The sequence below is a fragment of the Stegodyphus dumicola genome, chromosome 10, assembly GCF_044657685.1.
Source record: "Stegodyphus dumicola isolate Sdum_Otavi_A_Nest chromosome 10, ASM4465768v1".
Lineage (NCBI taxonomy): Eukaryota > Metazoa > Arthropoda > Arachnida > Araneae > Eresidae > Stegodyphus > Stegodyphus dumicola.
The window spans coordinates 27,786,774-28,026,573 of NC_140777.1; the positions used below are offsets into that span (position 1 = coordinate 27,786,774).

Genomic DNA, 239,800 nt, shown 5'->3' on the forward strand with positions numbered 1-239,800 from the left:
AATGCATAAAATAAGAACATACAAATATAGTATACAGTTACAACTTCATAAGTCAAAAGTAATGAGCATTAAACAAACACAAAATTACTGTACCAAATGCAAGAAATAAACAAATAGATTAAAGGAAACGCATAAGAGGAAAATGCATAAATTCAAAATTATAAATAGATGAACACAAATATTTTCATAAATTAAGAAAAGCAACAACATACTACCTGTTGTATTTTGTACTTTTCTTTTCAGCCTTATCTGCCTTTAAATAAAATATGTTAAGTAAAGAAAGTAATGAGCATTAAACAAACACAAAATTACTGTACCAAATGCAAGAAATAAACAAATAGATTAAAGGAAACGCATAAGAGGAAAATGCATAAATTCAAAATTATAAATAGATGAACACAAATATTTTCATAAATTAAGAAAAGCAACAACATACTACCTGTTGTATTTTGTACTTTTCTTTTCAGCCTTATCTGCCTTTAAATAAAATATGTTAAGTAAAGAAAGTAATGAGCATTAAACAAACACAAAATTACTGTACCAAATGCAAGAAATAAACAAATAGATTAAAGGAAACGCATAAGAGGAAAATGCATAAATTCAAAATTATAAATAGATGAACACAAATATTTTCATAAATTAAGAAAAGCAACAACATACTACCTGTTGTATTTTGTACTTTTCTTTTCAGCCTTATCTGCCTTTAAATAAAATATGTTAAGTAAAGAAAGTAATGAGCATTAAACAAACACAAAATTACTGTACCAAATGCAAGAAATAAACAAATAGATTAAAGGAAACGCATAAGAGGAAAATGCATAAATTCAAAATTATAAATAGATGAACACAAATATTTTCATAAATTAAGAAAAGCAACAACATACTACCTGTTGTATTTTGTACTTTTCTTTTCAGCCTTATCTGCCTTTAAATAAAATATGTTAAGTAAAGAAAGTAATGAGCATTAAACAAACACAAAATTACTGTACCAAATGCAAGAAATAAACAAATAGATTAAAGGAAACGCATAAGAGGAAAATGCATAAATTCAAAATTATAAATAGATGAACACAAATATTTTCATAAATTAAGAAAAGCAACAACATACTACCTGTTGTATTTTGTACTTTTCTTTTCAGCCTTATCTGCCTTTAAATAAAATATGTTAAGTAAAGAAAGTAATGAGCATTAAACAAACACAAAATTACTGTACCAAATGCAAGAAATAAACAAATAGATTAAAGGAAACGCATAAGAGGAAAATGCATAAATTCAAAATTATAAATAGATGAACACAAATATTTTCATAAATTAAGAAAAGCAACAACATACTACCTGTTGTATTTTGTACTTTTCTTTTCAGCCTTATCTGCCTTTAAATAAAATATGTTAAGTAAAGAAAGTTTTGTTGATATAACGTTTTCTTGATTTAAAAAATACATATATACATTTTCATTTACTTTCAGGAATATTTGGAATGATTTGTAACGAAATTTATTTTCGTTATCATATTCGACGTCGTAACACTACAATATGTTAATGTATACGTTCCATTTACAATATGTTAATATAAATATTTCGAAGGTGACATTGTTCTTTCGATTAACATTAACAGTATTTATTCTTTCAAGAATATTTTATCCAAGTTTTTTTTTTTGCTAGAATTCCCAGTATATATTTATACAATGTCTTGCATAATTCATACTAATAGCATCGTAAGTATATTTAGAACTGAGCTATCACACTTGAAACTTATACATCATTAAGATATAATGTCAGAAACATAGGCTGCAGCAAAAATGTTGTTAAATTACCATAATATATTGCTATAAAGACAGCTAACTTGAAGCAAATAATGAAAACTATCTGCTAAAGACAATAGGGAAATAAATTTCCCTCGAGCTTTAGATAAGAAATACTCTTATTATTCATATTTCAGGTTTTATTTATAAGAAAGCTCTCTGTTTCTCAGAAAGATCTAGACAAATAACTTATAACTGCATTATACTCCCAAATATGGAAAGACGAAGTGCTCATAAATTAGATAACAGAACAAATAAGCTAAGTGCAAGAGAACAGAGCTATGTATAATCAATTAAACCATTTCCTCATTTTCAATATAAGCTCTTGCACATAAAGTTTTCCATTAAGAAGCAGTTTCTGTAGCTTTAGTTATTATTGTAACCTCAAGTTAATGATTGCTGCAATCTATGATTTCTTCGGTTTGAAATCAATATACTGTGACATGTTTTGTTAACTCTTACAAAACAGATCTCTGATTATTTGTCCTCCATACATTTCAAACTAATTTTCTAGAATACTTTTTTTTATCCTTAAGCCAAAAACATTAATCTTGTGGTTCACTTTTTGAATGTTTTTAACCTTTTCGTTCATTTAAATAGCATGTCGGGATTTAATGGGTAGTCCTTTCCAAAGACCCGAACATATTATTTCCCCACTACCATAACATTCTCTGTTTTCAGTTTATTTTGAAGTGTTACGAAATTCATTCTAGTAATTATTCATAATAAGGTAATGATTAATAGCAACACCTTTTAGCCAGATATCTACTTTCTTCGAGTTGCTGTATGCGTGTGTTTCCCTTTTCAAGTAATTTTGTTCTTTTGATTATTTCAGACTTCTTTGTAACTGGAAGGCATGAGATGTCATATTTACGAATTACACATTGGACAGCTTAGTAAACAGCTAGTAAGTTCTTAATTCTCCAACGTATCCAACAAGCGAATGCATTAAACACGCTACTGTGTGAAATGCATGGCAATGAGGATGGAGAGATTTAAAAAGTGGAGAATAACTTTAATTTTAAATTTGTAAATCCATTTTCAGACTTGGCAATAAAATTAAACAAACATTAAACAGAATTAAATAATAAATAGATAATATTAAATTAGATCAATTAAAATATAGCTCACACTTTTCACAGCAATGATAAGTAAAGTTAACAAAAAAAATCAGCTCATAAAATTAATGAAACACAAAATATTTCGGGTAAAAACATTTCTAAACATTAAGGTACGTCTAATGCATATGTGCAGTATCGTTAATGTCCATTTAATACACATGTACAGTATTTTAAACTAGATGTAAACTTCGAAGCAGAATATTCGCCTTTACTTTATATAGAAAGTAATAATAAATTGTAACATAATCAGCGCTAAACAACAAACACTCACTCTTCTCCACAGATAGGACGTCTATGTTTTCACGTTGCGGGAGAAAAGGAAGAAAAAGGTGAAGCTTTTTTACCTCGATCAACTGAGTCCACTGTACATACATTCACCTTTTCGAACAAGAGATATAAGTTGAGAATCTGAGCATGATGCGTCGCCTTCGAGTATAATTGTGTATTCGTCGAGAGATGTACATTATGTTTTCTGAATGGTGCTACATTCCTTTTTATTGAACTAAAGTAACTCAAGTAGTCTGTAAGTACTTCAGTAGTACTTTTAAGTACTATTAAAGAGATGGCATTGTTGGCTATCATCCTATCTTTTGGAACTGAGATCGTTTACACAGTTAGGTTATTTGTTTGGATTAAACCATGAAATTAAATTTGACCGTTCTATTGGCAGGAATTGCTGAAATTGTTCATATGCGATGGCAGAGGATTAATCCACGAGAACTTTCGTTTTGGTTACAAATGAGTATTTCTCACAAACACCGCTGATATAATCGAAATAATCATTGAAAACTTTTGATCCTGTAACTAACAGTAATCAGAACAAATACATTCTGCACAAAAAAGGAAAAGAATAATTCTGTATCTTCCGTTTTATAGGGACAGTTGACGAAATTTAATGCGAGGTTTTCATGTCTCGACAGCGCGACTTAGGAATACATATTGGATTTATACGTAGTTATTGTTCTAGCATAGTTACTTTGACACAAAATCGACATTTTTCTGAAAGGATATACCGATTTATTTTCCAATTTTTGATTTTACAACTAAAATTATGGCTAATTTTGCTCCAAGAATAATTCACTTAGTTTATCGTAATCTATTTTCCTTTAACTGTGCAGGAGCAGAAAAAAAAGTGCACTGTTCATTCTTTTAAACAATTTTAACAAAGTGAGTAAATCATATTTGGAGTTATTATCGATTATAACAAGTATGCTAAATTTAAAATCGCACCAATATATAAATTAACGTATATCTTGAGAAATTTTGAATAAAACCTTTTTTTTTGCAGATGTGCCTAGAAATACAGCTACTTTAGGGTGATTATAAAATTTTTATAGGTTATAATTCAAAAATGTTTCCGAAAAATTTATGAAAATTCCTAAAAATGCAAATTTTAAAATTAGAATATAAAATAGCTGCGAATTTTATTTTGACTGAACCTAAATTTTGAACTGTGAAAGAAGGAATAAAGTAATTTTAATAACAAAGCGGTATTAATAAATATACACCAACTCATATAACACTCAGAAGCTAATATTTTGAGAGCTATTTGTTTTAGAAACTACTCTTCCAATTTTTACAAAATTTCGTACTTTGGCATAACTTGAGTCATGGAATTTAAATATGGAAAAAATCGGTATATCGTTTCCTAAAACGTTCGATTTTATGTCAAAATACCTACGTTTGAACAATGCTATATTAAATCTAATATCCATATCCTAAGTCGTCTTTTCGAGACATGAAAAACGCAAATTTAATTTCGTCACACGGCCCCGGAGAACGGGAGATGTAGAACTGTCCCTATTTTTTTGCAGAATATGCATGAAGTCTAGCATGGCTAGTAGCGCAGAATTATAGCTGTCGTCAGCATCGTCCTAGCAACCGTACAGGTGACAGTACGACCTTACACGTGACTTTTCCCTCCAAGTTTTGAAGGAGAATCGTTTGATCACTTTGCTATCGGATAGCAGGCAAACATTCTTTCAAATAAATGATTTTCAGAATTTATATCGCAGTTTGTCAGTTTTTCGCGTTTTTTCAAAAATAAAAAGTTTATAAACTTTCTTGTAGTTGTTAACAATGGTGACATTTTAATCAAAACATATAATCCTTCATTTTTAGCAGACCCAGAACTTGACTTTAAAGTCTCAAGAAATGTAGTTTAGTGACATTCAAAATAAATCAGATTAATAGTAACTCGTTTATAATAAGAGCGAGGATAACATCAGACTTCTAAATGAAACAGTAATTTAATTGAACTGAAACTAATCTTGTGCCAAATTTGAAATACAGTAATATCTGTCTTGCGTTCACAGGCAGTTATTTTTTGTGGCATTATTGTTTTTGGCAGTTATTTTTTGTTCATAGGCAATTCTTTTTACCATATCCTACAGACTACAAAATGTAAAATAAAATGTGTAAAAAATATTTTTAATTAGACGTTTTTAATAAAATGTACTAAAAATAAGAAAACTAAAATTTAGCTGTCATATTATTTATAATACAAGTATTGAAAGAAAACTGGGATCTGAAATCAGTTGCGGAATCAAAACCTTGAATGAAAGTTTAACGAATTGAATGTAATCCTTGTTTCATACTGTTACTTGTTATTTTTTTCCCAAATTCTACTAGTTTATTAAGATAAGTTAACATGTGGAAGGATCATGATTTTATTTTACTCCCATGAATAATAAAACCAGTTGAATATGAATTGTTGGATTGAAATCTCTCATTCTCACTTCATTTTTATATTACTTGCAAGCTTCGATTCTCTAACGAATAGAATAATGTTTTAAATTAAATTGATCGACCAACGTACCTGTGTTCTCTTCAATGTTCAACCTTGGTTTTCAATTCTTAATGACCTGTCTCGATTAATACTTTTATTATGTTAATACTAATGTTAACTCTTCGAGCGCACGGTGAGAACTGAAACTTTTTTACCTCTCAGTGATCTCTCTCAGATTATTTTTGATTGCTCTCACTTTAGAAAAAGTTACCTGTAAACGTTGATCAGCTGAGTGTATCAACTCCACCCATATTTTTTCTCTTCGACTTGGTCTTTTCCTCTCCGTGTTTTCTCTTCCCCTTTTTGAATCATATTAACCAAGATGTTGATGTCACTGCTACTGCTATAAATAATAACTAGAGAGGCAGCTCATGCTTTAAAGCTGATTCATCTCAAATCACCTAAAACTAATATCAAAACAGTTCGCAGAAGGCAAATCATAAAATTAGGTTATGATAATAAGGCTTAAACATCCTATGAATCGGGTTATTGGAATCTTAAAATTCACTATTTTAAATATATAAAAATAATATCTTGTTTGTTCAGCAAAATAAAGTTCTTAAAACTAAAAATTTCATTATAAATATTTTTGAAAATCGTTGCTAGCCTCAACTTGAAGAAATAAACAACAAAATAAAGTATAATTCAATCAAATATTTTTATATTTTCCAATGTTTTCAAATACTGAGTTAGTATTTTTATGTGTTAACTGTTCGTGTAAAATTTGTGAATAAACATGCCAGGACAGAAAAAAAAATTATCAAAACGTTTGGACCCTTTTTTACAACTCGAAACGGTAATAAATTTTACAGGGAAAGATATTCGGATATCTTAATCAATTTACATCCCAAATTAATATAGTATAAAAAAACACTAAAGACTCAGTAAATGTAAATATTACGTCCACTCCATGGATATTTTTTTTCTTTTAGCCTTTTCTAATATATGATTATTTCTATCGTTCTTTTAAATTCGGTTAATTTCCTATTACGGTCTGCTGTATAAAAGTATCATAATTTTATTTTACTCACACGTGGAACGAAATAATACCTAAAGATATTCATTTCCGTTTTTATTGCATTTGATTACTCCGTTATAATTTATGAAGTTTTCATTACATAATTTTTATTATGTTCGGAATATCGAAATACATTCTTCAGTGGTAACAACGGAGCACAATTTTGCTGTAAGTAATTAATAAGGAAATAATTACTATTGCTACTAGTTTTAAGATTCATTCATGTCAATGTATCACATTTACAAGCTCTCTAACAAGCTCTAATGGCTTCTTTTTAATATGCAGATTCTGATTGTATTTACGACAGACAGTTATTGAGTCTAAATAAAGCCTTCAAAGTATGCTTCACGAATTCAGACAAGACACTCCTTCAGCGGGGTGAATGAGCACGAAATTCTAAGAGATTTATAATTTGAAAAGAACCTAACTTCTTTATATTTGGTTTTGAATAATTTAATGGCTGTAAAATAACAAAATAAGAGCAGTGCCGCTATAAATTAATTAATATCAAAACAAACAAAATTCTAGAAACAAAAGAGGCACCAAAATATTTTAAAGTAAGTGCTATTAAAAAGATTCTGGAACAGGTTAATAAAAATCTATTTTTGACAACATTTACGATACGTTTCATTTACGTAGGCGTTCTTAATATTGAATGAAAGCTGCATTCTTAAAAAAGAGGTATTACGAAAAAATTCTCATACGTTTTGAATTAAAATTGGATAGCTATTAAATAGTGCATTTTATTTCAAAAACAGTTATGTTCACATTTTATTTTTAAACACAAGTGTATATTTTGTTTGCAGCTTTTGAAAACTAGCCAATGAATATACAAGATTCTTTTTTCTCACGTTTTTCTCTATACAATTTCGAAATAAGATGGTTCCGAAAAAAGAGATAATAATAATAATTCCAATGCTATTACAGTTTAGCCTGCATGTGAAAAATCACACTCAAATCCATATATGTATCAAGAAGAAAGTACGTTTGTTTGTTCGCTAATAACTCAGTCACTACTATAGCTATCATCACCAAACTTTCTACAATTATTTTCTTTGTCCTGAAAACCGTCGACGTCCACTTTTTTGAAAAAAATAAAAAGCTAAAATCAGAGATATTAACTAAAATATCGAAAAGATTTTCAAAAACACCACAAAAAAAAATCTGAAATGTTTCTGATTTTAAATTACGTCCAAAAGGGGCGTTTTTTTAACGTTCTGTGTGTTGCCTTTATTTATTAAATATCATGTTCCTTGCACTTAAACCATAAAATTTAGTTCAGTAGCCATGTTGCAAAATAATTTTAAAATGAGCGTTTCTTTAGAATTTCCGATACACCATTCGACGCGCTGGAGATAAAAAGTCCCTCCCCGTAGAGTGTTGCCATTGCTCGCTTTTAAATCGTTGAGTAATATCATACAGAGGCTGGATAATGAACTGATCTTTCTATTGAGTACCAGATGCGAAGAGTATCTGTTTACGTACTATTAGTTAATGATTTGGTTCTTTACATTAAGTTGCCTGAATATTTCGAGAGAGCGAATTGACATTTATGATTTATACACGTAATAAATAACGCGATTTAATTATTTAAAATATGAAGCTTGTCATCAGAAAAGGACGCTGTGACAATCAATCGAATGAAAACGAACTCGTACAAATTTTTAAAAACTTTCAAGTCTTAAATTAAGATTGTTTGCAAAAATTAAAATTTTATTCAAACATTAAACTCGTGAGCTTTGATGTTAATGAAAGCTGCAGAGATATCCCATTTTATGATTTTAATTCTTAAATAAAATTCATTTGTCTTGTAAAGAAGAATTATTCACACAAATAGTCTCTAATAATAGGTTCCAATTACTCATGGTGTAATTGCATTCTTTTTAAAGTAAACAGCTGAATATGGGATCAGCTTTAATTTAAATGAAATACACTCCACTTAATTTTTCTTAAGAATTATTATTCCTTTACTTCATTGGATTCCAAATACAGAACTATGTAATGCCCGATGGCTGTTTAAACTAATCTTCCCTTATGTCCTCTGAGAAATTGTCAGTTTGGGAGCATTGTTCTTTGGTTGCAAGAAAAGAATGCAAACCCATAAGTCAAGACTCGACAGAAAACATTAAGAGCAAGCAATTCTTAAGAATAGGAGCGGAAGGGATATAAATGAATGCATTTCGGATCAATGGACAATGTTCTCAAATAACAGAGCGCTGCTCCTCCCCCAAGGTAAACTGCTAGAAGCAGAGCTGAATGCGGTAACGATGCTAAAGTAATTCAAAGAATAAACGCTCTCGCTTTTCTCTAACCACCCACATTCTCTCTTCTTCCCTACTTTAGTTAAACTGCAGCATCATTTCTATGTTGCGCACACTTACTGTTTAGCTCGTTTGCTTAAGGAAAAAATATGTGCATTTTATCCGCATTTTATACGTTCATTTTCCAAGATTTCCCAAAAGACGTCCCGTTAGAGTTTCGCGGTGTAATTTGGACGTGGTATTTATATGTAACAAAATGCTGAAAATTAATGTAAATATTCTACATAATTTCAGTATTATATATTATATATGAGACAGATGACATGCTCGTAAGTTTAATATTAATTATTTTGCAACTACCATTTTACCAAACTTGTTTTATACCAGAGGCAGAGCAATTCTAAATTTTGTCGAATACGAATTTTAAAAGTTATTGAAAATTCAAATTCTTCAAATTAGAATAATGATAAAAAATAAGTTTTCAAGCTTAAGAAAAGAAAAAGCTTCACTCTTAAGTTTTAAATGTAGCAAACTTTGAAATTTGCATTTAATGAACAATCTGCAAATTCGAATTTCAAATCCTAGAAAAGTTATAGTTGATTTTTCACATTTTCGATTCCGAAAAAAAAAAGATAATAATAACTCCGTAAGTGGTACCCGATCTAAAATATGGTGGACGATAATTCGTTAACTTCTAGATTTGGAGCCTGAATTTAGTCCCTCTTTAATCGCCTCTTAATTGGAGGAGAAGATAAGGAATTTTCACCTTCTACATTGCATGCTGTCATGATTTAATTGCTAGCACGTCTGGCTAGTAATCGGTAGGTCTGGAGTTCGAACCTCGGCGAAGGTTCATTTTTTTCTCTGAAAAGCCTAATACCATATACGATCTGAGCAATAGCAAAATGTCTACCTACAAATCAAAAGTCGGCAAAAATATCAAGAGATGCAGACAACTTTACATCATTACACATAACGCAGGTAAAGTAACAGTTACGCATAAGTCCAATATTAGACTGTTTTTTACTAGTCATTATTACTTAGTTAGAAATTTTGTATAATCTGTTTTTTATCTTCTGTGAACGGCGTAAATAAAATAGAGACATGAGAGGAAAAGGAAACAAAAAAAATCCTACATGGTAACGAACTTATAACTACGTCACTATTTACTTCCAAAGATCATAGCACTAATTTCTGGATTTGAAATCAGTATAACATAAAAAAGGAAACATATTAAATTATCAAATGCAGAATACGAACACTGATTCATCAAGAATAGGAGTTGTGTTTTATCTCCAATAGAATGTATTTTTTACGTAAAAGACGTTTCATTATATGTGAGAAACTATAATTTGGAGAAAGTCTGTTCTAAGACTACTAATTATTTAGAGTATATGAATATAAAGCATCTCAAAATTAATATATTTCATTCCATCTTACGTAAAGCGTATTACAGATAACTTTTATACAATTTCATATCAAAATTTTAATAAAGAGTCGACTCTATAATTATTGCTATTACTATCGGGTTGTTGGAAAATAATGCAGGTTTTTGCAATTGTTTATCTTTTCTGTACATTTTTAGCAACAAATATATTTTAAATTACATTGGTTTATATATAATTTTGGAGATCTATTTTTGCTCTGTATTTCTATAATAATCATTTTGTTCCAAAATAAATTAAAAAATATTTACTAGGTGTTTTTGTTTAGATGTCAAAACTAAATTTTCGGCAAATTTACTTCTATGAGTAGAAGCTAGGCCACAGAGCAGCACAAACGGCTCGAAATGTCAACGAAGTATGGGGCATGAAAAGTGTTAATGAATCTACAGTTCAACGGTGGTACCAAAAGTTGCGCCGTGGAGAATTTGACTTTGAAGATCAAGAGCATCGTGACACTCTTCAGCTGTTGATGATGACGCGTTGAAGACTTTAGTTGAAACAAACCCATGCACAACTGTTCGAGAGCTTGCGAAGGAGCTTGGCGTAAGCGAAAAATTGATTTCTGATGACTTGACTCGTATAGGAAAGTCAAAGTTCGATAAGTGGGTGCCTCACGAATTGAGCGTAAATAAAAAAATCGCCATTTTGAAGTATCGTCTGCTCTTCGTCTCCGCAACAAAAACGATCCTTTTCTTGATCGAATTGTTACGTGCGATGAAAAGTGTATTCTGTGTAACAACCGGAGACATTCGGTTCAGTGGTTAGATCGCGGTCAGAAAGTGTAGAATCTGTAGAAGAGAAGTAAATGTGGCGTCATCTTTTGGCAACCTACCGAACCCACGGTGTAAAGATCTGTATCTTGATCTGACGCTCAGCTATGCTCGTCTTGTGAGAAGCTGGGAATTAATCTTGATCTGCAAAGTTCAAAATAATCTCGATGGCTTGAAAAGCTAGACAATGTTTCTGCATATTTGATTTAGCTGATTTAATTCTCTGAGCTATTGTGGTTTCTTTGAAAATGTTAATGATTTTTGCTAAATTTTCCTGCGGGTTTTTCTGCTTCATTTTGTCACTGTGACGGTTTTTAGGCATTTCTTGATTAATTTGGGCTGAAGCTTGAATGAATTCGGGTAAATCATCTTTAGTGGAAATTTCTTGTGGTTTCTCTATCTTCTCTAAATGACTGATTTTTTTCTGTATACCTTACAACCACGATAAAAAAACGTGATTTTCGTGACAGTAACTGCAAGTTGGTTTTTCATCTGGTTCTAATTTACAGGTATTATATCTGTGATTTTGTCCGCTCTTACAGCATCTGACCTTTTTAAAGCAGTTATTTTGGGAGTGCCTGAGCTCCTGGTAATTGAAACATTGAATTGGGAGTTTTCTGGGCTGATATTTTTCTATTGTGATAATGAATCAGAACATATTGTTTAAGTGATGAATTTCTTTTTAGTTCAAGGAAAAATATAAGTAAACGGGTAATTTGACTTTCTGTTTTCTTCGTGAGTTGCTTTACTTTAATTATATTCTTCTCCTCTCCGGAAAGAGAGAATTTATATACTCGAAGGAAAGTCCCCACCCTTCCCCCCCTATTTTGAGCATAGTTCGATCCGAATGGCTCATGCGTGTTTGCGATCATGGTCGCGGATGAGGCAGTTGAAATGTTAGCACGTGTAATTCTCCGCTTTGTTTCGTCCATTGTCTAAAAATGTCAATAGTTATACAGAATTGTGCGGTGTTTGATGTGTGATTGAGAAAAATATAAATATATCTAGTTTTTTTTTTTCGCTATGCATCTATGACGCCCTCCAGCTCTTGTCAAGTTAGTATAAGAAATCATCATTTTATAAGCGTAGTAAGGAATCTCAGGATATTCGCAGATTGTATTACATATATAAATATTGTTACGGATTTTGTACTTATTTAGCTATTTTAGTAGAATAGTAATTAAAATTGTTTTATTTCCCAAATGCAATGCAGCGCGTGACTAAACGGATTGGACGTTTTAACGAGATACAATTTTTCCTTGGACTTCAAAAGCAACAGACTGCTTTCAGAATCAAAGGACATAACTATCCATCATCAGAAGGTATCCTCATTTGGAAACGCCGAGGCCTTGTCTGAAAGACGAGACTAACGGCTATCCTCCAAACCAGATGCTCTTCGGTAGAGACCTTCGTCTGCCTTACGACCTTTTGATTGGTGGTGCTCTGGATGCGCCTTTATCGCCTGAAGAAGACATTCAAGATTTCCAGGCTCGGTCTGAAGTAATGCACAAATTTGCACGAGAGCGAGTCAGCTTGGCGATGGAGAAGATGAAGACCCGATACCACACGAGGAGCTACTGGACATCGGTTCAACGAAGGAGATAATGTGCGGTTGTGGAATCCGACTCGAAAAAACTACAGTCACCTTGGGATGGTCCGTACACAGTCCTAAACGGGCTGAAAGACGTCGTGGTTCGGATCCGTATGTCATTGAGCTCTAAGTCTAAAGTCGTTCATTACGACAGGTTAGCTCCTTACTGGCATAGTGTATATAATTGTAAATAGTATAAGACCATGGTCCTTTTTGTTTCTAAATTTGATAGTATTTGATTTTTTTTGTTTAAGTTATTTGTTATTGTTTATGTTGTTGTTATTACTAGTTATTGTTTATGTTGTTTGTTATTGTAATGTAATGTTTGTAATTGCACTGATGCCTTAGTTGTAAGTTTGGTTTCTGTCCAGGGATTGTACTGCTTGCCCTTGGGCAGTACTTGGGAAGGGGGCAGTGTTACGGATTTTGTATTTATTTAGTTATTTTTATTAGAATTATAATTAAAATTGTTTTATTTCCCCGTGCAAAGCAGCGCGTGACGAATTTAAGAGAAAGCTACACCTAATAAGTAAAAATACAGGTGCACGCGCATTTAATATGTAGATATATCTTAACTTATATTTAAATTGAATAAATGCAATTGTGTGTTAGCTGTAACTGTAATTCTTCTCTTTTGCTTTCGAGAAACCTCGACAAAATAAAATTACCAGAATATTCTAGTGCATGATTAAAAAGCGTTTTTCCGGTGAAATGGAATTAGCTTTCTCTGCACTTTGAAATGAGTTCTATTTAACGTTTTGGTAGTTTAAAATAAAACTACTGTGCAATATTTTGATATTGTAAAAATATCTGTGAAGAAAACTTTCAGCACTTTATTTAATTTTCGTGATAAGAATAAATTTTATTGAATTTTTATCGGACTTGTGCATTCAATTTATTACAAACCTGTACGCACGCAACAATATATATATATATAACGTTTTAAAAAATATAGGTAAAAAGTTATAACTTAAATTAGTAATAGTCCCTTTATTCATTTTAATCTGTCTATTTTCCTCTCTATTGTGAAAATAATAATACCTATTTCTGGACTATATCATATTTAGATTAATCCATATCATATGTTTTATAACACTGATGATTTAGTTAATGCGGAAATTTCGAGAACCGAAGACTATCTCTTGTTGAGCTTCCCCCCACATTGGAAAATTACATACTTTTCTTCTAATGCTCTTATTATTTAGACTCTGTTGCTTGCTGTTTAACTTCCTCCGCAAAGCTATCCAAAATGTAAATGTTGTAAAATAGGCACGATTAGAGTGTCAGGTGAATTGAGGACACAAATGACAATTGATATAAAAATTAATATTTAATCTGCATTGGCTTCTACGTCTACTCTTCATTACGCACCTCAACAACGCAGTCAATATTTCTACGTCATTACATCTAACTTTACAATAATAATGCAGCCAGTCGACAAGGATATCTTGCATCGCGGAAATCCCTGCCTGAAAGTTAGTTCGTCTGTGCAGAATAAACCCTGTCTTAAAAGGCAGTTTATCTATATAAAGTTTTGCTATGCCAAATAATTTCCTTTTATTCTGTGTCCAAATGAAACATCGCTCTTGATTAATTGAATAACCAGAAGTGAAAAAAAAGCAGAGCTTCGAAATTTAATCCAGCTTAGTGTTTCCATTAAAAGTGATGAGTGTTTTTAATCGCTTAAGAACGTTCCAAATAAGCGATTCTCAACCGGCGGTATGCATACCACTGGTGGTACTCAAGAAAAAAATAGGTGGCACGCGAAGAAGCAAAGTATTTTTTACCATTAAATTCAAAAATGAAATACTCTAGCATGCTGTTTAAATTTTTGTGTAATACTCGTAAATTTATGCGATCTGAGCTTTTTTCAAGATCAATAGCCGCTCAGAGACATTAGCAAAATAATCCGGTTTTATTTTCACAAATATTCTTTTAGCCATATGCATAGAAAAGTTTGCCATAAATGATTTTTTGAAAGGAGTAATAGAAATGAATGTTATATTTAGCAGGAAATAAAAAGTAAGTTCCTGTAAAAAGACAATAGTGTCTCATTAATTCTTTGTTGATCGATTTATTAGCATGTCTATACTTTATATCACCACCATTTCTGGACTCATATTGTTCTATTTTCAATTAGAATAATTTTTACGTGGATCTGCTATCTCTAATAGCAGGTATTTTGTCTTGTTGCTTTGTAGTCCTTACTTGACGATTTGAGGACATCGTCGTTTGTTTCTAAAAAACTCGTAATATATTTTGCATTTAAATATTTGCGAAAAATAATTTTAAAAAAAAATCCTAGATTTTCAAAATGAAAAAAGGATAGGATTGACTAAGTGGGAAGATAACAATTCACAAGTGATGGTGTAGAGACATTATTTATTTTTTGGAAGGAGGTAAGAGGAAAATTGAGTTATTTATCATTTCTCTGTATTTGGTATGGAGATAAAATGGACCCTAAACCTCAATGTATTGTTTGCAGGGAGCTATTATGCAATAAAATATGAAACTATTGTTTCTTAAAAGACAACTTGAATCTAAGCATGCCAATGTAAAGGATAAATTTAAAGAATATTTTAAGAGGAAATTATCGGAGTTAAAAAATAGTAAACAAGTAATGAAACGTTTTGTTACTTCAAGTGAAAACACTTTGGAAGCTAGTTATCTAGTAAGCCTAAGAATTGCCAAGACTGGGCAGGCTCACACTATTGGACAAAATCTTGTATTATCAGCAGCTAAAGTTATCGTTTAAGCATTTTTTAATGAAAACGGCTAATCAACTTACTAATATTCTGGTAATTAATGCTACAGTAAGCCGACGAATGATACAATTAAAAATGATACAGTAAGTCGACGAATTCATGAAATGGCAAATTCCATAAAAAAACACTTATTCCAAAAATGAAACACAGTGAGTATTTCGCATTGCAACTGGATGAACGTACTGATGTAACTAAGTTTGTTCAACTATTAATTTACGTACATTTTGAAGAAAATAAACGAATTGACAAGAATATTTATTTTGTGAATCTCTTCATGATGGAATAACTACAAATGAAATTTTCAAAGTAATTCACAATTTTATGTCTGAGAATGATGCTCCTTCGAATCAGTGCACTGTCGTATGCAGAGACGGAGCTCGGAACCGAAAAACATTCTGATGTTATTTCGTAAATAAAGAATATCTCACCTGAAACTAAATTTACTCATTGCTCCATTCGTCGTGAAGCTTTAGCAGGTAAAGCAATCTCGGAAAACCTAAAAATAGTTTTGAATCAAGCTGTGAAAATTGTTAATTTTTTTCAAAAGCCGAGCTTTAAATTCAAGAATATTCACGATTTTTTGCCAAAAGATGGGTAGTGATCAGGGAACGCGTTTGGTACATTCCAAAGTAAGGTGATTATCCAGAGGCAAAGTTTTAAATCATCCTTTTGAACTTCGATAAGAAATTCAGATTTTCCTCTGTGATTCAAAATTTGAATTTCAAAAATAATTATTTAATGAATTATGGTTGGCGCGTTTAGCATATTTAGCTAATTTTTCTGGTTAAGTTAAATTAAATTTAGAATTACAAAGACTTAGTTTGCTTATCATTAGAGATAAAAATGAATGCAACAATAAAAAATCGTGCTAATAAATCAAAGAATTGGATAATAATATTTTAAGCTTTTTACGACTTCTAGAAAGTTTTCTAACCGAAAATGATTTGAAAATAAAAGAAGAATTAGCATCCGACATCAAAAATCATTGTTTTGTATTGATAAATAATTTCAACATGAATTTTCCCGAGGGCTAGGAAAACGAAAATTGGACTAGAAATCCAATTATTTCAAATGTACCTGAAATTTTATCTCGTGAAGAACAATTCATAAATATTTCCTGTGATTGAACTCTAACTGAAGATTTAAAAAAATAACACACGTCTAAATTTTTGGGTTGAAACAAAAAAAAAAAAAAAAAAAAAAAGGAATTTTAAAGGCATTTCCCAAATAGAGCTCCGCTGTTCCAAATTATTTCAGCTACGCAATCTCAGTGTTATTGAAGGTCTTTAACATCTGTTTAAAGAATGCGCTTTAAGCTAGTGTGCGATAAATTCATTTTCACTTTCTATCTTCATCATCAATATTATATTCGTCAAAGCAATCACAATCTTAAAGAAAATGATGAATATGCTCATGTGGAAAAGAAATCAGACACCTTATCGTGCGACCGTAAACACATGATGCATACTGCGATGCCACATAAGCTTGCAAGAGCTCAGAAATAGACTTACTGGTAGACTTGGCCTTGATCACCGCGAGGTATGTACCATTAAAAGAAAAAGCAAGCTGTTAATGCAGTTTTTGACAGCTGACATATACTTTTGATGCTTCTATTGATTTCTGTCCCACAGCAAAACATCTATAAATTATCAGAAAGACAATGAGTTTTCTCTCAAAAGATGACATAAAATCCCAAGCAATTCCTTTAACATAATTTTCTTCATTAAAAAATATATCCTTATATCCTTTGATGACTTGCCTTTTGGTTGATCTCCAAATTTTGTAGTGATATCTAAGAGCATCTGATTTTCTTTTTAATTTTTTAACCTGAAATAGAAGTAAAAATGTGATCAGTTATATCGCAATAATCTTTTTGGTCAGTTTGATTTTACTTAAAATCTGTTGCTTGTTGTGAATGCAGAAAGTCAGTATATTTATTCATATTTATTTCTTTTGTCTTTCTTTGCCATCCTATATATATATATTATATATGAAACAATGAGATGAAACTTTGAGATGAAAACAATCGGCAACTCAGAATAACTTTAATTAGCAATAGCTGCAATTCGTCATTTTAATTTGTGTGCCTCCGCTTTCTATTATAAATTGTTTATAATAATTTTTCTCGACTGAGTTTTTCCGTTTCTAGCTTGTTTACGTAATCCTCCTGCACTGAGGATTGGTCTCATCGCATCTCAAAATTTAAACAAAAGACACAACCGCCCAGACGTTATCGTGGTTAAGGAAGCTTACTGCAACACCTAATGGCCCCGGTTCGAATCCCGGAGAAGGCATGGATGTTTGTAAATGTATAGTGTCTTTACGGCATGGAGGCACTCTAAATATATTGCGAGCCGAGAGTCCTAAGAGGGTTGGGGACCCTCAGACCCGTCCTCCTTCCCGGGGTGCTCTCCGTCAAAACTGGGGCGGAACTCAGCGAATTCGTACTGTCACCTGCATGGTGCTGAAGGCTCTTGCCAATGACACGCACAATCTTGCTCCCCTTGCCATGAATTTCCTGGGCTTGTTCTGATGTTACTGCTAGACAAGTGACAGATGTCACAACAACAACAATGGAAAATACAAGTCTGGTAACACTACAATTATTGGTTACGCTTCTTTACTTGCTTCGCCTCCTGCCTGGATACGTATAATTTGCTGCCACGCTTTGTCTTTTGTCTAAAATGGTATAACCCTTACAGAATTGTAGGGGGCATAGAGCAACCATAAAGATGATATGTGATTGGGAAAAATAAATATAAATAAAATATGTCTTGTTTAATCGCAGAGTTACGATGGCTAGTTTCTCTTCGTTATACTTATCATCCTATCTATGCGCTGTAAAGGGCCCTCAAGATACGTACAGAATTATCATTGCATATATATCCAAAAAACATTCATTGCATAGAATTAATATTTTTGTATACAGGAAAACGACTTTTACACCAAAACGGAAATAAATCTAAATTGATCCTCCCCCCCCAAAAAAAATATGCAACATTTTTAAATAATAGTTGAAAATTCTTTGGTCTCTGTCGATGAACCGCAGAAAGAATTTTCAACAGGATAACGTGTCTGAATTACATTCGGATGATAACAAAACTAATTAAAAAAAATTAAAATCATCAATCATCAAGTAATTATAATTAATTAAATGAAAATGCATTAATACAAAATGAAAAGATTTTAAGAAAGAATATTAATTAATTATAAAATTTCATTTTATTTAAATTCATTCAAGACAGCCTGCTCCGACTTGACTCGAAATTAGTTACGCAACACGCAAAAAAACTAAACATCACATTTATTTGGTACTCTTCTGTTATACGGACAGGGTTCAAATGAAATATATATATATGGAAATGAATATATATATGCATGTGTGTATGTATGTGCATATATACGTGTGTGTGTATATGTGTAGTATTTTAGGTGCGTAGGAGGAATCCGATACTCTTTAGTATCTTTCGATATTCGTCATGGCTGAGAAGACAGTAGTGGCTGAAGTAGTGACAGTAGTAGATGAGAAGACAGTAGTGGTAATTTGCGAGGGGTATATATACCAAGTACGTGCAGAAAGTACTCTAAACTATGATGGGTTAATTGTAGGTTGTTATGTAACATGGAAAGATCTCGAATTTGGGAGAACGGATGAATTTGGGGGAGGGAAAGAACACCAAATCTAGAATAGTTAAATGAAGCTTAGTTTGAAGTTGCCAAGCGTATTTTGTTATACCTTACATATACGTATACATGCATACATACTTACATTTCTGAACCGGACCCGATAACAGAAGAGTAACTTTTTTTTAATTTTAATAAGAGGGAAATTAATGAATTTAAAATCTAGAAAATTTTAACAAACTAGTGACCTGAAGAATCAGAATTGTGTATTGCGCAAGTCAAAAAGAAAAAACAAACTTAGAATCTAAAACTATTGTAAATGATAAATTGCCCAGATTTTGTAAATGCGTAATTGCGTTTTTAGATCATAAAAGAAATGTTTCATTTAAAATAATTTAGAACAAATTTTCATTTAAAGCACTTTTAAATGCAAATTTCGGAGAAATAGTTAAGATAAAATAAGCTAATTGACTCACTCCTGAATTTCACTGGAAATAGGCATCCAAGACTACTAGAGATAAATTCAAGACTGAGTGAATCTAAGAAGTAGCTAAAAAACAAAAACTTTCTGATTTTGAGATTACGTGTGTCATTAAAGGTAACGGTATATGATTCTATATGAATTTAATGTACCAAAACTACTAGAACAGTAAAGACAGTCAGATGACTTATTGTTCCATCTGTCTTATGCAAGAATCACAAACTCAAATTGAAGATTTAAAATAAAATTTTTTTGTTAACACGTCAATTTAGTTGTTACATACAGTTTAAAAAATATAAAAACCACAACTCCACAGCTTCCGAATAATTCAGAACAAAGCTTCAAATCAAAAAAATTTAAATTCCCGAGTTCAAGTCGATAAAATAAAATTTAACCAGCAGGTAAACTTAACGGAATGACAGTCAGCCCATGCTACTAAAATTTCTCTTCGCAAACTTAATGATATTATTTATAATTTAGCTGTTGTTCTGGTGAGAATTTGACGAAAGCAGAAGTACATGCACATTAATTAACTAAAAGTTCATATAACGCATAATGTGGGTTTATTAACATAAAATCTTATAATGCATTATTTAATTTATAGCTGATTCCTTCAAATAACTTTGCCAAATTTGCTCATATAAGTATTTATTATTTTAACGAATTTTAGCTTAATGAATATTTTAGACACTGAAATGTTTATTCTAAGAGCTCCATTATTATATCGTATTTTTGAAGAACTGTCCAAATCAGATGGTTCAAAGTGCTTTTTTAAATACTGCAACTTTATTTTTTAAAACTTTCTAACTGGAGCTACATGAACCATATTTAAAGGTATCAAAACCCGAAGTCAGTTTTTTCCAACAGTTTGTAAGTTTATTTGATGCGTAGTAAAGCTACTATATTTTCGAGTTTAAATTTTTATCTTAATAAAAAACCTAACGTAACATTAAGATATTATTCATGTTTTTAATGTTGTAATGAATATAAACCTAAATACATGCATCCTAATAATAGAATTATACATTAACTCCCCAGTAATGCGAAGTGTCATTGATGGGCTGACACCGAAACCCTGTGTTAATGAATATCACATCAAAGTTTAAAGCTCTTACTCAGCGTGAAGGGAACTATGCCAAACACTGCCACAGAGAGACCACGCCTGTCTGTCTAAAACGACTTCATCATTCATCTCCGCTGTGGCACCCGTATTTAATGCTGTAAATGTATTAACAGCCTTACACTTCTAAATGCGGGTCAGCTTTCCCATGTCGTACTGAGTACATCATTACTACATTTTATTCGACTCTGACTAATGGATACGAGAAATCAAGCTCACAGAGGGAAGCAAAAAAACGTGTCGCGCTGCAGCAATTTACTGCGCCTTTGATTTTTGTGTCGGTTGTCAAATGTATCTTCGACCCCTCCCCCCCCGATACGCCGAATCCTTTTGTTGCTTTTCCGTTAAAATGATGTATTGTCATTCCCTGGTGACAACTAAACATTAGTTACGCGCTTTGACACGTTTTGCTCGTATACATATATATGTACCATATTGATACTGAGCTAGAAAGCGGTATAACATCTTTGCTATATGAATGACTGAATGGTCTTTCTCTCTCAGAGATGCACTTACACAGCCCAAAAAACGCGTTCATCTTACTTATGCAAAGTTTTTAGATATATCTTGTCAAACTCAACAAAAACATTTACGACATCTATTTGTATTAAAGTCTGAAATCAAATAGCACTTTCATTAAAGTGAGCAGAATTTTTGTCGTTGAGGGACAAAACAATTTCCTTGCCTGAAAGAAAATTCTGTTTGAAGCATAAGTTAATTATTTTTAACAATACACAATTATTTTCAATATTTTACAGTGATATCATCTAACAGACCCATCATTTCTATGTGATTTACTTTTCATGTGAAAGTGATCGCTTTGGAGCATATAATTATCGAAGATGTTTATTTTTCTTTCTACCAAGTGAACAGTTGCCGCACTTGTGAACTTGTAAGATATATTTTAATTTTATAACAATTATTTTTATTTCAATATGCTTTCCTATAGAATCTTGTTTCCACTTAAAATTCCCTACCAGAATGAGTTTTTAGATAAGTGATAAGTGACGGGGGACGTGGGCACTGTCTCTTTACCATAGTGGTTAATCAGTACAGCACCATGCCCACCATTATTTAGAGAACAGCATTAACATATGTAACTAGAATTACAAATGAAGCATAGTACGATGTACGTAGAAGGAGTAATTACATCTAGAAGAATGGGATGAGTTCTTAGAATCGCGTAATCGCGTTGAATGCAAATGAGTTAGAAATAGTATTAAAGGAAGGTTCAACTTACTTCTTGAAGTACAGCTAGGAATCCTGACTAGCGTGCATATTGTGTGCCTATATATGAGATTTCATATAATATATCTCATAAAATATATATATATATACTTTACTGACCTTTAAAATTACAACATCATGAAGGTAAACAAATACAAAAAAGATATTTATTGTACGTAAACAGTATGACATGAAGATTAAATGATTAAATTTGTAAGCACTTTGGGGTTTACAGGTGTGCGAAATTAGTAGAAACAGCTGATACTCTAGGTATCTAAAACGGCCCTTACCTGGTTAGGCATGGCGTCGAACTGGGCTTGGATGACAGAAACGGGGAACTCATTGCATACTGCTTCAAGTCTATGCCACACTTCATAAACCGCATGAGCTTGAAAGAGATGGCTGGCCAGTCTCTCAGCAAACCATGACTAGGTGCTTTCAATGGGTGACAGATCTGGAGACCGTGCAGGCCATGGCAGCAATCAAATACCCTGTGCATCGAGGAAGATCAGAACGCGATGTGCAACAAGAGTCTTGCATTATCTTGTTTGAAGATGGAGTTTGGCAGGCCTCAAAAATAGGGCATAACCACTGGAAGTAAGATGTCAGAAATGTACCAATCTGCATTCAAATTACCTTTGATCCGAACTAGAGATGTGCGTGTCGCGCACCAATGGCTGCCCAAATCATTACACTAGGTGCAGAGTCCCTATGTCGATATCGCATGCAAGCAGGCAACTTGCGGTCTCCTCGGAGGCTCCAGATACGTATACGGCCATCAGAATACCGAAAGAAGAACCGGGACTCGTTTGAAAAAACTATATTGTGCCACTTCTGTGTATACAGTTTTGTCGCTCGGCGCACCAGAATCGCCGTCCCTCTCTATGCTGCATTTTCAAGGAAAGCCGAAATAATGGCCGCCGTGTTGATAGTCCACGCGGCTGCAAACGTCGACGCACCGAACGTGCGGATTCTAGGAGTTCTGCAAACATGCCCTTTTCCTGACTAATGGTCCGTGATATGGTTGTACGATTTTGAACGGCTGACATCCCACTATGCCTGTTCTCTCGGGTGTTAGTCGTATGAGGACGTTGAAATTCTGCATGCCGTCCAATGTGACCCTCAGTAACCCACAGATTCTATATTCGCATGATAGTGGCTGGATGTTAACCAGTGGAACAAGCGATATCACGGGAACGATAATCCACACTCCCGATAGGCAACGATCCTGCCTGTATCACATTCCTACATTTGCTGGTAAGCATTTATTATTATTATTCGAGACATAACACAATAACACAATATTATAAGCAAACCCGGATCTTATAAAGTGCTTTCTGAATGAAACATTCTTTGCACAACTTTTCTTTTATGCAATGTTTCAGATGTCGTTATAAGGTGCTTCTCCCGCCTTCTTGGCATGCCTTCGTGGTGTGGTGGTCTGCAGGCTGGGCGCGTATTCCAGAGGTCCGTGTTCCGATTCCCGGGGAGGGCGTTGCTCATTTTTCATCTCTCCTGCTTCCAATTAACTTAATGTCTCTACATCGTTTCTCCCTACTGCGTCGTCTAAATAGGCTTAAGTACTAATCATTTGCATATCCAAACCTCTTCTTCCTTTCATGTGATTTTGATGTTCGTCAGATCATTCCCTCGTGACGTTCCAATTTTAATGGCCAGCAGTGTATGTATATACATATACAAGGTGTGGCACACAAAAACGAGACTGGTCCAATAAATCACTGTACTTACAGAATCAGTTCTCCGCGCCATTATCACTTTCAAAGCAGTAGCCTTCTGCATTCAATGCTGCCATTGCTGGTAACAGGTGACAGGGACGGAGGACTGGGACACCTGATGTCTAACAAAGGTAAACAGGTATAGTATGTCCCCCGCCCTCCACTAGCTTAAACCGGTAGCTCCCGAGTCCCAGGAGGCATGTCTCGGGAATGCATGTGTTTCTCTGCGAAGCCGCATGAACGAACAAAGACCTGGATGATGTTGCATGAATACGTTAGCTGCATGAATGCATTGGTGATGCTCTTGGGCGCACGTTGCCATAATTCTTAGATACATCAACAAATACTAATATTGCTAGTAACAGGATAATACGTAAATGTTCCGAAATGTACGTGTAAAGACGTGTAAGTGGAATCTAAACCAAAATCATATACAAAAGCAAGGACACTGAAGACACAAATCAAAATTCCAGATATAAAAGATATAAAACAATATCTAAAGTAAAAGCAAGTAATCAAAAAACCTCAGTCGCAATTAGGAATTTATATGATTATTAGTAAAGCATAAAATTAAAAAACGTATCTTGTAGGATAAAAACAGTTTATGATAGGAACCACAAAAGAACGAAAAATCAAAAGTGCAGTCATCTTTAGAGGTCCGAGAGAATTAAATTTTCTCTATGTGAAGATTTCACAAGGGACCGAGTCGTTAAGAGCGTTGAAAACTGGTACTTTGATATGGATTCCAGCACAAGCGAACAGATTGGTTGCATATGTATTTTACGTGCTCTTCCTTTGTGTAACGTGAATACTAGCCATATCCCAAGAAAATTCTCCACGAAGGCATCTTTTCCCTTTCTCAAGCGTCTCTCGTATGCTTCTCTATATTCAGGAAATTTACCTCTCCAGGGCGAGACATTCCAACAGCTTGAAGTTCTGAAGCAGATTTTCGTGGCGACCATAACTTTGAAGTGTTAAAAATGACGTGCAAATAATCACATAAACTTGAAAAATAATACGAAATTTTTGCTGTAACGAATAAAAGCATAGGAAACAAAACCTGTAACAACTGATAAGACAGAAATCCAAACTACGTGCAGTTAATCTTAACACAAAACCAAATATAAGTGCACAAAACAATAAAGGGACCTTAACACGCAATTTTAGAAATTTAGTACTTTATGAAGAAGTGGCATGCATTCATTTTTTGTTATGCAAACTTCAGTTTTTAATTTTACAGACTTTTTCTCTAATTCCATATTCAGTCAACAAATAAATATGCTGCTTTTTAATTTTTAATAAAATAATTACATTAGCCATACCAATCAATAACAATTTCCATATAAAGTAATTTTCAGTTTTCCTACATATTGTCATCAGAAATTTTGGCTAAATGCGTGCCTAGAAACTTAGTAATATTAATTAGGAAATTCTGTCAATCGTAATTATACTTATTACCATGAATATAAATCAATTGTATTTTATTATATTTTTGCGGTATAAGCAGATTATAAATCATTAGTCGTTTTTTTCATAAAGTGTGATATCAAATCCAGAACATCAAATCTTCAGAACTCGAGAAATTCCAAAATGCATACTAATGGCAAATTGCTTCAATGACACCTGTATACTGTTACAAGTAATATATAAATTGTTACATCAGTTACAATTTATGCTGTAAATTTTAAAAACCATTTACTTAGAAAATGATAGAGAAGAATTTTCCCCAAACCGAATGAATTTTTATGGTTGAGAATTATTTCGCAACGCAGTTTTACGGTAGTATTGTTGAAGCTTTTAAAGAGACCTTCTCAGATTTTCATGAACATAATAAAAAGGTAAACTTCCACTTGGTAACCTAATTTCGAGGAATTGGAAGCATACATTATAAGAAATGAAGTTGCCATAATCTCTTCAGAACTCAGAAAATTGGATGAAGCCAGGAATAAAATGTTACAATCACTGACAAACAAAATAATGAAGATGGGTAGCAATCAAATTTATGCGTTGTGAAGTAATGCTCAATCAATTAATTCGGTTTGCTTTGGAAAAACTCATTTCTATATTCCACAAATTTCTATCTTGCTACAGTTGCAGTTTATGCTCTTAAAGCTAGGGGCATTAACTACAACTGAAATTTCCTGTGATGAATTACTTGTAATTGCATGGGAGCAACATCTATTAAAACAATTTGCCAATAATGTTCGTTTTAAAATTTCCATAACTTTTAAAAATTTGATGTGTGGGACTTTTGGTTCACCCTGCACTTTCTTACTTATACTTTTTTGCTCATATTACTCATGCTTTATTACTTGTACAGCATTTCTTATGTATTTTTAACGTAAAACTAATATATTTATTAACAGATGCGCAGTTCTGTATGTATATATGAAATCAACTCGCTAAACAACCCGTATAAGTGCTAAAACCAAGAAAAATGCTAAATTTCATTCTGCAATCAATGATGCATGCGAGTAAAACGCTACACTAAACTTTTATATTAAATTAGGGTCACACTTAATAAAGAATTATGAAACAAAACACAGAATTTTCAAAAGAAACAATTACATTTAATTAAGATTTTGGACGACCGTATTTGAAACACAGTTCAATATCATTGACCTGGATAACACGTTTCTTAAAAAAATACGTTAAGTTCTCAGCATCCGAAGACATGACATCGGCCGACACATATGCCACGCATGCGCGCTCCTCATGCAGCTGTTTCAAACGAAAAACAGATATTGATTTAAATTTTGTGCATGACCAGTTCTTTTCGATGGCGAATACCCACCCCAAAACCTTATTCTTGGACGAATAAACAGAATATTCCAAGCATGCATAAGATGTTCATTGGTACGGAAAAATCTGGATGCAGAACACCAAGCCTAAGAAACGCACCCCACTTATAACACTGTAACTACGGCGACGGAAATTTCTTTTTATTCAGTATTTCATTTTGTTCTCGTATACAACTAGGGCAGAAGTTTAATTTAACTGTTTGTTCGAATAATGCTCAATATGGGAATTCTCTTTGATCAAATTTCGTATCTCGGTCTTTTCTCGTTTCTCATGTATTTAAGTGGAATCTTTATATTTGAGCAAACGTGATTTGAGACAGAAAACAGCGGCTGCCTTTGTTTGCTTCTTCCAGGAAGATTTTCACTCAATTTTATTATTTACTCATGCAAAGTATTTTCAATATCTTCTCGGTTTACTAATCCTATAATAAACAATTTGATTGCATTCAGCAATCGTTTCTATCAAAAAATAATTAGTCTGTTTAATATTCCATTTATATTTCAACAAGTTTAAATTTTCAAATACCATTAATTATGATTATTATTTCTTTGAATCTGCATGCACATGGAATTACTTCTAAAACATACATAATAAATTTAGATAGCTAATTTTGATGTTTAGTAGTAATTATTCCAGGTAATATATTTACTTTCATAAAGTACATCATTTATTATAATTAAACGTAAATTTATTTTTAAACAGTAACTGTACAAATTTTATTTAAATTTGTTAATCTGTCTGTTTATTTGTTTTACTGCTTGGGTCAAATTATGAAATAAATTTTTGAAGTTCCCTATCTGCTAACCCGATTTTCTTGAAATTTCTTTTTTCTACTTGTGCACTTCAGGTCATATAAATGGAATCGGAAATTACTGGAGCAAGAAGCAAGAAAAATCGGTAGTGTCCTTGCCGTGATCTGAACTCCGGATTTCCCGAATGCTAGCCGGATGTGCTTTCAAATCCACCATAAAGACACTCTGCAAGAACGGAAAAAAATCCCTTAACGTTGACAAGACGATATTTGTCAAGAAGTTTTTGAAAACTCGAATAATTTTTTACTTAGTGCTGAAATTTTCCCAGAAATCCTAATTAAGGAATCAAATTCATTTCAGGATCATTTGGATCAAAAAAGCAATGTATGTTTCGAGTGAATAATTTAAAAAATTTGTAATCTAATTTACTCAATTTTAGTGTTTTAGCGAACATTTTCGAATTTTTTAGCTATCATGCTAACAATGTATTATTTTGTTTTACCAAAACATTTTAATCCTTTATTAGCAGCCAAATCTTTCGAAATGTTTTTTGAGGCCGGATAATAATTTTCGTCCATTCAGAGACACTGATTTTCTTATTTTATTACTTTCCTTAATCTTACAAATTAAAAAGCAATGAACAAAATTCATAAAAAAACTTTTTAAAACTTCACAATTTCAATTAAATGCTCTGAAAAGTAAAAAAGAATTTTTTTCACCTAGCTTAATATTCTTGATAACATGAAATGAAAAATAAAAATAAAACCAAGATGCTCCCATATATTGAATTAGAACATTGATAAAACTGTGACTGAATGTTGGGAATCAACACTTTTAGCTTTATATGACAGAAAAATTTTCAAAACAAATTTCAGTAATTACCAGACATCAAAGTGTTATAATTTAATGTTATATCAAAATGTCAAAGATATGGACTGCAGAATAAAGTACCGAATGGAAACAAAAATGATACATGTTGCTGCCCTGAGCAGATCCCCTGCTACGGTTATAACTCAAAATAACCTCATTTTGAAAGCACTAAACGCTCAACAGCAAGATGATCACATTCCAGTTTTCAAAAAGGTCTAAATGTTAAGATGAATAGTGTATTGAAACCGATAGACTTTATAAATATGGACGGTAATTAATCATTTGTTGTTCCAAAATCAGTGGAAACCTGTATAATTAAGGACGCACATCTTCGTGTATATTTCGCTAAACGAACTGAAAAACTCGTCAAAAACGAATTTTATATACCTAAATTTAAAGACAATGTTGATAACTATATTGCAAATTGTGTTCCTTGCATATGAATTAATATTAAATATGGAAAATAAGAAGATATGTTGTATTCTATACGCAAGCAAGATTTACCACTTCATTCATATCACATTGATCATTTAGGACCAGTCGAAAGTAATTATGAAAATTATAAGTATATACTTGCTGTTATTGACTCCTTCATAAAGTTCGTATAGCTTAATCCAACAAACTCAACTGACAGCAATGAAGTAATATTTTCATTGGAAAATCAAAATTTTGTCTTTGAAAACCCTTCGCGTATAATTTCCGATAAAAGTTTAGCATTTACATCTAAAGATTTTTAAGTTTAATATTCAACCATCAATTCATCATCTACTACATATTCAAATTACTACTACTCTTCAAATTATCGCTTCAGAATCCGGTAGAATTGTATACAAGCGTTGATGAGGTGATTAATTCAGCATACAAATGGAGTATCAGTACAACTCCATGCGAACTCATGTTTGGAACTAAAATAAAATCCTCTAATCATGAAAAAATAACAGATATGGAAAGATCCAATTAGATTTCGTCAACGCTTGTGATGATTATCGGAAGGATAGTAAAATCAGAATTGGACAGTGCAATCTGAAAATCGCAAAACCTACAATTTATGACATAAACCTCCTGTAAGTTCCAGCTTCATGATATAATGGCAGTCAAATGTACGCAGTGTGGACATGGTCTTGCCAAATGACACTTATCATGTTGAAATATGTTGTTTCTTCAACGGACCTATAGAAACAAGCACTTGTGCGGAATGTTGAAATTATGGAATGTTTCATCAGAACATATTATCCGAACTTAAGTGTTCTATGGACCTTTCCTCATATGAACTAATCAATACCTTTGGACTTCAACAATATCAAGCTTTACTTCATATTAAGGATAAAGATTACTAACTTTTATTTCTTTGATGTTTCCATGGATTGTTAGAAAATTTTAGATCTTATTAGATTATTTTCAGCTGTTATTACAAAACCTTGATTCAATACTATTTTCATTTTTCTGTATTATTTTAATATCTGAATTTAATATTTCATTTCTTTTGTTGTTTAATATTACAATTATTTTTAATTTTTAAGTATTTCGCATGCTAAGTTTTACTGTTAGCTCTTGTCAACTGAGGGCAGATGACGATGTATGATGATTTAATTATCAGAAAATTACCGTAAAGCTGTAACTGTAACTGTATGATATAATCATAACGCGCCATCTAGATGAGCATGGAGATGAGTAACAGACGACGACAGAAACAGACAAATAATGTCGCGACCGAACAGACAAATAATGACGATTGTTTTCTTTTTCTTATCCGGCATTTGTTATTCATGTAAATAGATTGTAGTGTAGTAGTAACTTGAGTATTAGGGATGTTTTCTATATATTATGCTAATATTTATATAACTGTAAGATTATTAATATGCAAACCAACATTCTAACTTTGCTTCACAATAGTCCTTTTGCTCTCTATTTTAATTTCGGTATTTTCTTCTTCTGCTCAAATTAAATAGAAGAGTATAATAAAATACTCTAAACTCTGCCCTTTCAAATTTAATCCACCTTATACGATTTTTCCGTAACACTCACGATGCACGCACTTGCATAAATGTTTCAGCCAACAGCGATTTAAATTTCGAAATCGAAACTTGTTATTAGCTTTTATACAACGAATTTCATGGTTAAATTTAAAATTTCCCCGTCTAATTTAAAAACTATTCCCTCAACATCAAAATTATTCATACATAAAAGGAAAAGAATCCATTAATTTCATCTTGTGTTTGATGCAAAACTATAAATTAGCCAAAGGAAATCTGATTATTTAGTGGAATTTGCAAATTAAAATCTCGCATTCTGAAACAATTTATTTAAGGCATAATTTATCGCAGTGCTTTTATTTTTAGTGAAGTTTTTATATGTGAGTGGGAAAAAATTGGATGGGAAAAAGATATTGTTTTTGAAGCAAATTTTTATTTCTCTATATATTTTCAGATGTATGATTTATTAAATCATTATTTCTAAGAAATACAGTTGTAGCCAAACTCGTTATTGGAGTTGGAATATTTTTGTTCGATTTGTATAAATTCTGATACTTCCAATTCAGAGACTTTATTATTTTGCTCATTTTTGACAAATGAGGACTTCTTGAATCCCTGAATCTCGATTATTTTAAAACAGATTTGAGAACCTGAAAGCCTGAACGTTTGCACTTTGCTCGTTAATAGAATCTTTTGAATTCTAATAAAGCATTTTAACTCAGAACTTTGGAAATTTAGTTTCATTGACGTTAAGTAGAAATGATCATTTAAAACTAATCTGATTGTTGCAAGACCTGGGTCAAAAATATCAATTTCCTGGTGAGAAATTGTTATTAACAAATTGCAAATTTGCAAAGGTGCAAAGGTGGACTGAAGGCCACCTTTGCAAGTGTACATTTAAAGTAGTAAAATGTTCGACTTTTTTTCTAATTTTCTTCAGAGAACTTAGCGTTCAATCTTGATATGTTTTAACTCTCGAAATGATCCTCCTTTCAGCAAAATTCGCTTTGATTGAAAAAGATCTCAAATAATTTGAAAACGTCCGAACTGTTATTTAAGTATTATTGAACTGTTATTTAAGTATTATTATATTATTATTGTTCGCATTATTTTGAGAAAATGAATCCAAAGAATCATGAGAACTTGAACTTGTACTTGATTTTAATCGTTTTCTACTTGATAAATTTAGACGCATTTTCCCTTTGTTTTTTTAGCCTCGGTTTTTGAATTCATCAAGAAGGCTCTATGTGTTTATAAATACATTAAGTGGTTTCTCCTTATCATTCTTATCAGAAAGATTCGAGTAACGTTTCGGATTAGAATTTTAATTTGAGAAAATTTAGGACATGTCTTAGCCTTTTTTTAGTTATTTAATTTTCATGTTTTTATTTTTATTCATCTTTCTTGCTTCCTTTTTTCCATACATATGGAATTTACGATATGCATGAAATGTATCCAATAACGAAATTTCACAGTAATCTATACCTGAGTAGTTTTTATTTTATTTAATTAATTTATTTATTTATTTTTGCAAGACTATTGTCACCTTTAATCATATATCAGATGATTTTGTTCTTTTAAAGTTTCACAGCTTAATTTAAATTTCTAAGTGATGAGCGAAAATTCAAATTAATTGGATATGGCAAAGAATAAAGTGAACATTGGTATTTACGTATATTCGTAACGTATCTTTTAAGTTCCCCGCTTTTCCATTAAATGTTTTGTAACGTACGATAGTTCTAACTATTGTCCAACATATATATATTTTCTGATTTTTCTGCTTTTGAATTACTAAAATTATATTCAGATGTAAAAACATAAGCTAGTCAGCCTTATTTTAAGTCATGAATCATGGTTTGATTCATTATAAGGTATTTCTCCCGCCTTCTTAGCATGCCTTCGTAGTATAGTGGTCAGCACTCTTGACGCGAATTCGAGAGACCCGTGGTTCGAGTCCCGGCGAGGGCATTGCTCATTTTTCATCTCTTCTGCTTCGAAATAACCTAATGTCTCTACAGTGGTTCCCGAACTAAAAGGTGGTGAATTAAGATTCTTCACCACCAGAATTTGGCGATTGGGTCCTCTAAATCCCCAGTCGCCCTTTAACAGGGAAATACATAAAGTATTTCTCCCGCCTTCTTAAGATACTTTCGTAGTGTAGTGGTCAGCACGTTCGACGCGAATTCGAGAGGCCCGTGGTTCGAGTCCCGGCGAGGGCATTGCTGATTTTCCTTCTCTCCAGCTTTGAAATAACCTAATGTCTCTACATCATAAATACGAATTAAAATTAGAGATATGAAATAACTTTAGCTGTTTGTTATTCTTCCACAAATCCTAGATACTAAATACTAAAAGAACATTTTAAGACATTTCTATTCATAGATAATATATGGCCCTGATCTACAAAATTACCGAAATTATTTTGGATATTTGGTTAATTATTTTGTGTGATAATCATTTCGAACATTAAAAATATTTTTTTCCGATTTCCGGTACTAATGGGAAACATTATTTTGCACATATCAATTTTTTCCACTTACGTTATCCCTTAACCACATTATTTAGAATAACTAGTATAAATGAGCAGCTAATTGATATTATTTCTGTTATTTATCACTACGAAGAAAGCAAACAGAGCTTTAATGGCCTGATAAAGATAACAAAAAGAAGTCATCAAAGACCAATATCATCTACGATGGATTAGTTGTAATCAACGTTAGACAGAAATGTTTAAGTGTTAATCACTTGCTATTTCAACCATATTCTATTAGTACTATTATTATTTTATTTAGTTTATTATCATAATTTTTTAAGTAATATATACTGATTACAGAATAACCGTAATTTATTAGAATATTTTTCAGTCATATTCCTTTTTCATTATTTGAAGAATGAAACTTCTAATTTTACATTTAATATTAAATCAATAATTATATTATTGTAACTAAATTTCTTCTTTTTTTATTTTGTCAGCTTCAAATTTATACTCAAATGCAATATGTGCTTAAAAATAATATAATTCGTGTTACAGAGATGGAAGCAAAGTGACAGCTGAATAACTTCAAGGATTTAATGCAAAGAATAAAAACAATTCTTTGACGCAATGTGCTTTCAACAAGCGAAAAAAAATAAAATAATTCGTTTTAGTTTTAGGCTGGATTTTACGGCTCTTTTCTGTTCCGAGCAGATGAAACACACTTTAAAATAGGAATTTATGCTTCATTTCTCTAACTTTGTTCTTTAATTCCAATTTAAAACACTTCCGTTTTTATTTACTGAAGTGGAAGAAATTGTTATGTTCGCAGTTAAAGTTTTTAGGTTTATGCACTAAAGACCGCTGATGTAGAGCGTAATATGCTCAACAAATCCTCTTTTTAATCTATTTTACTCGGATCCTGGTAATAAGCTTTGTTTCTGCTGTAATGAACTTCAAAAGGAAAATTTTATTGCTGCAAGCAAAGATTTTTAAACACATAAAACATTCTAAAAACCACAGTTTTGTTTTGAGAAGAAATGTTTAATTGTTAAATATCATTTAAAAGAAGAAGGATAGTTTGCTGAACCGACAGATTTTCAAAAAATTCTCTCGTTCGGAAAATATAAATTATTTACAAACTAGAGGAGAATAGGTTTGTCAATTTAATTTGAGTAGCATTAATAATAAAATAAATGTAGAGTTAAAAAACAAATGATCATTAAATTGTGGTGTTTAAAAGCCTGTTACAGTAGAGTGAATATCAAGTTTTTCAAATCGGCGATAAAAATTACTTAATTTCCTTCCTCACTAATGGTCCAGACATCAGAAGATTGTAAATTTAAGCCATCAAAACTCGTTTGCGTTTGCCAAACTGCTTTAATAAACTAGATTCATAACTTTAACTACCCATTTTTACAAAAATTAGTCTATGCTCTATGGCAGGATGCTAGTTTCAATGCAATGGGACTATTGGATGTGGGCGTTTCGCCGTTGGGACGTTTCGCCGTCGAGACATATTTCTCTTTACACGACTGTATTGTATCTTGCCGTATTATATTGATTTAAATTAATAACTCTGTTTAGTTTAATAATTTCATTTTATGTAAAACAATATATAAAATGTTTCTGTGTACAGTTTTATACAAATACAGCGTTACAGTTTCAATGCATTATTCCTCCAGAACTAAATGGCAATAAATTTATATTCGCTCAGCTCTTGCTTACAGTCGCTGTTTTTGAATAACAACAGCATACAACAGCATTCATGTCAGTAGGTCCTCTTGATACATAAAACAAAGCTATTGCTTTGGGTCATTTTACGGGATCGATTTTATAGGAGATAAAACGAAAACAGTAACAAATGGAGAAATAAATTTATCTATAAGTATACCTGCTCACAGCTACAAGCCAGTATATTCAAAGGATTTTCATTGCTAAAATTCTTAAAATTCTACAGCAATAAAAGTAGCTCTCATTTCGGTCTAAAATTGTGCTAAAGATATGAATTATGGCTTCCTGTTTTTTTCTATCGACATATATGATAAAAATCATATGTTGGATCTTTATGGGATATCCAAATGAAAGACGAATCATGATTATTTATGACGTAATATCTGTCGATATTCATCCAGTTCACCGATAAAGTATATCATTAACTGATTGTTCACAAGACAGAAATTTATAGGTCACCTCAAGTTTGACAATTCATCCGACGCATATAAGGTTATTCTTTGAGTACAAATCATATTTAAACATTTATTTAAAATGATTGCCTTTTTTTGTCTTTATCTTGTTACAAAGGAGAAATTTTTCATCAACTGTTATAAGGTATTTCTCCAACCTTCCTAGCGTGCCTTCGTGGTGTAGTGGTTCTGCACACTGGGCCCGTATTCCAGAGGTCCGTGGTTCGATTCCCGGCGAAATCGGTTTGCTAATTTCTCATTTTGCCTGCTTCCAAAAATACCCAATATCTCTACATTGTAAGGTCTGATTTGTCAGATAAAGCATGTTTCAAGACGTTATATCTGCAGCTGCTCAATTAACTTTTGAGTAATCCATTTATATAGATTTTTAATCTTACTCATAGTTGCCAATCCTTTAATAAATGATATGAAAATTTTGTTCTGAATTGATCAACCATGGACTCTTGATTTTTCTCCCTCTATCAGTCTTTGCCTTATTTTACAGAATCGGCATACCAGCTCTTAACTTATGGTCCATAGGAATATCATCAAGAATGAACTTCGTAACAGTCAAAGAGCAAATCTGTCTCTCGAAATTCCCCCCTTTATTGACCTTAGAAATTTTTTCGTAAGTATTTAATGACCAAATTTTAATTTATGCGGAATCATTAATATCCTAACATGTTTTTCCATAGGATGACATGGTTGGTTTGATATGAATGAAATTCCTTTTCAAACGCATAGATTGAGCCCATTTACTTACCAGGGACATTTGGTAATTTTTACTTCCAAGCATTTTTTTTAAACTGGTATGTTATCCTTGTTAATATCTGGCAGAATACATGAAATAAAACAACAGATTGTCGACCTGGGCTTCTTAAAATGTTCTGTGCTTAACATTTACTTAGAGATTGCATTTTAAAATTACTGTCTTATTGCATTAACAAAATCTAAAAAGTCTCCAAGCAAGTCCAGGAATGTTACTGGAGTAGTCAAATGGGGTTTAAAGACATGTTATGGCATGAAGGACATGCACAGAAATAGCACGTGACAGAGAATTAAGGCAGGTTATAAAACATAAGAATTTCTGTTTCAAAATTTCTTTAACATTTGTAGAGCATCAGTTTATTCGGAAGCATAAACTAAATTGAGACTAAAGATGGATTCTAAGCGACTTATTGCTATGTCAGGTAAGAAAACAAAGAATGTAAAAATGGTGTAAAATAACCTTTTATTCAGAACTCAAAATAATTTAACAGAAGACATTTCTTGTGCTTAAAACCAGGCAGCATTTATAAAGTTCCTCAGAAGAGGAGAAATTCAAAATTTTCAATTTTGAAGAATTCAAAACTTAATTAATTAAATTTTGAAATTAAACCTTAAGTTAGCTGAAAGGCTACACAAGAATAAATAACGGGCCACTTGGTCCAAGCCTATAACGGCAAGACCCTCACAATTGCAAGAATATTGCAGTATCGAAGAATTGCTGCTACGATATCGCAGAATTGCAACTAAAAACGTGGTCTTCAAAAGACGGAACAAGCTTTGTTTAAACAATCCGAAACTTAACTTATCGAATAAACATTTATTTAAAGTAATTCCTTTTTTTTCCGACACTGAAAATGCAACATCAAAGAGAAGTGGCCCGAAAATCATGCAACTTTCATTGTCGACGCACGTCACCGCGTCAGGCAAATGATGTGAAATGTGCAGTTCTCCAACGCACGTTGAAGAATATATAAGGGAAGGAACCTGCAGAATGTTCACTTTTTGTGCCGTTAATTTCTGCTAGGTAGATCATAGTAGAAAATTTATTCTTGTCTTAGAGGACGCGTGCTATAGCAGAGAATGCCAGGCCGTCGAGGGGTCGTGGGGCAAGTTCGAGGGGTACCGGTAGTGACGTCAGCACGCGTGGATCGACGCATCCGCAAGCCACTTCTACCCCAATTCTGCAGCACGTTCAAGACACCTTGGATATTCTCATATCGACGGCAATCATTTGCCATTGATTGGTGGCTAGTGACCTGCACACGTGGCGTCCGTTAAGAAGACAGCCATTGACCCCACATCATAGACGACAACATCTGCAATGGTACCGGGCTTAAGGAATGTGGATGACGGAATAGCACATGGTCATATTTTCAGATGAGTCACCAATGATAGCCGCCGCGTGCAAGTGTCATGTTAATATGGACACAAGTCTAATCCCGCAGCAATTGTGGAACGCCCCACCGCTCGACAATGCGGCATCATGGATAGAGGAGTAACTGCGTGCAATTCTATGTCACTTCTTCGTATTCAGGACACTATGACGGCCCAACGATACGTGGATAATGGTCTACGGCCGGTGATACTCCCCTACCTTCAAGGAGTTCCCAATGCCCTTTATAAGCAGAATAACGCCCGACTACACACTGATCGAATTAGTCTACGTCGTCGTCTGCAACATGTACAGATGCTTCCCTAGCCACCGTTCTCTCTTGATCTCTTTCCAAACGAACACATTTCGGATGTGATTGGAGGCCATTTTCAGACCCTTCCATTATCTCGTTAAGAAGACGAATTGTGGCAAATGATTGACAGGGAATGGAACGCCATTCCTCAGAACGCCATCCGTAGCGTTATTGACGCTGTACCTAGAAGTATTGCATCATGTATCGCCGTCCAAAGTGGTCTCAGAACCCAGTGAACCAACGTTGTTCTTGCTCTGTTTATGTATATCATTTCGAAATAAAGGTCACTTATTTTTGTTGCTGTCTCTCTGTCGAATTCCATCACTCTCTGGATACTCCTTATTGGTGTTCCATTCTCAATGTCGGGTAATGTACTATCTCATTCTGCCTCATTCGAACAAGCAAGAACTAAAATTAGCATTTTGTAAGGAAAACAAAATGGGAAAATGACAGTAAAACTGCTTAACATAAAATGACTTATAATGCAAAATAAATTAATACTTTACAAATTGTTCATTAGTAGCACCGTTTTCACTTTAATAACTTTGTAGAGTATTAGGTATTTTTTAAAGCAGGAGTGATTAAAAAGTAGCAACCTCCTTCGCCGGGAATCGAACCACGGGCCTCTGGAATATTGTCCCAGCGTGCAGAACCACTACACCACAAAAGCACAGTAGGAAAGCGGGAGAAATACTTTATATACTCCCCTTTTTAAAGAGCGACTATTGTTTTTAGGGGACCCAATCGCCAAATCCTGGGTGTGTAGAGTCATCATCCACAACCCTTTTCCTTCGGGCGCCACTGTAGAGACATTAGGTATTTTTTTAAAGCAGGAGTGTTGAAAAATTAGCAACCGCCTTAGCCGGGAATCGAACCACGGACCTCTGGAATACCGTCCCGTGCAGAACCACTACACCACGAAGGCACACTAGGAAAGCGGGAGAAATACCTTATAACTTTATATGAAAGATCTTGCACAGGAGGAGGTAAATTCATTTAGGGCTTTACACAATTCAAAATGAGTTGTTTATTCAGGTGGCAGGTAATTTTCATTTATAGGATTGATAGTAGTCACAAATTTACCTTTATAGCAGAAATTATTTATAAACATAGCTAACTATCCCTAAATATACAGTCCTTACTGAAAAAGTAAATTTTAATTTTTGAAACCTCAATTTAAACTGGTGTTGTCAAAGATCCAAAGAGAGGTAATGCAGCTGCTAAAAACAGTCGCTTGAATTACAACAACGTACATCAGAAATTTCTTAAAAGACGTAATTCAGCTAGTTGAAGCTTGAAAAAGGTGTATTCTCGCAATAAAATATAAAGTTGGTTATGTCACTTCCTAAATTATTTGAGTTATGAAATTTTAAAGAACTGTAAAATTAGATTCGAACTGTAAAATTAGATAGGATACTTGCTCTGTGATGAACAGTATTTATCAAGGCTTGGATATTTTGTGCGAGCTCGTACATTGCCAGGCTGCCAAACTGGCTCAAACCACCATAACTGGACTTTATTTGGCCAGACAGTTAATGAGCAACATTTTCCCTAACTCTCCAGAAACTTAAAAATAAAGAGAAATTACAAAAGAAAGAAATTCATTAGAGAAAATTCTCCAACCAAAATTTATGTAGTAAGTTATGTTAATAATGTGAATAAAAGTGTTGTATAGACTTTATTTGTAAATCAGCCACAATCTATCGCAATGTAAAAAATGTAAGAATTATTAATAATTACTAGATAAGGGCTGACGCGGGTAGAACCGATTAACCATAATGGTAGAGGGATGGTGCCCACGTCCTAGGTTACTAACTCTCCATTGATGCACTGCTCTATGCTTTCTAAAGCATAGATAACTCTATGCTTTCTCTCTGTAGAGAGATGGAGAGAAATTAAGTAAAGCTCTGAGAAAAAGCATTGTGAGAAACAGGAGCTCATAATAGGGTTGTGAATACGGAATATAGAAATATATTTATACATACATAGAAATGAAACATACAATCGTATGTACAATCACTAACAAAGCAGTTCTGAACAGTTTCTAAAATTATATCTAAGATGTGGGCTGTCTGTAAAAGACCGTTTTAATTAGTAAGTTGTGTTCTATCTTTGCAAGGATTGTGTAGGGTAAAAGAACTCTGCAATATACAAACCTGAACACAAGAAAAGCTGCTTTTCAATGCATAAATTGTCAATTTTAAGAGTTCATAAAACTGAAATTCATTTGATAATATATTTTATGTTTTAATAAGCATAATCTCTTCAAAATTGCCTTTCGCTATACAAATCGTGTCGAATAATAAGATAACGCAAATAAGTGCGGAATTCATGCGAACTTCTACCCAAAAGCCACTACAGCAATAATATAAACTTTTTCGAAGTTCCGTTTTAAATCGCAAATTATCGTAAAACTTTTAGAAAAAATAAAAAATACCACTAATGTTGAAAGTCCTTAGAATTTACGAGTTTATTAGGCATAAATATATTTACTTTCAACTGCGTATGAACACAATTCGCAGTGTTTTAATTCAATTTAGCTTTTGCCTTCCCGTCTTCCCTTGGAGTTTAAAGACTCAGCTATCCTTTACCTTCTTGCACAGCTATCTTTAGTATTATTAGACTTCAGTTTCAAGAAGTTGTATTAAGTCGCTATTTTGAACGCCTGTGAAGTAGTTATCCATATTCTTCAGTATAACCCTGAAGTATTGATATCGTCTCTAAATAAACCAACTTCTCTTTTCATCTCAACTTATGGGAGTGCTACTACTTGGCTGCGTTGATCCTTTTTTCTACTTTTAATTAAATTAAATTTCGTTTTTTTAAAAATGGAATGACTTAATTCCTTTTTCTTCGGAAAATAATCGATAATCTTCATCAAAAGGCATTTTCCTGTGGGCTTCCTCAAGTTTCTAGTCAGTAATGCCTTGCAGTTTTTCAAAGGAATATAAAGAAATATGCATTGCTAGCTATTTCACTTACTGCATCAGGATAGGAAGCAAATAGGTAATTCTTATATATTGTACATATTGTAGCAAGAAGACATAATTAAATTTGTTGATTGTTTATAGAAAAATAAGTGCGGAATTCAGCACTCAGAACTATTATCTCTGGTAGCAACAGCAGTTGTAATCCGACATCAGACGGCTAGACATCAAGTCGAAATGAACTTGGATGATAGATATAGGTGCTTAATTCCATGCGGCATCAATTTAATGCCAGAATTCATCATGCGTAGTAACTGGTGAAAGGTGACGTTTCATTCTCTCAACAACCCATATACTCAGTAGGTCTGAGATTTGTAGAATATGTTGGTCAGGACAAAAATCCAACTCCCTCTGTATCGAAGGTCAGGATAACACAGCAACATGCGGTCGTGCATTTTCTGGATGAAAGATGGCGTCACGCAGGGCTGGAAGATAAGGAACAGCCAGGGCCACACATCAGGCCATGTTATATTTATAATGTGTCTAGATTAACAGCTATGCAAAAAAAGGTGATTGGGATGTGTACCCAATGGCAGCCCATATCAGCACGCCAGGTGGTAGGCCAGTATAACGATGACGAATCTAAGTTGGTAACATTCGTTCTCTTTGGTGCATTCATGTACGCATATGTCCATCATAATTCGGTACACAGAACCGGAATAATTCATCAGAAAGATCGACGTAATGTCAGTCTTGCGTTTAGTGACATCATTCGTCACACCACTTAAGGTGTGCCTGTCCTATTGATGCATCAGCGGAAGCAGTAAGAATTGTAGCCTTGCTGACAGTCTGTTGTGCTGTAGACGTTCTCGCACTGTCCGTGAGGGCGCTTGTCGTCCTGTGTGCAAACTAAGTTCCTGATTCAGGGTACGTGACGAGACATTGTACAATCCCTCAAGGCTGAACGAGTACATCATGCCTAGGGCAATAGTGGCCCAGGGCCGTTGAGATCCAGCATGGCGTTCAGTATGAGCGTCCTGAGCTCATCGGTTCCCTATCTGCTTGACATTAATGGGATACCGACCAACACGGGCAGAATTATCGTAGACGATAAACCGCAGTCCTATATGCAGAGATCGAATTTCGAAACATGCTGATAGGACGCACTAAGGTGATAGTCTGAAAGGTTCCTTTCTTTTTCTTACAGGAAACGACCTTTACATCAACATTTAAATGCGATTTCCAAATGAGTAATCTGCTATGCAATCTTTCTATTCAAACTCAATATAAATGACGTTACACATACCCGCTTTGCTTTCGTGCTTTCGATATTCAAGGATTCACAAAAACTGAAACTAGGATTACTTGAAATTTTGGTCTTCCATTTTTATATACCATTTTATGAATGCTACACTAGTAATGATAATTAAATAGCATGCCATATTTTCGATTCTGTTATGCTTAATTCTAAATCTAAAATTCTTGTACGCGAAATGTGAAACTTTAAATGTAACATTTTAAGTAACTCACAATTAGATTCCCTCTGAAGATATTCAAAATTAGCACTTGTTTTGTTTCAATCTGAATGTTCTTTGCGTTAAACAGCCTGCAGTGAGTATGTAGTATGAAATTAAATTTTGAGAATCAACTTTACATTTTCTTCTTATTTCACTGAGTAGTAATTGATTCGGCAATTAAAACAGAACAGGTCTGCATTATAATATATAATAAAAATATAAATTTTCTTATCGTTATCGATAAATCAAAGTACATGCGCTGCTTCTGATTAGTTAAGTAGTGAGAAATCCTCTGTGCAATCTTCTCATTTATACCCAAAAGAAAAATGTATTTCAGAAATTTTATGCAAACTATGGAAAACTCACAACCCAGAATAATTTCACGAAAGATTTACCTCTATTAAGTTATTTTTCATTTCTATATATTACCTTTAATATTATGTTTATATTATTTTCCTACGCTGTATACAGTCTTCCGAATAATCTATAACGTTATTACTCCCAAGAAACTGTATCTCGCCTTCTGAAAACCATTAAACCAGGAGTTCTGATCATTATGCTGATGATTCTGATGTGTCATGCAGCTTCTGGGACGTTCCCTCAAATATTATGATTTTATGTTATTAAAAATGTATTTAAATTTTCCTCATTGGTTGAAAATTACATTTCTTTTAAACTTCCCGCATTACATACTTTCTCTTTCACAGCACTTCATAAAGCACAACTACCTCGCTATTGGGTGTAAGATACTGAAGACAGGTAATTTTTTGTCGCTAAATTAATATTCTTACTCAATGATATTTTTAAATGTACTTAACCTGGTTTCTCAGTGTTTTTTAAAAGGGGAAAGCAAATATTTAATTTTTAAGCCCCTTCTTCCATCCGTTTTCCTTGTAATCTTTCCGAGTATTAACTTACTTTGAAAGCAAATTTTGCAATATTTGTAAATTAATAAACACAGTTTTCTGAAAGCATTTGCCGTTAGATACGCAGAATCTTAATTTAGAATGTTAATATCAGAACATCAGAATCTTAATATATATGCAGAATTGAATCTACCAACGGGCAAATCATGTATATATACAGAGCGGCAAGTCCCCCCCCGGAAGTACGACATTAAAACTAATCTAAATTACATAACTAACATATGGTCCATTGGTAAGAGGTGTAGAAATATGCTGTTGTACGCAGCAGCAAAAATATGGGCCCTAACGTGTACCCCTATATTAATAATAAAACGTTCCCTGGAGCAATAAATAAAATTATTGATGAAATAATTACTTTCCATTGTTTAATCAATACTTAAAATTAAAATATAATACATATTAAGAGGTCTGCACTGAGAGCTGTTTGCAAGAAACAATTTAGAGATCTTAACTACTGAAATTTATTAACTCGATTGCAACTTATGTTAAATATTCTAAGATAATAAAAATTAATAACATGTATGTAACATTAAGTTTCACTTCAAGAAGAAAGTGGTAAATCTAAGTGGTAATTTGATGGTAAATCTGTTCTAAAAGTGGTAAATATGTTCTAAACGTGGTAAATTTATTCTATATAAGTTACAACTAGACAGTTTTAAATAACTAAGTGATGTCAAATAATAGCTGAAACATTCCTCATGAAATCCGTAACATAATCTTTCTTGTAAACTTCTTTAAAGTGAAATGTATGCTATCAAGTAAATTTTATAAACGGTGAGTCGTTTTTGCAATAAAATCTATTATAAACGTTAGAACTTAAAAGGAAAGTAGAGATGGAACATTGTAATTCTTGTTGTTCTCCGTTTTGCACCTTGGGCAATGTTCTCTGCGATAAGACTATTAAATAACCGATGGGTTTCAATCATTCTCGACAAATGCATTAAGCTGCAAATGTTCTGCTATTTGAAACAACCGTGACAATAAGATTCGAATTATCGAATCCCACAAATTTTGAGGAAGATACGAGATGCAGAAACTTCAATTTTCCCGTTTTTCTCCTTATACGAATTTTCAGAATCCTAATGTAAAGAATTATAAACCTTTCAACTCAAAACTTTGAGATGATTACCTTCACTGACGTCTAAACGAAGTGCACATCAAAGGATGCGGGCGATTATTGCAATTTCATTGAACTTAGATTATCAATATCACCACATGGCTGCCTTGCTTCACAATCTCAACTTTGTGAAGAAAACTCTCCATTCATATTTGATGTTTCTTCGTGTTAATTTTTGAAAACTTTTCATTCGACGTTGCATTTATTTAAAGTGATTCTAGAAAAAAATTAAAAACCTGATTGTAAAAATTGTTTGTCACATTGTATTTAGAAAATGTGTTCCAAGTTTTCAGAATTTTAATTATGTTCTTCATCTACTGAAATTCATAGCTCTTTTTTTTTAAGAAATGCAGTATTTTCTTTCATACTTTTCTTCTTTTATACTCGTGGCGACACACTGCCTTTCTGTGGCAACCCTAAAGAATTCGTCTGTCACGAGGATCACGTGCCCAGACGCATCATTACGTCTACGTTTGCTTTTCTGTTTGATAGTTAGTTGCATTTAAGATTTTGTAGAATTAGAAATGGCGTGAAAATAAATGTTGGTGTTTTTAAAAAGTGTCGGCTCAGATTTTTGAACCTATGATTTACTTGTTAAGCAACAAATTTGGCGAGCCTAGCCAGCATGAATGTCCCAGGGTGACATTATCGATTTCGATACTTGATAATTTACGAAAATAAGAGAAGTTCCCAGGTGCGAACATGGATGATTTAGAAACACTAAAACAGAAGCTGAAAGCAATTAGCAGTGTATTTATGAAAACAGCTAATAAATTAGAAGAACTGATACGATCAGATTCTCCAGATTAGGACGATTTAGAAATTTATTTAGATCAAATTTCAGAGAAGTATAAAACTTTACGAAGTACGGATGACTCTTTTTTTGGAACTTCTGCAGAAAAAAGGCTGTACTGAAGAAGAATACGAAAGAGAATTTAGTGCAGCTCAAGAATATTACGATAAATTATCTACGTTGAAAGTAAAAGCCAACAGGAAAAAGGATAAGTATTCACAGCCTTCTACTGGTTCAACGAATAGCGGTTCTTCATCAGGAATAGTTACGGCCGCAAAACAGAAATTGCCAGAGATCGAACTGGTGAAGTTCGATGGAGACTCCCGAAAGTAGTTGACGTTTTGGACAAGGTTTAGTAAAATACATGAAGATACTCGCATCGACAAGAGAGAAAAGTTTCATTATTTACTACAATCTACGAAACCTGAGACTACGCCAAGAGCAATAGTGGAGAGTTTTGCTGCTACGGAAGAAAATTACGAAAACGCTGTGGAGTATCTCAAAGAACGATTTGGAAATGAAAATGTTTTAATTCAAATTTATGTTTTAGAGCTATTAAAACTGGTAATCAATGACAAACAAAAGATAGACTTATTAACTCTTTATGACAAGTTGCAAACTCAACTACGCGCATTGGAAACATTCGGTTTAACTAAAGATAAATTTGCAGTTGTTTTATTTTCTTTAGTGGAATCAGCACTTCCTGCTGATTTAATACAAATTTGGGAAAGACAACGAGGTATGTCACCTGAAACAACAGGTAAGAGTGATTTGGAGTCATCGATTGATTTTCTAAAAAGAGAAGTAGAAACTGAATTTAGAGTTTAACTTACCCGTGATGTTTTGGGTTCTGATAAAGTAAGTAATAAGAAAAATAAGTTTTTTGACACAAAACCTGTTGTTCCAACTGCATGTGAACTAATTAATGCAAATAATAGTAATAGTAGTAAGTGTAATGATAATTTTCAAAAGTATAAAAAGTCTGATACTTGTATTTTTTGTGCAAAATCCCATTTGTCTGAAAGTTGTAAGGATGCATCTTTAATGAGTTTAGAATGTAAGAAAGATATTATTAAGAAAAAGAATGTTTGTTTTGTGTGCCTTAAGGAAAACCATAGAGCAAATCAGTGCACAGCTAAACATAGGTGTACCTTATGTAAAAATGGACATTTTGTGATTATGTGTCCTGATTTGCCTTCGAACAAAACAAAAAGTGTCACAAAGTTAGGGAATGACGAAAACAAAACAGGCATTCTTAATAACTATGTTAAGGTATCAGATGTATATCTTCAAACTTTAATTGTAAAAATTCAGAATGGTTCTAAAGAAATGTTTGTACGAACAATTTATGATAGTGGTTCTATGAAATCATATTTATGTAATGATGTTGCTGAAAGGTTAAATTGTAAGTGTATTGGTGAATCAAAAATTAAGCAGTTTCTTTTTGGTGGAGTTGAGACTTCAGAAAATGTATATAAAAACTATGTTATTGAAGTAAGCAATATATATAGTAAATATAAGTGTAAGTTAGAGGTACTTGGTCAAAACAAAATTTGTTCTGAAATTAAGCAACTCCCATCTGGTTCATGGTTACGCGAACTTAAGTCACATGGTATCAAATTAAGTGATTTAGAAAATGGTACATGTAAGGTAGATAAAGAGATAAAATTACTAATTGGTGCGGATTTTGATGGTAAGTTGGTAACTGGAAAAATTGTTCCCCGATACGTGCGGCGTCAGCGCGGTGCATACGCAGTTAGGCTGGACTGTTATGGGTAAATTTACTGGCACTGAACCAACTACGATAAATACTGCATCCCTCCTAATTTCTTCTTTGTTAGTGAAGGGTCAATGTATTAGTGATCTCTGGAAGTTAGATGTTTTGGGTATTAGTGAACCTTCCGTAAGTAAAACCAAAACTCAGTTACAGGAGGATATGCAAAAATATTTTGAAGAGACTCTTACGGTAAATTCAGAGGGAAGGTACGAAATAGCATTACCTTGGGTGTCGGATAGCTCGCTTTTACCCGAAAACAAAGTGATAGCAGAAAAATGTCTTGTAAGTTCTAAAAGAAAATTAATGACTACGGAAAATTTTGACGCTTACTGAGACGTTTTCCAGAACTGGTTAGCACTCGGGATAGTTGAAAAAGTACCGGATAAGAATAAATATAAGGGTGTACATTATTTACCTCATAGAGCAGTTGTTAAAGAAAATAGTAGCACGAGTATAAGACCGGTGTTTAATGCAAGTTCTCATTCGCCTGGTTACCCATCATTGAACGATTGTTTATCTACTGGACTAAATTTAATTGAAATTATACCTTCGATTCTTAATCGGTTTCGCAAGTATTACGTTGGTGTCACTTCAGATATAGAAAAAGCGTTCTTGCAAATATCTATAAGGGAAAAAGATCGAGACTTTCTGAGATTTATGTGGTTCAGTAGGGATAATCAAGAACAAGTTGACCTGTATCGGTATAGAAGAGTAGTTTTTGGTATTACGTGTAGTCCGTATTTATTGGCCGCTACAGTACAATATCATTTGAGTGTAGTTCCCGAAAGCTTAAGTCATACAGCGGAGATTTTGAAAACATCCTTTTACGTAGACAACTGTGTGGGTAATATGGATTCAGAAACAGAAATGGGAAAGTTTGTAAATGAATCACAAATAATTATGGCTTCGGGTCATTTTAATTTAAGATTCTGGAAATCCAATATAAGAAGTGTTGTGCCAGAGGAAGATTCCTCCACGGAAGGAGATGTGTCTGTTTTGGGCTTTGTATGGCATACAGTTACAGATACCTTATCCTGCAAAATAAGTCAAGATATAAAATTGGATGACCCAGTTACTAAAAGACTAGTTTTAGCAGTAGCTCATCAGGTGTTTGACGTTATAGGGCATACGACTCCTGTAATGTTGATTCCAAAATAAATTTTACAGGAAACTTGGAATTTAAGGCTTAAATGGGACGATGCTCTTCCCGATGAATTAACCAAAAAGTTTAGGTTTTGGCATAAAAAGTTCTACTTGCTATCCAGTATCCAAATACCTAGATGGATAGGTCTCAGATCTATAAATGAAGCTGTGAGTATACATCTCTTTTGTGACAGTAGTAAAAGTGCGTATGGTGCATGCGTCTTTTTAAGAGTACAGAGTGGCAAAAAGGTAAAGGTTAGGTTGGTACACGCAAGATCGAGAGTAGCGCCTTTGAAACCTATTACGATTCCTCGATTAGAACTTCTTGCTTGTAATATTGGTTCTAGGTTATTGTCTTCAGTTATTAATGATATTGGTCTACATGAAGTTCGTATTCACTGTTGGACTGATTTGTCGACGGCTTTAAGTTGGATGCAGCGAAATCAACGTTGGGGAGCATTCGTTTTTAATCGTGTACAAGAAATCAGGTTGTTGACCTCCCCCACTGTATGGCGACATGTCCTTGGTAGTCTTAATCCTGCTGACCTACTTTCTAGAGATTGTTATGCAGATCAATTTATCAGGTTCAATGTTTCTTCTAACCTTCTTCGGAAACATACAAGGACCTGACTAGGAACAGAGAGCTTACTAAAGCTATGTTCACTAATTGTAGTAAGTAGACAGGATACAGACGAAGGGTATACAAAACCCTTTATTTTTCTTTATATACAATGACTTCCGTACTTCGGAATACAATGACCCTCCACTCGGGGTCTAACGTAAAAGATATCAAAATAAAACTAAACTCTAATTTAACTTTAGAATAATACACGTGTAAGATTGGCCTTATAATAACAGGAAGCGTATGTAGCACAGAGACTGTGAACACTACAATACGTTTAATTTATCAAGAGGATTAAAACCTCTGGCCTGGAAGGCAAATAGCAACTGCGTAACTTCTAAGGTAAGCGGCCTGCTTCGAACTCACTGCTTCCTCTCTCTTTCGCTTGGCAAAAAGGCCACACTTAAATACTTGGCGTTCGCCAGACAAACTTTGCATAAAAACCTTCACGCTTATAATTCTGGCCGGAAGTAGAAAATAAGAAGTGATAGTAAAGATTTAAAATAAAATAAACGTTAGTAAAACTTAAGATCCTTACAAATTAATAGAACGAAAATGGTGGGAGGGACTTGGTTGGTTACGGGAAGATGAGGCAAATTGGCCTAAATGTAATGATGAACCAGATGAGGATTTGGTTAATTCAGAAATACGTAAGACAGTTATTGTTACGTTGGAAAAGAGTGATAATTGTATTGGATGGTACTATAAGTATTTCTCATCATTTAAGAAAATTGTAAGAATGTTATCATGGATATTCAGATTTTATAATAATGTACGTAAGAATAATAATAACAACCATTCTAAGGATTTGACTGTATCTGAAATAGAAAGGGGAGAAATATCTTTAATGTTATTAATACAAAAAGTGTCGTTTAATGGTGAAACAGATGATAAGCTAAGACGACTCAGACCATTTGTCGATAGTCAGGGTGTAATAAGAGCTGTCTAATGTTGCTTATCGTGACGACTCTAACAGCTTTAAGTTTGTTTTCCATCATATTACCTTCTGAACATCCAGTAGTCAAATTATTGATATTAAGTGTACACAAAGATTTGTTGCATGCAGTTACTACATTATTGATGTCGCATTTAAGAGAAAGATACTGGATCTTAAAATCACGTAAAACTATAAGGAACTGTATAAGAAAATGTGTAACATGTCAGAGATTTAAGGCTAAAAGAGTAGAGACAGTCCCAGGCGTTTTACCAAATGATAGGTTTCGTGATTCAGCCATTTTTGAAATCGTAGGGTGTCATCTTGCCGGACCCTTGCATTTAAAAGATGGCGAAAATCATATATTGTGCTCTTCACGTGTGCGGTTTATCGTGCTATCCATATGGAACTGGTTACCTCATTAACAATTGAATCATTTTTTCAAGCTTTAAGGCGTTTTATCGCACGTCGTGGACGCCCTACCACCATATATTCCAATAATGGGACAAATTTTGTGTGTGCAGAGACTGACCATTGACTGGGACAGCCTCTGCTCTAAGGCTGAAAAGAGAATACAATGGAAATTTAATCCTCCATCCGCCGCTTGGTGGGGTGGATGATGGGAGCGTTTGATACAAATTGTAAAACAAATATTAAGAAAAATTTTAGGTCATGCTTCTCTTGGTTATGAAGAGTTACTCACCGTCTTGTGCGATTGTGAAAGAATTGTCAACTCAAGACCACTTACGTACGTGTCTGACGATATTGAAGATCCCTTGCCTTTAACTCCAGAAAAATTTCTGCATGAAACTCCACAGTCGGGTGTACCTGATATTGACAATGTGGACAAAGAAAAATTGTGTAGAAGAGCGAAGTATCTCCAGAGAATGAGATAATTGTTAAGAGATTTCGTTCTGAGTATCTAGGGCAGTTAAGAGAGCAGTCTACCAGAAATTACAAAAATAAACCTCTTTCTGTAGGAGAAATTGTCTTGCTGGAAGATCAAAATAAAAACCGTGCATATTGGAATTTAGCACGCGTTATTCGGGTGATCTCTGGTCGAGATGGCAACATAAGAGTTGCTGTTGTAAAAAGTAATAATTCAGAGTTTTTGAGACCAATACAGAGATTGTTTAGATTGGAACTGGATAATATAATAGATAATACTCAAAATGAGCAAGTTCCTTTCACCACCAGTAGTGGTAGAGTTTTAAAATCACGAATAATGTAATTCATGTCTTTAATTATTATGATTTATTTTGTTGTGCTATTATTGCTGTATTATTCAGCAGTATTAATTTTGCTTTCAAGTAATAGGATTTAAGTATTAAGTAATTTTCTTTGTTATATAACCATCATTTATATTGATGTAAGTTTTACGTTTTGAGTGTGTAGCCATCCACTCAAAAGGTGGGAGAATTGTGGCGACACACTGCTTTTCTGTAGCAACCCTAAAGAATTCGTCTGTCACGAGGATCACGTGCCCAGACGCATCATTACGTCTACGTCTGCTTTTCTGTTTGATAGTTAGTTGCATTTAAGATTTTGTAGAATTAGAAATGCCGTGAAAATAAATGTTGGTGTTTTTAACAAGTGTCGGCTGAGATTTTCGAACCTATGATTTACTTGTTAAGCAACAATACTAATTTATCACATGAAAATTGGCAAGAGTAAACTACGCGAATAGTTTTTCCGAAAAACATGTTGCAGTAATGGCATAACAAATGAAAGGTATTCATGAAAATGCTACCGACTATCGGCAATACTAAAACATACATTCAATGAGAATACGTAGTAACATTAACATTACAGTATCTATAAAATATCTTCATTTCTGCTTTCCTGTGTCTTGAATATCACTGCTCTTATTGTCGTCCACAGCTACTCCACAGGCTTCAAATCATCGACTGCTGCAAGAACTATGTTGTCTTCTACAACTTGCTGGTCATTGCTATCATCAACGTTGTCATCGTCTTTGTCACTGTTCAGTCTGTCTTCCCTTGTGCAATAATTTTCAGAACCATCAGCTCGATTTCTGGATGAATGGGAAAATTACATGAATATTAAAAACATATTCGCAACATTTTTCTAAAGAGCTAAGAGGAATAATATGCAAGTCAATACGGTAGCTATTTTTGATATCTGTGCTGTTAAATTTGTTTCTCATTAATGCAGACAATTTCAGGTATAAGGTAAATTTCTTTTTTCTTCCTTCTCATTATTCTTGTATGAAAAAATAAAGAGATTGTTCACTCTTTTAAGGACTCGCCCCATCCCAGGATGCAAGATTGGACTTTGCTTCAGATGATCATAAATCTTACTGTTTTTATAGCGGAGACCCTGTAGGAACATGCTTGTCAAGCGACCGTGGAATTATAATTTATTAAGGATCATTGGGATTATTATTTACTTTGCTGGCAAACTAGATATTATTGAGTTATGCCTATACCTGTGAAATAAATAGCACTAAATTCTAGTGACTTATATATGACTTATACATTATGTAAATGACGGATCAAAGAAAGCAGTGATTAAAGTTTCGATTGATCGTATTAGACCTAATAACTATATATTAATAGAATGTTTAAAAAAATAATATAACGCTTTGATAAGAGTTCCTTTGGAATCTAGATGTTTTTACTTTTTGTGTATTTTTACGGAAATAGTAAATTTTGTAATAGCACGCATTTAATCCTAGAAACTTTTACCCTGTCTACGTAAGTTAGTATATATAAATTGTATTAATTATTTAAATGATCTTAGTAAATCTGAGCACAGAGTACCCCATTTACGCCGGTTTAAGGAGTTCACTATTTTTCCTTACTTTCCTTACTAAAAATTATGATGCGAACATTGCATCAACGTTTACGGTAATTTACTCCAGCTACTAGATTTTCACTGTTAACTAACGCAAAGAGACGACACAGTTAAGATTCAGTGAACTGAGTGTCTAGAAAACTACTCTACTTAATTGCGTAGAATAATAGTGGGAGATGTTTAGAAATTTATAACTCTCGTTCCATTTCCCGTTTCGAAATTTCAAAGATATACTGTCAAAATTACTTTAAAAAGGTAGATAATTTCATTAAATTTCGTCAGATTACTGTCTTCACTTTTGTGCCCAATAGCGCCAAGTAAATTAAAATGCTACTTGCTAAATTAGAATTAATTGAATGCAAAAGATAACTACTAAACTGTAAACGGTTTACAGTATGGATGAACAATTAGAAATGTAAATACATTTTTTTAATATTTACATACATTTCTAACACTATATACATGCACGGTAGGAATTTTAGCATACCATACTTCATCAATTGTGCAACTCATAATATTAAATTCAAAGGGAATAGCTTCGACACCACACACCCGTCAAATGCAAGACAATGTCAAGCTTGTAAGGCAGAACTGCTCAGAACGAAACAGCGACGCTATGGTAAATGAACAGCAGGCCTTTTGCATATGTAAGATGATGATTTTGCAGTCCTGAACATCAACTTGTAGCGCTGCCAAGCTGCAACTGTTCATGCAGCACAGGTTATTCTAGAAAATAATGTAGATCAGTTATACCACAAGAGTAGCATTCCACAAACAACAGAATCACAGAGTTCAGCAACATCAAAACTTACCATTCCGTAGGCAATCAAACAGCCATCACCCAAAATGATTTATTTACGCCCTTGCTAATGCATAAAGTTACTGCACAGCTGGAAGGGCCTTATGGACAGATTGCCATCCCCAGTGTGTATTTTCCTCGGTAACATGACACTGTCACTGCATTCCAGGAGTTGGAATAAGTCATGCTGATTCTGACTAGGAAACAGAAAATCACGAAGGACTTTAACGCTCTATGGAACGCCCCATAGGAAAACGGGCTTACTTCCCCTGTTCTTGACTTCATTACTCCTCACAACCTTGCAGTCGTCAACTCCATCGATAACCCTTCTAACGTACCGGAATACTAGGACACAGGGGTGGCCTGATATCATTTTAGCTACCACTGGTATACTTAACAAAATCCACAAATGGAAGGTTAGCATAACCCCTTCGTTCAGTGACCATCGCTACGAGTTCAAAATTGATTCGGAATACCAATTTACGTCAAAGAAGAGATGGGAAACCAAGTAAATAAAACTAAATAAATTTAAACCCCATACTGAAGGTCTCGGCGCACAAAATAACAGTTGTAATAGTGGATAAGACATCGACGCAATGCATGAAGATTTTTCAAACACTATTAAAAGTCTATGAAAAAGTCTTGAAAAGGAAAATTTATGCTGCTCCGAAATGCATCCCTTGGTGGAACTCCACGCTGTTCGCAGAAAGCAGCACAGTCTGTGCTCTAAGGCGCAGAATGCAAGCAACTCAGGATCCCACACAGAGAGCGAAACAGTCTCTTATTTTATTTTATTTATTTTTTTTGAAAGCACCGAGCATCTTATAAAAGATAGATTTCAAAAGCAAAGTTTTTATTCTGGAAAGAATACTGCACGAACAATGCGAGCAATTCGGAACTGTCCGTATTGCACGTGATAAAATGTTTACACCTTCAAGACTTACGCCCACAATAAGCCATGGATCAGTAACTAGCACAGAAGTAGTCGCGCACATTCCTGAAAATGTCTTCAGACCTGGAAACATAAACACGGATAAGCCCGCACAAGGAAATATCACAGCCAGTGTTGAGCAATATTACAAAACCAAGAAAACAGATATAGAGCAGCTGCCAACCGCCAAAGGATTTGGCTGCATTATTAAAGCCTTAAACGTCATTAAAGACCCAGACCCTTGAAGAGGTAAACAATGGTATTCTGAGAGCCATTAACAGAACGCATCTGGTATTACTGTACGGCTAATTAACTACGTATTGACGCAACATCTATTTCCCATCCGGCCACGAAACTTGGTTAGGTGGTGCTCTAAGCGAACAAAGACCCTAATATACAGACTTCTTATTGGACAGTTTGCCTCCCTCCTGCCTTGGGAAAAGTACTACAGAGAATCATCCGTCAAACATCTAAACACCATATCCTGTCTGGACAAAGTATAAATGACTAGCGATATGGTTTCTTCTCTAGCAGATCAGTGTGTCACGTGCTGAAATACTTAAGAAAAACGACAGTAAATAACAGAGAAGTAACCAGCAGAGTCTCATTATCTCTGTTGACACACAGGGGGGGGCTTTGGTTCCTTGTGGTGGCCCGACGTACTCAAGAGATTACAGGTCATGGATTGCCCTAAGATCCCATTTGACCTAATATATAATTACCTTAGCGATCGCCGCTTACAAGCACAACGGACGCAAGTGTGCACTCACTTCAATCAATAAAGGCTGCCCTCAATGATCCTGTCTGGATCCGCTCCTTTGGAATCTTGTAGCCAACACAGAGCTGAATCTCTGAAACACAGATCCTCACACGTAAATACTGGCTTATGCCAGTGACGTTTTGCTTGTTACCAAAGGGCACAGCCGCAACGCATAGAGATTATGGCGCAGAAGCAATGGGCAAATGAACATATTTTAATTATTGTAAGTTTAAAAACCCAAGGTATGCTTATTTGTCCAGGTAAGCGCCATCGAAGAACCCCGAGAATCAACCTTCATGGCAAAAATATTAAAATAGTTAGAAACTTAAGGTACCTTGGGATTATAATTGATGATACACTCACTTGGATGCCACATTTAAAGGAGGTCAAGGGACGACTTCACAGGATATTTAATTTAATGCTCAGGACAGCAGTACCAATATGGGGAGGTTCTACGAAGATGCTTAAGACGTGACACTCAGTAATTTTGAGCGTAATGCACTGTATGGGGCCTCCATGTGGGGCATAACGGTCACTACTAAAATGGAGAATACGCTACACTCAGCACAAAGACCATTCCTCCTAAGAATTTTCCGAGGGAACAAAACTTTGCCTACTAATGCATTAAACGTGATTTCGGGACTGCCGCCTCTGCACCTTTTATCTCAGCTCGAGAGTGCAATAATGCATTTGCTCTGACTCAAAGAAACAGCAAGTTTTTCCGATAGGACTTATGTATATACTAACAATGAGCAAAGCATTCCAGAGCCACCTTGTCACTCAACTGAATTATATTTCAATTAACTGTAAGTCACCAGCGCGGTACAAAGCCACTGCAGTTTACACCGATGGGTCCTAAGGAGAATGTGGCATTGGTAGTGGATATTGTTATCTGCTTGGAAACTAGATCTTAGACCCGGAAAAGAAAGTTCAAGCAGCCCAACTCAGTCTTTCAAGGTGAATTGATTGCATTAACTGCTGCACTTATCTAACCACTGCAAAATAATTATTCCGATATTCATACAGACTTCGCCTCTAGCCTTCAGACAATCCAAGGCACATGCTGCAACAATCCACTTGTCACGACCATAAAAAACTCTTAATAACTACACCAAACTACTGTAGTCCAAACCTCCAGTGGGTACCTGTCCACACCGGAATACTAGATAACGAAATTAGAGATGCAACAGCCAAAGAGCAGCGCCTAACCCCCGCGTTCACACACTTGATGTGCTCCCGGGCATGTTCTTAAAGGTCGAGCTCGAAAGAGTATGTAAAATACGTGATGTAAAATAGCTAAACGTGCTGTGAAAATTTAAAAATTATTATTACATATTAAAAGAGACTTGAAGAAGCAGCACAGATTTCTGTAAAAAAGAGGAAATCATTTCACAATTATTTGATTTGGAATACGAAAAGTATTCCAAATCAAATAATTGTAATAAATCAAATAATAAAATAACTGAAACAAAAATAAAGGTACACAAGTACACCAACATCAGCATTTTTGATATAACATCAAATTAAAAATTCTTGATTTTTTCGTAAATATAGATTAATTTTTCATAAGGAAACAAGGACATATACTCCCCCCCCCCGGATTTTGAGTTAATACTAAGCTGATTAGAGAAATAAACAACTCGTACTGACTTATGTGCCTAACCTAATCGATAATATTATTTTTATGTTTCGTGTACTTGGCGTTATAAGGAAATGATCGTTTGCTAAAAATAATGTCATTCAGGCCATCAAATTTCCTCGATATTTAATTTCTAGTAAATGGAAATCAAACATACTTTGAGAGAATTAAACAGTTAATTTAATTCACTTTATAATAAGTAAATTAATGATAAATAACTTAGAACAAGTCTTTTGGATATGAAATAAGTTTTCCCTTGATAAATCTAATTATTTTTTTTTCTGCATACGTTAGTCATCACAAATATTTTGATGCACTAAATAAGCTACCCACAATCACATTTATATACATAGTGCACAAACACAAGGACACACAGAATCTCTATTGTCCCCAATAAAGCATTTTTAATTACTTTAAGTCATACTTCGTGTTAATAATAATATCTATATTGTATCCGAAGAAATCGTAGATGTTGCTTCTCTTGCTAATACCACACTCATTGAAGCAACTAAACTACAATTAAAATGAAATTATGGGCTTCGGAATGATGCTGAAAAGTGACACCTGTACCAAAAGAACGTTAACATGTTCTCTATCAAAGGAGGAACTTATTCAAAGAAATAACGAATCTAAAGGTTAACGGCTCAAGGAAAAATAAAGCACTCAGAATATTTTCAATCAAATGAAATAGATAGCGTCACATTGCAAGAGGACATTTCTAAAATAATTGGCCCTAGTGCAAGAAATTCAAAGATCATGTGCATAAAAATTGTATAGGTATTGAACTATCCCCATATATTTTGTGATATACGTAAAGGTGAAAATATCTGGAGGAGCGTTAATATTTATGCTTTTTAATATATATCATTCTTTGCTAGATGTAAAACGGCTATAATTTATTTATTATTTCTCTTAACCTGTTTAATAGAAATCTTTTTAAATGTTTTAGTTGCAATGAATAAAAAGACCCGTGGGCTTTTTGATTAAACTCTATCGATTATACATCTTTTATTTCCTTTAAATAACCAGAATCAAGTTCATTTAAGTTCGTGGATGTTTTATTTCATTAAGTGTGTGTACCCACTCTTCCTTTAATTACATAAATGCTGATTTTAATTTAAAGTTTATTTTCATGATAGTATTCAACTTAATAGCTGATACGATTGCTGTAATTAGAGTATTCTACTACTTCCTCTAAGCTATTAGTTCAGAGAGATCCATTAACAAGAAAATCAACTTTTTTACTTTACCAGGAATTTAAATCAAATAAAATTAGTCGAAATAAGCCTTTAACGCAAATACCAGCAAAAAAATATTCGGTAATTTTCTTCTTTACTTAGGATTAATTCAAATAAATGGCGATGAAATTAGAAAATATTTTTAACAAAGAAAAAACCTCGAACTATTTTTAAAAAGCTTTTACGTATTGGAAATATTAATTAATATAAATCAATATGTTGTTTCATATCGTCATATGTTTTGCAACTTAATACATTTAAAATAGCTTTGCTTCTTATCTTGTTCTTAAACTGCTTTGCATTGTTCTTTCCTGAATTATGTTGCATTTACATATATTTAATCAGTTCTTCTGCAAGGTTTTATTTTAATACAAGTAGCTTATTATTTTGGCTTTCCTATAACTTCTTCTTTTAGCAACTTTCAGCAGAACACGTATTTAATGCACAAAATCTAAATAAGCTTCTAGTTTCAAGTTTGAACAGAGAGCGTCTGATTGCGTAGGCTTGCTGTTACTGTTGTTGCCATTTAGCTTGCCGCGATTGCATCGCCAAAGAATAATCAGAAAAAACTACATTATATACTTTGTTAATTTTTTATTTTGCATTTTATTTACTTTGAATGTGTCTTAAAAGCTGTTCGTTTACTTGCAAATCAATGATGTTTTTAATTATTAGTTCGTAACAGTCAGGTCCAAGTGTTAAATATTTATATTTAAACTTTATTTTGGTTAGGCTACTTCTTATGAGAAGGCAGATGGGACGAATATTCGTGCAGCAAAAACAAGTAGAAACAAGTAGAAAACTTTGCTGTGATGTAATTTAGTATTAGAAATTCCTTATATAGTTGATTCATGTAAAACAGATTGCCTAAATTACAAAGAAAAGACGAGATGCTATATTTATATAAATGGTATTGACATTCATGTATCTAGCCTCCAGTAGAGGAATTATCCTATAGGAACGAAATATTGCAGCCTAGATAAAGTTAGTTCAACTCCATTGTTTAAATTCTTTAGATAGTCTACCACAAAGAACCAGTGATCAAGTATTCTAAGCACATTGTAAGTAATGTTCTGATTCCTAAACTGGCCCGTTTCTATGACGTTATAAAAGTATAAATCATTCACAGCCAATTGTTATGCAAAACTTTCTTTCACTATGCTTTGTAAATATCTTCAAGAAATCAGAATTATTTCTACGTAATTTTTATTTAAATCCTGTACTAAAGTTTTAAACGTTTTTAATATTTTAGCCTTCTCAAACTATCTATCTTCGATCCAGGTAAAAGTACAAGAGTAAATCTGAAAAAGGAGGAACTGTATTAGAGCTATATTCATTATCCAGGGTGTACTACTTAAAAACTATAAATCTGCTGGCAAAACTGTTTGGTGTATAGTTTATGGAGTGGGACTAAACCGTTGATACCATTTGGTGAAGTTCCTGTGTTCCGCCTACTTCTTTCTATCCTGCCCTGTAGATGTAAAAGCAACTATCTGACTACTAAATCAAAGAACTGTGAAAGAGATTTTCTGTATCAGTCGTCAACTAGCATAAAAAGAGTGAAAGAGAACAAAATTTTAGTGCTATCCTAGAAACATTTATATGAAGCCAGAGACTGGATTCGAATGAAGAAATTCAATCAATAATCCGAAAATCTACATCTAAAAGACAGACTTTTACAATCCAACTTGATGCCACGAAGGATAAAATATCCGGAGAGTCAATGGCACGACTTTTAGCATTTGTGAACATTATTATTTACCAATCGTTCTTGTTGAAAAATAACAAATACAGTTTGTTTCCAGGATGTATTTTTGTCTGTTCAAACTTAAGGAGGAACATAGAAACTTCGATACTTTTTATTTAAAAAACAAATAATGAAATATCACATTTTAGATAAAAGAACAAAAAAGGGGACTATTCTTTAATTCCTGACAATAAGAAACCTTTATTTTCTTAATTTGAGATTTTGTTTATAAAGCTCTTAATATAAATGAAAATGGCCAAATTGTTTTTGACATAAAATGAGCCCAATATTTGCTACTTCTAGTCTTAAAAACCTACTAATTAAATAACTCATTTTAAGAGAAAATATTTATATTTATATCTATCATTCTTTTTTCAAAAGGGAAGAATGTACAGACTTTAAATAAATTCTGTGGTAGAAATTACCTTACTTTTATTTTACTTTTTTGTTCCGGTTAATTTTAATAATTAACATAAAAGCATTCGTGTTTCAGACAGACATAAAATAATTATTAATTGGCGCTATTTTATTTTTGGTTTTCAAATCACAATGACTTTTTAACTTGTTTTTTTTTATATTTTATTCGTAAATATTTCAGTATTTCAATTATGAACAGTATTTCAGTATTTCAATTAGAACTAAAATTATTACATTTATAATTTTAGTGGAAAAATCATTCTCTCATTTTCGTAAAATATTACTACTGCTTAGTGGCTTGGCTCTGGCTTTGCTACATTTGGTTTCTGAAACTAATACTAAGTGTTTAACAGCCACACCCATCTAACTCGCTGTAGAGTAAATTTTACAGCAACCTTTCTCCGAGGTGTAGTAAGATGTAGACGCATTCTCGTGTAAAATTCACTGTCAGGAAAGACCGCGTTGCGAATTTATATATTTACATCAGCTAGATGCAAGCAAGGCAGTGGAAATAATTAACATTTGGGTTATTAATTACTGGCTACCAGAGGAGGATTAGGAGGCACTCAGCGAGACGTTTATAGAAACAAAAGGAAAGACCAAAAGGTGTTTATATATATGCATATATTATTCTGCTGGTCAGATAAACAATGCAAGTTTCTGTGACTTAACTACAAACATTAATATAAATTTTGCACATCTGGGATTAAGTAGCAAGTTAATGAGTAGTCTCGGTTGGTTGCATAAGTAATTAAGTAACATTACGTGACGTATTTAGTCATTTAATACTTCAACTGGAAGCAAATGAACATTGGCATCTTTGCTTCCATTTGTCTTGACTTTCAACTTTCATGTTTCTGCTGTAAATTCTGAAGTAATTTGTAATGTTTTAACATAAATTCCAACTGCTGCTTGTATTAAAATCAATCTTTTAAAAGGCATGAATTGTTTTGTAATGAATATGTTAAATTTAAGAAAATATTCCAAGCATTTCGAAAATGTTATATAAGCAAAATATTCAAACCAATAAAGTTTTCTCTCATTTTGAGAACAATCGTTTTTAATACATTTGTTCTCACTTTTTAAAGCAAATACTTTATAAATTAATACAGAAATGTTCATAAGGATTTCAGAAAATGTTATTCGCTCAGAATTATTAATTATTGTTTAGTAATTCAACAAAAAACATTTTGTTTTAGTTTAAGGAAGGAGAACAAATAATATAGTCCTGCTATTGACAACAATTTTCTGTATAGAAATTTTCTCCAAAGTATACCCTTTATTCAACAGTACAATTCTTTAGAGAATTGAAGTACTTGAATAAAAGAAATCAAAATATTACATATTTTAATTTTAAAAAGTTATTCATTTTAATGTAGAGCAAATAATAATTGTAAGTATACTCAATATAAGTAAACTCTGTTTTCATGATAATCGTATGCGTATATTTTAGATATGCATTCAGATTTTCTACCACACACTGTTCTTTAATGACGTAAGTAGATACTGCTATAGGGCCCACCAGCGGCCGAGCAGTAAATTCTCTGAACACTGGTAGTTCGGCCCGAGGTTCGAATCCTACGAACGGGCTGGCTGCATGGGCGTTTTCGTGGTTTTCCTCATGTGTAACGTGTATACGAGCCAGTTCCCCTTAGAAAGTCCTCCACGAAGGCATCCCTTCCCTTAGGCAGATAGCCCTCGAGGCTTTGTCACAATCACAACAGATACTGCTATAAACGTTTCTTAACGCGGCAAGCGCCAGCTAGGGATAACACGTAGTTTGAGTTCTTCTCCAGGGCACCGACAACGCGGTAACACGTAGTGCTTCTACTTGCACCTTCGTGCAGCTACCTTTATATTGGTAAAATGGTAACTCAAAGAAGAGCATTTAATTAAAGGTGGCTTGTGAAAAACAATATACTAGCCAATACTGGTTTATGCAAACTGAAAATTTGCTAAACAAATGAACATAAAGGATTTTATTAAATTTAGTAGTATTATTTATTCAAAAGGAAAGTCGAGAAGCAAAAAATGCTTTTGTTTTCTGTAATATGTGTTTAGACAATTCGTTTTCCAGACTGCTCCGTTTCAAGGATTCATCAGAAATAACACATTTTTCGAAATTTCTTAGGTTAAATACAAATCTGACGTAAGCGTTTTCGAAGGCATTTGTTTTCGTTCTCTGAAATATTCTGTAGATAATGAAATTCTTCGAGTCTAATTTTTTTAATTTAAATTATACTATATTTAAAGTTTAGAAAAATATAATACAGCAACTGGAAAATCGAGCTGGTTTCTGAGACCGGAATCCTGAATTTTGTCGTAGAAATCAACGTGTTAAGAATGAGGAAGAATATTTACGTTTATATCATACATGTAGTATACTGAAGTTTAAATTAAAAAGAAATATTTCTACTTTTATTTATGAGCTCATTTCGTACTGTAGTTATGACTTTTTTATTAAGTTTTAAATTTACAGATACAAACCAAGTTTAATCTCTAGATAATGATAATGCATTTCCATAAAAGTCATAACTTATACTCTTATTGGCTAAAAAAGCCGGCAAAAATTTGAAATCCCCCTAAATAGAATTTCGTGTGAAAAAATGCTAGTTGAATATTTGTAGAGGCAAAATGGGTTACTTTTGGAATTGACAGCAGAAACCAAAAAAAATTTAAAATCAACAATCACTATTAACTCAGTAAAGGCCCAATTTTATAAGCAGATCAGTTAAGGATTCTGAAAAATGAAACTTTTCTGAATGCTGTTTTTATGACCCGAAAATTGTTTTTAAGTATTCTGGTGATTACAAATGATGAAGTTTGTGATTTAACTGGAAATATATGAATAACTATCAGACGTATGATTGAAAAAAGCTATCAATTCGCATGTCATCTAAAACGTTCCAGTTATAATTTTGGTAAAACTTGCCCTACTTCGACCTGCTTTAAATCAGTGAAACAAAAATTTTTTAATGTTTTTCGTTTTAATTACATCTTCTTCCTAACAACAATGTTTAATATTACTTGAATATTTTCGTATTTTTCTTAACAGATTATCAGTTTCGTATTCAGGAGAAATGCTAAGAAAAAAGATAAAGTCTCTAACTTCTAAAATATGCTTGACTGGTTTATTTATTTTTTTTTCTTTAAAGAAACTAGAAAAAAATTATGTAATATATAAGCTTCATAATAAATTAGCCTAAATGATGATATGCATATAAAAGTCTCATAAAAATGAAAGAAATATTAGTTAATGTTTCATATTTTACGAATAATTTTGTCTAAAAGTAAATAATTTTAGTGAAATTGTAATATCTTGTAAGGTTTATCCTAAGATGTTAATACCTATTTTTTGTTAAAGCCCCTTTCCTATCTTTCCTAATTTCAGATTACAATTTCCTACCAGAATGTGTTTTCAGAATTCTAGTAAATTCTAGGTTGGAACATTACAATATTTTGTATAAGTAGTATGGAAACCTCAGAATGTAAAGCATCGCCGAAAAAATAGGCGTACAGGAGTACGTCCATTTAACATTGAGATAAGTGGCTCTGTCGCCAATTTGGCGAGATTAAGCCAAGCTAGCGATGGTTTTGGTGACTAATTTCTTCTCCAGATTTGGCGAGAAACCGCTAAAAAAATCTCTAAACGTCGCCTGTATCGACTTTATGTAAATATATCTATGTAAGCCATCCTGTAATTTCGGGAAATCGAAGCAAAGTACATAAAACTGGAGAGAGCATTAATTTTCAGTTTAGCATCAGTTTTCGGTTTTTCGTTAAATATTCAGCGTACTGAGAAATCACAATGCGGGCTTTGGCTTTTCGATGTGCTTTGCACTGCCTTGTATTCAACGTTCGTAATAATTCTAGTTTGAAGTAGTGACTATAGATTGCTCTCAGACATACTGAAAAGAGCTACCAGAGTACTTTTGCACGAAAAGTTCCAGAACTTTGAAGTGTTTTCGAAAAATAAATTCCATCAAGCTTTCATCGGTTCTATGTTCATTCAATCCATTGCAAATCAATATAGGTTTCAGTTTTAATTTATTTAAAAATAAAAAATTAAACTGTTGAGTTTTATTTATATATTGTTTGGTAATAAATCATAGCCTGTACAGTTTCCTTTAAGTAAGTGAACAAATGTTTTGCAATAAAAACGCAGCAAATTTCTTGTACCTTGAAAATTAAATGACTTTTAAAAGTCAGACTACTTATTAATAGTGTTTAAATACGTAACGTTGTAGAGTCATGAGAATTTTTTTGGAAGCAGGAGAGATGAAAAATAAGCAATGCCCTCGCCGGGACTCGAACCACAAACCTCTCGCATACGCGTCGAGCGTGCTGACCACTACACCACGAGGTCATGATAAGAAGGCGCTAGAAATACCTTATAACGAGTTTTTCAGGATTTTTGTAGCTTCTGTTTATGAAAAGATGCATTCTAAGTAAAGGAAAACATAAATGTAGTACTCTTTAATTACTCTTCCTCATCAAAAGATGGGGACGCAGGTAAAGTATCCGTATGTTACTTAAAGTGAATGGACGTCTTTTATGTGGGACAGCTCTAATTTATTGTAGTGTTTCACTTCAGAATATATCCCAAAAAATTTTCCACATTCTGTAAATATGCTAGGATTTTGTAAATATATAGCTGACATAAAATTTATTAGTTTCGCTAATAATTATCTCGAATAGGTTTTTTCTAGGACAAAAAATGTATTTACAGATCAAATAATCATGCTTTATACATGCATATTTCATGGAGCTTGTGAGGTCTTTAAAACAATTGGCTTGTTAAATTATTTGTGAATTTCTTCCATCTCCCCTTCGTATTTGAAAAACGGACAATGAAATTAAATTATCTGAATACTTTTAGATGAATACGTCACCGGCAGTATATATTGTAAAGTACATGGAAGCCAGATCATAAAGATCTGGGAAAGAAAGCTCAGGCAGTAAAACTCAGTATTCAGGCTGAGTTGGTTGCATTCAATGAAAGCAACAAAGCTGCAATTTGTTAGCACATACCATAACATCCTCTGACCCAAATTCCAATGGGTACCTGCCCACACCGGAATACTGGGTAACGAATTTGCAGATGCAACATCCAAGCGAGCAGGGACTGAGTCCGACTTCACGCACACTTGATAGGCCCCTCCCAGTCTCGTTCTTAAAAGCGGAGCTTGAAAGAGAATAATTGAAGTGGACTCAACATCTGTGGGAAAAGTAAATCAGGTTTCAAGAAGGGGCTCATTTTAGAACAGAGCATTTATCTGCTTACTCACGTATCGACGTACTCATGCGAGATGGCAAGAGGTCGGATCACTGTATGTTCGTTTGCGGGTGGACCGCAAGGCATCACCTTAGACAGTCAGCAGTGAAGCACACCCGTGTATGAGCAGAGAATATCCATACTGCGCCAGTATCGCCCATAATATCTCAAACAGGCTGGACTAACTCTTCTGCTGCCATTTCGTCGCCAGCACAGCCCCTAAATGTTCTACACTTGCGTTTAGTATATTTAATATAAGTAAACGCTTTCTGTTCTTTTCTACCTATTTTTATTTTCTTGTGTGTTCTTTCTTTTTCCTGAGTTTTTTAATTTTTATTTTTATTTAATATACATATATATATATATAATATTTTTAAATGAATGTCAGATACTCTAATTTAACCTCGAGTAATCGAGTCTTTGCCCCTTATGTAACGCATTATTTTAACATTTTGTAATATTTTTGTACCAGTAACTCTTTTAATTGCTTATTGTCACACTTAATGTATTGTATAGCTGATTGTACTAAGCATATCCATAATCATACTTTCACCTGTATTACATTTATCTACAGAACCCATTAACTGCTTACGTTGTGGAAGCCCATTAGCAGTATTTATGCAGTATCTATCCGTCTCTAGCTCTATACATGTGGAAACTGAAATTATTTTCTTCGGCCGCATTACATTTTTCTTCCAACTCTGAACCATCCACTGGTCCAGCAGTCATCTTGTTCCCCTCAGCATCTGTCCAGCACTCGTCTTTCATAGGACTTAGGCATTTTGTAAAACAGCTGAAACATATCAGTTTCCTTACCCCTTTGCCAAAATAGCCCTCGAAAACCTGCAATCGAGGAACATTTGCAGCAAAGTTCAGTGAACGTGGCCATTTGGCCGACTGCCCCAGTGCTTTCCACCGACGGCTAACTTTTTAAAGCGTGAAAAATTGTAGCTGCTTCCTTGCAAATTATTCAATGAAGTATTGTATTGAGAAAGTTTTTAAATGCCTTAAAAATTAAGCAATTGTCCGAGTACAGAACTGAAACTGATAGAAATGGCGAGAGATTTTCCTCATAATTATAACAATCAGATTATTTTAAACGTGTATCATTTCTGCTAGATGAAGTCCGCTTACTGAGAAAATTTCCACTGGCACAGTGTACATTTTACAATACATACAATAAAAAGTCTCCTGACAATCCCCTTTAAAAGTGGACAGTATTTATGATCACATAAATAAACACTAGCACTAAAGACCGAAATCATTTGGAATCCTTGGTTGTACTTGGGCAGCTTCATTGTCACATATGAGCGAGGGAAAGAAAAAACAAGTAAGCGTATTAATTCGTTGAAATAATACATACAACTGTTTCTTTTTTATAGCTTCGAAATTACTTTGTCTCGCTCTGACAAAGTCTGCTGTAATTTAGCCTAACCATATTTGGTACCTTCTGACATGTCTTTCGTCTAGCCTGTGGTCCATAATTTTCATAAATATTCGGTAAAGATTTTTATCTATCATTCTTTTCGTTTGTAGTTTCTATACAACCCAACTTCACGGTTTAAAATTCAAATAATTAGCCTTTGCTCTGTTCATTTCACTAATGAGTCTAATTTGAGTCACAAATTATTCTTTTAACAACAATGTTTATCTAAAACTATACTGTCGTAAACACTTTATGCGTTAATTCTCCCTTGACACAGATATCATATTTTAAGCACTTTTTCGCAGTTTTAGTTCTGAAAATTTGTTCGTAACATTTATAACTCTAAACTCCACTGTAATTAAAAACGTTTGTATAACAAGGAAACCTAAATTAACGGGGAAATTGGGCTCATGACGCAGAAAATAGCTAGAATAGGAAATCGGAAGTGTAACCCGCAGATGAGAAAAGCGTCCTTTGAAAAGGAGCTTGAAGAATTACCCGTTTATATTACTTCCGGCAGTTGGTCTTACGCCTGTCTCTACTGTTAGGGCGGATATTCTAATTAAAATATCTGAATATTTGATCTCTGCAGCACAATTGAGTGAAATTAGAAGCCTGTTAGCCTTCGTTAAAATTATTGTTTCATCTTGTAATCGCCACATCAGTCTAAGTATTAATTATTTAAACGTTGTACAGTATCATTAATATGGGAAGTTGTAGATAGAATATTGTTTATAATGAGACTATTTGTTCAAAATTTATTCTGCACGCCTTAAGACTTATTCATTCTCTATCCAAGCCTCCGTTTTAACAGAAAAAAGTAGATATGAAGGGAGTATTTGTTACACTAATAAAGGAGAAATAATTTAAATATGCTTGATACTGTTCATAATATCAAAAGTTTTGTTCTTCATTTTGTATTGCTGTGGAAAGAGAATTAAATAACGCATACAGAAAGTGTTTTAAATTACACGGTTTTAATTAACTGCATTAAATAAACTATAGTTTATTTAGACCGTTAAATTATTCATCATACATAACTACATATCAAATCTTGAGCTGCTAAAAACTGAGGTTTGTAAATCACATTTTTCCAAATGATTAAATGAATTGAATGTAACCATTCTTAAATATGTAAATTATTGGTTCTTTCCTTTTAAAGTCTTCAACGCAATCATGAAATCTTCTTACAGTTCCTTAATACAATTTCTGTGTAGGAGTCTAGGCTTTTAATCTATAGCCGATATTGTAAAGAGAGAAGTAGAGGGCGCTGCTTGGCAGTAGCGTAATGCATGTAAGTTGAAACGAAATGTCGTTTGATTAGGCAACATGATTTCTGTGAAGGTAGTCCGCCTAACAATAGGACAGTTGTAAATATGTAAATATAACGAATAATAAATAGCATTAGAAAAACTGAACCATCGGATATTTTGTGATTGCTCTTCGGGCCACCATGGATAAATGCAGGTTCGTCACAGCCGAGACTATTTCTGTGTAGGAGTAGGCTATTAATAATAACAAATTTCAAATCCAGATTCTCGATTATTCGCTATTAATCGAACTGAATATAATCTTTCTTATATACGTATTTTCTGTATTATCACTTCTGTTCTTTATATACTCTTGATCTCTTTATTTGTATGTGAGTCTCACAGTTTTAATTTTAGTCATATATCATCAAGAATGTCACAATAATTAACAATATCACCTTTTTAGTGCATTTGATTAAAACCATTTAATTTGAAAGAAGTTTCTTAGATTTGATTTTATATAATTTTAAAAATAGTTTAATTTTTTAATATTTTGCTATTTTCTGTAAAATACCGAAAACATTGAAGAAAAGCATTGTCACTGAAAAAACAAATGATTTCTTCCCAATCTGAAATAAACTTACACTCAGTTCGCTTAAATTTCTGTTTGATTTAGATTATGATATAAAAAAATCTATGTTCTGCAAATTATGTTAGAATTATGTAGCACCCTCATTGTAGTAACTGTTTTGGAGTTTACTCGATAACATAAAGAAAGTTTAGCTGAATTAAAGAAATATCTGTATGAAACTTTGAAAATATTCTTCAGGAGTCATCACAAACGCGCATGTGATAAATATTTCAAAATATCGATAGATAGAAGAATAAAAAAATGAATTTTGAGGTTTGACGCAACCATTAAGTACCCAAACCCATTTGGCCCAAGCAACGAAAAAAAGTAATAAACAGGCTATGGAGACTCATTTATTTTATCTAACAGTTATTTTTTTTAAAGGACCTTTCCTTTTATTCTCAGTTTCAGCCCACGCATACTTTCCAGAATATTAATAAGTTAGGGCGCGTAAACGTAAATTCAGAAGTGGTATTTAAGGGAAGGTTTTGGAAGGAGATTTTAGAGCGTGTTGTGCCTGCTTAAATGCCACGTTGTTATCTTTGATTTACTAACGATTAGATTTCGGTGGCGTTGAATGATTCTAGCCATTAAGCTTGTCTAAGCAGACTTTTCCGAGTCACAGCCTGATTACGCGTTAAGTAACCTGTTAAAAACCGTTAGGCTAGTTTAGTTTCTACATTATTTTACGTTACTTGTTACCATCTCAATTAAACAAAAGTGTTGGCTTCTGTAAGCACAAATCAATGACATTAGTGAAATTTATATTGAGTTAATAAAGGGTTTTTTACATCCTTCACTGACTTCTCCTAAAGTTCTTCACGTCCTCTGTCCTGCTTTAGACTTGAGGAAATTACACAGTCCTCTAGCACCTCGTTACTTTATGTTTACAGAATACTAGACGCTATAAGGGACATTAACTTAAAACTGCGTAAAAGGAAAACCCAAGAGCATTCATCTATGAAAAAACCTAATGTCTTTCTTTTATTCATGCCAGGAAGATTTCAATGAAAGGAAAATATTAAACAACTTGAAGATCGTAAAGAAAGAAAACACAAGAAACATGTACTATAAATTAACAAAGAAAACCCAAGATCAAACAGGAAATTCTCATTTGAAGGAAAGATCTCAGAGAAACTGAAACAACGTGAGCGCAGAATGAAAACCATGTATACTTCTCATGTCACACAGTTTTTAACATGATATTTTCCTATTATTCCACTCACACTTAAGCAAATATATGTTTCGGATGCAAGTTTAGGCCAAGAAGGATAAACTCTTTCATATCTCAACAGATAAGAATTATGTTAGTAATTTAAAATACTCAACAAATATTTCATATTTTGGGGGAATTCTTTAATACATCCTGTATAAGATTTAACGTTATCTTTTTGGCGTAATCTGGACTTAATTTAGCTAGAACCCGGCTTTGGTCTTTCTTAGTTTGTAACAGAAATCGTAATTTCGACTAGAGCTCCAATAATTTGAATTGCTCTATTTTGATTTACTATTTAGCTACCTGTCATTTTACTTAATTTTTTAAACTTTAAATCTCTTTACATTTTATTCAATTTAGATTATTACTTTATTCATTATTTTTGTACCATTATTATCACCAGAAGTGCTATTAGTCTCGATCCTCACTTTTTGTCCACATTGCTTTTCAAATAACGGGATGTTGCCACCAAATGTTGTTCCATGTCGTATTTAAATAAATAATAATATCGCGATTATATAAAAATATATTCGAACACTTAAAATTCTTCCTGGAATTCTAAAGATATGCTGTTTTAAATATTTTGTGATTTTTATGTGGAACTGTATGTGGTCTAAGTGCAAAGAAATGATGTTTAATTAATAAAGTTAAGGAGACAAAAAGGTTAACAATAAAAAGAAGCAAAACTCGCTTTTTATCTTATTAAGAAACCTAAAGGTTGATATGATAAACTAAGAAAAAGACTGAATAATGGCAATAATTATTACTGCATCGGAAATTCTAAACATATTTTGCTTTCAGAAAGTTTGAGAGTTTGCTGTTGAATTTTATGTGGCGCGTAAGTGTGAAGAAAGTGACATTTATGTGAAGAAAGTGACATAAATTATGTTTATTAGTAAATTTAAAAATACAGAATAGTTATGTAGCCCATCTTGTTCTGAGGACTGATATGATGAACTGAGAAAAGACTGAAAACAAGGTATAAAAATCCATGGGGAAGCTTAACACTGTTTTGAGAGTACTGATAATAGGCTGCTTTTAAAACGTGTTGAATTTCATGTGGCGTTAAGTCCGAAGAAAGTGATTGTAGTGCCTAATTCTCATAAATTGAAGTAAAAGTCAGTAGGAGGTGGAATATATGAAATATATGTGTTTAATTCTTGCTGTCTACAGCTGTACACGTATTTTGCTTTTTCTTAAAAATCACAAATCTTTGATCTTCACAAAAAGAACTCTAGGAATAATAACACAATTAGAACTTCAGAAATCGCTAACAACACCATTTCAAAAAGACTAAATCATGACAATGTAAGCTATGATTGACAAAGACAGTCAAATTTACTTCAGCTGTAGAACAACTAGTAAGGTCTCGATTAAGCGAACGCGTAAACTCGCATCGGTATGAATTGTATAGGAATGTGAATGAAAGCATTAAAAAGTAGATAATAAATCCGACTTTCAAAAATTTTTTATACACTATGATTAGTTTATCTTGTTTAGTTTATTTTAATTATGCCAAAGCATGCGAGGGCTACCTGCCGAATATACATTTTGAGACTACATAATAAGAGTAAAAGAACATTAAACGAAATTGTAAAATAAATAAAGAAAGAAATATTAAACTAAGATTGATCAATTATTTTATTATTAAAATTTATAACATATTCCAAATTTACGCAACTTTTACAAAGTTAACAAAATTAATCAGACCATGGAATTAATCAAAAGTTTCATTATATACAATTTTCTGAAAAAACGTTGTGAAACATTTTCAATATAAATGTACAGCTAATACATATGTATAGTACTTTAAACTAAATGTAAACTTTGGAGCAGAAAACTCGCTTTTGCTTGAAATAAAACGTAATAGTAAATTGCGACGCAGTCTGTACTAAGCAACGAACGCTCATTTTTCCCTCAGAAAAATTCTTCCATGCCTTCCCTTTGGAGGAAAGGGGGCAAAATGAGAATCCTTTTAACATTGATCAGCTGACTAAGTCTAAGTTTACTGTTTCTTATATATGATAGCATCCATGGGAAGTTCAACTGTAAAACGATACAACATTATGAAAATGTTCTCTATTTATAATCAACGTCAGTCGGCATCCAAAACTCATAAGAATCATTATAATGTATTTTTGCAAAAGGAAACAGTGATGTATTTAATTCTTATCCTTATTTTGATAATATTTGACATTATTTTCATTTAATTGTTGCGCTGTTTAGTAAATGTCTTACTTTACGTGATTTTTATGCGTTACGATAAGTGTTGTTCTGCATATTTTCATTTCCGTATATACAAGGAAGATACCAAACTGGGGTTTCTCTACGAACTTCTTTTCCTTTTTCGAGATTTTCGTCAATTTCCTGGGATACTGGAAGTAGTTCCTTAGGTTTCGAAATTTCTTGATACCTTATTACACAAAGTGTTCTGGAATTTCGCCAAGATCCCTTTCCTGGAAAAATGCAGAAAGATTCATTTGAGGAAACTTGACGATAATGCATTCACGGAAAAACATATATCCTTAGAAATGTCACTATATATTCAAGAAATAAAAATACGAAATATAACGATTGTAAATATAAAAATTCAAACAAAAAATAAAAGGACACAAGAATACAAAGAAAAATACACATAAAATCAGAACGAAGTTTGTCTCTAGAGCGTCTCTATCTTTATAGTGAGCGCATGGCCGAGAGGGCGTAATGAAAACGAAAAGAAGAGCCAGTAAGACTCATAAGAATGAACCATTTAACAATAGAGAAAGTACGGAATTCGTTTCAGTGTAGGAAATAGTTACATAGAATTAAATGTTTATGCATGCCTGTGTACTTAAACAGTTAACAGAAAAAATAGTGTGTTGTAGACTAATCTTAATAAATTTGGCCACGAAAGAAAATGTGAAATTTAAGTTTTGCTTTAAACAAACTATATTTTTTCACAGTTGTTTTCTAATAGCTGTAATCAAAAGAGACTTTTTTGCTTACATTGATATATTGATTCAGCATATAAATATTTCTTATATTTTATATGTTGTTGTTGCCTTATGTTCACTTGTCTGACATAATGACAGTGTGGTTTGGCTCAGTTCCGCACCCTCATTCGATGGACAGCACCCCGGGGGACGGGTCCGAGGGTTTCTCAGCCCTCTCCTCTTCCAACAAACCACACGAGAGAACTTTCGGCTCTCCTTATATTTATAGTGTCGCGTTTGTCATTGCGACACTCAACACGTTTTTACTCTACACTCTGCTCTCACTACGACACTCTACACTCTACTATTTTTTGTCTACATATTCACTTTTTGCTTTCAAGAATTATTTCCCACATTATATTCAAATTGAAGATTTTTCCCCCCTGGAAATATTGGGGACAGGTTTGAATTCCCAGAAATAAAACGTTAATAAAAAGCTCCGGTTTTCTTCCAAAATTAAATTCTGATTTTCCTAAAAAGGAGCTCATATCTGAAAACTAATTGTTACGGAGGTTTGATTTAGATAAGAATTATAAAACAGAGTGGACTGTAATTTAAAATAGGAATTTATTTCCGATGCACAGGTTGCATAGAACAAAGTTGAAACTCCACTAATTGCTGGAGCTTGAGCAGATACAGAGATAATATTGATACATCCACACCACTACAGCACGCTCCTCGTGATTAGTGGTTGCGCTGCGATATACACTAATTAAATTCAAATGTAATTATGCAAAAGCTGGAAGCATGCGTGAATAACAGAAGCTAATAAGTATCCACTTTCTTTTGTTAGAAAATTATCAGCCATTCATTGAATAATGAAGAGCTAATATTTGGAGTTTTCTGAATATCACATCAACTGTTTTATAAGCGACTGCTAAAGCTTGCTGTTGTTAGTAAAACGTTCAGTACATGTAATGCAATAAAAGAGGCTCTATATCAGTGACTACAGATTTAGAAGAAATATTTTCAAAAAAAATGCAGATACCACTAGAGTGCTAATGTGTTTGCTTTGATCTTAGTGGAGACTATGTCCAAAAAAAGAAACATTTTCAATCCAATTTGAGCATATTATATTAATGAAAGAAAAATGTCTCTTCTTTTGTTTACATCTTACAGCACGTTTCTGACAGCGAAATAGAAATATATCTATGCAGAACATTCAGCCGTTGTTTTAAAAGACTTCTCAAGCATTTTCGGTCATTGGGCAAACATTCCGAAAGTTCGATGGGTGATACTTTGAAGAAGGCAAATGCTTTCCATATTTCACAAAAGAAAGATAATCCTGCTAATAGGTCCAATGTCCCTGATAAAGAAATCTAGAGAATACCCAGCGCACGTTATGCATACTTACTTCTATTATTATGTTATCTTCTTGATTGAATAAATGCGCACATGTATAAAACAATAGTAAAGAGTAGTTAAATAAAGTAGAAAAGTATGTACGTAAGCATAAACATTTGCAAAAGTCATGTGCTTTTGAACAAAAATATATTTCCTTACATTACGTGAACCACTTATTTTAAATAAGAACTGGAAAAACTTTATCTTTAATCATGATTTGAAAACCTTTCGTGATATTTAAACTTTTTGTTTCAGTTCACATTCCTTCACACAAACACCTTTAACTGATTTAATGTACAGCAAACCCATTTAAACGACTGAACCCACGCGGGGAAACAATTTACCAAATCACGTAATAAAAATCGCGTCATTTAACGCTTTTCCCTCAATGACCATTTTCTAAAAATCATTTGCTGTTCTAGACTTTGTCCTCTGAGAAGAAAGAGGACGTACATAATGCATTACGGATTCTTCCAAAGACTTCATTGAGGGCCGCACTTCAGATGGCAGTGCTAATGTCTCCCGTAATGACACTGTTGATGAAATTCTCAAGGGGTTTTGCCTGTGTTCTCTTGCCTTCGATTTTAAGATACTTACTTGGCGAGAGGAAGTTAGACAAAGGGGACGAGGGAAAATGAGTCTTCTTTCAGTTGTCGCCAGATCGATTAGAACACTGGTCGATGGAATTGAAGTGTTTGGGGCAAAGAACTTACTTTTTTGTGAAATCTATAACGTTAGATTTGTTTTCTGTCGATTTATCTTTACCTATACCCGAACTATGCTTTGTTTAATAATTCCGTTTAGATTGTTACAAATTTATGATGAAAATATTTTTAAAACTTATATAGGAAGCTCAGAAAATTTTTAATATAAGTTGAGGCATAAGTTAATCAGTTTTCCTTCAAGAAAACATGTCAAGCTGTTAGACATTAAATTTGCTCTATTATGCTGTAGGGCATTAGGTTATTTTGAAGCCGGAAACATGAAACATGTACAATGCCCTCACCAGGACTCGAACCCTGAACCTCACGAATACGCGCCAAGTGCATGAAGGCATGCTAGAAGGAGAGAAATAATACCTTATAAAATAATTACACACGCAAATCCAAATAACCAAAACGTCAAATTAATCAATGTAATGTAAAGATGTTCCTTCTATATTTCATAAAGTTAAGTGCTTTAATATAATTTTATCTAAACAATATAAAAGTTAAATATAAAGTGTTTTCTTCAAGCAAGAACGTAACTTACAATTATTTTGATAATACAATTTTTGATGTATGATTTTAGCGGTTAAACTAATTCTCAGTACTAAAACTTAAGTATATTTTAAGTTATATATATATATAACTATATATATAACTGTATTGTATATATATATATATATATATATATATATATATATATAACTATATATATAACTGTATTGTATATATATATATATATAACTATATATATATATATATATATAACTATATATATATATATATATATATATATAACTGTATTGTATATATATATATAGATAGATATAGATATTTACTAAATAATATTGATTATATTATCTCTTAAGATTAATTATAGTAGAATTATCTGAAAAGAGTGAATCCATACTTAGTAAGTTCTATTTCGAAAGATGTTATGAAGTAACTTGAATGTAAAATGTTAAAAATGTTTAACGGGGACTTGAATTAAATCATGAATAACAAAATTTCAATTGCAAAAGGAATAAATTAAAAGCAAGTAATTAAATTAAATGCGAGTAATCATTGCCATTGATCGGAAATTAGTTGACTTTTCAAGGGGAACAAACCAACTCCCGTTCAATGAACAATAATTAAGAAATAAATACGAAGGTGTTTCGTCCTTTACTCGAGCAATAAGGCGATGCCAAACCGGCAATTCAAGCTAGGTCAAACATTTCTGTGAATAGAAGGGATCACGAACCAATGCAGAGAACCAAAGAACTCATTCCGATTAAGCTAAAATTAAATTAGCTTGTGATGTTGAGAGGCCCCAACTTATCAGCAATAGTAGTAGTGACTGCTATTGAACTGGGAATTACACAGACTCTTAAGAAGGGTTTAACTCCGTTTTTATTTCACTTTAGAAGTCACAGTTGCGTTCACTCGACGCTCACAAACTACGCCGACCCGGCGGTTAAACAAAAATAGGAAAGTACAACTAAAAATTAATGACAGGATGCATAACTAACGAAGTCACTATCTACGAGGCTCTATGATTTTAACTATCTTAACCGCGTTCTAAGATACAGCTGAGATTCAGCAAACGTTCTAATTAAGAAGTTGAAAGATTCAATTAACTGCCGAAGTAGGCACACAAGCCGAAACGCGCGGTTCTTAAATTTCTACCTAGCAACCTTCACGCTGGTGAATCAAGAAGCACACCTACAAATCTTCTTTCCCTTCTATTTAACTCAAATTACTTCTGCTAAAAATTTGAATACTCTGCGCGTTCTACTAAAATTTACATACTCTGGCATTGACAATTCCAGAGTAAAGTAAAGGCTTGACAGGAAAGATAGCTTAAACTTAAAATAAATGTTAGTTAAAATAAATATAAACCCTACAAGGTAAACTGCTTAATGCAGAGAATGCAAAGAACTAATGCAGAAAATGCAAAGAACCAATGCAGAGAACCAAAGAACTCATTCCGATTAAGCTAAAATTAAATTAGCTAAACTGCTTAATGCAGAGAATAAAGAGAACCAATGCAGAGAACCAAAGAACTCATTCCGATTAAGATAAAATTAAATTAACTAAACTGCTTAATCGGAATGAGTTCTTTGGTTCTCTGCATTGGTTCTTAATCCCTTCTATTCACGGAAATGTTTGGCCTAGCTTGAAATGCCGGTTTGGCATCGATTTATTGCTCGAGTAAAGGACGAAACACCTTCGTATTTATTTCTTAATTATTGTTCATTGAACGGGAGTTGGTTTGTTCCCCTTGAAAGTCAACTAATTTCCGATCAATGGCAATGATTACTTGCATTTAATTTAATTACTTGCTTTTAATTTATTCCTTTCGCAATTGAAATTTTGTTATTCATGATTTAATTCAAGTCCCCTTTAAACATTTTTAACAATTTACATTCAAGTTACTTCATAACATCTTTCGAAATAGAACTTACTAAGTATGGATTCACTCTTTTCAGATAATTCTACTATAATTAATCTTACGAGATAATATAATCAATATTATTTAGTAAATAAATTATTATTAACTTACTTTGCAGCAATTGCGCAAGTAGTAGAATAACTCGATTTCGCAATAAGTGAATTTAAGATCATATAACATTATATATATATATAAATATATATATATATATATATATTCATCTCTCTGTCCTAAAAATAGCGCTGTACGTCTAAACTGCATCAAACGCTTAATGCAGATGCCTCTTGACCAATCACCAAATTGTAAACCAAAACTTAAAACTGAAGTTTTTGCCTCCCTCCATTTTCCTTTTCATTACTGCTGCGACACGCTCTTTCTTCTCACTTACTCTATCATACTGTTCAGACGCTGCTGAAATATCGCTTTTTTTATCGCCATAGCATCAAAATTGTAAATGTTCTTTAATAGGCACGAGTAGAGTGCCAACTGATTGTGGTCACAAATCTGAATTGAAATAAAAAAGGAATTTAATCCGGCTCGACTGTTTCTTCATCAAAATGGATGGACGCTTTAAGCATCAAGTATCTACGTCGTAGTATTTTTACATTCAATGCTTCCAAAATTGCACTAATATTATATATATATATTACGTTTGTTCCTCCAAACTTGTTCTTAATTAAGAACTAAATTACTTAAAAGCAGTCGGATAGATTCTTTCCACGTAACATTATTGACCAAGCAGTCAAATTTCTCATCTCAGCACGTATAAAAGCACAGTCTCATTTTAGGAGAAGATTAGCTATAAAATCGTGTGTATTTTAAAGAAGTTTCGGGTCGTTTTCTATTCTGCCAATAAAATTAGTAGTTCTATACTTAATAACCCTATTTCGGATACGAACTCCTGGGGTATAGAATTTCTTGCCTATGTGGTTTAATTTACATTGGTCAAACTAAGAGAGCTTTAAAATTTAACGTTAAAAACATGAGATATATGTTAGGAAAACTGAAGTGCAGAAATCCTCTATTTCTCAACAGTGTTGGTCGTGAAAATCATATTTTAAATTTTTTTGCAACAAAAATTATTCAGAAGACATATTTCGTAAACGAATTAGATTTTCTAATGGAGTTTCCCATTCATAATGTTCTTTCAGTTCTAATTAACAATCCCAATTAGTCTTTACCCTCAGCTTTCAAGAAAAGTATTTCATAGCCTCTTTGTTTTAACTTTTCATCAATAGATGGCGTCAATAGCTTAAATTCTTACCTCTCATTCTCATTGCCTTAAGTATGATCGATATCGATTTCGGCTTTGATTTTGACCTTTGAATAATTTTTAAAAAGACACTTCTTTTATGCTTTTATATTAAACTTAGTTTTTTGCAGGCAATTTAAAACAAAATTTATGTACAAATGCAGTTTAGAACCAAAGTTATTAAAAAAAACAGTTTTAAGTTTTTGTCATTTAAATGAACACATGTTTTGATTTCGTTTGCATTTTAGCAAATTCCTCGTATTAGATTCCCTGAGCTGTTTTAAAAGTTTTTAAGTTTCTATATACCATTTTATACAAATGTATAGTTACAAAGGACAGAAAAGTTAACTTATTAGCATATTTATCTACATATTTATTAATTTTATGAAAGTAATGTGTTTATAAGTTTACAGAGTAATTTTTTAATTAAAATTTCATAAAATTGTGATTTTCTTGCTAGCCAGCATGATTTTTTGAACTGGCTGAGTAGAATTTCAAGAAGTTCTGATTAATTGTATAACCAATGTACACTGCGCAAAACAAATAGCGCCGCACTTTCAGTTGGTATCTGTATGTGTATCTTCCCTTCTACTGGGCCGATTGACGAAATTCAATTTGCGTTTTTCATGTCTCGAAAGCGCGACTTAGGATATGTATTAGATTTATACATAGCATTGTTCTAATATAGGTATTTTGACCTAAAATCGGACTTTTTCTGAAATAACATGCCAATTTTTTTGCATATCTCAATTCTACGACTCAAATTATGGCAAACTGCCAACTTTTGTAAAAATCGCATGAGTAGCTAAAACTTTAGCTCCTCAGTGTTAATTCAGTTTGGCATATATTTATTAATATCTCATTTTTTATTAAACTTTATTGATTTTTCCTTTCACATTTCGAAATTTAGGTTTATTCCAAATAAAATTCACCAATTTTTTATGATTTATTTTTTAATTTGTATTTTTAAATAATTTTTATAATTTTTTTCAAAAAAAGCTTTGAATTATAATCTATAAAATTTTTACTGTCAGCTTAAAGTAGACGTATTTCTAAGCATACCTGCAAAACATTACAGCTTTTTATTCAAAATTTCGGAATATATACGTGAATTTATATATTTGCGCGTTTTGAAATTTGGCATATTTGTTGAAAGTGATAAAACTTCAAATGTGATTTAGGCACTTTGTTAAAATTATTTGAAAATAGGAACGAAGTGACTTTTCTCCCGTTCATGCACAATGTAAACAGGTAGGAACGAAGTGCTTTTTTTTTCGCTCCGGCATAATGGAAGAGAAAGGAAAAGAGATTGCCATATATTAAGAAGTACACCAAGTGAATTTTTCTTGGCGCAAGATGAAAAAAAATTGCGCCAAGCCGTAAATTTCGCGCCAAATTTTGCAAAATTTAATAGCTAGACATAATTTGAGCCGTAGAATATGCGCCCAGTGTGCTGGCCATTACACCACGAAGCCATGCTAAGAAGGCGGGAGAAATACCCTATAAACTGCCCTCTTTTTAAAGGGCATCCCCAGTCGTGGTGGATAATCATCATCCACCACCTTTTTTAGTTCAGGCGCAACTGTAGAGTCTAATTCTATTTGGCCACATAAACTAATCTAGAAGGTGGATGATGATATAAAGAATTAGTAATTTGTTTATCCATGCTGAAATACATATAACAGATTTGTGCTGTTGACGAAGAGGATATTTTATTTTATGTTAAATATTTTAATGAAACCCATAGCAAATACAACATCAAGAATATCGGAATAAGTATACAAAATTTCACGATCAGATCAGTTATTGAAGGCTGCTTAAAATGCACGATAAAACTGGCCGATATTACACCCGCGAGAACGAGAAATTCTGTCGAGAAAGTTTCTTGGAGATAAACCTGAAGGGACGTATTTGAGGATCTCCACTCTTCTTTTCTTACCATCAAGTCTCTTGAGATCGTTTCGGCATTCGTTAACTACTCGTATTTAGCTTCCCCTATAGCGCACAGACATTTTGCATTTGGAAACATCGGGAACTCAGCACTGTACCGGGTACCAATGATACTGCAACTAATACCGATCAGAAAGACGCATTTTATACCTGACTTCTTGATACTTTTATTTCAGATATTATTTACTGTAAAATATTTTTCTGCAATTTATATTTTACAGTAGCTATTTATACTATTTTTATTATACGTTGTTTATACTTGTATTTTACTATAATTTCTCTGATATGGCAAACAAAGGTGCATCGTCCGATCTTGTAAATATAATTTATTTCTTTTTTCTTCCACATTATTTTGAACAAGATAGACTTTCATTATCAATTCACCCCCCCCCCAAGCTGAAACCAGGTCAAATTTATGCTTTTGAATTTTTTGACTAAATTTTGCTTCCCTGGTGAAATGTAGTAACCACATAGTTCTGTTTTGTGTAATTGTTTTCTTGGAGTGTTGCTAACATTTTATAATTGTTTTAATTGTGAATTATCATACTTTTCTTTATACCCAATTTCCATTTTATTGGCTTTTTTAAACTATTTTTTATAAAATGTTCTTGTATTTCAAGCTTTATTAAAAATATATGTAATAAATTTCATTACCTTCATTTCTTAACTTTAATTCAAACAGCAACACACAGTGTGCCTTACGCAAAATTTACATTTTTTCATTTTATCAATTTTCGCATATTTATTTTTTCCTTCTATATATATATATATAGTGAAAGTAAAGGGTTTTTTAAAATTTTACTTCTAGATTCCTGTATATGGAAGGAAACATTTTCACTTTATCTTATCCGGTAAAATATTTTACTTTCCTGCAAAAGTATATGGAGGCTGTGAAGCGGAACACGAGAAAGCGCTGCTGTTCGTTTCGAATCTTTTCCTCGAAACATGCCGCGTATCCCAGATGTTGATATTTCTAATATGATGGCTTCGATTTTGGAAGAAGGGAAAGATTATAGTCTATATATCCGCAGCTCAGTTACATTGAAGCTGCGAAAATTGATCTTTCAGCTATTTTAAAAAATGTAGAGTTCAAATTCATGTAATTTCAAGGGAATGTTCACTAGGAATAATATGATTTTAACTTTTAAATTTCTTCACTTCGAGAAAGAGTTAAATCAGTTTCCAACTTTGGCAGAATGTTTTATTTTACACGCATTGTTCTACTATAATAGTAAAAATTTCTGTTTTACGAAATTAAACTAATATGTTTAATTTTTCAGTTTAAAAAGGCATTCATTAAATTCGTCACAGAAAATTTAAAATATAAAACTTACCCTATGATTTTGGGGAGAATGAGGTATTAGTCTGGTTATGTGAAAGCTAAACAAAATGAATACTAATTTTTGGGCATATACTGATGATTTGAAAGCTTTCATAACTTTTGCTTTAAAAACAAAACTGATGGTGGCACACATAACTTTCCTGTATTCGTATTAAATAAAATTCACTTTTTGTTGCACTTAAACTTATTTCCGCTAATTATATTAACTTAATTAAACTTATCTCCTCATTCCTCAAGGCAAGTTGAAAAGGACATGAAAAATTGCAAATTTTGAAATTAAACGCCTCGTTCAATTTTTGCTTTTGCGTAACTGATATTTCTTGTATTTTATTTTTTCATAACGAGTACAAACATTTTCTAAATATAAATATAGAAACGGGAGACCGCATTAAAAGTTAGATTACGTTATCGGTCCGAAATTTTTTTTAAGTTTCAAATTGCAAAAACATGAACGTTTTCATCATTTAAAACACTTCAGCACCTGGAAATATGTCTACGACCAACTATTTCGAAAATAGATGCCAGGTAAGGGGGATTGGCATATATAAAATAAAAAATATGTAAAAGATAAATTATAATTTAAATTAACAATAGCCACTTAACTGCTAAATTAAATTTATTTCCCCTCTCTATTCTAAAAATAGTAGTCTCTTCCTGCACTGCTTCATTTCGAAACTAATCCATGTCAAATGACTCTTACGTAACATTGATGAGTAAATGAAACTAAAACTCAAATAGCCAATAATAATTTTACAGCAGTATTCATTATCTAGTCAAAAGGCATTGAGAACCAAAACTAACTCAACCTGAATGGACATTTCATACTGAATACAATGCATTTGCTTTCTACGCTTCGGCCTGGCTGGATTGTTCCTTGCTGCTCTCTTCTAATTGCGAAGCTATCAAAAATATATACGTTTCGAAATAGGCACGAGTAGAGTGCCAAGTTGTTTCCGGCAGCAATATGTTTACTGAAATAAAAATGAAAATTTAGTTTCCCTCGGCTGCCAGGTTTCTGTTAATTATGAATCAACATTTCAGTATTCTACGCCATCAAAATTTTTGCAGTTCTTTCTTTTTATTATGTATTCAACATTCTACGTTCTATTCTTTTTATGTATCTGTGCAAACAACTTTTCTACTACAAAATCTCTTCTTATTCATTATATATATATAAGAGAGAAAGACTGATATGGATATAGATAGATAGAAAGATGCATATGAATATAAATATGCTTTTCGTATTGCCGATCGCAATAAAAAAAAAGTACACAACTGTATGTTATAACAATTTAATATACAAAATTTCCACATTCCATGGTGAATCGTTTTGGATCTATGCAAGATACTTACGTACGTACATACGTATGTGTAGACGTCACGAAATATGCATTTTGAACCCATTTTACAACGCGTTCCGGAACAACCAGTTCTTTATTCCGTCCGTTCGTAAGTCCGTCACGCAAAAAAGAAAAGTTAGAATGAATTCGTCAATAAAATGGAGCGGTCAAAATGGATATTGATGTTAAATCTGAAAATCGAAATTACTCGTGATTATAAAACTTTCCTCACTTTGTATAAAGAAGTGAAAAGAACAACAGTCTCAAATCATATTTTTAATTAAAAAATTAATTTAAGCTAGTTTTTAATTTAAATAAGCAGCACTTGCTCATCTTTCTGAGCCTCGATTCTAAGTTACAACATAGTGGTGATGTTCTCCTGCTGTATTGGATGGCTAGGCATCTTATATCCTAAGACGTGAAGCACACGGTTGCTTCACGACCCATCACAGAAAAATTTTAAGATTTTAATCGTGAAATTTTTATGTCTTAATTTTTTGGTATATTGTAAAGGCTTTAATTTTAGTACTGTAATTTTTAAGTGTTTTTAGTATTTTGGTTATGTAATTTTGAATTTAATGTTTTGTTTTCGCCGAAGGGCCTTATTGATGGATTGATTTCCGAAAAAATTCCTAAGAAACAAGAACGTATTTTCAATTTAAATGAAAATGTAGTATAAATCAAAACGTAATTAACAATTTTGATAAAATTTTGGATCCATACCATCAATGACATTTCTGCTGAAATAAGTGGAATTTGGGGATAAATCTGAATGGAAAGTTTTTTTGTTATCTTCTCGAAGTAAACAGAATAATTTAAATTTTTCAAAATAATTGTCCCATTTGTATTCTTATGATATCATCAAGAAAATTCAGGTGCATTTGCTCTCTCTGGCCTATCTTTTAACTTAAAATATAAGAAAGAATATCTTCTCAGTTACGATATCACTAAGTAGACAAATTAAATCGAAACTCGGACGATTTCTACGTTTATGAATCATATCTAAGCTTACAGGTGTCTTAATTTGTCATTCCTAACTTTATTTTTAAATTAGTGATAATAAATATAAAAAAGACGAAGATATTATTAATTTATATAAGAAGAATGCGAATTTTAATAAAGGTTTACTGGCATATCAGTAATCATCTAAAATTTCTCTTACGAAATCCTGCATATATCTTAAGATAAAACAGATGAAGGTGTTTAATTTCATTTACACTTTTTCATAATATCTTTATCATCATTAGCATTCCTAATGCTATGAGAATATATGAGAAGGGCTATAAAGCCCTTCTCATATCTGAGGATTTCGAATATTAAAAAACCTTTAATTCTGTTATTATTATACTGCTACAAAGGCAAACAGTAGAGAAGACTTTTGGATTACAAATTTGCAAATACTCCATTTCAGAAATTTTCCTACACATAGCGGTCTACATCATTTCTTCAGCTTACCCAAGAGAGACAAATCTGAGTATAAGGTATTTTGGGAATTTTTCGTTTGCATCTTACATGATAAAAACGTTGAATATATTTCCTTTTTTATCATTAAATATTTATTTTTTACTTATCTTTAACAGAAAAATGGAAGTTAGGAAAGATGAAAACTGGCTGGAAGCTTTAAAATCTAGCCTTGTGACTCCCAAATTTTAGTGAACTGGCAGCTAAGATCTGCAGTGTGACTCCGAGCAGAAATATCGTGGATAAAAAGGAGCAAGGAGAACATCGTGGTAGAAAAGAAACAATATATCGCTGTATGTTACGAGATTCTTTTTCTGCCACAATGTTAAGACGATTTCTTTTTCGAGCATTAATTTCTCTACAGTGATGCTTTTATAATGATTGATACAGTGATACAACAGCGATGGTTTTATTGGACTCGAACGTAAATAAGCCACGAGCAAGGGGGTTGAAACTTAGCCTTCCCTGATATAATCAAACTGGTGAAAGCAATGTTCCTGTAACAATGTGCTACAATGAATGCTCATAAAATCTCCAGACCTGAAATTTTCTGATTTTTGATTCTGAGATCACCGGTAGTAATCATTGTCAGTAACGTAAATCAATAAATGGCAATTTTATTTAAATTTGAATTATCTGAATTTTAACGCTTCGCCATAAAACTGTTAGTTTTCGTAGATATACAATTTAAATTTTTAAAATGATGTAAAATGCGAGAGCTCGAGAAGATCCTTTTTACTCATACAGTAAGCAATTTTATTGCATATATTAGAAAATACGCTATATAATATTCTTATGTTGATTAACCAGTTATTATTTTGATCTTTACTATAAATTCTTCCTTTTGCATTCCTCAAGGAGGTAAACTATCTTGAAACAGCTTATAATTTGTTTTATAAAATATGTAGACTGTGTTATCAACGTTTACATTTAATTGCCTGTTATTGATAATTTTAAGAGCCACAAATAGTGGTTTCCTCTGTTGCACAAAACGTGGCTTTATGTTCAGTTCAGATTAAACAAAACCTTTATTTAAAATATTTTCTTGTCATTCGCGAGTTGTTAAAGACGTAGTGAAAACTCCGTATCTTGTGTAGTAAGGTCCGCAGGACTTGGTATCCAGATACCATAGCAAACCTGCATCTAGATTGTAAGAATGTTTCGGTCTTCTATAACGTACTTGAGAGATTTATTATTAAACTTTGTTTACGAACCTGAGGCATTCATATCAAAATGCAATCAGATGTACATCCTCTAAATTTATGCACAAGATTGTGATAAAATTATAGAAGAGAAGGTTTGTATTTCCCTTATTGAAATAAGTCTTTCTAAGCCACTACAATTCGATCAAAATACTACATGAATTTTAAAAGCGATTAAACAGAATTTAATGAAATTGCTCCAGACAGTGCGCCTGTAAACCATTGACAGAAAAGTGCATGTCGCACGAAAACTTTTCCTTAGCTTCACTAAGTACTTAATGTTTATTTCGAGACTTATTTTAATTGCTGCTCACATGTTTCCAACAGACGTTTTTAAATCTTTTTCATTAACTTAAAATAAACATTTACTTAAATTGACAACTTGTGTAACTAAATGTAAGTTTACCTCACTTACATTTGACAAACATTGGGAATGATATCACTTTTGGAGGTTAACTTGTGATTTAAATTCTCTTTAAACATTCAACTTAGAAGATATTTTTTATTTATAAATCCCTAAATGTAAATGCTTAATGAAACCACGTCTTATGCTGTTGATACGACGAAATCCCAAAGCAAAAGCGAACACTAAACTGACAGTTGTAGCTGGTGGAGAAAAGCCTAAATTGAGAAGTATTAATTGCAAACTTCTCTAAGAAATTGTCTCTTTCAGCGCAGGTTAATGTTCTTTGTTGAAAAATAAATGGGTTGATAATGTTAATGAAGAATGACATGCTAGATTTATTTCAATTAGAATTAGTATTTTCAATTTCGAATGCTTAAACAAAATTGTCTGAAATGAAATATTTTTAGCATTATTGCGTTGGGTTTGATTGCTTTAAAAGTAAAATGACTTTTACTTTCTTCCTAAGGAAACTGTTCTTACACACATTATTCTTAAATAAAATTAGAATTGTTTTAATATTAAACTAAACTACATTTGGGGATATTAAATTTAATTCTGGCATAAAAACATGAGAAACAAACGACATTTAGCAATAATAAGCTCTTTGTTATCTATTTTGTAATTTAGAAACAATTTTCATTTCATAAATTATTCATTGATTGCCTTTTAGTAGTAACAGCCGACAAATAGTTTCGAAAGATAATCCAGTAAATAAATTCGAAATCAGTTTAACATTCATTGAGTTAGAAATTTGTTACTATGCCCTGCTTCAAAGGTGTTTCCTAATGCAATCATCTTAAAGAAGAAATTATGATTTTATTCAGTGCCTTTGACAACAAAGAAAAGCGGGCATTTTGACCTAGTAATTGAAATTACAGAATTTAAATTGAAAACGATATTGTTTTTATTATATCGCTTACATTTCATGTGATCTTGTAACTAATTATCCTCCAAACATTGAGGAAGAGAGTGTTTTAAATTTGCGCTTATAACGTTACGAAAAGATCCATGAGGATTATCAAACATAATTCGTAGAAGTATTAGCATACGAAAGAGTTTGATTAATCAAAGATAATACTTATCTTTTAAAATATATAAAATGTTAAACCTAAATTTGTACATAGTTCCACCTGTCTGACTTTCTTCGTTATCGTGTTCATTCCTAAACCAAATTGCTAACTAAACTTCAATAACATGGACAAGAGTTAAAACTTAACCAAGCGATTAATTACCTCCTACTTGTAATTTACAAATTAAATTAACAAACAACGGCCATCCCTGCTTTAGGGGTTTAATAACTGAATTATTTAATTTGATGTAGCGCTTAATCCAAATGTTATCTTTTTAATTTGGATTCAAGAGTTGGATTTTAAATCGAAATTTCAACAGGTAAAAAATTCAGTCACCAATCTGTCGTTCAGCTAAATGGCATGCTCTTCCTCTTAGGCTAGCAAGCCAATGGATGGCTGCTAAGTATTGTCTTATGATAGATTTTTCACTGGTGACATTTGTTGTCAATAGACACTTTTTAAAGAGTAAAAAACTGTGGTATACTCATTTATTTCATATTTGATGACTCCAGGTACATTCTCCCTATTAGTTCACTTCGAGAATTGTGTGAAAGGAAGGAGATGGAAAGGTATATGATACAGCTCGTTCTGCATTCAGTTTGTAGAAACATCCAAATCATCTTTTATTACGCGTGTTTCTCGCCTTAATGGTAATCTGAGCCAAAGCTTAAATTAGGATTTAGTTTTATGAAATTCTACCCTTGCTTACATTAAATTTTATATTAATGTTTTTATGTTGCCTTAAATCTTTAAAGCAGAAGAAACTGATTTTGTAAAGTATGGGCTATGCAAGTTTTAAGTTAAAGTTTTAATAAAAAGGTTTGTTTAAACATTCTATTGAGTTACTGTTATTTTGACTAAGCCGGGACAATAATTCGTCTAAGTTCTATTATGGGACCAGAATTTGGAGTTGTAAGACTTCGGTAAAAACTACATATATAGTATGAAACCAATAAACAGTACTGTACGTATTTATACCTAGAAACTGCTCGTCGTTCATACAACCTCCTTAACTAACAGACAGCGTTACTCGTAAACAGTTGGCCTAAAATCGGCTGTTATTAAGGGGTAAAAATGTTTTATTGACTTTTTGAAGCTATAAATAACGATCAGATTTGACGTGGTACATGCCACTGTGACAACTGAAATTTTCGGCCAATAAAATGGGTACGGAGATAGCAAATGAAGACGAAGGAGAAGTTCTATTGTGAAAAATACTTAATTAGCAAAATATGAATAAACTTTATGTTTACTTTATGCCCAAAGGGACTGTAGAGACATGAAAACGGGATATACAGACCTTTCGCATTTCTTTCTGTTCAAGATGCACATGATTGTTTCGCATTTGCGAATAAAACTTGCCTTAAATTTTCATCACAGAAACACGCAAAATTCAATAAAAGCTTTGCATCAGTTGCTGAAACAAATATTAAATTTAAATGAATGCCAGTTTTTCAGCTGAGTGCTCTTTTTATTTTTTTAGCCCGAAGAAGCGTTAGCTCAGAAGGACTATTAGTCTCAAAACGGCATTTTGTGGCGTTTCATTGTTTGTGGCTATTAATTTCGTTTTGGCATTTTGCGTTGAAAACTTTAAATACCCGTTTCACTTTTTAAACTGTGGTCACCAAATATTACAGCCTTGTATTATATTTAAATAAACTAAATAATGAAGAACCTGCTTGAATCTATGTATGTTTCTTACATTTTAAGTAAACGATGGTACCTAGAGCCATCAAATTTTGAATAACCTAATCTTCCACCAGAACATGGCCACCTGGACGCCCGAATTTTGAATCTGTAACTTGTTTTATTATTCATTTCACGCTTTGTAAAACTTTGACGAATTTTTTATTAAAAAATTCAACGATTTCACAAAGAGCGATGGTAACACTGTACGAAAAAAAAATTTTATCTCCAGCGCGCGAAACTGTCTATCTTAAATTATAAAGATAGGCTGTTTTTAAATGTTTTTAGCCCAAATGCATTCGAAATGTGCTTTGTATGTAAATAAAAAAGCGTCCCTTTGGAAGCAATATAAAGTCCAAAAGCTTTCAATTTTTTTTTTTTTTAATTAAAGACATTATTCACATCTTTCGTTAAGAGAAACATTTAAGCAACAAACATTGCTCTTGGGAAAATTTAATTTACCCCTGGGAAAATGAATTTTTTTATATATTAAGGAAAACTACTAATAAAGCATGAAGTGTTTTGCATTTGAACAACTAACTAGATTAAATTCATTAAGCTGTTATTCGCAAAACAGGAAGCATAAGATTTTGATTTATAAATATAGCAAAGACTAAGCATCCGATTTTTAAAATTACACCTATTTTTAAAAAAATCTAAAAAATACATGAGGAAAAGAATTACTCTTGCTTATTAATAAAGTTTATAATTTGAAGCTGATATACGTATCTAAACAGGTAAAATAGATATCTTAGATGACATTTTATTTCTTAATTAATTTTTCTAATATATTTAAGTTTTATTTCAGTTAAAATAAACGTTATTTGATTTGTCTCAAATTTTCTTCCCCAGATGTGTTTAATATATTATTAGCATACAGGCACAAGCTCAAAATTTAATCCACTCTGTTTTTGACAGATTTAAACTAGATCTAACTCTTTTTAATAGTATATTTAAGAACTTAGAAGTACAGTTTAAATTGAAAAATTTTAACTTTTGATTAATTGCTGGTAAAATGTTTCTGTTAATTCTATTAGGGAGTAGTCTTATTTTTAAAAATAATTTACTGTTACCTTTTCATGCTTAAAAAAGCATAACGTTCTGATCATTTCTTAGGAAGTCTTAAAAATAAATGTAATAATTATGATGAAATTTATGCACTCAAACCCTAAACAGCACCAAAAACACTGGAGATTTAATTATTAAATATGTTTGAATTCAGATTCATATTAAGCTAAAAATGTTGCTAAAATAATAATAATGATGAAGTCTATGTATTAGTTACGTTAAAAATAAAAGAGCTAAAAAAATCGGATATTTAATTACTAAATTTAGTTGAACTTAGATTCAGATTAAGGTAAAAAAGTTATTTTACTAAGTAGAAATACTGAGGCTGTTAGCACATTCCTTAGATGATTTTACTTTACTATAAAAAACTCGCTTGATTGGAACATTTTTTCAGCTACATCTATATTTTTGAAACTATTAATTATCGTGAGCTATTTGAAAATTTTATTTTCATGCAAAATGGCATTTTTCAAGAAGGAACAGCTAAGTTTTATCTCTTTCCGAAGAAAGTTATTCGTGTTTATTTATTAAAAAGTGCTGTAAAAGCCATGATTTTTCGGTATCTAAAGCGATGATAGGTAAAATTGTCAATAAGAAAGAAAGGAAATGCCAAATTTGTTTTCAAGGAGAAAATTTGTTCAAAATGCATATCCAAAGAGCAAACGGACTGTTTAGAATGTTGCAAAGGTAAGAATTAATGTTAAGAGAAAATCTTCGAAGTCAAAGGGCAATTGCGTAATCATTAAAATGCTCAGATTGATTGTAAGCAAAGTGGTTAATACTGATTTGAATCTTAAAATAGCAAAAACAAAGTAATATGCATCGTCTTTCTCCACGACTTATCGCCGAAAGCAGAAAATGCTGCAAAATAATCTGAGAAGCAATCATTCGGATAAAAATGGAAAACTGTTGTCACAATAGATGAATCTTGGATATGTTTAAATGAATTCAATAAAAAGAGATCTATTTACTACCATCAAAGAGAAAAGATAAAGTCTTAGAACATTCTTCAAATGATCTAAAGAAACATTTTCTAAATGGATTTATGATTGCTGTTGATTTTTGATATAAATTAAAGAGAGTGCAGAAAACTATTCAGGTCAAATTCACATATGATCAGAAAAATATGTTTTACCCAATTTTCTGATATCAAATGTCTTTTACCCACAGTTCCATCGATCAGTAGAACTGTATCAAGACAAAGCGAGCAGTCTTACGTAAAAATACACTGTTAATTTCTTGAAAAAAATGGAACAAGAGGCGTGTATCAAAGCCATAACCTTCACTCATATCCCTACTAAATCCCCCGATGTATCATCCACGAATTTTTGCGGTTTCCGATTTTTAAAAAGCGGACATCGACCTACAAGCCTCCTGGAACTTTGGAAAGCTGTTCAAGAGGAAGAGGATCAGATACCTCTTCCGCTGCTGAAACGAGCTTTATTGTCTTGGAAATTACGGTGTAGAAAGATAGTGAAGAATACGGGTTATCAAAGGGAGCATTTAAAACACAAAGCGTTTAGGTAAAATACTTCTGTAAATGCAATGAAATTCGTCTAAAAAATATGTGAACAGCCTCTTTATTAATAACAAAATATTAGAAAAGTGGAATGTAACGTTATCCAGTTTAGGTCATACTACTTTAATCTATTGTTCGAATATTTGTAGGGTCTGTTTACGAGCAAGACGCGCAATATCTAATGGTGCAATGGGATGATATGCATTTAAATGCCTTTAGGGTAACTATATTTATTTCAGATGTCCGATACATTTGACGTCAAACTACATTTCTAGAGCCAGACGTCAAATGTAGTTTGACGTCTCGAAAATTATCATATTTTTAGGAGGTGAGTTTTATCCTAAAAATACAATGTAGAAATAAATCTAAGAGGTATAATAGTTAATGAGATGTAGTAACACGAAAATCAAAATACTTGCAGTAATAAACATTACAAATTTATACAATAATGATTAATTATATCTGAAGATGTCCTCAAAAATCGAAGAACAGATGAACAAGTTATCAGTGGGGTTTCGACTATGTGGATCTCCGCATTCTATTGGATATTTTCTTGATTATGTCTGATAACCGGAAACCTTTAAATATTTCACTAATTTGTTTTTGATTACCTTAAAAATTTCAGAAATGGAACTTAGTGCTTCATAATCACTTTGTAGAGGGGCTGTTTTTGCAACACGTGAGAATACAACCTGGTTAGCAGACAGTTGCAATACTTCACATTTTTAATTAACTTTTACGTGCTGCGACAGGATTCATGCACTTAGATTTTTATATGCAGATTGATTAATTTGAAAAGATAAATTAAATATCTTACGTTTTGCCGAACAGCAATACTTAAGACCTGGTTAAAAGCGAGGTCATCGGAAGATAAAGACATGTGTTTCTCGCAGTTACAACTATTGCTAAACGCGAGCATGATGTATTCATTGTAACGTAACGTGACAAAGAGGAACAGTGTAGATATTTTCAAATGACTTTGCAAAGGACATTTCTGGTGTCAAAATCGACATTCTTAGTATTTCCATACCTAGTCTTCTTTCTAGTAAACATTACCCATTCTATTGTTATCACTAAATAATTCGGTTTTTATCGAAAGATTTCGAGAATCGAAAGTTTTTTTGCTCCTGAAATATCAAAAATGATATTTTCGCAATTTTAGGTACTCTCTAAATTGATCTAATATCCAGGTCAATATAAGAGATTTCTTTATCGGAGTATCTGATCACGCCGTTTTGCAACAAATTGAATTTTCTACCAAGTGCGAATCGAATACAGTCTGGCTCTGTTCACATTTGCATTTTGCTGATTCTTACCAGGAACTTGTTTCTTTTCCTTTACATTTTTTTCCTTCCAATTCCAGCAAATAAAATTTATCTAAGCAAAAATATTCCGTGCTAGCTAACTTTCTCACTTGTGATGCCTTTACTGAAAATGCTAGGGTTGCAAATTCTGGCAAAATGGCAAAATCTTTTTAGCTACTTCCGCATCAAGGTGTAGGAATAACAAAATTGAGATGCTGGGCATTGAAGAAGAAAGGGAATGATAAAAAAATGCAAAATGGCAAACAAATAAATAACAAAACAGATAGGATCCAGCTCCTAGATAGACCAGTTTGCTAAATGTAACTTTTTTCACGTTTTACAGGATTTCATTTTATTCGGTTTCTCTGTTTGTTTGTTGATAGGTTGGACAGTGTCAAAATTTGAAATTAATGTTTGACCTCTTTTGTGATATGATTTCTATAGGCATTGTTTTCTTAAAAATTTTATATGTGGATTTTGAGATAACAATGTAATATTGAACGGGAATTTTTTCAAAATTCGATATAGATATATTTTCTTCAATTCTGGCTTTTTCCCATGAATACTTGTTTAACAATCAAACTACACCATCACAAATTTTAATGTTTAAGTCATCAGATAGATCAAAAACTTCCTAACATAATTTTTTAAATTTTAATGGTTACCCCTCCTAAGGTATCTTGTAGTTGCATATAATAATGTATTTGTGAAGCAAAAGATTTAGTCATTCTTTGTTAGCAACCTTGTAATTTCAACTGGTGCTGAGATGTCGATTTCTTAATATAAACTTAAATGACCTAAATGAAATCTTGTTTCATTTCAGAAAGAATAATTTTCCTACACCTATAAAGGTATTTTCTCTCTCCTTTCTGCATGCCTCCATAATGTAATTGGAAGCATATTCGACGCGTATGCCAGAAGTCCATGGCTCTAGTTCAGGCGAGGGAACTGCACATTTTTTGAAGCAGGAAATGCTTCAAAAAAAAAAAAAAAAAACCTAATGATTCTACAAATGGCGCCCGAACTAAAAGCTTGTACACGATAATTCGTCACCACAAGGGTTTGGCGATTGGGTCCCTTTCTCCACAGTTGCCCTTTAAAAGGGGGAAGTACTTAAGATATTTTCTTCCCACTTTCTGCATGCCTTCGTGGTGTAACATTCTCAAAGCGTATTCGAGACGTCCAGGGTCGAGTCCCGTCGACGGCACTGCACATTTTTCATGTCTCCTTCTTTAATAAAAACATAATGAGTCTACACATCTATGAACAATGAGTTTCTTTAAAACAAAATATGTATAAGACCTTTCAAACTACACTATCTCAACCAAATGCCCTAAAATGTGTAAGGTAATTTTAGCTAGCATGATATTCTTGATCGTATATGTCTGAAGTCATAAGGCTTCTTGAATGAAGATGTTAACAGAATTTCGAGAAATACTAGAAATCATTGTATAGAAATGATATACATGAGAAAGAATCAATCTCCTTAAATTTTTCTGAAACAGTTTTGATTTAAAATTTTCCGTTTTCAGTTGCCTTAAGATTGTACATTTGATCACATAAGATCAAGAATATTATAATAACTAAAGCAATCACTTTTAATCTTTTAGTGCATTTGGGTAAAATCTTCTAAATTATTTTTTTTATTTGTTAAGCTCAACAGTTGTAGCCTTTATGAATGCAGAGTTTCAATTTTAAATGCTTCGAATACAATAGAAATAAATAAAACATAAAATTTTACTTTATATTATGACCGGGTTACATTTTCTTCACGTTTACACCTAAGAATGTTTGAGTTATTACCAGTAATTTTTGTTCTCCTTAATATAGAAAAATATTATTATGATTAAAGCATTTATTTATATCATTAGCATTAAGCATTTATAATAATATCATTGTAATAAACCAATTACAATGATATTATATATTAATACAATAATTGAAATGTTTTCAGTATTAAACTGAAAGAAGCTGAAACTATCTTTGAGCCGGTTCGTGTTACTTCCTGATTCACTTTCTGTACTTGGTATTTAATGAAATAAAATTATCCAGAGAATATCTGCGAACTCTTTCCGGCACGCTATGTTTTAAAGTTGGAATTTCGATAAAAAAAAAAAAAAAAGCAGGCAGTCTAATTAGGTTTAGAGGAGTACAAAAGTAAAATTTTGTTAAGATAGCACTTATCGTTTTAATTATGTGGGATTGAATAGAGCTTCGAAAAGAGTGCTGAAACGAGCATTGCTGAGAAGCGCGTGAAAGACTAAGAGTTTTTGCCCGCGATTAAAAAATACTAGATTCTGAATACCGTAACAGATTTAGCATTACCCTGGGTGTGCCACGGGGAGACCTGCTGCTCTACACCCCCTAAAAAGCTCTTTTTTAGTTATATGAGAATTACATGCGTATGAATGGAAAAAAAGTAACTTTGGTATATGATATTTACATTATTTACATTTTATATTCACACCTTAGTGTATTTTTTTTCATGGTGGTACTTTTCGAAGAAAGTGACATCACCTGTGAAAAAGCACAATCCAATATTGCATTTTTGCACATGCACCGGGATCCGTATCAGATTCACTATTTGAAAGCAATTCGTGTAGCACTTTCAGTGCTTCAGAAAGGGTCAGCCCTCTCCGATCCGTTTGGGAAATAATTAAAAATCCGAAAAAAATAAACTAATGTTATATCTACAATTAGAAATTATAAACTATAATATAAAATTAAAGAAACTTCTACCACTCAAAACTATTAAACGCAGCATTAGGGAAACTTTGAACGAAAGCGAAAGAGAAAAAGAGAACCGCTCTAGTGAAAACCCAAACAGCTAACTGATAAAATTACAAATTACCCTTGAACTTCAGAAAATCACCCCAACAATTTGTTAGTTTATAACCAAACGTTCCCTCTTTAAAAAAAGAGAGAGAGAGAGAAAAGAAGAAAGAGAAAAACAGGAAATGAAACACAGATGTGGACCCACCTTTCTGTTGTCAATGAACTGGCCGATGAGATGCGGAGAAAAAAATAATACAGTCTCTCAGTTGTCCTAGCTTCTCGGTGAGCCCGGTCTGGGAACGCCTGAGGATCGCCGTTCGATTATAGGCAAGATTTAAAATTAATACTGAATAAGGAGTTTAGTATACAGCCAAAAAAATAACATTTCTTTTCAAACAATTCCTTTTATACTCTAAAAAAATCTGGAAGATTTCTTTGAAAAATGAGGTTCTTAAAAAATTAAACATGGCTAAAATATACGGACGGGTTTGTGTTCATATGCCATCTACTTTAAATAAAGAAGGTTCAGAGTAACCTATAAATCCTTTTTCATTAAATTTTCTGTCTGTACAGAGGGAAATTTTTAGCTGTGCCCAGACCGGGCCCACCGTGACACAAAGGGTTAACACTTTAAACACCAACTCTGTTTTGCCCGATGCTCCGTTTAAACCGCATGTCACTTCAAGTCAAATTTTTGGTCCAGAAAAGGGCGAAAAGTGGAATAATTCTTAAGCGAAACAACACTTTCGTTTAAATTTTTTAGTAAAATATATCAATATTTTTTAATATTGTATTCCTTTCCAGAAAGCTTTAATTGAACAAAAACGGATGCCGTCTGTACAATCGTACAGTAAATAAACAAGGTTCAGTGGTGTTGCATAAATCTCACTTCTACCAGCGGATCGTAGGAACAGATTTGGTTTGGTTTACTTGATTATGGAAAAATATGCTAGACTATCTACCTAAAAAGCAGACAGCAAGCAGAAAAGTTTAAAAATCTGACATTGAAGTAAACAAGTACAAAATGTGACATTAAGGGGTTCTATAAAATGCTATTTTGTGAGTGAGTAAACATAGAAAGGGCGCAATAATTTATTTTATGGCCATAGTAGTTATTTGGGTGGCTATGTACTTCATTATTCCCTCATGCGTCATGGGGGATTTTCTAAGAATCACTATCTGGCATCCACGTCACACGTGGGAAAAACCACGAAACCGCTCATACAGCCAGCTCGCTTTTATAAAATCGAATCCACACTACCAGTGTTCAGAGATTTTACCGCTCTGCCGCTGGTAGCACCCTGAGTGACCGACGCAGCGTTAAACATGTTAGCACTGATCAATGAAACAAAACCAGTATTTTTTTCTTTTTCTTCCCCACCCCTTTCTTTATTAGAAGGAATAATACTCATCAGTTCAGCAGATCACAAGTTTATGCATTTAGAACTGACTCTAGACTTTCAAAATTAAATAAATATGTAAATATAATTGAAATGAAAAAGATATATAAATAAAACTTTAAAAATAAAGCTAATCGGAAAATTTGATTTTATTTATATGTATTTATGAAGGAAATAATATCGATTTGCTGCATTAACAGTAAAATGTGACTTCATTATTCTACTTTTCAGGTCTCCTTTTTCAAGAATAGAAACTAAATAAATATCTTGATAATAAAATAATCTGTGTCATAATGTCATCTGAGTAAACTCAGTTTGTAAAATGTTTCAAGAAGACCGGCTGAGTAAATAATTGCGAAAGCCTTCTCGAAAATAGCAATTGATTAACTCGTTCATAAGAGCACAATTTTCGGGATTCTTTCTTAGATAAATGGAATGACACGTCATCTGATGATTCACGAATAAGTTTAATATTCGTGAATATTAAACTATTTTAACTTCCAAAGACGTTCTTAACAGAGATTTGTAAAACAAGATATATCTTGCGCTATTTGATAATTCACTGCTAAGAAAAAAAAAAAAGAGTTGGATGCAATCTTTTTTATGCACTTTTACATGTGAAGATAAGATTAACCTTCTTTAAAATAATGTTGTTTCAGATACGCTATCTACGCTTGCGGCTTATAAATAGTTGTGTGATAATTAACAGTCTATTTAGCTTTATCCTGATGTCATTTAATTCTAAATAAACACCAGATGGTAAATATAGTGTGATTATTCATTAGCATCGTAAGAGAACAGTGTGATAATATCAAGCAGCAAATTTCCTCCGTTGTATTATTTTTTTAGATTGTGGAAAGGACTGGTGATAACGGCTTTCAACAGATTAGATAATGTCATAAAAGGAGGTAATTTGTTTGCTTAAATATTTACTCGCATTTGTAATTAGTTTCCCTTCTAAAGTATATTGTGCTTCAAATTAATGCCACTATGCGACCTAAATGCTAATTTAACCACAACATCATAAAATAAAAGCAATATGTATGGAAGGTACCTCAAACGTTTCGTAGTATTATAAGAAAACTATTTTCCATACTTGTGATAAATTAATTAACAATTGCATGTTAGCAAATACATACGCATACACATAAATATATATGTTAAATAATAATAGAAAAGAATGAATTAACTATGAATGCATATCTGCTGTAGTTATAAAAATATGCAATGTCGTACAAAATCAGTTAAAAACAATTCCTGTTTTATTTTAAGAGACCTAACGTAATTTTATAGATTAAAAGTTTCTATCTGCTTCTTATCTTTCTTTTCCTATTCTTTGTTGACTTAAATAGCATTCAATAATTTAATTATAAGAGATTTCAAAACAAGGATAAGTGAATAAAAACCTTAAAAATCACACTAATTTCAAAACTTAGTTATCCATCAAAACACAGATTAATGTAATTTATTTACGTTTGTCGTCAGAACCAACTGGCCACAAAGCATGTTCCAATTTATCGTCTTGTTTCCTTTTTTTCCCAAGCATTGTCTACATCTTATTTTGTGTGACTAATTCTAGATATGATCGACCTACTATTTATTCCACAATGTTATCATTTATTTATTCATAGAAGAGAGATCTATCTCACCTAAACAACAGAGTTGCACTCTAGGTCTTAAGGACCCACTAGCCAAAATAAAACAAACATATCCTCTACGTAATAATGTCTGTCACTTCACGATTATTATTTATAAACAACATTAGCTCTCTACCAACAATTAAAATCTTTGAAAATCTACAAAAACACTCTTTAAAACACCTATAAGATATTTTTCCTTAATTAATTTAGATAATTATAATACACAACATCGTTTCTTCCATCTCTTTCTGTAATGTTAAAACTTTCCTTTCATCAGTCTGTATAATTTAACTATGTATCATGGGCTAGCTATACAAATACACTGACTTACTTGAAGTCATACGGTTCCACATATTCCCGTCCCGCCTCGTCTGGCTTAAGAGCGATGGTAGGTGCGAATAAGGCTGATAATTACAATTTGAAACCTCTTTTGATTCATCGCTCTTAAAATACAAAAGCTTGAAAAAAAAAGTCTAAAGCAGACTTTGCAGAGATTTGGAGAGAAAGTTTTAAAGCTTCGAGTCCAAAGACAAAGCGTTTGGTTACGGAGTACCTTTGCAAATAATTTGCCATTACCTCCACATCATCGTTAATAAGAAATCGAAATTAATAAGAGTAAGTATTCACTAAAAAAAGGAGAAGCCGTTGAGCTAAAGTCAGAAAAATCGGTTCGGTGACAGCTGTTGCTCTTGATAACTGGTTTGGTCCTCATTTTAGACCTGAAGCTTAATGTTACTGCCAATTTAAACAAATTTTGCTTAAAATGGTGCTTCAAGTCGGTAATTCAGCCACTTTAATTTCGACTCACATGTGAGTTACTGTTGGAAGTGTTAGAAACTTAAGAACTGATAAGCGAATAATCGCTTGAATTCGTGTGACAGGAAACAACGAGATAGAAGGGTAAAACAACCCTTTATCATTCCAATTCAAATTTAACAAACCCGGTCTTGGAGTTTTACAATAAAGGCGACACTTGGGCTTGAACTTAAGAGACTAAGAATTAAACTAAACTAATCTTAACTAAAGGAGATTTAGTCGAAGCTATCAAAATTCTAACAGAGTTGGCCCCTTAACGCTAATTGACTGAGAAGCTATCAAGGGCCTTAAGTACGATCGAGCGTAATAATAGCTTACGAGAGAGTAGCCTAAAAGGCGAACGCAAGCATTTTCTGTTGGTCGAAAGACTAATTCTGTTATGTTAAAGCCAAAATTTGGCCGAAGATAAAAATAACTTCGTATTCTTGTATTAATAAGAATTTTAGTTTCAGTGCCGCCAGCTTGGCGAAGAATGAGTAAAGTAAAAATTTATTTTCTCTTATTCATTTTATGGTAAATTGTAAAACTCATATGTATTAAAATTTTGTAAATATACGTAAATACTTGAAAGTTATGTAAAAGAAGAGTCTAGAAGCATAAAATTTTAGATGCTAAAAGTAAAATGCTCAAAAGCAATGAATTCAAAATTTAAGTATTAAACTGTAGATAAAATCATGCTTTAGAGCGAAAGCCTGCATGTCTAAAGATGAATGAGGGGGAAGTTTGAATGAATGTGTTTTGTAGGGTTCTCCACCTACACTTGAATATTAAGAGTGTTAAAGTAGCTCATCGAGTTGTAGAATGTCGAGTAAGGTGTGTCTATTTGGTCGTTGAATTCTAACAAATCATGGTGGTTAGGGGAAGTGTTGTAAGACTAAAACACGAATATTCCCGTTTGACACCACACATGGTGGAGAGCCAGGGTAAGTTAAATTAATGTTTGAATGATTGAATGAATGTGAATTAAGCAGTAACTAAGGAAAATAAATCGTTTAAAAACAAAAATTTATTCAGTGTCAAGAAAGTGTAAATTATAATGTATTTAGAAAGATACTGATACTTATTCCTTCCAGATGCTGGAAGGAAAAGAACAAGATTGATTGCTGAAGTCCAGGAAAAGTTGCTGTAAGAAGAGAGATTTATATAAGTATCTACAGAAATTTAGTATACCGTTTGTTACATAAGATTTTTTTGTGTAAACGAATAAGGGTGATAATTACAATTTGAAACCTCTTTTGATTCATGGCTCTTAAAATACAAAAGCTTGAAAAAAAAGTCTAAAGCAGACTTTGCAGAGATTTGGAGAGAAAGTTTTAAAGCTTCGAGTCCAAAGATCAAAGCGTTTGGTTACGGAGTACCTTTGCAAATAATTTGCCATTACCTCCACATCATCGTTAATAAGAAATCGAAATTAATAAGAGTAAGTATTCACTAAAAAAAGGAGAAGCCGTTGAGCTAAAGCCAAAAAAATCAGTTCGGTGACAGCTGTTGCTCTTGATGACTGGTTTGGTCCTCATTTTAGACCTGAAGCTTAATGTTACTGCCAATTTAAACAAATTTTGCTTAAAATGGTGTTTCAAGTCGGTAATTCAGCCACTTTAATTTCGACTCACATGTGAGTTACTGTTGGAAGTGTTAGAAACTTAAGAACTGATAAGCGAATAATCGCTTGAATTCGTGTGACAGGAAACAACGAGATAGAAGGGTAAAACAACCCTTTATCATTCCAATTCAAATTTAACAAACCCGGTCTTGGAGTTTTACAATAAAGGCGACACTTGGGCTTGAACTTAGAGACTAAGAATTAAACTAAACTAATCTTAATTAAAGGAGATGTATTCGAAGCTATCAAAATTCTAACAGAGTTGGCCCCTTAACGCTAATTGACTGAGAAGCTATCAAGGGCCTTAAGTACGGCCGAGCGTAATAATAGCTTACGAGAGAGTAGCCTAAAAGGTGGACGCATGCAGCCAGAATATCTGGTATCTCTCTCACTAAGACTGTAGAACTTCGCGGTTATATACCGCTCTTCCTCATAAGCATGTAACTCAACATTTAACTGCTAATAAAATTAACATAATCCTTAATATATATATATATTAGATTTATAACTTAGCAGTGTTCTAACATACGTATTTTGACCCAAAATCGGATTTTTTTAAAATTATATACTGAGTTTTTCCATTTTTCGCTTCTTCTACTCGAATTATGCCTAGATATGAATTTTTATAAAATTTAGTAAGAAACTTACGGAGAAATTTTTTAATTTATTTTGACTCACTTTTTTCAATTTGGGCCAAGAATAACGGAAATCCTTTATTTATTGTAACCTATTTTCCTTTCCTTTTGACTGTGCACGAACAGAAAAAAAAGAGCATCGTTCATTTTTTTGAAATAATTTTTAAACGTATGTAAACCACATTTAGCATTATTATAGCTTATAACACATATGCCAAATTTCAAAACACCCCAGTATATAAATGCACGTATATCTGGGGAAATTTTCAATAAAAAGCCCCAACATTTTTAGGTATGCTTAGAAATACATCTATTTTAACCCATATTTCCTCATTGTCCTAAAAATAGGACAGCACACATAAATGGTCTTTGTATGAAATATTTGAAATAATTTAATTCAAATTAAAGACGATTTATTATTTAAGAGTCATTTAACTATATATTTGTCTTTATCGCAAGTTAGAATTAATTTAGATATTTTTTATAATTTTTTTTAAATGGGGACTTTTTCAGATTTTTGGTTATGTTTTTAATGTACAAGTTTTTTAAAGTTTTGAGCTCCAAGAAAAACACATAAATTTATTGAGGTAATATTCTATACTTTTATGGCAGTAAAAATCACTGTCAAAACATTTTACCTAAAAATAAATTTTCTTTGTATTTTTAAATGTCCTAAAAATAGGACGACGGTAAAATCCACTACTACATAATCTCCATTAGTTTGGTAACGGAAGATAATCCTTTCTTTCTCTGTTTTATTCCAAACATTGCTATTCTATAACTAACCCAGGCACTTTAGTCTAGCTAGCAGGTTCAGGTCAATTGGCAAACAAGTATATGAAGCGTAGGGAAGGGGAATACTAACTCATGAAGTCAGTTCGTATTCTGAAATTCATCTAAGTAGACTAAATGTCTTTCGTTTTTACATGCTTGAATTTTGCATTTTCTTTTGGAAAATTATTTTGATGTTAGTACTATATCGCGTAATTTTTTAACTGTGCAAAAAGCCTTCGATTTTTTTTGGACTTCAGGTCACAGGGATTTAGTTGACATAAACAATGAAATAGTGATTTTACTCCCGGATCTGGATGCACTGAGTAACCTAGAGGAGATTGATGGTTTATCTACAAGAGAGATGGAAGAAATAATGTGTGATGAAGGAAGTCCTTAAAGAGGTTGCGAGATCTATTGAAATTTTAGTTTCAAATAGCAAATGAAGAACATGATGTAAATCCCAAATGGGTAAAATGTGACCCCAAGTTCGAACGCATTTCTAAGGCTTTTCCTTATGAGACAGCATCTGTTGCTTCATGGAAGCTCAAACACTTATTTAGTGATGATAGGTATGAGCCTGCTTGATATTCAAATACACATAACAGTTGCCTGTTTGAGATTTTCTATTCCAAAAAATCCATCTCGTAGAAAACTGGGTGTTCAATCAGTTAATGAAAATTTTCTAAAGCTTCGAAATGAACATGTTCTTGGGGGAAAAAAACAGAAAATAGACAAAGAAGATTCCAATTAAAGATCTGCTCTTCAAACTCAAAACTTATCTGTAAAAAATGTAACTTTGGACTATGTTTAAGATGCTTTCTCACATTCCATCTACGTAAGAATGATCAGCAGTGGATTATACCATTGTTCTAATTTTAAGACAGGCTATATTGATCAAACTACCAAAAGTTTGGTTATTTTGTTTTGGTTTTATATGTATACATAAACTTTCAAAAACTCATTATTAAGAATTTATAAAAAAAATATTATTTTCTTCAATGATTGGTGTGGTATGTATTAAGATGATGGGGAAAATGTTATAGATTATAATTCAAAAATATATTCGAAAAATTTATAAAAATTACCATAAAATACAAATTTTTGAATCAAAACAGAAAATAGCTGCGAATTTTATTTGAATTGAACGTAAATTTCAAACTGCGAAAGAAGGAATCAAATAAGCTTAATAAGAAAGAGATATTAATAAATATATACCAAATCCAATTTAAATTGAGATAAAATTTTAAGAGCTAATTTTCTAAAACTATTCGCTCGAGTTTTTTCGAAACTTAGCCCTTTCGCATAATTTCAATCGTAGAATCGAAATATAAAAAAATAAATAGGTACGTCATTTTAGAAAAATTCAGATTTCGTGTCAGTATACCTATGTTAGAACAATGCTATATATATAAGTATAATATGTATCCTAAGTCTTGCTTTCGAGACATGAAAAAAGCAACACTTAAATTTCGTCAATAAACCCAGCAGAACGGGAGATACACAAGTGTTCCATTTCTTACTGTGCAAAGTGTACTATGTACTTGTATATATATATATATATTCTGGGAATAATGTTACAATTACCAACACCAACTCATATTTATATATCACAATATTAAATTTGATTTTTTCTCAAGTTTTCAAAGTTATCGTGATCACATTTAGTGCATGCATTCACTCTATGATTCAAACTTAATTGAGTTTGCTTTTCTCGTAGGTAGATAAATAGTTAGATGTGTATGAATAAGCAGGCATGTAGATAGTAAGATTGATAGATAGATAGATATGCCTGTGTTATTGATTATGTTTTAAAGGAATAGAAAGAAAGTAGCAATTAATTCTAGGAAATATGGCAGTCTCCTCAAATAAATCATAAGGTTTTTAACTTAAGCAATAAGAATTTGCCTTTATATTTTCAAAGTTAGCTCACCATATATATAGCAGGTATTGTTTACATGATTGCCATATTTGCAAGATAGTTTTCTCATACTCTAAACAGTACTATTATGTGGCTGACGTTCCTTATCTTGAATAGGAAAGCTCGCAAATAACTTGAACGAGAAAAGCCAAACGTAATAACAGTGGGTGATAAAAAAATTGATTTTGTTTTTGTAATCAGCTCTCAAACGTCCATACGAATGAGCACAAACCTTATATTTAACAAATTTTCTGTTGACCAGTATTGTCTATGATGGCTATAACATCTAAAACACTTTAAAATTTAAAAAATAATAAATAAAATAGCGTTTAAATTAAATTTATCGTTATCTGTTGCAGTTATTTCTTTTTTTGTTATATATTAATTATTATAAGCGTTACGCACATTTCTAGTAAACTGTTTTCCAAAGCTATTTCCATAATTGCAATATATTTAATAAACTAAGCTCTTGCAGTTGCGATGGTCCGTGCATTGATTTATTTTCTTTTCCTATCTTCTCATTTACATTCACTGCGATTATTATCTCATCATCCTCCAGCGAAACTATCTTGAACGTAACTGTGGTTCTTCCCCCATTTATCGATTGACAAAGTCTAAAATTCCTCTCCTGAGTGCACCTCAGATAGTCAAAATATTTGAGCCCAAACTCATTACCTGTTCACACCGGGTCATCATCGAGGAGGGAAACTTTCTTCCCTTTCCGGGAAAAGCCAAGCGCAAAAGGGAAAAATGAAACGATAGTACCATCGTCATCTAAGCACTCAGTTGCGAAGATATTAACTGTTCACGTAAAACTTTTCGAAAGTTTCTCCTCGAAATAAAATGTATCCTGCGCGGCAGAGGTGAAGAATTTAAGAGCGAGTAGATTCGTTTTCTCTTGGCAAATGGGGAAATAATTTAATATCTGCCCACATATCAGTTTATTCTTTTTTAAAATAGCGTAAATGATATCATGTTAACTAATGCAACATTCCTTCGGTTGAAATTCCTTCGACTGAAATAATACATTAAAGTATTCACTGACTGACTGTAGTGATTTTAGAAATTTTCAGAATTTAATTATGTTCTTAACGTTTTTTAATCAACTAATTTCATTATGTAAGAATTTCTCTCAGGTCTTATTTAAATTTTGAACTTACTAGTATAAGCAGTTGAAAAGCTCTTCTCTTTTATGCATTTAATTTATAAATATTTTCTTTTTTCATTGAGCAAACAAAAAAAATTATGCATAAAGTTTTTAATAAAATTATGCGTTCTACATGTACATCTGTCTGCTTTCATTTAATTTCCGCTTAATTTGATAAAACAAGAAAGCAGCTTTCTTTTAACATACTGCTTCTTTTTTATAAAGTAGCAGATAAAAGCAGAATTATAGCCTCACTGAAAATCCAGAGGTAGATCTTATTATCTATATTTCATGTGGCATGGGAGGTTATTTTGTAAAAATTAACTATTAAATGCTAAGATCTATTTAATGCAGCTGGGTTATTTTGGCAATATAATGTCAACTGTATGAGAACTAATTTTAACTGAACTCCTACAATTTCTAACTGATAACCAGTCACCTCCTTGTACTTAATGTGTGGCAACTACTTCAAATAAAACTAAACATTTATCTTTTAAATAAACATACAAGCAAATAAATCGCAGATTAAAACCTATTATTAAACAGTATATATGCTTCCCGTCAAAAAATATTGATGGAGCGTAAATCACTCGATAGAAACAACCGCAGCTCGTCAGTAATGTAACATTGTATTCTTAATTTTCTTGTTAAGCTACTCGTTCGTATGTCACTGTAGTGCGAGAGCGATGCTGATGGAAATATAAGAAGAAAAATAATTGAGCAGATTAGAAAAACAAATGCTGAACACTTTCAATCTACTACTACTGATTGCTCATACAAAAGCATAGCAATAAGAATAGAAAGCAATTTAGTACTTCACTGTACCTGCGAACTTTCTACGTCAAAAATAAAAAACATATATTAAATAGCATGGTATTTACTGATTGTTAATCAATTTTAGAAACGTACACGAAGAAACTCTGCCTAAGAAGAAGGAAGCCTTTATGTGGGATTTCCTATGGGAATACTCACAGGTACTGGAAAATTGTTTAGATAGCAGAAGTGAAAACGTAGCATTTAATGTTCGTTTACCAAATAAATTATGAATGAGTATTTTAATTTAGCGTTTTACAAATTGTAATCTCATTAAATTATTATTATGCGTATGATACATTATTCAGTATTTAAAAGGAAAATGATTCTTCTCGTGAGTTCATATTTAAAAAGATAAACCAAGAATTCTAACTTCAGATTCAAAATCGATTCTTTGATTTTCTACATCGAACTTTATCTAGTTGCCTTCCCGCCAATAAACAGAATGAAATTTTGAATGTTCGATACAAGTGTACAATAGGAAATTGGTCTCCCCTGAAACTGGAACTTCAGTTTCATCTTCAAAATTCAAAACTATTAAGCTTAATCTGCCTAACAAAACATTAAAGATCAAGAGTTTTAAAAAATACTTCGAAAGTCAAAGCGAAAATGAACAGGACGGCTGTTTTGTTTACTTTCACAAGCATGGAACTGATGGATATCCCGTGTTCTGCAGTTACAGTAAAATTAAAATATAGTTATCGGAACCATTTTATTTTACCTGGAATAACCCCGTTTTAACTATTTTTTGTGCTATATATTACATCTGTAGTATCTTATTCTAATGCTAATAACACTATAATTCCCAAACTATTACAGTAACATAGCTGCGAACTTTGAAATATAAAAACCTGGGAGATTCTCGTACCAAACATCGGGAGTTTTTGAGAGGTTTTGAGCTGCGTGGCGACGCCCATACGAAAGCACCCCAAACTTATTTGTAATGTCAAGTCAAAGTCACCCCAAACTTATTTGTAATGTCAAGTCAAAGTCACTTTGTAATTCATGACTTAGGTTATTGTGTAATGACTTTATTTTATTCTAAACAATTATTTTTAGTTTTACTTTCCTTTTCCTCATGATTTCAGTTAACACGGCGATTCTATAACTGAGCTATTCTACTTTTACCGACAAAAAATCCGGAGCAAGGAAGAAAAGCTTTTATTTAAATAAACATTTAAATATGATGAAAAGCAAATTTGTAAAAATCTGTAAGGGCTGAAATTTTAACGTTTGCCTGGAGCTCTCCATATGAAAGTCCGGCGAGAATCAGACTGCAAGCTAAACCTAGACTCGTCGGAAAACATCACACAAGCACACTGTTGAGGTATCCTCAATGCATGCTCTCTACTCCAGGCTAACCGCAGGCGACAGTGAGTTGCAGTAAGTGGAACGCGTCTAACAGGTCTACGAGCATATAGACCAATCTGCCCTAAGCGTCTGTACACGGTCTGTCTTGAAATTGTCGTACCAGTGGCTGAACAGAGCTGACGAGACTGGTCTGAGGCTGTGCTCCGCCTGTTTCTTTTGGAAGTAACTGCCAAATAACAGTCCACATTCGGCGTTGTAACTCTGTGGCGACCTGTGCTGTAACGTCTGCTCACATTACCATCATCTTGGAATCGTTGCCAAAGCCTGGAGATGACACTCTGGGCAATTCCAAGTTCTTCCAGTTGGGTACGCCCCCATTCCAGACGGCCGATAATTCTACCACGTAAAAATCATCCAAATGCGTCCTTTGTGTCATAACTATTCGGTTATTGCACTGAAATGCTTATAAAGCGCCTGCGAACAATTTTACTTCTTTGCCTGTATTCCTTATATATCACTCTCTTACACTCTCGTCATTGTGACGTACCATGGGTGTCATCTGGTTACTTCCTGAAATTTGCATATGATTCTTGAAGATGAGTGTAGTGATTTTACAGGTGATATATTAATTTAGAGTTCGATTTCCGCGTGACTCCGAATTATACTTAATTTATGGACATGAGTGTATATGTGTGTGTGAGTTTTGATAGATATGTGAGTTTTGCATGCATGTATCAAATGTTTTTCCATATATTTTATGTATATTTCGGAAGCTTACATCAATACATAGTGTATAAACTGCACAAATAATAATGTATGTATTAAAGCATAAATCCTGTACCTTTGTTACCCTAGACTACAATAGAATAACACTGTTCCTTTATCTAAGACCTCTTTATATTTTGCGCAATATTATCCATTCGTACCTTATATAAAATATCTGATGTGGAAACAACATGACTTCCCTATACGGCCTATTAAGTTATGCACATTTTTCGCTGCTTTTCATTTAAACTTATTTCTTCGAATTTCAATAGAGACGCATTTTAAGAACTCAAAGCAACTTCATTAAAAGCTGTAAACTACAGAAAAACATAAACACCAAGTACAGTTAAAAACAGTTTAAAAAACAATTTTGCAATTAAAATTAGTTTCTAAGCAAAACCAAGCAATAGCCAGCGAGCTGGAAAACAGCTTTTTCGGTGCATAAAATTGAAAGTTTACTTTTGGCCCAATTCGACAAAAAGGCACTGAAGTTGGTGAAGAAACTGACTTAATTCACTATTTTACTAAGAGTTTCAAATGTAAACAAATGAGGGCCTCTTTGAGCTTAACTTTAACTTTTAAATTGTTGATAATTCTACCACTTTTGCAGGACGATTAATTAAGGGCATAAAAACCTTAATCGGAACATAAGAACAACATAATTCAAATACGTTTAAAGTAAAAAAAAGCACAATTTAACAGCATGCAAGAATTTAAAAAAAAAATTGAAGTCACCGAGCTGGATTATTGAGTGGGTGTATATATGTATATATATATATATACATATATATATATTTCTAGTAGATTATTGAATATATTATCTCTTTCGAAAACAAAGTAATTACGTTAGAATTCTGTTGAAATTAATTTACTCATGAGCATATTTAAAATGGAATAATTAAAAGCGAAAGTGCAGCCAACAAACTAAGTAATTATCGCCATTGATCTGAAATTAGTTGACTTTTCAAGGGGAACAAACTAATTTCCGATCAATTAACAATAATATATAGATGCAAAAGTGTTTGTCCTTTTCTCAAGTAAGAATCAAGATTAAAAATGCTGTTTAATAACAGAGTTAAAATTATTCAAATTGCTAATAGAAGCAGTAAGAAATTGGCCTAACTTGAAATGCAAAATTTTCTAATCGGAATATAGAATTATCATAAGAGTGAGTTTTGTTTCCTTACTTGAGAAAATTGCCCCCGACACTTCGTTGTTCCCCTTGAAAAGTCAATTCCCGGTCAATGGCGATAATTACTAAGTTTGTTGGTTGCACATTTGTTTTTAATTATTCCAATTTAATAATTCACTGTTATATATGCCCATGCATAAATTTATTTTAATAGAATTCTAACTTAACTGCTTTATTTTCAAAGGAGATAATATATTCAATAATCAACTAGAAAATAAATTATTATTTTATTGCTTTGCAGTTTTAGCGCAAGTGTTAGGCAATTCATTACAAACAATTACTTTGTTTACTTGTATGTTTGTTTACTTGTTTTCTTATATATATGTAAGAAAATAAATATGTAAAAGATTAAATTAGCAGAGAAAATTAATTCCCTTCTGTAATCTAAAAATAGTAACGTGTTTTTGCACTACGTCATTTCGAGAAAAATCTATGTCATACGACTCTTACATTATTCTGATGATGTAAATGAAACTAAAACTCAAACAGCCAATAGTAATTTTACAGCAATATTAACCATCCAATCAAAATACAAACTAACTCATTCTGAATTAACCAACCAAAACTCAGTCTGAATTAACCAACCAAAACTAACTCAGTCTGAATTAAGATTTCATTCTGAACATAACACATTTGCTTTCACCACTTTGGCTTAGCTGGACTGCTGTCTGTCTACTACTGCTTTCTTGCTACGAAGTTATCAAAAATGTAAATTTTTACAATTTGTCACAATTAATGTGCCAACTTGATTGTGGCCACAACATGTTTACTGAAATAAAATTTTAATTAAATATACTTTGACTGCCAAATTTCTTATTCCTTGTGGATCGACGTTTCAGCATTCTACGGCATCAAAATTCTAACTGTTCATTGTGGATACAACCAACCTGCGATCTACTACAGAATCTATTACATATATATGTTTGAGGCCGATTGCAACCAGAAAGGTAGGTGCAGAGCTACATGTTATAGAAGTCCCATACACAAAATTTCATCGATCTAAGATTATTTGTTTCTGAGTTATGCGGGATACATATATACATACAGACGTCACGGAAAAAAATTTCTTCTGAATCCCTTTTCATTTCAGAATCCGTTTCAGAAAACAGAATCCTTTATTATGTCCATATGTACAGATCATCATGCAAAAACTTCGTTCAAATGGATTTTAAAGTGGTGAAAAATTGATATTTTCTTTGAAATATGACACCCGAAATTTTTCGCGATTATAATATTTCCTTTACTTCGTGCAACGAACTAGAAAGCAATAATTTAACTGCAAGATGAAAAGACAAAATTAATAGAATAGTCGTGGCTTAGGTGTGAAAATTCGTTAATTTTTCGTAGTAATTTTTCGTGTTCTATCATTTTCGCAAAAAAGTTTGCTTTTGAAGATTTATATTAGTGTTTACAGGCAGAGGGATATCTGCCGGAAATAAAGCCAGAAATGCAAGTAATTACTATGTAATTAATAAACACTACAATATACATTTTTTACTTGAAATTTACATTTATAAGCCAATCAGTTTTTTAAAAAGTATTTAGTACCGTTACGTTCTATTAAGATATGAGTTAACTGGACGATGCTTTTACACATTATCTTACACATATACATATTTTCTTCATTATGCAGTGTGAATTTTTAAAAAGATTGCCTCCTTCAGCCTCGAAGCTCTTTGTCGTCACTGACGGCAACAGTGATGCTTTATGTTCTGTCGAAAAGCAACTTTTATCGGATTTAAAAAATTTAGTAAACCTTAGGGTTTGGGTTTGGATTTTGGAATAGAATTACTTTACAATGTGTTTTTGTGGAAATTCTAAATGAAAATGGTACACAAATTATTTTAATGTAAAGATAATCTATGATAAAACTTACCTAAAATACAAGGGTAAATAGCAATAAAAGCTTGAAAAATAGGAAACATTTGTGAATTTATTCGCCATTTGCACAAAACTCTAACTTTCGCGATATTTTAGAAAATCCCAAAATTGGCTTAAATAATCTCATAAGTTCATGCTGCAAAAAGTTACTGCTGTACCTATAACCAATTATTATTCTTCATTAGCTTAGCGTCGCCTCAACAGAAACTCAATATTTAAAACTGCTTAATATTGAGAGTTTGACCTGGTTCTATCCCTAGGCGAGTCTGCTGCATGATTGGTTTTCGCAGTTTTCCTTGAGAGCAAAGCAGATACAACCCAATTTCTCTACGAAAGTTTTCCACGAAAGCATCCCTTCGCTGAGACAGATTGCCCTTGCGTGCTTTATACACTGACTACCAATAAGTATTTGGACACCTGTGGTAGAAAAGAAAAACTATATTCAAAATCAACAGTTGGTAGAGCCTCCACGAGAGGTAATTACAGCGTGGACCCTCCGGGGCATACTTTCCACAAGTCTTTGTATGACAGCTAGTGGTAATTTCTTCCACTCGGCTTGGAGAAGACATAGAAGTTCATTCACCGATTTTGCACGGGTAGTGCACCCCTGAATTCGGCGATGCAACTCGTCCCAGAGGTTCTCGATAGGGTTCAGGTCTGGACTCTGGGCAGGCCAGTCCATTCGATGAACTCCATTGGCACCATACCAAGCCTTGGTTAACGTCGAAACATGACAACTGGTATTGTCGTCCTGAAAGTAACAGGGTCCAACCCGTAAAATTGCCACAACGTAGGAAGCACATTGTCATCCAAAATAGTGCAGTAGGCATCGGAGTTGAGCTTACCATGAATGGGGACTAAGGGTCCCAGCCCATACCAGGAGAACCACCCCCAGACCATAATTCCTCCTCCGCCGAACTTGACTGTTGGCACAATGCATTCTGGCAGGAGACGTTCTCCAGGTAGACGCCAGACCCAGACCCTGCCATCCGAACAGTAAAGGGTGAACCTTGATTCGTCACTCCAAAGAACCCGTTTACACTGATCTACAGTCAAATTTCGATGTGCTTTTCACCACATTAACCGAGCAGCGCGGTTGGACTTTGTGATCAAAGGTTTATGAGCAGCAGCACGACCATGAAAACCAAGCAGATGTGCTTCCTTACGGATGTTATTCATTGAAACAATACTCCTGGATGCCTGTTGAAGCTACTCGCGGATGAGGGTCATCGGTTGGGTGCGGTTCTTCCGAATTTCTCTGGACAGTACTCGTCGTTCTCTGTCTCCCAGTTTCGTTGGTCCGCCGACTCAAGGCACATTCCGACAATCACCGCTCACCTTACACTTCTTAATCACATAGGCCACTGTCGATTTTGGGTACTTCAGATCGTTAGATATGTCCCTTAAGGATCGGCCACATTTGTGATACCCGATAATTATACCTTTCTCGAAATCAGAAAGCTCCGAACTGCGAGGCATCTTGCATGCGACTAAAGCCGATGCTGCTTCCTACACGACATATATAGGCGGAGACCATGACGTACCTTAGGACCGCATATATCGTCATTTGCATAGGTGTCCAAATACTTATTGGTAGTCAGTGTATATTCAAGCAACCTAATCATTACTTGAACAACCAACCATTGAAACAATACAAAAATTCGTTCGATAATGCATTGTTATTGGGACTCTTGATATCTCGGACGTTTAATTAATTGGGCTTCACATCTAGAACTTCCATGACTCTGATCGTTTCTTTCTAGGGAAAAGAAAGCTTACTGAAAATTTATTTATACAATTTTTATATTTAAATCCCACACAATGTACTTATAAGAATATTAAATTAATTTAAAGGAATGTGTACAACCTGTAGATTTGCCTAAAATGTTCAACAGTTATGTAATCTGAGAATATTATTATAAAAGCAATTGTACACCATTGTTCTTTACTCGCTGAACATAATACTTAAAAAATGCTTTTTTTCCGTAAGCATAAGTTAGATGAACTTGATTATGTTATGCGAGTTCTCTATCTACACATGGATTTTTCCCAACACATTTACTGTCACACTTTTCATGAATGTCTTGTTGTTTTATACGCATTTTATATTTGATTATGTTATGCAAATTCCCTGGCCACAAGGCAGTGTTTTTCTAGCACGTAAGTTAACTGTAACCTTTTTCTTTCTGTTAAACATTTGTGTGCATGCCATTATGTTTTATTCGTGTTTTATATTTGGTTACACTATGCAGATTTCCTCTCCACATATTGACGTTTTCCTAACACATAAGGTAACTCTACTCATTTACTTGCCTTTGACTTTTGACGCATATCTCGTTGTTATATACACTTTGTGTATTTGACAACGTTCTACATATTTCCTCTCTACAAAAGATCTTTTTTTCCTAACAAGTAAAATAACTGTAGTCATTTATATTCTGTTGGATTTTTTATGCTTGTTTCGTTGTTTCATATGCATTTGTATTTTTATAACGAATTGTTATTCTTTCCCTTTAGGAATACAAATATTTTAGCTGATCTTAAATAAATAAAATAAAGTAATCGAAAAACAAAATTCTTCACTTAAATTTCCGTAATTACGTTTTTTATATGCAGAAAAAATATCCAACAGTTATTGAGCTTATCAGAATATGCGGATTATCGTGATTCCATTTACTTAAGACAGTTTGAATGGCACGATATTTGGCCTTTTTTAACTTTCCCGTAAGTCAAAGGAAATAGAATGACAGAACTTCAAAGACACACTTGACAAGCTATAACTTTCAGTACATTCATGGATGAAGTCACATGTGGCTCTGATTCTTTCTTTTCCTTCTGCAGATATGATGTGCTTTCTTATTTCTTCCAGAAGGATGATCGATGTCATATCCATAAGAGCCATCATTAATCAATTGACGGGCAAGGACGTCAATTATCTAGTTATTATCTTGCTTAAGATGTCATTCATCTTGTAAAAATGGAGTGTCCCTACTAATTATTAGTATCTTGTAAAGGGAAGCCACTGAAATCATTCAAGTAACGTCTAAATGAACACAGTTGTTACAGCTACAAAGTAAATAATATTTACACTAAAGTTTCATGCGCCATTAAATGCGACCGACCTCAGAACCTCTCATGACAATATTTGAAATTAGGAGTATTATCTCGCAAGCTAGGAAAACCTCCTGTAAACTAGCGTGTTCTAGAACATATGCTTGGTATGTGGCAAGCGCTTTAAGTACTGATATGCTGATGGATGTGTTACTGATATGCATAAGACTTTAAATTGCTAGGCATTTAACCATAAGCTCGTAAGTATTATAAAGTACCTATATTTCAAATACGCGAGTTACAAGCTTTTATTTATTTTACTCTTTGTGCTTGTCGTAATGGTCAAAAGTTTACCATTGGTTATTAAACTAATTTCTGGTAAGCTATCAAGATCAAATTTCGAACGTATACTGTATGGACAATAATACAATGCACTAAAGCGATCTTTTTTTTTAATTCAGTTTAGATTTTTTTGTTTAATGCTGAAACGTTGATGCTCTTCGTTAAACGAACAAATTAAAAATGCAGAATTTTCTTGTTTACTCCATCGGATAGAGCAAAAGAAAATCTTTTAAATGAACTTTGTAGGTTATTTTTAAAGTTATTTCTTATGCTTTGCCGAATTTTCGAAAATCCCTTGATTTTTCTCGCTATTTAACGTTTATTATTATAAATATTCAACTTATCATTTATAAATTTTTGAAATTTTCACAGATTACAAAACAAACACTTCGTCCTCTTTTAAAACAAGCATGACAAAAGGATATCAATTGGACGATTTTTAAGCATTTAACAAAAAGTATGCTTTAATATGAAACATAAGGCGATGTACTGGTTCTTCAGTTTCAAAGTTATGATGTCATCGCGTTACACTATTTTCTTGCTTCTCTTTGTTGAATGTCTTCTATCTGAGGCGTGGTTATTTAATGTTGAAGAATTATTTTTGAATTGAATAATTTGATTGATAACGTGTTACTGAGAGTAAAAAGATGAAAAAATTTTAAACCTTTTTAAAATAATTTTTTACAAAAAAATTTTACTTTTAAAAAAAATTTATAACCTTTTTTTCAAATAAACTTTTATCTAAAACTCATAAAATGATCAATAACCTAAGAAGGGAAAAGTAATTTATCATGTAGTAATCGTGTGCGCCTAAATAAAGAAATCTATTAATTTAATTGCATTGTCAAAGATATAAGCTATTATCTTTATAAATTTATCAAAGGTTTCCCACGCTTTTATTTTTTGTGATATAAAGCTGTAGATGAATTTTGTAAAAGAATGACTTTATCTCTTGTTTGCATTGAATTCTACGATAAATATGAGTACATATACCTAGATGCTGGCTTCTCTTCTACAAGGAGAGATGTTTATCGAAAATATGAAGTTTTTTGTGTCAAACCACATGAAGCCTGTCTGAAAATATTAAAAACAGAGCAATTAGAGCATGGAAAAGTAAACCTTCAGAAAACATGCATCACTCGGAATTCAAATCATAAATGCCGATTAAACAAATTACTGCCTGAAAATTAATTGAATTTGGTTAAAAAATGAAGCTTTTATCTTCCTTTATCATTTGTCACTGTATATATCATATTTATTTTATGTTAGAAAAGTATTCAGGCTTTTATTGCCATGCATGTTTTCCTAAATTTTTCTAATAATCAAAAAATTTATTTTCTTATTTCGTTTTAGCAAGCATCAATAGCGCAAAGCATCATCATCATATGTTTCACAAATTGTTCATAACTACGCTAGATAAGAAATGTCGTAATGAGCAACAGCGAAGAATATCAACGTAAAGTACACTGAAAATAATAAACTTGCTGAGAAAACTATCGAAAGTCTTCCCAAATTGAAAAAGTATCTTCTTACGAAAGCATTAATGACGTGAAACCTCCTTACTTTCTCTGCAGGACGCTACTTGCTCTACAGTCTCCTCCATCCCATTCATTTCACTTCCCTCTTTCGAAAAATTCTTACACTTCCACTTTAAGCAGAGAAATTTTTAAGCTTTTAGACAGTTCTTATTTCTGGGAGAGTTGTGAGGAGATAAAATTGAATAAGCTGCCATACTCCACGTAGAATAAAAAAAGAAGTTTCTCACTTGGACGTGGCATCCTACTGCTTCAAACAATAGAATAGCTTCTTTTTGGTATACTCGTGGTTTTAAAAATTGTAAAACAAAGCATATTGTTTTCCTTTGCTAATTAAAACTCTTCGGCTAATTTTACTGAATGTTGTCATTTTTTTTCCTTGTAGGAGAAATATTTCTGGAGAAGAGTTCTTTGAAATGCTATGTTTGTAAATTACAACACATTAAGGTATGAATAATTTTTATTATTTACAAATAAATTTTAACTTTCTGTATGTTGCTAACTGAAGTGAGACTTAAAATTCTTGCAATGAAACAATTTTTGATAATGCATTTTTAATGACAATTTGTATGCATGACTTAACTTAGAAAAGGCTCCTATCTCTTTTACAAGGAAGGTACTGAGCGTTAAAAAAGGCGTAGAAATATAATGATCTAAGATCTTTTGTTATAATGTAGGCTGGCACAAATATTAATTTCTAATTTTAGTGAAAGGGAATCTCCAATGAGAAAAAAATCAAGTATTTATAGTGCATCTGAAATTAAATATTGCATTACCTCCCATAGTCCGGCTTCTATCTGCCTGTATTCTCTACAGTCCGGTTTGAAAGTTTCAAAACAAACTAAATTTAACTAAGAATAAAACAAAGTTCTCAAAAATTAGCACATAAAAGTTTTTTGAAATATATAAATATTTGAGTTTTCCTCTTTACATAGTCAAGACTTTTTATGCTGTTTTAAAGTTACGCTAAACGATGTATCTTTCAATTTTACTAGGCTTCTCCATTGTATAAGTATATGATTATGCTCAGACCATTTCTTCTTCAGCTGTTACAGCTGTCACTGAAGGAGGTGGAAAAAACACTGTCGAGACATGGTCTGCGTTGCGGTAACAACGGCTGTTCTTGATATGTGAGCTACGTACCACAAGTAAGCAGTAGATGTTTGTGACCCTGAATACTGAATTTACTTCTGTCTATCAGTTTCCAATATTCACATATACAATTAATATAACTTATTAAAGGAATAATAATATTATAAATTAAAGTAATTTTAATATTATTAATAATGAGTTCAAAAAGTAAATTTGGAAGTATTTTTAATCACCAAGAAGTATAAATTGGCTGTTTTGACATCAAACGGTCAATGTAATCAAGATTCATGAAGGTGCTATCTCTGCTAAGGCTGAGGATGAATCATCAGTTCAAATATTTATCAAGAGGAAATATCCATCTAGATCGTAAGATATGACAATGGCATTTTACTTATCAAAAGTAGTAACTAAATCCAGAAGCACTCGAATGATAAACATGAAGCGGCTATTAACCATAACGATAAATGGCTTAAATATTAAATGAGTTCCGCTCAGTCGAAAGGCGAAGAAATCTTTACAATGATTTTAAGACACCTAATACTAAAGAAAACGAAGATGATAAAACTAATAGAAATTTTACGGCACACTGCGGGTAGCCATGGATAAGAAAAGAAGTCAACGAGGTTGGAAGAAATCGACAGCTTCAGGAAGAGTTTTAGAGGAAATGGCTAGGACAGTCTAGAAAGGAGAGAATGCTTTCGAAACCTAAGAGATCCCTCAGATATGGAGGGCAGGAGAAGGAAGAAGTTAGCAGCTTCATTGAAGCTTCCAGGGGAAAAAAGACAAACCGAAATAGGATATGAAATTGCAGTGTAGAATCTAACAGAATCAGAGATCAGATGGGAAAAAGCGAAAGAGCGTTAGACAAGAACCCGACCACCAGCCATGTAGAAGTATATGGGTTAAGACAGTGAGCTGTCCCACTTGAACAGAGTTATTGAGGGAAAAAATAATGAACTACAAGTATAAGAAGTAGAGCAAAATAAAAGGTTAGTTCAAATTTACTTTATTTAAACTGGAATTTGTGGAATATTTTAGAATATGTTTGTTAAGTGGTTTCTAATATGTTTTCACTTTCAAGTAAAAGAGGATAAGCTGTTAATTATAGAATAGGGTTTTTTATGAGCTTTCTAAAATTTAGTTTTGTTTGTTAACCAGTCTTATGTTTGCTTGGTCAAAAGACTGCAAAGAATCAGAAAATTTCGGGATAAAATTAAAATTATAGCAACTAGTATACATTTTTGTGCCTTGTCTATGTTAAATAAAAAAAAATGAGTGAGTACAATGCAAGCTAATTGATATCAAGTGTCTTGAAAATTTACTTATCAGAAATAGTATATGTTAGGAATTTAATGTTCTTGTATTTAAAAGTATTCCGAAGTTGAAAGTAACATTAGGTTTAATTCTAAACTAGGTTAAAGAGTAGAACATTAGCGATAAGAGTTGGAATAAGAGAGATAAATTTTTTGATACAAGGAAAGACACATTCACCCAATACAAAGCTGGAAATTGGGGAAAAGAGTTAAAATTTATTGAAGTAAATGTTTAAAAAATATGAGGAATGTAAATATTTTAACTCGACTTTACATGCTATTGATTTGATCCAAAATATCCTGTTCGAAGTCAGGCTTATCAAACTTAGTATTTCAAGTGAACCAAACAATCGTCGTACTATGTGGGCCGGGAGCGAAAAAAAGGCTATTTTTATATTAAATAATGTACTTAAACGCGAGTAAATCTTCTCTAACATTGTAATTCTTTAAAGTTTTGGTAGGAGAAATATAAAGATGGATGCCTGTTGTTTCTTCGTCGACACTTCGCAGATTTTCCGGAAAACAGCTTCCGGACATCTAGGAAAGTTATTCACACTGATTCACACTCATAACCTAACATGGAAATCGCGTACGATACAAATTTGTCGCTTATTGAAAATCGCGGTGGCAAATATCTTCAAAGTTCGGGAATACCCACTTCATTAAATATATGCTTCAGAACTGAGTAGCATTGAGTTTAGGTTAGTTTCTTCTGTAAATGAACTAAATATTTCTGCAAAGAGACTGTCTGAAAAGTTCTTTATAAAGCCAAGATTGTAGATATGCTCTTCGATATCCGATTAGATTCCAGTTTTTATAAACATATTACATAATTTCTTATTTTTAGGTAATACGAGTGTTGTATAAACTGAGTCAAGGATCGCCTGCGGCCTGCAGTCCTTGAATTTGACATGCCTGTTTTAAACTGTTTTTCCACCCAGGAATATGGAAGGAAATGACAGCCAAGATTTTATTTCGGATGTAGAAAAAGGCCCTTAATTTTTTATAGTAAAGAAGGTTTTACTTAAATTTCTATGTAACACTTTGGCTCAGCCTTACGTTTAGAATATTAAATTCTAAGTCGTTAGGACCTTTGCTTTCAAACAGTTTAAATTTTCGTGAGGTTAATTGTAACGATTATGTTAATTATTCCATTTTCTTATGATTTCTTATACACTTCTACTTTTTATTAGTTGTCCTCATGGTGTAAATGTATTAATAAGACTATACTTGTTAGAAGTTAGAGAGAGAGAGAGTTTTGACGACGGTGTTAACCGTTGTACTATTCTCTCAAGCAGCTGTGAGAATTACGCTATCTGCCGATAGCCTTTCGCTACTCAAGCATTTATTTAGAAATGAGCCAACGTAGGCTGTGCATTTGTAAATCTCCGTATGCATTTACTTTGAAATATTCATTTTGTGTATATCTTGAAATCTCGCAAGCATTGGATATTGATTTGTAAGCACAACCTTGCACTGTTAAGTTAAAATTAAATAATAGCCTGACAGTTTCAGTAAGGTCAAAGTTAAGCTATGTAATGAGTGGAATACTGCACATTGACATAGAATATGAAATTGTATTCATAGGTAGTAGTCCTTTGAACGGTGTAGCAGCAACGTTTGAAATGATGAAGACTGGGTGTATTAAATGTCATAGTGGACATATTTGTCCGAAAATGAATAAAATGAATCTATCATCGGTGAGGAAAAATGTCATAGTTTCAGAAGAAAATAACAAAGTGACTTCTTTTAAAGAAAACATTAGTACTGATTGGAATACGTAGAAAAGAAAGATAATAAGTGCATCTTTCTTACAAAACTTTCTTCGAAGAAAATTGCATCAACAATCAAGAAACAAATTCCCAGAAATTTTCAGGCGTATCCGAAAGCTTTAAGGTCTCATTTGAAATTCATTTTCCAATAGCTAAAAAGAAGAAGCTTTGAATGGATACTGAACGTGTTCAGCGTGAATAAAAATAGAAATAAATAGAACAAAATAAATAGAATGCGAAGTCCTCATGGATTTGACGTCTAAAGATCGTATTTCAAAACAAAAGTCTACAGGAGTTTTGACTGCATGCAGGATGAATTCAAAATATTGTTCGAAAAAGCAAAATTTGTGTTGCTATATTCCTCAAATGTATATCCTTATCAAATAGGATTCTCAATCTAAATGCAAGTACCAAAATTATATATAGAATCCGTATCATTACAGAACAAGGAATTCACTCGCAGTTATCAACAGCTGAACATACAATCAGATGACTATGCACAAAAGTGCAACCGTAAGTGTCTCATTAAACTCCTTTTTTTTTTTTTTTTTTTTTTTTTTTTTTTTTTTGTATTATCTTAGTACAAGGCTATAACGCATTATAGTTGAATATTAGCAAAATAAATTGTAATTGTCTTCTATGAGGAATAATAAAAATTTCAGATAGACTTAGTAATCGAATATGTATTTGAATTACATTCCACATTAAACTGCAGAAACAAATTTATTTTACCGACTTTAATGAGGCTTTCAGTAATCATGTAAACTATTTGTTGTAGCACAAATTGGTTTGATTCTTTGAACTTTGGAAGAAATTTTATGTATTGCTAACTTTTGAGAATATCACGTTGAGAGTAAACTGAGATATTATAGTGAATTATAAAATTTTAAAATATAATTCCATTTCACGGGAACAGCGCAACGGTTTAGCTACCTCCTTGCTTTTCATTTCTTTACTATTTATAGTATTTTCTAATTCTGTAGTGCTATACTTAAACACCATCAACTTGTAATACATAGGATAAGTCTAAGTAAATCCGACAGAGGAGTTGATTCTAAAAAGGTCTTTCAGTATAAAATAAGACAAGCAGAATTAGAAATGCTTCAGATATTTCTTCTTGACTGCTGGCAAAAATAAAGAGGAAAGTCGCCAATTCATTATTTCATTATTTTTATAATATATTGCAGATTTTATATGCAATATATTATATATTGCATTTTTATAGTTTTTACATTTATATATTTTTATAGTATATAGCACGAATAAATAAAGCAGAGATACTCACAGTATACCTCTGTTATGAGTGTAGACAGAGTGAACCTTAACTGTATTTGGCATCCTGGGTAAAAATATTTTCGCCGTCGTTCCTTATAAACCAAAAATATTCAATTCATGATTCTATGTTTCACTAAAGATTCCCCCTTCTTTTTTTTTTTTTTTTTTTTTTTTTTTTTTTTTTGTAAAATCTTGATTATTTGGTGAGGTGTTTTTCTGCATTTGACGCCCTAAGCGATTTCTCTACCTAATCCCCCCTTAAAGCCCTACGGAAGATGTGTTTTTAAAGTGCATGTTCTGATCAAAAGGAAATTGAATTTAAAAAAAACTTCTTCTGATCTCTTAATATTCCTTCAAAAACAGATTTAAATGTATTGTAAAATAATATATTTAAAATTAAGTTTCTATAAAAGGTTTTTTAAGCGATTAATTTATTTTATACCTTCATTATAAAAATATCCAAAAATATGACTTATCATTATTAATGAATAAAGTATTTTGAATATTTTTTAATAAAGCTGACATTGAAAACCACTTTCTTTACGATAATAGGGAACAACGCCAAAATTTTAATGAATGATTCCCACATTTTTTTTTTCAGTTTTGGAGAATTATATTGCGTGTTATATATGCAACATTTTTTCACAATGATTCATTTGTTATTGTATACAGTGAGTAGCTCGGAGTCAAACTTCTGAAAATAATCTATCAAATATTTTTAAATGTGCTCTAAGAATAAAGTCGTTAACTCAGGATGCCAATGCATAATTAAAGAGAAGCAAAATGACATAATATAAAATTCAGTTTTGAAAGGGAAGATAAATGTGATTTCCCTTCTTTAATATGCAATACATAAGAGCTTTAAAATTTTACAAACTAGTGATTTCTTTTCTTTCAGCTGAACTTTCAGCTGAAAACATGAAATCAATCTAAATCAGAACTTTAAGTTTGACGTACTTATTACATGAAATTACTGATCACATAAAACATACTTAAATTGCGGTTTGCTCAAAAACAAGTACAAATGCCAGAAATCTGTGTGATAGCTTTGGTTTGCTCTACTGAATAAATCAAATCTTTTTTTACACATCCAATCAAAGTGTCTTGATAACATAATTCTTAAAATTTGAAGTCAGTGCGTAGAGTCATTAGATATTTTGAAGCAGGAGAGATGACAAATAAGCAATGCCCTAGCCAAGACACGAACTTGAACTTCCCGAATACGATCCGAGTGTGCTACCGATACACCACGAAGGCTTGCTTCAAGGACGGAGAAAATACTGTATATACTCCCTCTTTTAAAGGGCAACTGGAGATTAAAAGACTCAATCGTCAAATCCTGGAATTATTGTCCACCACCTTTTATTCCGGGCACCATTCGTAGAGTCATTAAGTTCTTTTTTTAAGCAGGAGACATGAAAAATGAACAATGTCATCGCCAGGACTCGAACCTGAACCTCTCGAATACACGCCGCATGTGCTACCGTTACATCACGAAGGCATGGGACGGAGAAAATACTAGTACCTCATAAGTGCATTAAAAAAACAGAACTCAACATATGACTTTCGTTGTTAAGTATTTAAAACTGAAAATAATAATGATTTGCATACGTAATTATGTAAATGAAGCAGCTATTTGTAAATGTTGATCAAATTTACAACTGCAGTCAATTTTATAAACAATTCATCTCATTTAAATATTTGATTAAACTCTAGAAAATTTCAACAAATTGCTTTACATTAAATTGCAGTAAATGTAATTAAACGAAATAACTGAATCAAATTAACAGCTTGTGTTGCAGTTCCCTTATTAATTATTAGTTTACATATGGTCTTCATTTCGAATGAAATTTCTCAGTACTTTTTTTTGTGAGACCATAACTCAGATATGAATTATTGTTGGTCCTTATTTTAAAATACTGTGCAAAATTATACATCTTTGGAATTCAAATTTTACAGAGTACAAAATTCACGTCAGAAAAAGAAACATTGATACATCTTTCATTTTTAATTATTATTAGCTTATTACTACCGATCAATTCTTCATTCTTTTCAGCGGAAGTCATTTCAAAAACTTCTGATGAAATAGATTTACATTACAAGGTATTTCTCCCGCTTTCTTAGCATGTTTTCGTGGTGTAATAGTCAACACGCTTGGCGCGTATTCGAGAAGTCCGTGGTTCGATCCCGGCGTGGGGATGCTCATTTCTCACATCTCTTTGCCTCGAAATAACCTAACGTCTCTACAACATAACAAACCAAATAAATAGTGAGAAGTCCTTTAATCCGATTTGGAAGAATATAAGTGGAGACAAACGTATATATTATATTTGTGTTTGTTTAAGTGTGCTAGCTGATGCCTCAGCAGCGTAAAGCTGTGGAATTGTAACAGAGTAATGGAGAATGCAGAGCTTGAGGAAAATGATCGGACCACCCTCTCTAGGAAGTCTTGCCCCCTACATGAGTCGATGAGACCTGTATATATTATAATTAGCATTATATATGGGATGATTCTGACTAAGCTTGTACTCTTGTAGAAACATAATATCAAGGGAGTGCTCATTTATAAAATCCCGAAGTTCTTTGATTTTTCGGGATAAACCATTCGCATTCCATGTGATTATACTTAAAGATTCATATAAATTAATTGACACTATTTATATTTATATTTGAACTAAATATATCTTCGAACCCTTTAACGCTCGCGTTGCGGGAACCTAAGTATAAAGAACCTTCGCCGACTGTAGAAACTACAACCAACATGGACGCGGTGTCTATTCTTACTTCACATATTGAGGTAGCAAACTTCCAGTCAACATATAAAATATTTCCACAGGAACCACGAAAGGCCAAAAAGCCCAGTTTAATAGAATAAACAAGAAAACATACTGCAGCATATGAACTCAAGGAACAGCTGAGGGATAAAGTGCCACTCGCTCAATTAAATGTGCCAGTACAAGGCATCACGACGACAAGCAAAGGAGTTTTCTAGGTATTTTGCCGAACAGCAGAAAATGCCGAAAGACTTGACGAGCATCTACGGAGGGCAAACGTCCCGGCAGAACTCTCAAAGTCTGCGAGAAGATTGCCCCGATGCGCAGTACATGACTTTGCCCAAGTTAGAGGAACTCGCCCAGAGCTAAAACCTACCACAGAAGTACACGGACGTAACATCGAAGCACTCTTCCGATTTAAAGAAGTACTTGGAAATAAAGTCAACTGCATATAAGTGTATCAGAGCAATTTTACTGCGTCTCTCAAGATCAAGAAGATTTACTCCGGGTGGCACAGACACGCAAAATTCTTTGACATTAAGACATGTACTGTAAAAGCAAGCTTTTACACTGACACTTCGACCACAGCACTTTTTACACCATCATCGCTAAGCGTGAAAGCATAAGTCTGACCGAACCGGTTTTTTGATATATTTTCCACCCAGAGCTGCAAGGGAGAAGGTGATTTTTCGCCTCACCTTATCGCTTTCGCAGGTTTTTTTTTTTTTCCCACACTTTGAACTGAGTGCCTCGTCGATATCTTCTTCAGACTCCAATTTTTCTACAAAAGCGTCATGGATGAGCAAGTAAAATTACTATATACAGAGCTACAGAAATTTCTCCACTGCTGCATTTCCATGAAAGTTGAGACTAGTTATTATCGGCATATTCGGCCCGCTGCATCTATCGTTCACCATGTGTTTCATGGGTGTTATGATGCATGTGTAATGCCTAACTGATTCTTCATACATGCTAAAACTATCACTTATTATTTGAAGAACATATCATTCGCTTCGATGTGTCAACATATTTTGTGTTTTCTTAATTAATTAATCCAGATGTCTTAAGATTTGCGACTGTGAACGTGCAAACTTGAAAAACGGGCTATGAAACACGATCAAGATATGATTTTCTTTCATTCACATATGAAAGATAATTTTGGTATAGCGATAAAATTATACATATTTATTCAGGAAATTAGTAAATTCAGACAGTAGCTACTAAACAATAAAATTAACAAAATGTGCAAAAATATGTTTTCTGTGTGTTCTTAAGCTAAGAAAAGGCACTATTCTGCTAAGTAACATGTTTTAATATTATTGACTGTTAAAAGTCGATAATTCTGGTATTTTAACAATTGAGTTATTGCCCTCACAACACGTTGAAATAATTTCTAGTTGGAATAGCTTTGCTCACTGGGCGCATTTCATACACTTTAAGTAATTATTCGTGGAGACGGTATCTCGTATGTTAAACTTAACTTTTATTTTGTTCTTTGGCCACCGTCTCGACCATAGTTGCACATGCCAGCATCTGGGGTACCTGCAGGATTCATGCCAAAGTGACACGCAATACTAGAAAATAGAAATACGGGGTAACCTCGTAGAAAACCATCATGGGTGAAACTGCAGAGTACGGTCGTCAGCCTGTATCAGCTGCGGCAGTGCAATTAATAAACATGGCACCATTACTTCCAGCATCCTACCTATCAATCCACTATTTCAAATACCAGAGAATCGCCCCATACGAAAACAACACTGAATACCAGCGAGGAAATCCAAGGTTACCTCCGCATTCATTCAGAACATACAGGTTACTCCCTCGCGTAAGAGGGAACTGCTACTGATATCAATGAAAGCACGTTTCAGTAAGAATTAAGAGTGCTTCGAGTTGATTTAGTGCTCGAGAACAACGGCTCAACCCGTGCAATATGTTATGGAAACCAAAGTGGAATTTATTTTGGTACAGGAGCCCTAATGTCTATTAAACAAAGTGAGAGAACTTCCATTCGCTTGGATAGTTATCCAGGCGAATAAGCAGACGAATCTAAAGGCAACAACAGTAAGTGGTCAACAGAACGGGACGTCGAACAGCGATTCAGTCTCAAACGATATAGTTACCATATCAGTGGAGGTTATAGACCTTAACTTAATTATCACCAACTCATAGATTTCGTCTACAGGCTACCTGGCCGAAACTCTTGAGGTTCGTCAAAGAATCCTCAGTATATATCCATTGGGACTAATTTTTAACACCAGTTCAGAAATATAGGCAAAATCACTGATAGAAGATCTTTAACAGGAGCACCAGCCCAAAAATGAGATCATCTGATTTGTAATATTAGGTAGAAGGTAATTTTATTGCTATAATTTTAGAATCTTCAGTCTTTATGCCCGTTTAAGATATCTTATAGCCTAAGTAACAAATTTCTTTGGCTGCAAATTTGTATTAGGTCGCATTTACTTTTAACCCTACTTCATTTAGAAGCGAAAATACTTCGTGTAAGTCCCGAATAATTCGTCTATTATCTCACTAGTCATAATAATATCGTCTAAATAAATAAATGTATTATTTCAAGAACAGGTCCTAAGATGATATCCATGGTCCTTTGACGTATGGCGGGTGCTCCTCATATGCCAAATGGCATTCCCAAGAAGATATAAATGCCTGATTAACTGTATTAAATTCGGATTCAGGCACATCCTTTAGTTTTACACATATCTGAATGTATTCAGATATGAGATCTAAGTTCATCATGCATTTTGTGCAATTAATTTTTTGAATAATTTCCTCAATAAATGCAATGGATAAAATGGATACTTTAGTATACTATTTAATTTTATACTATAATCAACTGTAAAATGCGGTGCTTTGAAATTCCTTTGTGGCAGATTTTTTTCTTTCGGCGCAGTACGGGAAGACTACTTACGGCAATTATACTCGTAGTTTTTTTAACGTTTCGCCGATATGCTCCGAAATTATTTATTCTTTAACTTTAACACAGTAATAGGCTTTGCTAGGGAAGGGGGGCTATTTCACGAGTCGTTGCTCTGGTTCACCAATTTCATTAATCCTATGGTTTCATGAAATGAATTTGAAAATGTACTTGCCAACTGGTCTAGTTTCCACTTTTCTTCTGGCTCCAGTTATTGCAAATCCAAGGCCGGAGGTTGTAGTTGGTTTCCTTCCCGCTTATTCACGTCGAACTGCTCTGTGGCTTCCGGGAAATTAATTTTCGCTCCGCTGCTTTTAAAAAATCTATTCCCAGAATTACCTGCTGGTTTTTTTCCACGAAGAAAACACATTCTAGTTTTCATTTTTCACCTGTACCTTTTGACCTTCCTTATGCGTGCAGACTGTTTGCTTTCAGCGGTAATAACTTTTATTTCTCTTATACGAAATAATCTGCACCGCTTAAACATATAGGCAACATAATCTTTACGAACTTCGTATCGATTTTGTTCCCATACAACAAATTTACCAGTTTTATTTTTCCCAATATAAACTCAGTTATTTCATCGACCTTAAACTGGTGTCCACTAAACAATTCTGCCTCTAATTTCACCCTATTTTTGACCACGGGAAATGCTATTATGAGGACGTCTTTAAATACTTCCAATTTCTAAATTTCGCTGCCTGGTTCTCTTAATAAAAATTGACCAATTCACTTGCACGAGCTCATTGCCTGTCCTCTCAGTGTGGTGGTTGCTATGGTTACATTTCGTATTTCCGTAACCAGGTAAAACAAAAAAAAATGAGAATCCAATTGTTCCAGAAATGTCACTACATAACTTCTGCCATAAAAAATCTTTGCGAATTTCATTGATGCTCTCGTTATGTCCCAAACTCCTCCATGGCGTTTATTAGTACCGGTAGAGCCTGTAATTTTGAGGTAGGAAGGGTTGAGGCAGACTACAATTTGCCTTCTCTTGGGCCATAGCTCGATATTTGATCAGGCGCCACTTAGAGAGTTTGTTTTGAGGCACAAACTAGATCCAAACCGTTATCGCTGCATTTGAAATTAATTAAAAATTCTTGAAAAGTTTAAAACAACTTTTATATTTAAACAGAACTTGAAAATAAGGGCACATCTTGTACTTAACAAGTACTTCTAGTCTAAAATCTAGTTTTAGTACTTGGCAAAGTTGCATTTAGTACTTAGTAGTTGTTACTTACTAGTAGTTTTAGTATTTGTTAAAATTTGTTAAGGTTTACTGCCAAATCCCATAAGTAGAAAAGTTAATATTTTAAAGAAAACGTTTTTATAGAAAGTTCTCGACATAAAACTTTCTCTCGATTTATCTCAAGAAAGTCTGATTTTGATCAAAAGTTTAGTAAGAATTTTGCTTGCACTGTAAATAAGAGCACATAAGTTATGTTTTCAGGATCAAATAACAAAGCATATTATTCGTCTATTTTCTGTCTGAGTTTCTAAAACTAAATGTTCTTCTCACCGGTTCTATAAAAAATATTATTAAAAAATAAAACCCAAAAATAAAGCTGATCTAAGTAGAATTTTGCAACATACTTCAATATATACGACTTTTTTTTAATGTAGAAATCTCAAGGAAATGACATAAACTGAAAGATGATAAAGAAAGGGGAAAAAAAACTTCCAGAATAGCGTTATCGCTAGCAGTGTTTTCGGCTTCATTTTTATCCTACTTCAGTAAGCCGATCACAACAGACATGTTATCCATAGGATATTCATTTCCGCTAAAGAAGGACGTGCTGAGCAAGTGCTATCTGTAGTACAGTAAGTCGATTGCTTTATGCTATTGTGTTGGAAAAAACATTTTTTTCACACTTCCAGTGTGCAGTACATGATAGACAGAAAAAGCTCTTATTCTTGTTCTTACCCACTTTCTTTCACGAGGTTAGGTTATATCTCGAAGATAATGCTTATTGGAATTCTCTGTCTCTTTGGACGGTTTTATAAATCCGAGAACTCACCATCATGCTTATAACTGGCTATTACATCCGATAAAGCTTAATGAAAGGATGGCATTGGAATAGCTTAGAAGCAATAAGTAAAATTAACTTCTGTATCAGCCTAGCTGATATCATATCCATAAATCATGTTTATTAAAACCAAGTAACACATTTTCTTACATTTGTGTTTATGTTAAAGAAATGCATTTCTCAAATCTCGCAAGAATTCGAGATAAACAGTTTTGGAGATAATAATTTTTTAATTTATGATAAGTTACACAGAAACTGTGCATGTAACGTTAAAGATAGAGAACACACATTTTTAAAATTGTAAAATATTAGCCATGTTTAACTCAAATATTAAACTTTAAATTTAAATTATGAGCTTTATCGAAGTTTAATGTTTTTTGTTCAAATGCACAATAGAATCGTAAGTAATTACTCAATACCTTGGAAAAACTGTCCATTACTAAAATGCCTGCTTAAATATCTTTGGATCTGTTAATGCTTGCTTTAATCTTTTTGGATCTATTGGATATATCATGTTACTTAAAAATGTTACTGGTGCCTTAGTAAAAGACAGTAAATGTGATAAACTACTCATTGGTCAGAATTCAAGTGTATACAAGTCAATATACACTGAACAATGTCTATGAGTCTATGAGCATACATATAACTACTCAAAGAGTAACTTTGTACAAGTGAAAATACAAACTAAACCCAGTATAAATTAATTTAGTCCAGTGTATTGATTTTTAAAATCAGTTAAGTTAAACAACAAATATTTATTGTAAATCTAAAACCTGGAGTTACAATGGCGGCAGCTCAAAATTTAGTACAGAAGAAGTTCGATACAACATACCTTTTTCAGGTCCATACAAAAAAACTCCACAAAGACATAAAGCGCATAAATTCGCCGTAAGATAACAACATTCCCATTAAAACTTTACAAATGAAACTTAAGGTATTTCGGTACACAATAATAACAAATATCATCGTTTCACAAAATCTTTATCGTTAATATAGTAACGCTTATTAACGCGGTTGTCTCGGGTCAGAATTTAAGAACACCATTTCATTTAACAGAAACTTAAGATAATTAGCATAATTAAACACTTCAAATGTTTAACAATTAGCAGCTATAGAAATTTAAAAAATACTTTTTCAAAGTTACCAGGAGACTAAATGGTTTGAGGTGACAATTTCTTAGAGGCGAACCAATTCTTCCATTCCGCATAGTTGCTAGTTGACAACATCAAATATATGAAAATAACAAGTATGAAATCCTAATTTCCAATATAGCAACCTGTTCGATATATTGTATAAGATTTTCAGTATTTCAGTGATGCATACTTCCTGCCACAGAGTTTCTTATAATGGAGTTGTATCATTTTATGAGTGTAGTATAAGCACTCTGATTAAGAAAGATTTTTCAAAGGTATCTTTTAATTTAAAAGTAAAAATACGTTAACATGTACGTTAGAAACCTTTCGTTAGCTACAATAATTTACTGTTGCGTGCGTACGGGTTCGCACGCAACAATACAAATCTTTCTGGACAAGTTTAAGACAACTATTCTGAAAATATGTGTCGCCTTTTGCTTTTGTTTCTTTTTGGCAGGAAGAGCGGGGAGGGCCAAGGTGCTGACTGCTGAAAAAATCCTGTGATACTGTGATTAGCATTATGCTTATTATGCTGGTTGTATCATTAAGTATTATTGTGCATTTTATATTGCATTAAGGAAAAGATAAAATGATCGTAAATATTTTAGTTTTCTATGACAACAAACTTGCTTCAGACAAAGTTTTTTCTGAAGCATTGAAATTCATTGCGTCCATGATCATGCTGGCATACCATTAAGAATAATAAACTACATTTAATAGAAATAATTATTGGTGTAAATGTAAGCCATATGAAAGTGATAATTATGTACTAAGCTGGGTTGTATCCAAATGAATATGAACCATCCTGATTAAATGTATTATCAATTAACGGTAACACCTGATTTTAGGAATGAAATTCAGAATTCATTTTCTTCCATAAAGATAAATTTCATATTTACTGACAAAATATTATAACACAGTTAAAGTTTTGTCAAGCAAATAAAAATAAACGTCATATTTCAAATGTAGTATTTTTCGTAATTTATTTTGAATGATAGCAAATTTTTTAGGAATATTTCTTTAAATTCCCACAATTTTATCGAAAACATTCGGCATCATTTCCCCGAAATTGTTTTACAGATAAAAATTATCTCTTCAAATTTTCGTAAAATATTATGTTTTGATTAAAAGAAAACATTGCTCTGAGAATTTGGAAATTATATTGTTTTTAGTATTGTTTTCTATTACAATAATAAATTATTGTAATAGAAAACACAGTTTATTGCAAGATGATTCCCAGTAAAAGGTAGCTTGTTCTAAATTTGGAGGAATGAAAAATAATCTAACACATATTCTTTCTTTCAAGATTTAACAAGCAAAATTATGAAATAATGCAAATACTCTCATAGTGCGATTAAGATACGGCGTTTCAAATTTATCAGCCCCTGAATCAACCAATGAAATATCAAGTAATAAAACTGGCAATTCTTCGAAAAATATTATATCCCACCAATGGCCGTGTGGTAAACCCGCTGAAGGCTAACAGTTTGAAATTGGTTCATCTTCGGGTGAATTGGCTACGTAGATGAGAATTTTTGGAGTTTTCCTCATTTATAATTTAAAGATGACCAATTTCTCTTGACAGGAACAGTTTATCTTGAAAAACTGTCCTCAGGTGGAATGCTTTATTGCAATCTAAACAAGACTTAAAGAACATCATGCATATTTTTCATTTAAGGAAAAAAACATCTGAAGCGAATAAAATTGGTGCGTATCTGGGTTTAACTAGGCACGTATCTGGGTTTAACTATCATTAAATATTCAGATAAACTTGCATCGGCTAATTTTGTGAGTTATAGGTCAGTTAATGATTTAAAATAAAAAAACACAAATTTACTCTTTTCGTCCAAAATACTTCACTTACAATTGCCATGGCACAGTTTTTCAGTTAAAGACTAAAAAAATAGTAGATAGGATATTTTTATCCATGTAAGAAAGTATTTTAAAATCCATTATAACTGCATCAAAGCTGTCAATAAAATAGCAATTGACTGAATAAAGGCTTTTATGCAATGGTTTCCTTTTTATTCACAAAATATGGATACAATAGTCATTTGTATTGGTCAGATTAAAAGAAAAGAACGAAATTTGCTGTTTCCGTTTTCTAAGGCTGATGAAATCTCTGAGAAAAATAAAATCTCTGCTAAGTATTTATAAGTGCCTAAATGCGAACTAAAAGCTCACCAGCGGCTTAGCGGTAAAAGCATAAAACAGTGGTAGTACGGTTCAAGGCTCGTGTCCCGACTAACGGGCTAGCTGCAATGGGCGCTTTCGTGTTTCCCATGTGTAACGTAGATGTCTTCAGATTTCGTATTCAGTGACTTTCCATTCAAGAAACACTTAGAAGGTATAAGGATCATTTACGACTTACAAGAGTTTATGACGTAGATATCCTACGTGCACTACTTCCATGTCTCAAAAATTTTTCTTAGCTTCCGTAAACGTCTGTTTTTGCTGTGCCTTTTAACTCTAAAAATTAATCAAAATATTTTTACCAATTTTCTAAAAATTAAATAGTGTACATAGTTTTAATTAAAATTCATAGATTCTTGTTATCAGTTTCATTGCCTCTAGGTCGTAAATCATTGGAGGCGCATGAAATTATTTAAATTCTCAAAACTAGGCAAACTTTTACTGTTAGCAAATACTTAACGCAAAGAAACACTACGAGCTTGTTGTACACCGTAAGGTGTTAGATGTTTTACATCTTACTGTGCTTGCACGCTGCAGAATGCTTTCACATTAATCATGAATCATTATATTTTAATTCTTCTTTTTATTGTCAGTAATGTGTAATTTATTATTATGGTGTTTTGGTAAATCCAGTAAATCTTATTTAAAACTTTTTTTCCGCAAAACTCTTGTACAAGAGTTTAGTAAAACCAAAGTGAAGGGCTACTGAAATAATTTGCCTTATCTAGAGCAGCAAGTTAATAACAAAAATTTAAGAAACCTTGGGTTAAATTATGAAACCTATTTCGGATGAATTTCAGGAAATCGAAGTGAATCAATAATTCGAGAGGAAAGACTGTTATCTATTCCAAATATTCTTTCAGATTCTGCATTTCTTTATGACGCAGAATCTAAGTAGTTTATTCCACCCTTTCTATTTAATGACCCTTATAGTTTGCATTCTCCATTTATTTAAAAGGAATTCTTTTTTACTTTCTCTGCGAATTTAATCCCATTTCCTCAAACTGCTTGCCTAACTCTCGTTAACGGTCAATTTCATATGTTAAATGTTGTCTAAATGACAAGAGCTCAGAATAGTATCGTTATGACCTCAAGAAGAATTTCAGGTATATGTAGGATACTTATCTGAACTCAAAGAAGATGATTGCAGGATATCTTCTCTACTTAAAACTGTCTTCTGTCCGCACATTAATATTATATTTTGAAGTTAAGTCTAATTACTCTCATGACGTATTGTATGAACTACTGACGATACATTTTTCACTGTACCCTATAAACGAACAACAATGAAATTGAGACTTTTTATCTTCTTTTCCCGACATATGTATGTTACACATACATGTTAACTACTAAAAATAGCTGTAACTACTAAAAATATATCATTTTAGTACTTTGTTATACACTGTAAACCAAGGAACAATTTCGCAATTGAGTCTGCTAATAGTTATAAAATTTATGACTATTTCACATGAGAAGAAACAGCAACTGGCGAGTATAGATTGCTGACAAATAATATGTCAGATGTATTTTAATAAATAAAGTTTAAAATTTTTTATTAAGTAATAGAATCATTAATATATCAGTTTCGTGTTTTAATTTTGCGATGATATTTTATTTGTATTCATATAGCCTAAAATTACTTATTCTGCCTAGTGTTTTGTTCAGCAGATGAGCAACGTATAGAAAGTATTTTATAAATTTCTTTATTTGTGCTAAAACCGCTCATAATTTAGTTTAAAAAAATGGGCATTAAGTAGTCAGTGAGCCACTGAAAGCGAGTAGTTTTAGAGGTTGCAAGCAGATGCCATTATTAAAACAAGAAGTTATTACGACTATCAGTCATTATGGAAGTGATATATATTCAGCAAGCACTGATTATATAATATCTACGAGATGGTACGAATATATAAAAGGTCCCAAACCTATTGGTATTCATATATGTGAAATATGATGGAGAAACACAATAGTCAACTCCATTTTTGTACAAAACATTATTTCACTTGAACTCTTTCCATACACAACCAGCTGCAAGCTCATTTCAAATGTATTGCTTTTGCTTCTTTGTTCCTCTCATTCTATTGTCTTAGAGGGAATAGAATTAGAGAACACAGCATAGATCGAAGATTCTTCCAACGATACCTATGCAACGTCGCGCATCAGAATGAGCAGATTTGAAATGACTGACATTATAGAGGGTAATGGGAAAGGTTCGCAAAAGAATGAAATATGGCGAGTTACTCATCGCATTTATTCATTGCATTATTTATACTTCGATCAATAAAATATTCATGAATTCGAACCAAGGCGAAATATTTCGAATGCAAAATATGTTGAAAATGTAGATATTTTGTTTATTTCTTACCGAAATAATAATCGTAATATATATATTCCTACAGCATCCGTATTAATCAGAATGGAATACAATTTTAGCCTTAAACGCGTACGATACAGAATCCACAGAAATTTTATCCTTAAATTCAAGCAATTTAAAACTTATAAATTGAGGATACATCACACACTCCAGTGCTAGATTATTGAATAATAAATTAGCATTATTTTAAGGAAATGTTAAGTTTATGAATTTTCAAGCATTCTCAGTGAAATAAAATATTGCTTACATTTACTGATATTTCCGGCATTTGTTATAATTAACGTATTCATTTATTGATTTAATGATATATGTATCATAAAGACGCATTCAGTTATTTACTTTCAGTAACTCTGTAGGGTTTATATTTATTTTAACTAACATTTATTTTAAGTTTAAACTATCTTTCCTGTCAAGCATTACTTTCCCCTGGAACTGCCAATGCCAGAGTATGTAAATTTTAGTAGAACGCGCAAGGATTCAAATTATCAGCGGAAGTATTCTGAGTTAAATAGAAAGGAAACGAGTTCGAGGTGTGCTGTTCGTACTTCACGAGCGCGGAGGTAGTTAGCCTGAAACTGAAGAACCCCGCGTTTCGGCCTGTGTGCTTGCCTTGGAGAATTGTTAATCGTTCAACGTGATATTCAACGTTTGCTGACTTAGCAGCGGTATTGTAAAACGCGGTGAGGGTAGTTACTTTTAGAGAGCCTCGTAGTTAGAGTCTTGTTAGTATTTTCTTTTCAGGTTCTTATTTTTATTTTACCGCCGAGTCGGCGTAGTTTGTGAGCGTCAAGAGCACGCAATTGTAACTTCTTAAGTTGAATAAAAAGGGATTTAAACCCTTAGCAAGACTCTGTCATTTTTCCAGTCACCTCTTGGTTGCGTGCAAGTTGAAGGCGCGCAACTCTAAACTCACTTATGGGATTATCACATGTAACCACTCTCAATGCTATAAGAAACTTTTTAAACAAACCTTTTATATTGAAAAAAATTAGTTCAATTAAAAGCACTTTTCCTGGCTAACAAAGAGTTGATAAATTGAAGTAATTGATGTTAGGATAAATAGTCGGTAACAAAGCGCAACATGTATAATTGATAACAGTGGTCTTAGAAATTTTACACGGCCCACGAGTATATTTCGATTTTGTATTTGTTGTAAATACGATGCTTATAGTTTTATAAATATAGCGGTGCTTATCTTCTTTATATATATAAGCGGCTAAAGTGTGTGTCGCCGATAGTTTATTGTTGCCACTCGGAAAAATGAGCGCGTAATTTAACGTTTCCTCAGTTTTTAATTAATATCTCGGCTAATTAAAATCCCAAGAAGACGCGAATGGTCAAAATGGCGTGCCACGGACCTGCGGAATCCAACGCTGTGCTTCGCTAAGCCCGGGAGTCAGCGGTTTCGGAGGAGATGATGTTACTTCACCCCATATATATATGCGGCTTAAGTGTCTGTTTGTCGCCGATAGTTTATTGGTTGCTTGCGTAACTGTACTAGCCAATGGGCTGAAGTTGCCACGGCACAGGGTTCCCGTTTCAATTTAGAAGTAGACAATTTCCTGTAAAACTCGCCTTTCCGATGACCATCCATAAGTCTCGGGGCCAAACGCTTAAACATGTTAGCATATTTTTACCTGAAACTGCATTTGAACACGGTCAGCTTTATATTGCCTGTTTAAGAAATCGTGAAAGAACGGACGTAACATTGAAAATAATGGATTTTCCTCTGCAAGGCGAGCTGAAAAATGATGGAAAGATCTACACAAGAAATGTTGTGCACAAAGAGATCTTTGACATGTGAATTAACATTTCATTAGTTAAATCACTTTTATTGATTGAGCTAGCGGTGGCTCTTAAGAAATGTACCGCCATTGGTTTCCTTCATTGCACTCTACTTTTAAGCGATTAAGCAAGTAGAAGGGGGTACCCTGTGGGGCAGTAAGCAAAGGGGCGTCCTCCCCGCCTGTCCTGGATAATTCAGTTTAAATTAGCAGACACATTTGCACAAATCCTTTTAATTACAATTTATAATATCTAGAACAGCGGTCATTTCGTATGACCGCCGGTCGTTCTAGTAGCTTTATAAACATAGAGATAGAGACTGCGCTTAAACGCTAGTGTTGAAGGAACAAGGATAGGATGAATAGGTTGGGGCTTTGCTTTGGTTACCTCTGTACTTGTTTACCACGTGATCGAGGGAAGATGGAAGAAATTCCTACCGTCGCGTACAATCAGTAAATTTAGTTCGCCACACAGCAATTGGTGGAGCTTCAGCATCTAATTTATTCGTTGTTTTTTTTAATCCAGTTGATAATTCTGATACATAATATTTTTCTTCAGTCACTAGTTCTTTATCTGAATGAATAGCTATGCAGTTCGTATTGCTGTCTAGTTAAAGACAGGCTAATGTACAGCTTAAAAACTTGTTTAATTATTCTTATTCATAGACTGTCTCATATCATTACCTATCAATTGGAATTGAGCACAACATTTGAATGTTACTTTCATAAGAGAATTCATAATGTTAAATTGAAGTTGAAAATTAAATTATGATGGGGATTTGGATTACGATATTAAAATTCACAAATTATATCTTTTACAAAGGAATGAAAAAAATTGACGAAGAAGGAAAAACGTATTTCAAGATAAATGAAAACTTAGGTACTTTTGTGATGTTTTGCTTAATAAAACTGTGTATTTTATTTGTAATCATGCGAAAAGAATTGTATGATTTTTCTCAAAGCTTTATCAGAATCGAAATATCATCAAGTGCAAGTTGTAGCAAGAAATAAGGGAATTTAAGTTATCAGGTTCAATTTTCCGTCTTACTTTCTTCGGGAACATGCAAGGACCTGACTCGGAACAGAGAGCTTACTAAAGCTATGTTCAATCACTGTGGGAAGTAGACAGGATACACAAGAAGGGTATACAAAACCCTTTATTTTTTCTATATTTACAATAACTTCCGTACTTCGGAATACACAGACCCACTACTTGTGGTCTAAACGTAAAAATATAAAAATAAAACTAAACTCTAATTTAACTTTAAAATAATAAACGTGGAAGATTGGCCTTATATTAACAGAAAGCCGTATGTAGTACAGAGAACTGTGAACACTACAATACGTTTAAAAATTATCAAGAGGATTAAAACCTCTGGCCTGGAAGGCAACCAGCAACTGAGTAAAACTTCTAAGGTAAGCGGCCTGCTTCGACTAACTGCTTCCTCTCTCTCGCTTGGCAAAAAGCCACAACTTAAATACTTGGCGTTCGCCAGACAAACTTTGCATAAATACATTAACGCTTATAATTCTGGCCGGAAGTAGAAAATAAGAAGTGATAGAAAAGATTTAAAATAAAATAAACGTTAGTAAAACTTAAGATCCTTACATACTTCCCGCCAGAGTTAATTAGTTTGAAACTGAGGTCTAAAACGACCTTGTTGAAAACTTTTAGCTCTAGAATCTAACGCGAGGCCAATCTTTTACAAACATTTTTCGCTAGAAACTAGAAATTTAAAAGAAAGAAATTTGTTTTTACAATAGCAGCTCCCAGGACACACAATTTTTTTCATCTGTACTGCATTTAAACAGGAGCTTTTATTCAAATCTGGTTCCTTCCAGAGATCTGGAAGGAAAACTAGTTTAATGAAATGTTACACAATGAAATGGCAAGTAACATGCATATTTATATTTCTCTTAACATTCTTATTTCATTCATGACTATTTTAATTATCTCTCCCCGTGCTCTCTGACATGTGTTGTAAAAGAACACCAAACACGAATGTGTTTATGTCTATGTGTTCAACACTTCCTCCTACAATCAAAACACTAACGTGTTAACATTCAACATACCAAGACCTCGTAACACACCCTAATTTCAACTCTAAACCCTGAGGTACTATTCTAAAAGTGGCTAACTCTGAAGTGTAGCGTCAGAGAGCCTAACTACATCATTCAACCTCTAACACATATTCACCATGATTTAGTCTTTTTACAGTCACACGAATAAAAAAATTTTAACATTACTTTCACTTTTACCATATCACGGTATTTCTTAACATTTAAAATAACAGTTCACATTGTATATAAGAACATATTAACATGCCGTTAATTTTACACATTTGAAAACATACATTAGTAGTACATTGTTAACTTCTATTCTTTTCAAAGAAAGTGCCAATTCTTTCTACATTGAAATAATACATTTCAAAAAGTCTTTCAGACTAAAACTTCTTTCTTGCCAGAATGTTTTAAATAATATTTATACAATAACTTTTTACAATATTTAAGTCTTTACATATTCCTATTATACATCAACTTTAGTTTTACGCGCGAGTAATTGAAAAACATAATACCAAAATCGGTAACAACTCATTTCTCGCCCTTTTGGCGATAAAGGTAGACCTCGCATGAGGTAAAACTTCTTGAAATCTGCCACTTGCAGTAAGAATGAAAGATTAACTTAAGTTTGCAAAGTAACATAAAATTTTACTTATCTTTGTGATATTCGGACATTCTTTTCTGGGCCCAGTCCTGAAAGGTAGTGCAGATTGTTGTTTGATTTATCCTCCTTCTTGTACGGGCTCGCCCTTCAGTGCCTTCCTCTAGATGCTTTCTTTTTTCTCCAGTTCGGTCACCCTTGTATACCTTCTTTTTCGCCTCTGCGTGTGGTCTCGGCCGTTTGATGGCAGCTGGTCTTGGCGGAACCGGGAAACTTCTTCCGTGTTCCTGCTTGGACCTCGTTGCTGGCCGTTCAAATTTTCCTTGTAACTTTTCCTCCGACGCTGATGGCCCTTCCGCATTTCGGCGACATTTGCTGCGTAGAGTCCTGTCCGATGAGTAGATCTTCCGTTTTAGAGCCAGGTTATAGTTGCCGTCATTTCTCCTGGCTCTCTTTGCATACGTGGTCCTTCTCCCTTCTTCATTCTGGGGGTGGTCGTGCTCTCTCTTTTCTGGTCGGTGGAACGGTTTCTTTTTCTTGTTACCTTCAATTTTCCAACGGGGAAATTTTCTTTTCAATTGCTCCTGCCTCCTAATGGCTTGCCCTTGTGATTGTCGTTGTTCCACCTCTGGAGCTTGTGCCTGCAGTGCCTGCCGTGCCGGATCCTGCAAAAGATCTTTGAAAATTTTCATTTTATTACGATCATAGTAGGGTTTGATTTGATCAATGTTTGCGGAGCAGGTTTCACCATTTCTACCTTTTAACACTACTACAGCGTGAGTTATTTTTTCTATGACATATGGTCCTTCAAATCGTGGAAAAAATTTGGCAGTTTTATCTTCTGGTGCTGAAGAAAGTGAATGCTTAATTTTTAAAACTTCATCCCCTACTTTATAAGTTACTCCCCGTCGTTTCAAGTCATAATATAGTTTTTGTTTTCTCTGTGCTACTTCCGTATTCTTTTTTGCTTCTTTAATTAGTTTTTCTATATCACCCATTTTAAATTCTGGGGCTCTTTGTTGCACATAAAATAATTTATCTAACGGCGTTATAATCTTTCTGCCTAAAAATAACTCAGCAGGAGTTTTTCCCGTTGTATCATGTTTTGCGGTCCTAAGGGCGAAAGCAAATTCATTGACATAGTTATCCCAGCTTTTATGAAAATTTTTAACATAACTACGGATAATTTTCACTATATTTCTATTGACCCGTTCCGCTATATTTGATTGCGGCCGATACGGGACCATTTTTAAATGACGTATGCCCAGTTTTTGGCACATGTCTTCAAATACATTACTTACAAATTGAGGACCATTATCCGATATAACTTTTAGGGGCAACCCGTATTTTAAAATATATTTATTTAAAATAGAATCAGTAACTAATTTCGCGGAGGCTCGTTTTAAGGGAACAATTTCGGTCCATTTACTTAAATGATCAACCTTAACAAGGAGATAGCGACTTTTATTTAACTGACTTTTTGGGTAAGGGCCCAATAAATCGATGCCAATTATTTCATTTGGAAAATCGGATTTAATACTATTTAGAAACCCGGCCGGGCGGAAATTAATATAATTAACTGCTTGACATGTTGGGCAGGACTGGACATACGCCCTTGTTAACTTTTGCAGTTCAGGAAAATAGACTGCCTCTCGTACGCGTTGGATAGTTTTTCGAATACCATCATGAGAAGCTAAAGGGCTGTCATGGAGCTCCTGCAGGATATTTAATCTAAGACTAGCTGGGATAACAGGTCGAAATTCGTTGTTGGAATTCGTAGTTTTTGTATAGAATAATAGACCATCTATTAGTTCGTAATGGGCCGCCCTATTTCTTATCGCCACAATATCTTCGTGGCTAAAATTTTCAGGATCCTTTAAATACTCATAAATGCTTCCAAACTCAGGATCCTTACCCAGTTCGGTTATTACAGTTTCTCGGGAATTTATTGTACATGCTGTGAGCATTGCCACCTTTACGGTATTACCTTCTTCATCTATTTTAATTCTGGATAGGGCATCTGCTACGATATTTTCCTTTCCGGGGGTATGCTTGATTACCAGATTATATTCTTGTAGCTTGAGTGCCCATCTTATTAACCTTGGGGATAAGTTTTTCCCTGAGTACAATCTAGTTACCACCGCATGATCAGAGTAAACTGTTATTGGCGCCTTTCCAAAATAGACTCGGAACTTTTGCACTGCTAACAGAACTGCAAGTGCCTCTCTCTCGGTCGCGGAATAGTTTCTTTGTGTTTGATTTAAAGTTCGGCTAAAAAATGCCACGGGCTGCTGATTTTGCGAAAGTACCGCTCCTACCGCATAAGCATCCGCTGAAATTTCTAAATTTTCATCCTTTTCAGGAAATTTCAACACAGGGGCTTGCGTTAATGCTTGTTTTAATTTTTCGAAAGCACTATTGGCTTCGGCCGTCCACGAGAATCTTACCTTTTTTCTTTTTAATTTTAACAGTGGTTCAGCAATAGCTGCAAAATTTTTTATAAAGGACCTATAATATGAACAAAGTTCTAGAAACGAAGAGTGCTTCTTCGCCGTGTTTGGAGTCGGATACTTTTGTACAGCGATTATTTTTGATTCGTCTGTCTCTATTCCTTTCTGAGATATTTTGTAACCTAAATATTTTAATTCAGGGGCTGCAAATTTGCACTTTTCGACATTAACTTTTAGACCGGCCTCATTTAATAAAGCAAACACTTGTCTTAAATCCTGTACATGTTGGTCGAGATTATCACTAGTAATAATGATATCATCTAAATAGATAAATGTGGACTTTCCAAGAACAGGTCTTAACACAATGTCCATACATCGCTGAAATGTTGCCGGCGCCCCTGAAAGGCCAAACGGCATACGCAAAAATGCATAAGTGCCAGACTTGGTTATAAAAGCAGTCTTAGGCACGTCCTCAGGCCTAACCCCTATTTGAAAATAACCAGTCGTTAAGTCTAAAGTCGTCATATATTTGGTGGATGTTATGTTCCTTAGAATTTCTTCAATAATAGGTAACGGATATACCGGATATTTAGTTATGGAGTTTAATTTACGGTAGTCAATTGCGAATCTCCACCTTTTTGGATGTGTCAAAGGATAGTCATTATTTTTCTTACATAAAACCACCGGGCTAGCATAACTACTTGAGATGCGCGTTATGATCTTTTTACGTAGCATATCGGTGATATGCCATTCTATAATTTTTTCCTTATTCTTATCATACCGGTATGCTTTGTGGCGAACTGGCATTGAATCTCCGGTGTCAATACTATGATTAGTAACCTGAGTAAATCCTGGAATATCACTAAATAACAAAGCAAATTCACTTACCACTTGTCGGATTCTTCCTTGCTCGTCATTAGGCAGGTGGTCAAGATTTAACATCGGCGGTTCAGCCTTTTCTGCACGAACTGGTTTCATCGTCAGCTTAAGGGACGCTTCATTAAAATCCAGCGTTGCTTGTGCCTCTGAAAGAAAATCTATTCCTAAAATTCTATGTGCTTGCAGATTCTTTACTATAAAATACATCACCTTTACTTGTTCGTCCTTGATACGGACATACAGCGGTACTTTACCTATACACTTACATTTTTCTCCTTGCGCCGCTAACACTGTCGTATTATCCGAATTATATATGCGGTATTTCCGAAAATACTTCCTAAAAATATCTTCTGCCACACAGGAACACTGCGCGCCTGTATCCAGGAGTGCGGTGGCTGGGATATTATTCACCAACACTTCAATCTTCGGAAGAGTCAAATTTTTCACCATTACTGTATTTAACTTGAAGGAAGAGGGGTTTTCTTGGCCTTCGGATTTCTGCACCCTCTCGTCAGCAGAAATCCGTTTTAGTTTAAATTATTTTTCATTTCCGTGCTTTCCTTCTTTTTCCACTGGCCTTGAGACTTTTTTCCTGGATTGCTATTGAACTGTCGACGTTCGCCGGCTGTTTTTGAATGCTCGGGTTTCCTTCCCCACTGATTTGCTTTGCTTCCGTAGCCGTGTGCTTGAGTTTCCTGTAGTCTTGGCGCACCAAATTGGTTTCGCTGTTGATATTGGCGTCTTCTTTCAACGTCCGCCGTTCTTCTACCTTCAAACTGGATCGCTAGCTCAAATAACTTTTCCAGTGTAGTCGGATTTCTTAATTCAATAAAGTCTTGCACTTGGGGCAGTAACCTCGGCAAAATCACTTGAATTATCTCAGGATCCGGACGGTTTCCATACAAGAGTTTGAAGACGTGAATTTTTCTTAAAATAAAGCTTGAGAGGTTTTCGATTCTTTGTTGATATATACTAAAAAGTTCCGTTTCTAATTTCGCACGATCCCTTACAACAGGGAAGGCTTTTAGTAGGGCAGTCTTGAAATTCTCGTTAGTATAGGTGGGACTTCCTGCTTGACCCAAGAGACTTCTGCCTATACATTTGAACCAATTAAGCGCTTGGCCCCTCAAAGCGCTGGTAGCTAAGGTAACTTTTTGAAATTCGTGCACGGGGTAGAGCATGAAATGGTCATCCAATTTTTCCAAAAAACTGGTTACCGGTGAGTTTCCATTAAATGTTGCTTCTGGTTTCATCGAAGCGCGCATGGTCTGGACGATGTAACCAAATCCTTCCAGGGCGGCAGCTGGCATTTCTGGATTCTGAGCCGCTTCTGCAGGCAGCACAGGTTCTTCTTGAAACTCGGCCATGGTTATTCTTCTTCGTTGGGCGCCACTATCAAGTTCAATGTTCCGTCTTACTTTCTTCGGGAACATGCAAGGACCTGACTCGGAACAGAGAGCTTACTAAAGCTATGTTCAATCACTGTGGGAAGTAGACAGGATACACAAGAAGGGTATACAAAACCCTTTATTTTTTCTATATTTACAATAACTTCCGTACTTCGGAATACACAGACCCACTACTTGTGGTCTAAACGTAAAAATATAAAAATAAAACTAAACTCTCATTTAACTTTAAAATAATAAACGTGGAAGATTGGCCTTATATTAACAAGAAGCCGTATGTAGTACAGAGAACTGTGAACACTACAATACGTTTAAAAATTATCAAGAGGATTAAAACCTCTGGCCTGGAAGGCAACCAGCAACTGAGTAAAACTTCTAAGGTAAGCGGCCTGCTTCGACTAACTGCTTCCTCTCTCTCGCTTGGCAATAAGCCACAACTTAAATACTTAACGTTCGCCAGACAAACTTTGCATAAATACATTAACGCTTATAATTCTGGCCGGAAGTAGATAATAAGAAGTGATAGAAAAGAATTAAAATAAAATAAACGTTAGTAAAACTTAAGATTCTTACAAAGTATAAACATATACATTTTTTTCTCTATGTTTTAAAGAAAACTTTAGTAGATAAAAGAAAGAGATGTCATTATTTAAATTAATTTTTTTAACACTCGAGAACCTTTTTTAGAAAACTTGGAAATTTTATAATTTGTTTATTTGAACTAAAATTAACTTATTTAATAGTAAACTTATTTCATAGTGAAGTTATTTAATAGTGAAATTTATTTAATAGTGAACACTGAGTTAAAAACTAAATGGCTTAATTATTTGAAATTAGTGTTGGTTTAAAAATTTAATATTTAGCCGTCAATACATTTGAGTTATAAAATGTAGCCAACTGAAATTTCTTGTGCACTTACCTTTATATTTTATATATTCCTTTGAGTTATTTTTATTATTTTCAGTTTTATGTTTTGCTCAATGTTGACAAATAAAAAGTATTTATGGATGAACTACAAATAACTATCACAATATTTTAAGTAAAAGAAACCTACATCCCATTGTAAATACATAGTAATATTAACATCATATTATCTAATAATATATCTTCATTTCTACTTTTCTGCATCTTAAAACTTGCTAGCAGTTGTTGTTGTCCACTACTGCTCCCTAGGCCTTAAAACATTCAGTGCTGCTGGAACTGCTGTCTAGGTCGTCTGCTACAGTTTGAAAGTCTTCCCAATCGTAACCACCAGATCGTTTCGGCCACCAGATCGTCTACCTGTCTCTGAGATCTTCTTTCGCACTGCGCAGTTGTATTGTACAGCTCGCCTTTCTGTAAACGCTAATTATAACTTTCGCAATTTGCGTTTTGCTGCGTTATGCTCTAATGTTGAAACTGCTGAATAAATATTCAAGATTTGCAGATCACTCGCAACTGATGTGTTCTTAATTTTCATTAATTTAAATTTAAGATACCGCGACGCAACATAAAATTTGGTTCGTCAAGCCGGAACTTCGAGGAAAAGGTGCGCTTATGAATAGGAATTCTACGTCTTCATAACGTAGTTGATAACTCACTTTCGGTTCACATGTCTCAAGATTTACGCAATGGATGCAGTGTACGAGGTGAGTGAAAACTTTAACGCATCTTAACTGCATTTGACATTTCTTTATTGCTGCTTTATTGTAATTAAAGTATTAGTAAAATCGCGAATTTAGATTTCAAAATGTCAGATACAGTAAAAAAAGGGAAGATAATTTTGAAAACACAGTTAACGAAATTCATTGAGAAAATATATTATGATAGCTTAGATAATGCTGAAGCAGAATTAATCTTAGCAAAATGTAAAACCTCTAAGGAAGGTTTAAAATCTCTATTTAACGAAATTTATGCAAATTTTGATAATGATAAAATAGACACTTTGAGGATGAACAGTCGATTTTAGAGAACGTTGAGGAGGTTCAGTCAAAAATTATTCGTAAGTTAAAGAACGACAAAGTCGTAAATGAAAATGGCGACAAACTTGTCGTGCCGGAATCAATCACTGAAAGTCTAAAGTTACCAAAATTATCTTTACCCACATTCAGCAGAAACTTTGCTGATTGATAACTTTTAAAGATTTATTTAACGCTACGGTTCGCAGCATTCCAAATCTTCCTGGACTCAAAAATTACAGTATTTAAAGGGCTCTTTGAAAAATGATGTTTATCGCATTATTCATTCAATTCCCATAGCTGATCAAAATTTCAGTATTGCTTGGAATTTGCTAGAAGAGAGATTTTCTAATAAAAGAGAACAAATATTTGCTTTTATTTAAGAGAATTCTCAACGTTTCACAAATACAAACGGAATCTTCATCCTCGATATTAACTTTAGTGGATAATGAAAACGAAATAACTCGTTCGTTGAAAATATTAGATCAAAAGATACATAATTTTAGTGATACTTTGCTATTGTACATTATTTTGCAAAAACTTGATGTTTCGACAAAGTTGTGTTGGGTGCGTCACTTGAAAAACGAGGAAATTCCAAGGGTGACTTAATGGAATGTTTCAAGAATTATGCTAGAACATTGCAGAACAGTAAACCTTTAATTAATAAAACACATTTAGCCCGGAAGCACAAGTATTTGTTTTGAAATCGGAAATAAAAACAGAACACAATTTGGGTAAGGTTTTTCCAAGTTTGTGAAAACAGTAATGAAAATCACCATTTTGGAGCTCATGCTAATTGTAAAAGCAGTCATGTACTTTTATGTACTGCTTTAATATGGGTTCAGGACTCAAGAAATGAATTTATAAATTGTAGATATTTAGTATATTCAGGTAGTGAAAAATTATTCATTCGTCGGGAAACAGCTACCAATTTAGGATTAAGCATAAAGGATTCGAAGATACTAGAGTCATGCGTAGGAACTTTCAATAAAACTACTGGAGAAGTCGACTTGTTGGTTACATCTCATTTTATAGGTGGTTACATCTCATTTTATAATAATACTAGCTACAGACTTTCTACGTCCGTTTACATAATAGACAAAATTACATGAAAAATTCCAAGTGTAACATTACCTTTTAATTTATATGAAAGCTTCCAAGATGAAGTTACTGATGTTGCTCTACTGAAGGTATTAAGTGGATATTTAGCGCTCCCTCAGAGCCTCATTTTGGAGGATTATGGGAAGCTGCAGTCAAATATACAAAGTGACATCTCAAGCGTAGCGTAGGTGAACAACTTTTGACGCAAGCAGAATTTACGACATAGATAGCTTAAACTAAAGCTTGTTTAAACTCGCGACCTTTGTGTCGAATGTCTGAAGAAGCCTCAGAAGTTTACGCACTTACTCCGCGCCGGTTCTTAATTGGTACCCCGCTAACTGCCTTAGCTCAAGAAAGTTTACACGATCTAAAAATTCCCATATTACAACGCTGGAAGCTTGTTGAGAAAATATTTCAAAGCTTTTGGAAAAGATTTTCGGGTTCGCGGTTCGGTAATATTCGCTCCCCCGCCAGATCTCCTGACCTGAGTGTCCCAGACTTCTTCCTTTGGATCACTTGAAGCATAAAGTTCTTAGGTGGCCGAAATCCACGAGGCTAGGGTTTCTGGGCCGAAACTCTATTTCCGACTATGAAAATGTTTTATGTTGAAAGGTAAAAACGATATTTCAAATTGTAGTAAAAGATCGTACAGTAATAATAATGAGCATAATTCAGTAGGAAAACGGTGATTATATTGACCCAGATAATGTAGTAGAGAGACAGGAAAGTCGAGGCTAGAATGAACATGGGCGATGCCGTTTCAGGCGTTGTAGACGAAATCACGTGATCAGGAGTCATAGAAAACTTAACTATTGGCTGATTGAAAGAGGAGGCGAAATCACCAGAATAGGAGAAAATCACAGGCTTTGTCGAGAGGGAATAGAAACCTAGAAAGTCGATAGATGGCGGTACATGAGTGCAAAAATTATGCTAAGCAAGTACAACTGCAAATCCTAAAATTACGGTTTTAGTTTATTTAATTATGGCAAAGCACACTAGGGCTATCTGCCTAAGGGGAGGGATGCCTTCGTGTTCTCTAAGGCGAACTGGCTCGTATACACGTTACACATGGGGAAAACTACGAAAGCGCCCATGCAGCCAGCCCGTTCGCGGGATTCGAACCTCGGACCGAACTACCAGTGTTCAGCGACTTTACTGCTCAGCCGCTGGTGGGCTCCTAAAATTATTCCAAAAACATAATTTGCATAAAGTAATATAGTCGGGATCATGTACAAGGGAAGGGGAAGACTTTGAGTAGAAAGCATACAAATTAAGAAAAGGAGTAGACAAAAACATCGGGCATGGGAGTAATAGGAATGAAAAAAAAATTAGATACAATTGTGTGAATGGTTTAAGTATCAGAGTATCCAAGATTCTGTTTATAATTATTTATATCAGAGAACTCAGAACTCATTTCCAGTATGATATAAAACTTGTCAATAATATTATTGTAGTTCTTTATTGAATTAATATACTCTTTTAAGATACTTAGAATTATCTGTAACTCATTTTTTCCAAATACAGAACACAATGACGTTATGACATCTATAAAATAAAACATGGCAGATTTGTCCGAAGTTTTGAACTGCTGGCAATATTATCACTATTATTATGACTTTTGCCATTGGCACTTTTGATAATTTGAATGAGATCAATGAGATTAGAATTATTTGCAGAAACAACAGATGGTTTATACACCAATCTGACAGTCCAGGCAATGTTAGATTACCTGGATTTCACTTCGCCTGAGATGCAAAAGATTTCCCGATCAGGGTCTGTGCGAAGGTGACTCCTGTTTTAAGCACAGATCTTTTGGGTTTGCTGATTGGAAATTTAGAGCAGCGTCTATAAGAGGCTTGGGTGTCCGGATTTTCCTCAGTTACAACAAATGGGATTATCCATACTTCTTACTGTGGGCAATCTTCATTATAAAAAATTTCAGCTCAGTTTTACATCAATTAATGGTTCAAAGTATGGTTAAGAATTTAATGAATATCATGTACTATTTAGAGTAAAAACAACTAAGATACTTTTTTTATGAAGTGGTTAAGAGGTTCTATTGGGATTGTAATTATGTCAAAACAAAGCTCTATTGTTTAAAAATATAAGTGATTACTTCTAACCAATTAAGATATGAGCTAAATGTTATTTTTTCATATACTGATAGCGTAACTAATTTTCAGTTTATTTTTTGTTTGGTATCTGCAATTCGTAGATGCATTGGCTTCTTTCATAATTGGCAAGCATAACACAAACATTTAGTTTGAGTACTATTTTTTTGAACTGTACAGTATAATAAATTGTTGTCAAGGGCAACAAATATTGCCAGATATGTTTAACTTCTCTTAAAAAGCATTATATTAGTGCCTGAGATAAAAGGGTCTGTTATACAGGGAACAGATCAAGATAATTATGCAAAACAGATGCTCTGGAATTTCCTTGAATATTTTTCAAGTTGATTTTTGCTTTATATAATCTAAACCTGATATTTATTTGGAATAATTTTAACTTTTCACTTAACTGTATTTATGAAATCCTCTAAAATAACATTTTGTTTTTGAGACATCCATTTTTTAATTCAAATCATATGCAGAGGACTATTTGTTCTTTACCTTTTTCGTAATTATTTTAGGTAACCTTTAACTACCTAGACATCAATACAACAAAACATTTTATAAATTTAAATTAAATATATATATATATATTATAGCTATTTCAATATAAATATTAATAAGATGATGATACTAATAAAGGCTTTGAAGATGACCAGTAATAAAGGATAAAGAAAATTTCAGTTTAAATTCTCATAACATAGTTTTCTGATTTGTATCAGTAATTACTCCAGCTTTCCTTCTATTACTTCAAACTGCTGCAGTATTCAAACATATTGCTACTCTTTAAGCTGTTACATTTTAAAAATATGTTACTACGAAAAGTTGCATTTTGAAGATTTCTTATTCCACTTTCTTAGCTAATAGTGCTTTTTACAATCATATCATTATATCAAAGGTTCCCGATGGGGGTCATTAAAATTTTATAAGGAGTCGGTGATGATCTGGGCATTGATAGCCGAATATGCAGTGGCAATTAATTGGCATAGTCAAGATTCCAGACATGCGCATGTATGCTAAATTTTAGATCTTAAAAGTCATGCAAGAGAAATATCCCAAAATAAACATTGTTACCGAACCAACATTGCTTTTTTCCTCTTCTTACTTAGTATAAGTGGGCTTGAGGCAAGTAAGTAATTTACTATGGAAAACAAGAAACAGTTTGAATATTTCTGATGGAGGGGATTTAAGAATTAAGTAGTTTTATACGAAATGTTAAAAAAATGACATCAATACATACATCACATTAATTAATCATCGTGCAATTAAAATTGAACTTCAAGTCAAAGTCTGTCATTTTGTTTCTGGAAAATTGTTCATATCTGTAAAAATTAAAAATTAAAATAATGCAAAAATTAATAAAACATAAATCCTATAAACCATTTTTTTAAATTTTACTTTATGTTGTTTACGTACCGTTATTTGTATTTTGATTATGCTGCTAGTATATGCTGGTATATAGGATAGAGAAAAATGTAAGTGGGTTCGATGAAGAAAACTTTCTTCTAAAGTTATTTTCAAAGGATTTAATACAAGAAAAAGCTTGAAAACTCATGCCTTACATGTTAAGCGAAATTTTTCAAAACCTAGCATCGCTTTTTTTACCTTTACTAAATTGTATTATATTTATTTTTAAATGTATTATCATATGACATATAATTTTTAAAAATCTTTTTGGTATTTTCTGATTATCCACTCCTCCGCCCCCCATCAAAAAGTCACTAATTGATTGCTGACTTTGGAGACAGATGTTTATTTGGATATCCTTATACCTAATTAAGACACAATAACACGCCGAATAAATACTAATCCAGCAGTCAAACAACAAAAATCAGCGTTATATTTACAAAATTTTCACAGGACTAGTTTCGATGGTTTTACCGGCAAAACCGGTTTTGCAGCTGAAGATGGTGGTTCGGTAAAACCATCGAAACTAGTCCTGTGAAAATTTTGTAAATATAACGCTGATTTTTGTTGTTTTACTGCTGGATTAGTATCCTTATACCTAGTTCAAAAATACATCCCTGCTGCCTACGTTTTCATATAAGACATGCACTTTCCTTGGTTTTTTGCACTGTTCTTTTCCCGTACACAGCTACCTGCTTTCATTGAAGAAAGCAATGGAGAATTCCGGAAACTTAACATTTTGAACAACAATGGCATCAAAATCCTAATATGACACACACGGAAAAAAGTGCACATGATGTTTTTAAGCAAGCCTCACTGTGTTGTATCCGTGCAGAAAGTTAAGTCTGAGATTTCTCCTAAGATGATGATAATTGCAGTATGCAGTTCACCGCTATACTAATAGGCTGAAATTCCCAGAGCAGGGATCATAATCTGCTATCGTACTGGTAAAATGTGTGGTAAGCCGTTTGGGTTGCCATGGGCACACCTAAATTGCCACATAAATATATTTTGGCAACATTGTAGGTTTATATTAATAGAATAAACACTTCGGGGCCGATATAGTTCGTGATCTACTTAATTTTCTTAATATTTTATATTTTTTAATGTTTTGTAATTCTTATAATTGTGTATTTTTTAATAAATGTACCTTTTGATGGGTATGCATATTAATACGAGGGCTATCCAGAAAGTAGATTACGTTTTGGAATAAAAAAATAAACAAAGTATAGGAAACAAATTTTATTATATACAGATGAAAGCCACACTCAAATACTACTTTTCTACATAGTCACCATACAAATTAAGGCATTTATCGTAGCGATGTACGAGCTTGGAAATTCCTTCGTCGAAAAATTCGGCCGCCTGCGCCTTCAACCACTTCGTTACCTCTTCTTGCAGCTGTGCGTCGTCATCAAAACGCTGCATAGCCAGCCACTTCTTCATTGCTGGGAATAGGTGGAAGTCGCTCGGTGCCAGGTCGGGACTGTACGGCGGATGAGGAAACAACTCCCACTTAAAAGATTCAAGAACTTTACGAGTGACATTTGCCGTGTGGGGCCGGGCGTTGTCGTGAATCAACAAGATCTTAGAGCTCAACATTCCTCTGCGCTTTTTTGAATTGCTCTTCTGAGTTTTTGGAGAGTTTGGCAATACCTTTGAGAGTTTATTGTAGTGCCTCTTTCCAGGAAGTCCACCAAAATTACACCTTTTCTGTCCCAAAAAACAGTCGCCATCATCTTCCTTGCCGACATTGTTTGCATGCATTTCTTGGGTTTTTGGGGAGAACTTGTGTGCCCCCACTGCATTGATTGCAATTTCGTTTCACAGTTCACATGTTTCACCCATGTTTCGTCACCAGTAACGATGCGATCGAGTAAAGAGTCACCATCCTTATGGTAAGCGTCCAAAAAGTTCAACGCTGCAGCCATTCGCTGATTTTTGTGGTCCTCTGTCAAGATTTTTGGAATCCATCTTGCACAAAACTTGTGGTAACCAAGCTTTTCGCTGATGATTTCGTGCAACAAACTTCGCGAAATTTGTGGAAAACTCAAAGAAAGTTCCGTTATTGTGAAATTTCGATTTTCACGGACTTTAGCATCGACTTTTTCGAGAAGTTCGGCGGTCACTACGAGTATGCTGGGTCTCCCACTTCGATCTTCGTCGTGAACATTGGTTCGGCCATTTTGAAATCTTATGACCCACTGACGCACCCCACCTTCAGTGATAATGTTGTCCCCATACACTTCACGAAGCTGCCGATAGATTTCTATCGGTTTACAGTTTTTTGCAGTCAGAAACCTTATTACTGAGCGCACCTCGCAGCTCGCGGGATTTTCAATTAACGCAGACATTTCAAACCGTCACAGTATCTGAACGGAGCACAGCACGAACCTCTCACTAGCACGGCTAGATGCAGACTGAGCTGCGCAACGCTCTGACCCCAAGATGGCCGCGCTAGCCCCGCCCCTAGCGGACACAGACGGAAACGTAATCTACTTCCTGGATGGCCCTCGTATAACAAAGTGTACAAATTATATATTTACTTTTTTAAATACCTGTAGATGGCACACTATACTAAAAACAGACCGGTGGACTGTACGCTCTACCAGCACCAGCACATTTTCCTAATAACAAGTACATAAACACTTTGTGATATAAATATTTTTGGCGGCACGGTGCTTGCCTCGTGAGTACATTTTTGTGCTTCTTCGGTGGGTTTCGAGATAATCAGAAAATACCCCCCTTTAAAAAAAAAAAAATAAAACTGAATATATCAAAATATTCATGTTCGGCCAGCAAAATATTTGGTATTCAGCAACAGTATTTGACAAAAATTGCTTTTTAATACGTCTTCCTCTCTTTATTATGTTTTTGTTTCTTCTCTAGTCATTCATTAGCAATAAAATGAACATGTTACTATCAGTAATTATGCTGAGGCTGTTTAACACTAGTAGTTTGACTTGGGTTTGAGTCCATGCAAATGGACTGCCTGCATGTTTGGTTTTTCCCAAGTGTAACAGGGATGCAACCCAGTTTCTCTGAGAAAGTGCATGTACCCTTTTAATCAGTTAGCAATCAAATAGCTTTCTATACCCAAACAACTGATGAAAATGAATATATGTTCTTTTTTTAGGTTTCCACTGATGTTGAAATAGAACTACAAACAGGATCTAATAGATGCTAGTTTAGTTGAACATTGTGAGTGTGTCGACCATTGGTTGTAACTGCATGACCCTGTACACCTCAAGACTACTTCGATATCCATTCAGGATCAGAATGTATGTAAGGTGGACCAGTCACCAAGTGGTGCATTATGAGCTGCATCATAACTTAGCTTGATATGCTGTGGTTGTTAGACGAACTGTGTGAGAAATCCTTCAGTAATGAGGTAAATTTGTAGCAAGTGCTCATGAACTTTTCCGCATCCATGATCCCAAAGTTTTATTACCAGGACATTGGCAAAGTGTATGAACTGCTACTGCAGATGATTGTGAGATCTAATGTTTAATACCATGCGTTGTTTATGTTGGTATGCAGACTGTGAGATCTAATGTTGAGTACCATGCGTTGTTTATGTTGGTATGCAGTGATGAACAGCCGCCAATAGGGAGATAAAAGATGAAATCTGGATGCGCTACTGAAAATGTTTAGCTGAGTGACTCGCTTTTCTTTTTTCTTCTTCTTACTCCTTCTTATAAGGACACTGTTAAAAACTGTCTCACAATTATTGAACGTTCTCTTGATATATATATATGTATATATATATACATATTATGAAAATTCTAATAAATACTTTTCATTATTATTATGTGTAAAATAAATGCGTTCGTTTGCAATTTCGTGTAACACTGGCTTTATGGATTATTAAAAGATTATGATGATGCTGGGCACAACCAAGAAGATAAAGTAAGGAGTAATTTTTCTTTTTCCTTACTTTGGTACTTTCTTGAGGAAATATTTACAACAGTTTGTGTACCTCTTCTAATGATCATGAACAGCAAGAACTGATCACTATGTATATAAGATTACCATAATTAAATTGAATAAAAGAATTCTATGTTTTGCTTTCATGACGTTGTTAAATACCCTAGAAGCAGAGAAATAAGCAGAGAAACCTAATCCGATCTCACCGTGAATTCGCTACAATCAACAACAAGAACTAAGTAAAAACCTGAATTGAGATATTATCCTCCGGCTTTTTATGAGCTTTTTAATCATGTACAAGAACACTCTGTTATTTTCTCTTTTTCTGGATAGCAAAAGAGTACAGTTAGGAGATATCTATTCATTAAATGTTAAATGCGAATGCTCCTGTATTTTTACTTTTTCGGCGTAGCTTTCTCTTAAAACCTGTCGCGCGCAGCATTGCGCAGGGAATGAAACAATTTAATAAAAATTGTACTTAAATATCAAACTGAATACAAAAACCGTAACACTGCCCCCTTCCTAGGGACTGCATGTCCCGGGCAGTACAATCCCTGTATAGGAAGCCAAACTTGGAACTAAGGCATCCATACAATAACAAACATCACATTACAATAACAAACAACATAAACAATAATTGCAATATGTAACTCAAATCAAATACTGTTAAATACTAAATTCAAAATCAAATCAAATACAAATTTAGAAACAAAATGGACATGGTGTTATATTATTTATATTATATAAATTACGTACTACGGCCATAGTTAGGAGATAACCTGTCGTAATGAACGACTTTAGGCTTAGAGTTCGATGACTTACGAATCCGAACCATGACGTCGTTCAGCCTTTTTAGGACTGTGTAAGAACCATTCCAAGGTGAATGTACTTTAGGAAACGCTGATAGAACGAGACGGCTCCCGTCTTAATGTGGCCTAATAGGCGCCAAACGGGATTAAGTGCCGCCCCGCCCTTGATCAATCAACCATGCTGCGGCCCCACAGAGCAAGGGCAGACAAGGCAGTACCAGTACAGTCCCTGCCGAGCCTTACTCTGTCCTGAGAGCCCTCAGGCCTTCTGTGAAGTCTGTTATTATGCCCCTGTGGTTGAGACTGCCTAGGTACAGATCCTAACCAGTACTTTCCAGGCATTCGCCTGAGTCAACCCCCAAGGGGGTGTACTTTAGGATAGAGTTTTTCGTAGAGTCGGATTATACAACCACACCTTGTCTCCTTCGTTGAATTAATGTCCAGTACCTTTCGCGTCTTCTCGGATCTTCCTCTTCTCCGTCGGCAAGTTTACTCCCTCTTGTGCAAAGTGTTGAATCACTTCAAACCCGACTTGGAGATCTCTTAGATGTATTCCTCAGGCGATGAAGGCGGATTCGGAGGGCGACCAAATAAGAGATCACAATGCAGACGAAGGTCACGACCGGAGAGCATCTGAGATGGAGAATAGCCGGTAGTCTCGTGTTTCTCTTCGATTCTAGCATGATTTCGACAGTTTTCTGAGCAGGCTTTTTTAGACAAGGCGTCACGTTTCCAGGTGAGGATCCCTTCTGATAATAGATAGTTATGGCCTTTGATTCCGAAAGCAGGCTCTTGTTTTTGAAGTCCAAGGAAAAATTGTATTTACTTAAAAAGTGCAATCCCAGTATGCATGAATCTGTAATATCCGCCACATATGCCGTGTTATGGTAGACGGCACTTCCAAACGTGATGCTCACGTTTAACTTCCCAGCTATGTCGATCTTATCACCAGACGCAATCTGATGGGTAACAGTGGATGGCTTCCAAATGAGTTTATCTTTAAATTGTTGAGCTAAGTCTTTCCCAATGATGGCAACATTAGCTCCTGTGTCAATGATTATATTGCAAGGAACTTCATTGATATGCTCATTGATGGATAGTCCCTTACTGTTGTCACTCACTGCAGAAATCTTGAGCTCTGTAAAACAGGGTTCTTCACTATTGTTTAAACTCCGCTCCGTAATATGGTCATTAATTTGTTTCCAGCGTCGTTGGTGGAAAATGGTCTTATTTTCTGTGCCCTGGGGTGTCCTTCAGTTCCTTCGTATGCAGGCTTCAGCTCCGAAGTTCCAGCACTTTGTTTTCTGGTCACTCCTTTTCTGTCTCATGGCATTTAATTGTCTGTTTAAATCATCTGTCTTATTGTCCGTGCTCTGGGATGTTCTGCAGTTCCTTCGTATGTGGCCTTCAGTACCACATTTCTAAAACTTTAGAGCTAATTTGTTCTCACTCCTACTCCGTAACAAAGCATTCACTTGTCTGGATAAATCATTTGAACGAGACATCAATTGATCCACTGGCTCACGGACGTGCACAGCTCTGACTGGGTAGCGATCTCTACGAGTTGCTTGCTGGGCTGCTTCGAATATCATGGCGTACATTATAGTACGCTTTTTAAGTCCTTGATATCCACCGTTCGTAGAGTTTTCTCTTTTTCACTATCCCGGATGCCATCGATAAAGTATTTCAGGGATAGGATTTCCTTTGTTTCTGTAGAGAACTTGTTTCTGTGGGACAGCCTTTCAACATCCGTGGCGAACTCTTGGAGTGTATCCGTGGGCTTCTGTTAACGGGATTTTAATTGAAGTCTGCTGTAATCTTTTACACATTTCTCACCAAAGCACATATATCACAGTAATTTAATTTTAAACTACTAAAACGTTAACTAGAACACAATTAAAAGCATGGAAACCTAATCCGATCTCACCGCGAATTCGCTACAATCAACAAGAGCTAAGTAAACAACTGAACTGAGATGTTTCCCTCCGGCTTTTATAAGCTTTTTAATCATGCACGAGAACATTCTGGTATTTTCTCGATTTTTAGATCGCCCTTATCTCCATTTCACATCTCTCCTGCTTTCGAAATAACCTAATGTCTCTACAGTGATGCCCGAACTAAAAAAAGGGGGTGTATGATGATTCTCCCCCACCAGGATTTAGCGATTGGGTCTCCTAATCCCCAGCCGCCCTTTAAAAGATGGAGTATATAAGGAATTTCTCCCGCCTTCTTAGCATGCCTTCGTGATCTAGTGGTCAGCACGCTCGACGCGCATTCGAGAGGTCTGTGGTTTCGAGTCCCGGAGACAGCGTTGCTCATTTTTCATCTTTCCTGCTTTTCAAAATTTCCTAATGTCTCTACAGTGGCGCCCGAACTAAAAGGGTGGTGGATGATGATTCGCCACCCCTAGAATTAGGCGACTGGGTCCCCTAATCCCCAGTCGCCCTTTAAAAGGGGGAGTATATAGGGTATTTCTCCCGCCTTCGTAATGTAGTGGTCAGCACGTTCGGCGCATATTCGAGAGGCCCGTGGTTCAAGTCCCGGCGAAGGCGCTGCTCATTTTTCATCTCTCCGGCTTCGAAATAACCTAATGTCTCCACAAGGTTAGGATTCGAAAGACTGGAATAATAATAATAATGATAACTATAACAACACTAAGATCCTAGTTCTGGAAATTCGGGGGTTCTGAAGATCTGAAAGCGATGGAAACATTTATACCAGTTACGTTTTTACTTTTTCTAAGGATGACTTAGAAAAAATAAAATTGTAATACAGTTCTCATCTAAGTAAAATCAATTATTTATTATGGCTAGGTTTTGATATCAGTAGTAACTCGCGTTCATCGTATGGGAAAATCTAAATTATTATTTTTATGTAGAACCCTGAAAACATTTAGCAGCTTCTTTATAAAACAATGTCAATTTCGCGAAGAGTGTATATATGAGCCAGTTTTCTTTAAAATGTCCTTCATGAAGGCATCTCTCTCCTTCAGCAGATAACTCCCATGTGCTTTGCCAAATTCAGTCAAACATTTCTCAAAGAGCAATTTCTCCACAGCATGTGCTATCCTGTTTCGCTTATTTTATTTTTTCCAGAGGAGCCTATACTACATATTAAAACTATCAGTTAAAAATACCATTTTTCAAAGTTAGTGCTTTATTCTTCAGTCATAAAGAAAACATTTTCGTACAATAGTTTAAGATTAGTACATCGCAGAAACAAATTTTACCAACTATACAACAGGAAAATGTAAAAGATGTTATTTATACAAAATTATATTGATTACAAAAAAATTCTAACTAATTTAGCTCAAATGTTTTTTTTTTTTTTTTTCATTTCTTATTTACATTGTTTTAAAAATAATGAAAAGCTTTTTCTTTAGTTTTAAAACACTATTGTTGTACATACGGGTTCGTAATAGATTGAATGCACAAGTCTGATGAAAAGTTAATGAAATTTATTCTTATCACAAGAAATAAAACAAAATGCTAAAACTTTTCCTCACAGGTATTCGTACAATATCACACAGTAGTTATATTTTAAACTACTCGTACTAGAAAGTTAAATAGAACACAATTCCAAGCGCAGAGAAAGCTAATCCTATTTCAGAATTACAGTAGCTAAGTAAACAACAAATTAGTAAAGAACTAAACTGGGATGTTTTTCTCCGGGTTTTATAGCTTTTTAATCAGTAACGAGAAGCTTCTGGTACTTTCCATTTTCTGGAGGTTTCTGGAAAGCAAACGAGTACAATTACGAGTTATCTGTTCATTTTAAATGTTAAATGCACGTGCTCTTGTATTTTTACTTTTCCGGCGTAGCTTTCTCTTGAAATTCGTCACGCACTGCATTGCGGAGGGAAATGAAACAATTTTAATTACAATTCTATTAAAAATAATAAACTTAATACAAAAAACCGTAGCACTATAAATAAGTAATTGTGACTCTTAGAAAATCTGGTTGCGGTTCGAAATTTCCTTAATACGTATTAATATGCGACTCATACTGTCCAGTAGTTTAGTTTTTGACACTCCTGCTCTGTACGTTTCTTTCTTTTATTTTCTTTACTGAAGGAGTAGAAATTTCATTTTCATAGAGGTGTTAGATTTAATTTAAAAAGAAAAGCTAAATGTCTTCGGGTTCATGTGTTCAGGAAAGTTTGATTCAAAATATACAAAATTCGGTTTATATGTTATTGTATATGACTGGTCTATATGAATAAATGACGAAATGAATAAACTACATGAATACATAAACAGCGAGTGTTTTGTATCATAAAAACATCGATTTCGATTCTTATCCGATTTATATACTCCTATGTTCCAAAGGACACACGATAACTTTTAAGTATTAAATTGAAATGTGGAGAGATAGATTGTTAATTTTTTACAATGTACTTCTGTTTTGACTAAGGAAGGGTTTTTCGGTGCATAACCCTTCGTACTATATAAATAGGGATGAAACGCTGCTATGGCCAGTGGCGTAGCTAGAACTCTTGGGCCCCTGTGCAAAAAATTTTCCTGCCCGCCCCCCACAATAAGTTTACTGTGCTTTAAAAAAGGGGGGAATCTAGATTTGCGGAGATTTTTAAATAAAATCCAGTAGGTTTTACATGCAAGTATATTTCGAGTTTCTATATAAAATCTGCGCCAATCCAAGTTTTTTTCCGCTTAATTTAGCAAGCCGGTAAACAACAGGTTATGTTATAAACTGACAGACAGCATGATAGGTAAACGTACAAAAAAAGAAATTACACTAATATATAGCGCTTTGTGATCAGCTGAGCTTATGAACATGACTTATGCAATAATATACAAGTCATAAATAAGAACTTTTATAATGTAAACGATACATTTGTTAAATATAAAACATATTTATCATAAATTTCATTAAAAAAAACTATTTGAACATACATTTTTTTTTTTGTAGAAAATAAATATGGCAAAGTTTACTCCCTTTTCTTTTAAGAAAACTTTTTGGTACACTAAACTTCTCGAATACATAATTTTTATACGTGTTTTAAGTTTTTATTTTAAGTTTAAATATGTAAATGTAGTTCAGCAGGACATTCATGGGCCCCCTAAGTCTTCGGGCCCCTATGCGTCTGCATTCCTTGCATACCCTTATTTACGCCACTGGCTATAGCTAGCTTTTCTATACTATACTTTCCAGTCTGGGAATATAAATTTTCATTCATGCAATCGTTAAAAATCTGACTCCAAATTAGGAATTATTTCATTCACTTTCTAGAATGCTTTAATGGTGGTATACCAGAATATCTTGCGTATCAATATGACTCGCTAGAAGAGTTAACATCATTCACCCCGCACTCAGATTATAAAAGCGCTCCTTAAGAGCAATATCGCCATCTGTTGAGTAGAACGCAAGTTATAAACGAATGGAAATCGAATTTTAAAATTTGAGATAAACCTGAAACCATGCAAAATAAAAATTAAATCTCGAACACGGCATGAAAAAAAAATGAGTGCTTTCCCTAATTATTCGAATACAGTCATCATGCTGGTATCATACTGATAACTCTAGTCGAATAATTCTAAAACTTTTAATGACAATTCATCGTCAAAGTAAATTGAAAAATTTTATTTTGACAAAACATATTTAAAGAATTTAAAGTAGTCATCTCATCTGATTTAAAAAACCTCCTTCGCGTCTGCACTGACAGCTGCAATATTCCGCTTTTGCCCAGTCGTTATGCGCGATTAAAACAATGAATCCGAGCCTTTAAATGCTCCATCTATTTTACTTCGCGCTCTCTTTGCCTGCTATAACTGCTTGTTAAATGTCATCTCTTAGCCACATTTTCCATTCTTCTAAAACGTAACTGTGAATATAAAATTGTGAGGCGGTGAGGACTTCTGGTGCTTTACCTATTAAGAAAAAATATGTGTCTAAAGAATTGTTCTGTTAAAAAAATAAAATGATGTTAACCATGATGTTAACCAAGCTAGTTGTGCTTTATAAAATTTCCAGTCATCCAAGCAGCAGTTCTCTCGACCATGATTAAAAAGAGAATTGGTGTCATCCATAATTAAGCCTTAATCTAATATCAAATTGACTAAAATGGGAATAAATAATACATATATACATACACTCAGTAGAACCTCTATTAACTAACCTCCCTCAGTTGAGGATTCTGTTAACCAAACTTTAAATAAACTTAAAGAAATCATCATAAACGTGCAATCGTAATGTACGTTTTTAATGTGATATTTCTATTGTATTTTCCTAATGTAACATTAGAAAAGGCACAAAAAAAATCAGTAACATTATCAAATTGAATAACCATAGTTTTATCCTTTGGCTTCTCTTATCAGTGATGAGTCATTTAATGGCTTTCCTTTCGCGCATTACAATAAAAGGTAAGGTTTACGTGAAGCAATATTAACAGTACAAATGCTAATGTTTGGTAAGCATTTTTCGAGGAAGACATCGCTCAAGGCAATGTTTCGGAACGGAGAAATGTGGAAAAGAACAAAGCAAGTTTTCAGGTTTTGAGTGATGAAAAAGGAATTCGCACAGTATATTGAGTCCGCAGTAAAACTTGCAGTGATGAGAGTGATAGAGGATGATGAAATGAAAATGGACAAAGTTAAAATTAGCCATGCTTCTTCTATGGATCTTTTGTTGACAGAAATACGGCGTGATCATGCTGCAGTTGATAAAGTTATAAGGCTATCAGAAAATAAGAGCAATAGATTTTTTTTCAAAAAAGAAATTCATGTCTCATAAAAGTGACAGAAAATTTGACAAAAATTTTACGAGTGGCATAAATTTTCATGTAGTTTATTTATTCTTGATTTTACATGAATATTTTTCTTACCAAATGTGGGGATTATGTTTTCAAATGAAAGAAAGAAATTTTCCTTGCTAATAAAAGAGTTTGTTGGAATATTAATGATAGTGCTTGAGCACTTATTTTTAGAATTTCAAATGCACAATGATTAAAGTCTATTAACTGGGTTTTCTCTCATTCGTAGCGATTACCACCCCCGACCCTCGGATTCTTTAAGTTTAAAACTGTAATTTTAAAAAGGTATAAATTTTTTCCCTCCTTTCCGCGTGCCTTCGTGATGTAATTTGAAGCATTCTCGATGTGGAAATTAATAATATCTCTAGAAGTATCAATATAATAGCAGCGAAGGGACAAGATATTTGTTAGCCAAACTAAATTAAAGTATTGACCAAGTCATCATTTTAAATCTACTGAACGTTCTCCGCAGTGAAAATGCTTACATCAACTAAACATGACTAACTAATGAACATACTATGTACAATTTTTTTAAACTGTTAAAAACTTTAAATCATGAAATAATAGCATTACAATATAGAATAACAGTGCCTTTATGACAAAGCAACAATAAGCACTACTTTTTGCTTAATTCTTTTTTTTTTTTTCTGGGTGTTTACTTTTATATTCTATGTTATGTGTATATATGTATGCACTGTCAGTGTATATTTAAGTTATGCACAGTTTATGGTGCTATGTGTATATGCTATATTTTATAATGCTATGTGAATTTCTGAGATGCCACCCTGTACTACGAAAGCTACTATTACCAATGAAAAACCCAATAGCTCTGCAAGATCTTGTGTTCAAAGTATATCAAATCCTGCGGCGGCTCTCTTGTCTCTGGGAACTGTTGCTCTAGATTAGAGAGGATGTGTGGCATACACTTCTTTACCTATGTTAGACATCAGGGGTCCCTACCGTCCATTACCTGTCCACCACCAGCCATGTAATATATGAATTTAAATTGTTATGGCCATAAAAGATCGCTTTGTACTAGTACTAGTAGTATCATAACTAAGGGTAGAAAATTCTCAAGTTCTGTCAACTATACTCGACTTCGGATTGAAAATGCAAGTTTGGTATCATAATATGTAAGAAGAATCAACAGTAGATTTTTGTCTCTAAAAATTTTTAACATGTTGATTTTTATACTCTGCTGAGCACTTAATTAGGCTTAACATAATCATGTGAATTTACACTTGTTTATTTATGTATGCAAGCTGTGTAAAGCAACTTGAAATTGCCAAGCTTATGTTCCTAAAAATTAGGCACTTTATGCCAGTATATTTATTTTAATTATCAAATGCCTGGCCACTGACCATGAGGTCATTTGGCAAAGAGCTCTCCAATACCTCTTTACAAAACAGTCCAAACTCTTAAATACAGAGCACACGTCCAGGTGAGCAGCGTCCATGACTTATCCAGAACCACACAAAGCACATAAAGGTGAGGCAGTCAGATTAAAATAAAACAAATGAGCACCAAAGTAGTTATGTCAACAATCTAAATGCAGCCACAGCAGTAGCAGGAGGAGAATCCGAGACACAGTCGGCTTTTAATAGCACCCTCCATGACTTATTTTCAGCAGCATTAACAGCAGCATTACGAAAGGACTTTTTATAAATCCTATTAATTTCAAGTTTAGCAGAGTGAAGAGTAGACCTTTGAAGAATATCCGTACCTTTTTTTTTCCCAAAACGTCCGCCATCATGTAAGTTATATATGATATAACCTTAATCTGGAACAAAACGATCCTAGTTGAAATTTTGATATTAGAAACATTTGTAATCTAGGCTTTCTTTTTTTCAAGTAACATTACGTTATGATACAACAAAACTAACCATCCATGTGGTATCTTAACTGGCAGTACTGAAAGAGCTTGTCATTCTTGATCATAAGTTTTTTAATCTTCCAAACTGATTAAAAATCCTTGTAACCTAGCATGTACTTGTGATAGAAAACAAGTGTACTTCTGAATCTTTAAATAATCTTTCTTTTATATTTTACATTATAGCAGTAAAATGCTTAAACTATGGATTCTTAAAATAATATGCTTGTTAGATAGGTATTGCCTAGAGAATAATCATTTCCTCATATGAATGGTGCCTGTATTATTTTTCTTCTAATAATCATATTAAATAGATACTGTTTATTTTATACTAGTAAAAAACTTTTACAATAAATGGAAAATTTATAGCCCGTTCACGACTACATTTATATTTTTTGGAAACACTCTGAATTTCAGACATCGTGGCTTTCTCTAAATTAAATAATTAAGTTCAATTCTGAATTCCAAACAGATAATGTACGGAAAAGGCGTTTCTTAAATTCCTCAATCATTCAAACAAATGAATTTTTTTCTGGATACATATATTTACTCATTGTATGAATGATGAACAAAAACGATTTTACGAGACTGTTTCTGTGCTTTAGGAAAAAATAAATAAAAAGTTCGTTTCTTATTGAATGAGTTATAGTTCATATGCTGGTTAAATTCTGTGAGTGATAATAAAATTCAGTGCTTCTGTCCTTTACTAGTATAGGTATTTTTATTATAAAAATATCGAAATGTGGAAATATTTTTATCTATATAAAAGCAAACAATGTAAAGCACAGTATTCTTGACTCACATTATTTATTCAACGAATTAAATATGTTAGCTTTCTTCTAATGCCTTAATAATTAACAGAAAGAATTGAAAATTACATTTCGTAAAGGGATTTAAGCACTGTGAATATATACTTAAATCATAATTTTATTAGATTTTCACAAATTAGTACGTTTTAGAGAATGTTTTATATTTTGTTTTTAAATAATGACATTAAACTGTACATGCTTTATAAAGCTCATACTCTCATTAATCAGCTAAAATACTGTCTTTCTTAATTAAAGTTATATACTTATATATAGTTATAAATGGAAGAAGAAAATAAATACATTAATATATTTATGTATTTATTTTCTTCAATATATATTTATTAATGAATATTTAGAGTAATACATTATTTTTCCCTAAATTAATCAGTTAAAGTATTATATCACTCTGCCCTCTCCATCTAGGCCTATCATGCAATAGAAAGGACAATCTAGGGCGTGAATTCCTGATAATGGAAGAGGAAGATAAACTTAGAATGGGTAATGTAGAAGCGATAAGGCAACATAAATAATGCATTAGGAGATTTTTGTTTGGTACCACTCACCACTTCAAAGTGTCCCTAACTTCACAGTTCAGCACAATCAGTTAATTGTATTAGCTTTTCTCATACAATATGAAATTGCCTTTATGAAATATTACAAAAATCCTCTCAATCGACTTCCAAGCATATAAATGCACGTATCCACCTCGTAGAAATACATATGGATCTTCTGGACAACTAGCTGCGTGAGTTTATTTAATTACATTAAATTATAAACGTTTGTGATAAAGGTACACAGAAAACCCAGATTCAAGATGCAAAGTTTTTTTCTACCTGAAAAGCGAAGATTCATTTTATTAGTTGACATTACTTTCGATTGCATTGACATTACTGCTTACCGTTGACATTACTGCTTTGCGTAATTGTAAATAATTTGTTGCTGCCAGTTAAATTACCTGTGTGCTTATTTATTCAACTTTGTGCTCCAAGACGTTGAAATCACCTGATATAGCAAAGGTCAGCCAAAGCGTAGCAGCCATAGAGTTGACCGTAGCAGGGATAGACTTCATGTTCTTTCATATACGTTATGTACAGTATTTTCTTGTTCATAATTTATAAATAGGTAATTAAATTTGATTTACTTAATTGTTTTTAAATTTAGGCATATTTCTGTTGTAGATATAACATAATCTAATATTTATGAAGCCTAAACATAAACGTTTTCTAATTAGCATGATAAAAACCCATTTTTAACATGATTTTGAAATGAAAATATTAAACCCTTAAGACTAAATAACTTAATTATATTTATTAATGACTATTTAATTAAATGTTGCTTAAAATCGAAATTTTTCCTTAGGGAATTTCAAAACAAGCTCATCATGAAGTCAGTACTTTATGGTTCTTGAATGGAGATTTTATTTTAAACGACAAGAACAAAATTAGTTATATTTTTTATTATTTTCTGCCATAAATTTTATCGAAAAATTTAACTTCATCAATTCGGCTTAAAACTTAAGCAAATAAACTAATACGAATTTTGATTTCAAGAATATACATTAGAAAACTGCATATTATTCTAATTTTAAAACTGTTCACCAGTCATAATTCTAGGTTTTCATGTATTTATTTTCTTCCTCCATTTATAATAACAACGATTTGACTTTTTTTAATCTCTTATAATTGCATTTGTCATGCAACTGCTTGAATAATTTCAGTTGCCTCTCTGGAAAACAAACTCATGGAAGAAAATGACAAAATTTCTGCTTTCTCCTTCTATTACTTAATCTAGTTTTGCGTTTTATCTCTCTTGAATGAATGTCTTCAAGAATATTTTTGAATACTTTTAGGAAATGACGTTTTTTATTTCCTTAAGGAATTTCTTTCGAAATGTTTAATTCAAAACTACATTATGGTGAAATTTTAGCATTGCTTTGCATAATTTACTATTCATTTCCTACATGTAATAACGGCTGCTTTTGTAGCCCTTTATAAAATAATATAAGGATACATTTTATTGCAATTGTTAATGCTAATATCAGAGATGACGTTTATCAAAAAGAAAAGAAAATAATGATGATGATGACGATGAAAACAATAGTGATAAAAGCAAAGTAAAAAGATCTTCTCATTAATAAAGAGCCTTTATAAATTACAAAAATGCAATAATGAATATATATTCCCTGTTTAAAAAAAACTTTGAAGTACTAGCTATTAATCCTTTACAAAAAGCGCCTTATTTTCTTCTGATACTATAAATAAAACATCGTTTGATACTGATTCTAAGGAATCGAATATGTATTTATTTCATGTTGTTCAACAACAGTTTTTCAGTTGTGTTCTCGGTTTCGTAAAAGTGCTTATAACTTTTTTGAATAGCACCTTTCAAGTTCAAGAATTCTTCTTGGAATTTTCAATGCTTTTTTAGATTCGATTAATGATGACTTGTCATTGCAATTTCCTGTATCATTTTTGCACTCAGTTTCTGAAGCTCTTTTAACACAATGTTTCATACATAGTTACATTTTATACTCATTGTCTCAATATTGTTGTGAACTGACACATATTCTAAAAATGAGCTCTCATAACTTCTTTCATTGATGTGATGATGTCTGAATAATTAGCTATAGTTTGCGATTTCTTCTACATAAAAGCCACATTTTTATAACAATTTTTAACTTATTTTAAGAGATAAACAAATTAAGCAAACATTTATAAGGATAAGGATAAGGAACGGGGGACGTGGGCCTTATGCCTCTACCATACGGTTAATTAGTATAGCACCACGTTTACCATGATCTAGAGAACTCTTAAGACAACACTAATTCAAATACGTGAGTACATTATTGAAAATGAATGATTGATTACAAACAATTGTGGTATACCTTTGCAGTAAATTGTTGCATTTGTGTAAATAACAAGTTACGATAAACTGTAAATAACTGATACGATAAAGACAAAGATGTAGTGATAGTCTGTAGAGTGCTAACGATTAGTATTCCAGTTGTTGCCATTAAAAGAGGATACTTCCTGCTGTAATGGTCACTCCAGGGTCATTTATTCTGCTGCGCAGAGGTCCGTGCCGAGACTGGCTAGCTTCTCCATAATTTTAATGAGCTGCCGGCAGAGGTGCTTCTGTTTGACCATGAGCTTACAGAATGCCTGTGTGTTTGTAGTACGTATGTGTTTGTAGTACGAATGCCTGTGTGTGTAATACGTATGAGCATCCCGTTGGTCAGAGAGCAGGTAGTGACGTAATGCTCCGGAGTACCCAGGTGACCGCAGCTGCACTGGTCTGTGTCAGTTGTGCCGTGCCTGGCAAAGTACTTCGATCCATGGCCTGTAACATAACGGACCAGGTGCGGGTTAGAATAGAGCCTGGATGGATTAACATACAAAAGATGATAATGAGTACATCTGCCGGTCTCAGCAATGCCCCACTCAGCCTGCCACTTTGAGAGTGCTTGCAGATAGAGCATTCTTTTTAAGGTAGAGTGTGGCCACGGTAATGCTAGGTCCTCGGCTTCCTTATTTAGAGCAGCGTCTTTCGCGAGGAGGTCTGCTGCCTCATTTCCCATATTGCCTGCATGGGCTTTCGTCCATGTCAGGCGGGCTTCCAGATGTTTGAACTGTCGTAAGAGGCTTTGAATTTCCTGGACTATCGAGGAGAAGTGTGCCGGATTTTGCAAGGCTCGCAGAGCTGACACACTGTCGGATACTATAACAGCTTTTTTGATGTTGTTGCTGGCAATATATTGTACTGCTTTCTGGATAGCAACTGCCTCCCCTTGAAAGACGCGTTGTTCCCGTGAAGATGGCCCTTCCATTGCGTGACTTGCTCCTGGCCTTGAAACGTAACAAACGCGCATCTCACACTGTGGTCCATTTTGGAACCATCAGTGAAGAAGTGGTAGGGTGTTGAACATTTGTATATCTTCTGGCTGTCTGTCCATCTTTGAGCCGTCGGTGTAAGCATAGGTATTTTTCCTATGGGTCTCGAGAGGCTGTTCTTTGATGCTGACGTTTATCCCTATGCATTGTTCGGCCGGGTGCTTGTCTAGGATCACCGCAGGTACTTCATAGTCACTCGGCCAGTACGTCGTATCCTCAAAAGATGCTGGCACATTGAGCTGTTTGTTTGCTGTAGAACTGCTTCCCGTTCCGTGCTGATGTGTAAGGGAACCAGTCCCGCTAGAACGTTCAGCGCATTTGTGGCCATTGTGCGAAATGCCCTCGTTATATTATGAGCGAACTGTCGTTGAATGCTGAGCAGGTGCCGGACCTGTCGGCCCTGCATCGGCTGCGCCCACACGGCCGCACCATATGTTACCATTTTTCTGTTACAGTCTGATACAGGATCTTATGTATGTGGGGGTTAAGGCCCCATCTGTAACCTTGCATATGGCCTTCTACTACCTCCCACTCCTGTACCAGAAGAGCAACACGAGTGGTTGAAATAGTCAAATCCGGCCACCCTTTGGCGTAGATCCTGTCAAAAGTAGGGGGTGCATCAGTAGAGTTGTGGATTAGTAGATTGTTGGCTGAGATAAAATCCTCCAGATGTCTGCCTTTAACATCGGTGTCAGCATAGCCCCAGCACACATTGTGGGCGTTAAAGTCTCCGGCGAATACAACGCCATAATTTCGAAAATCTCCGAGCACTTTAGACATGAATTCTGTGGTGGGGTCGGATACCTCTGTGGGTGGTGAATAAATAGAAGCTAGGACTAGTTTCATGTCATGCATTTCTAGTAGAACAGCTACATGGTCGCGCTCTAGGCAGATGATGCTTGGTGTCCATGCCGGATTGCAGATGGTGATGGTTGCTCTTGGTGGGGGTTCTGGATCTTCCTTCTGGAACAAGCCCCATGTAAGAGGGAACCCAACCACTTTACCCTCTCTGGTATATGGTTCCTGGAGAAAGATTACGTCTGTATTGCTTTCCAGAGCGTAGGCTATGGCATGTGCTGCAGCTGCACGTGCCTTTTGCAGGTTTATCTGCAGGCATCTTATCGGGTTGATGTCACGCAGCTTAATTTCGTTAACTATGCACTTTGGTATTTCCAGGCTTGTGTTACTTACTGAGGGATCCTGACACCGTTCGTTGGGGTTTATATTAGTACTCAAACGTGTCGCGATATTTCTATTTTCTATTTCTATTTTCTCTGGGCAGTCTCTGTGATAGGTTGGGTGCTTGTGATCACGTCTTGCTCCACAGCGGTATATGGCATCTCCACAGTTAATGCATGCCGCGAGCTCCGATCTGCAGTCTCGTACACTGTGCTCCCCTGCGCAGTACGCGCAGAATTGCTTCTGGCTATGGCAGTTGGCCTGGGTGTGCCCCATCCTTTGGCATCGGTAGCATCTTGTGATGCCATAGTATTCTGATATGGAATGCGCGTTCCATCCAAGGAAGAGACGTCTTTGCTTGATTGCTGCCGCGAAGCTTGCTGGCTGACATTCGATGATCCACTTAACTCTATCGCCTCGTCGTTCCTTGAGACGATAGAGCGCTTTGAAGTGACTACTGGGAGAGCGGGTGATGGCGCTGAGCTCATCGATGATATCCTTTGGCTGCGTATGCGCTGGGACATTGTGTGCTGCACAGCGTGGTAGTCTTCGCTGTGGTCTCTTAATTTCTGCAGGTATGGCTGCCTTTTGCAGCTCTGTTTCTAGGGCCCCGACGTCATCGGTTGAGTTGCAAAAGACTTGGTATCCGCCTTGGCGAGTTGGAACGATCTTATCAATGGGCACTTGTAGTTTAGAGATCAGGATCTTTTCTTTTAACTGTTCCCTCAGGGAGTCGGTGTTGTATCCCCTTTAAGTTGAATCAGCAGACTTGGTCTTGTGCGCCTGCGTCTGATCTCTGCGTACGTCTTAGTTCTTGGATGGCTCTGCAGTATGGGCTCCTGTGAGCTGCTAGTCTGTGCGGCTGGAGTCTCGTATTGCACTGTTGTCAGTGGTGGTAGCAACGTGCGCTACTGTCGGTACTTCCGTGTTAGTTGTACTGTCTGCAGTAGTTGGTGGATGTGTTCCTTCAGGACCTATGAATGCAAGTTCCTTAAAGGCTTCTAATGCTGCCAATAGCCTATGTCGCAAATCCAATAGCAAACGGTGTTTCCTGCCCCTTTCTACTGTCGCGATGGCTACACACTTGTTGAACACTGTGGTAACTTTATCGGCAAAAGCAATATCGGTTGAGGAAAGCGAGGACTGGAGGGCTAGGTCACCTTCGTAAGCCGAGTTGTCCAGATCTGGCATTTTATATTAACCGGGAATCACTGTGTAGGCTAGGACTGACGGGTTCCTGAACAGGTGCAATTAGTACTGCACTCCCATGGAAGCCTGGATGCTAATTGTTCATCTGTTTTTTATCTGTGTTATTATAGTGTAATCCAGATTTTTAATCTAGGTAATCCGTAAAATGGAATAGGAACACACACAAACATTTATATGGCCAACTAGTTTGCTCTTCTAAGTGAGATGGAAACTGGAATGAAACCAACACTGCTAAGCAGATTTATGCATTTAACCACTGGGCCCACCAGCGACCGAGCGGTAAAATCGCTGAACACTGGTAGTTCGGTCCGAGGTTCGAATCCCGCGAACGGGCTGGCTGCATGGGCGTTTTCGTGGTTTTCCCCATGTGTAACGTGTATACGAGCCAGTTTTCCTTAGAAAGTCTTCCACGAAGGCATCCCTCCCCTTAGGCAGATAGCCCTAGTGTGCTTTGCCGTATTCTCAATACACACACACAATTTAACCACTGAATGAACTATTCATTCGCTAAAATGCCAGTAGGCAGCTTTTCTAGCAACGCATACTACGTGAAATATGGCAGATAATCTTTTCTGAGGGAGGTTTTATAACCATAAAATAGTCAGGAGATTCAGGATTCAGCCGCCAAATTTCTGCGATGTTTCCTACATTTCGAGCGGTTATGGACATCTCGAAGGTTGGAGAAAATTGCTAGGTAAGAAAGCAAACGGTCAGAAAGCCATTATCATTAGATCATTGTTTGATATACCTATATTATCTAAAAACCAATCGTAGACTAATACTTAAAACCAATGTCTATTTAAGACTTTTATTTTCGATATTGATGTGCTTCTTTTGCAAACAAAGAAGTGATTCTGGTTTTATTTTGCCTGCTTATTGAGTGAGATACAGCTTTGCTGTTATTCAAATCTTCATTATATTGTCTTGATAACATTCAAGAGTAAAATGTTTAAAAAATAATCTGAAGAGAATCTAAGCTGTGTCAAGCTAAAGAGAATCTATATAAACAGATAATTTTATAGAGAACTTGAAACTTAACCGCTCATGAACTTAACGTAAACTTGAAAAATTTTCAAAATAGCTTTCTGGAATTATTGTTTCACAAGAATAATTCCAGAAAGGCAGATAGCCCTAGCGTGCTTTGCCGTAATTAAATACACCACACCACCACAAGAATAATTTACTGTAGGATTCACAAGAATAATTTACTGTAGGACTCACAAGAATAATTTACTGTAGGACTTGATAATGTAGGATTTGTTTCAACTTTTTCTCTGAAATGAAAGCAAAATTGTTCTTAGCAAAACTAACATCGTTCACGCGGACTAACAGCTGCTACACCCTTCAGATAAATACAAAGTTTAATTCTACGGAATGGCATCATTTCATTAATGGCATAGCTATTTACACAAGGAGAGAGAACAGACACATTCTTTCTATTTAATTCGCACCGCAATAATTAGGAATACCTAAAAGATTCTGAGCATGAAACATTACGTGATGTATCAGCACACATCTGTTTTACGCGTTTTGATCACAGATTGTATGGCGTAATAAATGTATTCTCAGATTCAATTTCTTTATAACGCTCAATTTCAGATGTTTGCTTTGAGTTGAATGGGAATACTGACTGATATTAATAGTGTATTCTTTTATGTAACTGAGGGCAACAATGATGATTTTGTACATTTTATATGCATCAAATAGACTTTAAATATTAAAAATTTTTTCGGGAGTTTCCGGGGAATATTAAACATCCTGATATAACACTGCGTGACCCTGAATGTAAAACTGACAAATTTCTCATACTAATATATTTTAGACTGTTAACTGAAAGAATTCATTTTTTTGAATGTCGATTAAAATTTATAATTTTACATTTTTTTTAATCACTTCGAAATTTTTTTTGAGCATGGAAATACTGTTTCCCTTTTTGTCTAAAAGATGCCAAAAACCAATACAAAATGCATAAAAATTTTAATACCTCCATTTATAGTTGAGCCAGAGCAGTATAAAAAATTTATATGTTTTGGATTATAAATATACTGTGCTTTACAAACAATAAAAAGTTTTCAACCACCAAAAGCCATTTTCTGTTACTAAAATACACTAAGTAGGCTTTTACTTAACCTAGAAAAAGATATAATCAATCATATCAGTGTCTTTCTTCAGCTTTTTTCCCTAATTTAAGCATCTGTAAACAAAGAAAAACTAAATGGCTAAAACTCTTTTCGTAGAAAGTTTTAAACATATTCCTACACTAATCATTCGGTCTTACGCCTTGATTTTTTTCAGAATAAAATATTAGCAAACAAAAGCCCATTTCCAGCTAGAATTTAAAAATAATCTGTGGTCATGCGCTAGCGTGTGTAACCAATTTGCTTTGAAATTAAAAGTACATCTAGCAATTAAACTTCATTCTGTTTTGCGTAATGGGACACGCTCTGCTAGCTGTTGCCAATAGCATCCACGAAAAAGCTTCAAGCTCTACATTTCCCATAATTAAAATTTATAGGAAAATGCGTGATAATGAATGGGGAAAGGGGACTTCTTTCTACTTTTGCGCTGCAGAATTATTGCATTCGCAGGAGAAATTTCTGAGCACCTTAATGAAGTTTTGTTTCACATTTAAGCATTAAAACAGAAAGCAAAATAAGTATTCTTGCTGCTAATAGGCGTTCACGAAATAATAATACAATCAGGTATTTTTGTTACTTACTTTAAAGAAACTTTTCCATAGTTTTTAAAACCTTCCTTTGTATTTAAATCTTTTTTTTTCAGCTTAAGATCAATAATGTATTATTATTAAAAAAAATAACTATTTGACTATTTGAAAAGTTAAAGTTTATTCCTATTAGAATATTATTTTAAAACAGATCATTTGAAAAATCGATACATGTATTTGATTTTTATTACTGAATAATTTTTCACTAACTTACTTTAAACAGATTTAATGTCTTAAAAAATATTATTTTAGATTTAACACCATTTGGAATTATATAATTAGTAGGGGTTCTTTCATTTATTTTGAGACATTTCAAAATTTAATTTTTTAGTTCATTATATAAGAAACAAATAAAAAAAAGTATCTGAAAGGTTTCACATTTTAAAGATTGCACAAAAGGATTTGTTAAGGATTTTCACGCTCTTGCTAAGCTCGCAGTCCACCACTCTGCTGTTACGTTCACTCCTACTAAACTAATTTTGTCTTTTTAGCTTTATTATTAAGCAACGTTTCTTCGCAGTTACGCCATGTGCAATTCAACTGCAAAATTAAAAAGACTCTTAAAAGCAGCATAGCAGTATACATTTATAATTATTCCATATACAGCTAATAGAATCAATTATGGGTTTGATAGAGAAATTCCAAAATTGGAATATATAATATTTATACGGATGGTTCGGGGTTAGGAGGGTGTACTGGAGCTGCTTTTGTTGTACATTTCTATGATGTTGAAATTGATTATGGTTTATATAGATTGAATTCTTATAATTCAGTATTTCAATCGGAATATATTGCTGTTTTGAAGGCCTTGAAATGGATTAAAATGAATATTAAAACTTGTGTTACCATAAATTTGTATACTGATTGTCTTTCTTTGCTCCAGTCGCTCTCTTGCCCCGATAATGTTAACTGCATTATTATGGGTATTAAACTTCTGTTGCAATCTATCAGTTCTACGATTTCTTTTTATTGGATTAAAGCCCATGTGAGGTTTTTTGGTAATGAGAGAGCTGACAGTCTGGCCAAGGAGGCATGTATTTCAACTAATGCACCCATTATTTTCTTATATTCTGGAAATTATTATATTCTGGAAATTTCTGATTCTAGACAAATTGCCATTATGAGTCTGAAGAAATATTATATAAATATATGGAAAGATGTGTGGAAAAGTTCAACAAGGAAAAATAATTTGTTGATTAATATTGAAATTACAGATAAAGTTTTAATCTATGATGACATTGATATGAATCAGATTAACGACCTGTTGTGTCGTTAATCCAGCCATTTAAAAAAATAATAAATAAAAAAATAAAATTATATAGTTGTATGGCAACCTTGCTGGATGTATGTATAATGATTATTTTCTTTAGTTGATTATACTAACATTTTTAGTTACTCGGAATACCGGGCTTGGAGCTTTGAATTTTAAGTTAAATGCTAAAGTTGCTTCGTGTATAATATCTTGGATTAGTTGTTCTTTTTTACTGATCTGGCGTTTTGATTTTTGTTGGGGGACTCTCCGGTCTCTGGCTGCCTTCGCTTGTGGTGTGAATGGGACACCCCTTTTTGGACCATAAGATCACTTTGTGATCAGGCATGTTGGGGCGTTCTAGCAAAAACAGAACATAAACAGCTCTAAGAGTTAGCATACATTTTTCTTTTTTTCCCTCAGTCTTTTCTCAGTTTATCATATTATGAAGTACCAGAAGTGAGCGCATAACATTTTCTTCCTCCTTACAGCATGCCTTCGTGATAGAAGTAGCACACCCTGCGTGTATTCAAGAGGTCCAGATTCGAATACCTTCAGGGCATTGCGCATTTTTCACGTCTCTTGTTTCAAAGTAACTTAATAACTCTCCAGTATCTATAGTCAGTTTTCTTACCAAAATGACGTTACAAAACATTTCTTCTGTCTTTTCATTTTCAACATTTTCCATATGTACTTTATTTATTAAATATTACGTTCATGGCACTTTCGCAGCATAAAGCTCAGTTCACCAACAGAATCCCAAAATATATCGAAATAGCATGCGTTTTCTGAAGCTTCACAATATCCATGAAGTTGTACTTCAAAATAGTTGTCGTATAAAATATACCTATTCACCTTTAACTTGTTCATCGATTGCATGGAAACGATGAAATTTTGCCAGTCTTTAATTATGTTTTCAGGCAGGGGTTAATTCCATTCCAGGTTTAACAACCAAAGTCGCTGAATGAAAATCTTAGCCTTGATTATGCCTGGTGCGAGTAATCCTAAAGCAGGGTTTCTTAAACTTTTTTCAGTTGCGACCCCTTTTTAGCATTGAGATTTTTTCGCGACCCCCAGAACTCCATAATATTTTTAAAAATTTTGCGGAACCCCATAAGTATTACGCAAATCCGACACACGCGTGAGTGAAACTGGCATTGTTTTCACTTGTACTGTAATATACTATTGCAGTTTTAGGTTATTAATTTATAATTTTAAGACATAGAATAATGTGAAAATTTTAAATAAGTAACAGGCGAAATGACAGCATCAAACCAAGTAAAATGAACGTTCATATTATAAAAAGAATGCGTCGAAGTCAAAACTTTTTTTTTTCCTTTTCTTTGTCTTTATTGTCTTATCTTTATCTATTTTCAGATACATTGTGTAAAAATATTTGGTAATTGTAAAATTATTATAATAAGTTAAAGAAATAGCATACCTGCTAAAATTTTTTGACTATCCTCTGCTGCAGGTCCCCTCACACCCCTTGGGGGTAGCGACCCACAGTTTAAGAAATCCTGTCCTAAAGGATCATAAATGCGAGCAATATCCGAAAGAACGGTTCTTTTCGTGTACATCAAGGATGTCAAACTCGCGGCCCACAACAAATATTTTTGCGGCCTGGCCAATATATCGGCAAATAATAATATATAATAATAAAATAACATATCGACGAAGAAAAAAATGAAATGTTTACTGCTAAGTAATTAACGATAATTTATTCAGTGTTGTTAGATTACTCACAGTGAGCTGACACACACACTACTTAAATTACAAATGCGTGTGAGTAGCTTGCGTTCAGCTACCTTCGGCTTTTGGGGGACACGTGCACTCAGAACTTGTACGCATCCCCCGATAGCCGAATGTGGCCGAACTCATGGTCTCAGTTTTCCAATCATAGTTTTGTACGATAAATTGGTGCATGCATGTGCATGCACTTTGCCTTATTATTAATTATTACTTAATTCATATTGTTACGGATTTCATAGTTATTTATTTAGTTAGTTTTTTTTATTTAGAATTGTAATTAGATTTGCTTCATGTTGCCTTAGCAACGCAGACGATTTTTGAAAAGACAGCTGCGTTGGAAGGTTAAAAATAGAACAGCGCGTGCATTTAATACCTAATAAATAAATATCTCGTAATTGCTGTTGCCATCCACAAAAATCGAGATATTTATAGATGTTTCCAGTATATTCGAGAAATTAATTATAAAGCTTATAAAAGCCGAGAACAAACAACTCATCTCAGTAGTAGCTGTAGTTCTAGCGAACTGTTTGTTTACTTAATGCTGTGATTGATTTGTAGCGATTTCGCTGTGAGATAGAATTAGTTTCTCTGTTTTGAATTGATTTTTGCTAAACGTTTGACATTTTGTGATATTGTTAGAATATTTTTGAAGAAATATTTCAGCATTTTGATTTATCTCTTGTGGAATGAATAAATTTTTGTTATCTTTTTAACGTTAACCGTGTTTATTCCAGCCCTTTGTATTCAGTATGTCTATATCAAAACCAAGTGGTAGTAAAATTAAACGAAAAATCGCTGACGAACATAGAATATTCCAAGTAAAATAGGAATTAGAATATTTTTGCTGTGAAATAAAAGATAAAATAATCTGCTTGATATGTAATAATACTATTAATGTATCAAAGTTATATAATATTAAACGTCATTACGATCAACACAAATCGAAATATAACAATTACGAAGGATTAATGAGGGAAGAAAAGTTGAAAGAGCTCAAGTTAGGAGTGAAAAAGCAACAGTCCATGTTTAGTAAAGTATTGCAAGAAAGTGAAGCGGCGGTACATGCAAGCTACGTCTTGTCCGAGTTGATAGCTAAACATTCGAAACCTTTTGCTGACGGTGATTTCATCCAGGAATGTCTAATGAAAGCTGAAAAATTGTTTGTCCTGGAAATGGGAAGGCTTTTCATTCAATTTCATTGTATTGAAATACAGTTGCGGAAAGATTTACTGATTTAGCCGCGAATTTAAGTGATCAGATCAAAGCAAAATCATCTAATCATCTAGTTTCGAAAGTTTCTCCATTGCCTGTGACGAGAGCACGGACATTAGTGGCAAAGCTCAATTAGCAGTGTTTCTTCGTTCTTGTGACAAAAATTTTAACATTTTTGAGGAATTACTGGAATTAATACCGATTCCTGGTACTACCACAGGAGAAGATATATTTACTTGTGTTTTTGGACTTCTGCAGAAATACAATCTACCTTTGGCAAAATTAAATTCTGTAGCTACAGATGGCGCTCCATCAATGACCGGGAAAAACAAGGGCTTCGTAGCATTACTAAGAAAAAAACTTAGTGAAATTCACGGTTCAAACATTCATCGTATGCATTGTATTATACATCAAGAAGTTCTATGCACGAAAGTAATAAATATGGAGAATGTTTTGTCATATATAAAAAAAAGTTATAAATTTTATAAGATCTCGAGGTTTAAATCAGCGTCAATTCACTGCTTTCTTAAGTGAGTTAGATAGTGAATATTCGGGTTTGTCCTACTATACTGAGGTACGTTGGTTATCTTGCTCCAAGATTCTCAAACAATTCTGGGATTTGAAAGAAGAAATATGTCAGTTTTTAAAAACGAAAAATCAAGACGTAAGTTTGTTTTACGATCCAATATGGATACAAGATTTATCTTTCTTGGTTGATATAACCAAACACTTAACCGATTTAAATTTATCGTTACAAGGAAAAGATCATATCATTACGAACATGTTTGACATAATTAAAGCATTCAAATGTCAACTAGTTCTTTGGGGAAAACAACTTAAAAATGAAGATCTGACGCACTTCCCTACGTGCAGCATGAATAAATCACGTTTAGATGATACTTGTTCGTATCAAAAATATGCAGAAAAAATTGCAAATTTAACAAATGAATTTGAAACGAGGTTTAATGATTTTAGTTCCCTCGAAGACAATTTTTTTTTTGTTGTTTTCTTCGATTATCTCAATAAGTATTGACTCAGTACCCAGCCATATGCAAATGGAGGTGATCGAGATTCAATGCAACTTAAATTTGAAAGCAAAATTCATTGAAGTGGGCGTGCCTGAATTTTACAAATATTTACCAGCCAGGTTTGAAAATACTCGAAAATTCGCATATGAAATTATTTCCATGTTTGGTAGCACTTATCGGTGCGAGCAGTTATTTTCAGTCATAAAAGGTAATAAGTCTCCTATTAGAAACCGTATTAATGATGCTCACCTTGGGTCAGCGTTGAAAGTTATCACTGCAAACAAAATTTCTCCCGAAATAGGAAAGATAATAGCAGAGAAGAGATGTTGTAATACTTCTTTGGCGAAATGAAGCAACTCCAATGATGGAACACAGCAATAACTTTTATTTAACACTCAAAAAAATGGCGACATACAAACAAGAAAAGAAAACATATTCTATCATTTAAAAATAAATTACATTCTTCGTGCGAGAGTCGCACGAGGCACTCGAGTCTGGTTTCAAATATTGCCATTCACAAATACCTTAATGTTCATCTATTTAAATTATTTAATCTAAAAGATTTTAATATTATTTAAAGCTGTTACAACCTCAAGTAACAGGACGTAAACATTAAACTTTTCTTGTTCTTTTCTATATAAATATATATATGTGTGTTTATTATTGTATTATTCGAAGTAAATCTACGTTTCTATGAATATTGATTTTTTTTTTTTTTTTGCGGCCCGCCTATAGTTAAACCTTGTTTGTTTGGCCCAAGTGTACCTATGAGTTTGACATCCCTGGTGTACATGGTTGGTTCCTTGACGGATGACTTAAAATGAAAGCAATCTAAACTTGGGTTCCACCGCAAGCCTAACGTCTTGATGTTCAAATCTTCATCTAAGGAATTAAATGTATATTTGGTATTGTCCCCTGAGCAAGGCAAGAGTTCTGAGTGGTTACCGTGCCACTTGTGTAATTATTGAAAGCCACCGCGTGCGAGTAAACCAGTCAACTCTTATCGTAGGTTCTGAGCCTCCATTAAGCTCCTGTCAAAACATCATCTACATAAAAATCTCAATGTATTCAACAATTCCACGTTGGTTGAGTATCCGTGTTGCGAAATATGGTGCATTTGATGTACCGTAAGTAATAAGTGTTTAATTTATAAATCTTAACTGATTCACCTTCACTAGATTTCCATAAGACTCTTAACAAGTCTCTTTGATGTTCTTTAATTAAGATCTGGCGATGCATCTCAATGATATCATCTTAATGATATGATGCATCTTAATGATCTTAAAATCTACAAATAATGTCAACCCACCGTTTAATAAAATTTCGTTTAGATAAAGCACTAGTTGTAGCAGAACTTGCATCAAACACCACTCGTAATTTAGTACTAAGTCTATCTGGTCTGTAAATACTGTGATGAGGCATATAATACGATATAATATAGCGATATAATTCCCATCAAAGTTTTTAACGTGAATTATATCTGTTGATAGTATTACTTGTTTATTAAAACCGGAAGTCGTAGTCAGAGCTCTGCTATTAGAAGTGGATTGTGTATTTCCACTGGCGTCAATCCTGTAATTTTCCGTAGAAGGAATAAACGCATTAGCGTCTGGTGAAAGAACTTTGCTTAACTTAAGGTTTACATAACATGAAATCAATGATGCTGCATTGGCGATTTCGTAATCTTTACCTAGCTGCAATAATGTATGGTGACATTTATGGCATTTTTTGCACACGTTTATTCTTTTTTACAAGAATTAATCGTATGAAGCGATGATAAAACATTAAAGCAGGGGTTTTTTGCCTTTACAAAATTAATTCGTTTTTTAACCGATTAATACAAAAACTGATCACATTTTAACAATATATGATCACCTTTGCAGTAAGAACAAGTTTTTTAATTTTCTGAAAGAGATGTCAACACTTTTGAATTAAAGGAATGCTTCCTTTCTCGTTTTAGAGGTTTGTTATGCTGCAAAGTGTGCGAATGTTCTCTTAAAAAGAATGTTAAGTGTTCTATTGTTCCTACTCCATCCTTCTTCAGCAATCTTTACCACCAGCTTCTCGTATTTTTGTCCAGCTTTTCTACTGATACAGAAAGAATTAGCGTATCGCTGAAACCATTCACATTTTGTTCTAACACTTTCAAAGATCTTGTACATTCATTTCTATTGTCAACAAATTTTAAAAGCAAAGGGGCTGAATCACATGTCTGCGGTAAGGAAAGTAACCTTTGATTACTGAATTTATCAGCTATTCTTTATTTAAGTAGCGTTCAACTAATAAATTCCATGCGATGTCGTATGCATCGCGAATGGATATAGAATGAAGAATGGCAAAGGCGTCTGATTTACAAGAACTTCTCAAATTCTGTAATCTTTGCGCGTTAGTCAAAACTTTGTTCTTATGAACTGCTACGAAAAATAAATCTTCGCATTCGATCCGCTCTTCAATTTTTACACTAAATGTGGGAAGCGATAACTTTGGTAAGTTTACTTCGGAAACGGAAATGTCTTCATTCGTATTAGTTTTTACAAACCTGGATTTTAAATGCTTTAATTATCAAATTAATTTCTTCTAAATTGTCTATTATAGTTTCTTTCTCTGATATGAATGCGACAGTCTCTTTATCACAGTGCGAGAATATAGAATCAAAAACTTGTTTTACTTCTGTTTGAAAACATGAAATTTTAGATTCATATAACTGTAGTAAGGTTGTATCTGCTTCTTCAATAGTTGAATTTACTTTTTCTTTAAACCTCGATGCACTAGATTTTACACATTTTTATTTGTTTTAGCAGATTTTAATTCCGCCATATTGATAAATAAGTGAAAATTTTACTTACCAACCTTTAGAACGTGCGGCTTAATGCATTAATCCATAGGTTTTCAATTAATATCTTCCGCTCGACGTTGACCAAAAATGTTGTGGATGCGGATGCGATGGGTTGCACGATGATCAATTAAACATAAACAATTGAACTTCAATTATTTAGTGAATTGTCTAAATCCGTTGCGTGCTACTAAAGGGGAACACAAAACTGCAAGTGCGTAGTTTTACATACCGAGGAAACTACAGAGTGGTGAACAAACTGTTTCAGATTCTCCTGTGGATGAAAAGTCTGAAAGGACTGGATCTTTAGATTGTGATATGCAAAACAGAAATACATCTGAGAACTGCACTGAAAAAGTATTTAATCTGGGTTTAACTTAATGAAAAACCTGAGACTGAATTTCTTTTGAACTTTATATAATTGTATAATTTAAAATTGTTATGTGGTAATTTGTGTTTATAACTTGCAAATAGTGTAAATATTTGTTGCTTTTATCATTATTTATCTTATTTGGGCCTTGGGAGGGTGGCAGTGTTACGAAATGTCCAGCTGCGGTAAGATAGCTTCCGCGCAAAGCGGATTTAGGGTTGCCAGATAATGGCAAGGGAAAGCAGGGTTCCAATATTTCCAGAAACTGCCCATTTGGCGACATGCCATAGATGGATGGAGAACATTCTACAACGAATTCTTACCGGTTTGACCCAGAAAGTTCTCGAAAGCAGGATAAAAGCTATGTAAGCCCTGCCTGTACGCGGAGTAGCAGTCTGGTGTCGAGTGCATCGTCGAGGGTATCGTCGAATTTTATCTTGACTGTGTTGAGCTCCGAGAGCAATCAACCACGTCGGGAGCTGTACTTTAGTGTTTTGCCGGGAAGATTTCTTCAACGTTATAGCCTGAAGGCCGTGTTGCTGATTGTTTCAGCGTGTCTGTCATAGTTTTTTGACGACTGTAAACGTGATTATGGAACTGCCTTGAGTAATACTGTCTAAATAAATTGTGTTTTGATTCTTCCTTAGATGTTATCAATGACTCCAAATCCGCGAACTCGTAGAGCGCAACAGTATCCACATGAAAAGCGTGAGGAAAACCAGGAGACGAGTCGGTCACTTACTCCTCCACAGAACACCCAGATTAGATCGTCTATCGCCCTATTGGCGGCTGTTCATCACTGTATACCAACAATAACTATATACTTGATGTTAATCACAAACACTTTTCAAACTTGATGTTATACACGTGAGTTTTTAGTTAAGTATTTTTATTTCTTATCTTATTAGGCCTAATATATCCTTTCGTTCCTTACGTGTTGTTCAGTTAAATTTGTTTAAATCTGAAGTTGACAGGCAGGAAATTAAGAACCTCATTGTTTCAAAGCGAGTCCGCTACAAACATTGATGCTGATCTTACAAAAATCACTCGGTATTTTTCTAGAAAAAGACGCAAAATTTGATCTGGGGTTTGAATTAGAATAGTTTAGTCATTTCACTTATTCCAGACGTATAAAGTTTTATGAGTTTCTGAGCACTTGGCATCTTTTTATTATTAACGAAGATTGTGAAATCAGTTTTTGTAGACTACGGGGATCTTGTTATATTGACAACCGAGGCTTCTTTAGAATATCCAAAACTGGTGTATTCCTAGAGTTAAATTTCTGTCTCATTATAAGATGGTTATTTTTTAATATCTGTGCCATATGTGCAAAGTATTTTAATATGGGCCTCGGAAAATGCTCTTATTAACATTAAAGAGCAAACAGAAGTCTTTTTCAATGATTTTGCATAAACTATTAAGAACATATAAGAAGAATTACTTAACTGTTTGTAAAATTGTACTTCCCCAAGGATATTAGAAAACATTGTTGTAAAACTGCACAATAACTATTTCTACTGCTAAACACTCCATCAGAAATATCATTTACGTAATGTTCCAAGGCGGTCAATCAAGGTTACTTGTATTCGCAAAGAGCTAAAAGAGGATATCAAAAACCAATTATGAAAGCTGTCTACAAGAACAGTTATTTGCAAATAAGCCCAAAATATACCAAGAATTAAGTTTACTTTCCTCTAAGTTAGAGCAAAGAAAACTTATTTCTTGGAAAGAATTTCTTAATAATATTACGTTGCAAAATATTTGGAAGAAGATTTATTTTTTCGTTTTAAAACAAATTGTTCTAAAAATACTGAAATTCCATGAATTGAACTGTAGTCAGGGCAAGTTACTTTATCTTTTGAGGCTACAATAGATGTCATTTTACTACAACCATTTTCTCTTGACAGCTCAGTTCACGATGAGGAATTTCAAAAACTATTATTTGGATCGGAAATGATTTCTTATGATGCACATGCTGGCTTTCCTTTCTCAGTAGCTGAAGTTGATGATGTTATAAAGGAAAGCTGACGATGTTGATGATATTATAACTCAAACTCTCTAACGAGATCGCAAAGTAAATTATTCGGAATCTTTACTGAGTTTTTTTTTTTTTCATCTATCTCATATAAATTATTTAATGTCTTTCTAAATCAGAAACATTTTTCAGCGGTGTGGAAAATGTGGAAGAAAGCTAGAATTATGACTAATCCTAAAAATACGGAAATTAAGCGATCTAGTATCAGATGAATCATGCTTCTTCCATGCTTGAGTAAATATCACGAAAAACTTTACATTGTAAGGATCTTAAGTTGTACTAAAGTTTATTTTATTTTAAATCTTTACTATCACTTCTTATTTTCTACTTCCGGCCAGAATTAAAAGCTTTAACTTATTTATGCAAATTTGTCTTGCGAACGCCAAGTACTTGTGGCTTTTTGCCAAGCAAGAGAGAGGAAGGAGCTATTAGAAGCAGGCCGCTTGCCATAGTAGTTTTACTCGGTTGCTGGTTGCCTTCAAGGCCAGAGGTTTAATCCTCTTGATAATTTTAAACGTATTGTAGTGTTAACAGTTCTCTGTACTACATACGGCTTTTTGCTAATATACGGCCAATCTTGGAGTAGGCACTTGTTTGATTAATCCAATGTTAAGTTTAGTTAGAGTTTAGTTAATATTTTTATATTCGTACGTTCAGACCACAAGTGGTTGGTCTCTGTATTCCGAAGTCCGGAAATCATTGTAAAGAGAGAAAAATAAAGGGTTTCGTATACCCTTCCTGTGTGTATTGTCTACTTCCCAAATTTATTGAACATAGCTTTAGTAAGCTCCCTGTTCCGAGTCAGGACATTTAATGCTTCCAAAGCAAGTAAGGAGGAACACAGAACCTGATAACATAAGTAGACTGAATTGCCACTTTAGAAACAAAAATAATTTTGGATGAATATAAGTATGGCTTTAAGCCTCAGTGTTAACTGAAGATATACTTCTTCGTTTATGTGATATAGTAAAGCAAGATAAACGGAAACATTACGTCACGATTTTGATGTTTCTAGATATAAAAGGGTTTATTTAGAATGCTTAGTGGACAGGAATCATAAATTTATTGAAACGTGAATAATGTTCATTAGAACATCTTCTACCTGATCAAGGAATTTTTTGCAAATTCGCACTATAGAACTTTCTCTAGGTAATATAACGAAATAATATTGTTTGGAAAAGGCCTATTCTGAAGGATCCTGAACCTTTCTTGTGGAATATCATAATTAATGCTCTTTTGTGGGAATTATCTGCTTTTAAAAACTGTTTTAAAATTGCTTTTGCACATGATCTGCTTTTAAATGTTCAGTGCATCATTTCGTTAATACTTTGATACTTATTCTCTACTTCTTCGTTGATGCAATTCTTATTTTGTCTCGAGATTTACTTGATATTGCCTATAATGGTCTAAACTTTGTTGATTGAAATTCAACCCACTCAAAAGAAAGACTGACTGCAGGATATCTTAATCACTTCGCGACGTTCCTATAGAAGTTTTTCAAATAAAATATTTAGGAGTTATCTTGAATAACAAATTTCGTTGAAAGCATCATATTTCCCCTCTCTCAAGCAAGAAATATCAAGAGAGTTATTTAAAATTTTCAAAAACGCACTTATGGAGCCAAAATAGATGTTCTTAAATTGATCTACAGGCAACGAATTTGTGCCGGTAATTTCTATGCATCAAGGGTTTAACGAGGTTCTTTCCTGAAGAAAGTAAACTGCAAACTTCTAAGGAAAGTTTAAAGAAGATTTCCTTTCCGAATTATTCCTGGTTGCAGAACTATTAGCTAGGAAGCGTTTTTACTATCGCTGATATTTTACCTATTAAATACTGAAATTTTAAATAATGCTGGAAGCATTTGCAAGCACTGCGAGTCAAATTGTCTTGACGGCAATCTTCCAGTTTCTTACTTGTATCTTTTTACGGGAATCCTATAACAGTTGTTTTCTGTTCCGATGCTGTTCTTGAACAGTAGCATTAATTTGTTTTACAGACGGAAGTAAGATGAAACACAAGATTGGCTTTCCTTTTGTTGTTTATGAAAGCAAGCAAGAAACAGCACAGAATGAGTGACAAATGCTCTGTTATTCAGGCTCAATTGTTATGCTCAAACCTTGCTGTGAAATGGGTTCAAAATTCTTGCTGTGGATTGAGATCAATGCGCTTTCAATATGTAGAAATTATCTTTCTTCCTTACAATTACTGCAAAAAATTAGTGTTTCAGATAAACTTGCTGCTGAAATCCAGGTTATTATTAAGACGTTACCAGATCTTGATATCGACATTCCCTTTGCTTACGTTCGTAGACACTGTAGATATTTTGAAAATGACAGGGCTGATGTTCCTACGAAGCTAGTCACGAAATTTAACATTGATTTAATTATCCGTGTTCCAATTTCTCACTGTAAGCGCTTCTATAGAAATGATTCTGCCTGTATCTGAAACAGATATCATCTGGCGTCGCCAAAAGCACAATGGAACAAAAGGCTTTTCCTTCAGTTTTTCATAGAATAAAAGTTCATCAGTTTTCAACAGATTTTAAAAGAACTCAATTTTTGACTGGACATGGCAATTTTAATAGCTATTTGAAGCGATTTGGACTTGCTTTGTGCAACTGCGGTACTATGCATGAAGATATTAATCACATTCTTCGTGATTGCTTTCATCGTGTTCGGCTTTAGGCCATTTTAAAGCACCTGTTTGTATCTTGGTCACAATTGTTTTTACGAACTAGAGACAATTTCTGTTTTCATTCTCAATTAAAGTTTTTGAGTTCTCTTTGTTTTATTTCATTTTTTAACTATTTTTCTCTTACTTTTCATTTTTTTTTCTTTTTGCAGTGCTATTGTACATTTCTTCATTTATTTTTAGTGCATTAACTTACTTGTCTTGTGCAAGCCTCGTGGTATGCTTTCTGGAACACGAGGAGTTCGAATTAGCATTGACAACAACCCGCGCCCTCCTAAAAAAACACTCGTGTTCATAGTTCAAATTATCCGTGAGTTTACTCCTATATTTTATATAAATGATAAGGGTGTGAATTTTAAGTTAAAAGGGTAGATCGTCAAGTTTTAGATTTTGCTTTGAAATTTTCATCATATTGCAGGATTCTTTTTTGCAACTTTTTAGATTAGCAAGAAAGGACAAATATTTATTTATTTATTTATTTATTTATTTTTTCATTTTCTTAAATAACGATTTTTATTTTTTAATTTAAAAACAAAAAAGGAATTTCAAGTTGATAAGCTTTAAAACTAATACACCTCATTATTTTATAGTATTAGACAATAAATATTTAGCTCAGTATCATATTTGAAAGTTAATACCTTAAAAATACTTGTGTTATCAATAATTCAAATTAGTACACTTTCTACCCCTTTTTTTAAATTTGCACAGTACTTTTTAAAAATCTTTTATAAAAATACAGTGTCAAAATAAATTACCCGATATTTTAAAAATTTGGTTTGGTTACTATACGAATTGAGAATTTTGTCAAATATTTAACACTTCATTTCCTTAATTCCATTAACATGTCAATTCTGTTATCATATTGAGGCATGCTTGAACGTATAATTCCGTTGCTGCACGTAACACCTATGCAGCTGCGTTTAAATACAACTCAGGTCTCATATATATGTTAATTTGAAATTCAGGGAGTTAAATGCGGAGCCGCTATTCCAGAGAGGACTGGAATTAAATCAGTTCTGTTGCTTACTCTCTCAAACCCCAGAAGACACATTTTAGAGCCAATTACATACACCATGTCCACAAAACTCCTTACCCGGTGTATATTTTCTCATATACTCATACAATGACACATATATTTCCGTTCGCAAAAATGTTTTAAATAACGCTAAGATTCACGTTTCATTTTTTAACTGATTTTGCTTAAAACATGAAATCTAACTTTTTACACTTTCTTTCGGTCTCCGTACTTACGTTTAGGAAAATTTTGTACTCGTTATAAAAGTAAAACTCGAAATGTTCTACACCCTTACAACGAAAATTGACTTAGATATTTAATTTCCAAATTTGTGATATTTAACATTATTTTAAATTTTCATGGATAGGTCGGTTAATAAATAAATTAGAATAGTTTTAAGTATTTTCCCTACTTAAATGTCAATCGATGATAATCTTTTTCATGTTATTTAAGTCTTTAATTATAATTTTGTTACATTTGATATGCTGAAAATATTTTCACACAAGCAATGTTTTCAAGCTCTAAAACTACCTTATTAAAACTCTCATGAATTTTGTTGCTTTAGAACAGAGTTGGCCAAACTTCATGTCAGTAAGAGCCGCACGTTTGAATACACGAATGTTCGAGAGCCGCATCTAGAATTTCTAAAAGTCACAAGTTCATATTTACATCATTATAGAAGTAGTGGAGGAGGTTTTAAATGGAAAGAAATCTCTGATAACTTTGTAAAAAGAGTCTAAACTAATTAATTAGTTCCTTTTGGACACTGAATAGTTTTAGTTTAAGATATTTCATACATATATTTTATATGCATGAGCCGCACAAATTGCCTGCGAGAGCCGTATCAGGCTCGCGAGCCGCACTTTGACCACCCCTGCTTTAGAATCATAACCTGGTAGTCGTAAAACAATTCATTACTATACAAATGTTTTGTATTTTCAATTAATACAAATAATATGACAAGCTAAGCTGACTACGGCCAATCATGAAGTTATCACCCGAATTCTGTGAACTCCTGTGAACAAGATCTCCATTTTGAAAAACAAAAGTATCGATCAATATTTTTTACGATAATCTGCAATAGAAATTCTCGTAACGTAATCTCTTAGTATCATAGTTCTCTTTCTAATCGATACTTTATTTTCATAAAAACGTAAACGACAGAGTTCTGTTAAATCTTATTTGAATAATAAAGGGTGTTTTAACCCTTCCCAAGTTTATTTACTGTCTCACAAACTCAAGATTCTTAAGATTCTTCACATTCAACAGTAACTTAAATTAAACAGGATAATTTTGCTCTTTAGTTTGTGCATGACTCTTAAATATCATTTCCGACTTTAGTACCAAATACTTCTCTATAATAACTTTTCTTGCGAAAAGCAAAGGTTTTGTGTCTTCTTTTCTATATCGAGGTCAGGATTTTCTAAAATATTAGTATAAGGACCTGAATAACGTATAAAACGTTATATTTCGTATTTTTGACAAATTTAATTTCTTTAATTTAAAAAGACCAAAAAATGTATCTTTGTGTCATTTAAAATATTTCTGTAATTTAAATATATGTATACGAAAAACGATTGCGAAAATTAAAGCCACGTAAGGACACTTGTGAACATGGTGTAGGTACGAAGCTACTACCTTTACGTTTCCGATAGATATCAGTATTGTTACTTTAAAAGCACTTGCTGCAGGTTTTATTATTTTTTAAGTCTCTTAGCTCTTACCAGAGTTTGAAGTATAATCTTTCTGTCTTTTGTGTCGCGTTATGTTGCACTAAATTACGTTATCATAATTTTTATTATTCACATTGCCTGTGAAATTTCGACAACTGAAAAATGTTGCCATTCACAATGTATTATACTTTTAACTCTTCTACCACTTACAAAATGGCTAGTTCTAAGAAATGCTGTCACTCCGCGCGTAGTAAATGATCAAATTAAAATGTGCGTTATTTAATAAACTACGAAATTTAAAAGCAATATACGCGTTTTTAAGTTTATTTTATTTTAAATCAACTTGAAGGCAACTTGAAAATCAATCTTGAAGGCAACCAGCAACCGAGTAAAACTACTATGGCAAGCGGCCTGCTTCTAATAGCTCCTTCCTCTCTCTTGCTTGGCAAAAAGCCACAAGTACTTGGCGTTCGCAAGACAAATTTGCATAAATTTTCTTCTTCATTTTATTTCAATAACAAAAAAATTATTAATTAGATCTATTATAAATCATAGGCACAGGATTAAAAACATATCATTTTATTTCATTATCATGCATTAAATAAAATGACACATTTTTAATCCTGTGCCTATGATTTTTAATAGAACTAATTAATAGTTTTTTAAATTAAATGGCTAATGAAATTTATGAAAGATGTTTCTAACATCATTTGCTGCTTACCTCGGACACAAAATAAATCTTATGCCTTCTAACAAAGATTTTGAAAACCTATTTTCGTATTTTTGTGTTCTTTCATAAAAGCCCCCTCCCATCCAATCTCTTGATCATTATTTTATCATTTTCTGACTTATTATTGACTCAAAAAGAAGAAAAACTTTAATCTTGCTTGATGACATAGCTAGCGGAAACTACTGTAAAATGATCTAATTTCTCATAATCTAGCTTATTAGTTAACAAGTATGAAACAGACAAATTTTATTTTTTTCTAGAGGGTGATCAGTTTATGAAAATGGTAGAAGCTACGATGCTTTTAAAACTATACATATATATAATATTTGGAATATAGCTTCTGCTTAGCGGCGAGAGACGGTGAGGTTGCTTATTTATGATCTGTATTTCTTTATAATTTCATTCATGATTAGAGTATTATACAAATTTACGTGCCTGCTTTTGTATTAAGAGTATATTTTTTGCATTTAATATAATTTATTAAGTATCGTATCACAGAGGCGTAGAGCACTTTTATATACGCTTTGCGGTTTTCAGAATGTGAACAGTTGATGGAATTGAAGCCATCAAGAACTCCGAAATGTACCAATAGCCTATGAAAAAGAATAAAAATCTCCAATTTTTCTATATCAAACTCTATGCTATTCATCTGTGTATGAAGTGCAATGGCAGCTCGCAGGCATTTGATCAGTTTTTTCAGCTGAGTAACCGCCGTTTGCCTCCAATCAAAATGAATGGCTTAACATCTGTTAGTAGAATAATTATCTGTCAAGTCACATCCTCAAGATAAAATTATACGAAGCTTATTTTTAAGTAACTTATCAGAAGCTAGTTGTCTGCTTTCGCTTACTTTTAGCCGTTGTTTTGAAATACTGATTTTCAAAAATTTTTCCAGTACCTAAGCAGAATTTTCTTAGGATGTCTTTGGAAATACTAGAGCTATCTCTGCTGCCTGCTAATTAATTTTATCCAAAGTATTCGTTTTTAAGATTAAACAATTTTTTCACTGTTTGGATAATTAATTACGAAACCCATCTGAGAACGTTTCAACTTAATCCTGAATGCGATACAACAAAAGTCGTTGTTTAATGTTGTATAATATATAGTGGAGAAATATCTCGATGTTGTCAAATATAAATGGTTCAAATCTTTACGTGTAAATATAATAATATAAATTATATACACACATAATATTTATAATATATATATATACATATATATATATATGTATATATATATATATATATATATGTATATATATATATATATATTATAAATATTATATTATATTTCTGTCTATATAATTATATATAAATATAATATAATAAATATAAATATGTCTGTAATAAATTAAATAATCCCTACCAAATTGTAAGGCTCCACTTCTTTATTAATTTAACTTGATTCAAACTTATTGTCTTGTCTATGGAAATAATAACTGAGTCAGAAGAAATTTTAAACAGCCTTTTCACTTAAATCTTTAAACATAACAAATGCATAGCTTTTGCTCACAGTTTAAACCTTTGCAGCTTATCAGACTTCAAATAACATAAAATGTGAATTAAAATTTAAAGTAAAACTTAATGCTGGGGATTCACATTTCCAAATGCTTTAGAGGTCACTATCGTACATAATGATAATCATTATAAAAATAATTTAAAGGAAAAGGAGTGAGACATTACTAGATCTATTATAGATAAGTCAGTATTTTTAGGATGGGTAGTTAATCTGAACTAAAATTTAGTAACAATTACTATATGCACGTTGGCATTTAAAATTAGAATCTGAAAGCAAAATTTAATAACATTCACAATGAACTTAGAAAAACATACTAAGTCTTCAAAAAATCTATAATGATTTAAAAAATTTATGAAATAAATAAAATGGAATTAATAAAATTGTATAAATGTGTATTAGTGTATTATAAAATGTTGCTTGCACGGAAACAAGTTACAAGAATTTTTTACCTTCGTCGGAGGGTTAAGTTTAATTTATTCAACTATGACAAAGCAATCGAGGGCCATCAGCCTAACAAAAGGGACCCCTTCGTACAGAACTCTCTAAAAAACTAGCTCACACTCACATTATACAAAGGAAAAACCACAAAAATGCTTATTCGCCCAGGCGGTTATATGGTATTCGAACCCCAATCGAACTATCAGTGCTCAGCGACTTTACCACTCGGATGTTGGTGAGCTCTTTCTAAAACGAAAAACACTGGAATATAACGGAAAAGTAAATGTTAAATAATTCTAGAAGTAGATGCACGATTTTCTTCCAGATGTACCGAAAAACAACACTTTTTTATAACAAAAACTTTTATTACCAGAATAGTTTGTCACAAGTACGTTTGCCAAGAAGCTTAAATGTCTTATGAGAGAGAATATATTAATCAACATTACCACGAAAAAGAAAAAAAAATATTATTATTATTAGTTCACATTGACTCAGATCGTTACTCTCAGTATTGTGCAAGGTACTATATGGAGAAAATTGTAAACTTAATATTTTCTGTCTACCGAAAAAAGTCTTCTTCCAAACAGGACTGAAGGTAAAAAGGAAAAGAAAATGATGAAGTTCGTCGAGTCTTCAAAACGCAAAGCTTCGGAGAACGGGTGGCCAAAAAGAAAGAAAAGAACAAAAAATTTATCCAATGAAAAAAAAACACAAGTATCCTTCAGATGCGGCGACTAGCCGAATGATCAGTGACGATTGTTGTGAAGTCAACGAAGGAGAAGCCCAGCTACTATAATGAGGCTTACAAAGACGGCAAGAGACCAGACCAGACCAGCCAAGCCAGACTGCGAACGACCGATTGATACGAGTCAGGCCGATGGACGAAGTTCTAAGACGAACCAAAGGAGCATTCTTACAGCACCATCAGTTATCGAGGAAACGTCCGGCAACACAAGCATTTCAACATATTCAGCGAAAGTCTATGCGTCCAAGGGTAAATTAACAGAAATGCAAGCGACCAGTGGAAGAGCTAGGAAATCATGTTCCAGGAGAAAAATCCGTGTTCATCACACCAGTGTCTGCCCATCTTAGCAGTTTTTCTTCGGAAGGGAGATTTCCAAAGGTAAGAGAAAAGTTATTTTATTAAGTATCCAATTGATTTTATGTCTTGGTTCAACAGTTGCTGCGTTATGATGAGTTTTTCCTCAAGCGAAGACATGCTAACTTTATTCAGTCAGAAGCTTAATCATACATTTATCTTGCAGCATCTTTAGTTTAAATGTAAATATGATACTATGATTTTAGTCCAACAGACTGTGTTAAGAAAAACCTTGGCAAAATTGTAGAAAAAATATTAGCAACTTTTATACATTGTGATGTAAAGTTCAAACTGCGTAATCTTTTGAATCTAAATAAATTTTAATGTTTTTTATGAAGTATGCTTGTTAAATATCTTGTAAAAAAATGTTTTCTATTAACTGTTTTGTAAAATAAAGTGTTCTGATGTTGTATGTGATAAATTTAAAGATCAAGCTATCTAATGATAATTAATTGAATTAAAGTAAAAGCTAACTGCTAGCTTAGTGAAATTACTTCGAACATTAGGCAGAGAGTCTTGAAATAGGGTGTTGATGTCCTGCGTGTCTAAGATATTAACAATGTAGGATTTTGCTTGGCAGGTAGTTTGTTGAAACTCTTCATATTTTCAAAATCATTTGCACGCATTAAGAGAGAAATTTTGAATAGGATCTATTAACATTTTATCGTCATTTATATCCTGTAGTTCATTGCGTCTACAATTTTTTTGCTTGCCTAGACAAAGGTTAAGTTTTGTAACTTGTTCTATCTTGGGCGAAACATTTGACTAAAAATGTATGCCACTTGCTACGGCTGGCTTACAGTCTTCATGGTTTCCTCCGTTAACTAAAAACACTGAATTAAATTAGTTCTTTGGAAAATTGAACTGACACAAAGTGGATGCTTGTAAAGTTACGGATACCTGCATTTTCCGCATGTTGTACACCTATCTACATGTAGTACACATTCATCTAAATTAATTAATGGTTTATTAAAAATTGTGGATCAAAAGAAGACATTAAAATATGTAAATAGGTTTACGTGGCACAGAAAGAAGAAAATCAACCGGAAAACTGTCATTCTGGATGTCTGGAGATTTATACAATATAGCTTTCCCGATAATTGGAATTCCGGATATCTGAAATTCGGATAAAATAGAAGCCATTTACTTTCAGCCCCTTTATACATCATCCAAATCTTTTATTCTTCTTCCTAGGTTAAGGAAAATTTTAAGCTTTTTATAAATGTCCTCACACGCTTTTAATCCCTTTATTGATTTAAGTATCATAAATTTGTGCAATATACATTTTTAGGAACTACAAAATTTATTTCATAAGCATATGAACAAAATATGTGTATGGAATCTATATAATAATCTATATTATCTCTCTACAATATGTAACAAAGACGCAATGTGCAACATATAAACATTATTACGAAAACAGTTATGGCTTTGTTGTTTATGGTTTACTTTGGAAGACATTTTTAAGCATGACAAATGCCTCATTTTTAAAACTAAACTAAACAAATATCATGGTCTTACGCCAATTCCCTATGCAAACAGAGTATTTGTTTACACAGTATGCATCACAACTTAAAGTGAAAAATGTACGAAACTATTTAATGTGAAAGGATTTGCCGCCCAACCGGGATAGTGGTTAGCGTTTCTGACTGCCATGCCGAAGGACCGGATTCGAATCCCCGAAAAGGCATGAGTGTTTGTAAATGTTTATTAAAAAGTTGCAAAAACGTTTGTTCTCTTCGTTTCAATATTAGTCCTTACGGATTGGAGGAAACGGCGTTCGCCAAAGTCCTCATCTCCTTTCTTCTTGCTTAAAAAGCAGGATTGATACAGATGTAAGGCTTTCATTTTAAGTTCAACTAAAAATATTTTTCTTTATCTTATTTTTCCAAATTAAAGGATTCATTGAAGTAGGGAGAAAAGTAAATTACAGTAAAAATATTAATTTATAGCTGAAAATATATGGATATTTAAAACGTCGGCACAAATTAGTGCGTTCTTTATACAATCAAATCGTTATTTACTTAAGTAACTAAACTGCATTGCAGTTTTGAAAATGAGAGACTCAGATGCAAATCAGCATCTAATATTAACTAAATAAACATATATTACTGTTAGCACACGGACGAAATGACACTTAATCCTCAATAATACTCGCAAGAGAAAAAAGAACAACACAAGATCGTATTCGAAAAACTAAAAGATCCATATCCATAAACCCATATGAGATAAAAAAAATTTATGCGCTCAGTATGTAATTCCTTTTGTTGCATATAGTTGTATACAGGAATCACGGGAATGCAGCGCTTAGTATTGCACTAATGACACATTTTAAAACTGCTTGCGTTAAACAATCTTATATTTTTTTTAAAAGAAAATGCGTATTTCTTAAATCCAGGTTGTGAAATATTTATTCTTTCTCACATAATATAACTCACCCGAAGTACTCAAAAGTAAGTAACATACTTTTGAGCTCGTTCTTTTTTATGCTTAATAGTAGCACATTTATTGTAACTGCGATATGCAGTAAGAATTACAATACGTACGTTATTATTATTTTTAAGTATATTTTCTCTTAAGCAGAAACGTAAGCTTTATTTTATTTTTTAGACAAATAATGAAGATTTCCCAGACTTTGATTATCAGAAATTATTTATTTTTTCTGATCTGTCTTTTGATAACACTTTTTGTCACTACTGTAGAGCTACTAATCAGAGGCTACTACTAAAATCTCCACGCTCTTCTAGGTATCTTAGAAATACTAAAATATTTCTGGGAAGGACTTTATTCTCTGTGATTTCATGGCTGATTTAAAACTTTTATAAATGAAATAAAAGTTACAAAAACATGTGTACTGCATTATCATTTCACGATGCATAGTACCCAATTTGGGACCAACAGTAAAATATGGCCAGTTTTAATGTTTAATGAGGGACGAATAAACCCTCATTAACATATTTAAAACGCTATTCTAAAAACACAAAAACTCCGTAAGGCAAAAGCACAAAGAAATATCTTTTCCTTGTTCATTATCTCGAAATTCCTTACAAATGAAATTTCTAAAATTAAAATAAAGAATAAGAGCAAGAAAGCTTTTCCCGAGTGCTATTTGCAACACTAGATGAAGGTGTCCCATTATGTAAAACAGAACTAATTTAAATTGCCACAGGTACTTTTAATTTTGAAAACAAATTGATTACAGATGGCAATGCATCCCTAGAAATAATTTTTGCATTCTAACTGGAAGTAAGGCTTTGTGTATCTGTTAATATTTTATCCAGTTGTATTATTTGAATGAGTTGCTGTTTTTTATCCGTGTAACCTGTTAATGGAAATTTTTAACATCTAACTTTTCTTCTCGTTCTAATTACCTCAAATTAAGAACAAAAATGACGGAAAGTGTTGATTTGCTCCAGAGACTATATTCATGCAATTTTAAATATGATTTATTACATTTTTAAATTGGTCGAAAATATTTTTGATAAGCTTCCAGTGAATTTTTTTACTGAATATATATTTAATTAAGAAATAATTAATATAATTAAATCATTCAAAAATGGCAAACTTACTGACAGAAAAAATCTTTTAAAATAAAACCCGAAATAAAAACAAAACAACATTTTAAAACAAATTCAAAATTAAATAGCAAATTATATTTAAATATTATTCGGTTTTATTTCCAAGGAGCAGTCACACACATTTCTGAATAATATTTGTATGATCACCAAAATTGTAATAATTAAAATGAAAAGAAAATAGTTTAAATTAATTAAGCAATTTTAAAATGCACAATAAGAAATTAAATTTTAAAAATGAGAACTTTTTACACAGAATAATCATTAAGTTATATTCTGCTACGACATGAGCTGAAAATAATAATACAATATAAAAAGTTATATGATATAAAATCTGGACCTACAGTCAAAACTTTGTAAATAACTATAAATTTCAAAAGCAACACGGCAGATTCATAAGCAGTCAAGGAATGCGGAATTCAGAAAACCAGAAAAGGTAAAATTGCCCCATTTTTTGAGTTTTTAAATTCTCAGTTTAAATTTGAAAACATTATTTTGAACTGTATGAAGAAACAGCCAAATAACAGATAAAAATCAGTCTAACGCGATGATTGTGATGATAATGTTGGTTACAAATTCGTCCCAAACGCAAATATTTGAGTTCGAGACGAATTTACATTTCATTTTGGATTTAAACATTTAATGATAAATTAAAGAAATCTCCGTGAGAGTTTGTATTTCCGGCTGTATTTTTTGCGATAGCGAAATAAGAGAAATGTGCACAAAAATGTGTTTGGTCGTTTAATTTCATGAAAACACAAATTGACAGCAATTTTAAAATCTGGATAAATGTATGTCTTAGCCTTACCCTGTAATGCATGCCTTAGCTTATGCCTTCTTAGCATCTCTTCGTGGTGTAATGGTCAGCACATTCGGCGCGCATTCGTGAGGTCCGAAGTTCGAGTCCCGGGAAGGGCATTACTCACTTTTCCTGTTTCTCAGCAACGAAAATCCTAATGTCTCCGCAGTAGTGACAAAAAATGTTATCAAAAGACAGATCAGACACAATAAACAATTTGCTTAAAAAATATGCTTAAAAAATAATAAATAACGTACGTATTGTCATTCTTACTGCGTATCGCAGTTACAAGGAATGTACTACTATTAAGCCTAAAAAAGAGCGAGCTCAAAAGTATGTTACTTACTCGTAAACGGGTGAATTACATTATGTGAGGATTTGCAACAAGTTGCACAAATCAAATTAATGTTATGAAATCGACAGAAATTACAAAGCATATCTGGTTGACCTGTCCGTCCCCTCGCCAGCCAGAATATTCAACTATGAGCTCATTCCATAACGGCAGACTGCAAGGTCCTTGCGCAACGGCTCCGAAAAGATGGCTCACTTCGCACTGTGCGTATGACACTGGGAACATTAAGTATTTCCATTTCCCTGGACTGGATGAATCGGAACAATTGATCACACCCTTTCTACTGGATGAATCAACTTGATCCTACAACATATTACACACTGTAATGTTTCAATAAACTGTCTGTATGGCGTCGCCGTTATTTAATAAACGATGAAGGATTTCAGGATGTAACTTTATGAATGAAAGCGACCTTAATGACGCATTCAGTCACCCAGAGGCCGCAGAACAAAACGTACGAATATTCTGAGATCCTAAAGTGTACATACCACCTTTTTTTCAACATATATGTGTTTGTTCAGAATAGTTTGTTTAGGTAATATAACGCGAGACCTCATAATTGCTAGTTGAATATTCTGGTTATTATACCACAAATCACAAGGCATAAATGCCGTGATTTTTTTCATCCACCTATTTGTAAATCAACCACCGTATAAGAAAAGACGTAATGGGTAGCCAGCAGAGAACCAGTCACCAGATCACCTGTTTTATATTTTTCAAGGATTTGCAACAATTTGTTTCATTTACAGATACCCATTGTTTCATGCAGGTTTTCTGAATGTTGAGATATACAAAGAAACCACATCCAAGTAAAAGTCACAACCCATTTTTGTCTTCTTTCGACATTTTTATAGATTGTTTGAGTTGTTATTGACATACTTGTCTATTTTATTGCCCTTAAGCGATCTCGCATTTTCTAAAACTATAAGCTCTAGGCTCGAAAGTTAGTGATTTCGGTTTAAATGACATTTAAATAGATAATGTGGGAGGTCATCTTGAACGGATTTATATATATTTTCAGTAATAGTTATTTTAATTTGTTAGCCTCTTCTATTTTCTTTTATTCTACTCGCCAATACGTACATTACAATATTTATTTCAGAGCCAATACGTATATTAATTAGAGTGAACGAGTGTATTTAGACTGATGTAGAGAAAAATTTCGTCAGCGAGTGATTTCGCTACTGTAAGAGCACGATGTTATTTTTAACAGTTGTTAATCTGTAATATCGGCTTTTGCAGTCTTGCCACCGGATTCGGAGTCAACCTGTTAGATTAAAGTGAATTTGTGTAGCCTTGCACAAACTCTTTTTACCTTTAAATTTAATGTTACTTTATATTTTAAGTTTCTCGCCGCAAGTGGTCAATGACTATAAGCATGTGAGTCCATGCAGTCTGTAAAATATTGTGTTCAATAGAAGGACATTTTACACCCTTCCCCTGTTGTGTTCATCTTCAAGTCTTTGCGAGAAGTCGCAAAGATTAACACTTAAGTAGATCTAGTTACATTGCATGAACCTCTTCCACTGCATGTGCACTGCTGTTGTTTGCGAGTCCTAACCCGCACAGATATGCAGAGTCTAGCAGTGCTGCGTGTATAGCTGCTTATTATATGAGCTCTTAGATTTTGGCTTCGGAGAAGCATACGGAAAGTACTACTATACGAGTCTCCTCACATCTGCTTAATCCCATATTTTTGCCGTTATATATCCATTTGCCTACGGATTTTTGCTTCAAACAGAGGCCAAGAAGAGAGCGTAGATCGTTTTAGCTGCTGTGGTCCATAAAGAGATTTATGGTATTTATTTGCCGTCTCATTATTATGTATGGTATTATGGGCGTTGAGTTGTTTGAGATCAATCTTTCCAATACTTCTTGTGGGGAGTTCATTCACAATTCCATTATTGAGCGGCTTGCTGTTATACTGAACTGAAGATCTATATTTATCGCAGTTTGATACTATTGATTAGAATTTATTTTAATGTCTATTTAATGGCTATGAAGTCTTATTGTTCGTTGGTGTTAGCATTTGATGCTTTGACATATTCAATTAATTTAGACAAGTTGCTCTATATGGAGCAGAATATGCTGACCATTCCTGTATACACCCTTGAATCATTTATATAGATGCTCATGGCATATATACAATCTGGTGAACATATGAAATTGCTTAGCCGTGTGCTGAATCACTTTCACTCCGACATCCTCGCTTACGTATCAGTTCTGTCGTGTATGAATATTTGCGCATAATCCCAATCCGAGAACTGCTAAGGTTTCGTCCTGAGAATTAAATATAGAAGCATGATTTCCGCTGAGTTGAAAAGCGTATGGGGAGAAATGTCCCGTAACCTTCAAGACTACAAGCGCCACCCCTTGCCACTGTAAAGAGAATTTAAGACTTAGTCGACCAAATCAAAATAATAGTGAACTACGGTATACTACACTTTAGATAGGGTGCCACTTTATTATCGGCATATTATATTCTTGCATATATGGCAGAAAAAATTCTTGACATCTTTAAAAATCACTTCTTGCCACTTATGGAAACAGAGATTTCCCAACCGCTAGCTCGATGAAGTACACATGGGAATACTGTCTTGAACTCTTTACATTACCACTGTGTAGTTATGCACATTATCTCTTATAACAAACATAAAAAATTCATAAAGCGAAATTTATCAGTTTACTTAATTCTCTTATTAGTATTAATCATAAAAAAAATTTAGTGCTAGTTACATTTAGTGCTTTCTACGGAAAAGAAATAGCCATATCCATTTATTTTACCTATAAGCAAAATTTCTATAATAATTATGCTTAGAAACCGCAAATATGTTTTTCCTTTCATAAAAGTTTCTAAGCCTTATAAAGAAAGGAAAAAAATCAGTTGAATTTAGAAACAAATGATTGGAAAAGTTTAGAAAAAAATTCGATTTGGTATTACCATATTATATCAATACTGAGTACTTTTTTCAATGTGATTAACTAAGCAAATATTTTAATAACCGAATAGAAACTTCAAAATGTTGAGAGCGGTCATTAAAAAAATGTATTAAAGGAAAAACTAATGCATGTAAAAAAAAACATTTCTTTTATGCTCATATTCAAAAAAGAGAAGAATACAAAATGAGTGCATTAGCATTCATTATGTGTCCTATTAAAAAAGGAAGTAGATACTAAATTTTAAAGACAGAATGAATTACCATTTAAAAAATAAAATCATTAGCCATTTCTGAAGTGTATTCATTAAAATCCCACAGTTTTTCATCTTTTTCTCCTTCTTTCTCAGATAAAAATAGAGCTTTTGTACCTGTACGAGTGACAAATCACGTAACAAATTTTATTTTAAAGAAATAATTCTTTATTTATTATTTATCTCTTGCAAATATTTCTTCAATACAATAAAACTCGCTACTTTTTATTAGTATTTAAAGAGGTTTTAGTTATTTAAAGAAGTTATAGTGATAGTTTGGATTTGAATCCTGCCAAATAGACTGGCAGCAGGAGTGTTTTCATAGTTTTATATTCTGCGCAGTTTTATCCAGTTTCCCTTAGAAACTTTTTCACGATAGCATTCCTTCCCGAGACAGCCCACTTGTTCTATGCTGTATTGAATCAAAGATAAATTTCTCTATTTCCTGATGCTTTCCAGTGTACTGAATAAAATAGTACGACTGTGTGAAATATATGTAGCTCAATTCCAGATATCTGGATTAAAAGGAATTGTATTTCATCCGTTTAATTTAGTATATAATCATTTTATTAGACTATAAATTTTGACTTGTTTTGGTAGCGCAAACTAAGTCCGAACTCCTTACAGGCCTGAAGCGAATTATCGCTTCATCTAAAAAGAACTACGAAGTCTTAAGAAGATTTTAAAGCAAACCTTTTTATTAAACCAGAACTTGAATAGAATGGCACTTCTCGTGCTTACATAAGCCATCACAACTTGTGGCGATGAAATTAATGTAACAGCTAATTCAAATTAGAATTATAAATAGTAGCCACAAATGATTGAATGCGAAGTTGGCTCAAAAACCTAACCAGCCTAGATACGAAAATATCGGTGGCCAATAATGCAAAGCCGAGAAATTCAGGCTATTAGAACTGGAAGAAAACGTAACTTGCGCTCACACGGACGAAACCGCGCTGTCTTACAGCCCGAAAATCTCATGTTACATACTCTCGAACTAATTTACATTCTCGTAGGGAAACGGAAGAGAAAAGTGATAATGCAGATCTAGAACATATAATAGTAATTGATAATTAAAAATTATAGGAACCTTATAACTCAAGTGCATGTTTTTCGAAGAAATCCATTTTATTTATTCATTTATTTAGATTACATCTATGTAATGATTATTTTATAAATCATTTACACTATTCACCCTAGATGCCAATCTACACATCTTGCATATTCACTTAAATTAATATAACAGATATTTTAAAACAGTTGTTAGGCTATATCAAATTTTTATATTATTCACTTCAGCGAAAACATCAAAATCATCTAAGTAAACTATGAACAAGCCTAATTTTACTAGGTGTTTCGGAAGCGCATCAAGCAATCCCAATAACTGAAACTCCAATAACTGGAATCGAGTAACTGAAGTTCTATTGTATTCACATTTCTTCTAAATCATATATCAATCCAACAAATTTGTGGTTTCTTGAAAGATAGGAAACTTTAACAAAGAAATATTCACGTAGTTCAGTATCTTATAAAACTTTGAAACAGTAACAAAATTTAAAATTTCATTTTTTGCAATCACTTCAAAAATTGTCTACCAGTAAATAATTTTCATTATTTGGAATATCAAGTGTTAAACTCTTTTTCTTCTTTTATATTTCTGCTGAACTATTACTACTAGGAAGGCCTTTTGTGTTTGGTTGTATTTTAGAATATACAAAATGCTTTTCCCTTGTTACTACACTACATGTACTTTTACAGCAGTATCATGCAGATCTATCACCCCCCCCCAGAGAATCTAGTGATAGCATTGGTCATTCAAGAACACTGTTTAAATGCAAGATTCGTAGTTTTCATAGCTTTTTTAACTAAAGTTAAAAAACTAAAGTAAAAAAATAAATGGATATGGCTGTTTCTTTTCCGTAGAAAGCACTAAATGTAACTAGCACTAAATTTAATTTAAGGACAGTTTTGTTGCGAAACTTCAAAACTCAATAAATCAACAAATTAGAGATAGCCTCGAATTTTAATAAACGTTTAAAAGATTTTGCAACAGTGACTTGTGTTGAAACCATATTACTTGCTGAATTTTATAACATTTAAAGAGAAATAATTATATGAAGGGACACGAATTTTGTAATGACATGCAAGAAGTACCGCATCACGATAGTTTTATTATCCGTCTAATTTTGAATGATGAAAAGAGGTTTCATTTGTTTGGAATGGTAAACCTTCATAGCCCGTGGATATGGAAAATTTTCTCTCATATAAAAAAAACTTCCATTAAGACTAAACGATTTCTTCATCATTTTAAAGACAATGCTTCCTTCTTTTAGAATGTTTTCCTTTTCTAAAAACCTACAACGGATGCATTGCGTCTGCCATTGGTTATAGTTTCAGCTATATTTTTAAATGGAAATTAATTCAGAAAATAGCAAAAAGATGAGGATTCCAAAAAGATGAGACTCCACCTCATTGCCACATTGAGAGAAGTCTGTACTTGAATGAGTCTCTACATCGATGAATTGGCCGACATGTAAAACATGATTTAACAAAATGTGATGGCAATGCAACTTAAACGTGTGTCTTGAAATAAAAATAGCACGTAACTAGCTTTTGTGATTGAATTAGAAAAACGTCTGCTTTATTTCATGTAGTACACATTTCTTGGTTTCAAAATTTTACGAAGTTTAGCGTTTTGCAAACCCAATGAATCAATATGTAATAACGCTTTATTACTAACTTATTTCAGTTACTTTCGGTTCCCTGGACTTACATTAACATTTTGTTGTTTCTTCCCATCTTTTCTATTTCTGTTCTAAATTTTAATTAAAATATTTAAAGCAGGTTTTAAATCAATCGTCATAAACTGGCGCTTTGCGAGACGCGCGGGGCCTCCGAAGCAATTTTATACGACAATCAAATACATATGTATTTGTTCCAAATACGGTGTTCAACTCTTAAAATTATAGTTACTTGAAATTAGAATTAATATTATTTTCATTGCCATTAAAAACGAGCACAATTAATGCACCGGAAAAATCTATAAATGGAGCTAATTAATCTAAAATATGACATAAGTCTTATTTAGAGATTTTGAAGCTACAGATTTTACTTAATATTTTCGTACTTATCAAAAATTAAAAGTACTGATTTACAATTTTTTTTCCTTAAAAGTAATCGCTATATGCATTTAAATCTGAATATACTTCTTCCGAAATTAAAAATTATTAATAAAAGAACTCGACTGAACGATGTGCTTCTGCAAACTGTAATAACGATAATTTCGGGTAACTTCTCTCCAAGACTTAAAACATTAGCAAAATCGAAATATCATTGAATATCAAACTATAGTAAGAGAAAATAGGTTTAATTTATTTATGCATAGGAAAGAAATTTAATAAATAAGCGAAAGTGGCATCATTTATTGTCGAGTTTTGTTCTACTTAGAAAACTTCTCTAAATTTCAAAATGTCTTATTTCCATTTTAAATTAAAATATTCAATAATGAATTTTAACAATTTAGAATTATTTAAGATAAATCTTAGTCTCAAAGTTCAATATTTGGTTTTATATATTTAAATTATGAAATTTAATCAACAAAAATGACTTGCAGTTATCAGACTTCAGATTCTAGATAAGAAATAAACATAAATTTGTATTTTTCTCCCTTGCAATATTATTATTATTGTTTATATGTGTTGTGATGAATATTTAGTAAGTGAAATTTTAAATTTAAAATATTTTTGTTTTATTTATAAAAAAAATTTTGTTAGCAAATCAAAAGGTATTCTGAACCGACAGCTGTTTCCGCATGCAATCTGAGTATGATACCACCGCTTTTAAATCATAGGCTTTCATGTCTCTTACCCCATCACGCGAAACTTTTCTGCTCCTTAATGCAGAGTTAATTCCTCTGCATACATTTGTTTCCAGCCGTGAAACATATTCACAGGATCCTCATCGAATCCTTTAACGCTCAGACGCAATCAACGCATGACTTGTTAAATGAGATAAAAATCCGATGATTTCCTCATCCACATTCTCACCCAGTTCTACATATGTAAGCCTTTTGGGAAAATATCGAAAGATACAAGTTTTACAAATCTTTATATCCTGAGATACAAAGAACCTCTTTAAAGAGGAACTATAAATCCGAAGGATAATCACTGTAAAATTTCGGTGTTATCAGATTCTTTTAAAATCATCATTACTATAGTAAAATTTTATTGTATATTTCCGAGTTATGTCTGTAAATAACTATTTTGAGTTTTCAAATATTCGACAAGAAATAATGTTTCTTTAGTTGACTGATTCTGACAAAGCATCTGACGGTTAATCTTAGGAAGAATGCCTTTATGAATGGCTTTCAAATACTCGTAAAAATAAGCTCGTATACAAATTATATGCGGAAAAATTACAAAGCGCCAATGAAACTTTCTTTTGCTCGATCAGAAGTTGAACTCGGAACAAAAAAGTTCGTTTTCGGAAACATTTGCTGCTTCTCTATGCTGGGTGGTGATCTCATACAAATCGTAAAATTTCAAAACCAATAAAGAAAACAAATACACACCTCATCAATCATAGAAAATAATTTTAACTTTACTTTGTTTAGTAAATTCACAGGTAAAATATTCTGTAACATCTTAATTTATCTTAATAAGTAAACTCATTACCATCCGTATCATATGTATTTCAATTACAACATTGCTATCTCAATTACAAAACTGTTATTGTTGTTATAAAATACAGCTACAATTTAATTCCTCTTAATTGGTTTCCTTTTTATTATTTTTCTGTAACATCATAAATAATCCTGTCACTTTAAATCCATTAAGATAACCGCCTTTTTACTTAATTATATTTTTTTTTAATTTCGCAAAATCTTTAAAAATGTTCCTTTCTCTGTATTCAATACAATTATCACTTTAATATAAAGATAGAAAAAAGGATTTTATATATTCCTCCTATTTGCTTATTTAGCCAACTCAGACTTGGCCACAACTAAGGCCGGAAACAGTGACCACATTATTACGGAGGCACCTAATAGGTGGGACCATTGTTATCACCTATGAAGAGACGGACAGCTACAATCATGCGTTCTCCGGGATTCGAACTCAGTTCAGACAATGGGCCTAATCACTATACCGTCTGTGCGTCTCGTCGAAAGACAATACATAAAAATTTTTAATAATATATAGTACTGAAATTTTATTTATTTAATGTTAAAAGTTTAATAGTTCGTATAGTTTTATTTTATCTTCAAAGTTAATTTTAACTCTAAATAGGAGTATCAGAATTTAATTACCTAATGAAGTACTTCCGTACTCCTAATGAAAAACCTTTCATTTCGAAGCAAAAGTGTTCAGTATTCAAATTTAAGTTGCAACCGTAGTATTTACATGCAGGCTTGTTTTTAAATTCTTAACCTCCAGAATTCATAAGTACTCAGATTTCAACTTCACTATTAGTTTTTAACCGATCATTTTTTAACTTCAAGTTTCTACCTATTGAGGTGAATAAAATTTCAAGCTTTTCAAGCTCAATAAAATTCAAGCTCAATAAAATTTCAAGTTTTCAGGTTTCTGTAGCTATACGACAGTTTTTAACTTGAAAATTTCATTGCAAGATTGTACAAACTGAAACTTATAAAAACACTTTGATATTAATATTTCTAAACTGAAATGTTCTTCTATTTGATGTTTATTTGTCAGTCTTAATATTTTCAATCCTAGATACTATTTAATAGACCTAATGTTTTCAAGCTTGAATAATCTTAACGATTTTAAAACTTGCAATATTAAATGCTATTAAGACTTTTGCTAATTTTAAACATTCAATATTCTTGAAAATTTTTGATGCATTCGGTCTTTAATAATCAATCCTAATATTTTATAGTAATTTTAATAATCTTAATTTCAGTTGCCAGTCTTAATGTTTTTAAATGTTATTGTTTTTCATTTTAATGTTCAGTTCAATATAATCAGTCTTTAAAGATCTGTAATGCGTTATCGTTTCCATGTAAAATAAAAGAACAGAATAAAAATATTTTTATTATTAATTTAATTATCTCACATCATCGGATAATTTTAATTCTAATTCTATCTCTTTATACCAACGCTTCTTAATTCGAGCACGAGCTTATTTTCTTCCAAAAATAAGAAAAGAATCATGCATTCAGACAACCTTTCTTGCATATAATGCAAAGTTATTTTCGAACTTGCTGAGTAGCAAAGTCACAACGACTGGAATTTTTTTATTTTACCGCCTTCATTCCTCTAACACTTCATACTTAACGCGGACTTCATTACTTCCAGCTCCGGAAATAAAATTTTAACGAACTCCCAAGCCGCAACTGAAATGAAGTGAGCAAGACATTTCAATAAAAAAAAACAAACTAATAAAAAAGCTAATTTACTAGCTTACGGGCACTTAGGCAGAGAAAACGTTTTGACTCGGAAGAACGTAATTTCAACTTTAAAACTCGGTATTTACACGCAAATATATTTTTTATTCTTTCTTATTTCCTTGTAACCTACTCTTTTTGACTGTCTTAACGAGTACTTGTGGATAATTAAAAGGCATCTTAAAAACGAGCTTCGGAAGTCGGCAATGAAACGATGAATAAGGAAAACTCTTTAATTATAGGATTGCTGGCTGCGATTGTCTAGAGACGGTGGGTGTTTAATGATATGGCTTAAAACTTCTTAAGAAATGAACAATGAAGTTCGAAGGCTTTATGACAGAATCAATAAAGTTTCCTGATATTTCATTTTAATTCTTGCAGCTCCTTTTTGGTGATTTCCCTAGTGGGTACTTCTGAATTTAAAGTAAAACAAAAAAAAAAAAAAGAGTTTGTTAGTCATGTTATGCAATTCAAGTATTGCCAAGTATTCGTTACAGCTTTGGAAGAACGAAGTAGGGGATATTTCTTAGACATAATACTTTAATTGTATTTACACGATCTTACTCATATTGTGAGCAAGATTTTCAAAACTATTAATTGCAGTTTTCTTTCTATATCACTTGGCGTCGGGCTTATACGTTAAACATATATTTTTCTGTCAATTTCAAATAGAACTGTATTTCATCATTTTCAAAATTCTGGAAATTGCAAAATTAAAGTATGTGAATCTGCTTGTTTTCACTCAGCCGTCCTAGGATACAATTTTCAGTAAGCCCAGAAGTATCTATAACTCTTGTGCCCATTACAAAAGCCCAATTGATTTCAAAACTTCTATAAAGATATACTTCTTGAAAATATTCGTGGGTGGGTAGATTAGGGTTGCCTAAACATGTATGTGAAAACGTGCAGTAAAATGTAACAAGAAATTCCTCAAAGAACTAAAGAAACAAATGATAAACAAAAGTAATCGGATTAATTTTAATAAATTAACTGCACTATAGTTTCAAAGGTCAAATGGAATCTTCTTTCTGAACTGCGACAATAAAAATGATGAAAATGAAGCTTATGCCTGCCAAACAAAGTATAGAAAAATCTGAGAATGAGAATGTTCTAGTTAAATGTAAATAACGAAGCTGCTAGCGTCCTCTGTTGATCGAAAACATCTACTATCTAGAAACCTCGACCTTCTGCATTTAGACTAGAATATTTTCAAATTTGTACTTCCTTATACGAAGTAAAAAGGAAGTATTGTAATCACAAAAAATTTCGGGTATCATATTTCAACGAAAATATGATACGCTATCGCATTTGACCACTATCGAATGCAATTTAATGCAACTAACCCATTCGCCTGGAGTCGAACACAGGTCGTAACTACCACTGTTCAGTGATTTAAACCGCCGGCTTTGCACTTGAAGAAATTGAATACGGACGATAGAGCGAATTTGAAACTGATGGCAAGAAATTTTCGTATTTAATTGGTGATGCCCCCGGGATCGACTCACATGATAAATCGCGCAATAAAAACTGGAAATCAACCCCCCCCCGCCCTGAAAAGCAAAACTTTACTGCATGATCAGTGCAGGATTTACGTATAAGCTACACAAGCCATGGTTTATTACCCCTGCTTTCTTGGGTAGGCCCTTAAAAACCTTCTAGATATCCTACAATCTCATTTGGCACTGATATTTAATATCTGGACTTATAAAGGGCCCCATATCTCAAATAGCTTAGGGCCTTATCAAGTCTATATCCGGCCCTGTGTAGGATACTATCAAGAAGGAAATAAAAAACAGCCTATTGCAGAAATGCTGAAAAATAAAATTATAATCTCCATAAGTATGCTTTGTAGTACTGTGCAGAAAGAAAAATAATCCGTTTGCCTTTAATTTTAAAGCATGGCATTTTGCTACTGACTGTAGGCAGGGTACAGTGAAAAATGGACGGAACACCAGAACTTTGCATATGCTCACACAGGTATTGCTCCTTGTAGACAATTGAATAGTACAAATTGAAGACAATTGAATATCGTAATGAATATAGACATGGACAGGGAAAAGTGGACGGGGCATCAGAACTTCGTCAGTGACTTTTACAGGTACTGCTCCGCCTCACTAGTGTACCCGCTGGGCGTTCGGTTGGCCCGCATCAGATGCCATATTATAACAAAGAAAAACAATTTACCCCTTACCAATAATTGAGAAAATAATTAGGAAACTCAAAACTGCAGAATGCATGGCGATACTGGAACTCACCTTTAGATGTTTTCCGATATGTGTGAAACCTCAGACTTTGTCAAAAGTTACATTTATTACAAAGTTCGGATTTTATGCCCTTCTTAGAATGCCGTTTGCCATATAGGAGCACGCCTCCAATAAGAGCTTTCGCTAAAACTGTTGCACATTTATTTTTAAATAAATTTGTATTAAAGTATGGAGCTTCACTTAAAATGACATCAGACAACAAAACATAAGTTATATTTTTGAAGATAAGTGGCATAAATTATTTTAAGATGGTTCCTCACTGATCGCAGTCGAATATTGCAGAGTGGATGAACAGAAATGCAGCTAAAGTTACCCACAACTACGTAAAAAAATCTTATCACGAGTAATGGCATGACTCTGTCAAAGAACTCATACTTGTCTTGAAAGCGTGTAAACATCATACAACTGGGAAGACAGGTCACAGGTGACGGAGGACGGAGACATCTGGTGTCTAACAAAGGTAAAAGCAGGTATATGCCCCACGCCCTCCACTATCTTAAACCGGCAGCTCCCAGGACTAAGAGGCCTGCTTCGGGAATGCATTTACTTCTCTGAGAATTAGAGCATGAACAAACTGGGACCCGGTTAATGTAAAATAAATGCGTTAGCTTCATAAATATATAAGCATTAGTTGTCAGAATGCATTGGTGGTGCTATTTGGTGCACGTTGCCATAATCCTTACATACATCAAATACTAATAATAATAATAATAATCCTTACATACATCAAATACTAATAATAATAATAATAATCCTGAAACACATCAAATACTTGCAATACTACATTAAATATGATCCGTCAGTTAGATACATTAATACATTGGATACATGATAAAGTTATGGATACATTGGTTATGCACTTGAGAACTTGATTACAGTAAGACAACTGAATACATTAAACCTGCTTATATTCATTATTTGAGTACATATATGCGTTGATATAATAGATGCATGATTATGATATATGAGTAATGTTTATATACTTGAATACTTATTATATACTTGAATACTTATTATATACTTGAATACTTGATTGTAACAGAGACACTTTATTAGTTGAATGCATTATTGTATATAAATTCATTGTATCGGTACTTGAGTACGGTTGTTGACACTCATTATATGTATCTATACACTCTTTTGCAAAACAAATCGAAGCACCAAGGAGAACTTTTACGATAGTCCCGAAATTTGGTAGGCAAAAACGTCTTGATCGAACAGGCAAATGATCAAAGTTTCAAGACAAATGAACAGGAATTGCGATCATAGCGCGCAATTCTCAAAGTATAAAACCAGTAACAGAGGCAGAACATTTACCTTTTTTTTTGTTGCTGGCCATTGTAATTCCGTTAAGAAGCAACTAAAGATGCATTACGACGATATCGATGACATTACAGACAACTAAACGACTTCGAACGTGGTCGCATTGTAGGATTGCGTGAAGCTGGGAGGTCATACTAAGCAATAGGTTGCCACCTGCAGCGTACAGACACTGCTGTGCAAAGATGTTGGCAGCAATATTTGCTACAAGGAAATTGCCGACGAAATTAAGGTTCTGGAAGGCCAAGGAGTACAAATGCGAGGCAAGATAGGATGATTGTTCGCCAGGCCCGAACCGCTCCAAAGGTATAATTGTCGACTATTCAGCGCACTACAGCCACGTCTATACCTCCCGTGGTATAGACGTGGTATATCCACCATCTCACGGCGCTTGTCTGAGCCAGGTTTATGCTCATAGAGGCCTTTAAGACGTTTGCCTTCGACCCCACAACATCGGCGGAGTCGTCTGGAGTGGTGTCGCAGTCGATCATCATGGCTGCCATTAGGCTACTACTAGTATTCGCCGCTGAGGAAGGCTCCTGACCAGGGTACCACACGGGAATTTCACCTACTCATCGGATTTGAACTACTTCCCGTCAAACCCCAGACAACGACTAGGATGAGAGTACAGACAGCATTATTGTGTTTTCAAAGAAAAGAATATAGTAATAATATGGGTAAACAAGGCTCTTGAAGAAGATACAGTTTTCAGGGAAGAGTCACTTACTGAGTTGTTCTACTAATAAACAGAGTAATTCCGGAAAAGATACCAATAGTAAAATATCATGAGCATACAAGGCTCTTGAAGCGAGTACATGTGTTCAATGTAGAATAAGTACATTTAACTGCATTTACAATGCGTAGAATACATAAGCACATGTAAATACATTAACATGCATAGAATACATAAGCACATGTAAGTACATTAACATGCATAGAATGCATAAGTATATTGAACTGCATTTACAATTAACTGAGTTTACAATTAACTGCACCTCCATCCAAACGCATATCACTATCCACAATAGTTCTTGTAGCTCCACCGTAGACGACATACATCCAGACAAAAGTGTAGTCAAATGTATATATAATAATGTTAACACTCTATAAAATGCTGGGCTGCAAAAAGAATAAGGCCTATGATGTGCAATGCAATAGCTAACTATCTTAATGTACAGATAAATGTGATAAAAAATGCATACTATTGTAGACAATATAAAAACACAATTCAATTCCGAATATACCTCTGGGTTACACAAATTGCATAATAAAGTTAAGAGCGGAATGCTATCAATAATGAAATAACATTAGCATACAAGGCTCTTGAAGAGAATACCTGTTATCAATATCGAGACTTCATTATGGTGTTGTTTTACAATGAATCGAGTATAATTTTACAAAAGGTGAAGGCACACTAATGTAGACAATGATAAACTAGACAATAATGAAATTTAATGTGAAAATAATTTTAACATTCATTTATACGAGTAATACATATGTTGAAATCATTTAAAGACTACGTATCACTTCAAAGTGTACATTTACATATTTAGGCATATATTTTTATAATCGTTAATCCTTACAGGTATATATTTAAAATTGCTGTACAGAACGGGTATAATAGTACTACGTTTACTACAATTACAAAAAAAAATTACAGAACAATAAAAAAATTTTACAAGAAATGCTAGGCTGCAAAATGGAAAAGAGCTATGAAATGCAATGGAATGGCTAGCTATCTTACAATTGGACAGATGTGGAGGAAATGCCGCGACTGCGTAACAGTCATATGGTCTGTTTTGCAGTAGTTTGGTCAATGCTAATCTGTTTTCTAAAACGCTAGTTGCCCATACCTGCCAGTGCTCATAAGAGGGCTTACGTAAATGAAAGCTCGCGGTATTCCTATATTCAAATGCAAAGTTGTCTGGATCGCCTTCATCACCGAAGTTGTTAGAATCTCACAGTTGTTAGAATTACTGAGTTTAAAACGATTCAAGTACGATTGAAAGGACCCATTTATAATGAGGAACTGTGTGAGATAAGAGGAGTTACTCCTTATTTCTAAGATGACTTCTGTGAAGTGCTGATACAGCCTTCTCCCCGTGTTTGCTAAATCCCAGAGCGCTTGCCATTTAGACATTAGTTGTTTCCACGTCATTCTTTTCAGGAAAGAAACGGGAAGTGCCATTGTCTGCTCCCGACTTGACACATTATTAGCTGCCTCTTTTACTAACATATCAGCGTGTTTGTTGCCCTGGATTCCTGGGTGGGCAGGCACCCGGACAAGATCGGTCTTCGACCAAGGTATCTCTTCAGTCTCTTCAGCAACATTCTCTGTACACTCTGAACTAAAGGATTTCTACTGCGAGTTCCTGCTGTTGCTGCGAGGCTTGAAGTTGAATCACTATATATAATGGTGCTATATTTAGATTGTTGGAGAGCATAGTGAATGGCTCCATGCAGAACAGTCAATTCTGCCTGGAAAACAGAATTTTGTGCTCCTAGGCGTTTTTTCCAACTATGAGTTATATTACTCTTAAATATTACACAGTAGCTGCTTCCCGTACCGAGCTCCTTTTTCGAACTGTCTGTGTACATGGTCATATCATACTCTTCGTGCACTGTAATTTGAAGGAACAATCTTTTCAGGTCAAAGCTCGCCGGACGCCACCAATCAATTGTATTGTATTTTTCGTAGTCTGTGTGTATACAAATTTTATCCCATAGTCTAGAGTCTAGACGATATATTCATTCGAATGATGTGTGTTAAAGCCACCAGTCTTTCAACTATTAGGTCTATTGGTCGTATACCGGCTAAGACCTGCAGTGCCGCAGTCGATTTGGTTCTGTAAGCTCTACAAATCATTAAGAGCTGCTGTCGCTGCATAGATAGGAGACTGCGCTTCATTTGTTCCGTTAGGTTCGTGCCCCATACAGATGAGCCATATAGTACAACTGTCTCCGTAACTGTCTTGTACCATAGTTTAAGAAGTTTTGTAGGCACTCCCCATTTGAGTGATGTTGTGCGCTTCATTGCATTTGTGAGAGTTCTCATCCTCTGTTTCATGTCTTTGACATGTGGCATCCAAGACAGCCTATTATTTATAGTCAGCCCGAAGTGTTTCAGTTGCTGGACAATTTTTATTCGTATGCTTGAAGTCTTGACATCGTATGGTGTTCAGAGAAGAATCACCCTTCACTCTTGAAGCATATAACCACAGTGTTCGTTTCTGGAGAGGACGGGGCCAGCAGTCTCAATCAGCCTTTGTTTTACAAAGACATACAGCCAATAATCCCTGGTGTGATGGTGTGGGGCGCTATTTCTTATGACAGCAGTTCATCTTTAGTCATCTTCCGTACATATTTAACAGCTCAACGATACGTTGATACCATCCTGCGGCCGGTTACATGGGACCCTCCATGGGACGTCATCCTTGGGCCATTTTCCAACAAGATAATGCAAGACCACATACCGCTCGCATATCTCTGGACTGTCTCCGTGCGGTTGATACTTTTCCTTGGCCAGCAAGGTCAACAGATCTTTCAACAATCCAGCGTGTCTGGGACATGGTAGGCCGCCAGATTCGGGCACCACAAAATATTACAGATCTGGCGCGAAAACTGATGAATGCCTAGCAGAATGTGTCACAGGATGACTTTAGGAACCTCTACCACTCCTTGCCTAGACGAATTCAAGCATTCATTGCTGCCAGGGGCGGTTCGACCAACTACTAATTTGAACACTCAATGGGTTATTGTGAGCCGCGAACAGGTACTATGACCTTAATTTTTTAATCATTTTATTATCTGTGTAGGAGCTATACACATATTCAGTTTCATCAAAAACAACCGCTTCTTTCATTATGCTTCGTTTTTTTTTTTTTTTTTTTTTTTTTTTTTTTTTTTCTCAAAAGAGTGTATACATATATATATATATATAATACTGAATGAACAAAAATTCATTGAAATCGAAAACAAGTTTTTCTAATACTTGCGCAATAGCTGCAAAATAAGATAATAAAAATTTATATACTATAGAAATATTAATTATATTATCTCCTAATACAAATTTAGTAGAATGTATCAAAATGAGGAAACCCAGAAGTATGACATTTAATTGCGAAAATTGTTCATCAAAAGGCACTTGATTGTAAATCATGAAAAAAACTTTTTAAAGGGACTTGAATTTAAATCATGAAAAGATTTTGAAAGGTATTAGAATTTAAATCATAAATTCAAACTTTGAAAAAGAAAATTAATAAACCAAGTAATTATCGTCATTGATCGGAAATTAGTTGACTTATGAAGGGGAACAAACCAACTACCGTTAAATGAACAATAATTAATAAATGCGAAAGTGTTTCATCTTTTATTCAAGAATGAAGATGCCAAACTGGCAAATTTATTTAGGCCAAAATTGTAGTTCTGTTAAGTGATTGGATTTTTAGAAATCTTGAGACATTAAAGCCAAATTAGAATACCAAAAAACTCATTCTGAATGTAGCATTTTGGCTAAGACAGTAGATTCTTTAAAAATATTGAGTGAATAGCCAAATTATGTAGTAAAAATTACAAGATACTTGAGTAAAGTGTTCCCCGACAAATTCGCTTTTATGCATGTTAATGGCAGACTATTTTTATAAAATAATAAACAGTAGTAATCTTAACTGGAAATGTGAAATAAAACTCAAAGCAATTGAAATAAACATAAGAAACACAAGAAACATAATAAATTATGCTATCTGTGCAATACAAACGAAATAAAAGTTGAAAAATTGAAATATATATAATAAGAAATAATGAAATGTACATGAAATATAAATGGACAGAATATGAATTAATTAGCTTACGTTCTTTCTAGTGGGATATCGGTGATATGTTGTCTTCTGTTTCTTACTCAGAAGGGGTGGTGTTGGCCATACTATCCGAAATTCCGTTATCAGCAGTGGGGATACTTTGAATTATTACAGGTGGTGAACCTTTGAGAAGCTATATTTGGTATGTGGGAGAGACGTAATATGTGTGAGCTGTTTATCTTTTTAGCTCTTATTATCTTTTTTGATACATTACTCCAATATATTATCTCCGCTTCTTATTTTTAAGTTTAAAAGTTTTTCTTGTACTGTATTGAAGTTTAGTAGCCTCCTTACTTTTACCCCTTGCTCGTATCTCTCACACTGAAATTATTAAATGTCATTCCACTAGATGACAGACATGTAAATTTAACGCCCTGCCTACTACAGGCAACACCAAACAACAGTTTTTATGAAAAACATATAAAGTACTTACATGATTACGTGCAGTACTTGAAATATTAAATATATACGACAAACTAAAAACAATCTCAACTTTCGAATCAATAACCATAGAGCTCACATTAAGAAATTCATCGCACAGAAAAATCTCGCGCTAAAATACGTACCCGTTACCAGATTAATTCAGCAGAATTAGAGCACTTTAAACACCCATGACTTCAATTCTATTCATCTTCAGATGTTGGACATAATCATAAAGAACGAATTTTTTAAGAATCACTCTGTATACTAAAACAACGTTCGCTTTATCCCTATGGACTTAACACTTGTATTCATAGTCACAAAGATCCTTCCAATAAATCAATTTTCAGCCAATTTAAACTTTACAGCAACAAAATTCAAAGAGGCAAAAGAAGAAGTAAAAGAAATAATACGAGATTTTTACAAACTTTGGATACAATTACATTGAAGAAACAATTAAAATGTTATTCTGATTCTGCAAACTTCCCCAAGAAACTCCTCATCTGGTTACGTTCTTGTTTTAATAAATTCCTTAAAAAAATTCATTCTTGAAAACTACGACAAAATACAAATTGTTAATGACATGGTTCTTGATTTTTGCAAATTGAGACTTTCTAATTGTCTGGCTCAACGCAAAATTTATTTTAAAGTCAATTTTCTGCCTCCGCAGTTTGACTACATTCCATTCTCTAGCATCTCCAACGACTGTTGAGTTTACTTCCCAGCTATAGACACCAAACCAGTAGTTACGTTTAAATATGAAAAGACGTTAAGCAGCTTGCTTACTAACCACCATGAAATAGAAAAGTCGGCAGAATGCCATTGCAAATCACCAATTTACAGTACTTATGTAGATGCTCATGACCAACACATAATTACTGGCAACTTGGATATCATACAAAACGATCAACTAAAAACACTATGTGGGAGAGACGTGGTTATGGAGTAAAATATAGACCAGTAGTTACGTTTAAATATCAAAAGACGTTAAGCAGCTTGCTTACTAACCATAATTAAAAAGAAAAGTTGGCAGAATGCCATTGCAAATCACCAATTTACAGTACTTATGTAGATGCTCATCACCAACACATAATTACTGGCAACTTGGATATCATACAAAACGATCAACTAAAAACACTATGTGGGAGAGACGTGGTTATGGAGTAAAATATAGACCAGTGAGATACATAAACAAAAATTACTGTTACAAGGCTTTCGAAAACAGCATCAGTGAATTTTTAGTTGAAACAAGCTTTCAACTGAATTCGTCTATAGATACCTTTTTGAAATGGAAAAATGAAATACTTAAATACATTTTTACTGCACTTAATCCCATCAAGTTTCAAAGTACAATAAATTGATCACAACTACTGTCTGACATTAAAAATTTAAAAATCCTTTTTACTATTACCAAAATAGATAAAGCAAATAATAACTTTACCGTTGTAATAAAACAATTCTACGCAACAATTATTAATAAAGAACTTTTCAACGCAACTACTTATCAGTTAGCAAATAATGCAGTAATATCTATAATTAACAGAATTAAAACTTTTCATAAAAAACTAAATATCTCTTTAAATCCAAAATACAACAGATTTACTAACATATATGCTCTTCCCAAATTTCATAAAATACCTTTAAAATTAAGATTCATAGCAAATGGAACTAATAACTACAAGTAAAATGTAGACTGTTATTTTGCACTTCAATTTAAAAACAATTTGTAAAATTATTTTCAACGATTGTAACACTAATCATAAATATCACTGAATCATCCAAAATAACACTCCTGTCATTAATTCCATTCAGACAATCGACATACAAAACATTAACTGCTATGACTTTGAAAATGTATATACCTCACTTCGTTTAGAAGAAATCTATACTAATCTACTAGATCTGCCTAAACTCTTCCTTGTTATGCTCCCAATTATGAGCTTTAGTAAATGGAAAACCTACCTAAAATGCACCATTTTTCATAACTACATTAAATTGCAAAATCAACTTTTTAAGCAAGTCACAGGACTTCCAATGGGCGCACATTCAAGTACTTCCGTCTGTAATCTCTTTTTATTTATCAAAGAATTTACCTTCCAAAAAAAATTACAACAGCAAGAATTAAATTACTACAAGCATACTTACAGATATGCATATGATCTTATTACATTTAATAATTTTAATAAGATTGAAAACTCTGAGATTTATCCAGAATGCCTTATACTTAATAAAACTAATCTTTCGCAAAATATCATCGCCTATCTTGATCTTCAAATAATTAACTACAAAGAAAAATTTTACTATTTTACAAAACAAGAAACTTCCATTTCAATACTAACAAATTAATAAATTGGACTTCCAACATCTCTAAAAACGTTATTAGTAATACTATCTTAAATCAAATATATTTTACGTATTAAAAATATTTGCGCTGATACGATAGATCTACAACGCGAAATTATGCTCCTTATTAAATTTCTCAAAAATTATCTAATACCTAATCGATTTATTAACCGTTGTCTTAAAAGAGCAGGCGTTAAATACTCTCTCTAAATCATTTAACTGATAGAGATATGAAAATTTGTTCCTAAACCTGAAAAGGCGCTATAATTTGGATGACTATCAGTTAGAGGATTTGTATATAGTGTAATTACAAATTGTATATAATGTAAAATATCATTTTTTCAGACTTTTCTTATGCTGTTACTAAAAAAGAGCATATTTCATACTCTGTAATCTGCCAAATAGCTTGTTGGCAGTGAAAATTACTAGTTTTCTTCTTTTCTTGATCGTTCCGCCACGAAAATTAGTCAGAAATGAATTAATTTCCATTCACTGTTTTGTATATTCAAAATTTAGCAGACGCTTTTTCACTCACATAGGAACTCCGCAACAACTTCCCTCATACATACCACGTCCCTTCCACGTACCAAAAATAGCTTCTCAAAGTTGCATGGTTACTTTCGAATAACTGTTTTAAAATTTTCTATTTACCCATTCGAAATGCGTAGTTTAAATAAAAAGTGCATCGTTTATTTTTTCAAATAATTTTCTTTATAATTTATTGTTTTGTCATTGTTATTACTTTAGGTAATTTTTAAACTTTTAGACTTTTATTTAAATTTTTTGGGCTGCATTACCTCTTCAGATAATTGTTTTAAAATTTTCTATTTATTCATTGGATCTCAGTATTTTAAATATATTTATTAATATAAATTTTCCAGGACTTGATTTTATTTATTTGAACTGCGTTTCTTTCGGAAGAATACTTTGTTTCCCAGACTACGATGCATCTGAGAACTGAATATATTAAAAGAGAAAATACAGTAAAGCACAGTTAACACGCCTTTCAATGTTCCGATCAGAAAAGATACATAAATGAGAAAGATGTATAACCGACATTTTAACTTAGGATGACTTACATATATTGCTTTAAATAGCTTTAACATTGTGCTCTTTGCTTTACACAATTTTATCATCCTACATTTAGTTTCTTAAAATGTTATTAATATTTTAGTCAAATATTTTATTTTTGAAATCGCAAGAATCAAATATCATAAAATTAAAAAGTTTTAGATTAAAAAAGTACTAAATTTTATGCAATTTTATTTTGCTTCTCAATGGCTTGTTCTTTTTCTTCAGTATTCTGCACGTATATTAAAAACATCCAGCTTTTCGAAACATCTTGATATTTCTGACATTTATTTTAAATAAAGTTATCGCCTTCCATTTCATAAAGGTCGAGAAACGGTGGAGCGGTAAAGTCGCTGAACACTAGTAGTTCTCTCCAGAGTTCGAATCCCGGCGAACGGGCTGGTTGCATGGGCGGTTTCGTGGTTTTTCTCATTGTAACGTGTACGCCAGCTGGTTTCGCTTAGAAGGTTCTTCACGAAGGCATCACTCCTTTTAGGCAGATAGCCTGCTTTCCCCTAACTTATTAATCCAATTTAATCCATTTCGTCAGTTTTTAGTCAGAGCCTTTATCAGTCTTTAGAGGCTAAGCATTTTGAAGGCATGAGATGAAAGGAAAGACTGGTTTCATCAAGAGGGAAAACGTCTTTAGGTGACATATACATACATCACTGGATAAATTCCTGAATATTAAAAAAAATTCGACTAAGAAATCATGGGATTCTCCGTTTATGATGATATGATGTTCTATAACGTAATTTAAATTTATTCAAACATATAGTCGAAAACCAGTCGCTCTTCACTTTAATCTGCAATGATATTGTTTTTGTCTTTTCCATTAGCGCAAGCTCGATAGATGACACTACAACTGTTGTATTCTAGTATATTCGTTATTCATTTATTCTTTTCGAATATTTAAATTACACTCATGTCCAGAATTATCTTTACAGGCATAAAAAAACGGATTTCTCAGAAACTGTGACCTATAATTTTATGAATTCGAGTGGAATGATACATTATGTCATCACACATGAATACAAATCAAAACAATTAATAGCACTGTATACTGATTCTTCTACCAAAGCCTGGTAAAGATAAATTAAGCCTGAGGGGTACAGGCCTATAAGTCTACTTCCCGGTCTGGAGAAAATTTAGGAACGTGTGATTCTGAATGCACTGCAGCCTTTCCTGATTAAATTACCTTTGGAACAGTTCGGATTTCTCAAGACTCTTTCCACCACTAAGCAGCTTGTATGACTTGAGGAATTTATTGGTAGTCACTGCACAAACATGGACAGAATGTTGACTTACTCAAGCTAAAGGTGGCGAAAGCCTTCTGCCGCGTCTGGGCTGAGGTGCTTATTTTCAAGCTCGTAAGTCTTAATTATTTTTAATAAGGAACTCGTTAAACTGATCCACCCGTTTTTAAAGAGGAGAAGATTTAATGTTAACATTGGACAGGAGTCTTCGGAAAGTAAGCAAACGATTTAATGCTGGTGTTCCCCATGGACCGACTTGAGGCCCTTTCATACTTATTCTAAGTAACTGACTTTCCCAAAATGAGTATGGATTACAACTATTTTCTTGGATGTTACGCCGACGATACGGAAATTGCCGTTAATTCATCTTGTCAGAAACCTGGCCGTTAGCAAGCTTCAAAGCCTTATGCCGCAAATAGTTTATTGGTGTACAAAATGGTGGATTGCTATTAATGTGGGTAAATCTCAACTATTATCATCATAAAGAAGCATTCTAGGATCCCTCTCAACAAGAAGCTTTTTAGTGAGGAGGTTGTGAGAGAGGGGGATTATTTGTGTATTATGCTGACCGAAAATTTCAAATAGAAGGAGCATATTAATTATGTGAGGGAAGACATTGCGTGTTATGCAAAGTCTCCCTCCTCTGCCCTATCGTTAAACCAACCACTTAACCAGTCTGCAATTAGTAATTTCTTTCAGTTTTCTAATCCACGGTATTGATTAAATAAAGCTGAATTATTTCATTTACTGCTACTTGTTCGCTTTGCGTTTTATTAATTCAGAGCTATAATTCGCTAAAATAGTATAGTCCCTAAATAGCTAAAACAGTGTATCCATGTACGCTTTCTGATTTAGATAGCCCTGAATAAAAATTCCAGCAATGGACAAAGGACTAGCTTCAGCGATCAATCGTGGCAAAAATCTAGACACAGCTAACAATTGGAAGATCTGGGTAGTTACGATCCCTTCGTCAAGATGAAATCCTAAATTTTATCATGTAAATATTTTTAGCTATGAAATTTATGCATTATCTTTAGCCACATGAAAAATCATTCGGATTTTACGGTATTCAAAAAATTAATATCTAAAATTACATCCACCCTAATTAACATAAATTGTGATATTTTTGCATGGAATCATGAACTAAACTCCAGTTCCAAACATTTTATTGCTTAATAACTCCATATGGTAATCTCCTACTGAATGTAATTATTTCACGTGTTTGGAATCAAAAGTCAACACCGATAACACAGCTGCGCCTCTACAAACAGCAGTGACATTATAGCATATGCATAAAATATTATGCTTCAATATTTACTTTACTAAAGGTAGAGTGATATTATTCTGAGGATGGTATTTCGATATCAGAAAGTAAATCAATTTATGGCTTTGTCCATCGATTCCTAGATACTGGGTTTCTTGTAAACAAACTTCCTTGATAAAATAATAACAGTAAATTTCAATTGACATTGAATGACCCTAAGTTTTATTTTACTTTACTTTTAATACAATGGTAATTTCGCTTTTCACTTTTAAGATTTCAATTTTAGCACATGTGTAAAATGAAGACACTTTCAAACTGAGTGAATTTGCTTAGTATCAAATGATTGTACAATTAAAAACCATAAACATTTAACTTAAAGACCTATAAAATTATGTTGATTTTTCAATAATATTAATTGAAAACAAATAAGCTTCAAAGCAAAGAATTCTATACTTCAATTGAATTAATTATATGTATTAACTAAAAAAATTATTTTTCTTCATCATTAGCTTAATAAAAATATGCTCAAGTAAAAAAATGCACCTAACAGTTGGTTATTTGTCAATCGAGGAAGAGAAGTACATCTTCAAAAATGACTTTATTGATAATAGTTAGCAATTAAACACACATTTATATATACTATCATCTGAGTCGCGTCAGAGTAGGTTTTTATCTTGATGTCTTTTAAAATTTCTTGAATTTAAAACAAAAAATGTACAATTTACTAACATATAAGAATAAAAAGCTAAGCTCACCTAGCCAGGTAACAGAGTAGGAATATATATACGACATGTGCAACCGGTTGCAGTGAAAAAGGGAGTTGCATAGCTTTACGTTAAAGCAGTCCCATATACAGAATTTCAACGGTCTACGGCTACTCGTTCTTGAGTTATGCGAGATACATACATACCTACATACGTGCGTACAAACGTCAAGGAAAAAAAATCTCTCCTGAATCCCTTTCAAATCTAATTAACAATCTTTTCTGGCAGAAACAGTCCTAAATTCTGTCCGTACGTAGAGATGTCAATCAAAGACATCGTTCAAATGGGTTGAAATAAATATTTTCGTTGAAATATGATACCCGAAATTTTTCGTAATTGCAATACATCCTTTACAAGGAATTAAAAAGTCTTTTAGAGAATTTAAAACGATTAGTTAATGTTAGTTTTAAATACGTTAGATTCAAAATGTTTAAATATGCTATTTAAACATTTAATATTTAAATATAGATTTAAATGTTAGACTTAAAATTTTGAAAATTTGTATTAACAGCAGGGGGGGAAATAAGAATTTAGAATCAAGCATACTTATAAATGAAATAAATACATGTATACTCTATAAGCTGAGTATCTCAAATTTTCTATAAATTTTTAAAAAGCTGTTACTTGTTTTTGAAGTTTGACAATTTATTTTGAGTTACCAAACTGTGTTCTACATTTTTTTAAAATTTTGACAATTTATTTTTCCTTACCAAATATAATATATAACTTTTTAATTTTAAAATGCATTATTTTTGCCAAACTTAATTTTTTTTCTGTTAAAATACTTATATGAAGCTTTTTCAAGCCTATTATATGTGTGGATTTATCTATGAAGTAAGGATACCAGAGAAAGGATTAAGGGATTTCATTGAAAGGCTCCTAAGAACCAAGCGCAAGCATCTAAAATTTATTAATAGTATGCTGCATTAAAAATTCTTTTAACTAAGATCAGTATTCTTTTAACTAAGATCAGTAACTAGATTCATTTAATTTAACAGAATGTTAATTAAGTTGAATAAAAGTTAAATCTGCCATAAAAATAATTAAAATAATTTCTGCTGAAATTTTTTTAATGTACTTATTTAGAAATTGTGTTGTAGAAGCATTAGGTATATTTTTGGAAGCAGAAAAGATTAAAATTAGCAAACGCCTTCGCCGAGAATCGAACCACGGGCTTCTGGAAGCCTGTCCCAGCGTGCTAACCACCACACCCCGAAGGCGTGCTATGAAGGCGGGAGAAATACCTCATAGTATATATTGTTTTATTTACTTTTCTGCTTAATGATTGTTACTTTTTATTTTCTATTTTATGATGTTTTTAAGAACACATTGTATATCATTAATTGTAGCGTGATACAAGCTATTACTTACGGTATATTATTATTAAATAAACTAAATGAAAGTTTTAATATGAATCAAACAAGCATTTAAATACTGTGACATCTTTTGTATATTTGACATATTATTTGTTCATCTGTATGATATTTTAGGTATCCTATCATTTATTAATCAAGCAGTTTTATAATTTATTAATACTTTTTCATACATGTTTTATTTTGTGTATATAAAGACATTTTCCTGGTCTAAACGGAAGTTTAGGATTAAACTAGAATTTTTCTACTATTTACAGATATTTTAGAAGATATTTAATTAAACTGAAATCAGTTAATTTAATATATTATGTATTGAATAATATTAGACAAACTGATTTCAAGGAAGGTATGGATGTAGTTTGTCTGTCCCTTTATAGGAGGCAATGGTGGCACACCTATTCGGTGTCTCCGTAATAACGTGACCACCGCTTCAGGCCTTAATAGTGGCCAACGCCTGTAAACTGCTAGAGACCTCCACTGGAAAAAAAAAGCCTGCATTATTGTCTAATGAATGACACAACTATTATGCTATGAAAACTTTTCTTATCACTTTATTACTTGCATTAATACTCTGTAGTAATCTATTTGCACATGTATTGCATTAAATATGATTACGCAAATGCATTTAATTCATTTCGCATCATATTGACATGCGAAAAAGTGTTGTTGTTGTTGCTTATCCTCGTTTTAAAGATCTGGCATATATCAGATCAGCTCCAGAAGGTTGTTGACCGCCAAAAAATCAATACCAATAAGAGGTTCGGATGTTAAGTCCCCCCTTAGAAAGTCCGATGCAACCCAGTATGTGATCCGATGAAGCTGGATGGTCACAGCATTTTTTACAATTGGGTTGGATTTTTCTGCCACTATCAAAGGGAAGATATTTAATGTGGTCACTTGTTAGTCCAGCCAGAGCAGTCTGGGAGCCACAGTCACATTTGATTTCCAGCAGAGAGCCAGGGCATGTGCCTGTGTACCATTGCTGCGTGGTTGGAATACGCCCCATTATACTGAGTTTAGATCTTTCATTTGAATAAAGTTATTGATAAGTAAGCGAAGAGCTAGTGACCATTTCATTCTTACTACCCTCTTTGGCCAGCCTATCAGCGATCTCATTACCACTAATGTTAACATGTGATGGGATCCATTGGAGGTGGACGTCGTGAATCTGACAGATCTTCCTCAGTTTGAGCAGAATAGATACGCTGGTTTCATCGTTTGCGGAGGACCAGCCACCAAGATGTTGTAGTGCACTGCGACTGTCCGATAAAATCCATAGTTCCCCAAAATTACAGTCAAAAGACATGGTAGCATCAAGCCCCACTAATCTCAATTAACTCGCTCCTGAAGACAGAGCAAGTGTCAGGATTGCGCTGCTTTATTGTAGTTCCAAAGTGGGGGTCCTATTAAAAATACCGCTGCCAGAACTATCTTCTGTACGACTACCGTCGGTATAAACCTGCACTGCATCTTTAGGAATGCAACTAATAATTTCTAGAGCTAGCTGTCTAAGAAGGTCTTCAAGATGAGTTTGCTTGTTTGCAATGGATTTCAGATCAAAGTGAAAGAAAACTCTAGGTAGTCCCTGTCGTGTATCCTTTATTGGGTAATTATTTCACAAAGGGATCAATAAAGGATCTTAGAGATAGAGGTACAACCTTTTTAGAGATCGGGTTTTGAGTTTCTTCGAAGCTTTAAAAGGGCTGTATTTCTTGAGTCTTTTGATTGTTGTGCCAAGTGTAAAGATACAAAAGTACGATGTTGGGGGATGTAGCTGTATATTTTACTGAAATACTTAACTAAATTGACATCTAATATGCAGTGGCTGTACAATGGTCAATCGTTGTATAAACCGTTTTTAACTGGACATCGGCCATTTCCCACATACTTCTTCAGAACGCCTTAAACTCTGAGCAATGTGTATAGGGGAATAAAGGTGATGCAGTCCATTATATTATTCAATGTCCATTAAGAACGTCAACTGATATTAAATTGCCTAATTTAAATATCATTGCCTTCCTTCGTTTTGCAATTAACAACAAACATTTAAAAAAGAAAATACAAAATACAATCAAATATCTATCTTCAACAGGCAAAACTTTATGTGAGCACTAACGTAATTAATGTCAAAATTCATTTTTGAAGCTTCAATTCATCTAAAATTACTTAATTATCTTAAAAACAAATCCATGCAATAATAATAATATAGTAAAGAAGAGGAAGAAGGTACGAATTCATATAATAAATTTTATCTCAAGGAATTATTATGAACTATTATAATTATACCTATATATATTATAATCAAGAAATTATTATGAACTATTATAATTATACCTCTATATATTATAATCAAGGAATTATGAACTATTATATTATAATTATTATTAATATAATTTTTGGTCTACTATCATCATACTATTATAACTATTATAATTATATCTAATATATATGATATCAGTCAAAATGTCAATATACTACTATATACTATTTTAAATTCTAACTTTAAAAATTATATATAATCATGTCTCTAAATCTGCTAATTATGAAACCAATGATACTGACAATGAACTAATGCAGTTACTGATGTCAATGATCTATTATAATTATTTTTTTTTTGTTTAAAACAGCAATAATTTTTGCCAATGCGACCCACAGTTTAAGAAACACTGCTCTAGACCGAAGTGTAGTGGGACTATACCTACATTACTTATAGTAAACATTTGGGTGTCCCACTACACTTCTACCTGAACCTGAACCTAATATGCAGTGGCTGTAAGTTGGTCTCAAACAAGGCTATACCAGAAGTTTGTTAAGAAGGCAAAATTGTTTTAGTATAGAAGATGTAATATAATCAGAAAAAGCTTCACAATTCAACATAAGAGCAAGCAATTAATTACCAAAAATTTCACTATCTAGAAATTAGACACGTAAGTGTTAAAGATTAAACATCTATTAATTAAGGATTAAACACGTATTGTAATTAAAGATTCATCGCATACTAAAGATTAAACGCGCGTTATTGTGATACCATTTTCAATATTTTTTGTGCGATTGCTGAATTTGTATAAAAACACATTTATAAAATTCTTAGACTATGATATATCAGTTTAATAATATGTCTATTGATACATTTAATAAGAGTATAAAATATGCTTCATGTGAAATTTACTTTTGCAAAAACATTGCTATAAATATATTCTGCAATACTGATTAATATTATATATGGACTGGCTTGTTATTTTTTTTTATTCATACAAGTAGATTAGCTAAACACTCTTTATTTCTTCAACTAACCTATTTCTTATTTCTTCATGAATGCTGACACACACAATCGTTCTTAAATATAAATTTTGCTGCTTCCGAATTACATTGTTTTGTTTTGAAAGACACAATTCAATGTATACATGAGAAAAAACTTCAAAATAGGTTTTTCGTTTCCCCCATCGACCTACAGTATTTAGATCTCATCTAATTTCAAAGTAAAAGCTCTCTTTACCTCTGAACTGAGAAGAAACTACCTCATAGGCACATCCATCAAATAACGTTTTATAAAATTCATCTTCCATCTTTTATGATATATTTTCGGGTATTACGAATTTGCGCCACGAAGGAATGAGACAGAATTACTTTCCTTTCGTGCATGCGCATACTGTCACGGTTTTGCCAAGACCTGGTAAATCACCAAATTTACTCTCGGGTTGTGTTTTCTGAGGACGAATAGTACGTACGCGCACGAAGCGGTCCCTAAATTTCTCACTAATCACGATATACAAAGAAATAATTTTAGAAAATGTTAAAACGTCATATAGGGAAATGAGTTAAAACTCTTATTTCTGATGAAAATTTTTAATTCCAAGATTTTAAAATTGGCGTGGCCGATTTTATGATTTTTGGTTCTCAAAAACATTAGTGACATCGTAGAAGTTTTCTTGATTGCTCCACTTGCTGTAATGTAGACAGTATAGAAAGATTTCTTAAATACAAAGTAAACATGCAAAACAAACATTTATAGATCTAAAACACTTTGTAAATAATTTTTATTCAAAAAACCTTTCTTACAGCCAATAGCGATTACAGAAGTTGTGAGGTCAGTTCGTAATAATATTACAATATTTGGAACTTTGAAATTGCATTTTAGAATAAACTGCAAAAATTCAAAAATTCGTTTTCTTCCACATTCCTGTTTCCTTTTCCCTAGCGGTAACGGAAATGAAATACTTGAAATACTTCTTTCTTAACAAGGAATTCATCATTATTAATGTACGAAAATCATAATTTGGTTGGTAGTAATTTTCATGCAAAAGTTTTCTACGAAATACAAGGGTATGTAGCCAATGAAATCTCGTATTGATATTGTTACGAAATTTGGAATTTAGTTAGATATTTTTAATAGAATTATATGCAGCACGTGACAAATTTTAAGAGAAAGCTACGCCGGAAAAGTAAAAATACAAGAGCAGATGCATTTAACATTGAATAAAAGTTTATCTCTGTAATTGATATTTAATTTGAATAAATGCAATTGCTTACTATTTTAGCTGTAACCGTAATTCTATGTTTTTTTCTTTCCAGAACTTGCTAGAACTGTCTCGCGTGGCCGATTTAAAAAGCTATAAAAGCCGGAGAGAAACATCTCAGCTCAGTTGTAGCTGTTTAAATAACTGTTGTTGTTGACTGTGGCGAATTCACAATGAGATCGGAATAGCTTTCTCTGCGCTTTGGGTTGCTTTCTGTTTAATGTTTTTAGTGGTTTAAAATATAGCTACTCTTTATAATTGCGTGACATTATGCTATTGTACGAATATCTTTGAGGAACATTCCAGCATTGTGATATATTTCTTGTGATTAGAATAAATGTTATTAACTTTTCATAGGACTTGTACATTCAATCTGGTGATAAAATCAATTTAGATGGGAAGTTAAACGTGAACATCACGTTTAGAAGTGCTTCCTACTATCACACGGCATATGTGGCAGATATTACAGATCCTTGCATACTCAGATTGAACTTTTTAAGGAAACATAATTTTTTCTTCGATTTCAAAAACAACAGGAGAGCGAATCAACTTGACGACGGAGAAGATAAAGACCCGATACAATACGAGAGCTACTGCACATCGATTCAACGAATGAAACAGGTGTGGTTATGGAATCCGACTCGATGAAAAGGACTCTGTCCTAAACTACTGTCACCTTGGGATGGTCCATATACAGTCCTAAACAGGCTGAACGATGTCGTGGTCCGGATCTGTTAGTCATCGAACTCTAAGCCTACATTCGTTACGACAGGTTAGCTCCTTACTATGGCCATAGTACGTAGTGCATATATTGTAATTAGTATAAGACCATAGTGCTTGTTGTTTCTAAATTTGTAAATTTATGCATTCATTTATTAATTTGTATTTCTTTCTTTTAAGTTATTTATTGGAACTATTGTTTATTTTGTTTGTTTACTGTAGTGTAATGTGTATTATTGAATTGATGGTTTAGTTATAAATATGGCTTCTTTTCCAGGGTCACGTGCAGTCCTTGTGAAGAGGGCAGTCTTGCGAATTTTGCATTTAGTTACATATTTTTAATAGAATTATAATTAAAATTGTTTTATTTCTACTTGCAATGCAGCGCGTGACAAATTTTAAGAGAAAGCTATCCCGGAAAAGTAAAAATACAAGAGCACGTGCATTTAACATTAAATAAAAGTTTATCTTTATAATTGATATTTAATTTAAATAAATGTAATTGACTACGAGGTTATCTGTAACCGTAATTCTATGCTTTCTTCTTTCCAGAAATTCCTGGAACTATCTCGCTTGACTGATTTAAAAAGCTATAAAAGCCGGAGAGAAACATCTCAGCTCAGTTGTAGCTGTTTAGACAACTGTATAAAATATTTCTCTCGCCTTCTTAGCATACCTTCGTGGTATAGTGACAGCACACTCGACGCGTATTCGAGAGGTCCGTGGTTCGAGTCCCGGCGAGGGTATTGCTCATTTTTTCATCTCTCCCGATTTAAAAATATTCTAATGTCTCTATAACTGTTGTTGTTGACGATAGTGAATTCGCGGTGAGATCCGGTTAGCATTTTCTGCGCTTTGGATTGCTTTCTATTAAACGTTTTTATTGCTTTAAAATATAGCTACTGTTTATATTGCGTGATATTGTGATCTCGTAGGAATATCTTTGAGGAATATTCCACCATTTTGTTATATTTCTTGTGAAAATGATTGTTTTTATAAATTTTTTATAAATCTATCAGGTTAGAAACTTACAATATTTTCACATGATACTTTTAAAATAGCATAATACTGGTAAAGTAAAATGGAAAAAAGAATACTCTGTTTTCAAACAATTTCATAAGAACATATCCTTTATAAGAAGAAACAGGGTATTTTACATCAATAGGTAAAAAATTGCAATCCCTTTTCACTTGAATTTGTAAGCACTATAATTAGATAAAATATTAACAGGTTACTTCAAGAATAATATCAAATTCTAAAATTCCAATAATCATTGCACTTCGTTTCTAAATAATACTGCAAATGAATTCAACTAGTTACCTTTTTCAGATCTTGATATTTGACAAAAAAACACAAATGAGAATATTATGCACCAAAGATATAATTTATTATGAAAATCAGAGAGAAGTTTAACTAACATATTCTTCTCTGTTTATTATTATACAATGCGGAACTTAATTAAGTTTTCCGAATGTTTCAGGCGATACATAAAAAATATTAAAACAAAATTATTCGGAAAGCGTACACGAATTCATAGAATATGTTTCTGCAACTGAAATTGACCAGAAAAACAGAAATTATGACACATATAGAATATAAACACATAAATTATGGAATAACTGATTAAGTAATTTACAATTTTAGACTGAAATTTCAACAATTCAAATAAGTAACTTACTCTTAGCTCATGCGGCAATCCATAAAAAAGTAAGAGTCTTCGGACATTAGCTATTAGTTCAGAATACAACTGTTTATCTACCCTAAATAACTTTATAAACTGCTTGTCAGATAATGCAAACACATCCAGTCTGCTTCGAAACATTTTTCTTTGAATTGAATTACGATGATGTGTTAGGTTTAATAAATGATACATAGCTAAACATTCATCCGACGCCATTACTTTTCGATGGCATAATTTTTAAACGGTTGCACATCAGCAGCCGAAAACCAGGCGATGAGATGGACCCTACGTAGCACGAAATGGTTTCGATCAGAGATCAAGAATTGCAAATTGTCGCTCCGCAAGAAAAATGCGTCATATGTGACGTCACTCTCGTATAGAGATCTCGTCGCACGTTAGGAGAATACGGCTCTTTGTCAGCCCTTTTTTGGTTGGTCAGTTGTAATACCGTACCCCAATCTTAAAACTTAACCCGCGAGGACCCGCGTCGGGCTTACCAGGCGCGTTCGTTACAAAAACATAAAACAGTAATTACTCCTTTCGGTGAAATTTTTTGACCTTCTCAGTAGCTGCGTTCAAGGTCATGTATGTGTCATTCACGGACATTTCGGAATTTATTTCTCCCTCCTTTTTCAGAAATTGGGTAGCTGGCTCTCCCAGGTCCGAGGCGTGCATTCGCATTATCATTTAGTTACCATTTTAAACCGAACAGAGGCGATAAGAAGGATGAAGTTAAAACACGCCATCCCCCTCGATGTTTCCGAAACCCAAGACAAGGCCAACCAAGTTTCTGACCCCTCCTCCGCCGAGTCCCCTCTATGTGCAGTCTCAAGAAAGACTGTTGCAGCAAAAAAAAAAAAAAAAAAAAAAAAAAAAAAAAAAAAACGAAACTTGGCGGGCGTTATGCAAGGTCACTTTGTCACCTCGGAGCCCGTTATCACAGTTTGAGTACCCCGGATTTAGACTTTCCAATACACAGTCTCGGTCACTGGAGATAAAAATGTTTTTTTCTGTACAACGTTGCCATTGCTCAATTTGAAATCCTTGAGCTTGTTTATCAAAAATTCGTCAAAGTTTTACAAATTATGAAATCGATAATAAAAAAATTCCAAATTTCAAATTTGTGCTTCCAAATGCTAATATTAGCAGGAGAATTACGTTATTCAAAATTTGATAGCTCTAGTTTCCGTCATTTTATCACAATGCGAGAAACATACATACATTTATGCAGATTCTTCATTATTTAATTTCTTTAAATATAATACAGGACGATAATATTTGTCAGCAACAATTTGAAAAGTGAAACAACGCTTGTAGTGAATCACTGCAAAATCCCAAAACGATATTAATAGTCCTTCTGAACAAATTGCCCCTTTGGACTAAAAATTACGACATCTCAAATGAGTTACTTTTTAAAACATTTCGAAACTTTCAACTATGTTCGATTTGGGGTAAGGCGTCAGCCTATGCATTCAGGTGCATCAAACACAATTCCACGAGATTTAATTAATTCATATTCAAATTGAATTCACTTCCTAAATTGCTATTCTATTGGCTCCTACTTCCTGTTTGACGACTTTTCTCGTGCAATTTTTCCAAGGCAATGGAAAATTTTCAATTTATTGAGCATTCAGATGCTTCACAAAATTAAATAATTCAGGATTTCAGGCACAAGTACATAAAAATTGAAATTTTATTCTATTACAAAAATGCATCTCGTTCAACTTAAGAGTGAATTTTGAGAAGCATGAATGTAGCCTTTTGACAATAGATGGCGCTGACCGTTCACCTGTTTTCTGACGTCAAAATAATGGGTTGTTACCTTGGGCAGGTTTCTCGCCGAGGTGAAAAGGAAATTTTTTGCCAAAGAGAGTTGACGCTAATGACCCGGGTAACCATAACAACACCGCATTAGGATTGAAATAACACGACCCCTTAAGCTATGAACACCATCTGAAATATTGTAGAATGGAAAAGACTTCGTAGAGGGTCTTTTTCAAAACAGAAAGGATATACCTTCAGTGATCGTCTTTCACTTGTCCAATGTTAAGCGCTGTAATGAATTAATACTTTCCATTCATTCATTGCCTTCTGTAGATTTAGTAAATTTCATTTCCAATATTTAAGAAAAATGGAAGCAAATTATCTGAATAAAAATGTGTGTCTATAAATTATAAGACATGTGAATACACTGTACATTTAAGTTCTGATTTCTGCATTTCAGCACTTTATTAGCACTCGGAAGTAGGGCTTACAATTTTTACTCGAATGGGAAAATTAAAACTCGACTCTTTTTAAAATAGGAAACTTTTAATACATATAAGGAACTCGCTGACCTATTATCTATTGACATGCAATATACATCAACTTATGCACCATAAAGAGCATAAGTGTCAGTGTTGCAAATCATGCATTAGCTTTAAATTTTTAACAGTATTAAAACTATTTTTAAAGAAATTATGTTTTAGTTCTGGTTTCATCAACAGATGGCGCCAATAGCTTATCTCCTGTCCAGGCTTTCTTATCTTATCTTATTTAATCATTATATCTTATCTCGTTCATTTGCGCTTTTGCAGCTGAAGATGATGGTTCGGTAAAACCATCGAAACTAGTCCTGTGAAAATTTGAAAAATATTAAGCTGATTTTCGTTATTTGACGTCTAAATTAATATTTGTTCGGCTTGTTATTGTATCTTAACTGTTATACTTTTTACAGCTCTGTAAAGTACCTAAACGATAGAGAGGAATGTATTTTTTTGCATGAACTGAGAACTGACCTACGGAAAGCTCTTTTATACACTTCTTTTCATTTTGCTTGCCTACTAGAAGAGAAGCAAACAATAAAATTATACTTCAGACAAACCTATTACAATTTTGTGTAATTTTTTATATTTAATTTATCTAATTTTCATTGTTTATTCGTTCAAGGATTACAGTTTATCTCCATCTTTTTTCCTTCCTCCTTTCCACTCTTTTTTTGTGTAACGTGATTGTATGGTTAAATTAACTTTCAGCTATTAAATTCCATCCACTGCGGAGCATATAGAATGAAAATAACCTAGGATTTGAACTCTGAAATCCTTTTCCACTTTTATAGGATTTGAACTCTGAAATCCTTTCCACTTTGATATACTCCCTTCATTATCGTATGCAACCAGCGATCGCTGCTGGTGGCCCTCGAGAGCGCTTTAGTGTGTGTATATAGTGTTCCGAATCTGCCGCTGTGGACCACTTTGGACTTTTGAGTGGATATAATTGTCTTAGTACCTATTTATTTCGATTTTAACTGAATAATGTCCGTGAATACGTGATGTATGAATCCAGAAAAGGCGTGACTGATGCTATCTGGACTAGTGTAACGCATTAAATAATTTTTATTGTGTTGTTAAAAGTATTGGAGATCTCGTCGTCTAATGACCTGTTGGTCAAAGGCCTGGCAATTGTTTAATAACTAAAACAATTCTTAAGACCCGTTTGCGGCCAAGCGTTAAAATAGCTGAAAATTGTTAGATCGACCATTGTTCCAAATTCTCAAAGAAGTTCATACATAGTAGTTTTCGTGATTTTCCCCACGCGTAAATGTGGATACGAGCCAATTCCACTTAGAAAGCCTCTCAGGAAGGCATTCCTTTCTTTAGGCAAACAGCTTTCGTATGCTTTACCGTAACCAAAATAATCCAGTCCAAATCAATATTTAAAAGCTACAAACAGAATGAGAAATAGTTTCAATTAAAAATATCAGGGTTTTACTTGGAATAACAGTAATGAAGTTTAAAAAATTATTCTGAAAATATTACAAATTGTTCCTATTAGCTTTTTGTTATTATGCCACCATATATTTTACATATGTTTTTCGTCCGTCGTCATGTCATCATCAATTACTCCAAATCCACGAAGCCGTAACACGGAACAATATCTTAAAAAAATTGATAATCATGTATATGAAAATCCTGTTCACACCTATTTGCATCTAATATGTACAGCGACAAGTCGAAATGATCATTGAAATTTAGGTAGGCATGCTTACCTAGGTAAAAACCTTTCATCTGCTTTATATGATTTACAATCAAAGAGCTGACAAGGCAGACAAAATATCCACAAAGTAAAGTTATTATCCGTAGTTTGAATTCTTCCGCAAGAACCCACTTTATTACTGAGCGAATTTCCGCAAATTTTAAGGATTTTTCATAATTTTGCCCCATAATAAATAAAAAATATCACGAATTTTCTGATTTATATTGAAGTTTCTAGATGGTTTCCAATGTTATATGCTTTTAATATTTGCCGGCATCCTTGAGCAATCCATTTTCGAATGCAAACCACGTTACATGATAGCAGATTAGGTCACCGAAGACCGAGCAGTGCAGGTGGGCCATCTGTTATCACTGATCAGCTGGTAGTTCGACCGGGGTGCGTAATGGCAAACCGCACGTTGAGTTGATCAATGTTAAACGAATTTCGTTTACTGCGCATACCGAGGATAGAAGTTGGCGCATTTACCGCTGTGGCTCAATTTAAAAGAAGATAAATGCGGTATACGGTTGATATTGTGTTATCTAGGCGTAAACATTTCGGGGTTTTAAAACTTGTCAGGTTGTAAGTTGCTTGATTACTTGAAGTGTAACTATTGTAAATTACGCAAATTTTGGTTTAAGAAGGATTATAAAGCAGGAAAATCATTACAAGATATATTAGCTGAATGCTTATTAATAATACTTCTGAGGAATAAAAGCAGTTGAGTATTTACCATACGTTCCATTCGTATTTGTATTTACTTTAGCAAATTAAAGAATAAATCCAGGTTGAATTACTGAATTAAAGTCAAATAAGTGGGCTTTATAGGAATAATCAATCCATACATATAAAACAGCTCAAGTATGTGGTATGATTCCTGCTAGGCATTCAGACTGATCCAATTTCCAAATAACCGATATTAAATGTAATGTTTATGAACAAAATAAACCAAAATGAAATGAAACAGAAGCACATGCAATAAGCCCAAATTTTCTTAGTATTCCAATTGTTAAACAGTCAAACCAACATGACTAATAGGCTTGTTGTAGAGTTGCTTATGCTTAGTCTCCAGTACTTCCTCCCCCGCCAACGGTACACCGTTTAGCATGCTTAGTAAGCGGAATTCGTTAACATTGATGAACTCAATGTGCAGTTTGCCATTACGCGATCGGGGTTCGAATAGCAGCGAATGGTCTGGCTGCATGGGCGATTTCGTGATTTTTCCCATGTATAGCATGGTACAAGCCAGTTTCACTTAGAAAGTCCTCAACTAAGGCATCCCTTCATTTACGCAGATAGCCCTTGCGTGCTTTGCCGTAATGAAATAAATAACCAAACCAAGGATGATAACTTATACCAAATAAAAAAATCTGTGGGGCGTATAACGTATTAAATTATACCATCAGCTTAAATCAAGATCTTGATCTCTTGTAACGGCTCTATTAACACTGGCAAAGCTTGATTGTTTGAAAATAAATATAACTTAATGCGTCGTTATCCAACAGATTTTTGAAAGAAAGTGTAAGTGAAAATCCTCGGCTGCGAAATATTCCTCGAATTTCACGATTTATCTCTCGAGAGATGTTCCTTAATTTCCAATTATGCCATCCTTTCGGCGATTAAATAACTTATACTATGTGATGCAGGAAAACGTATTGAAATATTCAACAAGAATTGTCATATTGTAAGAATTATTGAAGAGGCAAAATTTACTTTAACGAATCTTTATATTAACACACTATCTCTAATATTTGAAGACTATTTCAAATCCGTTTTATTTATGCTTAATTTCAATGCATTCAATCAAGTGCTGACCTAACATATAATGAGATTATAAAAAAATATGAGTATAATTTGAATGCATTCCTTTTCTATGATTGAATTCTATAAATTACTCCATGTAAATATCAGTTCATTCAAGTTTTTACGTATAATGGTTCAAAATTAGTAAGTAGTTTTAAAACCCTTTGACGCGCGCGATTTGTATGTAAGAATTGCATTATGTATAATTTTTTTTACATTATTTTACAAAGTAAATCGTCAGAAAAAAAATTTTAAAATAAACATTTATGTAATTTTCTGTAGCAGCGAAAATATAAGTACCTACATAATAAGGACGTTGGACTAAATGGGTAAAAAAACTCAATAAAATAAGGATAAAAAAAGACTCAGTGGGTTTGTTTTTTAATATTGTAATAACTTACTTACATCGTCTTTTATCGGTGGTTCTTGTGTTCTATTAGCCAAACAAAGACACTTTCCTTTAACTAAATCTATTTAATGAAGAGAAGACTATGTACAAATATTATATAGTACAGGTTACAGAGTATCTAGTTTATGCCACTCTCAACCACTCTCATCAACCTCTCAACCCTCTCTGCTGAAAACTCTTAATTAGCTAAACATACGGGCGGCGCAGCGCCCTCTATCTCTTTTTTCTACATCACTCCCCACCTGTACCCTTTAACAAGAGTACACAAACTTACTTACAATATCAACATTAATTAATAATGGATTAATACTAAATGGTATGACATATATAAATGAATAATATAAAAGAATAATCTATACTAGTATATATCAAAGCCACAAATGAACATAATAATTAATAATATAATAAAAACTCAATAATATCAAAAGTTCTATCTAAATTAAATCTCGAAAGGATATAACATCTGGATCGATCTTCTGAATTGTCCTTTGGGCGTGCGAATGAGGCACGCTCGAACATGTCCATCTCTTCCTATAATCACGTTTTCAATTACACCCATGTCCCAAAGTAGTTTGGATTATTTTGGTCCTTCTACCAACACAACGTCTCCAGTCTTAATGTTCCGCTTAGTTTTAGGATTAGCAAAGTTATGCGCATTTCTAAGATGGAGTAAATATTGTTCTTTCCACTTGATCCATGTTAATTTTAAGAGCTTAGATTGGTAAAGCTTCCTCCTAGTTAAAGTCTCTTTGTCGGATATCTTATTAAAAATTTCCAAGGAATGCTCGGGATTAAATGTACCCTTTACCCAAGTTAGATGTACCACGTCCTGGCAATAAAAACTGTGAAGGTGTGAGCGGGCGAGGTTCACCCAGCTTGTTGCTCTCGTATGTTAAATGTCTATTATTTAGCACACACTCGAGTTCAGTTAATATTGTAGAGAGCTTTCCGAAAGTCAGTAATACTCTCCCTAAGATTTTCTTCAGAGATTCCTTGATGCTTCTCATCAAACGCTCCCAGAACCCTCCCCGCCATGGGGAACGCTCAGGTATGAATTTCCATGTTACCTCTTTGGATGTCGAGAAATCACTCACACTTGGATCTGCTTTGATTCTTTTAAATCCTTTAATTATTTCACATGTGCTGCGGAAATTCTTGGCATTATCTGAATAAATCACTTTGCAGCTTCTTCTTTTTGCTAACAAACGTCGTAATGAAAAAATGAAACTTTTTGCTGACATATCTGAAACCACTTCAATGTGTACAGCACGAGTGACGGCGCATGTAAATAAGGCTATGTACACCATTTTGTGGTTATCCGCTTTTTCTCTAATAGTAACTGCTCTCGTTAAGTCGATGCCTACAACTGTGAAAGGACTACTTTGGACTACATGATCTCTGGGTAACTGACCCGTTAACTGTTTGGCGGGTTTCACTGCGAACTTTTTACACACCAGGCAAGCGTTAATAACTTTCTTTACTACTTGTCTTCCTTTAGGTATCCAAAATTTATTCCTGACTTTGGAAAACGTTGCCATCACTCCTGAATGGAATAATTTTCTGTGTTCACTAAATATCACTAGTTCGGTGAACTTCGTTTTGGGCAGAATAATGGGATGTTTTTCGTCATCTATTAATTCTGCTTGTTCCAAACGACCTCTGACATGCAAAATACCTCTACTGTCCAGATATGGTGCTAAACTGTAAATCTTAGAATCTGGTGTTATTAGATTATTCCTCTCTAATTGTTGAATATCCGAAAAGTAATTCGCTCTCTGTACATGTTTTATCCAGTACTCCTCAGCTTCTTGGATCTCCAATATAGTAAGAGGACCTTCTTCACAGGCACGTTTTCTTAGCTTGGCGACAAACCGCTTTACTCAAGCTGTAACACTCAACAATTTTTCGAGACTGCTGAATTTGGTAATGTTTAACGCATTTTCTTCTTCTGGAATAGTCACCTGAACATAAGTGCTTAAACGTTCCAAATTTTGAGTATCAGTTTCTACTTTAAACTTCTGCTCAGGCCATTGATCTTTAGAATCTTTACAGTCTTGTATTTCTGCAACTCTATTCGACACGAACTGCTTCCACTCACGCGCTGACCCCTTTATCCACCACAAGCAAATTTCGGAGTCC

General features: G+C 33.3%; 1 long non-coding RNA gene across 1 annotated transcript; it reads right to left on the minus strand.

Annotated features, from left to right (window-relative positions):
• Positions 1-70,777: 70,777 nt before the first annotated feature.
• LOC118193871 (uncharacterized) lies at positions 70,778-231,704 on the minus strand. The gene is made up of 2 exons (XR_004759007.2): positions 231,433-231,704; positions 70,778-71,616 (listed from the first exon to the last, which is right to left on the minus strand). It is a non-coding gene; the product is annotated as an uncharacterized LOC118193871 (long non-coding RNA).
• Between the last annotated feature and the right edge of the window lie 8,096 nt (positions 231,705-239,800).